General features: G+C 39.4%; 16 protein-coding genes, 1 long non-coding RNA gene and 5 other non-coding genes across 63 annotated transcripts; 8 read left to right on the top strand and 14 right to left on the bottom strand.

Annotated features, from left to right (window-relative positions):
- The first annotated feature begins 48,500 nt into the window (after window positions 1–48,500).
- Window positions 48,501–102,956, top strand: LOC118213127 (netrin-G2). 2 transcript variants are annotated; one of them, XM_035391834.1, is made up of 13 exons: window positions 48,501–49,310; window positions 50,631–51,435; window positions 59,434–60,077; window positions 77,625–77,797; window positions 78,736–78,762; window positions 79,924–80,037; window positions 84,899–85,006; window positions 86,510–86,824; window positions 89,813–89,965; window positions 91,115–91,189; window positions 93,819–93,986; window positions 96,393–96,527; window positions 98,915–102,956. In XM_035391834.1, exons 2-13 carry the CDS (start codon window positions 51,199–51,201, stop codon window positions 99,130–99,132), a joined length of 2,367 nt encoding a protein of 788 aa, XP_035247725.1. In that variant the 5' UTR covers window positions 48,501–49,310; window positions 50,631–51,198; the 3' UTR covers window positions 99,133–102,956. The 2 variants fall into 2 exon arrangements, with proteins under 2 accessions (XP_035247725.1, XP_035247726.1); XM_035391835.1 differs by lacking the exons at window positions 79,924–80,037; window positions 84,899–85,006; window positions 86,510–86,824; window positions 89,813–89,965; window positions 91,115–91,189 and having other exon boundaries at window positions 48,524–49,310.
- Window positions 97,407–124,564, bottom strand: setx (senataxin). Of its 2 annotated transcripts, XM_035391832.1 has the most exons (26): window positions 124,409–124,564; window positions 123,300–123,479; window positions 122,610–122,817; window positions 122,320–122,426; window positions 121,889–122,108; window positions 120,696–120,815; window positions 120,289–120,460; window positions 120,015–120,105; window positions 115,590–119,228; window positions 115,103–115,211; window positions 114,187–114,354; window positions 113,662–113,885; window positions 113,194–113,346; window positions 112,206–112,356; window positions 111,903–112,004; window positions 110,757–110,872; window positions 110,485–110,556; window positions 110,002–110,151; window positions 109,541–109,648; window positions 108,949–109,136; window positions 108,555–108,647; window positions 106,241–106,408; window positions 105,168–105,263; window positions 104,895–104,982; window positions 104,171–104,793; window positions 97,407–99,314 (listed from the first exon to the last, which is right to left on the bottom strand). In XM_035391832.1, exons 1-26 carry the CDS (start codon window positions 124,409–124,411, stop codon window positions 99,218–99,220), a joined length of 7,446 nt encoding a protein of 2,481 aa, XP_035247723.1. In that variant the 5' UTR covers window positions 124,412–124,564; the 3' UTR covers window positions 97,407–99,217. The 2 variants fall into 2 exon arrangements, with proteins under 2 accessions (XP_035247723.1, XP_035247724.1); XM_035391833.1 differs by lacking the exons at window positions 120,696–120,815; window positions 121,889–122,108; window positions 122,320–122,426; ... (1 more) ...; window positions 123,300–123,479; window positions 124,409–124,564 and having other exon boundaries at window positions 120,285–120,411.
- A 56-nt stretch (window positions 124,565–124,620) lies between these two features.
- On the top strand, window positions 124,621–131,233 carry LOC118213128. The gene is made up of 4 exons (XR_004762352.1): window positions 124,621–124,697; window positions 126,250–126,367; window positions 127,942–128,060; window positions 128,841–131,233. It is a non-coding gene; the product is annotated as an uncharacterized LOC118213128 (long non-coding RNA).
- A 4,493-nt stretch (window positions 131,234–135,726) lies between these two features.
- Window positions 135,727–141,661, bottom strand: dolpp1 (dolichyldiphosphatase 1). Its single transcript, XM_035389949.1, has 8 exons — window positions 141,508–141,661; window positions 139,960–140,060; window positions 139,517–139,601; window positions 139,152–139,251; window positions 138,268–138,366; window positions 136,509–136,637; window positions 136,317–136,406; window positions 135,727–136,083 (listed from the first exon to the last, which is right to left on the bottom strand). The coding sequence occupies exons 1-8, from the start codon at window positions 141,581–141,583 to the stop codon at window positions 136,047–136,049; spliced, it is 717 nt and encodes a 238-aa protein (XP_035245840.1). The 5' UTR covers window positions 141,584–141,661; the 3' UTR covers window positions 135,727–136,046.
- Window positions 141,662–144,437: 2,776 nt separating this feature from the next.
- Window positions 144,438–158,608, bottom strand: miga2 (mitoguardin 2). 2 transcript variants are annotated; one of them, XM_035391173.1, is made up of 16 exons: window positions 158,506–158,608; window positions 157,284–157,527; window positions 156,644–156,854; window positions 156,329–156,450; window positions 155,654–155,774; window positions 154,900–155,030; window positions 154,452–154,569; window positions 154,067–154,167; window positions 153,733–153,845; window positions 153,474–153,546; window positions 152,939–153,025; window positions 152,594–152,692; window positions 151,904–152,038; window positions 151,734–151,787; window positions 151,056–151,172; window positions 144,438–149,038 (listed from the first exon to the last, which is right to left on the bottom strand). In XM_035391173.1, exons 2-16 carry the CDS (start codon window positions 157,377–157,379, stop codon window positions 148,838–148,840), a joined length of 1,779 nt encoding a protein of 592 aa, XP_035247064.1. In that variant the 5' UTR covers window positions 157,380–157,527; window positions 158,506–158,608; the 3' UTR covers window positions 144,438–148,837. The 2 variants fall into 2 exon arrangements, with proteins under 2 accessions (XP_035247064.1, XP_035247065.1); XM_035391174.1 differs by having other exon boundaries at window positions 156,335–156,450; window positions 158,506–158,607.
- A 137-nt stretch (window positions 158,609–158,745) lies between these two features.
- On the top strand, window positions 158,746–166,049 carry st6galnac4 (ST6 (alpha-N-acetyl-neuraminyl-2,3-beta-galactosyl-1,3)-N-acetylgalactosaminide alpha-2,6-sialyltransferase 4). Of its 15 annotated transcripts, none has more exons than XM_035391182.1 (6): window positions 158,746–158,816; window positions 161,187–161,327; window positions 161,468–161,638; window positions 162,484–162,893; window positions 163,193–163,300; window positions 163,693–166,049. In XM_035391182.1, exons 1-6 carry the CDS (start codon window positions 158,784–158,786, stop codon window positions 163,892–163,894), a joined length of 1,065 nt encoding a protein of 354 aa, XP_035247073.1. In that variant the 5' UTR covers window positions 158,746–158,783; the 3' UTR covers window positions 163,895–166,049. The 15 variants fall into 15 exon arrangements, with proteins under 15 accessions (XP_035247073.1, XP_035247081.1, XP_035247087.1 ...); XM_035391190.1 differs by having other exon boundaries at window positions 158,758–158,816; window positions 161,187–161,262; XM_035391196.1 differs by having other exon boundaries at window positions 158,799–158,816; window positions 161,187–161,253.
- Window positions 166,050–166,264: 215 nt separating this feature from the next.
- st6galnac6 (ST6 (alpha-N-acetyl-neuraminyl-2,3-beta-galactosyl-1,3)-N-acetylgalactosaminide alpha-2,6-sialyltransferase 6) lies at window positions 166,265–171,679 on the top strand. The gene is made up of 6 exons (XM_035391199.1): window positions 166,265–166,411; window positions 167,751–167,828; window positions 168,942–169,136; window positions 169,474–169,883; window positions 170,029–170,136; window positions 170,475–171,679. Exons 2-6 carry the CDS (start codon window positions 167,805–167,807, stop codon window positions 170,659–170,661), a joined length of 924 nt encoding a protein of 307 aa, XP_035247090.1. The 5' UTR covers window positions 166,265–166,411; window positions 167,751–167,804; the 3' UTR covers window positions 170,662–171,679.
- Window positions 171,680–172,711: 1,032 nt separating this feature from the next.
- Window positions 172,712–177,619, bottom strand: spout1 (SPOUT domain containing methyltransferase 1). Its single transcript, XM_035391181.1, has 12 exons — window positions 177,518–177,619; window positions 177,260–177,299; window positions 176,772–176,894; window positions 176,533–176,692; window positions 176,286–176,375; window positions 176,152–176,201; window positions 175,911–176,041; window positions 175,150–175,222; window positions 174,954–175,052; window positions 174,256–174,358; window positions 173,373–173,520; window positions 172,712–173,235 (listed from the first exon to the last, which is right to left on the bottom strand). The coding sequence occupies exons 1-12, from the start codon at window positions 177,563–177,565 to the stop codon at window positions 173,164–173,166; spliced, it is 1,137 nt and encodes a 378-aa protein (XP_035247072.1). The 5' UTR covers window positions 177,566–177,619; the 3' UTR covers window positions 172,712–173,163.
- Window positions 177,620–178,278: 659 nt separating this feature from the next.
- Window positions 178,279–184,187, bottom strand: kyat1 (kynurenine aminotransferase 1). 7 transcript variants are annotated; one of them, XR_004762320.1, is made up of 13 exons: window positions 184,125–184,187; window positions 183,421–183,479; window positions 182,871–183,018; window positions 182,470–182,619; window positions 182,290–182,376; window positions 181,977–182,102; window positions 181,746–181,866; window positions 181,265–181,341; window positions 181,084–181,173; window positions 180,749–180,939; window positions 180,362–180,438; window positions 179,976–180,062; window positions 178,279–179,867 (listed from the first exon to the last, which is right to left on the bottom strand). XR_004762320.1 is itself a non-coding variant. In XM_035391175.1 (13 exons), exons 2-13 carry the CDS (start codon window positions 183,471–183,473, stop codon window positions 179,784–179,786), a joined length of 1,287 nt encoding a protein of 428 aa, XP_035247066.1. In that variant the 5' UTR covers window positions 183,474–183,479; window positions 184,125–184,187; the 3' UTR covers window positions 178,279–179,783. The 7 variants fall into 7 exon arrangements, 5 of the variants coding, with proteins under 5 accessions (XP_035247066.1, XP_035247069.1, XP_035247067.1 ...); XM_035391175.1 differs by having other exon boundaries at window positions 180,753–180,939; XM_035391178.1 differs by having other exon boundaries at window positions 180,409–180,438; window positions 180,753–180,939.
- Window positions 184,188–187,038: 2,851 nt separating this feature from the next.
- surf6 (surfeit 6) lies at window positions 187,039–190,390 on the bottom strand. The gene is made up of 5 exons (XM_035390032.1): window positions 190,076–190,390; window positions 189,525–189,630; window positions 189,054–189,284; window positions 188,849–188,934; window positions 187,039–188,153 (listed from the first exon to the last, which is right to left on the bottom strand). Exons 2-5 carry the CDS (start codon window positions 189,619–189,621, stop codon window positions 187,464–187,466), a joined length of 1,104 nt encoding a protein of 367 aa, XP_035245923.1. The 5' UTR covers window positions 189,622–189,630; window positions 190,076–190,390; the 3' UTR covers window positions 187,039–187,463.
- A 34-nt stretch (window positions 190,391–190,424) lies between these two features.
- On the top strand, window positions 190,425–194,928 carry LOC118212303 (surfeit locus protein 1). 4 transcript variants are annotated; one of them, XM_035390034.1, is made up of 9 exons: window positions 190,425–190,617; window positions 190,805–190,856; window positions 191,126–191,253; window positions 191,439–191,521; window positions 191,868–192,059; window positions 192,473–192,545; window positions 193,014–193,176; window positions 194,226–194,307; window positions 194,427–194,928. In XM_035390034.1, the coding sequence occupies exons 1-9, from the start codon at window positions 190,555–190,557 to the stop codon at window positions 194,491–194,493; spliced, it is 903 nt and encodes a 300-aa protein (XP_035245925.1). In that variant the 5' UTR covers window positions 190,425–190,554; the 3' UTR covers window positions 194,494–194,928. The 4 variants fall into 4 exon arrangements, with proteins under 4 accessions (XP_035245925.1, XP_035245924.1, XP_035245927.1 ...); XM_035390033.1 differs by having other exon boundaries at window positions 191,850–192,059; XM_035390036.1 differs by lacking the exons at window positions 190,425–190,617; window positions 190,805–190,856 and having other exon boundaries at window positions 191,126–191,258.
- A 308-nt stretch (window positions 194,929–195,236) lies between these two features.
- Window positions 195,237–198,716, bottom strand: rpl7a (ribosomal protein L7a). 2 transcript variants are annotated; one of them, XM_035390039.1, is made up of 8 exons: window positions 198,689–198,716; window positions 197,741–197,861; window positions 197,318–197,467; window positions 196,836–196,976; window positions 196,541–196,620; window positions 196,293–196,423; window positions 195,934–196,003; window positions 195,237–195,393 (listed from the first exon to the last, which is right to left on the bottom strand). In XM_035390039.1, exons 1-8 carry the CDS (start codon window positions 198,689–198,691, stop codon window positions 195,289–195,291), a joined length of 801 nt encoding a protein of 266 aa, XP_035245930.1. In that variant the 5' UTR covers window positions 198,692–198,716; the 3' UTR covers window positions 195,237–195,288. The 2 variants fall into 2 exon arrangements, with proteins under 2 accessions (XP_035245930.1, XP_035245931.1); XM_035390040.1 differs by lacking the exon at window positions 198,689–198,716 and adding an exon at window positions 198,500–198,519.
- LOC118213476 lies at window positions 196,075–196,144 on the bottom strand. The gene has a single exon (XR_004762426.1). It is a non-coding gene; the product is annotated as a small nucleolar RNA SNORD36 (small nucleolar RNA).
- LOC118213475 lies at window positions 196,690–196,762 on the bottom strand. Its single transcript, XR_004762425.1, has one exon. It is a non-coding gene; the product is annotated as a small nucleolar RNA SNORD36 (small nucleolar RNA).
- LOC118213478 lies at window positions 197,109–197,180 on the bottom strand. The gene has a single exon (XR_004762428.1). It is a non-coding gene; the product is annotated as a small nucleolar RNA SNORD24 (small nucleolar RNA).
- LOC118213477 lies at window positions 197,548–197,615 on the bottom strand. Its single transcript, XR_004762427.1, has one exon. It is a non-coding gene; the product is annotated as a small nucleolar RNA SNORD24 (small nucleolar RNA).
- LOC118213474 lies at window positions 197,952–198,026 on the bottom strand. The gene has a single exon (XR_004762424.1). It is a non-coding gene; the product is annotated as a small nucleolar RNA SNORD36 (small nucleolar RNA).
- Window positions 198,713–203,651, top strand: med22 (mediator complex subunit 22). Of its 4 annotated transcripts, none has more exons than XM_035390041.1 (5): window positions 198,713–198,835; window positions 199,235–199,358; window positions 199,445–199,525; window positions 200,212–200,420; window positions 202,623–203,651. In XM_035390041.1, coding segments are annotated over exons 1-5 (606 nt in total). In that variant the 5' UTR covers window positions 198,713–198,833; the 3' UTR covers window positions 202,813–203,651. The 4 variants fall into 4 exon arrangements, with proteins under 4 accessions (XP_035245932.1, XP_035245935.1, XP_035245933.1 ...); XM_035390042.1 differs by having other exon boundaries at window positions 198,755–198,839; XM_035390043.1 differs by lacking the exon at window positions 198,713–198,835 and adding an exon at window positions 198,847–198,990.
- A 164-nt stretch (window positions 203,652–203,815) lies between these two features.
- On the bottom strand, window positions 203,816–207,876 carry c14h9orf78 (chromosome 14 C9orf78 homolog). Its single transcript, XM_035390037.1, has 9 exons — window positions 207,718–207,876; window positions 206,565–206,624; window positions 206,274–206,325; window positions 206,081–206,151; window positions 205,822–205,899; window positions 205,514–205,711; window positions 205,118–205,254; window positions 204,250–204,348; window positions 203,816–204,126 (listed from the first exon to the last, which is right to left on the bottom strand). Exons 1-9 carry the CDS (start codon window positions 207,795–207,797, stop codon window positions 204,035–204,037), a joined length of 867 nt encoding a protein of 288 aa, XP_035245928.1. The 5' UTR covers window positions 207,798–207,876; the 3' UTR covers window positions 203,816–204,034.
- Window positions 207,877–209,248: 1,372 nt separating this feature from the next.
- On the top strand, window positions 209,249–237,278 carry usp20 (ubiquitin specific peptidase 20). 10 transcript variants are annotated; one of them, XR_004762281.1, is made up of 27 exons: window positions 209,249–209,437; window positions 210,465–210,558; window positions 211,532–211,585; window positions 211,923–211,985; window positions 212,452–212,586; window positions 212,832–212,934; window positions 213,448–213,517; window positions 213,670–213,783; window positions 214,255–214,333; window positions 214,976–215,417; window positions 215,888–216,037; window positions 216,150–216,262; window positions 216,373–216,545; window positions 216,944–217,038; window positions 217,333–217,366; window positions 217,572–217,617; window positions 217,807–217,987; window positions 218,131–218,269; window positions 218,596–218,765; window positions 219,590–219,671; window positions 219,817–219,964; window positions 220,194–220,296; window positions 221,266–221,334; window positions 221,628–221,814; window positions 228,457–228,573; window positions 231,669–233,711; window positions 235,175–237,278. XR_004762281.1 is itself a non-coding variant. In XM_035390665.1 (26 exons), exons 3-25 carry the CDS (start codon window positions 210,478–210,480, stop codon window positions 221,783–221,785), a joined length of 2,802 nt encoding a protein of 933 aa, XP_035246556.1. In that variant the 5' UTR covers window positions 209,249–209,437; window positions 210,016–210,114; window positions 210,465–210,477; the 3' UTR covers window positions 221,786–221,814; window positions 224,192–227,211. The 10 variants fall into 10 exon arrangements, 5 of the variants coding, with proteins under 5 accessions (XP_035246556.1, XP_035246554.1, XP_035246557.1 ...); XR_004762279.1 differs by having other exon boundaries at window positions 229,680–233,711; XR_004762280.1 differs by having other exon boundaries at window positions 228,457–233,711; window positions 235,175–235,258; window positions 235,654–237,278.
- A 3,178-nt stretch (window positions 237,279–240,456) lies between these two features.
- ptges (prostaglandin E synthase) lies at window positions 240,457–246,329 on the top strand. Its single transcript, XM_035392238.1, has 3 exons — window positions 240,457–241,130; window positions 241,273–241,355; window positions 243,063–246,329. Exons 1-3 carry the CDS (start codon window positions 241,023–241,025, stop codon window positions 243,310–243,312), a joined length of 441 nt encoding a protein of 146 aa, XP_035248129.1. The 5' UTR covers window positions 240,457–241,022; the 3' UTR covers window positions 243,313–246,329.
- A 5,386-nt stretch (window positions 246,330–251,715) lies between these two features.
- On the bottom strand, window positions 251,716–268,908 carry LOC118212543 (paired mesoderm homeobox protein 2-like). Of its 3 annotated transcripts, none has more exons than XM_035390509.1 (4): window positions 268,281–268,908; window positions 255,474–255,658; window positions 254,574–254,752; window positions 251,716–253,776 (listed from the first exon to the last, which is right to left on the bottom strand). In XM_035390509.1, the coding sequence occupies exons 1-4, from the start codon at window positions 268,513–268,515 to the stop codon at window positions 253,641–253,643; spliced, it is 735 nt and encodes a 244-aa protein (XP_035246400.1). In that variant the 5' UTR covers window positions 268,516–268,908; the 3' UTR covers window positions 251,716–253,640. The 3 variants fall into 3 exon arrangements, with proteins under 3 accessions (XP_035246400.1, XP_035246402.1, XP_035246401.1); XM_035390511.1 differs by lacking the exon at window positions 268,281–268,908 and adding an exon at window positions 257,414–257,743; XM_035390510.1 differs by having other exon boundaries at window positions 253,632–253,807.
- Window positions 268,909–285,924: the final 17,016 nt, after the last annotated feature.

Below are 285,924 nucleotides of genomic sequence, written 5' to 3'. Positions count from 1 at the left end.
TTTTGGTGTCAGGGCTGGGATGGCATACTGACCATGAACAGGGGCACTGTAAGGGGTGGGGGGTGGGGTGGGTATGGGCGGGTGGAGGTTATGATAATTCCAAAGGCGCTGACTGACCTGGGCCCTCAAACATAAGATTTTCTGGAGTGGTTGGGCCCAATGTAAGATCTGATGGTGTCCTTGACCATGGACTCATGACGTCTGTGCATTTGTGTTAAGATCACTTAACAGAAGCAGTGCTGAAATGTCTGAAGAGGCTCTCGACATATTGGTAAGCATTTATGCAAGCCTCAAAATTACATCGTCAACGTTCACGGAGGGCATAAGAGAACCATCCTCCTTTGCTACAGTTGACATTTCAATTTGTTACTAAGGCTACGGTTGTCAATACGGAGTCAATGAACTTGAATACATGCCCATAACATTAGGGTGCAAATACTTCTTTGTTTTCAATATTATTGATGTCTGTGAATGATTAAGGTCTTTTACTTCGATAAGGCCTGTCCCATTATCATGTAGCAGGGCAGGTGACTCAGGGGATATCTTTTTTGAGTTTCCTGCCCAGTCCCTGCTGATGCTGATAGGCCCATTTGGTGCATATGTCAGTGCGTCAGAGATGACGAGGGACATGCAATGTGCTCAGGCCCTCACTGGCCATCAGCACAGCTCGAAATGCAGACAGGACCATCATTAAGCACTGACAAGCCTGTCCATCACCGGGCCTGAACACCTTCCAAACATCGATAGTCTTGGCACGAGGTCCCAGTGCCCCCGAGACCCTGCCTTTGCCAGCGTCAGCAGAAAAGCAGGTGTCAGGTGGCTGTCGCCCAACATGGGCTGGAGGTCAATTCTAATTGTATGCTAATCAGGGCATAATGTATATCTCTTTAACCGCTGACAATCAATGGCTATCATCAAGGTATCGTACTCCATGCAAAAGAGACAATTATAGGAGAAAGATATGGGGGAGGGGGGGGTAAGGTGGTCCTTAAGGTTGCATGACCAGTAGAGACATAACTCAACTGAATAGGCATTCCAATTCCTACACCCTTTTCTCACTGTCCACAGCCAGGCACACATCACAAATCCTCTTGTCTCAAAGCCATTTGAAATGATAATTAATGGTGAGAGGTGTGGCATAGTCTGTAGGGCCCACTTTCAAGCTATGTATGAGTACCCCCACGCAGACGGGAGTTGGATCTGTGCCATAGCATCCTCTGAACTGTGATCCCTCCTCTTTCTGCTATGCTCACTGCTTCCTACCTGTCTGATTAAAAAAAAAAAGAATGAATGGAAGCGGACTATCCCCTCTCCTGATTATATATATATGAAAAATTAAAGCTAATTAACATTTTCATTACATTTCAATGGGTTTTCCTATCCAGACCCTTCCCAGCATGTAGTGGCCAATGTTTCTCACACAAGCACAATGAAACAAAATGTGAATACATTGAGCAACTGGACTGTGAGGCATAAGTGAATGGAAACCTGCTGATCTTATTCAACAATGTATGAAAAAATAGCTGCACACTCTTATTTCCATTTGGGCAGGTCTGGTCGCACGCTGGGAAATGAGCCACAGAGAGCGGAGGAGGAGCAGCGGAGCCCAGGTTAGCGTAAACATGACTTAAATGACTGAGCAGCTTGTCTGGTCCCCAGTCATGATTCAGATGTGTACAGAACACACAAAATAAATCCGCTGTGTTTGTACTGTACTGTATCTGCTGGAGAAGTACACTGTGTCTCCCATGGCCATGCCATAGGTTCTCAATTAAAATCATTTTAATTATTAATCACAGGATCATTTTCAAGAATCTAAACAAAAAAAAGGCAAGATTAAACTTGCACAAATATGCACATGCCTATTGGTCCTACAAATACAATTAGGCCAGCATCACCTTTACTTCTGCTGCCAAAACATGAATAATCCAACAAACAGAGAAAGAGGAGGTCTACAAACCTACAGCCACCTCCCAAATTATTTGTACCCTTTATAAAGATGGACAAAAAGACTGTGTTAAATAAACAATACCTGTTTTAAAGTTTTGAATCTCATAATTATTGCACTAATAGTAGTAAGTGTATTACTCATTTTTTATTTATTTTAACATTACCTAGATAATGTAGGTCGACATCTATTTGTCTCTTCATTTGTTAGTTCTTTCCCCATAGTGACTAATAGCAAATGGATTTTTCATGTAGGTTGCATCATTTTTATACCCCAATGAAACAGAAAGCCATGGAGTTCCTTAGGACTGAGATGAACTTTAAAAAGCTGAATGTTAATGCAGATTTAATTTTGTTTGATTTTATTTATTAAATTATTAGGGATGCCAATGATTTTTATATCTATCTTTTTGGGGAAAAAAAGTTATTGCTTGTTATAAAAATAACTGGCTTAGAACAATTTTATTCCACTGAAAGAGTATATTTTCCCATATTTCTGAGAATAAAATATAGCTCATTACCCAAGCTGTATGTTTTAGACAGCCTTTTTGATAATCCTTTGATAATCAAGGGTGCTAATAATTTTTATGTTTGCTGTGAATGACCAAGGAATTGTGTTGCCCCATTACAGTAGTCATATAATATATGTCAACATACGTAATAAACTTTGATTATAATAATTGAGAAAGAATAACTTTAAGCATAAAAACGACACATAAAATAGAAATGGTAAGAAGAAAGTAATATTAACATTGGAATAAAAATTGTGGATCATGGCTCAGCTCTGTACTCCGCAATTTTAGATTTGTAATTAAACAATTTAAATGTGGTTACAGTGTAGATTCCCTGCTTTTATTAAAGTGTACTTTTTGGTTTCACGATGTAGAAATGTTTGTACATAGCCCCCCAATTTCCAGATACCAAACCTTTTGAGACATACCACTGTTATGATGTAAGTATGAAGACAGCTCTCAAAATGGGATTGCATATCTTGACAGATTCTATTATATATATATATATATATATATATATATAAAGAAATAAATTACATAATTATACCTTAAGGAACAAGAACCTAAGAATTATGGGTGGTGATGGGCATCTACTGCTGGTTGTGAATCAATTATCTTGTGTAGCAGAGGATCTTAGTCAGTTGGTGAGCTGGTTTTGAAATTTGTTTTTGAAGAGAGACTAGGGCAACTGACCAAAATGACTCTTGACTGGCACACAGACTTCAAGGACTGAACAAATGTCTTCTCATTTCTCTATGCAAATTGCATAGCAGAGATATTTCCGACAGAACGCTCTTAATGACAATGAAAAAAATGTTGTTTTTGTAAGCCTAGCGACCATTTTCTTATGTCCAATTATCTCCTACAAGAACTGAAAAAGGCAATTCCACTGAAAGGCCTTTTTCATGTCCAGAGTTTAGACAGGGTTTTTATAGTGAAGTTGAAGTGCGTGAAATGCATGTTTTTTACTATTTCAATTCCATTATAACCCTTCCGTTCCAGGATCTGTCAAAGCCATTTAATCTAGCTATATTATGATTATTTGACACCATATTAGCTTCAGTTCGCAGGATAGACTTTATTCATTGAATGACTTTTGTAATGTTTTAATTTTGTATGTCACAAGTGTTTCGCCATTTGACAAGTGTTTCATAAAGATTTAGTCAGTTAGCTGCTTGTCATATCAATTTCTTGCACGCCATATTTATAAACCTATATTTGAACCTGAAATACCTCTACTGTATTGCTGTACAGATGGCAAAAATGCTCATAATTATTTCTATGACTGAAATAGACAGGGGTATAAAAACATTGAAGCAATATCTTCCTTTTCAGTCTGAATAACTTTTTCTCAACCTCAAGAGCCACATTGACAGAAAATGAAAACATTTATTAGAGATGCTTATTTCGAGAACAACATCGTATTCATATAAAACGTATGGTCTTAAAAGCAAGCCTGAGAATCCAAGCACATACTCAATGTAGACTTGTGCCCACACCCTTGAGCTCTAGTGTAGAGGGAGCCGTGGTAATAGAGATTGCGACACATCAATCGGCATGAGAACCTTCAGTAGAATAGACCTCTCCTTGGCAGTGTCTGTCTATATACTGATAGCGGTGTATTGTTGTTTAACAAGAGCTAAATGGCCTGGCAGCAAGTGCTTGCCTAATGGATGAGAGAAGACATTTTTAATTATCCATGAGTACCAGAACCCCTTTCTTCTCATGCACTGGAATATGCTTGACGATTCATAGTGCTGAGTATTCAACCCTGTGCATAATTATTCAGTTTGCATTCTTGGGAGAATCCTTTTAATGAGAAATTTACTTGGATCAATTGGGGAAGCATGTGAAAAATTCATTGGAATACATCTGAAGTCTATGCAGAGACATACTGGACACTATAAAGGCATCATAGCTAAAGGGAAAACCCCACCAAATGGATGTAAATGTGACATATGAATACTCCTGCATGCAAATATTGCTTTGCCATAAAAAATCATTACAGTTTTTTCCCCCCAACCAATCTTGTCATTTGAATGCAGAGTTAATGAATGCTCTAAGGAAGCTTAGGCATGGGGGTCTTGTACAGCACAAATTACAGCATCCACAGTGCTGCATTGCAAAGGCGCCTTGAATAATGATTCTGAGGCTTACCCAGATTAGAGTTTGTGACAATGAAAGTTATCCTAAGTGAAAACAACGTTAAGATTATAAACATGCATAAGCAAGAAAAAAAAATGGCAAGCAATGCAGTACAAACACTGCACCTTAGTTATTGTGAGCATAAAAGAGGGAAGGCGTGTGTTTAGCTGGCAGATGGGGCAAGGAAGGGGGAGTCAAGTTTTTCCTATTTAAATATACAGACTTAAAGATCGGCAATGCAAAAGTGGAATATGTAGGGACTTCAGAGGATTTCTCATTTATGGGTGCTGGTCGTGCTGCATTAACAGTCTCCTGGTGCAGTGTCCACACATACGTTAATTATGACTCCATGCCTCTGGCCACCTGAGGTGTAAAGTCAGGGGAAGGCAGAAATTAAATGCTATTTAATATAGCACTATTTGAAATGTATAACTAAGAAGAGTCTTTTTAAATGTAGCTCCTGATTTTGCTCCAGAAGAAAAACAACCTATACATACTGCCAGTCAATAGAAATGACAGGTCCCTTCCAAAATCCACATATTCAAAAACCACATGTGAACACCCAACATGTGAAGAGTACACATGAACTATAAAATAATCCCACTTATAAAATGAGAGTGGAAAAAGGTAACTTTCAAGACATTTCATGTTTTGTTTTCACATGTGAAAATGGTAGTTCCCATTTTAAAAATGCGAAAATGTGAAGATGCAAATGACTCAATGTGACCTTTTTTTCATATGTGGAAATTTTCATTCACATGTGAAAAAAAATCCACTCTCATATGAAAATGTCCAGTGTACTTGTGATATTTTGCTTCACATCTGAATATTTTAATTAACATGCAAAAATGTTTAATTCATATGTAAAATTGTGATTTTCACAAGTGAAAAGACAAATTACACATGTGAATTTCTTTATCAGGGGTTCTGCAATGGGCTCTCAAATGCCTCTTGTTTGAGTTCCAGAGATGGGTAAATTGTTCCTTTGTTTCTGACACTTTCACCAAAGTAAGGAGCTTCAATCTAACAAAAAGCATATCTATTCCCTTATCAGGTATGGGTCCTGCTGTATCAATTGTCTGCCATAGACTCCAGTGAGTCAATCACAGAGACCTTCACTGGCTATTCACATGGTCTTTTATCACATAGCAATATCTGGGTCAGTATAATCCAGCTGCATGTAATCACAGCCTTAATCCTCCAATCTCTTATGATTAAACACAAAAAAGATGTTCCGATAACTGCCTGAAAAATTAAAGCATTACGCGACAGCACTGCCCTGCATCATCAGCTGCTGCTCTTGGGAAGGGGATCTGATGATGAGAGAGCCACACCGCACAGACCCTAAAGGAAACAGGTGAACAAACTGTAGCATGTCATCACCACAATCATTCCATTTCCCCAAACAGAAAAAAACAAACATCTGCGGCAGGTTTTATCTTTCAGAGTGCACCACTTAAATACACATTCAGCTGATTAAAGGAGCACTTCACCAAAAAGCCACAATTTGCTATATTGCCAATAAAATGCTCTTCATCCTTTCTCTCAGAGCCCGCACCCAAGTACCCTGAGCCTGGATATGAGATCAGAAGCTGTGAGCACTTGAGCAGCATGTCTTTCACTAACAATGAAACCTCTAGAAATGCCACATAGTTGGCCGAACCCAAAATGACCTAGCTTCTTTGTAGAGTCATTTGATTTTGAAACAGACAAGTAGTCCTTTGTCTAAAAACCTACAGGTGTTGCAAATAGAAAGTAGAAGAAAAAGACTGAAACAGCAGAAACTTCATTGCTGTTGTTGGTGCCTCGAAAGTAGAGTGTCTGCCAGTGAAAGGTGCGTGCTAGCAGGCGGGCGGGTGGACCTAATCATATTCCTCTCTGTGAGAGGACTCCCAGTGGTGTCTCTGAAACACGCACTACGTGGTGACTGGGGTCACATCGCATCGATGAGGCGGTGTGTTTGTTCGGTGGTGTGCATGGAACCAGACCATAGCAGACAGGGGCGCGTTGAAATAGGACCTGAAGGTGTATGGCCGTGCTCCTGTTAGCAATGGCTCACTTCTTCGGTGATGGGAATAGGCAGGACAAACCTGACAAGCCGACTAAGGATCGATCCAACAAGGACAAGGACGGTGGCCTGTTATGCCGGAGTCCCCTTGAGCGACACAATCCCTGTCAGTGGCCAACTGATGACACTCCCAGCATGCCTCAGGGACAGGTGACCTTGTTTACCATGGTTTTTTTTGGTGAATTTCCAGCTATGCCATACATGCGTGAGTTTGTGTGTGTATGCGTGTGTGTGTGTGCAGGAGAATTTGTAAGCAGATGGCAATGTTAAGCTTTTAAACTATCCCACCCACCTTCAGATTCTCTCTCTGTAATCCAGTTTGGAAATTCCATTTCCACTAAAACTGTTAGCGAGGTGCCAAATGTCATATCTTGACCTGTGTTTGACCTCTCACTCACTGTGCATTTAACTCCAGAAATTGCCTTGATACTGTGCATTATAAAACATTTCCCCCTAAAGGAATGTGGGAAATAAAAATGGCTGCCAGGGACATATAGAAAGTGTGAGCACACAGTTAATAATTGAGTGACGGTCAGAAGGTGTGTGTGTGATACCCCTCCTGTCCTCATCCCAAGTACAGAATCTCCAATCATGCATGGAACAATACTTGGCCCATTCATGCTTGGAACAATAATGTTAACTATTCTATGAAGCTGAATTGTTATAAAGCTGAATAGTTCAAATTGCTCTTGCTGGATTCACTTTCACTTTCACTTTCTCCACGGATACCTGCTTGTTTCTCCTCACAAACATGTGTGAAAATGGAATTGAATGAGAGGTGTGATGAATGACATTTTCTACCATGACTGTATCAAAATGATCATAGCCTTGTCATCATCTTTTTAGTTGTGGCCCACCTTTATGTCCCATGTTGCTAGCCATAGGCAGAAGCAGATCGTCATTCACTCCTCTCAGGACACTCCACTTTGTTTTCAGGCTCACTAGCTTATGACTAATTCGCTATTAAAAACTGTTGTCTCATTAAAAAGCAGTGGCTTTTGGCTTCTGCATCTCCTCCCAAGAGGTTTGGATTTGCTGAGTCTCAACATTAGCATTCAAAAACAAATCATGAAAATAAATCTTTAAAAAGTTGAAACTTCAGGACACCCAGAGGATTTGTATCTGCAATTCATTACACTATAAAAGATGAACGTGTGCTGAAATATATATAAAGAAGACATCACAGCAAAATATTTAAATTGGTCTATTTAAAATGGAAAACCAGTATCTCTTAATGTTTGCCCTGCCCTGGAGTGACCCTTTATAATAATGCCAGTTGGGTCTTACTGCTAGTCAAATAGGCTTGAGAGCCAGTTTATCTGTGTTTGGAAACTAGAGGACGTAATTCGATATTAAGTGATGCTGTTGTTGCAGACCTGTATTATAAGGTTTATCTACCAATTGCTGCATTTCACACCCAGCCTGAAGTTTAGTAAAAAGCTGATATTACCAGCACATTTTCATTTTACTCTGCTCAGCACTATAGAACCACTGCTGAATGAATTGCAATAGAAAAACAGCTGGTAGGGAGGAATGCAGAAACTTACAAGCCACGTGAAGGTTGTGCTGCATAATTCATGTACTGCTCCTTTTAGAAACGGCAGATTCATCAGGACAATGTTGTTTGACGGAAGAGCTGCTGGTTGCCTTCACCTTGCTCTGCTCTTCACCCTCGTTTCCTCCCCCACTGTACAGAACCATTAGAGATCCCTCAGGTCCATGGCGGCCAGAGTGCATCATGGGGAAGGAGCCATGCACTGGCTTGTGGGAGACATGACAACCTTCCTACATTATCAATACTCTTTATATGTGCATGTATGTGTGCATATATGGTTGCCTGTATGCATATATAAGTGTATGTATATGTGTACACACACACACACACCCACACACATACATACAAATATGTTCATAGATTATATATTGTATAAGTATATTATAGTATAGTGTACACACACACAATATCAATCCCTCAACCATTGAATTTTATATTTTATTATTAATTGTATTTTTTTTTCTAAGCCTACTTTGCTTAAACCTTCATAAATCTAATACAGTGTAAGTAAATCTGAATACCAAGTGTTTGATGAATCTTGCAAATGAAACAATTATAACATAAAAAAAATGTAATTACAGGGCAAAAGGAGGGCTGGGGCAGTTATTATTTTTGCTCACAGGCAAACCCAGACAAGTTTTAGCGAAGGTTCCCATCTAATTGGTTGAGTGCCTGGGGGGCAGTTTGTTGAGAAGCCTGTACACTTGCAGTGCCGGCATCATATTGCAGAAGGTGAGAGAAAAGAATGATCACAACAGAGGGCTTGCAGGTCCACTACTTTAATCATTTTCCTGTGTATCGAGCTACAGCTGTGTATCCTGGCTTACCAGTCAAATGGTGAAGATTTTTTACCAAAAAAAAGGATGCATGCAAAGTGAAAAATACCATATAATAATAATAATAATAATAACAACAACAACAAATAAAATGTGATGTTTGTGGAGAACTAATACATTGAGGCTTGAATATTATACATGAGATAAAATTATCTTCAAATCATTTTTCCCTGAACAACATGATCGATATTTCAAATATTGATAATCAAAAAGAACTATAGTAAAGTGTGGTGTATACTGACCAATGAAACAACTGCTCTATATGTCCACTATGGTATTTTGGTATTATTAACATCATTGCAGCTATTCAGGTCTCAGTAGAGCATTGTCTGTAAGCTTGAACCCAAAGAGCCTGACATTCTGATTGAATGCTAAATTACCTGGGCTTCTTATGTGAATCCAAAAACAGCACTGACCCATTCTTAATGTAAAAGCATGGCTGTGAGATGACTATAGTGGGCATGTGACTTCTCATTTATGTTTATGACCATGTTCCCAGTGATGTCTGGATGCAAAACCACAGCAGACGTACCTTCATTACATTATCTGCAAGCATATTGTTACACAAGGAAAAGCTGAATCAGAGGATATTTTCGGCATATCTGTAGCTTCAATGGTCCCCATGTTGCAGCAGAATATATATACCTTATCCTTCCTCCACACACACTCACAGATGCACACACAGTCTATCTCTTTCTTTCTCTCTCTCTCTCACATACACACACACACACACATACATGCACGCACAGTTAGACACAAAAAAGAAAAATGTATTTAAAATATTTTAGACACTCTTAATTTTATTATCTCAGAATGTTTAAAAACGTCCAAATTCACATCAGTAGAGGGTGGCTCATCCTGTTAAGGCGTTGTTCCAGTGCATGGGTGGCTCCCACAGTCTGGCATCAAATCCAGGTCATCAAATGCTGACTGTGGCAAGCAGACCAGCAGGGTAGTGCATAGTTAGCACAAGCACCACCCAGGGAGGGATGTTTCAGCTGACCGGGATGACAACATCTCATTGTTGGATGATCAGGCGCTCACAGTTTACGTGTTGAACTGTACATGAAGTACCTTTGTCTGATTCATGTCTGTGCTAGCCCAACCAGCCACCATGACAAAAAAAAGAAGCTGCAGTGACATTACTTTCTTTGGAGAAATGCCCATGCTTTCTTCCTGAATCAATGATGGATGCGACAATGAGCAAGCAGTATGCATGACTGGACATTCCAAATTGGGGAACGGAACGAATGAATGAATGAATTATTATTTTATTATTGGCATGGACATTTTAAGATCGGTCACTATCTAATACTGCGGTGCTGTATTTTTGCTATGTTGAGAGTCTATGAATTGAGTCTATGTTTAAATATATTGACATCATGGATTGTAGAAAATAAAGACATGCAGTGAGCTCCATAATGTTTTGGACAATGACAAAATGTTTTCTTGATTTGGCTCTGTAGTTCACTATTTTAGATTTTATATCAAACAATTCATATGTGGTTAAAAAAATGCACATTCTCAGCTTTTATTTAAGAGTATTTTTATTTTTATTTTTTTATTTCAGTACTTTTTATACATAGCCCTCCGTTTCAGGGCAACATAATTTTTTGGGCATATTAATGTTATGTAAATGAAAGGAATCATGTTTAGTACTTCATTGCATCTCCTTGGCATGCAATGACTGCTTGAAGTCTGTGACCCATGGACATAACCAGGTGCGTTATCGTCTCTGGTGATGCTCTGCCTGGCCTGTAGGCTACTGCAGCTATTTTCAGCTCCTGCTTGCTTTGGGGGCTAGGTATCTTAGGTTTTCTCTTCAGCAAATGAAACACAAGTTCAAATGCATTCGAATCGAGTGAATGACTTGGCCAGTAAAGAATTTTCCAGTATTGGGCTTTGAAAAACTCTTGGAAACACTTTGTAGCATCAGTAGTATGTTTGGGATGATTGACTTGCTGTAGGAGGAAGCACCATCCAATGAGTATGGAGGCATTTGCTTGAACTTGATCAGATGACAAGGGCTGCTTTGGATCCTGGGCAGTTCCTTTTGGCCTCCTCACTTTGCTCTTGCCATCACTATCATACAAGTCAATCTTGGTTGGTTCTGTTCACAAGACCTTTTTCCAGAACTCTGTAGTCTCTTTTAGGTACTTCTTAGAAAACTGTAACCTGGTCATCCTGTTTTTGCGGCTAACTAGTGGCTTGCATCTTGCAGTATAGCCTCTGTAGTTCTGTTTTTGAAGTTTTCTGTGGACAATTGTCACTGACACATCCACGCCTGCCTCCTGAAGAGTGTTTCTGATCTGTCACATGGGTGTTTTTCTTCATTATGGTGAGAATTCTTTGGTCATCAACTGTAGCGGTCTTCCTTGGCCTACCAGGCCCTTTGTGATTACTGAGCTCACTAGTGCTCTCTTTCTTCATAATGATGTTCCAAACAGTTGATTTTGTTAAGCCTAAGGTTTGGTCTATGCCTCTTTTTATTTCCCAACCTTATAATGGCTTCCTTGACTTCCACTGGCACAACTGGTCCTCATGTTGACAAATGCCAATTACAGACTTTGAAGGCAATCAAAAGCCTAGAATCAAGACTAGATATTGAAAGCTCTCTTATACCTGCACTAAGGAAGCAATAGAAAACATCTGACTAATCACACCTGTGAATCCATTGGTCCAAAATATTATGGTGCCCTGAAATGGGGGAATATGTATGGAAATTGCAGTAATTTTTACATGGTGTAACTAAAATAAAGTATACTTTAATAAAAGCTGAGAATCTGCAATTTAACCATTGTGAATTGTTTGAGTACAAATCGAAAATTGTGGAGTACAAAGCCAAAACAAGAAAAAATATGTCTTTGCCCAAAAACTATGGAGCTCACTGTATACTTTTAATATCCATCAACAGTCGGTAAAAATATTTCACTAATTAGCTACACCAGGTTTCCGTTAACTTTGCTATGATGCTTTATTGTACTTTTAAAATATAAAAGCTCTACGACTCTGCTAGACAAAAGCATTTCACAACCCCTGGGTACTCTGACCTTCACACATTCATCTGTTCTTTCAGTTATTCCTTGTAAATTTAGTTTATAGCTGTTTTAATTGTAAATACTTTTCTAATATTCCATGTTTCAGTATTAAAATGTTTTTTCCCTCTGAATTCAACCTGATGCAACTGCACTGAACCACCATTTTGCATTTTAACTTAAAATCTGCCCTTACTGTTCTTTTCCTCATTATTATTTAACAATTAGTCCTTAACTGCATAAAGTACAACATGTGATAATAAGCACTGGTTAATGTATGAGATATGCCTGACTAATTAAAGCTTTCAGATTAAAGTTTTATTAACATGCATTATTCCACAAAAATTCTACTGTGTAACATTTGTTTGATTTATATTTTTACAGAACTGGAGAAGTGGGGCTTGATATCTGGATAGCTATATCTGGAAAAAAATAATAAAGAGCAAAAGAACATGTTTGCAGTCACTACCATACTTATGCTGGATATGTGCACAAATAAAAAGAAAAGCCTACATTTATTTATTTATTTATTTATTTATTCTTTCTTTGTCCTTCAAATTGTTTCACTTAATAAAGGAGGCAAATGTATTTAGCAAATATATCAAACAGCTTCTATATGTTGTTCCAGCTGATAAGCTGTTAGGCATCAACTTGTCACACTCAGAGACCTTAGTCCAATACCAATAACCAGAGAAATGCAGAGTGACAAAGGCAGTGCACTAATTATTTGGTTCCACTCCTCTTGTGCTCTTGCCGAAGTGCCAATGTATATTTTCTCTGTTAAAAAGCCACGCAGCAAAGACCCAAAACCCAAAGAGCGAAAACTGCCAGTAGCCATTCCACTCTGTTATTGTGCTAACATGTCTGAAAACAATGAAAGAACAGATTGAAGAGTTCAAAATGATATGTTAATGGTCAAAGACAGTCACCCTGTTGGCATCAAAGTTACTTGGTGGCATTAAGAAGACAACCACATCACCTGTATTTTAGTGTCATTGCATTGGCTTCCTGTCTATTTTAGAATGTATTTTCCTTTTTGTTTTTAAAGGTCTTAATGGGCTGGCTGCCTCCTATATCACTGACCTACTCTGCCCTTACACCCTCCTAGGTCACTATGGTCATCCAAATGGTTGCTTCAGGCTGTTCCAACTCAGGGGTGATCATGCTTTTGCAGTCTTTGCTTCAAGAACAGCCTATCATTCAGTATTAGGTCTGCCCCATCCGTGCCTGTTTTTAAATCTGGACTCAAAGCACACCAATTTGCCTTAGCATTTCCAATTCTTTTTTTCTCTTGTGTGTATTTAATTTGTACAGTACTTTGTTTCAACAGTGGAGGTTTAAACTGTGCTTTATTAATAAAATAAAACTTACAAGGCAAGTGAATTTTGGTTCCATTGTTTGTTGAAGCGTATATGTTATTGATCCAAAAAGCATACAAGACACACAAATCATGACCAGCTTAATTAAAATGAAAAAACACTGATGCATTTTTGTCAGTCTTTATAATAATGCAGTTATACACTAGTGCAATTTCACTTTAATGCTAAGAAATTATGTAACCTCTGTAATAACATATAATTATAGATGTACATATGTGTTTACAATTGACATAATTATGCAGATTATCTGAGTAACATGAGGTTTTACCCCTTCACTTACAGTAGCAAAAACCCAGCACCTAACCTCCTGAATTCTAAGGCAAATCATCAGCCACTGTAACTATTGTTAAGCTATAACAGTAAATACTTGCAGTTTCAGGTACTCTAACAGTTACATAGTATTTATATATCTCAGAATAATGTAATTACATAAGGAATTTGCCAACATTATATAGAGCTATACTTTAGATGAGTTTAAAAAAGGGTGAGAGGGTTATGCTGTGCTGCAAATATATAATATTAAAGAGGAAGCATTGCCTTTAATGTGACCTTTAATAGAAAATAAAAACAGAATTTGAGACTGAACAGATAGTCCTCACGGAATTAATATTCTTGAGGCTCGCTGGATTGCAAACATGAGGCAGGTTTGATACCTGCTAATTATGAAATGGTAAAGCATTCTAAGCCATCTTCCTGCTGTCTAATTCACCACTCCTGTCTCAGGGCGCGTCTCTATGCTCTCGCATAAATGGAGCCCTTCAATTAGAGCTCAGATAAACCCATAGCTTGTTAATTTCCATTAAAATATTCCTCCTCTTGTGCTAATTAGATGAGATCCACGGCTGTGGAGTGCCGTTCGCCAAGCAAGACACAGACTGCTCAGCACTCCCCCAGTGTAATTTGGCTGACCAAAGCAGCCGTGGTAGCAGGGAATTATTTTAATTAACTGCAGCTACTTTCTGTGGTTAATGATGGTCGGTTACTAAGTGTGGATCTTCCATAACTGGGCGTTTTAACAACCACAAGGGCCAAGATATACTGCTAAACAAAGAAATGAAATAAATAACAACACAGGAAAACTCACAGTCATGGTGGGGTGTTTATCACAGAACAAATATATCTCTGAGTTGTGTCATACAGTGATGGACAGGACCGGATCAGTGGATGTTTATTTTTGTTGGGCAATGAACGATTGCCAGACTGCATCAAAAGAAGAAACTCAGAACTTGTGTTTCCCACTGAATTGTGGGCGTGAAATAATGACAAATGTGGTGTTATCGGTAAGGCCCATAGAAATACCTGACTTTCAAGTCTCCTGTTTAACAATCATTCAACAGTGGGCTGAGCAATTATCTCCATGATTCATCCAATAAAGTTAAAATAACTAGAAATCGTAAATAACTTTTCTCTAAGCAGTCACTTTTTACAGAGGATGCCCTAAAGCCTTTGTCAAATTCTTATTTTTGACCAAGGTTTTATGCAGTTAACTCCCCCATTGATTATAAATATATTCTTTAAGTAGTGCATTGATGATTCAAGCCTTATTGTGCAAAACAAATTATACCTATGCAATAGTGTGTAGTAAACCAGATGCATATTGTTCTGCTGTGTTTTTGGTGCCTATATGTTTCACTTTAATGAAATTCCATTTCTGACCCATTTTTATTTTTTGGATTAATCCTTGATGAGATAATAGGTCACACCTGTGCACTGTTAAGAAATTTTTCTGAGATTACAGCAGCAGTGACTCCTGAGACACACAGTTCTATGGGCCCCAGGCATTAGTGAACTCCAACTTAAGAGAAACCGCCAACTCTTTGGAAAATAGTTCATTTATTGCCTTCACAGAACAAATGGGTAATCTTCCATGCAATCAGGAACTGGAACACTGGGGTTTTCCTCCAGTGCTGAGCCAGGGAGTCGTCATTTTAATTCAGCCACTGGCCATTCAAATCAATTGCAGCGAGCCGCCTCCCCGCAAAGGTCCTTCTGTGCTGTCATCCCACTCACAGGTACAAATATGATGGGATGTTACCACAGACTGACAGCGCACACAGTTTCTGGGAGGGCAGGAAACTCTACTGGGAAAAAGCAACTTTTATTTCTTGTCTGAGCTGAAAGAGAGACGGAAGGGAACAGAAAGGATGAAGAGCCAAACACAGATCAAAAACTTCCAAAGTAAGAGCAAAAAAAAAAAAACTTCCAAAGTAAAAAGCGGGCACCAGAGTGAAGAAGGCAGTCAGAGAGCAGAAGAGTGCTGACAGAAGAACATGTCCTCTGTCTCCCGCTCATCCGGTGACGAGGTAGCAGAGGGGTCTAAATGCTGACACAGGACACTGACAGCACAATCACTGTCAGTATCAAGCAGAACAGAGGAGACAAGCCCATCCACTGGATGAAGACAGGGGCAAGATAGGAATTCATTTGATTCAATTCTGATTATGCAGTCAGCAATATAAACAAATTAACCAATTCTTTTCTGAATTGTTGAAGGAAGAATGTTCCTCTTATTCAGGGTAAGAAAAAAATTGTTTCAGAACAGGCAACTGACGTTTTGCTAAGTAAGAGTTGCTATTCATGAATTCTAGGCAAACTACATGAATGGTTGACTTTGACTTAAAAATGATGCAAGTCTGTATATTTGTTTTCACATATATCATTTAGCAAGTTAATTAAGGTAATTGCTGAAATATGAGATGAAAACGGAAAATGAAAATGAGCAACTGAATGTCATACTGCAAATATACAAGTACAAATGGGAATAATTGTTGGGGCCCACCAGGTGTGATTTCCAAAGCAATATTTACAAGTAAATGTCAGGTTATGCATTCTGACAGCCAGATGCAAAGGACACATCAATCTAGAGATTTGTAATCTACAGAATTACACAGCATTCATTGGGTAAATATGATAGAACTAGCAAGCTAGACAGACATTGCTAAACTTGGCTGCATGGGAGTGAAATTAGTTATTGGATGTCACTGTGAAGTATATGAAATGGTAACTCACAAGTTACCGTTAACTAGATACATTTGCAACCTTAATTTTTGACATGGCTCCAAATTATTTATTTTTCTACTGTACAGCTACTCGTCAATTTTTAAACAGCTGTCTGTGGTATCATGCTCACCTGTTTCCACATTATCTATCCATCTATCATCTCTGCCCATTTATCCCTGATCAGGGAACCTGGGCAATGCTGGAGCCTATCCCAGCATGCATTGGGTGAGAGGCAGGAATTGGACAGATTGCCAGCTTATTGCAGGGCACACCATTCACTCACACTAAAACAAGTATCCAATTAGCCTACCTGCATGTCTTTGGAGGGTGGGAGGAAACCTGGTGGAAACCGACACAGAGACAGGGAAGTTAACATGCAAACTCCACACAGAAAGGCCCAGACTGCGATTAAAGCCCAGACAATATATAGTTCATGGCATTATGTTATGTAATTGATTTTTAGGTAGCTGTACTATTTTGCCATTTCACTTCACAAATTGTTGTCCCCTTAGCTACTGCAGTCACTTTCACTCAGGATATGAGAAACCTATATGAGAACAAATATCACTGCGGCAACAAGTGTTTCCATACTGACAATGTAAAACAATCAATGTCAAGTGAGATTCTGTGCTAGATGATTCATCTTGCTATCTAGTTAGCCAGCACATTATTGCAAAGGAGAATGAGAACTGTCTGCAAGACTGGAAATGGGGTGACATACAAATTACAAGATCAAAACAGAGAGTTTAGGGTAGGTATTTTTTAAATACGTTTTAAAAGCCGCACAAAACAAAGACTATCAAAATAAGTTGTAGACAGACTATGTCTCCCATAATTCAATAACTCCCATTAAAATAGCATAGTAGTTGAGATGACACTGTAGTGTGTTCTGAATGCTATACACCCTTCACCCAGGCAGTGTGCTGAAGAATACACGCAGAACCACAGGTGAATAGAGTGTGTGAGCAGTTTGGAGCGCAACCTTTATCTTTTGTTTTGTTTTGTTTTAAAATAAAATGGGCTATAGTGAAATCAGGATTGAACAGTATTTCAATCACATTCATTTGAAATAAGTAATCATTTAATTTGCATTCTGATACTTCAGATAGAGGTATTTTCAAGATACAAATCACTGAATATTTAATATTATTTATTTATTTGTTTAAGAGGGGTCCCCAATTTTATCCAAAAAGGACCAGTGTGGCTGCAGGCTTTTGTTTCAGCCCAGCACTACTACACCTGATTCAACTAATTAACTAATCATGGTCTTCCATTAAGACCTCAATAAGTAGAATTAGGCGCCTTAGAACTAGACTAATACAAAAATTGCACATCAGCCCTTTTTGGATAAGATTGGGGACCCCTGATTTCAATAAAGCTTTTGCTTATAAAGCCCCCTTGCCCCCACCCCACCACTCGTTCGCTTAATATGCCTGTGTTGTGTAATCAGATATCTGATTCACTCATCCACTTATCATTTAGCTTATTATTACCCACTCAGAAATGAGGCAGCCTCACAACATTTGAACTTGTCAGATATCATAACATTCAGATGGCATCAATTTGCCCTGACGTCTAATTGCAAACAAGGCTGGAGAAAACTTGAGGTGGTAGGTATTTAGCTAAGCTAACTGACAAGATTACCTCCATTTGTTACAATACTTCACTTTTGATCAAATATGTATGATTAAGAATTATTACTTATCCTCATTAAGGCACTGGGTACTCAAAAATGTATTTTTCATGCCAACCCTTGTATTGTGTTTTTAGTTCAGTACATACATTACCCATAAATGTGTTCCTGTAATGAATTACTCGAGTAAAATTCTGATCTCTGATCTCAAGATCTTTGCACCATGAACAAATATAATCATTTGCTGGTATTCATACTGGTGAATTATTCCAACAGTTATAATATTCCAATAAATGAATAATTTAGAAAAAAGGGAAAAAAGGGGTTTATTTTGTTGTGGTAACAAAATATGAGAAGTAGAAATAAAATCTAATTTAAAATATGTGAATATACACAAGATGCATATGCTAACAATGACAAAGAAGAGAGGAGAAACTAAGAAAAGCTGAGATGGAAGGGCAGTTGTGCTGCAGACAGAGGGTTAATTAATTTTTAAATATCAGCTGAGGAGCTTCTGGTATGTGATATTTTCTGTGCCTGGTTCTCATAAATCAGGGTTACAAGAAATGTGAACGAGATCAGACATGTTCCTTGCAGGAAACTAATTTGGATTTAAACAAGTTTCTACTCCCAATGATTGAACAAGGAGATGCTGGAGTGTGACAGTACGGCACTGTTTTAATAAGATCCTAAACCAGCTCTGACCGGCTGTGGAATTAGTGTGGAAAGCATTTTTTCTTGTTTTTTTTTTTTTCAAGCTCTGTTTATTAAAAATTGGACACGAGAGCCAGGTTTGAAAAATGACCTAACTCATTGTGGAATTTGACGGAAGCAGTAGGCTTGTTGTGGTGAAACAGGATGATGGGAAGGAGCAATTAAGGTCTGACAATATGAGAGCGTAATTATATGCACAAATTAGGCCTGAGGCATTAAACCTTTCAATATGTAAAAAGAATAAACAAACTTTAAAAAATGGGACCTTATTGTTATATGAAGTGCATTTGTTCAGACCACTAAAAAATCTCCAGGTTCTGATCATCAAAGCACATCAGAACGAATAAAAACCATGTGGAGCATGAGATCAAAATTAATAATAAAAAATCTTTCATTGAAATTATTTAACAAAAAAGAAAAAGGGAAGCAGATGCATGTGTGGAAAGTCAAATATTACAATTCTGGTATCAAAGGTCTCCTGCTGTCTAGAACTTTTTAAATGAGGAATTAGCAGTCCAAAAACAAACTCTGGTCTACCATTCTTTATGCTATACAGCCCCCTGCCTGAGAACTAACAAGGGATCCAAGTCTGTAAAGTTTTAGCATCAAACATTTCTCACTGCAGAACAGCACATTTTCAAAGGATGCAGGATTTTTTTTTCAACGCCGTTTTTTCTCCAACATTCCCAGTTTTTGTATTTGATTGACCAACTTATTATCTTTCCCTTGCACAGCAATTGGTATATGTGTACTCTCATTAACAACTGAGCAGTGACACAACTCAAAGGCGCTCTCTCAGCTCATGGATCTAAACGGGGGCGAGATGCTGGGCCCAGCTATTTGTCCTGCTGACAGCTTCATTCAACAGATGATTAAAGCCAATGACCAGCTGCTATGATTCCATCAAGAAAAGAGAAAACAATGGTCTACTTGCTCTGTGCGCATCAGTACCTTTTGATCATTTACAGGGGGGGAAAAAACACTGCCCTAAAGGATACTTGTTTTAAATGTAAAGTAAAAATAGATTTAACCCCTTTAGAATTGGGTACAATAGTTAAGAGCCTTCAGCTCAAAAACTAAAACAGCAATATCCCAGCATGCTTCATTTTTTTCTTTGTCGTCTTAGCAATCCAAAAAGAGAATGTTGAAAGATGATGAAATATCTTTTCGGAATGTCAAACTAAATTTTCTGGCTTTTGGCTAATTTGGGTCTAGCGCAGGTCTGCTATTTTCTGAGGGAATTGGTCTTCTTAATATGTAAAGCAGCACCTGAGAAATTTGAGTTGAGTTGAACTAATTGCTGCTCCTTAGTCTCTGAACTCATTAGCTGGCCACGTTTGCACCGCGTGGGTTTTTAAGTGGGATCTGCGGCACTGCCGTCGGCAATGTGACCTTGTCGAAGGAGGAAGGGCCAGAGGATGCGCCACAGCTACTGATCTTTGCAGACACTTGCATGGAGCTATGTGAGTGATACACCATTTTCTTGAAAATGGCCCTTTATAGGCTGAGAGATTTTACTGCACTCTGGGTGAAAGAGCAGCGTAAACCGGAAAGCGCTGTGATTTCACACGCACTGAGGCAGCGCATTCTTATTCCATGGGGGTAGTCATTACACCCACATGGAATAACAACCTATTACAACATATTTCCTGTGGTGACTGCTATTGACATGAATTTGAGAGCTATATCAGAAATTCAGCAAGTCTTCATTCCTTTACCTTAATGTATGCTTCCAAAATGTAAATATAAGTAGCTGAAATGCACTGATGATTTTAACTTTATTAAGTTTATTTTGAACATGACACTTAAATCAAGGCCTTTCAACTCATGTTTAGAAACACTGCCTTGGTTTTGAACTCTGCTCTTCTTTAAGCATACAATTTTTTCTTATTTGGACTCACTAAGGCACCCGTGTAGGGTTCCCATCTGCTGTTATTGTATAAGCAAGAGTACTCTATTCATACACTCGATTCATATGTACGTCACATGTAGTGATTCATGGTGTGTATATTATACATCTGAACTGTTATAACACCATTGCCTGAAAGTCAAATAACACTATTTCACCATTGCAGTGAAATAATCTGGTAATGTTTTATTGAAAGGTCACACTTTATGACTGACTTGACCATAAACTGCAATGCACTTTTAATGCATAGTGTGTTAGTTATAGGGTGAAGTATATTGCAATAAAGAGAAACATCTGATTTCAAGTGGTCATTTTTGAAAGAATGTTATTGGCTCACTGACTCAGTGGAGGAACATTATTGCCACAGAGGAGCACAATTAGCATTAACCAGTAAACTCTGGAGGATGACACTGTGTGTCTCTTCAAGATGTTCTGTACCTGGTTCATATCCCCTTCATTAACTGCATGATTCAAAATGGTTTCTGTACAATCACACTGATTAGCACTGTACCAGCTGGCTATGGGGGAGTATTTGAATAAGGTGGGTGGCAAATGATAGCCTTCAGAGTGCCAAAAATGTATTGGATCACTACAGACTGCACTAGGGCCATTAGTCAGCGTTAGAATTGCGGTTCCACTTGTTTTCGTTGTGATTTACACAGCTTGTCTGATACTCGCCTGTATTCGGTCCACTGAGGATGTCTTGAACACTGACCGTAATGAACTGAAACAATGTGACAGGCAATGCTAACCTTTTAAAGGCATCATTAAGCATTGCACCGCAATGCATGAAAGGATCAGAAGTCCATTTATCAACCATTTCAAATCCACCCTCATAATATCTTAGAGACTTTCGCCATGTTCACTGCCTTTCATGAATAATTATTACCGATTAAATATTTTGTAAAAACCAGAAGGACATAAAAAAACCAAGGTTCCCGTTCAAAAATTTGCACCTCAAATGATTTTGATACCAAATGTTTTGCCATCTGTTTTCTGTCACTGCTGTGAATATTATGCAAGAACGCAGGGGGCAGATGTTTCCAGATGAAGATTTCTTCCATTATAAACATTTTAAGGGTCGTCTTTAATGTAATTAGCCGTTGCTCCATGAGGAAAAGAGCAATCCTGGGTGATGAAAAATGCATCTTTATCAACTGAACTATTTGATGTTGCCTTTGGCTCAAGCAAGCACTGAGCCCGTGTGATGAGCCAAATGTTTATGTGCACGGAGCGGCTCGGCTGGTTCTGCTTGCTCACAAACTGAGTTCATATGGTACTGTCCCAGCTCCCAGACCAGATAAACAGAATTCTCTGACCAGTTTGTGATGGCTCTGAGAGATATCCCTCTGAACGTCCCGTGCGTTTGTCTGGCATGGTCCCAGGAGCGTATGACTGCTGGCCTAGTAATAGCTGTCGGGCTCTACGTGATGTCTTCACTCTCGGCTCGTGGGGAGGTAAGCAGGTACTCACACAGCTGACTGATCCCCGACTTCTTTGTTAACACCAAGGACATAAAGTGGGGAACGTTAATCACGTTATCTGCCATTAAACACAGACAAGACACCTGCATGGTGTCCCCACTATCAAGCTGACAGTGGTTACATTGTTAAAGTGACAAGAGTAGGAATGGCATTGCTATGTGAATTAAAGGGGAATGGAACAGGACTGAGGGAAAACAACTTTCTGCCACACAGGAACTCCATGGTGTGCAACATCATGTAACAGGTTACAAGGGTGTCTTGTCATTGGAATATCTCAAATTTACTGTATATTGTACCACTAAAATGGAGGAAGGTTTAATATATACACAACTGAATGTAAATACCTTGAGATTCATCTCAAATTGGGTCTGAACTTCACAGGGAAGCACATGTATAGCTAGTTGTACTGTAAATGCTAATGGAGAGACAAAAGGACGGTTGCACTCCAGTTACATCTGTATGTGTAGGTCTCTAGAGAAAAATTTATTTGTCATTTAAATTTCAGAGGATAAAAATTTCAGGGGATAAAAGTCACCCAGTGCAGACATCGGGCATTCAATCAGTCTGCTAAGTTCTATTGTTGGAATAAAATCCCCAAGACACAAGGGAGAGAGGCGGCACAACCTTTACAAATGCTTCTCTGGTGCAACAGCAGAGTCTTGCTGTAAGTGACACCATACTGTCACCTTGAAGGACATAGAGAAGATCAACTTCAGTTTAATACACTGTGTTCAGGACTGGAAACAGCTCGATGGGGCAGGTGACCTCCAGGAGCTTTGCTTGTGGATCAGTCATTCTTAAAATTGCAGTGGAGGGGCTTGGAGGTTGTCGGTGTTTTTCTTCCTTTTCATTAGGAAGGAAGCCTGGGGAAGGAACAGACCTTGAGAACTGAGAGGTTGCATTCTAATGTGTGAGACGCAGAAATGGAATGGAAAGTTTTTCCCTATAATTAAAGATTACCTGCAGTATTTGTGCCAATCAGATCAGGTTTCAAAGCCTAGTTTTGATCACAGCCTTCTTTCGATCTAGTTTTCCTAGACCCTCTTGTGCTCTTGACTCTCACGCCCTTGAAGAATGAGAATGACCTTGGCAATTTGTTTTTCTTCTACAGGATTTCTGTATCGAATTACACCTATACACTCTCAAATTTGATATACATGCATCCAAACACATAGACTTAAATAATAAAAAGTAGTATTTCATTTTGAATCATTTCATTCCATCTTAACAGCAACAAAATTGCAGTAAAAATTGTTGTGTTCTAAAATCGTTATCTTTTATTCAAGAAAATGGTGATGCATCTACAGTAATTACAAGGCATATAATATTTTGGCTGCACACACAGTTATAGGTATGTAGGTCACAATGTTTTACAAAGAGGAATACAGTGGACAAGCAAAAAAAAAAGCAACAAACATTTAAATTAATCATACCGCAGACAAAATTCAAGGTAAATGTTCGTAAATCATCACTGTAAGGTCAATATATTGAACATACAATCACTGAATAAATGTTCAGCGCTTTGCAGTAAAAGCCATGCTAATTGATTCTGCACAGAATGACAAAAAATGGAAGGTAGATAAATAATGGACTGAAAAGTCCTACAGCCCTACGCCTTTAAATAATAAACAAAAAACGCGCGCACATGGTGAAGAATTTTCAGACTGTTTTGTCCAGTACACAGTAGGAGGCAACATGGTTCCGTTGGTATCCAGTGACACCCAAGACACGAAAACAACAAACATGTTGGGGCACATTATCAACAAACTCAATTAGTGTCTGAAGTTGTTAATTGATCCCTCCATGGAGACTGCAGCAGTCTTTTCACGTCTGAATTACCAACACTACAGCACTCCAGCGAAGGCCAAGGTCCCAACCAGCATTTGCCTCAATTTTGGCAGCAAGAGAGGTCCCAACTGACATTATAAAAAGAACAGGTACCCAGTGCAGGTGGACATCAAGTCAGAGGGGTGAGGCCAATCCACTAAGGAAACAAACGTGGATCTGCGGCAGCAATAGATGTCTCAGACTTCCACCAGCGAAAGGTCCTTGGCGCTCGGAACAAACGCATTGATTGTGTTTACATTAACTCTGTGTCTCCGGTGGGATTGCTGGTGCTGCAGTCCAGGAGAGACTGCAGGAGGAGTGTCGATATTCCAGAGCCAGAATGCCAGCCCCTTTTCCCTCACGCTTGGAGCCAAGACAGAGTTAATCCCACCTTAAGACTCCATCTCCTCTGGCCAGCAGCCTGCAGAGTGTGGGAAAATACATACTTTCCAAAATAAAAAAGGAAAAAGTACTGTGGCTGCTGTAATATGTTACATTATACTTGGATGAATAAACATGCAAGTCATTTAGTAGCCATTTAAGAGACAAGTATGATGTTTGACAGTTATTTTTCACTTTCAAATAATGATAATCATGGTAGAATGTATTTATATTTTTTCACCTGCGGTCCAATGCTTTATGCAAATAGTTTGGAGTGGCCTTCATTAGAATGCAGTTGTTGGAATTCCAGATAAGCACACAGCACTAGCTGTTCCACCGCATAGAGAACATTTAAGGGTGGCCACTCCAACTATAATTGCATATCAAATAATTGCATACAGCAAGGCTGTTTCATTCTCAGTGAAATGCTATTATGGACATACGCTGGTTAAGCATACTGTCACCTTCTGTAGTTATTGGGGACTGTAATAGAGAGGGAGAGGGGTGTGAGAGCACTTGTTGCAGTAGTACCATCTTATAAAAGGTAGATTATAATGACAAAATATTAGCACAGCATTGGACATTTATGGCTCTACTGTGCTGTTTCTTCCTCCCATGCATCTCTGATGATGATCATTTCATTCACTCCACTGAAATGACTAATGCAGTTTGCAAAAGACTTGAGACATGGTTTATGGTGTACACCTCTGTATCGAACAGTGGGACCTTGCAGGTCCCCCTACATCACCCACAAGAGTAATACCATGGACCAGTCCTCTTCATTTTGTGGGACCTTAGCCTGAGGTCTGTGCATCATTTCAGATGTTCCAGATTCTTAATTCTGCATCCTGCAGGACCTTTGTTATCTTTATATTATTATTTTGCTGGGCATCCCATTTGAAGTAAGCTTTTGAAGTTGTCATAGTTGTGAATGACTGCTGAGTCTCAGCGGTGGCGACATATAAGAGCTATGCCTTGGAAATAAATACAGCATCAAGTCCAATATTAGAGGCCAGGAGCTCAAAGACATACAAGGGTCAAATGAAGACTGCATACAAGGAAAGCAAAGAAAGTAGGCTTTGTTGTGTCAATGAAGGTAGCTGACATGTCTGGGATTGCTTTTACTTCACTGAATGCATCGTATTTTTCCCAAGTTCTTTTTTATCTTGTACAGTGCATTGTTTGTATCATAAGACACATATACCTTGAAACTTTTCAGGTTCTTTTCCTTGAATCATATAGAGCATCTATACTGTCCTTCATTTGCTCCTTGGATTTGTGAGGTTACCCTACATTTAGCAGTGTAAGGAGAAACTGCCTGTAATTAATCTGCATAGACCAATAAGCCCTGGAGCTCAACCCTGATTTCTCTTTTTTTAAGAAAAAAAAGACTTTCGCAGCTGACCCTAGCAGAGGAGATTTAGGAAGAGGAGCAATCTCCTGCGAAGTCTAAAACAGGGGAGCACAGAGGTGACCAAGAAGGCCAGCCGAGCGGAAGCCAGGCAAGGCCAAGGCCCAGCGAACCAATCGATAGGAGGAAGACTGCTATTGATCTCCCGCTTTTATCTCCGCTGCGTCAACAGGAGCTACAGTTTTGAAGAGGAGGGTTGATAACCATTCCCATTCATTTGTTTAAACACTGTCAGGAGGACTGGTAATGGCCAAAAAATAAAAATAAGCGTGGATTTGTGTGAAAAGGATTGGTCCAGCAAGTTATACAATCAAATGAGGGTGCTGACATTGAACGGCACTGAAAAGCTTTCAGTGCAAGTCAATAGTGACTTTGTATAATAATATGCTCACAGAAGTATGTGCGCTGTTTGTCTGATATCTTTTTTTCCCAATTCTGTGGAAAAGTCATACCCTATAGGTGATGACATTTTGAGAAATACTGTATTCACATATATATATATATATATACTTTTGGCCATGTACTGTGTGTGTGTGTGTGTATATACACACGGAAGTGTAGCACAATGGGTAAGGAACTGGGCTTGTAACCGAAAGGTCAGAGTTTCGATTCCTGGTTAGGACACTGCTGTTGTACCCTTGAGCAAGGTACTTAACCTGAATTGCTTCAGTATATATCCAGCTGTATAAATGGATACAATGTAAAAATACTATATAAAAGTTGTGCAAGTCGCTCTGGATAAGAGCGTCTGCTAAATGCCTGTAATGTAATGTAATGTAATGTAATATATATATATATATATATATATATATATACATATATTTGTATATCTGCCTTCTGAGAAATGCTTTGAATTCAAAGTGTAGCATTCAATGAAAACACAAAGCCTGCAAAAATGCCTGCACTTCCACATGCTGCACAATGCCTGCAAGTAGGTAGAAGCTGAAAAGGATCTACAGATGTTGGCATTGTTCACAGGCAACAGAGGGACTTCACACAGCTGAATGCTCAAAGCATCACAGATCATGTGGTACATGCATCCATTAACAGTATGCATGCAGAGTAACTGTTACCTGGTTACATGTCACTCAAAAACTTTAATCAGTCAAAAGGAAACATGTCATTTATTTGTATATTTATTAGGTCATGAAAATGGAAACGAAAATGAAAACCAGAAACGAAAGGCACTTTTGCTGAAACAAAAATGAAAACTGAAACATAATCAATGTTACTGAGCAAATGAGTGGCACTTTTGATATGCGCAAAGCAAGTTGTGTCAGGAAACTCTACACAATTGGTCGGCCCCAGTAACCGCATACTGTGTGTCACAATAAAGCTGGGTGATCATTTATTTTCAAATGTTAGTTTTCTGTGCAAGTTCTCACTGGATTTGTTTTTGCAAACAATGCTAATTATCTCAACTCGAATAATGTGGCTGTCACCATCCTTACACGTTCAAGTCAATTGTTGTATGTGACTTATCCAATTTATAAAGCCTGAATTTCATTGACCTCTGTAGCTGTTGCTACCCAACAGCTTGTAAATGTTTGGAGTTTATAAGATTATTTTCTTGTGTGGCTGTGAGCATTTTGAGTGTTTCTCATCCAATGGGATTTCCCACTATCAAAGCAATTCCAACATGGTTATTTTGTCATGGTGCTGTGTTAACCATGCCAAACTTCCGGTGTTAATGCAGTGGGATATTGTATGTCCACTGTGTTTTTCATTATCCATAGAATGTTTCTTTTGGATGATGGGGGCAGGTGGTGATGGGGTGGGGGCCTCAAATATTCAGTCATGATTAAGACAACAGTCAAAAACCATGTGCCAAATCAGAAAACCAAACCAGAGACTGGATGCTGCACAATAGGTTTTGAGACAGGCTACTAGGCTGGTTTCAGTGTTTGCAAGGTGGGAAAAACATAACAAAATTAACCTATTTATAACCTGTTTAGGAACATTATATTACATGTGAAATAAAAGAACAGAAATGTTAAAATTCTCAGAATGGAAAGATAAAAAAAATGTCATTTTCATGCCCTGATATTTACATAAAATTTTAAGCATTTAGCAAGTACTCCCTATCCATAGTGACTTTGATAGCTTGCATTATATTTATGTGCAATCTATTTATACAGCAGGATAGTCTTACTGAAAAAATTGGGGTTAAGTATGTTGCTCAAGGATACACCTGCAGAGCCCCACCTGCAATCAAACCTACAACCTTGAAGTTGCTAGCTCAGCTATCTAATAACATTCTGCACTGCCACCCCTGCTTTGTACACTATTGATGTTTCATACTAATAGTTTCCATAATCTCATTATTTATGTATTAACTACACATTCCATAAATTGGGTTGTGCATTCAGAAACAGCAATCTTATTGGCAACTGCTGTAAAAAGTATAGTCATCCATACCCTTATCCACAAGGACGATTCACATTTCCCTGTGAACTTTTTTCACTAAAGACACAGTTAAGGTATAAATACATCAGTTCAGATATGGAAACTATTAACAGCAATTACATCTGTGTCTCATATACAATTCTGCTACTGCCATATTGTAAGTATTGATTATTAATGTTTTACTGAATCTCTGTTTATAAACCTCTAGTGGGTCAAAATTGCTCTTCATAATTCATGTTCAGTTCAACAGATCTCTGTTTGAGGCTCCAGCCTTTGGTTGTAACTCTCAAGTTTCCAAGCAGACTGATTTAAACAAATCCAGTTTAAAGATTTTGCCTGGCACTTAGCAATTCAGAGCATAGCATATGTGATATTAACAATGTCACATTATATTATTATATTTATTTGTGGCCACTCGGATGAAGCTGTAGAACATCCCCAGGGGTCTACTTCATTCTGGTCTATTTTTTAAGTTTCAATAATAAAACTTTTTACCTAAGAATTGAAGGTTCTTAAAGGAGTACCATGGTGATTTTCACACTTTCTCGGTTTTATGTGCTATTTGCACAAGAGGCATTGAAGAAACACAATAAGTAAAGTATTAAATATGTCCGTTCTGTATTTTTGGAGAAATATGCGTTTTAAATTTATCGTCTTATTTTCAACCGGTTGAGAAAGTTGTCAACTTGATGCGTCACGAACACAGTAACCACTCCCCTTTCCACGCCCCGTAAACCCATGGATAACTTGAGACCCATAGTTTGCGCCGCTGGCTTACGGGCAAGACAATGCAAATATTTGACTAACGTTAGGTTCACTTAAATTAGAGTGCCTTTTAAGGACTATTAGATTATTTCTGGTTATATTCATTTAGCTAGCTAGCTAACGTTAGCTAACTAGGTAGTTTGCTTTCATAAGGCAATGTTATCGATAACGTTAGCTAGCTAGTTTGCTTTTATGAGGACGTTATAGTTGTGCTTTTATCTTAACTTGGCTAGATAGCAAAAATTATAATTGGATATAAGTCAACGTCCTTATCTTAGCTATCTATCGATACTTGATATACTACTCAGCTAGCTAGCTTGTGAAAAGTCTCCCAAAAAGAGCGCTTATCATGGGGGTAGCTATGGTAACGGGGCACGGTCTGTCAATCATAACTAACTGACAGTTCTCATTACCACGCCCAGACGGTTCGGGTGAACTTTTATAGTGGGAAATTTAGGCTTAGAAAAATACGTTTTAAAGTACATTGAAATGACTGAATAATAAAAAAATTATGCACATTTGTTTTGTTGTTGCCTAAAGACAACTGGGAAGTGTCACGTTCAATCACCATGTTACTCCTTTAACTAACAAACAGGGAAGTAACACTTTCAGTATGCACACAGCTTGTTTTATTCAAAAGCAATATATAATGAAGGCTAATCATCCAGCACATTCCCCTAGAGAATTACAGAAACGGTCGTCCAGGCTTTCAACTCTGTAAATGAAAGCCTAGTGCTCCATGGCGTCTGCGATCCCCTCTTTAAATCACATATTGGATTTTGGCTTCTCTGAGTGTTATTTTGTAAGCCAAGAGGACCCTTCCCAAATTCAGTGCAATGGTTGCAGGTAAAGCCTGGGGTACAGGCTTTCCAGCAAGTAACCCCTCTGGCTCTGTACACTTCTAATTACCGCTCTGTTTACAGGGGTCAGATGTATGACCTTTCATTCGCCACTAAGCTGAAGGGAAGCAAAAATCAATCTGGGAGAAATTATGCTTGACAACATGTACAGCAGCTGAATGAGAAAAGAACAGACAGAAAAAAAGAAGAAAGATAAATGACTACGCAGCAAAATCAACTGACGTGACATGGTTTCCTAAACCATGACTGAAACTAAAGGTCGATCCTGATTTTCAGTTCCAGGGGCAGAGGGCTTGTTACATCTATAAAAAAATATATATCCCTAAGGTTTCACCACTTGCTAGCAGTTGCCAAGGCACCACGCAACGTGTTGTCAGGGTTCGGTATGGTTGTCATCCAAGGGACAATGTGCTTTGTTTCACAAGAGCACCCTTCAGCTGAGTTGGTAAGCACGCCTATAAAAGTTGTTTACACAAGTGAAATGCAGCTTCTGTATCAGTGAGGCAGCTTCTTTTGAAAGAGACTCGCAAATTTGACCTGTAATCTCCCTCCATTTTAGAAAACTTTGGGAGGGGGAATATACCAGATTCACTGTGACCCAATTTTCATGGAAGTGCAAAAGAAGTCCATGTCCATTTCAGAAAAGGCATTCATCTTATCATAGGGCCAGCAACAAATCCATTTCGCAGTCTTGTGCTTGCAAAAGTGACATAACTCATGGCCCTTTTAACCACTGAAAATACCAATTTTGCCTTTTGAAAAAAAAAAGATGTGTGAAACAGCAACAATGTACTTCTGAATGCATTTCTGATTGACTACTGCTAAGTAGAAAATACTTAAGTAGCATTTTCAAAGTGACTGTTTAACATTTAATGACATTTTAGTGCCTTTTACTCTATATTCCTTACTAATCAATACTACATAGCAATGCACTAGGAAGAGGCAGAGGGTTTCTTAAACCTCCTGTTACTAACTGCCTCCTGTTGTAGAAGTCCTGATGAAAATTGATTTCCTCTTCTGATCTTCCAAATCTGCAGTAAACTCCTTCCCTTGAAACCGAAATGCTTTTTCAAAGAACTGCCCAAAATGAGGGAGTCCAGTCAAATATATCCTGGGTGGCTGTCCTATAATATCCAGCTTCAGTTTTCAGTGTTTCATAGTCCTAAGATGAGGCACAAATGTATTTTGCTAAATGCACATTTAGTGAGCTTGTAAGAATCTGTTTATCCTCAACTTCTAACATTTCCAATATATCCAAGTATCTTTTGCTGTTTTCTTGTTGTTGTTTTTTTCATTACTTTTATAGTTTAAAAAAAAAAGTTATTACTGTTTCAAAAGGTAGTGGCATTATATGTTGAACTGTCATCAACCTTGTATTTTTCGCATTTAAGTACAACACCACTTTAAAATTTATAGTATAGCTATCATTTCCAGTGTAAAAGAAGTGTTATAAGATAAACTGAATGGATGTTTCATGATTCAGTTGGTCTGTTCCTCTACCGTTTGTCATTGTTACAGCAAAAGCAGTGATCATTGTCTCAAGATCTTTCATACACATACAAGCAGCAACCAGAGGAGAGAGGAAGTCCTTAGAGCTGGCTGGTGAATTAAGATTTCATGTAGATGTAAAGCTCATCAAACCGCTGTGCATTGCATCCATCAGACTGAGTGCATGTGTACAATTAAACATGCGGCCCAAAACCTGCCCCTTCTCCACATCCCCCCTCCCCCACACACCCATGACACTCTAATGTACCTACGGTAGAAGGACGCAGTCCAGGGAGACATTTAAGCTTGCTTAAGAATATGTAAGAATCATTTAGCAAACAGAGCAGCGGTGGTGTGTGTGCCGTCCCTCAAGCTGAGGATGAAATTACGGAGGGAACAAGGCATTTAAGGTCACGCTCGGCTCCTCTGGGCTCCTCCGGCTCGGAGCTGATTTATGCAAACGTGCGCCTCTTCTCCTTCTGCCTCCTCTTCCTCCAGCGCGCCAGGGTGCTCGGCTCACTGCGTCTCTCTGTCAAAACTTCCACTGCAGATACCCGCACCGCGCCGCGCCGCGCTGCGCCGTCTTTCATGTGTGTTTCCAGACGAGAGCAGCCACTTCAAAAGCACGCAGAAAACAGACTGAAACACTCTGTGAAATCTGCATGAATACCGCTCCAATCCGTGCGAGCAGTTGGGTCCATTTTTACTGGGTGTAACATGATGATTAGGAAAAGGAAATGCAAAAGATACTGAAGGCAGTATTTCATACTCTGTTTCACTTTACAGACAGACTGTTGATTCATTTTACTACACATTATGTTCAAGGTATATATTGAATTATGCGTCAGTCTGTTATGGTTTAGGGGAAATGGCAGATTTCACCTCCAAGGATTCTATCTGATCATATTTTTCAACACTGTGCATTTATTTCACGGCGTACACTTCATGGTATTACCTGTTTCAACATTGCTGTCTCATTTCAGTAAACATGACTGGGATTGTTCTAGTCGTAATAAAAGAAATCTGTTGTTTAATGTTCTAATGACCTTTGGTCAAAAGACAAAATAAGCAACTCTGGGGTGTATCTTCACTGATTCTGGCCCGAAGTCAGCACTGCTGGGGTGGAATTGGCAAACATCTGGCCTGGACTCACTTGCTATCCGGGTTGTAGAAAGAAATGATTTTGGCCATGATATTAGCATATCATATATTTGCAGCTGAATTAAAATAAGTAATTGTGGAATTGACATTAGTGTCAGAGGCTGATGACTGCTATGCAAAATGTACCATCTACACTGACCATGCAGACTATTTTATGATCATTGCAGATTGAGCATAATTAAAAAAAAATGTTTTGTCAATATGTGAATCTGAGAGTAAATTACATTCAGAAACAGTCATGTCTTGTTTCCACTCTTTCCAGCATTTTAAACAAGGGGTATCCCAACTAGTCAGAAATAGAACAAACATTTAGACTTTGGACAATTTAACAACTATGACTATCACAGTTAGTGGAGAAATATACATTTGGGGAAAAATGGAGAACCAGAGTAATTTGTGATTTCATTTTGATTTGATAATACTACTTCCAATCAATACATAAACACTGTAATTGAAGTACATATTTTGAATGTATACTCTCTGTACTGCACAGTAAAATGCCCAGTGTTAATTCAACTCTTGCAGAGTCCATATGAGTCCAACATGGACCATATATATTCTGTAAAAGTCAATATAACACAGAACATTTTACTGTGTGTACTGTGTACATTGCTCTTCAAACGTTTACTTTGATACACCAGTCAGTAGGCTGATCACATTGGTGTCTCTGAACCCTGTCATCAAACAAACTAAAAATCCTTGCTGGGTAGTAGCCACTGTGCGCAGAGGGAAACAGAAAGCAGGTGAATGCAAGGGGACAGGCTGTTCTGTTCAGTGTACCACTTGGGCATCGTCAAAGATGTACATTACAACCTTGAACACAGTGACTCTGCCTGCTTGGCCTCCGGGCTGGAGGCATGCGAAGAGACTTTTGTCTTTTTCTTCTTGATGCCAAAGAACATGCCCTAAAATCAGAAATGGTCACAAATGCTTTTTTCACAGTAGGCAGAAAAGGAAGGATGTTACTGTAAGGAACAACAGAGAATACAAACCAACCCAGTTAATGAGGCACTATGCTTCTGACCGCACAGATTACACATGAGCACAGCTGTAGGCTTGCTTTTTTTGAACCACTTTGTGTGCAGTAGCTGGCTGTATGATGGAGTCTTGTCCTGAATCGGGTCCAAGCTCAGCATGCTGCTTTTGTGAAGGGGATAGCTTTTTGAAGGTCTGCCAGCAAGGTGGCTCAAAGTATGAGAAATTGATCTTCTGTTCTAACTAGTATTTCTGTTCATTGTAACTTTGGTACTTACTAACTTACTGTAGTGCAGACAACAGTCAACAACTTAATTCGCTGACTAATTTTCTTATTTTAAATTTTATATATAATACTACATATGCATACTTAGTGTTAAAGGGGAATTTCACTTTATAACACTTCTGCTTCTCATGACTGATATTGTCCTTCTAATGAATGTGTCGCCCTTCATTTTTCGATGAGTTATTTCATTATGTTAATATTTTACGCTGTTTCGTTGTTTTCCTTTACAAATGCAGGAAGTACACCCAGGCAGTTTAGTGTCGAACTCGAGGATGCATATCATTGTGCGACTTCTGATGTGGGCGTACCTGCAGAAAATAACATTAGGTTGGTTGTAGAAATAGTGTTGTATTACTACTAGCTAGCGAAACCGAAAATGTCTGAGGACGAAAGAGATGGATGGTGGCAACCCTAAAACAACAGCCGGCAAGCTGTCTACCTGTTACTGTAGACATCATATGTATCACAGACAGACCTACCTCAAGGGGTTCGACCAATGATAGGAAAATAGTGGGTACAGCTCCAGGCTTCAGACGATCGCTTTGGTAGTCGTGGCTTCCAAGTGGTCGCTGCATACCCTTAGTCCTCATTTCCGAACTTCTTTGGCTGTTATGTTGGGGTGTCTGATTACATCCAGCCATGTCTGGCACAAAGTTGCATCGCGTAGAAAACTATGAAAATGTGCTTTCAAGGCCAGTTTAACGGGGGCATTATAACAACCGGGTACAATGCACCTCATTATTATACCGATATTGCATCAAACAAAAGCTAGCAGACGTTAGCTAGTTCGATTTCAACGCTAAGTTAACGGAATGTTTTTCTTCGCTTCTTCTCGATTTTGCCGTGAAACGAAATCGAAGAAGAAGAAAAAACCGGAAACCGTACTACTATGTGGACTTGCAATAAAAAAAGGTCTTTGTTTCTAACGTTAGACATTTTAAATGAAATAACTAATCGAAAAATGAAGTGCGACACATTCGTTAGAAGGACAATATCAGTCATGAGAAGCAGAAGTATTATAAAGTGCAGTTCCCCTTTAATAAGTTTTATGTTTATATATAGAATCCTATGCTAAACCACAATAAAAACACAAATGGAACCATTCATCGGACACTACCCTGTGCTTAAAGCACCATAAAACACGTACATTTTAAAATACATCTTTCAAATGTTTAACATTTCTCACGGAATAAAATAATTTTAAAAGTACTGGATTTTGTTCCTATTTTAATTTTTTAAAAGTGCTGGACTTTTTCTATGTACCATAGAGAACCAGAGTGTTCAAAGGGGCACTTGGGTGTCTCTGCTGAACTTTGAGTAGCACGATGTTGATCCCAGTGACGTCTCAATCAGATATGCAGCTCTTGCACAGGGCTGGCGAAGCGTGGCCCTTCTGGCCATCGCCAGTCAGGAGCTGAACCTGTCTAAATGTGTCATGACTTCGCTGCAGACATGATTTTTTTGACTGGTGCGCACCATAGTGTCTGCCAGCCCCAAAACATTGATATGCCCACAGAATCCAAATGGCTTCCTATCTGTCTTTGCAGGAGTTGTTCTCAGTCGTACTTTGTTCTTCGCGCACTTTGCAGACATAACATTTTAAAAATAATTGAATCTTTTAAGCATGAAAAAGCACCAAAAGTCACTGTAAATTCCAGAGTCCCACATTCCATCATTTCAAACAAAGCTGTTTACAGACCACCCCATCTCAAGCACATTCAATATATCTAATAATGTCTATGCAGCAGATTCATATACTATGGATACATTTCATATATACATGGGGCGGTTAGCACAAATGCAGCAACACTGGGAGGATGAGACACAGAAAGCACCACAGGCAAATGAGCAAATGCAACTTAATTAACACAACAACCCTAAAATCACAAAAACCCAGCGTGAACAGTAGCCTAAAATATGAATTTAAAGACAAAAGGCCCTATTTTTACAGTCAAGGTGCAGCTATAAAATGCTGCCAGTAACTCAAGGCACTGGCAAATTAGGGTGTATCCAACTCAATTTTGATAATTGTGTGACTCCAGGCATTATTGCAGTTGCAGTGTAGTTGTACGAGTCTGCTTTGATGAGAATAAATTAACTGTGGTGGGGGCTTGCTTTCATTATTGTAAATTAGATCACCCCATTTCTTAAAAATAATGCATTAGCACCGCAGCCAACTGATAATTTTGTCATGGCCAAAAGAGCAAACGCATTAAGAGAGACTCTTTTTTGAGCACCCCCATGACCCATTACTTTTGCTAACAAAGATGTGATATTAAATAGTTTTCATTTTTATGCTTATTTTCCCCCCAAACAAAAGATATTATCCATTTATGTGCCAGTGCTAAAATATATAGCCACAATTTTAACAAATATATCTTACACAATTTGATGGAGTCACAGTTCTCGTCCCTGACTACCTGAGGACACCAGCTCCCCATCCCTAATTGCCTCGTCTCATCGTCATTGTTCTATTAGTTTCAACTGTTCCCCTGTATATTTAAGTTCCTGGTTCCCATTGTATCATTGCTTGGTCTTAGTGTTCTGTATGCAAGTTAATCTAGCTGTTAGTCTCTGTGTCTATTTTCTCGCCTAGTTTTGCTCCCTTATGTTTGTTGTTTTGTTTTGTGGTTCCAAGTTCCAAAGTAAAATCTTTCTTTGTTTGCACTTACCTTTGCCTACCAAGTCTTTGTGCCCGAATCTCAACCCTGAGCCTTGTGATAGTAAGTGACAGATCAAGCCATCTAATGGATCCAGCAGAGCTTAGTCAAGTCCAAAGTGCCCTGTTCAGCCAAGGGACCACCATCTGTCATCACAAATGCCTTATCCAGTCCAACTTGGACTTCAGTCCCTCACAGCAGCAGTTCAGCACTCACTAGCACCCACACCTCCCAGGTACGATCCCCTGTTGGCTACAGTGCTTAACTCAGTACAGCTACTTCCAGACAACACCTGCCCCTGCGGGGGCCCTTCCTTGCTCCTTCTGAGCGCTATGATGGTTTCAATATAAAATTTCAAGATTTTTTCATTCAGTTCCCCCTACCATTTAAGCTCCAACCATCCAGTTGTCCCATCGACTGCTCAAAGGTAGCCTTCATCAAAGCTCTCACATGGACAATGGCAGTGTGGAAATAAGTGCACTTGGCATGTTCCAACCTCCACATCTTAGTGAATGAGGTGAGTAAGGTTTTTGACCATCCTAGAAGTGAGCAAGAAGCAGCAAGAAGACTTGTCTCATTACATTACATTTTATTTGGCAGACTTACAATAAGTGCATGCCAAAGGTCAACTCCCAACTACAAAACACAAAGAAAGGTCAGATAAAGTGCAATTCTCATAAAATAGCAGCTATTCATAGCCATGAACATCAAACCTAGTTCACATGGTAAAGCATTATCATGTCAGTGAAGTTATGGCTAAATTTTAACTAGAAGTGAGGCATGATTACAAGAGATATGATAAAGAACTACAACATCAAGAGGAAGATACAAGTGCAACATGAAAGTGCTAGAAGATCAAAGTACAAGATACAAATGTTCCTTGAAAGTGATACTTGATTGGGGTTAGCCCTGCAGAGGAGTAGTGTTAGTTAGTCAAGGTAGAGTGGGAAGTGATGTGTCTGGAGATCAAGGGCAGAAAATAGGCAGTGACCGAGCAGCTTGTTCCACCAATGGGGAGCTAGCATGGAGAAGCTCCACAGTCAGGATGAGCGAGAACTATTCACACACACAGGCTGTCCTGTTAGCTGCAGTTTAGGCCAGAGTCAGAAACGTTTGAACCTGACCTGTCTCCCTTTGGCAGGCTTTGCGTTGGCTCACTGACCATTATTCAATGCTCATAGTTGAGAGCAGATGGAATGAGAATGCTCTGGTTACCATGTGCCAACAAGGTTTGTCTGAGTTTTTAAAGGATGAACTGGCATCCAGGGATTTCCGCAGTGACCTGAAGAAACTCATAGCCCTAGCGTCCGGACTAATGGTCATCTTTATAAGCAAGAGCTTGATCGAGGGAGACTTCCACATTTCAGCTCTAGACATCATGGATTATTGTCTTCTTCCAGGTGTTCATGAGTTCAGCAGAGTCTCCTCTTACCTCAACCACACTCCTTCCATACCAGGACAGAGACGTAACTGGTTCCCTAGAAGAGCCCATACAGCTGGGAATTACCAGACTCTCTTACCATGAGAGAGTGTGTCAAGTGAGGGGGAGGTGCTGTATTGTGGCAAGCCTGGTCATTTTGGGAATTCATGTCTTGAACTGTTGGAAAATGAATAGACTAATCAGGGTTCAGGAGACTCCTGATGAGTCACTTTATTTCTCCTGATCTGTCACGTTCCCGTACCATGCCAGCCACCAGTGGTCATTTTCCCAGTTAGACCTGCAAACTTTTATTCACTCTGGTGCTCCTGGAAATTTTTTAGACAGGTCCAGAGCTCTCAGTTGCGGGGTACTCTAATTAAATGAAACTAATTACCTCCCAAATATAATTTTGGATAGGTGGTTTCCAGGTGAGGTTATCCAGATCCATCTGGTGGATTTACCAGAGATAACCCTGGTTCTCTGTCACCCCTGGCTCACTAAACACAATCCACACATTGACTGATCCTGAGTGTGGTCCTGGGGTGGGAGTGTAAGGGTACCAATAACTGACTCCCCTCTCGAGTTCACTCAACTCTTCAGCATCTGTGACACCTCCCTGCTGACTCCTCCCATGGGCAATAATGATCCTGATCTCTCCTGTGTGCCCCACAATACTGGGATCTCTGCTCAGTCTTCAGCAAACAACTTTCAAGCAGGCTACCATCTCACTGCCCATACAACTGTGTAATTGACATGCTAGCTGAAACCACTCTTCTTCAAGTTCTCCCTTTCAGTCCCCAATACTAAGACCATAGGGACCTGTCTAAGGGACACCTTCGCCACTGGGTAAATTCATCCATCTGCCTCACTTGCTTGACTGGGCTTCTTCATGGGTAAGAAGAATAGCAGACTATGTCCCTGTATTGATTATTAGCATGACTATTAAATGTCTTTACCATCTGCCTCATATGTCTGCAGCCTTTGAATCTCAGCAGGAAACCACAATCTTCTCCAAACTGCACCTGCACAACGTTAACTATCTGGTGTACATCCAGGAGGGGGATGAATGGTATACTGCCTTTAGCATGCCTACTGGTCACCATACCTGGACATGCTATTCAATTTAACTAACTCTCCTGCAATCTTCAAGGCTCTCATAAATAACATGCTTCATCACATGCTCAACTGTTTTGTCTTCATTTGGACAATATTCTTATTTTCTCTACATCCCTTTCAGAGTATATGCAGCATGTTTGGCAGGTCCTTCAATGTCTCCTTGAGCATGAATTGTATGTGAAACACACATGAGAATTTCACACACACAGGAATGTCATTTCTAGTTTTTATCGTGTTTCTGAATAATTTACAAATGGATCCCCAAAAGCTGCAAGCAGTTTTAGACTGGCCCCAGCCCACTTTAGTGAAGCAGGTACAATGGTTCCTGGGTTTAGCTAATTTCTATTACTGCTTCATTAGGAATTTTAGCTCATTAGCTGCACCACTGACCACCCTCACCAAAGGCTCCAGTGCCTTGTTCTCCTGTTCCATTGAAGCAAATGTGGCCTTCACAGAAATCAAGTGGCGTTTCACCAAAGCTTGGGTCCTGATCCACCTGGACCCTTCCTTGCCTTTCACTATGGAGGTGGCCACCTCATGGGTAGGGGTAGGAGCAGTTATTTCTCAGCAGTCTCAAAAGGAGCAGAGACTGCACTTCTGTACTTTCTTTCAGCACCTAAGCCCCGCCAAGTGAAATTAGGCAATTGTTAATGGAAAACTCTGTCTATCAAGCTTGTCTTATAGGAGTGAAGGCATTGGCTTCACACTGCACAGCAACACTTTATGGTACCCATTACTGGTCTGCTTCCTTGAGAGGGTTTCATGCCACTTGAGGACAGGTTTTCTAAGGCTATTCATTTTGTCCCCTTGCCCAAGCTCCCATCTGCCTGTGAGACTGCTTTGCTCAATATTCAGCACATTTTCAAGCTTCAAGTCTCCCGGTGGACACTGTGTTCCTAGGTTTTGGAAGGCTTCTTGGTCTCTTATAGATGCCTCCATCAGCCTGCCCTGCAATTTCCATATAAAGTGTAACGACTAGATGGAGCATGTAAACAGGGCCCTGGAGAGCATCCTAAGGTTCTATGTGTCAGCCCCCTTTCAATGCCAGTATGGGTTCCAGCTTCCCCTGTTTCTGGACCTGGACAGTGAGTTGGGTGTACCTTCAGCCTGGGTGTTCATCCTTTACTGCTGTCAGACCTGGAGGAAGGTTGGAGCAGCTCTCCTCCAGACCACAGCCAGTCACCAGTAGCAGGCTAACCGCCATTGTTATTCTGCTCCCCTGTTCAGGCCTAGGTAGAAGGTATAGTTGCCCATTCACAATCTTCCTCTTCAGCTGGAGTCCTAGAAACTGGCACCTCCAATTCATTATTCAATTCAAGACTGAGTGGTGTGTCAATCCCAAGGTCGACCGGCTCCTTCTGCCACATTCCATGTGGGTCCATTCCACTTCCCATGTGTCCAGACTAAAGTCTGTGGTCACCAGTCCTCTGGTCCCCCCTCTTGGCTGTGATTGGGGGGCAGCTGGCATACACCATCCACTATATCCTTTCCTTATCCGGTGGACTGGGAGGGATACAGTCCTGATGAGCAGTCCTGGATTTCTGTTTGGGTATCCTGGACTCTAAACTTATCTGGGAGTTCCATTGACATCACCCCGACATGCATTCAAGACGATTTTAAATAAACATTCCATTTAGTTCATAAATGCATTTTTAATAAAAATGGATGCGACTAAATGGAAGGTCATTTTCGCAGTGGCTTTCGTAATATTAGAGGACTTCACTGATAGTGGTCCTGACATGACAGATATTATATGAGTATACTCTGTACTGTCGTGTAACGCGACTAATGAAGAGGTCTGCAGAATTGAGCGATATGCCAAGGAAGTCATCCTCAGTATGATTTTACTTTTTGCTCATATTTCAGGATGAAAAGGGCAACCTTTGTTCTCTCTGTGTGTTTCCTGTCAGCAGTCATTTTTGTTTGCAGCGCACCTTTTCAGACTGTTGGGTAACGTTAGCTAATGTTCGTGGTGAACAGAAAAAAGTTTGAATATGTTAGCGAACGTTAGCTAAAGCTTGTCGTCTTGAATGCACATCTGTTCCTCTTGGAGGAAATGTGGGGAGCCATTCAGTGAGGAAGGAGGGTTCCTGTCACAGTTCCTGACCCTGACCGCCAGTTGGTGCCAGTTCCCCAACCCTAATATCTCATTTAGTCTGTTTGTCTTTGTCTGATTGTTATACTATTATTGGTTTCAACTGTTCCCATTTGTATTTAGGTCCATGGTTCCCGTTGCATCATCACTTGGCCTTAGTGTTCTGTTTGCAAGTTAGGCCAGCTGCTAGTTACTCTTTGTCTAGTTTGTGTCGATTTTTGCTCCCTTGCGTCTGCTGTTTAGTTTTGTTGTTCCAAGTTCTCAAGTAAAATTTTCTTTTGTTTGCATTTACCTCTGCCTCCCAGGTCTGTCTCTGTAGCTGGATCCCAACCCTGAGCCTTGCGATAGAACTGGTCTCCCACCTTCTTTGTGTCTCTCATTCAATTAGATTACACTATTAACATCATACAGATGCATTGCCTAAATAGTAGGCATTGGACAGCATAACTGAATACAACTAGCATTTCAAATAGTCAAATTGAAATAAAATATTTTTCACATCTGCGTCATGTTTTCATGCATTCATATGTGTGGCACACTCATAACACCGCCAAAACTGCTCACTATGCCAGCTTTTGAGTTAACGCCTGGCCTGGGTTGGATGCAAATGCATGATTCAACACCAAACATTCACAATGCTGAGTGTCTCTATTTTCACACCCTCTATTAGAAATCTGAATCCTGACCTGACCCTAGGTATGCTGTGATTAGGCTCGGTATTGGGCCTATTAATCTCTGTAACTTTAAATCAGATTGGGTACAGGTCAGCAGCCAACCTGGAAATTTACAAATAGTAGCGCAGCAAAACCTCTGCCAGCTAAAAATGTTTGACAACACTGGCGCAAAGCTTTAAGTTTTTGTAATGTACCTTAAGGCTCAACTAGCAAATTAAAACCACTGTTTTTGACACCTAAGGAGCAATAAACTTACAGGCTAGCCTGTTCTGATCAACACAAACAGTGACACATGTATTAACATCACATTTAACAGAAGGAAAAATGGCTAGGTGTCTAAAAAGCTAGAAACTACAAAACCTATCCATCCAACCATTCATTATCTATAACTGCTTATTCCTTATTTGTCAAGAGGCAGAAATACACCCTGGACTGGTCGCCAATCTATTACAGTGCACACACACCATTCACTCACACACTCATAACTATGGGCAATTTAGGGTCTCCAATTAGCCAAACCTACAAAATCTTGGGCTGTGGGAGGAAACCGGAGTACCGGGAGGAAACCCATGCGGACACGGGGAGGACATGCAAACTTCACACAAAAAGGCGTTGGGATTCAAGCCCTTCTTGCTGTGAGGTGACAGATAAACCCACCACACCACCCACCATGCCATGCCACTACCAAACCTAACACAGGCAAAAAAAGAATAATATTCCTTTTGCACAAGACAAAGCCAGCAATTCCACTTGCACTCAGGTGCATTTGCATTGCCACTAAAATAGGGCAGAAAGAGGTCAAATGAAACACAAATCACTTTAAAATGAAATATTTAGCAAGATATTCAAATACTTCAGGCATTTTTCAATCAATCAAACATTATAAACACTTCAGTGACAAAACATATTTGTGTGTGTGTGTGTGTGTGTGTGTGTGTGTGTGTGTGTGTGTTTGAATATTGGTTTTGGTGTAAATATACCTTTATGGATTTAAAAAAAAAACCAAAGCAGTAAAAAGCTGCCTTGGCATCAAATAGACTCAAAGTGGAGAGTTGTTCATTGTGAAGTGGAGTTTGTATCTATATTGAAGAAAACAGAAGACCAACAATACTACAAAATTCCAAGACTTTAAAGTTTTTTCACTGGAGAGTTTTGTAGTGTTGTTAGTCTACTATTTTATTCTATATAGATACAAACACCACTTCACAATGAGCACCTCTCCACTTGGACACTATTTGAAGAAAATAGAAGGCCGACAACACTACACAACTTCAAGGTATTCAATGTCCAGAGGGGGGAAAAAAACATTTCATCATTACTGAAAAGCACCTTATCAATATAGAAGAAAATTAGTAGGCCAACAGCACTACAAAACTCCAAGGCACTCAATCGTCAGTCTAAAAAGTTTAAAGGCCTTCAGCCTATTTTCTTCTATATCATTGGTTCTCAAACTCGGTCCTTGGGGAATCCTGTGTACGTTGGTTTTTGATAAAACGGCAATCTCTTGCCCAATTAAGATTGTTGAACATATGTGTTTCAGTTCTTTCATATTTTTTTCCCTTAAATGTAATAACACAATGCAGCGGGAGTGAAACTAAACAAAAACCAGCATACACAGATGTCCCCCAGGACAGTGTTGTGAGCCACTGTTCGATTTAAATATTTGAAACATTTTGACATGGAATTTTTTCACTTTTAAGGACAAAATAAAGTGAAATTTAACTTGTTGCAATGTTGGAAGAACGTTTAAGATTTCCTCTTTTGTTGATTTAATTGATAAACGTTGAGGCAAAAAAGAATGTTACATTTGCCAAACATTTGTTACAAATTATCACACAATTTAGATTCAGCAATATGATAACCTTCTCAGAAGAGCTTCCTACTTCAGGCACTTAAGCAAACCTTGTGCTTTCATTCTGAAAGATCACAAACAATGGTCCCTTAGAGCAGGTGAGGGCCTCGTTTCCCGAAAACGATGCAACGTCAGGCTGGATAAAGGTTCTTATGATTGATCTTATCTGAGCGGCACATCTGATTTTTACGAGTCTTTCCCGTAACGACTCGTAAAGAAGATCTCCATGATGAATGCCAAAGTGAGTAGTTTAGGCCGCTGCCGCGTCCTCTCTTTTTAAAAATAAACAAGTCACCTGGAAACAATACGGAAAATCATGCAGTCGACAGAATGAATAAGTACGTCCAATTGCTTTCAGTGTTACAGTTTAAATGGTATGTATGTAGTATATGTATGTATGTATGTATGTATGTATGCAAGCACGCGTGCATGCATTACTGTATTTGCATGTTACATTTGAAGCATTGATACTGAAATAGGCTTATTGCCTCGGTGGTCATGCAATGACAGTTTTATATAATTCATCGTTGTTATCCTGTACGTTCATGTAGGAAGCACCTGAGGAACGCTGGAATTGCATTTACTTACCTTAACGATGTAATACTTTCCTGCGAATGGTCTGGAGCACTCCCAAAACTGACAGTGCTTTTTACTTGCCACTTAAGGTTTTGGCAAACACCTCAGCAATTACATTCGCATTGTGGGTCACGCTGGGAGTGATCAAACGCAAGTAGTGCTATCCTGTTGGCGTTTTTTTTACCGGGCCTGGTGTTTTTCATTTATTACTGGTGCTGTCCTGCAGTAGGCCTATAGCTATTGATTTTTAACATTAATCTCCGCCAGATTAGTTGTTATTGTGCTTGGCAATTTCACTTTCTTACAGAAGGACGTATATGAACTTTACTGTGTCATAAACACATATTTTATCAGCTGCACAAATTGTGCTCATGATACTGCCTAATATGGAGTTTCCCACACGTAGGCTTACACCTATTGGAAAAAATCGTCTGTCTTCGATTGCAGCCGAAAGTCAAGTAATTAATTTAGTTACGTGTATGTTAGTTAGCCTAATAGTTTCTAAACGTTTTCTAAATTGCATGTAGGCTACTCTACTTAACCAACCAGCGAAACAACACTACATAAAATGTATGCTGTAGGTGCGTGATTGCATGTGGGATTAAGGGAATATACAGTTTGTTTGTATGTTTGTGTTTGTGGCTGCCTTGAGACCTAAGAGGGGCCATATTATGAGAAGCTACTGCAGCTGCCATTGTCGTGTCTGACTGTTCTCTGGTGTAATCGACGTCATTTAATGTCCTCATCTTCATTTTTTGAAGCTACTGAAATAAATATTGAGAACAACGTGAGTGGCTGTCGCATTTTATTTTCACTTTATGAATTTTTAACAGTAACTGCCAGTCTGGCTACGACATCACGCCGATTGTGGTTTTCTGTTATTTAAATTTATGTTCAATTTTTTTGATCTTTAAAACTCTTTTTAGTTTTTAATATTTTCCCTTGATTCGTGGATCTAGAACGCCTAACCACAGGCCCATCGCAGCTCTGCCAAGTCAATATTGGGGGCACACATTAACATGTACCCTCCTAGAAGTAAAACTGATTGCAACACCCTTTCTTGATCTTATGTCAGTTATATTGATCTGTCATTTGATCTGAAATGAGGTGGGAGGGTTGGACAATAACATGTTGGAAGTTTATTGATTTATAGATCTCTAGCAGTGCCCCACTGATTTCGGATAAGACAATGTTGGTGATCGGATTATTTACATCCATGTCTCCCCAAGGATTTTAGCTTGCCCTATGCTGAAATACAGTCTGTCGTATATGAATAGTGTAATGAATAGTGTTTTTAAATACACCTGTTCTCTCACATTTTACGAATTCAAACAATATTTTACACCTATATTAAACGGTTTATTGGCACGGTGGATACCGGTGGATTCGGCAATGTCTGAACACTACTAGGACCTACAACTCATCAAAAGCTGTGCAAAAAAATAAAAAACACATTTTAAAAATCTATCACAATGTAGTGTTTATATTTAAGGGTATTGTCTCTTTGAGCAAGAAATTATCTTTATTTTGAGAAATGTTTTTTTCTGGAGAATACGGCACTTTTCGGGTGCCGGTTAAACCATACAGTTTGGATAAAGAGCAGGCGCATGCCAATGAGGAGGCTGCGCCTTTACTTCGCAGCTCGATATTTTCTACCATCGAGACAGTGACGTCTTTGGCGTCTTGATTCATTGAGAACAAAAAGGCTTGGGAGGAGACTACAACGAAGCCAAAAGAAACACATGGATGCCCAAGCTGTTTTGAAATAAACTCCCAGATGTCAACTAATGCCGCTGATTCATTAATAGGCCTTTTAGAAAGACGTCAATGGAAATACTCAGTTGGAAATCTACGTCTTGATTTTGACAGCTATTTAACATTGATTAATGACAATAGTAAGGACCTAGCTGTTTTGTTCGCAACTGTCTGGACCAGCTTTATTGCTTGCATGGCTGTATATAGACCAAGTTCACCTTTAATTCATCTTATCGAGGTGTAAAGGGCTTGCAATTAGCGTTCCGTGGTCCGTATGGCTTACTGCTTTAATATAATACGATGTGCTGTTTATTTTGAAGTTACGGACTACAGATATAGCCTATTAATAATACACGGGAAGATTAAAGACAACATGCTTACATCTGAGCTGCAAGGGTTAAAGAGAGGAAAAGAAAGACGAAGAAGTGACAACACACATTAATAGTCTACTGTCAGTATTTATACAGATCAAGCATCGCACTGCTTCTTCCAAATCATTAAACAAGTGTTAGTTTACAGAAGTAGAAAGTCGCGTTAAATTGGAAATATATTTATAATACATCGATCGTGAATATTTCTAACAAATTGTGTAATACATTTGATTTAGCAGATTTCTAACAAGTGAAGCAGTGCATTTGATATTATAAAACAGAACCGAAAAGTTATTTTATGTACAAAACTGGATATACTTTTAATGTTTATAATATTAAATAGCCTATAAAATAACCTACTCGTATTGAGCGAAGGCCCACATTTTCGGCAATAGGCTATACAATTTATCATTAGCCTATAAAAATGTACATAGGCTACACAATTTAAAAACGTGTCTGAAATGCATTTATCCAAAGCAAATGGAATAAGGCAAAATATGTATCTAATGGAATTTACTTGAATGATCACGTTTATTTGGTTTGTTTATTTACACTTGGAGAGGCTTATATTCCTCGTTTTTTCATATAACCAATTAGGCTAGTTTTTATTATTTATTTATTTTATTTATGTATTTTTACTGTCTGAATGTTGTTGGCCTATTGATAATTTACTTACTATTTTACATGCCAGGCGTGCTTTTCCACAGCAAATGAAAAACTAAATCACCTAACGACATGAAAATATACAAAAACCACATGTTTAGTTTACATGTATCGCACAGGCTATAGGCCTATAGGAATGAAACTTTTCTAATTTAATACTATAAACATTAGAAATACTTATTTCGCTACTATCGATTTAAACATCTGTACATGAAAATAGTTATTTTATACAGATGTTGCCCCGACATGGGAGGCGGGGTGGGGGGGGGGGGGGGGGGGGGGGTGTTGCTCAGATGCATTCTACGATCGCACGTTTAACAGATTTGTATAAGCTACGTGATTTCTGTAAGCATACACTAGAGGTATAGCCTATTGCACCTGGGCTGCGAGCCCAGAACCCGCAGGTCAAGAGAAATGCTATGCCCAACTCATGCTGCAGTATTAAAACAAATCTGGTTGCGTATATGGGAGAAAATGATAAAGAAAGACTATTTAATAGAGACTTATTTAATTTTAAACCTCACTAAAACGCCCAAGCAAGTTCAGAGAACTGTGAACGGTAAAAACGGTTCTGAACACCAGAAAATATTGTACACCAAGATGTCTTAAGTCACTAAATGTGCTAAAATGAACTGAATAGGGTCTTAACTAAAACACTTGCTATCCGCATGCCTATGATGAAGTAACTCCTTAATTATAGTGATATTCCATTTGTTGAGGTTGAAGCGTTATATTGAAATGAATAAGCAATAGGGGCCCGTACTTTGTAATAACGTAGGTTATACAACCTTTTAAATTCGCTATTGATTTTAACTTATCGCTTTTGCTTAGCGCTTGGTTTGGATCGATTTAATAGTCACTGAGACAGAAACAAAACGATCTCAGTTTGCAGGTCGACACTAGGGTACTTCACACTTTTCCGTGGTGCATTGTTCCGAAATCTTATTAATACTCAATACTCTAGAACTAAAGTCAGCCCGAATAAGCAAAATAATAAAGGTTCGTGTATTAGTGAGAAAAGCAACTAAAGCACCACGGACAGCGCCATTCCACAGTCCCGCGTGGCACGGGATGGAGGCTTCTGGATATTTCCCTTGTATAAGCTCAAATCGCGCTTACAAAGCAGTCTTTGCTCTCCTTTTACTGTCACAAACTTTGGCTATAGTGTGTGTAGCCTACATTTGCTGCAGGTGTGAGCTAGTTATCCATTTTAGGTGAGAGGATATCATCTGTATACTTGTTGCTGTCTCAAACGTCCGTTTATGTATATGAAGCCTAAATTATAATGACTTCTATTCGGCTATATATATATACGCACACACAGACACAATCACGGGGCAGCCGTGTGTTTGGATGCAATGCTGTTGTGTTAATTTGGTGGCGCGCTATGATACATTTTGAAATCTTAACTTGTTTAATGTAACCGAGGAAGGTTCAAAAGAGGGCTCCGAATATGATATCGCTTTTGAGAACACGTTCCTTTCTGAAAGGGGGGGGGGGGGAATCCCGATTTATGTAGGGCATTTGATTAGTTTCGTAATTGCGACTGCTACCCACAAAATCGTACATCGGCTCGAGTTTCTGCTCATAACAGTTTTTCTTTCTTTAAAAAGAATTTCAGCACCAGATATAGAGAAGCGGTAACTCCTCGCGCCTCTCCCAGACTCCCAGTTGCACTCCAAGGAATAGAACTAACTTCCTTCTTTCAGATTTTTTCCTCCAAGAGCTGCTCCTTTAAGCAGTGCATCCCGGTCGGTTAGTGGGATGGTTCAGTTTCAAGCTAGCGAGAGGAAGTTGCGCAGCCCGGATCAGGCAGAGAGATAAAAGCTCAGATAGTGATTGAAAGTGATGGCAAAAAGGATTTACCATTAGTATTAAGTTGGAGAGAGAGAGAGACAGAGAGAGAGAGGGAGAGAGGGAGAGAGAGAGAAGCCGAGGGAGGAGGAGGGAGAGAGAGAAGGGGGGAGAGGGGAGGGAGATTTTCCATGAAGCTTTTTCTATCTGCCCTTGAGCGTACAGGGCAAACCCGATCTGATAAAGTAAGGGGAGAGGAAGAAGGGTGGACAGTAGCCCTCGTTTAAAGTCAAAATATTTATACTTATACTCTTTTACGCTGGAATTTGCATTTGTTACTAAAATCTAGGGCAAGATCCTATCGTGCAGTACCGCCATCCTCAGTGTTATTAAAAAGTACCGAGCAGAAGAGAAAACAAACGCATCCAACGCAAGGGAGTAGAGTGAGCTCCAACACGAAAGTGGGTGCGTCGGTGAGGTTGCGGAAAGGCTGGGACGTTGCAAAAGGATGTCTATATGAAGGAATACAACACGTTTCGCATTGGGCCGACCAACTGGTGAGTACTTCGGCTTTCGGTTTATCTGTCTAATGGGCGATTTTTCTCATATCTGAATTTACGAACCGCCGTGTGGGTACACCTGGTCAAGTGAAGTGCATCCCTCTGTATCCCACTGTATCCTTCTGATACTTGGCAATTCAGTATACCAATTCACTGCTATTTATCTTCATATTTACGTTTAGATGGGTTCAACTTTTTGACAAATTTATATGGTCTATCAACTGACAGAGGAAAGCTCGTGTCATGGTACCCACGCTGAACTCCTAACGTGTCTCTCAAACAAAGTATTACAATTCGAAGCTATGTTAACTGAACTCGACACACCCATGGAGTTATATAGCCTACACCAGGAGGTCGTCTACAAAGTACGTACGAACTCTGCTAGACTATTTTTTTTATTGAAATGCATTAATCGTAGTTCTTTTTAGAAAAGCATTTAGCATTTAATACCATCTTTCTTAGTTGTATGAAACTGAGATGAGTGTAATAATTTAGGTAGATTTGGCCACATTTGCCAGGATTATCTGATAAAAATTAAATAAGGGAGGCCTACATGTAAATGTGTGCCCATGTCTAATCCGTCAGTTAAAGTGAGACAGTTACTACGTGCTTTTTTATGTACCACTTCGACTTCTGCCTATACATAGGAAATGTATAGATATTGTCGCCTTAAATAATTATCAGTGCAAGTATTCATTATAGTACATAAGCCTAACGTCTCACAATACTTGCTTAGGTTTACCAGAATATTATACATATGCTTCTGCAGTCATATATTTAATGGTAAAATATCGGAATACGTTGTAGTAACACAAAAGTAAATGCAATCAACTTAAATGAAGTTTTTCAATTTCTACTCTCCTCCCCTACACACATAAGGTACACACGTAAAACCGCACAACTTTGGGTACGTTCTTCACTGACCCTTTAAAATCAGCTTCGTTAGGTCGCAGGGAAATTAGTGAACATTTTAAACATTCAGACTCACAATGTCACTTTATATTATGTTTTGGATTGTTCAATTAAATGTGAGACCCGGATTTTAAATTTCTATAATCTCAGTTCAATAATTTTGACATTTCCTCGTTATTAATACCGTGGTATTTTTACACCTTCCCCTATTACAAACTACTAGCACTGTGCACATGGGTGTGTGTGTGTGTGTGTGTGTGTGTGTGTGTGTCTGTCTGTCTGTCTGTCTTTGCTTGTCCGCGTGCTGTGTGCACGAACTACATGTATGCTGAGATTGTTTAAGTTACCTTGCTATATAAAAATGAACGACTCAGTGTAATTAATCGTTTTTCTTTATTTTGCCAGTTTCTCGAAGCGGAGGAGGTGAAGATATGGTGTAAAGCGCACTTTACCCATGGATCTGTCTGGAGAAATGAGACTCACCAACACCTTCATCGGGCACCTTTGTTTTCCGACTTCTTGAAAAGGACATTACGTGTGCTCACATTCCAGTGTTATTATCAGTAGTTTCACTTAAACACAGATTTGGCAGAGCTATGAGCACCGCAGATACAATGAAGTTCACTATCAACTTTAACCACGACCCCGACAATTGGTTTTAATCTCACACAGATAATATCGTTGCAAATATTATAAAGAAACACAGAAAAAGTGTACAGCACATCTATTGACTGCAGTCTCAGTTCTATCTCATTTTATCTCTCTTTTTATTTGTTTGCACCTTTGTTTAACCTTAATTCAAGTTTGAAACTTTATGTATGTATCTGAAGGAGACGGATTAAGACGGATGATCGCAATGAATTAACTGGTTGATTCAATATGATTACAAATCGGGTTCCATGCTGATCTCTTTGGTGCGTGCTGACCTTGCGGTGGCACCCTTCGCCCTTCTCCGGACAATCAGTCTTGGACCATGCGCGTGGCGCCCGCGAATGCCATGCTATTACAGGTTGCTTTGTTCTTCCTGTGCATTGCTTTGACTCTGGGCCAGTACGACATATGCAAGTCCCTAGTGAGCACGGATGATGGCCCGATATGGGAGTTCTACGCCTGCCAACCCAAGCCAGCTTCCATGAAGGACTTCATGCGAGTAAGGGTGGATCCCCCCGGCATAACCTGTGGAGACCCCCCTGAGAGGTTCTGCACTCTGGTAAGTGGATTAAAATTATTGTTTATGGATGACTCAGTCTTCATGAGGACAAAAGTCACATGATGTATTGAAATAATGGTAGTTTAAGCTCAGGATCACACATAGGGATGAGGACGTTCAGACATAGCAGACATTTTGCTTGACACGTCAAATTTAGCTCTAAAAAAACATAAACGGACAACTTTGGTCTCATCAAAAGAATAGAAAGCCTTTACTGATGGACAGCAGGTGTTGTTAAGGCTTGTATTGCTTCTCTCTTCTTTGAAAATCTAGAATGCAATTTCAAATTCTACTTTCCCAAATAAAATGGGAAGCCATTTTTAAAATAATAATTTTCTCATAAGTGCAATATTGTGTTTGGTATGTGCAACCCTAGATGGACACAGAGCACTTTGTTTCCTAAAATGGTGTTGAGAAACACAGCATGCTGAGAAGCATTACTCATTTCCTTAGCCACCGGACAGTTTCTGGCCAGGGAGAGGGCTGGTGTTGAAAAGGTTATCCCTCACTGAATTGGCTGGCGAGTCACTGTGCTGTGGGCAGCAGGCCAAGGAGCTGATTGTGAAGTAATCGGATGAAGGAATTCTCACATGTCCTGGACAGAGGGAGCCCCTCTCTGACAGAGGTGGGGGGTGGGGTGGAGTCGGAGCATTGTTTTTTGCAAGAGATAAAACGATGCAGAGTATACTATGACATAGTCTTGTGTGCCACGAGTGGCGGGAGGCCTGGTGTATTGGAGACCTTGTGTCATCCGGAGAGGGTGAGTGGGTGGATTTAACTGTGCGGAAAGCAGTGAGAACACACCCCACTGACCCGTGTCTATAAAAGCAGGTCCTCAGATAGAGTAGTAAAAAGAAGCCTTGTAGGCCTACATTCCCCAAGTGCGTCAGCTTTGCTGTGTGACCATATTTATCATAAAACACTTATGGTAGCAGTCATGTACAGCGATACTTCCTTAAAACAATAGTCTTATAGTATGTAGCGTGCAATGAAACATGTTCAATCTTGTAATATGTGGTAATTATTCTGCTGAGGTTGTCATTATTTTTCATTCACACTACGCGTCTGTTGTCTGCATATCTCAATGATTGTAAATGTCATCCCAAATAGTGAGGCAAGTATATAACTTTTCATAAATGTGAATTTAACTAAATGTTTGTAATTGAATTAGATAATCATACTGATGGATCCTATTATAAAACAGGAAAGCCTTGAGATTTGTTGAATATGCTAGAGGATCTAGGAGCTATTTTTCAAATTTCATTTTGCTCTAGATTTTGGATCTCTGCCCTGCCTTCATTAAAGAAAGTGGGTGTCGGAACTGTCCATCTACAATTTGAATCAAAGGCTAATTAATTCAAAAATTCAGAAAGTTTTTCGTGGGGAGAGAGAATGCAGATAGTTCATCAAAATGTAGATTTTTGAAGTAACTTTGCAGAAATATCCTTAAAAATAAAAAAAGCAAAAACAAAAATGAGTTCACACTTAATAAAACAATCCAGTATATCCTGTAGATTGTTAATTATAGTGGGATATCTAACTTGCTTGGAAATTTGATAGGAGATTTATGACAGAAATATTAAGTTTACTGTCTTTTAATGCAAAAAAGAAAATGCTGATGCTTGTAAAAGTCCTTTGACAGCTCCTGAAAAATACAGTCTTGGCCATTGACAACTGGCCTCTAACAGCCTGACCGAGAAAGTTCCTAAAGTATTTCTAGACTATGAAATATTAATGGGTAGGATAATGGCTTTCCTAACGAAGGCTTGCTTCAGTGTTCTGAAGACACCAACGATGCTCTGGAGGAGAGGGCAATGGCGTGTTCTTCCGTGTAAGCACTTTTAAAAGTTGGATCAATAAAGCTGACTGGTCCTTCAGTGATCCGGCCATATCCGGAAGGGAAGTGTACAGGGAGGGGAGGTTAAACAGTTAAGCTGCAGGACAGCAATGAATCAAGCAAATATTTGGACTGCACTATTTTAAACTTACAAATCCCCCTGCTTTCATGGGTGATGCAAGACCTCTTGCTGGCCCAATCCTAACAGTTTTATTTACACAGAAAAGGTCCCTTTCATTAAACAATCACCATGAAAAATATTGCTTTAACTTGTATCATTCAGTACCTTCTGGGGGTTCACATGAAGAGGAACAAGAAAACATTCAGTGGCTGCTCTTGGCAAGGGATTTTGTTGTTCCCAAAGACTGCAGTTTAATTCAATGGCAAACAGATTGGGATAGGCCCTGCTTCTTCCCTGTTCCCGATTTAGTAACTCCACTCTCCTGGGAAATGGCTTCCATCTCATCAATGATTTAGAGGAGTGTAGAGTCCCTCCCGTGCTTGCACAGGAGATCATGTGGCATTTTTGTGCAGTGCTTTCTTGTTTTTTTTTTCCCATGGATGGTGGTGTTGGCTGCTGCTGGCAGTGTAGTGAGAGATAGCTAATGATGGAGAAAGGGAGGGGGAGATCACAGCTTAGCTAAGCAGAAAGATGAAACCCGGCCAGTCCTGGCGCACCCTCGCACGCATCTCCACACAAGCCGACAGCTGCCGTATTCCATGTGCTCCGGTTCACACCTCATCCAGTCAGCCTGTGTGAATAAAGAGCTCTTTCTCTTCCATTGTGTTCAGCAGTCTTCCCGCTCCACTGTGGAGTTGCTCGTTTTAGAAAGCAAAGGCTGCCTGTGCTAAAAATAGCCAGCAGAGTAACAGCACAGCAGAGGAGTGGCACGCTGGAGAAAAGAGCAGCTGGTACGGTGTCTGTGTGTACCGATTGTAGATACGCTGCTGATAACCTGAACTGAGCCTATGCAGAGAGTGCTCTGATGGATGCCCCAGACATTCTCAGACAAGACCACGGGGAATTTAGCCCCTTAAGTCCTTGGCAGTGGCACAGATCAGTGGAGTGTAAAGATGTGAGGGAGGTGGGTTTAACCAGTCAATGGGATACATCCATCCATTATCTATACCAACCTACTCCTGGTCAGGGTCACAGGGGGTGCTGGAGCTTATCCCAGCATGCATTTGGCAAGAGGCAGTCTATCGCAGGGCACACCATTGATTCACACACAAGATTTCACTCACCTATACAATTTAGAGTCTCCACACGGACAAGGGGAAACATGCAAACTCCACCCAGTTCGGGATTCGAGCCCAGGACCATTTTGCTGTGAGGCGATAGTGCTACCCACTGCAACATCGGGATCCAGACAGCCCAAATAAGCTTTCCCTTGAGTTAGCCTTCTTGTCAGCGAGATCACTGTCCTAGAGCAGGATGTGATCAGAAGCACATATAGCTTTAGAGTTCCCAATCCAGCCTCTTCCCTATAAGATGAAATTTGAATGAGCCCCCCCCCCACCCAACCACTGCAGGAGGCTTGGTCCCATTAGGCTCTGCCCACGCACACTAATCTCCATCTGCTTGATTTTTCACGCCTCACCATTCTCATGAGATTCTTCATATGAAGCCATTCTTGTAATCTTCTTGTCATCCCACCACAACATTATTACCCCATAGGAGTCAGTTGTAAAACAGAAAGAATGTAATGTTTTAAAGCATGCACCACATAAACTACCAAACAGGAAGAAGATAATATTTTTGAATGTGCACCACATAAATGACCAAAAACAGGAAGAAGCTAGTTTTTTTTAAAACAGGCATCACATGAACTACCCAACAGGAGGAAGCTAATGTTTGTATATGTGCACCACTACCAAACTGATCACTTTTTTAAACCTCCTTTGCCAGTAATGAAAATAAACATGAATTGCTGACAGGGCTGGTGGTACCATAGAAATTTGTTGCCGATCCCAGATAGGAAGAATATGTTTATAACAATAGCAGAGTACTTCCACCTGGAGAATTTGACATCAGTATCATAGTCTTTAATAGATTAAACTGTGTGGTAATTTTACTGTACTGATATTCTCAGCAAATATTCAAAGCACAACCGTAAAATTTATTTGGATATAATGACAGTCTAAAACAAGTGAGGTACTTTCCCCTCTGTATACTCTTGGGTGTGGTAATTATTGAATTTTTATTTGTTCATTTGTTATGGGATAAATTGCCATTCCTCGTGGCTAGTTGTAGAGGTAATGAGGTGTTTAAAGAAGGAAGATCTTTGTGGAGACGTGATAATGTGTTTACATGTAGAAGTCCAGTAGGTCACACTGTCCATGGGGGGAGTCCGCTTCTTCCCTCGGTATAGTAACTCATGGCCGCTGTGTGTCTCCCTGTGCCCCCAGTGTAATAAGCCTGCTGTTTCATCCTGAATGTGTTCGGTGCCAGCTGCTCTGTCACTAGGCCTCCTGGGGGAGCTGCCTTCAGTGTAATTAACTGAACATGGAGAACAGAGAGAGAGAGAGAGATGCCTCATCAGGGGAACCACCATGCAAAAAAAACCTCACCAGCAAGAGAAACAATATCTCACGTCCCAAATCGATGTATTTTAAGAGTATACCAATCTGCTTACGGGTGTTATTCTTTCAAAATCTCTGTTAATTACACCTGTTGGCATCAATTGGGGGGTGATCCTATTCTGTTTTAAAGACAAAAAGAAAGCAATAAATAGATGTGTAGAATATTTATGGACAATTATTTTCAGTCATTACTACCTAGTTGCAAATTACATAATTTATTATTATTAGTGTTGTTGTTTCTCTCAGTATAGATGTTATATTTATTGTAGGAATTGTTAATAGTCTGATAATGGCAATCATCAGTGCTTAGGCAGTAATGGTGTACTGTCACAAATGGAAATCGCATTGAAAATGAGGAATGACAAAGCAGATAGACTAGAGTAGCCAGAGGCAAGAGCGCACCAGCAGTAATAGTGTTCTGTGCAGACACTGAATAATGCCTGTGAGGTGGGAAGTTCCACATTGTTTTTATAGAAGCGCTAGCTGTGGTCAGTTTGTTTCCACCCTCTCCTGAGTCCATCCTCTTTGTACTACACTGGTACCCTCTTTCATCCATTTCACTGCTTTTCACTATCCTGACCTGCTCTCTCCATTGCACTGTCCTCATTTCTCCTCTCTTCCAGTCTGGTCTATGATGGCACTCCCTCTTTCCTATATGAACCAGAAAAAAATCATTTCCCCCCTTTTCTCTCCCTCTCCACCAGACTGGACCCATATTCCAGATACAATCTTTCTTGCGCTTGTCTAAAAGCAAATATGTCTATTAGCTTTATGATGGATTTTCAATGGCAGTGTTTTCTTGCAACAGTACTCTTAGTAGAGATAACAGTGTGCATTATGGTGACCTCAGCCACTCTGACTGGTTTTACATTCTACTCACCCAATTGAATTTATATTATGAATATAGCTAAGTAAAAAAAATAACACAGAACACGGGTGGATATTGTTTTGCACAAGAGACTGGGAAGGTTAGGTCAGTGAGTTATGTGTGTGTTGAATGAGTCCTTGATGCAAATCACTATGTGAACACAGCAAGTTTTAAATTGTGAGGACAAAGAAATGCTTAAGTTGGAAGCTTGCAGAAGTGTTGACAATAGGAATTCATAGGCTCACAAGTCATGAATATTCAGGATGAATGGGTGAGCAAAAGAGATTTGTTGACTCAAAGTCAATTTTACAACAGCATGGCTAGCTAAGGGTTTATTGTTCTGTGCTGTAAAGGACTATTAAATTGTTGAAAGAGAGCAATAACGTGCAATGTCATGGTGCTGCTTTGAAGCACTTATTGCCACAGTATCGTGGCAGTAATTTAACTGAAACTGCAATAATTTATCATGCTGACTGCGGTGTCACATGCAAGTTTTGTTAGTCAAATTTTACATGCCACAGGCAATTGCCCTTATGTTGCTTCTCAGCAAGGAGCTCATTTGTGGTAAAACACTCAGAATCTCAGCCTTAATTTATGAAATTATATAATTGCTGTAGGAATATTTACATAAAACCTCAATATTGTCTTGTCAATGTACATTTTGCATTAGAGAATTTCTATATGCGTTATACTGTACATCTCTATGAACCTGAAGAAATGACAGCCATTTTTCCCTTTGAGTCTTTGTCCCAGATAAAGCCTGTGAGTTGTTTAAAAAAAAGGGAAGATGCTAAACGGATGGCGATTCCCGGTCCTGGAGCAGAAATTACCTGACTCCTCTTTATGGAGACGCGTCCCTGCTGCTGAGCAGTGGGCAAACAGGGAATCTACTTATCGCCGCGCTGCGCTTTAACTGTGACAGGATTCCAGCACAGATAATTGCTGGAGGGGCTTAGTGTTGTAGGCCACCTGGCACGGCAGTTGGCTGGGAGCTCTGCGAGCTTTGCCGAGGTATGTGGGACAAGGGGGAGGAAGCCGGGGCTACCACACGCTCCTCAGCCCAAACAAACGCTGCTCTAGTTTTCGGGGGTTCAGGGAAACGGCCACAGACACACCTGACTGGCAAACCCAGGAGATGCTCAGGGGTGCGCATTTGGACAGCCAGACTGACTAAGAGCCAGCCAGTCAGAACAAAAAAAAGCTAATTGGGTAGTGAAGGGACACTTGAGCGGGACAGGAGCTTGGTGCATCCAGTTTGTGCAGACTTTGCAGAATCTCCCTGTAGTCTCATTTATAATCAGCTTGAACAACATATGAATCAACCTTGTAGTAGCCTACTGAATGTCCAAAAACAACTCTTTGTTTGTGGGTTTATTGTTTGATTCCATACTGGTTGTGGACTTAGTTTTTGAAATCATGTGATAAGGTCATAATTCATATCAACAAAGTAAAAAAAGGATGTTTTAGAAATATTTCTTTTGACAATTCAGAGCCCTGTGGTGATTTGAAGGTCCTTAGCATACAGCACGTTAGTGTATGTTCCTGGGGATGCAGACAGAGCAACATGTCCTGAGTTCATCCCACAGATTTAGGTTAATGACAGCATTTGATTCAGTTTAATGACAGCATGCTCATCCCACAGCTCTTGAGCGAATTTAGGGAACAGGTCATCCTGACACTTTCAGACAATGTGTGTGTGCATGCGCACAAACACACACACGCACACACACGGCACAGCACGCATTTCCCTTCCCACCACTGACACTGACACTGGGAAGGCGCCAAGCTGCGCCGTATGGGATGCAAACGGCCCCCTCAGCTGTGGGACGATGACTGTAGTGACTTATTTTCAGAGGGATTTAGATGTCAGGAGATGACGCCCGACAATCCCTCTGTTAATCCATTCCAACATTTGTGTCATGGGGTCGTAGGTTGGTTAAGGAGGGGGGGAGGGCAGCCAGGGGCGGGAGTGGGGGGTGAATTGTCAGTGGGGGTGGTTCAGGGGAATATGGAGGTCTTTGAACAATTGCTGGAAGAAACTGAATACTAACAGGGCAAATAAATCTCAGTCACTCTTTATTATGGATTTTATGAGATTTAAATATTAAGGTTGTATTAGATTTGTCTGGTGTGACATCTTAGAAAATGAATCTGTTGCTGCTGAAATGAAAATATCGACATGAATAATTAGGTTATCAGCAGAAAACAATGCTTTGTGGTGTCCGTGTGAAGGAGATTGTTTAGAAATGTTTGAGGAGGGAGCCCAACCTACCACCATCCAGTTGTTCAGGTGTTTTTGCAGCCCATAGTATTATAGCATACCCATTGTAATGGGGGCTCAGAATACATTTTTGTCAGACATGTCAATTCTCATGTGTTGTGTCCATTTGGAACAATTTCTCCCCTGCTTCACTAATTCAAAAAAGTGGTTCTGTTACCTGCTTATCATATATGACTAACCTATTGTTTTAGCTGACAGTTTGAGGGGTTTAAACTAGTGTTCTTAGTGAGGTTACCAGATGTTATCAGCTGTAATGAGCACTGCATTTGCAGGTGACCTCTGGTACTAGCAATGAACTTAACTGATTGCTCGATTTCTCACAGTATTGGGCAGAATGACAGCACTGAGATTGTACGTCCTCTATCCATATACACAAAGATAGCTGACATTCCCCCCTTTCTCTCCCTCACTCTCTCTTTCCCTCTTCAGGAGAACCCGTACCTGTGCAGCGATGAGTGTGACGCTTCAAACCCAGACCTGGCGCACCCCCCCCAGCTCATGCAGGACCGCGAGCGCAGCGGCTTGATCACCTACTGGCAGACCGTGACATGGAGCCGCTTCCCGGAGCCTCTCCTGGCCAACATCTCCCTGGCCTGGAACAAGAGCCTGGAGCTGACCGACGACATCCAGATCACGTTTGAGTACGGCCGGCCCACCATGATGGTGCTGGACAAGTCCCTGGACTACGGCCGCACGTGGCAGCCCTACCAGTTCTACGCTGACGACTGCATGGACGCGTTCGGCATGCCCCCCAAGAAGGTGCAGGACCTGTCTGCCACCAACGTGACCCGAGTCATCTGCACCGAGGAGTACTCACGCTGGGTGGGCTCAAAGAACGACAAGAACGTGCGCTTCGAGGTACGGGCACGCTTCGCCATCTTTGCTGGGCCCAAGCTGCTCAACATGGACAACCTGTATACGCGCATGGAGAGCATGAAGGGCCTACGGGACTTCTTCACCTTCACCAACCTGCGGCTGCGCCTTCTCCGACCGGCACTGGGAGGCACCTACGTGCAGAGGGAGAATCTCTACAAGTACTTCTACGCCATCTCCAACATTGATGTCCCTGCCAGGTAAGTGCCCTTTCAGCAACTGCTATCAAACATCCCCGTGGTGGACAGGGGTGGTTAGTGGGTATGAACCAAATCCAAAGTGACGTCTTTATTATAAACATGATTACATCAAAATCATTCCAAACATCACCAGAAAGCAAAATTTTAAAATATAAATTTAAATTATTTTAATATTCCAAGAGTGAATTTTTAGGTCTCCTCAATGACACAGAGTTGAGTGAGGGCTAATATTGTGTTTTTTGTCTCTACCTTAACTGTACATCATGAGGCATTTTTGCTTTTAATCCAAAAGTGTTTCTAAACATTATCTTTGAATCTCAGATTTCAATATTTCTCATGTTTTTTTAGTTAATATGTTTTTATTAATAATAATAATAATAATAATAATAATAATAATAATAATAATAATAAGTATTATTATTATTATTATTATAATAATCTTTACTGCTATATATTGGCATAACATTACAGTGCTAATGATACTAGTATTATATAAATGCTGGTATTTTATCTATGATCTCTTCGCTAAGATTATTCTTGAAAAAGACACCAGCATGTTACTGCAGATTTTGTTAGTCGGTGTTAGACTCCTAAATTACATCAGTACTGTATCAAGTAACCTTGTATCCTGCCTGTAAAATAAGTTGTATGTAAGTGAATGGACTTGTATTCCTGATCATTCACAAACCAGCACATCTTTACTCCGTATTCCTTTAATGGTGTAACGCTTTATGATTACTGAGATAAGTGTGTTGCCGTGACTGTCTAATGTGACCATATCCGAAGAGCTGCAGCCCTGAGATGGCATGATTCTGACAGTGAGGAATGGGGCTACCATTCCACACCTATTTAGCATCAAGAAGGCATTTTTTTTTCTGAATTATTATTCCAATCAATAAGGCACGGTGACATTTGAATGGTATTTAACATCCGCAGAGAGGGTGGGGTGGAAGGGCAGGGGAGGGACAAAAAAATGCCACGCAAGTATTTACGGTAAGAAGGTGTTAGTTGATGTCATCGGAGAAGCAGGGGGAGCTGTATTTGATGAAGCCTTAAGCTCCTGCTGACTCTGCACATTCTGCAGAGTAAAGCCTCCCTGCCTTTTGTTTCTCAATAAGTGTCCTGTAAGTATCGATCAAAAGTGCACCAGAGATGGATCAAGGAACGGCAGAGAAAATGCTCCCCTGGCCACACGGACCATCGCTGCCGAGATGAAGGAGCAGGGCTGCTTTTCTGCTGACATCTAAATCCAGAGCAATTCTCTCTTTCTCCTCGATTTAGTAACACCCAGGCAAATATAAACTGTGATAAAATGAATGAGGTTAGTCCACCCACTCATCACCCATCCAGCGGTAATATAATCCCCTAATCAATAGTTATTCCGGGATGTCGCAAAAAAAAAGAAATTGGGGAGGGGGACCTGGTCCAGTGGAGAGCAAGAAGAATATATGCCTGATGCTTTCTGTTATTAATTCCCTAGGGATATAAAGCTAATGTTTGGCTGAATGTTCTTCAGAGAATGGGCTGGGATTTTTTATTTTTTTAATTTGCCCTAACACAGTGAGAAATGCCCCTGCCAGGTTTGAGTCATAAAAATAGGAGCCATCTTTCTGATACCTATCTGCCCAATGAACTCTGACAGGAACAGAATGGGTCCATCACAACAGTAATAGGACCTGCCTGCGCAATCGACGGCCGGCAGTACTTCCTCAATGGCTCATTTCCTCCTGCCTTTAACAGCTGTAATAATCAGTAATTGAACTTAATGAAGTATAAAAACAAAGACAGAAGCTTCCTAATTGAGAGAGATGTAATGTAACCTGTTGATGGGAATCTGGAGAGCTTCAGATTTGCTCATATAATTGGTAGATTGTTTTAGTTATTCAGTTACTGGCTACGTGGTAGTTGCCACTTATTTGAATACGGATAAAAAGAAAAATTAATGAAGAAACTAAATTAAGGAATGGGTGAATGTGTGAACAAGTGAATGAACACATTAAGTGTCTTGTTTCGGGAAGCTAACAAAGCATTACTGTAGCATTCAACCAACCTATGAGAAATCAAAATTTACAGCTTGAGAGACCCTAGACAGAGGAAAGGTCATTTGATTGCTTTACAGGGTTCAGAGGAGTTGCCAGCAGCTGTATCACCCTGTACCCTTCTCATTACTAACTGCTTAAGCTAAGCTGGTGTGGGATTAGTTAATATGTGGATGAGGACTAGGTTGCTGCTAGACGAGGCAATGGTGAACCCATAGGGGGAATTCTTTACCCTGGAGTCTGGACCGCACAGAAACCCAATGGCCCTGCACTCTTCTCTGTTGAAGCTGCTGTCCTTTGGATTAGATGGTAAATCATGGTCCCAACTCACTGTGGTCATCAAAGATCTCAGTGGTACTTTTCGAAAGATTAGGGGTGTTAACCTTGCAGTCCTTGCCAAATTCCCACAGAAACTGGCTCTAAATTTGGCCACCGCTCCTATCCAGTGTGAGTCCCCAAGTGCAAATGCAAGTTCTAAGATGACCTATTCAGTTAACAGGATACTATGCAGGATTTTTTTTGCCTTGCTGTAGTCCCGTGTTTGCCATAAAGAAGTCTCCTCCATCTTCAACCCCACCCCCTCACCTCGAGTAACATATCTAAAATAGCTAGCTGGATAGCTAGAGGTAACGTTACTTTGGTAGACTTCTGCTGACGCCACCGAGGAAAAGCAATTTTAAGGTTAACTCGAAGGAGGTCTATCGGCTTGTCTTTTTCCTTGGATGTACCTGTGCTGTATCTAAATAGTGAGCAACAAACACTGCTGAAATCTGATCACAAACCACAAGCACTGTAACGTTATCCACACTCACCCCGCCCCACACAGAAAAGAAACATCCTGAACACATTTTAGAATAGGAAATGCAGGTAAAGGTGCCCACATTTGGCAAAAGTACTGAAAGACCGAGATTTCCAGCACATCCTAGATATGCCTTGGCATGGTTATTTTAGAATATTTTCAAGGTACAAATCCTGCAGCGTATGCCTTTAAATGATATAAATACATTTTATAGTCCATCATTTAAGTTCAACAGCATGTTCATCTGTGGTTAAGACCAGAGATGAAAATGGGTTTTGGGGGGCGGAATCCCAGCTTGAGATATAAGACAGCCAGAAAGAGAGGACAGCATGGTATTTTTAATGGATAACAAAAAGAAGAATGCCCCATTTAAAGGTGTGACTGTGAATATTATTATTATTATTATTATTATTATTATTATTATTATTGTTATTATTGTTATTATTATTATTATTATTATTATTATTATTATTATTATATAAGATGATCGGTTGACAGGTGATACTGTGAAACCATCCGTATTTCAAGGTTAGTTGCATCAGTCTGGGAAATGAAACGGGTCTGGGACCACACTTATCCGGGAAAGTCCCTCATACAAACCCACCCCTGACTTTTCCCCTCCTTCCCTGCAGAATTGTTTTTTCCCCATCACCTAAGCTCAGCCCATTTACATGCATTCAGACAGGAGGTAAAGTGCAGGGGCCCCGATGCTGTATCATCAAAATAAACCCCCCACTAAAGAGCTTGCACAGGTAGTCAGGGGCCAGGGACTCAACAAATAATGCTGTTTTATCAATAAGCCTGGAACCTGATAGCCCATTAAGTGCAATTGTAGGAGCGCAAGGGCGGAAGCGATGGGTAAATTTAGCCCTGTCGATGTGCTGAAGTAGCTGGGCGGACTTGGTTTCAGATGGGCAGGCTAATAGAGGTCAGGTGGGGCAGAGGGGAGGGCTGGGAGCTTGCTGGGGGTGTGGAAGACAGTAACAGGGACGGTAACGACACTGAAGCAGTGTCCGTGGCCTGTGCTTGCCAGTCCCAGATGTGGAAATGATGTGCTCTGATGAGAATGGAAGTGGTCACAGAGGGTCTGCTGCTGTGTTATGCTTTCTCAAAATGGCAGAGTTTTAGCGTTGGCTAACTGGTTTTCTCGCGCCTCCAATATCCCAGCAGTGCCATTTAGTTGTGGATGGTGGGTGGTGTTTCTTTTCTGTCAGCTCAGGGGCCTAGAGACCTAAGCACTTGTCAGTCCTTTTGATAGAGCACGGTCGATCCTGGCCCATGACAGATCCACAAATGGAGTATCCACCCCCCCTCGCCTTTATGGATGCAATCAGGGGGGACACGTCAAAGTGTCTGAACATGTGAGCATCTTGAGTGGCAGGTAACAGGCCCTTGTCACTGGCTGTCACCACCCTTCTTCGGTTTTTCACTTTGGTCTCTAACTCTACATGACCAGGTTCATGCGCTTGTTAAAAGGGTATCTTGAAGGTCTGACTCTCCATCAAGATTTTCCTTCAAGACTGAGGAATTTAGAGCATGTAAACAGAGGATTAGTAATGCATTTAGTAATGCATTAGAAAATGGTCATCTTATATTCTGTTTAGTAGTCTGCATTGTCACTTTTTACAAATGTGTCTGATGAATGTCTTCATTATTTTATGTTTGTTTCACTAAATTCCTCGTTTTCAAATGTTTTTAATATTTTCTATATTATTATGATATATGACATAATAAAATATATATATTCTCTTATACTGTATTGTACTATATTATATTATATTGATACATTACTCCAGAGTGTAGTTGGACTCTCCCCATATTGCCAGATTTAGAGGAGGGGTTTCCTTTGTCTTCCTGTGACACAGACAGCCTTGTTACGTAAGTGCTGAGGAATACCTCCGCGTGCTAACATGATTTATAGCCGTGAAATGTTTCACAATGAGGATCCCATGACCGGTGTTGATTCTGGCCTTCCTCCCTTTACCCTCAGTCCCATCTGTCTCTCGCTCCCCGGATCGTAAAATAGGCCTCTGTAATGAAATAAAAAGCAGGCCGTAAGCCTTGGCTGAAGAACTAAGTGGATTAGTTGTAGATTGAGAGCTGTCTGAGACAAATGTGGATGGGAAAGGGTTCCACATTTGTCTCCCTTAATCCGCAGTGCAGGGTCATTTCAGAGCATTAACCCTTCCCAATTTAATTTTCTCCTAGATCTCTGAGAGTTTGCTAAGGTTAGCAGCAATGGGAGGTGAAGTGATTGGTTTTCAGATCACTGCTTATTACAGTGCCCGTAATGATGGGAAGTGTTATCTTGTTCATTTAGGATGTGGCCACTCCTGACTCTTTTTTCTCTTTTTAACTAATTTAGAGAGATAAAGAGATTAGATTTTGTATCAAAATCAGCACTGATGTTTGATATAAATAGTTTTAATAAAATTGTATGGAAACCAAACATTTACAGTCCCCAGAAAACCATTAGAATATTTATTATTTATGTTACGTATATATGTTGTGCAGGTGTGCTTGTACTTAAGTATGTCTTACCGATGTTCAATATTCTGCTTGAATGTTGGTCCTCAGTTTAAGGAGGGAAATCAGTTTAACAGTTATCCCTTTTACTGTGAGTAACACCTTTTTAAATTGTTTGTTCATAGTAAACATCCATGAATTTCTTTCAGTAAAAAAATAAAATTTGCCATTCATATTTATGACAAATTCTGTGACATTAGGTTGTGCTTTGGTCAATGTCTCCTTAAGGCTGCCCGATTTCTTGGTGTTCTCCTTGCTGCATTTTTGCAGGTTTTTTTTTTTTGTTTGCGCATAGTTCTGCTGTACACATGGGCTGTGTGAAGTAAGGTGTTGAAAGCTTTCTTTTTTCACAGCTCAGCTGTGCATCATGCGTAGTGGGAGCCCGGGGGGTGGGGGGTGGGGGGGATGGGCACTTTCCCTCGCTCAGAGAACATCCTCACTCTCTGACACAGTCCATCACACCTGAGGCTGACAGTGAAGGGCTGACTGTGAGTTATCCCCCGGTCTCAAGGCCCTGTCCATTCCACGCACCACGCCGTTTGAAGGATTACAGAGCTGTGTCTTTTGTTCCTGGATCTTCTCTCGACTGTTTTTGTAGAGTGACTTTGGTAGCTGCCAGCACGTTTTGAATTATTTTGAACATTTTTTGTCCCTGGCCTTCTGAAGGGCAGGCAGGTGGAGAACACGGAACTGTGGGTATGATCGTGACGTTACAATGATCAATATTCCTCCCTCAAAATCAAATCAGCGCTAGAGTGATTTAAAACTCATAAGAGTTTTGCATTTTATTCAGTAGACTGTAATTACTGTTATCAAATACTACCTATATCATATATACCTACAACATAACAATATTCCTTATACATTTTGCAGTGCCATCTTTGAGTGCAGGATGGTGTGGTTAACTACTAACAGAGTAGAATATTCTCAGTTGAGTAAGCAATTGTGTATTTTGTTCTTTGAAATAATGCTGAAAATTTGTGATAAGAATTCTGGTCGAGAAAGTTACTGTAAATGTACAAAAGTAACAACAAAATATTATTTATGATTAACAGAAATGCTCATTGGAAAATGACACAAAACAACAACAGAAAGCATCTATGAAATGGGTTAATATCAGGTGACATAAAAATGAGGAAATAACACATTATAACACATAAGCCTTTATTATGAACTCATAATTGAATCCATGCAGACTATCTCATGTTTGTGTGTGTGTGTGTGTGGGGGGGGGGGAGGCTTACACATTAGAGGCTCAGGGCAAATTGACTCCGCTGTATGATTACACGTTTGCACAATATATACAAGTATGGTGATAGATATTTATTCTGTAATTTTTATTCTTGGACAAAAGGATCTAGGACAAAAGGATCTAGGAATACATTTGCCGCACTGCAAGTCTTCCCGCTTAGTCCATGGCCAGATTCATATATGGACCTGAGAGACAAATGACACCTCTGTGTATGTTGATACATCTTTTCAGACATACGTTTAGAGGTGAGAACTTCTTATCAGGCAAGCCAGCTGCATTTTTACCAGCTGGGGTTACAAGAGCATTCCAAATCACTATTGCCACACCTGACAGTATTGGCACACACAACAGCTCCTCCCAATGCCTAAAAAATAGAATAGAATATTGTCTACTAAATTGGAATGTGCAATATACTCATTTGATAATTATTGAATTTTTGAGTGCAATAAAAATATGTTATATATTAAGTATTTTTTGCAGATTCCATGTTATTGACAAAAACACATCATGGAAGCTGTATGACCTTGCTGCTGATTGGCTGTCATTTCAACACCCAATTGACATCAGTGGTGATTTTTTTTTCCCAAAAGCATTTTGCCTCTGAAGTTTGTACATTTATTGTTATATCAGTTATAATTAAAGAGAAAAGACCGAACGAAAGGCAATACACCACATGGTGGCGACGATCGTTATTGCGCTCAAAAAATATTTGGTAATTATCAGACAAGCATATCCCCCAGCCCTATTTTCTAGACAATATTTTGTAGACACTGGAGAGGTGTGACACAGTTCTCTCCTTTTGAGGACTTGCGCCCTCTGAAAACCTCATGTGCATCTATTTAAAAAGACCAGTTTCCTGCCCAGTCAGTGACTGGCCCATTGCATGGAAGTTTCCAGTAAAAGCTGTGTTCCCTGCAAGATTCAGGTAGTGGGAGGGGTGGGGGTAGAGAGCAATTCAGAGCAGTTCTCAGGAGACCTGTGTCAGGGGCATTTTTAAAAGCCTTATACTGTCAAATCTGCACTTCTGAGAGATGGCCTTCGAAACAGTTGCACTTTAGCAGCGACTGTGTTAACTGGAAGCTCGTCACATGAAGCTCATGGCAATTAACTCTGAATATACTGCATATGTGAGTGTGGTGGCAGAACCTGAGCCTCATCAGAATGGCCTCAGGGCCACAGTTTGGATGAAGAGTTTCATATATAAACAGATTGTCCCTTTAATTATTCATGCGCCTTTGACTATGCAAGAGGACACAATGGTAAAATGTGTTTGGAATGATAAATCAATCATGGTTTTCCTTTTGATTCGTGTTGCCGCTGTTATCAGCATTTTTTCCTCCTTAGATGAGTTACAAAGTAATCATTTTTGGTGATTTTTGTTCCCCTTAAATAAAACAAACACCTGTTCATAAATATCTATTTACATCCTCACCCACAGCAAAGGAAGCTTACTCACAGCACCTAGCATCAGTTGAGAATGGAATTTCTTGATATGCATGTTCGAAAGCTGAGAAACATTGTGGGAATTTAAGCTGAGCTGCACAGGAGGCATTTGTCCTTGAGAAGACAGTTTGTTCTCACTGAGCTACATTAATTAGCATAATATTATTACAGAGTTAGCTCACATGCAAATAGCTTTACTACAAGGCTCTAGCACCACGGGTGCACAGAAGAAACTTTCATCACGTCCCAGAAAACACTGAGCCAGAGACACAGAATGTGAGAGTAACGCTTTCACAGTTACGTACAAGTCTAGAGACAGATTCAGCATTCAGCATTATGGCAGTGCTTTTTCGCAAGCTCAATTTTTTCTGGATTAAAAAAATGTTTCAGATAATCTGCCTACATGGTGTTTCACCCCCTACCACTGTTCCCACACAAGGGTCTCAGTGGTGGTTCCTATTTGACTGATGAGGTGTTTGTGGAGGTATTGTAGAAGACAGTGGGGTGCTGTTCCAGGTTGACTGCTGCCACACAGCACTTAGGTCTTGTGATCTTGGGAGTGAGGCCTTCAGTGATTCCCATAGTGAGTGGAACTGCCATGTGCTGTCAATCATTAATGTGTGCGGATCCCTCCAAACAGCTGGTACTGCAATCGCTCACTGCTTGTCTGATAGAAACATGATAGCTCCACAAATTTTGGAGTGTACTAAAACTCATCCTCCCATGTCTAAAATATTTGTCGCACTGATTTTTCTTTCCAGAATTCACCTTGTTTTGGCTTACCTTATTTTTGAAGATATTGTTAATCTTTGGGTCAGACCTTTTGCATCGAAGCAAGAGCAGACTGATGATTAGCTTGCCTCATCTGCATTCCATTACAGTGTGGAAATGACTAAGATCTTTCAGAGATTTTATATTTGTTAGTCCCTCTCCTGTCAATCAGACAAGTCACAGAATCCAAGGTGCCTTTGGTCAGAGATTCACCATTAATACACCCCAATTAACGTGTATGCTGAAATGCAAGAAAGCTGCTTTGCTACTTCACCCTTGAGCATCCGTAAATATACTTTGGAATTAACGCTATCGTTTTTCTTTGTGCATGTGTTTACAAATGCATTGATTGCTTCTTAGACCGTGGCTGCATTTTGAACCATTTTTCCCCACTCAGTTGCCTGAAAGAGTGAATGAATAATGGTGTACCCTCAGTCTCAAGGCTTATGAGTTTAATTGTATTAACCTGTGCTCTCTGGCTAGTCTGAGCGAAGCCTTTTTTGTTGCTAATTTATAAAGCAAATGAACCACCCAGACCCCTATCTCCTAACTATGCTCAACTAATGATCCCAGGGAAGCTGACAGCAGGAGTCTGAGAGGGGGAATCGTGGACAATGAAGTAGTGGTGTCATATTTGGACATGTACCACTTGTGATTATATAATGCCGAAAAGCTCTGCACATTTTCCTCATTGTGAAAAGAGAGAAAGCAGCATATGGTCAAGCTGCTGGCTTTCTTGTATCAATTAGTACATGAAGCAAATTCATCTGTTGTCCGTTCCTGCGTTCACGCTTGGCAGATGAGTTCTAATTTTAGTAAGATTTTTTTGTGCTTGTTTGGAACACTATTCTATTATACGGAATCCTGAAAAGGATATTGTACATTTTGAGTTTTCCAAATGGAATGATTGGGCATTGTTCAATCTACAAACAAGAGTGTTTTGCACAAATAATAAGTAGGCACACAACAAAAACACGATAATTGGTAGAATGACTGGCCTTGCTCAGGTGGACATGCAATTCATTTGGTTGTAGTTATTCCAGTGTATGCAAAGGTTATTGGGCGGGCACATTGTCTCAGAGGGAAAGCCCAAATATCTGCGGTTTGCTCCACACAATCGCAGGGGGGAGATCTTTGAAATTCTCCCCAGATGCTGGCACCTCAGGCATAAATATCTCCTGAACCCAGATCCATGCCCAGGGGGCCCAAACAAAAGGAGGCTTCCCATGAAGCCAAACAGAATCTTTCATCAACACTCTGTCCCTCATCATTTTTTCATTTTCCGTTCCTCTACCAGGCTTATTTTTGGAGCCGCTCCATCTCTGTAGGAGGCCCCCGCCATTCTGAGGACAGTGAGCCTGTCCCCACTGTTCATTAAATCACAGCCATGCCCACCCTGAATTTCAGACATTCTTCTTTGAAACATAAAAATGCACAGATTCAGTGGCGACACAGACGCATTAAATGGATGGACAGATAGTTGCATAAAAATGTGTCTGTTGGCCCTGCCAGCTGCTGTTTGGAGGGTAGAAGAGAAAGGGAGCGAGCTAAAGAGGCTGCTTGGAAATTTCCAATTATAATGTGGCCTCTGTCCCGTTGAGTATGCCCCCTGTCATTCCAGTCAGCTCTCCACCAGCATTCTGGAGCGGGAGGAGGGGAGAGGGGTAGACCCCACCTAAAAAATATCAGGGGATGGAACATGTAAGAATGATGGGGCATCACCAAGGTCTGTGTATGTTTGTGTGATTTCTGGAAGTTGCCATGCACAGCATATATTGACAACCCTCAGTGTGATTTGTGCTGTTATATGCTCCTGGTGTTGTACTGGTTAAACACATACAAACCCCTATTTTCATCTATTTGTTAGGGAATGAAAAATGTGGGAAATGTACTAGTTTTTGTGTACTTTGGCTGAAATAAATGTGATTTATTTGATATTTTGTTTTATCATATGCTCTGAACATCATAATTGGATAAATGTTCTTCTCTGATTCTTTTGCATTTGCCTCATTGTTTAACGTTATCTCTAGAAGATAATCCATTTGTAAAATGTTGTAAATCAATGTGACATCCTTCATGTCACTCTAGTCTTCCTGTACGGATGAGATGACAGCATGTCAGAAAGCAAAGACAAACTCCACACAGCTGCAGCGGCACACTATGTCAGTGCATCGTGCCTGTTTGCTGAACAGTGATATTCCCCATCGTTAGAGTTGATGAAAATACCCACGATGCACTGCAACATGCATATTTGAGGAAATCTTTAATTATTTGTGTACTAACACAATACATCTAAACAATCAGAAAACTAAACTAAAAACTATTTTATGTGTGTGGTTTGAGACATCTTAAAAAACCTCCTTTTCATAATGGGAAATGTGGTATCTTTATTAATCTTTTTTTTTTACATAAACCACCTTGCATATATACATGAAGAGCAGGAATGTTTTCTACATAGGGTTTCCACCCTGCTGGTTTGGAGCTCACAAGAAGCCATTTTCTGTATCCTGTGTGAATAATTTACAGGAGCTGCCTGTGCCAAGGCTCTCAAGGTCATTGGCAATTCTGTGAGTAAAGCAGTCAGCATCTCAGTGCAGCATAAGCTGTTCCCTACCCTGGGCATTTTTCTCCAGCCTCGGCCCACTTTCATCCGCCCCACACCCCCCAACAAGGGGAAGGGCTTCTCCAAAACTGCCCTCCACGGTGGTACTGGTCAGAACCTGTGCCCTTTTCTTTAGAAGATCTCTAAAAGGTGGCAGAGAGGCGAGTAAAGAAACAAGCTACACCTAGCAATGAACTTTCGATGACTGAATCTCAGAATCTCTCTTTTGTTAGAAAGGCATTTCCTTTAAACTGATTCACTTCAAAGCAGAGAAATGTAGCATGGTTAAAAAAAGATAAATAAAAAGAATCGCAGCAATGGGAGATGGAACTTGTGATGGAACTCGGATGTATTTTCTATGGGAATATTATTCCTGAGAACCTGAATGGGGTAGATCAGCAGGGGGTCAGGCAGATCCCCGCTTGATCCCAAAGAGAGAAGACCAGTTGGGAGAGGAAAAGAGCACTTGAAGAGACTTACACTCCCACTCACAGGCAGAACAACAGAGGCGCCCACACTCCAGAAAATCAATAGCCTCCTTTAAAGCAACAAATTTATGAAGGCTGAACTTAAGCGCAGTCTTGTCCAATTTGCTGCTTCCAAATTTATAATCGCAAGGGAGCAAGCCATGCTTTGTGAAGATATGTGAAAATAAAATAAAGCACACTGACATACAAAGCTCCTGCCCTGTTTCTGTGAGCTCAGTGAGGATTGAGCGGTCAGAGTTATTGTGAGGTTAGACTGTCCTCTTTGAAAGCTAATCGAACAGATGGGAGAAGTAAATCTCCTGCCTTTGTTAAATAGTAGCACAGTGGATGGTCCTCCCTGGTGTTTGCCTGTAGATAGATCAGGAGTGATTGGCAGCACTTTGATGCGGTGATTCCTCTTGCTATGAGGAGTTCCCTTTTTTCATGTTTTGGTGGTTCCTCAAGGAGACAATTAGCTACTTTTTACAGAGGTAATTATGATGGCTATCATGTGCAAGCACACACATTGCTTCCTTAGCAGGGCAATTCTCTAGGTTTCACCACTCCATTCCATCACATCTCTACTCCATATATCTTTATTCACACGTTAGTGCCTCTTTCTGTGGAGGGGCCTCTCAAATTGAAATAAATAGCATTGGAATCTCCTGAGAAAAAGCGGGAGAAATAAATAAAGCCCCCATTAACGGCAGCTCCCAGCTGCTCCTGGATCTGAGGCTATGAGAGCCTTTTATCTGTCTGTCTCTGTTTGTTTATCTGCATTTTTATTTAGTCATCTAAATGCTCTGCTTTTCATCAGCCATGCGACAATGCTTTCTCTTAATATCTTGAAAGGGTGACGGGAATACTCCCACAAGCTAGTAACTCAACGGCACATTATTATTTTTCCTTATGAAAGCAGTGAGTGAAAGCCTACAAGACTTGGTCCATTGGCATTCATTCCGCTCGCACACGTAGGCTCTTGTCTTGTGGTGAGAGGGGGGCAGAAGTAGGCCGTATGGGCTAGTTCCTTCCAGATGGCCTATGGTGCTGGTCAGGGTTCGATCCTGGTCCAACAGCGGGGCCTGGCACCGGACCCAAACGAGTGCGGTGCCTCAGCCTATCCGGCCCAGCTGGGCTCCTTGCCCTCTCCAGCCTCCAGACACGACCTGCCCTTGGCAGGTGGCAGGGCGGTATTTATAGTGAGGGCCGAGGGCCGCACTCTCTCGCCCGGTTTCAGTAAATGTGCCCTCCCCCTTTGTGGGGAGAAGAAGGCCTCCTGAAGTGGGGGAAGCTGCAATGCGAAAGGAGAAAAAAAGAGAAGCTTCTCTGCGGCTAACGGCATCCCTGTAATAACTACAGGCTGGTAAAGCCTCAGCTCTGTGACACACACCTTTTAATAAAGGTGGGATTGCTCTGCCTTCAGTGTCCTTTACAGTGCACAGCAAAATGATTCATTCTGTCCTTGGTTTGCTCTCCCTTTTTAATCAAGAGCCTGCATTGTCCACTTTGCATTTTCGCCTGTTTCTGTGAGGCGTCAATAATTTAGAATATTAATGGCGGCACCGTTGCATATTCTTCCCAGGCTTCATGTTCTGGGACAGCTCACACCCCGTATTCAGCTGGATTTAAAGCCAGCCATCAGACAGCTCCCCAGCTGTCAGAGCATCACATCTCATCATGGGGCTTTTGTAAGTGAAACGCTTCACCCCTCACTCAAGAAAGTGGTGCGACTCGTGCGAGAGATGCATTAACATGTCAAGGAACTTTTTTTTGCTTGTTTGTTTTCCCACATCAGCATAGATTGGGCTTCTTTGTTGTTTTGGAGGAGGAGGGGGCGGCAGCAGGAGGAAACAAACCTCCCCAAGCAAGACTGTCCCCACCAAGATAAAGACAGAAATAGCTCTTCAGAAACCCATGTCATCATCTGTCATCTGCAGTGAATGCTAGATTTAGAAGGCTCAGCAAGTTTCTTGATTCTCTGTTGCCCAACAAATAACCAGCAGATCTTGTGTACAGCATTTATTTTTTATGTATTTCCATCAGATGAGGCTAAGTAGGCTATTTATGCACACAGTGATAGAAAATGTAGATTTTGGCATGGCCAACTAAATAATAGATTTCAGCTCTATGAACTCCAGTATGTGTTGCTCCTTCAGCCAGAAAATGAAAAGCGCTGATTGCTATGGAGTTCTAATTGTACCCTCAAGGTCTAAAGAGGATTGAAGAGGAATTGCCATATCTATATGCTTCTGAAGCGAGAGGTAATTACAGAAGATTGATTCAAATGAAAAGGCTGCCCTTTGAGAGAGGGCTCTCCCTCTGTGCCTGTTGAGTTCAAGTGTGAAATGATAAGGATCCCTTCTATCAGTCTGAGTGTCCCTGTGTCTCCCACCAGCTCTACACAATTGGAGCCTTCTTCACCTATGCAGATCTGAAAGTAAATTGAAGCCACATCTCAGATGGCATCTGTACAACATGGGTGTGGTCAGTTTGCATGGGTAAACAATTGTCATATTAGTAAGACATTATCTAAACTGGATTTTCCAAGTTACAGTCATCTAACTAAGGGTTAAATGTGGTTTGTGTCAATATGACACACATTTCCTGCTCTGGTAATACCTTAAGAAGTTTGCAAAAATTGTTGAAACGCAGCTCTGGTGCAGTTCTGGTGTACTGACATGATACTCTTAAGAGCATAAATCTTGCAGCATGTTGGGTGTGTATAACCCACTGTAATAGCTTTTTGAGAACCTGCTGTATGAGTTGTAATGTGATTTCTAGCAAATTAACAGCATTGAGTCAAATTTCATGTGTTCCTCCTGAGGAACACTGCCAAGAGCCAATGAAGAATGACCATTCAACAACACAGTGTGCCAGCTGCCAGCAGCTATTCTGAGCAATCCATTTCCTGTGAAACCGTAACAACAAAAGACGGTGAGAAAGATGTGGAAACAAAATGACAACAGCAACAATTGGATAATATACACACTCTACATGAGCGGCAAAAAGTGATTTTATTGAGCGGTGGTGAAATAACAAGTGCTGATCTGATTCACAGAGAAAATTACAACAAGAAACATGCAGGCATTGTATTTGGAAAGAACTCAGCGCCCTGCCAGAGAAAGCTGTATATTAAAACCACTGGTTAACCTACAGTAACAATACAAACTTTAGGGTTAATAGTACTTAAAGTAACAATCATGACCACATCCTGAAGTGATGAAAGGCACGGTGACCCCGGTTTTTATATCCTGAGAGAGGTACTGTACGCTTGCAGCGATTCTGCAGAAGTGAGCTCATATACTGGAGTGTAAGCGATACTCACCACACAATGGCATACTGCTTTTAAAGATCATATGATATTGATTAAATCCATCTTAAGGCCTAGGGTTTTCTCTGCGGATGCAGGACTGAGAGAAGCACTGATTATGGGACAGTACGAAAACAAGCCATGCTCATTTGTATTTGCAAGTAATTTACACACATTTAAATACATTTAAAATTGTAAAAAAAAATAATAATAATAATTGTAACCTTTGTTTCATACAGGCATCATACATACAGATACAAAGTAGATGTAGTGTATTTGTGTGGTTATATTTTTTAAACTGCATGTTCAGTAATGTACTTATAGTGACTTTTTGAACTCCAGTCGTATCTCACATTTCTAAATAAAACTGTTGCTGAATTTGCTAAAATTAGTAATGCAGCGATTTATAAATGCATACCAGGCTCTCCAAAAGTATGTTAATTGTAGAGGAAAATTTGACATTTTTGCTATATACTTAAGGCATTTGGATTTGAGATCAAAAGATAAATATGAGACAGAAGTGCAGGTTTATGTCATGATATTTACATGTGTACATATTGAATATTTTTCTGAAACAGCTGTATATACTATGAAACCAAAGCTGATTGCTCATACCGTTGAGCCCTTCAACTTTTTATCTCAAATCCAAATGCCTAATAATAATAAATTTCACACTACCATTACCATACTTTTGGAGGGAACGGTATATACACAGGTATGGATACCAGGATCCAGTTGTTTTCTAACTATTTTTTTAGGTCATAATTTATCATTTAAAAATGTTTATTTTTTGACATTTAGATGACCCACATTAGGTGTGCATGCATATACGTAAAGTTAGTAATGCATTTACCATCTATTTGATAGCATGCGGTCTTTATATAATTCCAACCTGTCAGTCTCCTGTTTACGCTGTCTTACACTTTTGGGTCTTATTAACATTTCTGGTAGATCCTTGATCTGTCAGCTGTATTTGACAAATTCATCAGTTTTAAATGTATTTTAAGTGCAAAAGTCCCCCAAAATTGATGTTTAACATCCACTGCGAGATGGACATCAAATGTCTTTCCAAACACTCTGTGAATAATCCTCAGCATCTTGCCAAGTAACTGGATGTATTATACCCTGGTGCTCCCAGCCTTGTTCTCTGGGCGATTAAGGAGAACGGTCGGCCATCATGAAAGAGTACATAATGAAGGCCCCACAATCATATTCCAAAACTCATCCCTGCTATTTTTCAAGTGACATTTCCGTGACAGGTTTTTGTTTTTCAAAAGGCATTTACCACAGTCCACCCCTGCGCTACATTTTCGAACATTAAGATGCATAAAATATAAAGAGGAAGAGTGCAGCTGAAGCAGTGCACTCAGTCCCGGAGTGACTGACTGTGCTGAGAAAGATGGAGCCATTTTGGAGGCAAGCAGGTCCAGCCTTTGAATATTTGATGCAGATGGATAGCTGCTCACTCCAGCGGAACAAACTGTATTGGAATTCACTCACTCATCTGGAAAGGTTATAATTTAAAAGTCATGGGAGCCACCCATTAGAGAAATCATCATTTCTGCATCAACCGAGGCGTCCGTGCCAGGCCACCTTGGCTCTGCTTAATCCGTTTCTCACCTTACACTGTATATTTACTGTGTCTCTGTCTAGACGGGGATACATCTTATTCTGCCAGGCTGTGCTATTGGAGCGGCTCTTTCATTTCCTGTAAAAATGTACATACAGTGCCATGAAAAAGTATTGGCCTCCTTTACGATTTTCTTTATTATTTCATATTTTTCACACTGAATAGTTTTACATCTTTAGACAAATGTAATATTAGACAGAGGGAACCTGAGTAAGCATAAAACACATTTTTTTCAGACTGACATTTTTCTAGAACTTTTTTTCTCATCTCTTCTGGAATTTCTGTTGATTGTGGCATGGTGTGCTTATAGAAACTTTGTGGTGACAGCTTGGGTGTGTGTGTGTGCTTTCTGGGTGTTGAAGCAGCCAGAGTGCATGGGGACTTCTGGAACCGAGCAGCACATAGTTAGCCGAGCACCCCTCTCAAATGCACACGTTCTCCATTCTGTACATCTGCTGATAATTCCCCAAACTCTGAACCAGTAGGAATTGCAGCAAATGTTGCTTATATCTTATCTGAGTGACATAAGTCAGCTTTCACATGCATGCAGTCTTACTATCCAGACTGCGCATCGAAATTGAAAAGTCTATGTGTATTTCATAAATAAGAGTAGAATAAGCTCTTTGAAGTGTAGCTAAAATAGGATAACTTATTTTTCATCATCCAGCTGGGCCAGATGTCACTCCTCTGTGTATTTGTCCCCCACAGGTGTAAGTGTAACCTCCATGCAGGACAGTGCACTTTTGTGGATGGGAACCTGCAATGCGAGTGTGAGCACAACACAACGGGTCAGGACTGCAGTCGCTGCAAGAGGGGTTTCCGAGCCAAGTCCTGGAGGCCTGGCTCCTACTTGCCCACACCCAATGGATCACCCAACACCTGTACGTATACGTTCCTACAGCTACCACTCCAATGAGCTATCACCCGTACTTGCTTCCAAATCTCCATCGTATCACTACACATGCTGTTCTGTGCCATTGTGTTACACATTTGTCTTCAGTGGACCCATTCACAGATTACAAAGCTCGCCTAATGACATTTAGCACTTTTATGCGTGTTAATTTGATAACACTTTTTAATTACACTGTTATTACACATGTCAGTATCCTTGTTGCAGTGTTACTGCTGTGAAACATATGTTTGTGGTTAATATAATTGCACAGGCTACCTCTAACTCCAAAGCAAGCCATTCCCATACCTATTTTTGTAATTAATTATGCAAGATGTGTTACAGTAAGTGCATTGTGCACTTACATAGCTGTTACCCAGCATAATTGGTTACACGTATATATGTTATGTAACTTTAGAGGAATGATTGATTCTTTTGGTCTTATATTCATTGTAAGATGTCTATCGTGATCCATATCTATTGTAGTCAGATCTCCATTCATAGTAAGCCTACAAAAACAAACTAAACACCTGAAGTTTCTATCCTCAACAGGTAAGGGGGAAATCCTCTCAGAAGAACTGAAAAGATGATAAAATAATAATCTAGGGCATCTACGCCCACAGATGAAGTGCAGAGCCTTTTAGACTGCGCAGATCTGTCAAGTCCTGATAAAATCAAGCTGACTTGTGTGCCTTGCCAATTCCCAGAGATGTACGAGTATACACATCGAGCATTCGTCCTATAGACAAACTCCACCGAGGAAGATGGGGATGTCACTCTCATTCATGGTGCCTGCACACAAAGCACTAATAGGACTGCGGCTTGATTCTCCAGTTTTGATGTATGATGTATTTTAAATAAATGCATAAAGAAACCAATCTCATATTCTCTCTCTCTCTCTCTCTCTCTCTCTCTCTCTCTCTCTCTCAGGTGCAGCGGCTGGTTCAACACTTGGCAGTAAGTAACATGCTAATCAGAAAGCAGGAAGCTGGTTTCGCTTCTGCTCCTCTCTTCATCGTCACATGTGGATGTCTGTCATTTTCATGCTCCCATTTCCTTTGTTGTCATTCTGTTAGTCCTTTCTGTTTCATTGTCAATGAGTTACTCTCTCTCTCTTTCTCTCTCTCTCTGTCTCTCTCTCTCTTACTGTGCACCTCATTAATGGCAAAAACCTTGCATATGAAAAATTTTTCCACAGTTCCTTTCTGCTTCGATTTTGTGTAAGAGAGGGGTAGAGGATGAAAGAAGGCAAGGAGAGAGAAAGGAAAAGTGTGTTGTAATCCAATGTGTGGTAGCAGGCGAATGGATCCCTGAGGATTTGTATGAAGGGAAATGTGAACATCACAGACTTTCCCTGCAGAGATGCTCTGAGATGTAAAACGAAAATTCCAGAGCAGGGACAGGCTCTCCTGCTCTAGAAAATTGAGGCAACGTTGCTGTCTTCTTGCTGCAGAACTCCTTTGGTCAACTGCTTGTCCTTAGTAATGTATCTACTGGGTGAGGGCTTTCCCTTGTGCACCATTCACTGAAGTGAAGTTAGCCATGGCGCATAATGTAAAAATCAAAACAAATGGCATAAATCATTGGTGTATGTTGCATTAACAACATGCAGGTGCATGATAGGTAGGCAAAGTAGTAAAGTTCAGTTTTTTCTTAGTGTCTTTTATTATGGCTTGTTGCCCAATCACGTTTTAAATGAACTACCTGACCATCTAAAGCGAGTTCAAAATGATTCTACTCTTCTGTTAACTGTCAAATTCATGAAGAAAGGGGGAAAATGTTATTTTTGTAATTAACTTAGATTTTCTGGTGACTTCATAACCAGCTAGACACTTGCCATCAATACAGTGTTTCTTGATTACACATCTGTCATTTCATTAAAATTGTACAGTGTATGAAGCCATGGTGAAAATGAGAGGTTTACCACCTTTCAGATGTCTGGTCAATATATGGTCCAATGTATGGCATTGGAGTAAAATGGTGGAACTGGGGTTTGCAGTTGGGACTTGGGGGAAAAGCTTGAAAAAAATGATTTTAGATCTGGAGGTTTGTATTTGTGGTGTTTAAATTTGGACTGTTGGTTTTCTTTTTCACAACATAGCATTTGTCTTCTCTCAGTACCACGGTTAATGGCTGCTGAGCTTGTGCTGGTTACAACTGTGAAAACCACAAGAACAACCACTGCTGCTACCCCTACTACAACCCGACAGTCCAGGGTAAACAGTATAGCAGGTGGGAGCTGTAGAAAGTCATGCTGTTTAAATAGATCTGTCAGGAGGACTAGTAGTACTGCAGACACATAAAGGGCTGTCAGTTTTTTGTCCCATGTCACTAAAATGACTGTTCTCAAAGAATCTGTATTGTAAGTCTGAAAAATACACATCAGTCATTTAATAACTGCAGATTTGCTCTGCAGTGCAGAAAGGTAATGGTCTTATGTTGGACTAACAGGTGCACTTAGATCATAAAGGGCCGATGAGAACGTCTTCCTGTGATTATCTGTGGATAATTGATTTAAAGCATTAGTTTTGCAAGGGTGTGTTTGCAGTATTAGTGTTATACTGTATATTTTTCATGCAATACTGTGTGCCAGAAAGAAGATTCATGCATTAATTGAGGTTTCTCTGATATAAGCAGGTCAACAGTAAAAGCCTATTTTTATATGCCCGTTCTGTGATGATATGTAATTCTGATGATTTACGGACTTGCCCACATGTACAGTTACTTGTTCTATTCTTTGAACTAATTTGTCTTAGCAAGTGACTTTATTTGTAAATATTACTCTGTCTTTATTTTGTAGGATTAAATAGTGTTGACTATGGTCTTGAAAAAAGGTTTTGATGAAAAAATGGAATTTCAAGTGTAATTTAATGTTTCTAAAGAGAACTTAAGGCCATTTAATATATCTTCTTTTGATGTTTTTACCTGTGGCTTCAGTAATTACATTTTTTCACTGTTAGGCCTGTTAGCTCTATTATTTTTAAGAGAATTGTTATTGGCTGAAAAGCAGTTGAGTGAGTAATGCTGTATGTAAGTGCATAGGTGTGTGAATGTGTGTGTGTTAGCACATGTACATGTGTTTGTATGTGTGCACACTAACTTACATGGCAAAGTAAATATTGATTTGAAAATAGGACCTACAAATGTATTCATCAACATGTGGGAGTGATAGGTAACAACTGTGGTATTATGTAACAGTAACAAATATGAAAAGTAAGCTTACTGTAAACTTCAGGATGTGCAGCACCCAGTAATCAAATTCCATTGAGTTCTGCACCTCTTTACATCTATATTACACAGCTTCTGCTGCTCTGGGCTCAAGGAGCACTACTAGATTGAGCCTGTAGAACCTCACAAGATGATCTACAGAGCTTCTTACAGGGCATCTGGGGATCTCCGCTGAAAAATTGTCAGTGTCTGTATGTGACCATATAATTACCGTTTAATATGCCTAACTAAGAAATAATGACATTTACGCTCTAGAAGAAATCAGTATGTATTTGATAATGAACCAGCAGCTAAGGAGACTGTTCATATGGATACACCAGTCAATTGCCCTTGAAATACTGTATTTTAAATGTTTGCGTTTTCACATGATCAATCAAACGTTTTCCTGCGTTTATAGTTTCATAAAACCGCCACTGAACACGACACAGTTTGATAGCTCCTTCACTATGTCATTTTTACTCATAAAGACATTAAACAAAATTATATCATACAGCACTAGCTTCACTATTTTTAATAAGACCAATCACAGTCTTTTCGATGTGTTTAACTCTGTTTTGGATACTCATTGACCCTTTACAGAGGTTGTGTTATAAAACTTAATGCACCTATTATTATCAAAGCCGAAATGATTGCTTTTGTATTTACTTTTATCTAAAACAAAAAACCACACTTTAAACAATGAAGAAGAATTAGCATATAGCCACTGTATTTTACATTGGAATTTAATGAAACAGGGCTAAATCTTAAGATGGTCTTCGAAAACACTGTCTTGTTTGATGTGTGCTGCTAAATTTAATGTACAGTCTAGAACAGTGCCTGCTCTTTAAGAAAGCACTTAAAGGATCTGAAAAAAGGTAGAGCGGGGAGTGCTGTGATGTCAGAAATTTATGAAAAACATTAAGTGCTTTTGTTAACAGCGCAGCACTTTCGTTTTGTTTTTTTTTTGTTTTTTTCATTCCCATCCTCGTGCTAGTGTCAGGAGCTCCCTGCCACAGCCGTACTGCAGATGTGGAGGGCTGCTGCCTGGTGCTTAAACTTTCACGATCACTCGCAAACCACTTTAGGCCTGAGGGAAATATTCTAAACCCATTTTGTACTGTGAATAACCTACAGGGGGATAGTGTGTGGTGTTCTTTTCCAGAATGCCAAAGATTAGACTTAGCATTGCAGTGACCCCTTCCATAAAACTGTGCTACAAAAGAGATATGAAGGTTGTAATCCAGTCTACCCCCATTGAGACAATGTTGGGGTTAATAAAAGAGCAGTTACAGGATATGAGCAATAAATTGGGCACAAGAACTTACTTGAAGATGAATTATTGTCCCATCAAAACTGACAAATTTGTTAAGAAAGGACGAGCCATCAACCTCTCATTTGTTTTTATATATTTTTGCATATGCCAAAATTGCCTTGCTTGAGTTCTCCACATTAAATATCATAACTAGAAAAGTCCATATTTATTTAAAACTAATCTCTAATCTGTTAAGATTATTGTTGACATTTAAGCATAATTTCATGTAACCCAATGTCCATTTTATAATCAAAATAATGTAATAATTAAATACATTTATAGAGTGCTTTTCTCGCACTCGAAGGACTTTACACCGAGGAACCCCCTACTCTTTGCGATGAGTGTCACAGGGGTTTTAATGTCCACAGTGAGTCAGGGCCTTGGTTTAATATTTCACTCGAAGGGCAGAGTCTCCTACAGCACAGTGTCCCCATTGCTACACTGGGGATTATTCAACCAGAGGAAAGATTGCACACTACTGCCCCACCAACACCACTTCTAACAGGAACTTAGTTTTCCCTGGAGGTCTCCCATCCAAGAACTTACCAAGCCAACACTTGCAGGAGCAGGGTGCATGGTGGCATGGCTGCTGGCAAGGGTATTTTATAATGGTCAGGTTAATTGCAATAAAATTAAACACAAGTAGAAAAGAACCAGCTGGGATTATTACTATAACTTTCAAAACAGAAAAGTAAATATGCAAATATCTTGGTCTTTGAAACCCCATTTTCTTCTCTCAGTGCAAGTAACTGACATTCAACCATCTTCTCCAAGGTCAGTTTTCATTAGTGAAGCTATCTGTATGGTTATACTATACTGTTTCATTATTAGACAAGATAAGAGTGTATTTATGTTCCTGGCTCACACTTGAAAATACACAGCTTCCATGACTTAGTACTCCAAACTTCTGATAACAAACCAAATAGTGAATTAAAAGTAGAATTGTTGTTGTAGAATCAGTTATTTTCTGAACAAGGCGATTTTCTACTCCCCCTTGGGAAAGTCAAGGATGACAGACACAATTAATATCAATAGCAAGCTAGAGTACAGGACCTTAATACCAAGAGTTCACTACATCATTCTATTCCTTTTTAATTTTGTGCACCATTTTTTTACACCCCTGGCTGGAGCATTCCAAGGCAAGAGGTGACACTGTGACAGGCTCGCCCTCATACCCATTTCACATAGGCGCAGAGATGAGAAGATGAATGTTTCAGGAGCGGATGCTCACCTCTAACAGCTCCGCCTGAGGTCTTCATCTTTGCAAGGTCCCTTCTCCAAGGTGTAATTGGAGCACTCACTGACGGAGCGTGCTCTAAACTGTTGGGGGGGGGGGGGTAGAATCAGGAGGAGACGCTTATGTCTGAATATGAGTCTCCCTGTGATTCTCGAGGTGAGAGGAATGAGTGCTGCCACAAGGACAGAGTCCCCTAATTCTTTATCTAATTTATTGGTGTCCTCTGCATCATATAGCCAGCACGTCTGTGTAACAGTGGCAACAGAGAAGCCAGCTCAGATTCAATAAGCTATTTGTATTTTTTTTAACTCATAAAATCTCATCACAACCTGGTGAAATGAGTGTCTCTAAATCAACGTGTGAAGTTTGTGTGGAGATTTATGGATGACATATGGCATACCAATGCAAGCTCATGAATCATCTGCCTAGAAATCTGTTCACGCCACTTCGTGATGGGGGTCCAAGGTCTGAGGCTGTCCTCAGACTCTCCGAGAACTCCTGAAATACATCCCTGTGCTCTGTTACCATGTACTTTTGGCCCGCTACCTGCGGGTCCCAAGTTTCTGCTTGTGAGCGGCCCTCCTAAATGGCAGTTTCAGACAGCTGCTGAAGTCGTTGGCCATTCCTCACGAGACCGCTTTTTTCTTGCACCTCTGTTTACGGTGCATATGTTATGGGAAAGAGTCATCTGTAATCTGCTCACCTGGCTCCTCCACCTCTCCTCCCATCCCCTGCTGCCGTTTCAGCAGCATGTCGCCTTGAGTGCACTCTGATCCAGATTAACAAGCCTGGGTTCACGGAGCCTAATCTACTGTGAACTGGTCGCTTACTTTGGTAGATGGGCAGGGGGAGGAAGGGGGGTCGGGTCGGCGGGAGTGCTCCTGTTGTGTTGTGATTAAATCATGGTCTTGTCCCTTTGACCGTGCAGTAATAATGAAACACTGGGGAGAGACAATGTAAAATATTGGCTTGCCAGGCAGCAGGAAGCCATTAGTTGTTCTGGTCTCACTCTGTTGAATCATAATACACCCATCAACGTCAGGAAGATTTTGGCTGACACCACCACCCCTTGCAAATAAGGGTAGCACAGTTGCATTTAATGCAGCGGGCATGTTCGCACATAAATTAAATAGCAAAAGTAAATCTCATATACTCGCTTTTGTTTGTGTGTGGACGGGCGGGGATTTAAGTACGTGTGTGTGTGTGTGTGTGTGTGTGTCTGTCTGTAGGTAACTAGGTGTTACTAAGGCCTGTGCACTCATGAGAATCTGAATGGCAGCTGGATGGGCAAATCCTCCCTCAGGACTCACAAACTTCTTCCAATCTTCATCAAATAGAGGTCGCTACCCTCAGCAGCACCATGGCTGAAGCACGTGAACCACAGCTCAGCTCACTCCTCAGTGACACGCTCAGAGACAGTCCCATCTCTCTCACCGAGCAGCCAGGTGGGACAAGCCAGGTCGTACTGTTACCCGGAACCAATCCAGCCTTAAGTAGAACTAGAGATTTAGCCTTCTAACAGTTTATGAATGCTCTTCATCACAAATTAACTGCAAAAATTTCTTAATTCTAACGGGGACCAGATTATTGACGTTTCCCTTGATTTTGATTTCCATTTGATATTTGTTGAGATTACACATTTTTACAAATGTCCAGTAGGCATGCATATAGCAGAAAATGCCTTCTATAAAAAAGATAAATGTGCACAGTGAATTGAAAGTATTTGCTTAAAATTAGGGAACACCTTTGAACTATATGATTTAATTGAATAGTACGTTGAGATTTGCAACAATACCCTTTGGGGCTGCAATGTGATTTAGAACAGTCATAAACTGCTGGAATTAGGTATTGTTGTTAGAGCAGGCCAATACAACCCAAATCATATACAACTGGGATAGAGATAATTCCATAGTGCAGACTGCTAGTTTTCCAATTTAGCACAATATTGTTTGTCTTCCGGAAATTGTGTGAATTTACAGTTGTCAGAAAAAACTATTGAAAACCAAGAACCAGAGTATTTTGCAACTGTATTGAATGTGTAGGTGAACTCATGATATCTGAACAGAACTAATTTCTCAGTTTCTCACATTTATGCTCTGCATGAGGGGGCATTGTGTTAATGAGATATATTTAGTAGCAGAACATCCAATGCCCCTTTATAGTCTGTTTAAAGTGGAGCAATGGTGGTTCTGTGCCTTAACCCCCAGTCTAAAGAACTTGCATATGTACTTGTGTGTATGCATGTGCAGATGTGTCTACATACTGTACAGGGTGGCTAAAGCAATGTTAGGTCACTGTAAACTGAAAATAAGTCCTCACAGTTAGGAGGGTGTCAAATCACCAGTTTTTTAAGGTGTCAGTTGAATTGTGTATTTTGACAAACTGTTGGTTTTGATGATAAAATCACTGGCAGGTGTCCTGATTGTATACTGCAGATCTGTACAAACGTACCACAGCAGTACACAGTATGGCCCTGTCCTCTGTCCTCTAAATGAGGGAACTTGACCTTGGCACAGCCTACAACTGTTCTACGTCAGTCATCATCTGTAACGTATCAGGTTGCTTATTACAGGTTCACAATGGTTCCTCTTGTACATGAGCATCATTTGGGGTTCAGTTAATTTTTCTTTAAAATCCCTGCTCCACCAAAGCCATGAAATATCAGCCTTTCTCAGTGCACTCTTGTAGAAATGATGCCACCTCTCTGTGATATGTGGAAGTACAGTTGTGGAAGGTCTCTGGTACTGCAGGGGTTAAGGCAGAGCATTTGAGTTTAGTCAAACTCAGCAGAGTGTGTATGTGCGTGTGTGCATGCTTGCAGCTTCAGTTCCATGGTGAGAGAACTCTACTGTTCTTGGTAAACAAACTGAGGCAGCATCTCGCATGCAAATTATTTCCCCCCATCTTTGCTGCCACCCCAGTTAATACTCTGAAATTGTTCTTTAAAGAGCTTCTTGCGGTGCCTGCCCAAACCACCATGGCACTTCCCACTGTGCCCATCCAGACAGACAGCACTACTGCCCAGACAGACAGTCCAACCGTCCAAACAGACAGTCTGGTATTCCAGTCAGACAGCCTGGAACTCCAGACAGAAATTCCAACCTTTCAGACAGACAACCCGGTGCTCCAGACAGAAACCTTTCCGACAAGCAGTCTGCCTGCTTCGACAGACACCATACCCATCCAGACAGACACACAGCCCCCCTCAACAACCCTTTCCCCACCAACAGAAGAGATTGTTGCAGTGGATAAAGACAAGGAAGGTAAGCCATACCCACAGTGAAGTGTTAGCTATAGAGAGACAATTGTGCCTGTGTGGATTAATTATAATTCATTATTATATTCTACGGGTGTAAATCCAGTTATTTTAGACAAAGATAATGGGATTTATGAGAACTGGGTTTGTTCCCATGCAGTATGTTCTCAGAATTAATCACTCATAATTCTGTGATAATTTTATTTTTAAATGAAAGCCTATTGAAAGAAATTTGATCCTTGTGGATTACTGTAACTTAACAAGACTTTTTCCCATGATGCATTGTGGTTACATATGCCAAAAGGTAATTTGTGATTGTACACAGGGCAACTTTTATTAGCTGGATAATCAGCAGTTAAGTTTGAACTTTTGTATTTCATATCCTTAATGGTCAAACATTAGACACAAACTTCATAAATTAATATATATGTTGTATTTTTAAGGGATATCTGAACTTCCATTTATTCTCCTTTCTGGGATATAAATCTAATTTTGAATTTCTGTGCTGTATTTTCACTATTTTCTCATGCATGGTATCCTAACTGCATAAGAAAACTAGTGAACCCATTCAATTCAATTTTATTTATGTAGCGCTTTTTACTGAGACACTGTCACAAATACGCTTACCTGAGAAAAAAAGCCTTGCCAGATATCACTAAGAGTACAGAACATATAGTCCTTCTCTCATGTAAGTAATGCTGATGAGCTATTATTAACAGCTAGCATGGGGGTTGGGACAAAGTGCTTAATTCCCAATGCCAACAGAATGCTAGTGGCACACTAGAATTCTGCTGGCATTCCGCACACTCTCCATCTCACATCCAGGAAAAGGTGTGAAATAGAGAGAAGCTGAAATAAAATTCACTTCTGGCCATGCTGCCAGGGGAAAGACAGTCAAAGCCAGGAAGAAAAGATGGAGGCAGACAAGAGAAAAGAGAGGGGAGTGAGAATTAGCATTACCGCTAATAGAAATGTAAAGTGTCTTCATTCATCTTCCATGGTTGACTAGCACCAGCCCTCAGCAGAGTCTCTGGCAGCAGTCTGCTTTGGGACAGAATTGGGCCCAGAGGACGGGACCGGACGGCACCCGTGGCTCTTGATCAAACTTAGGCCAGATGATCTGAGCACTCCATCACAGCCGATACCCGCGCCTCACTCCGCGGGTCAGCCCAACCCGCCATAGTGCTTCAAGCGGAGTGAGTCGAACCACACAGCCCCGCTCTTCAGCGCTGCGCGTGATTAATGGCAGCAGTACTGTGCCACATTCACTCCCAAGGCAGTGCGAGTAGCAGAGATTAAACACATTTACATTTACTGCTGTGCTAAATCTGTCATTAAGGAATATGGGCCATGATGCCAAGTTAGCTGTGCCATGCAGTAAGCATTTCAAACGCCATGTTTCCCCGTCTGATATCCAGCAAAGTTATTTTAAATGCCGCAGGTTTAAGTTAAACACCGCACGGAATTCCAGAGCTCTGCAGTTGTATTTGTACTTCCTCCTGCAGAGGCTCTGTGGGGATTGCTAATGTAGATGCCCTCCCATTCTCTCACACAGGAGACCAATGAATACTGCATGAAATTAAACAAGCGAGACCAGCATCGTTGTGCTGTATCCAGGGTGTAAAAAAGCTCATAGGGTTTTGCGGAGCTCTGCAGATTGATCTTTAACAGTTGTGAAAACAGAGGCGGGTAGGGAGGGACAGGGGCAGTCAGGAAGAAACAGGCTGTGAGTGAGGGAAAGGAGGAGAGAGAAAGAAAGAATGGGAGAGAAAGGAGTGAAAAAGTAGAAAATGGTTTCCTCAAGCAGTAAATCCCGGTCTTTCAATGGCAGGACCAGTGAAGGGTGTGGGTATTCTGTGGGGAGGGTGGCAGGGAGAGGGGAGTTATTGGATCTCTGGGCTGATGGGGGATGATGGGTAGGATAAGGTAGTGATGGGAAGATTCAGGATGTCCTGGCTTCTCCTGTCACCTGGGGAGTAGCATATCTGCAGGATGTAGAAAGGGGTTGACAGATAGAGTCTTTGGCTATTATGAGCCTTCACAATAGTAGCATGTGATTCCAGTGCTGGGTCTCTCCATGGTGGGAACAAACAGATGATTTGAGCCTCCATTAGGCTAGCTTTGGGCAGGACAGACAACAGGCTTAAACATACTACATTAACCCCTGGTCCCAAAGACTGCATCTGGAGAATTATCAGCCAACACTGATAAATCATTAAATGACACAACTGCCCGGGCACCTCTGCCCAAACATTTTTTGGGGCTTTTTTTTTTTTTAAAGGAGGCTCAGTGGGATGGCAGGGCACTGCACACAGCCCAGCACAGAGGACCAGGGCTCAAACATTTCTGATCTATTTTTAAATGCCTGCCAAACGATCATCTGATTAATATTTCACAAGTGGGAGGAAGCCGGGCCATGGTCAGCCGGAAAAGCGGGAGGGTTATTGAACTAATGCAGGGAGATAGATACATGAGACCATAAAGGAGAGCAAGGATGAACACTGTCCTTCAGAAGGGGATAGGGGGTATGGGGAGCTTCACCACAGAGCAGAAAAAACCCCTTTCTCTGGAGAGGAATTGGGGAAGGGAGTGATGTTACACAAAGGAGGCCTTTGCATAGACGTGAGAATATCAGAGGTTAGAAGTGGCACTGCTCAAATGGGTCTGCATCATCTTACATCACTTCTTCTGAAAAAAAAATTAATGAGATGAATTATTATTTAGATTAATTCTGAATAGTAATTTCTTTCTGATTAAAAAGAAACAAAACAGCCAGTATTTATTTAAACAAATGCTTTCGTAAAAGGGGAATAAATTTAATGTAGACGCAAGTAAAAATAGCCTTCAAATTATGGTGTGCCACATATGTTGAAATGGACAAAATGTGCAGTGATGGAAGAAAATTTAATGAAATGGTTTCACTTGTAAACTTTATATACAAATAAGATATTGTGCTGATATCTCTTGCTGCATTCTCACTCTTTGGTGAACACAGTTACCCCAAAGCCGGAAGTCAAGGATACTCAGAACAAAGAGAAGAAGAAATTTCCCTTTTGGAAGTGGGCAGAGAAAGAGGAAGGGAAGGAAAAAAAACGTACGAGAGATAAAGAAAAAGATAAAGATTCTGAAAAAAAGACGAAGAGAAAAGGTATTGGCAATGCTATAGCTAGCGTTGGTACAGTATGTGAGTAGTTACAGTATTTGCTACTGTGTGCTTTGTTAATAAATCAATATATGGATAAGTGTGGTGCAAGTACATGTACGGATGATTTAATACATACGACATCTTGTAAATCCCTTCTCCACCGTATTGATCTCAACTGGTAAAATTACAGCCTGGTATCGACCTTATGAGTCAATTTGGTTTCTCTGGCGAGCTAAAGACTCCGTTAAAGACACTGTGATTGCAACGCATTAATCAGATACAGATGAACACCACCTTTCTCTGAAATGAAAACACGTTACAAAACTAGGACCATGGTCTCTAGAACTTGGTCTCTACTCAATCTCATTGCGTTTTTAAAATAGCTGAGGGTTATCTTTGGTGGCTAAGTGTAAGTATACAGGTAACTGTCAAAATAAAAGAAACACAAACCATAGAATCCTTCTCTGTGAAGTTAGATTGATATTTGTAGCCACCTGATTCAAAGTTGCTCATTTGGTTTTGCTTGCATTTTGAAGCAATGCACGGACACCATGGTCGATGAGTATGCACTTTCAGCCACAGTTCCCCATGTTGATGATGTCTTTCCCTCAGAGTTCCACGCCAGCATCACCTTCCCTATTGATTCTTGTGAAACATCAGTCTTTGACACTGATGCTTTTGCTGAACAAGTCCGAACAACCACCCTCTTTCAAAGTCATTGAGACTTCTTCCTCTAGCTATGGTAGCCAAAATAATAGCCCACTGGGACTGTACACAACCATGAGCATGCTGGGATGTTAATTGCTTAATTAACTCAGGAACCACACTTTTGTGGAAGCACCTGCTATCAGTACACCTTAAAACTCAAAAGTTTCGTATTTTTTGCCAGTGACCTGTATATATAAAACCCTGCAGAATTATTTTATAGCCTTTCCTGTCCCTAGTTTCCCTGAGTAGTGGGGAAATTTTACTGCCAATAAGTGTTTAATTAACTCAATTCATTCTTTCTGATGCTGACATGTTGGTTAAACATTACACCTTTACTGGCTTTGTTTTGAAGGCTTGTAAAGTCTGATATTAAGTATTGACTGAGACAGGCTGTTCAGTTTGAAACTGGACAACCAATAAAAAGAGATCATTTTATTTCCCAAGGGATTTTAAGGCTCTTGTTCTCTGGTGAGGGGCAGACCAGTAAGTTAGCAGGAATTGCATACGGCCAATTTGAAGGTAAGTAAAGTGGGAATGTCACCACTTCAGTCAAAAATTATTGACGGGGCTTGAACGGACTCATCAAGACACTGGTTCAAAGTAGAACGAAAAGAAAGCATTTCTAAAATTTGTAAATTCATTCATTAAATATGTGTTGTAATCTATGATTAACGATCTTTGATATTTTGAAAAGATATTTTTTGAGAATCTATGCATTAATTTGTAAAGCTTTCAGATGTTGGAATGAATTGCTGTAATTGAATATTAAAGAGACTTTTTTCCCCTTAGGCTGAAGCACTCAGTGCTTGCAGGCTGGGTTGAACTTACTTCAACTTAGCAAACAGTATGATGGGTTTTGTAGTTTTTGCTGGTTTGAACTTATGAAATTTGTGGGGTCAGGACTAAGGATTCTTCTCTTGTGCAAACTGAGTTTTTGGTTCTGTCTGGAGACATATGCAGTGTCTAGATGTCTACAGTCAAGCTCTGACAAAGGGTGGTCTTCTAAACATATTTACCATTTTATGTTGACTGCAAATGTGACAGTCATTTTATTTAGATGACTGAAAATAACAAACACATTACTGGGGCCTATTTTTTCTATGATTGATGTCCTTCCATAGTGCAAAAATGATGTCAGATATCAAACTGATCTCAGATTGCTCCTAGATAATCTTCAATATTATAACTCGGCATTGATCACAAACAGGTCAAAATTAGGATGCTACGTATACCTTATGCAGGGGATACACAATTACCACATTTTACCAGGAGCTATGGTTAGAATACTACCCATTTAGAATTCTAGTAAAGTCTAACTTTTAGATCTTGAGAAATGGGGAGATAAATTTATTTCATAATTGAATTAGCAATAGGGTGAATCTTGGACATGTTACACTAACAACTGTGGAAAAATTGATGTCTAAACTCTGTCTTTATGTTTTCTTCTTTTTCCATCATTTTTGATGTTTCTCGCTTTCTCATCACCATCTTTGTTTGCATGTTTTGGTTTTGTATGTTGTGTAAGGTAAGCACTTTGTTGTCTTTTGAAACTGTTTTGTTGGCTCATCAAACTCTTAGAATAATTGCTGACTGAATTATGCTGTTTTTGTAGAATTTGTATTCCATGGCAGCATGCAAAATACCGCACCACCGTGGAAAAAATGTTTTTCATATGACTTGATCAAAGAAGTGATTTTCTTGAACTAATACCTTAACCCCAACAACCACATTTTTTCGGCCTCTACCTTTTTTAACTGTTTAAACTGTTGGAAATTCTGTTTGGAATTTGCAGTAATTTGTGGAACAATGCCCCATTCCATCACCAATCTGTTATGTAATTGGGCATTTATATTTAATTATCCTTCCTTTCCCTCCTTCCTACTCTGCTGAGAGAAGCACTGCAGGTCTTCATACCAGCTTCTCTTAAACATCCCATAAATATTTCATCTCATGCAACAACCAAACAATAATGAAATAATAATGTGATGGCTGATTAAACATCTAAACTCATTTCTTAATACACATTTAAATGCATATTTGCATAAACATGCTTCATAAATGGCTCTTAAAAGGACACCATTGCCTTGCAGCACATAACAGAGCAGTCTTCAGAAGATTTATAAAACCTTAATTAGGTCTTATAAACCTCAGCCAACTTAATGATTTAAAATGAAAACACATGCTCTGTAGCTCACAGGATTTCTGCAAGAATCTTGATGGACGGTGTAATTTATGTCAAATGGGAGATTTGTACCATTTTATGCTTACTTCACCACTGGTTTCTGATCCTCAATGTTCTGTCATTATTCAGAATAACATTTTTTTTTCTTGGCTTTATTTAACATTCTTGTCATACAGTAAAGATATTGCCTTGCATAGGAAATAAACTGAGTGCTAATGAACTAAGAGGCTGGCCTAAAAGTCTGCAAATAACATATTGTCAGAACACTACAAAATCTGACAAAAAAAGATAATTAGAATTTATCATTACTATGTGTAGATCCAGCAGAGGATAGGTAGTTGAGGCGATTTCACACTTTTGTGTTGGTTGAAGTTATACCAAATGGCACATGAAGAAGAGAGGTTAGTACCCCAATCAAGAGGGCTGGGCTCCCTGAGCTTCATCTGCATCAATCTCAGCGCTTCTGCTCCTACGAAGCAGTTTAAAAAACCACAACACTGATTGTGGAAGAGTGCATTAAAGACAATAGGCGAATTGGTTTGATCAAGAAACTCAATCAAGCCTGTGAGGAGCACTTAAGACAGAGTAAAAAAATACTATGAGTCAGATTAAGGTGAACAGTTTTATTATTTTTCCATCAAGCAGCTGGCTGTGTTTGTCCTTCCTTCCTTGGGAATTGTTCAGTGCCCTTGATGGTTAGAATGAGCCCTGGGTCAGGAAGGGTAAAAAGGGAGAATCAATCCCTTTTGGGGTGAAGAAACATGATACGTTCAGTGGTGGTGTAAACATATTGGGACTCTTTATGCAAGCTCTCAGAATTTGGTTCGTATTGTAGACCAAAAACATCTGCAGGATAAAGTACCCCCTATCACCCACCCTCAGCCCACACCACACCTGTACAGCCTCCCCAGCTATGCCAACTCTACAGCAATGGCACTAACACCTCTCTGCTCTCTTCCCCGCCAGACTGTGAGTGCTACGGCCACTCGAACCGCTGCAGCTATATCGATTTTCTCAACATCGTGACCTGTGTCAGCTGCAAACACAACACCAGGGGGCAGAACTGCCAGCACTGCCGCCTCGGATACTTCCGGAACGCCTCAGCTGAGCTGGACGATGAGAGCGTGTGCATAGGTCAGTCAGGACTTCCCAGTGCTTGTGTTTCCATACCTTCGCAGCCTCGCATCTCTCTCTCTTGCAGCAAGGCCAGACAAGTGGCCGCATTGCTCCTTGCAGCAGTCGGTCTCAGTCCTAACTCCACCCCCGCATGTGCTCCTGAGGACAAGTCAAACTGAGCAGTGCGAAAGGGGGAGGGATGTGAATCCATACACAAAGACAGTGTGCATTTTACTGAGCCCTAAAAACTAAACAAGACAAATTCAATGCTGTAGCCAGCCCTGACTTTATTGACCTTTTGCAGGCCTGTCTGTCCTCTCTAATTTGACCTCTCGGGCACCCAGGTTCGATTTTTGTTTCTGAGCATAAGCTCTTCCAATTATGTGTATCCAAGAGACACAAATTTGGTAACTGGGATGAATTAGGTCCTGATGTCTCCTAGGACATTAAAGATACTGCTTGTACAATGGTGTGCAATAATCAAAGCTTTGTGAAGCCTATAAAAATATTTTTTTTACGCACATCAAATTTATGAAGTCTGTTTTAGATCTTCTGATCATTTATAGTCCTCAAGTTTGAATAATTAGGATATATCCTGCTTTTACCTAGGGTAAATTGACTTTCCCTATCCACCCATTTAAATACAGTAATAAAAACAGCTGTTAAAAGATTGCTTTTAATAAGGTATACTTTAACTATAAATTTCAGATGTTATGAAATGTGCTGAAAGTTGTAAATAGATGGTAAACCTGGAAAGGCCTTTGCTGTCACATAACAAGCACAAGTGATTAATTACAGTGGGGTTTTTTAAAATAATTTTTTAAATGATAAAATCATTCACACCAGTAGTTAAAAAATATGTAAACAAGGGCACAATCCCATTGACTTGCTGACAGGTCTGCAGTAATGAGATTGACTTTGACTTGCTTTCAACAAACCTGTGACCCCTTTGGGAAGGGAGGGGGGGTGTGGGGGGGGGGGGGGGAAGAGTATTCAGATGTGTGCAGTTGTGTGAGACCGCGGAGTCCTCTGCAGTCTGGGTAATGTGGGTCAGGGCTTTGTGTCTTTGTGATTTGCTGTCAGCCTATGTGCAGTGGAGGGAGATTGAGGGACCCTCTCATCGTAGCTTGTTGAATCTTGCTTTTCTCTGACTCACTTTCTGCCTGTCAAATCATCCTTTTTGCGAAGCGTTTAATGCTTAGGCATCTGATGTGTTGAGGTTTTTCTGACTGACAGCATTTCACAGAGCAGCTCCCTTTTCTGGTCTGATAGTGCTGAACAGTTTTTCAGTGTTTTTCTGTTTGCTGAAAAAAATCTAACTTTATTTTAGGATCCTCACTGATCTAATTCATACAGTAACCGCTACTAGCCTATTGCTGGTTTCCAAGACATCTCGCATGGAGAATTATAAATATACCATGATATAAAACATAATCATATAAATGTATATACTGCAGACAGCAGCTAGTTTACAAGTTTATATTGCTATTACTGTGTAATTAGTATTATTTTACAAGTATATGATATTGTTACCAATACAGCGTATATTATTTTACAAGTATATGATATTGTTACCAATACAGCGCATTAAAATGTAATTGTTCACTGTGGGGGATTTGAATGCATCTATATAGGAGTGTTCCTGCTGTGAAAAATGTTGACGTTGATTTGAATCCATCTGCTCCTGAACACCAGGAGTCTGAAGGGTAAACTCAGCACCGCAGGTGTACACACAAGGCCAGAAGCCAAGCCGTAAAGTCAGCAAAAAATTGTATTTCCTCCACCAAACCTGCCAGGCGTTCCACAAACGTTGTATGGCAGCATTTCAGGAGACAGCAATGACCTCTTTCTGACACAGGAGCAGGGTCACCTCCAGTACAGATGAAGGTCCCCCTTCTCCCAGGGAAAATATACTGGGTAGATTCATGAACACATTCCCCAGCAGAAAAAATCAGCATTTTTCTATATTGAAATTAACTTGGCATCATGTCAAAATGAAGATGAGCAACCAATGTGCAGGACACTGCTGCCAGATGCTGCAATTAATTAATAAGTCTTCTAAAACCAGAGTGCTTAAAAATTGATTCCTATTCATTCAATTCCTCATTGACACTTCAGTTATTACATGTCAATTGCGCACCAGGACCTCAGACTGATGGAGCAATACACTATTTTATAATTACTAATGTCATTGAAATTGCACATCAGGTGCAGAGCAAAAAAACCTGATCCACCGTCTTATATTGATGATGCGTGCATGTGTGTGTGTGTGTGTGTGTTAAAATGCATGTCAGTATTGATGTGTAGACACATTTGCTGATTTCATTGCTTGTGAAAGTACAGCTGGATATGTGGCTGGTATCTGCACTTGGTGCTGTGTCTGTGCCAATGCAGAGACCAATGGCTATCTTAATCTCTCCTTAGAGTGTAACTGTAACCAGATTGGCTCCATTCACGACCGCTGCAATGAGACGGGTTACTGCCAGTGTAAGGAGGGTTCTGCTGGGCCCAAGTGTGAAGACTGCCTCCCTGGATACTACTGGAAGCAAGGTTGTTTCCGTAAGTACCACAGAAGGGCAAGAACCATGGTGGAGAAGGGCCAGTGACAAGCCGAGGCATCTTCAGCATGGTTGGATATTGCGCGACTGATGAGGAATAAAAGCAGCCTGTGCTAATGGTGCTGGGCTGTTTCTACATATAGGTTCCGTCTATGCTTAATCCTGTTCTTTGCAGCTGTAAAATCATCGCAATTAATATTGTGAAGCCTGTTTGTGAAATATCAGACAGGTGAGCAGAGTGGTATGGGTGTGAACCATGGGAGATAAAAGAGTATCCGTCAGTCCGAAATTAGACCCTCCGTGGGCCACATGACTCATTAGTGAAATGACCTGAAGGGAATTTATAAATGGGGTCAAGAGCATGAGCGTGTGTCAGTGGTGCATGTGTGTCAGTGGTTACATTTTCCAGCTGCTGTAAACTGTATCAAATATGTAATGGAGCACACTTTTTTTTACTCCTTTCATAGAAGAGTATTTCCAACTGAAGCACACTTCATTGTACGCCTCATATTTGTGTAAATTGTATGAAGTAAAAAGTAAAAACCAGTTAAGTGTTGGTGAATGCCAAGAAGTGTTTAATTAGATGTGCAATATACTCTGATATACACCAATCACCCCCCACAGTGCAATTAGTTGTATACTTGAAAGGAAATCCTGTGCAACAGGATGTTTTATTGAAGTTTGGTATAGTACAATTTACATCCGCAGAAATTAATTTACTTACTCCTGTAATCACCAGGAATTTGTTTAAGCCAGAATTTCTCTGACAGTTAGTGATAATGAGTACAATGTACCAAAATATGATAGAGCATTCACTTACATCCATTCCTGTGGTATTTGGCTTGCTTTTGTTTTTACAAAGATCAAAGAGTGCATAATAATCCTTTGAACAATTTAATAAATAAAATCATTACAATTAAAGACAAAACCCAGCAATCAAGAAGCCAAATATCTATTACAGAATCATTTAAATGTAATGCATATACCTTGTGAATTTTAGTTTTGTATGTATTTTATAAATCACAAAGTTATTTACGTCAGTGGTGTCATTGCAAAGTAACACAACAGTAGATTAAAAACAGAACAGAGCAATGTAAGAACAACTCCATTTAATAATTTCTGAACAGAGCACAGCAAAAGAACAGTAACTATCAAAGAAATGACCGGATGTACCAGATTTCTGATGAGGGTAATACCACTAACCCTCACCACCTTGGCACACTCTTAGCTGCAGTAAAAGCAAATGCATTCAGGTTTTAACCTTCAGCACATGACTGGTATTTGTTTAGCAGCACACTGGCGGTTGCTTGATGTGCTCTGATTCCAAGCTGGCAAGCTGTGTGTGGGGGGTTTTAAATGTATCCAGTAAAAATGTACTGTAGACAAAGTAACATACCAGTGCAGACACCGGTGAAATCCATGGCCCTGATCCTGCAGAACCTGCCCTCCCTTCCCCTCTGGAAGCAGGACCTGCAAAGCAGCTGCTGTCAGCAGCAAGCCGCACGCATGACAGCGACACACTGCTTTGGCATCCCGATGTCTGCAGGGAGCAGGAAAACCTGCAATGTCTATACAAGACATGAGCTCACCCCCTTCTGGGCAATAAAATATTTCACCCACAGCAGGCAACTCCACAAATTGGTATTGCTCACACCATGCACTTTTTGCTTAAAACCCACTGACACTTTGGGATCATCTGGCTCACCAGATTGACTGCGCAAGTTTCTAATACCCAATTAGCTCATTTAATGACTTCTGCATGCCCATATACATGTTCACAAGTGAGTATATCACAAAGTCACCAAATACATATCACCATTCTCTGTGAAGAGATAGACAAATGTTCATAATCCCCCAAAATGTTGCAGTAGAAATGTGTTCTTGCTCACAAAGTCAGAAGAGTAACTAACTCACTCATAATGCAAACTAGCTACTAGGTGTCATGTTAATGATGTCCTTCTGCGATCATGTTGTTATCGTGATTCTTCTGCAAATTATACACTGTCATATTATTTTGCAGTTCAGTGAAATCAGTTACTACTTGGATGACAAAACATACTCTGTAGAAAATAAATCTTACAGTTTATATGTAAGCACAATATAAATACTATGCAAACTTGAATTGATCCTCATAGCATGAGTTATAGCATCACCACAATGCTTGTCATTACAATCATGAACCTAATTTTTATGTAATAGTGATAGTATGTCTTGGTGAAGCATACCATTTGTAATTTTGCCAGTAATTTACTTTTTTTTTTTGTTTTTTTGTGGATTAGTACCAAATGTACCAAAAACTGCAAAAGTGGTTTATCTGAAAGCAAATGCCTTGACTTTTCCAACCCTCTCAGTGATCAGGCTCTGTTTCCTCTCCTCTCCCTCCTGCAGCCAATGTTTGTGACGATGAGCTGCTGCTCTGCCAGAATGGTGGCACCTGCTACCAGAGCCAGAAGTGCATGTGTACACCAGAGTTCAAGGGGGTGCTGTGTGAACAAATTCGCTGCGAAGGTGGGGACTGCGATGGTGCCTCGGCTTCCTACCTCAGCTTTGCCACCCTGCTCCTCTGCCTCTTGGCCAATCAACTGGCCCAATTAACTGCAAACTGAGCCACACCTGGACCCGCGCAGGCGAGGGAGGGGTGAGGCCACTGCAGCAGAGTCCCCTTCCCAACTCCGGTTTGTAGGTGCCATTTTATCTCAGATGGCCCAGGCCTGTTTCAAGGTACAGGGGGCTCCAGGGGTGACGAGAAGCTGGAGGAACGTCGCTTTCTTCTCCTTGAACACCAGTGCTGAAGGAGTAAAAATACCAAAAACAAAACCACAATGTAAGAAAAGACTAGGAAGGAACCTGTTGAATATTTAAGAGACTTTCTTCTTGTTGTAGTTCTGAGTTTACCCCCCCAAACCGCTCACTTAAATTCTGCACTTAACCATGTCATTTCTGAATGGAGATGGGTTATAATCGCTGCTGAGGCCTATTTAAAACTTTAAGCCAGGTTTAACTTTCCCTGGAAACAGGATTTGTTTTTCACATTTCCTTTCTTTGCTGCAATTCTGTCTCCTGTCCATAGTTTCATGAATGCCCACTGACTGAATTGAAAAAGAAATGTAATCACTGTTTTCCTGTGCAACAAGAACAGGAACAAGAATGAGTATCTCCACTGTTAGAGGTTCAGATTTCACAAGGTATTCAGGAAGCAGACACAGAATATAACGTATCCAAATGAAATCTAAAAAAAAAAAAAAAAACATCTAAAGAAATATTACTCTTATATATTACATTGTTTGAATATTTTTTGTAGAAATTATTTTTGTTCCAAGTTAACATTAATTGAAAATAAAAAATATATATATAAAGATGAGAATTTTATTACTCCATACACCTTACAGTAAATGTGATTGTTACCTGCCCATGCTTTGTTTCTGCTTAAGTCATTTCCTTAAACAAGTTAACAAAAAATTATGCTCTGTCAAGATTGCCAATTTCTCCAGACTATGACTCACATACACCCACACAAATGTGTTCTTGGGAATAAACCTAGCAATAATGTCCACTACCACCATTTGACATTTTAACATTGATCTCAAAACTGTATATTATGATTCAAACATATTGTCCTGCTCATTGAAACTTCGCCAATGAACCACAAAGTAGTTGCAACAATGTCATGCTGTTTTTAAAATGATGCACTTTTTCTGTTGCAGAAGATCTGGTTATCAGAAATATTGACTATATTGAGCAACAATAGCAATTAAAATGCTGTGGGAACCAACACTGACATTTGTTATTTTGATTCAGGGGTGCTCTTCAGTTTGTTTCTTAAACTTCTTAATTACAAGAAGAAATATTTAAAGCTTCTGTTCAATCCAAGACTTATACCAGCTGAAAAAGAAAGGATGTATTTATTATTCAAAACAGATTCTGAAATAATCTATATTCATCAATATTTTTTAAAACTGTCATAGTGTAAAAGTAATGCATTAATATGAATGTGCTCTAAATATTGATGTCACCATATTTTAAATGGCTCATGTACTCACAGCAAGAGAGATCTGGTGACCTGCAATGACATAATTAACATGCACAGTAGGGCATTTCTGTAGTGGGTCCACTAGCTGCATTTACTACAGTGATGACATAACCAACTAGTCTACCTTACAAGCAGGCGTGAGCGTGCAGGCAGCATTTTGTTTGCATTAGGCCTATTGGTCACAATTCATGATCTTGTTATAGGAACATTTCATTTGCTTGTCTGTCAAAATGATGGATGATTTAATTTTTTTTCAAACAAAAGCATCTGAAATTCGGTAAATGACGGGTAGATCTCATTGTTGTTGGCCCAAATGAAACTGCACAGCTAGCCCATAGAATATTCCTCCCATTTCGCACATATGATCCGCGTGGAAATTGGAAAGGCGATTGTAAAGTGACAGGAACAAATAAAAGTTTGTAATTGCTTAAAGTTGGCAAACGGTCGTCTTGATTAATAAATACAATGTAGGCTCCCATAAGTTTGCTTCTAATTCTATAATTAGACCTACACTGTTGCATAACATCTGAGCTCAAGCAATCGCCAAGGATCATTAGGTAAGCTATATATGCAGGGCAAACCATGTCCATGCTCTTAATATCATGACCAAGGTAGTTTCTGAGAAGTGGTTAATGATAATTATAATTGTTATAAACAATATTTTGACTGTGTACTTTTTGGTCAGACAAAAAAAACAACTGAAAGTGGTGATGACGGGGGTGCCCAGATGAGGGGTTTGATGGATGCAGCACCCTCTTAAGGCCATTGAAGGGAAACGCAGTTATGAATGATGTGCTGTAGCAAGGCTGTAATATCATTTGTCCAGAAAGAATGAATGGGTCTCAGCTAAAATTAAGGGTTTTGCAAGTAACAGCTCAACATGTATTTGATGAATTTCATGAAAATCTGCATAATATCCTGCATAATAACACGCACCCGCACACACATGCCATTATAACCAATAACATATAGAATAGCATACATTAATTTGCTTAAAGGAATGTCAAATTTCAAAATTCTAAGACATTTAGGCTGTACAACACACACAAGAAACTGCTTTCGATGAAGTTAAACCCATGCATTATGGCTGCCAAACTAAATAAGTCAAACAAACAACCATTTCTAAAACTACATTATGAACCTGGTTGACAGAGACATGGCTTTACATATCTGATATCATAAACTGTAAAAAATGACAAGGGGAATGGAACAATGGGACCACACTAATTACAATCATCTCATGGTTATGCAACCCACCAAATATTTGGCTGATACACATCCATATGTGTTTGGATGTAACAAGGGCACAAACCATGCGAGTGAGCATTTTAATTCAAATGTGAAAAAGAATGCAGAGTGAGATTTCAGCCAATTTACGTACCTACATGACACAACATAAGACATAGTCATACCAAGGATGGATTTATAAAGTGATGCAACTTGTAAATTAATTTATTTCATTAAAAAAAAAAATTTATCCTTTAAATTTTGGTCCCAATTTGTCATGCCCAGCCCAGCGTTTAAAGTCTTTAAACTTTAGAGAAAACTGTAATTCTGCACTGCAAAATGTACATCACTGAAACAGCAAAAGAGTTGCACTGTATCCATAAACAGGAAATTGGAGAAAAGATGTGGGAAATATTATTTAACATTATTTATTGTTTGCCAGCAGTAAAAAAAAATATGAGATCAGTTGGTAAAGTGTTGCCATGTTAGGTTATTGTATAAACAAAGGCAAAAAAGGTAATCAACCTCTCACCCCAAAAATGATATTGATAAGGCTATTAGGTTAAAACTTCAATATGGAGCCAAGATCTGGGAGAAAAATGTAATTTGGCCTGCATCTACAATGGATGTTGCAGACATCAATAAAACAATATTTTACACAGATATGTATTGTCTTAACCAACAAAGTTGTTATTAGTTGAAAGTTTAAAAAAGTAAATGGTAAAACTCCTAATAGCACCTTTTTTAAAGCCTCGTTATCCCAATGGACATAAAGAATGTAATTATTAATCATAACAATGGTAGGAGAATATGTACAACTATACAGAATGAAATGTATGAAATGAAATAGAATAGCCTGGTCTATATTTATAGGCAACCCAGGTCCTGGAGTGCCAGTGATATTTCTGGCTTCTGTTTCGTCTCAATTGGCCTCATGAAGTTTTAAGGATTATTAAGAGTCTGAGCCTGAATATTCTGAGTCTGAGTACCTCCAGCACACAATCACATGGGTTCATTAAACCTGATAATTAATACAGTTATGTATTTATGGGTTTGAGTGGAGCAGAAGCCAGGAACATCTCTGGCACCCTAGGACTGGGGTTGTCTAACCCTGATATAGACCATGTTTTGAAGCAGACATACCATTCCAAGCAGATTTCCTTCACAGAAGGACATATCTAAGTAAAATCAGGGGTTACACAAAATACACATTGATTGCAATGCCTTTCCTGACGCTGTTCTTTACATATTTTTCAGCTTATCACTACGTAGCTGTATCCTTTTGAAATCAACATAAAAGTGCTCTGAAATCAAACTATATAGAACATGAAAACACCAAAGCAATATGCAATTGAATGGCAACATGAAACATTCAAGAAAGAGTACATACTAATCTTTTAATGACCACCGGCTGACATGCCATCATCCCCAAGGCAGTGCTATGATTCTCCCTCCTATAGGTGAAGTTCTGAAGACATTCACACATAAACAGGAAGTCAAAGCTCTGGAGGTGTGCAATGCACTTTTCCCATGGTTAATGGGTGAGACATTGTTCTCACACAAAGTGAAGTATTTGGGAACAGTGCAATCTCAGTCACTTGAGGCTTATTTCCATTCCAGAACTAGTGGCAGATACCACAACTGCACTAAAATAAAACAAACAAGACTAAAATAAAAAGTCCTTCAGTAAAAAAAACAAATACACAGTAGAAAAAATAAACATTTGGGGAAAAAACCTTACAAAACTCTTCTTGTATGTAGGTTAAAGAATGAGGGAAAAAAAGAATTACAACCAAATCTGGGCGTTATTTTTAATAGCTTTGCGTGCATGACTTTCGGTTTGGTTTGAGAGATGTTTTTGTCCAATTTCTACATAGAAGTATTTATCAAAAATAAAACCACTTAAATACTCATGTGTCAGTATTGGGTTTATGTAAAATATACAAGAAAAAAAGTGGGTAACAAAATAATACATTTAATGATACCCCAGGTTAGCTACAAGATTCTAGCTTCTAAAAATGAAACCATATGTCAGTACGTTCTTTTACAAGCTACGTGCAAGAATCCTTTTTAAACCAGTGTGGAAGACTTACTCTAACTCTGTCCTTCATATTATGCCACGGAATACCGAACAATGCTGTGCAAGTCTCACCCAAAAGTAGGGAAACCTTTGCCATATAACCTGAGTTAGACGCGGGGTCGAAGAAATTAGTAATGTCCTGCATTTCCATTTGAGATAAATACCCAATTCACCACTCTGCAATCCTTGGCAAAGTAAGGTAACCTGCTAACGGCTGCTGCAACCTACACGTGAAAAAGGCTGCAATCATCTCTCAGATTCTGCACAGTTGCATGAAAACCTGAAAGATAAACTTTGAAAAAGTCACCTCTTTACTTTCTTGCCAGATGTGGAACTGGAGCAGCCGTCAGAAGGCCGTTTCTGTGGACCCCTAGCATTGTGGGACATATAGGACAGGTTTTGAAGGGAGTCCCTGCGGTCCCATTCCCTAGAAGCGTGTTGAGGTGCACGGCACTCCTCCCTGCTCATGCTTCTGCTCAAAGACGAGCTGGAGGAGTGCGGCCGCTCCTTCCGATCTCCACTGTCCTGTCTAGGGTGGGGCGGCTGGACAGCCAGCCGAGGGTCTCTGGGCCTCTCTGCTGTCATGGGTCTGGAAGGCAGCTGGGCCAAGCTCCTCCCCTTTGTGTCCACTCCCACTGGGGGAGGGTCTATTCCCTGGTGAGACCTGAAGGGAGCAGCCCTTCCTGCAGACGCGGCAGAGCTGGATCCTGCACAGTATTTTTCTGAGCTCAGAAAGGCAGGGGCTTCAGCATTCGACTTGGCCAGCGTGGGAAAGCCAAGCTCTTTGGGGGGGTAGGACAAGCTCCTCATAAAGCCAGACTCAGGCTTAAAGATCTGCTTGGAATCCATCTTGAAGTCCTTTTCGCGAGTCTTTATTATAGTTCCCCTCCTGACTGCATCCTGTATTAGTGCACCCCAATCTCTGTGCTCCTGTATGCACAGACAAATAAATGGCACTTAAAATCCTTTAAACGTTTTCTACGGTATTGAAGCTTGCTAAAAAAATAAAATAAATACTAAACAGCACATACCCTGAGTGTCCTCAGATGGCCCAAAATAAACAGGCTGTATTTTGCTCTTGTAATTGTTACATTCATCCTTTGTCGATTCCCCAGAAACCTATGGGTGAAAAATAAGTGTGAACTGGCCACTTCAGCATTATTCAGTACATAAGCAAAGCTAACTGTGATGGGCCAAAACAATGATGCAAGTTTTCACAAGTTGGCTCAGAACCAATGGTGTGTGTTTTCACCATTCACCCTCCTCCCTCAGGAAAGCCAAGGCCACTGCTTACCCATACTCACCCGATAGAGCGAGAATCGCTGCTCGCCCTGACGCAAGACACAATGATGCAGTCCATCTCTCTGCCCTGAAACCCGTCCACTGTGTCCACCACAACCCTAAAAACCACATGAGATGAACACACCATATCAGCTACACTACTGCGATGAGCATGCTCTCCAAACATAACTACAACCATTTTAAAAAGAAATGAATTTGGACAATCTTCTGTTTGGACAGCAATGGGCACTTTCAGCTGTTCAAGTCTACTGTGATTAAGAGTGCTTTCACACATACATTCTAATGGGCCTCTACTTGTATTTGGAAAGTGAATACTGGAACTAATATTAAAGCAAAGTAAACTGGAGATTATTAATTATGGACATTTCCATGAGAGGTAAACTCTCAATAACATCTGCAGCAAATGTATTCTGGTCAGTTACTGCAGTCCACATTTGTCAAGGCAAATGTTTTGCATTAAAAAAAACAGCAAGAACAAGCTGCTCTAACTTAGCTAAAATACTGTGGTTATTTTTACACCATGTAACATTTAAAAGTTACAATGGCATAACTATCCAACAGCTCCAGGCATTCAGCACTGGCTGTGTGGGGTTTTAATATGCCCTAATTTTGCACTGGTGAACACTTGAAAAAGCATATATAAAGCATAATTAGTCTAACATTCCACCTTTTTAAATGGTCAAATTTCTGGACGAAAGTCTTATCGAAATTATGCAACTCTAGGCAGTATACCTTATCTAGGGACTGTAGTTCCATACAGAAAATCTGTAGGGAAGAATATGGTTTGGGATGGCAGGTATACCATCTGCCAAGTGTAGTATGCCAATGCAGCACAGAGTTTTTTTCACTTTCAAAGGTTTCCCACAGAAAGGACGACAATGTCTACAGGCACACACATTTAAAACAGCCTATTTTTTTCTGGTCTAAGAGGAAAGCAGTCCTCTGTATAAATCACTAATACACTAATGTTAGAGCTTGGATGAAATAAAATAAATGCTGGGCAAGACTAGGCATCCATGAGCTTAATCTCTGTTCAAGTTATTGAGAAGGAGAGGACCAGCAGCACTGATCTTACTGCGAGCGTTTTAATTCCTCCTTGGCCATCTCTCGATTGATGGACTCCTGGATCCTGTACTTCTGGGCATTGTAGGGGGTGATGACACCAACTTTAATGTTTTGTTTTTCCAAGATCATCTTAATGAGAATCAGCACCAGTTTCACCTCCTTATGGTTGCAAAAAGATCTGAGAAAAAGGTAAAATATTCAAATTGATTAGATTTAGATGAAAATGCATGTAGTCACAGATTTTACATGTAAAAACCTCAAAACAGGTGATCATTCATCTTGACTGTTAAAATCCAAGAAGGTAAACTTATAGCTTTCACTTCTCACAAAACACATCAGATAGCTAGTCTCACTTGCTGACTGGAAAGTAAAGATTCCTGAATTGGCAACAATACAATAGAAGTAGCAGGAATATAAAACATGCAGGATGAAAACAATCGTATTATAGTTTCCACACTATAATACATGCAACTGACAGTAGATTTTCTAGGAAAACAATTGGCTATTTTTGTATGCACTAAGGACACATATATATCCACAACATGAGTCCAATGTGTAGCCCCGCGGCAGGGGCTTCCTCAATTTTGAGTAGCCATTAGGGAAGGGTAAAAATAGGAAAATTGCTAAAGGATTACACATTGCGAGAAAAAATGCATTTACACGTTTACACAAGGTTGGGGGCGGAGGGGTTCTAAAATTGCCACATTTCAATTTAAAACAGTGTGCTACCTAAACTATAGCCAAGATGTGCTTTTAAATACAAAAACAGCCACAGAGTGAACTGCAAATCACAGAAAAGCGCCAAATGATGGGCAGTACAGAACTTCAAATACGTTGAGAGGAAAAATATATATTTGATAAAAAAATGTAAAATATTAAATTAATATGCTTTATTTCAGTAACAACAAATAAAAAGTCAAGAAAAGCTTTCCTTTAATTAAAACAGAACACCACTGGTCACGTTTTAATTCCTAGTTTTGTCACAGATTTTCAAAATAAAAGCCCTCAATGATGTTTGCTGATACATGAACTACTACACAGCTTGTCACTCACAGTCACTGCCAAGTGTTTATATCTTACATGATTTAGCATCATTCCATAGCTGTTGGAGTATGTTAGCTCAGTGTTGCAAAGTTTACATTTGACTTTACTTTACTTCTGCTCAAAGAGAGACCAAATGGCACTTTCTCTTTTATTCTTTGCAAAGCATTGAGGAATGTCAGTTTGATTTTCACCACACACACAAGCAGATGCCTACATTATCACTTGAGAGCTGTTACTACAAGCTAAAATGTCTAATACAGAGCTAAAGACCGATATAGAAAATGGAACTGCAATGGAGCATGAAATCTCCTAGAGCTATTGCCAAATCTGTCTGCAATTTTGGATATTATGTCTTTGGATGGCTGTCTTGTAGAGTTGTTAAAAGTTGTTCCAAATTTAGTGGTGAATGTACATTAAAAGAGTGGCCATAATATCTGCAATCACTTTTGTCTACTAATATCAAAGTTGGTACACATACTTACTATGAGGCCTGGGAGGCAAGTACCAAAATTATTGAAATTTGGCCACCTTGGGGTGCTATACCAAAAATAAAGTTAAAATGGCAATTTAACTAAAGCAGAAATTCAAACCAAATTTTTGGGGGATCATTACAGTAACAGCTATGAGTAAGACAACCAACAGAATTGGTCACATGTAGGCGCTGTAGGAATTGACCCCTTCATTGTACTAAATGAATTAGCAAACCAAAAATATGTCTAAAAGCAGCCAACCAAACAGCTCTGTAGTCGTCCATCCAGCCGACAGCCAGCGCTAGGAGAAATCCATGTTGTGTTTGTCACGATTGTATAGAGCCAGAATAAATTCATCAGGTTTTTTTTTTTTTTTAGCCTTTTATCTTGACACCTGATTTAAAAAAACTGTTTCAGCCTATGAGAAACACAAAAACCAAGGACATATTTCCTAAATGGACAGTTTTATTCTAGTTCGTTTAAGTCTGTTTCCGTCTATTTATTTGTGTAATACATGGTTTGCACTATGCCCAAATATAACATCAAAGTAGAAAATTGAGATGATGCAATCCAATGTGTATTCTAAATAACCCTACAGAATTAGTAACAGCTGTAATATGAAAATGTGCTACCAATGCCCAGTGATACCAATCTGGGCCATAAGAAGTCTTAAGATACACTACTTTTGTATAATCACAAAGATATGATAACCTTCACTGAAAATGTACATTTTTTTGTAAGATGCCTGTACTGGACCACAATCCTTCAACAATAACCATCAATATCAGGAAAGAGCAGCAGATAGCTTACTCGCTCTCCTTGGTCTCATAGCCGTCCGTCACATCAAAAAGTCTGTAGGGCTGAAAGGGCCAGGTGATCGCACACCTGTTCTGCGCTGTATCACTGCAGAAAAAAAGAAAGAGTATAGACCGATACTGCATACTTTACACACAAACGCACGCAGGCACGCACACAGATCTGCAAGGAGCAGATTTTCTCATTTGAACAATCCTGAAGCGCAGGTTTTGTTAGACGGCCTTTAATGCAGGTTGCACTGACACTTAGCATGGGCGTTAACAGAGTGGGGTATCTTTTAATTTGGCGTACTTAGCGATTAAAATGAATTTTTCTAAATAGAATTTATCATTTAATCGCCGTATCATGATGTGATACTTCTGTGGCCCTCTTTAACCCACCAGCGTACCAGTCAGTTTCGAGTGTCCTGTTGTAGATGTGCACAGAGGGGAACTGGCAGATGTCAGGATGCATTCGGTACTGCTTGTTGAGTAAAACAACCGGGACAGTGATGTGAGTGTTCTCCTTGGCTGTGCGGTGGAGACACTTCCACAGACGTGCCATGAGGGACTGGTCATACTTCTTCTCTTTTGCAGTCTGAACACAGAGGCAGGAAAACTGCTTCACACCAGTGGATAACCACCAAAGCACAATATAGCATTTTCTACATATTTATATTAACCAGCACTATATTCATGTCGCTACCTAGCTAGGAAGACTGTAAGCAGCTAAATCGTGATTAATAACACATGGAGTGTTACCATTTGACTCCTTACATATACAGTTTTAATAGTAATTTAAAACATTTTTAACTCATTCTTCAGCATGTGACCATTTAAAAAAAAAATGTTTAACACCTCTATCTGTGGTCCAATGACAAGCTGAAGCTGCCATGTACTGATCCCCAATGCAATGCAAACATAATGCAGTGTAAATGGACAGATATACAGACACCTGCACACGACATTATTTCACCTGCTCACTGGATAAGCGTGTGTTACCTGGGAGACAACAGTGGGAGGTAGTTGTTCTGGATCTCCCACCAGGATCAGGGCAGGGCAACGGAATAGCATGGGGATGAGAGTTTCAGGCTCAGTGGCCTGTCCTGCCTTCAAGCAGAAATAGCAGAGACAATGTTTACTCCAAATGTTCGCAGTAAACATATAGTCCATATTGGCAGCCATATTGGATGAGCAGTGGCATCACCGATCAAAACCAGCCTTCGTGTGGTCAACTCCAAATCACCACCAAAAAATCTGCCTGATCCACAAAGGCGTTTTCTGTTAAATGAGCGAAAACCAAATTGTTGATGGACGACGGACGGACGGACAGGGCCTTGACATAATGCCCCTCCTGCCTCCTATGGAGGCCGGGGGCATAAAAATGAGGCACACTGGATACCATAGCAGGAGAACAGAGGAGTTAAACAGCTACGAGGTCACATGAGCAGGAGGGAACTTGCCTCATCCACAATGACACAGCTGAAAGGCTCATGGCCCAGGCGCCGAAAGGCAGATTCCAGGACCATGCTCCCGCTGGTGCTCAAGGTGCAGCAAATGACGTGGGCGTCCTGAAGAACCCTGGCCTGGGTCTCCTGCTTCCTGCTCCGAGTCTGCCATAAAGGCCAACGAAGGCCACCAAGTTAAACAAGAAACAACATTTACTGAGCTCAACACAATTCTTCCAGTTACCTACAGTAGAAATAACTAATATTTATGATAACAATGCCACACAGTGCCCACGAACAGCATCAATGAAATGAGAACATTACATTTGAATGATAGAAAGGGGTCAAATAAACTTTATTAAAAGGTAAATATTGGTCTAGTATGTCAGAAGTTTAAACTATTTCAGTTAGACACATGCAGACAATAGCGTAATCTTCACACCAAGGCCATCATCCCTTTGCGTCAGGCTTCCATTTTCTTATTTTACAGATTCTTACCTCTCTCAGCTGTCGCCAAAGTTTCTCTCTTTCTTTCAACAGTTTACATTTCTGATCAGTCAGCTTCCGGAACTGTACGCAAGCCAGTGAAGAGAACGAGAACAAAAGGACGAATATTAGAACTGCACCAAAAAGCTCAGTTCAGGAGTTAACTTACAGCAGGACAGCAGTCCAGGTAATTAGTGTCAGATACGTTTTATAAGAAAAAGAAACGTTAGCTCTTCCTTTTTCATAACAGAGTAGATACAGTGCAATTCGATGCTGCATAATACCTCATCACTGTTTTTTTTCTTCACCATGGCACACATGTTTGAGAGGTTATCAATGTCCTGATCAAGCTGCTGTTTGCGGCGGACGCTGTCCAGGTCATGTCCTTGCTGCGCTTTCTCTGCAAAGACAGAAGATTACTTCAATAAGGCCCTTTTGAAAATACTTGAAAAAGGGATCCTGGTTTATTCATATCAGGTCTGCACACACAATCACAATTCAGAATCCTAGGCTAATATTTAAAACAGAAAAATAGCTGATAAACCAATTTAAACTCTGGAGACTGCTGCTGGTACAAATGGATTTCTGCATGGTTCAGCTGCATGTAGTAAAGCACTGAGCTTGTGGTTTCGTATTTCAACATGCAAACATTTCACATGAAACACTGCATTTCAAATCGTGTTCACTACTATTGCCCGGGCTGTTTTTCCAAATATATGACTGAATATTTGGAAAAAGAATTCCTGTAACTCCTACATGGATCGCCTGATATGGATGTAAATACTCTCAAATTAAAGATTACAATCTAAACGAGTCTAAACTTTAACCTCATACGCACAATTTTATTTCAAATGTGTTGGAGTAGAGCCAAAACAACAAATATATACAGATATAATCACATCATTGGATTTTGTGCCAATTCGCAAAACAAAAACACACAACCATGAGATTAAGTAGAATATATACATAAATGCAAATCTTATGCTTTTGATACTAATGCTTTTAGAAATGGTAACACAATGTAAAATGTTAAGTCTCACCTGCCTTGGATTAAATACAGGTTTTTTTATATTCTATATAAAAATAGAAATCCATCCGCCACTTTCAAATTTTATACATGTATTCATAATGATACAATGATAAATCTTTCTCTGTGACCTCCCCTACAAAAATGCAGCTTTGCAAATACAGTATATGCTTTAAATACCCAAAAGATATCCAAATTCTGATACTGATTTTTTACCTACTGGCCAGAGCTTCTTTTTGAAATCAGCATCGGTTTTAATATGTTTACAGCTCAGTGAAGGGTTTTCTGTTGACATTTCTTTCCATCAAAAACTTAAAGCACTCTCAACATTTTTTTCCCCTCAGAGAAAGTGACCTTATAACAATGTGAGACTGCAGGGTTCCACTGGTAACCAACAACTCACGTGTTCTGATTCGTGTCTGGCTGTCGAGGCTGAACAGTTTGAGGTTTTGTGAAATAGCCTTCTCCATTCCCAGTCGTACTAAATTTATGTCACCACAGTTGCCTGTAATGACATTAAGTGTAGTCAAAATAGTTTAATGACATACTGTCGTCATTAAGCATTACAAAAGCAAAATCATCTCCTGAAATCCAGATTTACACAGTTCACAATTTCCCAACAAAAAAACATTCCACATTACATTACACAAATGAGGACATAAAGACATTACTCATTTTTAAACTGATATCCTTCATGACTACCTACCAAGTGGGTTCTGGATGTTCCTGCAGTTTTCCTTGAAGGCCAGAATGATCTTCTTCATCAGGTTGTCTACGGCAGCATTTGACGGAGCACACAGCAGAACCCGACGCCTGCAGGCTTTGGAATACCGGCTCACTGTGGCGGCCGAGTTCTCCTGCAGAAACACAAGAACCACAAAGCACAAGCAACGTCACCACATAGATATGGGGAAAAAAAGGCAGCGGTTTTATTTGTTTAGTTATCTTAACAATTTTTAAAAATCATTAATTGATGACACAAAAGGATCTTAATCACTGCATCGAAATCTTCTGGAACAAATCCACAGCATGGCAAACAAAAGCAGCGGTTATGGAGGCTATATTTCAAAACCATCAAGTTAACATGCCTGCATTGCCATCTACAGGCATGTATTATATACAAACAAAAAATGAATATATATCTAGTTATATAAACAACTCCAGTATCCCATATTGTACGGATTTTTTTGGAAATACCTGGCCAATCCTTTGCTGTACAGATTAATCTATACAATGAATGATACAAAATTTTAATACAAGAGGTATGGATGTTGAGCCAACTTTAAAGGATGATCGGCACAGAACCAGACAGATGCCTCACATTTACTCAGTTTCAACCAGAAATATCTGACAGCAGAAGGTGGACAAATACCAATTTACTTTTGGCTTATTTTAAGTCAGTAATAGAGCTACCTGTGCATACTCACCAGCAGCTATACTGTCAATTGAGAAAACCCAAAAGCTCCCTTTTAGCTAGCTAGCTCACAAATGCCAGAAGCAGCAAACTCTTTAATCATATGCCTTCACGAGTAGACCAAGGTCAGTTCAGAATACCCTCATACCTTTATCAACAATACCATCCACCCTATTGGAAGGAATGGTATGAGATAGGTTTAAAATTTGTCCATGTTTGTCGGTCAGCAAAAATGACCATGTGCCGCATTCACAGAGGAAAACGAGAAGACACCATGTACCTCTGAGAAGAGGCTCTGCAGTAGACCCACAATGGTTTTGCTCTTCCCTGTTCCCGGAGGGCCGTGAATAAGGCAGATCTTTGGCGATCTCTGCTGCCTCTTCACGATGGACACACCCCATTTAATTGCTTTTACTTGCTCTTGGTTGTACTCCTGCAGGGAAAAAGATGTGTCCATGGACAATAATACATGTAAGCAATGATTTTTTAAATTTATTTTTTTATTTTAAAAAAATAAACATTTTAAATCAACAAAAATAACCTAAATTCCATATCATCCTGGTGCTATATTAATTACATGCCCATTGTACAATGCCCTGGAGGATTTAAGAAAAGGTTTCTTTGGATTTACAAAGACTGCCCCAAGTATATTCACAACTGCCTGTCAGTAGGAACAGCTACACACAAACAAGCTCTCAGCTTCATATTCACACATGGAAAATCAATACTGAAATTGAGCCATACTTACAGGGAGACTCTTGACTAAAATGTTTTCCTGGCTAGGCTGGAAGAAGGTGACTTGGGGTGCAAGGATTGGCCGGAACATGGTATTATTCTTTAGCATATACAGGGCTCTAAACTCCCGGATTGCGCTGACCAGAGACCCCATCAGCTGGCACTTCACCGCTTGATTGTTCACCGAGGAGACATTTCCTCTAGTCTGAATGCTGAGGTTCAGTGTTGGCCTCTCATCTGAACATATACAGATTAGAAAACAAAATGAAAGATGGCAAGTTATATTAAGCATGACAAACCAGTGAAGGACTTAAAATAATAAATTTCAAGTTCAAATTCAAATTTATTTAGCTAGTTTTACTCCTCAAATAAAAAAGTAAATTACAGCCATGGTGATGCCTCACCTTAATTCATTTTTTTCCCATGAAAAATACACATTTGGAAACAAAAAAAAGAATTTCTGGTAAAAAGGTGGCATGCAAGTGGAATACTACAAGCAGCAGTTACGTCTGAAAAAAAATGAGGTAACGTCTCGCACCTGCAGGGTTGACAGAGGATCGGGATACACAGCCAAAGCAAGCACGAGGTTCCATCAGCTCGGGCTCATTGCAGGTATACATACTTCTGTTTTGAGGCAGCCACAATATCACCAAGTCATCTTCCTTGGGATACAGCTGATGTTGTACATCTCGCTCACTGAGGCAGGCTAGACCACAAGGAGGTCATAACAAACACAGAAGCATATAATCCACTTTGAGAGAAAATACATATGGGACCCTACAGTAGCAGGTCAGGGCCACGGCTGTGCAACAGGCTGACAATGGACTGGAGCCTCTAGGGGACAGGTGGTTTAATACCCCGTTCACACAATAGGGTCTCAACCATTTGATGAGGAAAATCCCAGAATGCAATTATGTGGCACCATATCCAACTGCCCAGCCAGTCAACAATCGCATGGTCAGGATTCAATACCAGACTGCATGGTGCATCACTGAACTGAAAACCAGAGTTTTGGTAGAATGAGCCATAAAGTAGCCCAATATCATACACATTTTTTATTTACGGAATACCTCCTCACAAATTTTTTTCAAGCAGTTTTACGACCCCACCACCCAAATTAACATTTGTCCGTGTGGAAGGTGGCGTGTAAACTACTTAAAAATACAATGATTAAATGATCATGGTGAAACACAATAAGTAAACTTTCCTTTAATTTTAGTTCAGCAATTACAATCCACTGTCATTTCTGGGTTAGGTCCATGATGTTAAAAGCGTGCATTCAAATTCCAATGAATCCTAGTTCATGTGTACAAACAGTAGCTACCTTTCTTCGAGTCTACAGTAATTGTATAACAAGTAATCAAAAGTTTTTTTTCAGTAACACATTAAATCGCAGACATGGACAAACAAACAAAAAAGACAGATATATTCTTGCTCAAAAAAATGTAACTTACCAGTGAAACTGGCATTGGCTATTTGATTGGTGTATTCAATCCCGTTTACTTTCAAATGGTGAGTTATAATTTTCCCCGAATGTGTGTTTTTTTCCCAGTCTTTCGCAAGCTGTGATAAGGAGGAAAGAGTTAAACCATATTCTGTAGGGAGCATTAAAAAAACAGCTGAAAAACGCACTCATACTGTGTCAGGAGAACAGTTAACAAGGCTTTACTAAACGATTCCCTTTGAACATCTATTACATACATTATTTATTTTATAATATCTACTGAACTGCAGAATACAAAGTTATGCCATTTACACACATCAACAAATTAGTTTTTGTTTGTATAAGAAGAACATACATGTCAGTAACACAGAATTGTCACACATCTTTAATCAGGTATTGATCATTTCCAAGACTGGAAATACCTAACAATTATCCAACAAAACTAGTGTGTTAGCACACCCATCATAGATGCATTAGTAATTAGTATTATTACTTACCTCTTCAAAAGTGTTTATCAGCAACAAGGGATAGAATGTTTCAAAGTATTCCTCATAGGACTTGTAGCTGTTGCCCACTTCTTTCAGAGGAAGATTGCACAAATCTGATGGAACGCCAAACTGGGAATAACTACAGAACATGTCGTAGGTCCATTTTAGGATTGTGTTAATTAAAACAGACTGATCAAATTTATAGCCAGAATCCACTGGCGTCACCTTGTTGACAGGGGTCTCTGGCCTTGCATATGTCTTGTATGAGGGAACATGTGGAGATGAACCAATGGTACCGATTTGGATAGGAACAGAGCGATTTACTGGGTGGGGCTGTTTAAACTCAGGCTGTGGCAAACTTTTCCTTACAGGTAACACAGGGCGAATCATCTTATTCTTTGCAACAGGTGGTGGTGGCTTGGCAGTCTTCTCCATTTCCTGGACCAAGGTTGCACTCCTTGAGCTGGGTGCATATATCTTAGTAGTTGATGGTTTGGCCTTTCTGCAAGATAATGGTGACATGCCAGGTTTCAAGAATACATTGTCATCCTGCTGCTGAGAAGTGGATGGTTTCTGGACAACAGATCCCATCAGTGGTGTGACTGCCTTGTCCTGCCCTTCCCCAAGTCGATCCATCCAAGGCGATTTTTCTGTGTTTATCTGGCTTTCAGATTCTATTTCCATGTCCACTGGATCTCTCTGTGTGAGGAAGAAATCATCATCCTCCATCTGCGAACACATTTCCATATCTACTGGCTCCATTTGTGTTAAGTTCATCATGTCAGCATCCCCCTCAGCATCTTCACGAAGATCAGAATCCCCATCCACTTCATTAGCACTGTGCTTTTTTGCATCATCTACTATACCATGATTGTGGGGTTTCTGTTCGCCATAGTAGAGTGGATCAGTGTGTACTGTTGTTGTAGTTGTAGAACTTTGTTTGCTCTCACTCAAGCTTATTTCAATCGTACTTCGACTCTCTTGTAATGTTTGATCAGCTTGCTTTTCTCTTTTGCTGTAATTAACTACAGAGTCGGGCAACAGCGAGGGTAAAAAAATGAACTCATCCTTGTCCTGTTCTTCCTCTATGACACCAGGGTTCAGAATATCATTCCATTTAGAATTTGTTTTCCTTATTTGATCAGGGCATTGTTTTGCAATTGCTTGCTCAGATGCAGCTACACTCAGTAAGGACGGTGGTTTTTTTCTACTTTGCCTGAAAAACTGAAGTTCCTGAGAAGCCAATAGCTTTTTATGACCCTTGACAATTAGCTTTTGAGGTGAGATTAACCTGGACTTCCTATTCCTGCTTGTCGGCTTCTTTTGCTCTACTTGGACGCCCTGTCCATGCTTCCTAAGTTGATCAACACAGTCTAAGGATCTCTGGGACAGATCAAAGGCTTTTCTTTCCTTCTTCTTGAGACCCAGTTTCTCCACAGCAGAAGTTGGTTCCACAGGCTTTCTGACCTTTTTAGGAGGAACTATAGCAGGGGTGGCAAATGAAGAGGTGGGAAGCTTGGAGGCAAATTTGCTTGAAGTTGCTTCCTGGTATGATTTTTTGTTTTGTTCGCTACTTCTAAAAACTTTATTTTTTACACTATCTTTTTCTTTCTTTTTTCTGGAAGGGCTTCCTTTTCCAGAAGCCTTACTGGGCAAACGTTTGGGTATGACAAAATATTCAGTTTTTTCTGCATTACTTACTTGAGGTTCTGGAGAATGCTTTTGCTTCTTCAGCTGTGCTTCTATCTCTAGCAAGGCATTTTCAATGATCTCGTCAGAAATGGGCTCAGTTTCATAACCTAAAGTATTGTTAGGGTCACTGGGACCTGGTCTCACTAACTGTTCATTGCATGATAGAAGTTCTTGTTTGGTTTCTTGAGCTGGCACATTGCTACTAATGTTATGATCATTCCAGGCTGAGAACACATCCTCCTGTGTTTCAAATTCAAACATCTGAGAGTCAATGTCGCTTAAATCACCATGAATGGGGCTCTTTTGTAAATCAGCAGCATCGAGAGGTTCGCTTTTTATTTTAAACTTCTCGCTCCCACATCTATCAATTTTTTTTCTGCTAACACAAATGACATCATCTTCCTTTCCGGATTCTGAATCAGAAATGACAATGACATCTAAAGCAGGTTCCACTGTATTGAGGTGTGAGCCATGATTTCCTTGTGCAGTTCTCTCTTTATTATTCCCTTTCTGTTCCATCCTCTCGGTTGCACCAGAAACTTCTGGGCTGGAATCAAAAGGACCATTGTGTCCTTTACCACAGGTAGCAATAGATAGCTGATTAAGACCTCTGTCGGTTGGTGTTTCTAAGGATTTGAACTTCTGAGACTTTTTCAAAAAACCCTTTACAGTTGAGAGTGGCACATCATCTCCATATTCACTGCCTTCTGAAACACATTGAGCCATTTGTGTCCCTGTAGCCCTTCTCTCTGAAACTGATGTTGAGGGCCTCAAATTCTCTGGTCCTTCCTGACACCCGGAGATAGAACTGAGAGGCCCTTCTTTGGTGAATGTTTCAACTGTGCACTGTTCCCCATTAGATGATTTCTCCACTTTTATATTTCTAGAGTCTGGTGGCTTTTTTGCAATGTCTTGGAGTTTGGTGAAAAGAGATGGACTCAGTTTGGTTTTTAGTTCTTGCAGCTTTCCTGGGTCTGGTATCATTCTGGTCAGCTGAAGGCAAGGTCTCAATTCTGAAACTGACTCAAAATTTTCTTCTGTAACATTTGGTTCTTTCTTTACAGAGATAACATGACTCTCCCCCATTTTCATATCGACACAATCTCTGCTTTCGATGGTATTTGAACTACACTGTCCAGAAATCAGGCTCTGTTCAGATTTCAAAGTTTGGCAGCAATTTTCTGCGTAGGATGGCTCAGCATTGTTACTTGCTGGGGGTGGTGTCAGGGCATCCAAACTTCTGTCAGTGGCTTGTTTGTGACTCTTGTCTTTCATCAGCTTCACAATCTGCTTTAAGCAATTCTGTAGTTCTTTAACCTCTGCAACTGTAAGACCCCATTCTTTTAAAGAAACCTCTCGAATTTGTTTGTTAAGCATGTCTAGAAACTGTATAGATTTGCTATGTAATGTCAATTTTCCACCTTCTTTGAGAAGGGACCGAATTACCAGCATACAAGCCTGGGGAACTACAGTGCTCACTTGCGGTTTTCGGTAAAATGACTTCAGGGAAGAAGTAGAGGACACACGGTTCGACCCACTGTCCAAACCCTTAGGGAAAGCCGTACATGGCAAAGTGGCACACTTCACTATCACCTCAACCCAGTTGGATACACTGTAATAAAGCACATTCATGCGGCTCTTACTGAGGTGCAACTCAATGATAAAAACGAGTATCAGAGTGAAAAACTCTGTGACTTTATCACAAGTCTGTATCCGTCCATTGATGACGTCCTTGATACCTCCACACAGGTAGTGGATGATTTCCCCAGTGTAGACAATGCTGAGGTCATCTAGGTCCATCACAGATTCCACAAAGGGGAAGAACCAGAGGAAGGTACTGTTGTGGACTCGCATGCCCTGGCCTATGTCTGACTGTAGCACATTGACCAGGGAGTGAATTTCCTCATATATCACACTGCTGCTCTCTGCACTTGCTGAGCTCCTAATGCTGGAGTCCTACAAAACCAAAGAAAAACACTTATTTTCTCATTGTTAAAATGAACTGTTTTGTATGTCAACCGCTTACACACAAGATTTACTTGGCAAATATTTTTGTTGTGATTTCAACTGTGATCACAAACACGCAACACATGTAACACTGCAGGAACAATTTTAAAAACACAAAGACAGTCAGATAACACTACATAAGACAAAGTGGATTTGAATCAGGCTTCAATAATGAAAATATATTCAGCACACAACACAAATACTGCAGGTAATCAGTTAAAGGTACACTCAGGATGCTTTGCACAGTCCCTTTAAGTGAAGAGTTGAATCCCGCATTTGTATTTTCCTGTGTTCACGTAGTGTGTGGTTGCTTAAAATCTCTTTCTCTAGTAGTAGACATGCAACAAGAGTGAATATCAGTTTTCTCCTGGCCACTTTGGTGGGCAAAGCCAACTATATCATATCTACAATGTACTCCAAATGCTTCCACCCAGGACAAACAGCTAAACTGTGCACAGCTCTTAAAGTGTGGCTAAAGGAAAAGCAACAATTCTCTGATATTTACGTCGTCTGTTACAACCTCCGCTGTACACTAGATGATACTTAATAGCAAAACTGGACTGCAAAATTCAAACAATGAATTCCATCAATATTCAAACTCTGTGGTTAGCAGCATAAATAAACATGACAAATAGTGCAGAGGATGCACTGTGTTAAGAATTCTAATATTTTAAAACTGAGGGTGCACTATGAAATACTTTAGAGTCCCATTCTGAAAGTGAAACGTGACACTACCTTTCTTTTTTCTTTGATGTCGGACTCATATACAATTTGACTGCAGGTCACCATGTCGTCATCACACGCCCGTTCAACTTTGACCTTTGACCTTTCAAAGAAATACACAAAATAAATACAAGATAACTGTAACAAAGAAAATATGTATTTATTTTGCCCAAATTTTAAGATGAGAGAGTTCCAAAACCAACAGCAAATTACAATTAAGTTGCAGGAATAACTGTAACATAGTGATGATTCATGTTAAACAAATGCAGCAGCATAACTTACGTACATCATAGTTTTACAACGGATGTTCTCGATCTCTGTGGTGTAGCTGGGGCTCCCTGTTATTGCCTGAAAAGCAGAGGCTGGCTCAATCTGTTGACCCCAAACCTTAGAGCCCAAACGATCCAAGATGACCATGAAACATTGCAGAGATGGCCAAAAAGGGTCCATGCTTTCATCTGGGAACAATGCAAAATGGTAAATTAATTTGGAAAAAATCACACTGTAATTTCATACCTATTCATGTACATGTGAAACTTTCATGGATTGCTGCATCAACTTCTCAAATTTTCCATGCTGTCAAAAGTCTAAAAATAACATAAAGTTCCCATTAATCCCGTAATTTGATATTTTTCATGCACTGAAATACAATATATAAGGGTTAAACTCAGTATATAAAATTGATATCCTTACCTTCCTCTCCTTTCTCCATTGTGTTAAGTATGCACTGTATAATGTCAGTTTGCTTATCTGGGCCAAGCAATAGAGAATCCATTGCCTGAGCATCAAGTACAGTCAGGAGCATGCATATCCCTGAGGGCAAAGAAAGGGTCTTGAGAAGAACAGCAGCACAATACAGGCACATGGTCATTGTTCTTATCCTCATTTTATTGGGTCTAGCAAGCATCTCTGGACAATGACGGTTGATGGCACAACAGTGACTGCCTCTCATTCTGCCAAGAGCTTGGGGGTGGTCCTGGATGACCAACTGGACCTCAAGGAGCACATCAAGGCAACATCATGGTCCTGCAGATTCCTTCTGTACAACATCAGATGGATTCGACCATACCTGACGACGCACTCTACCCAGCTGCTCATCCAGGCTACAGTGACCTCTCGCCTCGATTACTGCAACTCTCTCCTTGCAAGAATGCTGCTGCCCGACTCATCTACAACCTTCCTAAATTCTCCCACGTTACTCCTCTGGTGTGATCGCTCCACTGGCTACAGTCGCTGCTAGGATCCAGTTCAAAGCCCTGACCCTTGCCTACACTGCAGTCAACAGGACAGCCCCCATCTACTTGCAGGACATGATTCGATCCTATGTGCTTGCTCGACCACTCCGCTCTGCAGCAGCAGGGCGCCTTGTACCCCCTCCCACCCGACCAAAGGGATCACAGAGCTTCTCCACCCTAGCTCCCCAGTGGTGGAACGAACTCCCCGTCCCTCTCCGAACCTCCCCCTCACTACCCATCTTCCGCCGTGGCCTGAAGACTCATCTCTTCAGACTATACCTGGACTAACTACCACCACGCTGTATATTTCACTCTAAATCCCCCCCCCCCACCCTTTTTCATGACACTTGTTACATGTTGCCCCATCCCAGCACTTTTTGGCAATTTGTATTTGTCCTAATACTGCAGCTTATTCTTCTGCCTAGTTGGCTTTGCAGAGGTTAGGTCTGAATAGTGTTCACTGTGTGAACTAAACTGTGTTCTTGGCTAGAAATAGCTGTACAAAATAAGTATTGTATCTTATTGAACCTGTGTTTAGTAGTTGTCCATGACCATTAAATGCACTTTTTGTACGTCACTTTGGATAAAAGCGTCTGCCAAATAAATGAATGTAATGTAATGAGATGCCGTCATTTAAGATCATTAGTATACCTAGCCAGTAGTTCTTGTAGTTTGTCGAATCATAGAGGTGACGTGGAAGAAGGGCCATCTCGCCCTTCTCAGGATCATAAGAGGTGTCTATATCAGAGTCCTGGAAGATATCACACTGGATTACGCAAAACATGCTGGTGAATATATCCTGAAGGTCATAGAAATCATCCCGGTCCACCTTTCCCAGTGATCTGGCTGCGCGAATAGCCCAGCGTCTAACCTAGAAACAGAAAAAAGTTTGAGCACCGGATATATATATATACACACACACATATAAAAGCCTGAACTAGCTCATCAGAAATATTAATTTCGGGTTATACAAAAAATAAGTTGCATTGTGAAAATAAAAAGTCAACATTAGGGATGACGTATAATCAATTTGATTAAATGAGCATCATGATGACCTTTTTTATATAAAGCCAATTGCTTACCGTTTCATTGGGGTGGACAAGGAGGAGATATATGCCCTGATATTTGTCAAAAACCTGAAAGGAGTTTGAATTTTCCATCTTGCAGAGAGCTTCCACACACATTTCACCTGAGAAAACAAAAAGGTTTACTTAGACAGCACAAGTTAAACAACAATTGGACCCCTCGGCTCACGTTGTCTTTGACTACCACGTATAATCCAAATCTGTATGTGTTCAAAAAACTACACAACTGAATATGTAATAGTTGCTTTATGGTGTCCTTCAGACTTCTGATATAAAAACACACTTACATAATGTGGAGTGCCCCAGTAGGTAGGGATACTTCAGTATCTCAGTAAGTGGGACCCGTAAGAAGTTTTCATATTCTGCAGCTGTAAACTTGGGGACCTGGATCTCCTGGTCATCTTGAACTATGAGGAGGTCATCTTCCTCCAGCTCCTCTTCAGATGCCTGAGTAAAGCGAGCCAAAAGTCTGGATGTCTCCAACTCCCACAGCCGCTTCAGAAGACAAAAGAAGGCAAAGCACAAATATTATTTTTCCCTGACCTTAATTAGATACAATATGCAGCCAGACTGTAAACCAGTAGAGTCCGTTATGCTGTGCCATTATAAAAAAGCTTTGGTATACCTGAATGCCTAGGGTAATATCTGGCAAGACTTACTTGTAGAAAATGAAGCAAATGTAGTTTTCCCTTATTTAATCCATATGCCTTGTTTAGTCTAATACAGTCTACAGGAACAGGATAAACACAATGGCTCTGTTTATTAGCCATGACTATCAACTGGTCTATGGTCTAAAAATAAACTATGTGAGCTACAGTATATATCTAATCCCACAAGGTCAGTTTTGTTATTTTTGAATATTATGTGGCAAGTCGTCTTAAAAATATATTTTCCGAGTATTTGTTTCTACAAATGAAGATACAAAACCATTGAATTTCATTTATCTACAGTACCCCACATAGGGAATGTTAAAGTACCGTATGCAAAGATGGTAGCTCGTCCCTTGCTCTGTGGTACTCCACCACACACTCCAGGCAGAAGCAAAGGTCATCATTGGCAGCTTGCTCATCCTCAGCTGAGAGTGACCCAGAGCAATACTTCTGAAGCAAGTCCGATGCACCCGGACCAACAGACGTACACCATCGGCAAGTGCTCATCTTTGCGACATGCACAAGACAAACAAAGGTGGTTGGAGCTGTGTCACATGCAACACTTTTGTTGTAATACTACCACATGAAACTCAGGAGCAGACAGCTTTAATTGTGATCCTAAGAAACACAAAACATTCCAGAATCACAAATTATATTTTTGCACAAATTAGAGTGGTCATGACATCCACTAAAATTGTTGCATGATGAAACAGTTTTCATACATAGTTAAACACCTCTGACTTGGTGCTAGGTTGGCAACTAAGTTGTAGTATGACTGCTGTGAACCCCGCAATAAATGTTTTCTTCTGAAGCTGGCTAGTTCACTGTTGGTAAGACAGTCATTATATGAAAGGCAATTAAGTAGGTTTAACTTTGCCTGCCTAGCTCATACTTATTAGAATTCCTAAAATTAATCGGTTCTCCGATAGGCATTTAGACTAAGATTGCATTGTCTAAAACTGAAAATATCCAAGAATGTTAAGATATTTTGCTCCTGACCAAATCATTATTTGCGCGACACGAATAATTTCACTAATTGAGTAAATGTACTGTGCTCATATTGTAGCTGGATGCCGACTAGCTAACTTTTATGACAATCGCCAAAGAAAAACTAATGAGGAACCAGCTACCTAACTCGCTAGCCACCTTTCAGCGCTCAGATGCATTTTGAAGCCAGCAGGCCAGCAACTAATTTTTTGTTTTGTTTTCCCACTACATCAAAGTTGCTAATATCTGTTATACCGTTAATGAATAAATGTTAACTTTACATACAGCTGGATACTGGAACTTTAACTTGTTGTTCTTGGTATTCATGTAGAACTTCAAAAACGAAAACTGACGTTAGCTGGCTCGTAGTTTTATTGCTTCCGATCACTTTATGCGCCCACTAATGCTACACTTTTAAGCTCCATTATATTCTTTGAAATGCAACTTACCATTTTCAAATCGCAATTATGGTCCTGTTGGTTAACATTATCGAAGATTCGTTCTTCAGTGCGCACCCAACAATGATCGTTGTTTTCTTTCCAAAACTACACAAAACTCCACAGCAAAACAGCATCCAGGCTGTAAGGGCATGGAGGAAGTGACGTCAGCTGCGAAGTTTTGCGCATGTCTGCGCTGTGAAAACAAAAAAAATACATAGACGCCGCATTGGGCTTTGGATCGTACGTCAACGTCGCCGCCATATTGGGCCAGGCAAGACTGGCCTGAAAACAAATACAGGTAAACGGGGGAGCTGCAGTTTTTCTGGATGAAAAGCACTATGACGTTTACATTTCTCAAACGATTTAAATGAGTCGTTTTTGTATTGAAGGGTTTATGATCTACGTGGAGTACAAAAAAAGTTTTATCTCCATTTGCTTAGAATCTCGATAGTTAGGCTTACTTGGAATGTGGGAAATAAATATAGATGTACTCAAAAAACACAAGCCCATTGTATGGGGAAAGATATGTAGTTAGAGAGCACAGGCCCAGTGTATATGGGAAAGGAATGTATTAATGAGCACCAGCTGTCTCCTCCCCAACGTATCATCCGGCTAGCAAAGGAGGAAGGATACAGGTGGACCAAGGTCGACCTTGGCCGTAAGATTAACAACCGGCAGCAGGGAAGCGCTTCATATTAAAATAGGTGCGATAAGAACAAACACATAATACACACACAATTTCTGCCCTGCTAATTAAGCTGTATAAAGGCGCATTTGTGAAACTAACGGAGGCTTCTGCCTTTTCTGGAAAATGTGTTGTCAGAATATGTGATTTATAATAGAAGGGGGAGGGAGATTCAAGCGGGAGACGAGCACTATCATTTTTAAAATAAGGAAGGAAGGGGCTGATAAATAATGGTGTCCGAGAATTGGGTGTCAGATAAAATTAACGATGTCAACAACATTACGTAATTAACAAAAATTAAGTAGGAAGTACTAGATTTAAGCTACACAACAGGAGGAGTTAGAAAAATGGATATAAGAAGCAGTTGGCCAGAGGAGAGGGAGAGTGTGTTTTGGGAATGCTTGGAGAATGATCTGATGTATTGTCTTTACTTACATTACATTACATTACATTCATTTAGCAGACGCTTTTATCCAAAGCGACGTACAAAAAGTGCATTTTCATGATCGTAGACAACTGCTGAACACGGGTTCAGTAAGGTACAATTACTTATTTTGTAAAGCTATTTCTAGCCGAAAACAAAGAACACTATCCTGGTCTGACGTCTGCAAAGCCAAACTAGGCAGAAGAATAAGCTACAGTATTAGGACGAATACAATTTACCAAGAAGTGCAGGGAAGGGGCAACATGTAACAAGTGATAGGAAAAGGGTTTTTTTTTTAATTTTTTTTAAATATATACAGCGTGGTGGTGGTTATTCTAGGTATAGTCTGAAGAGATGAGTCTTCAGGCCACGGCGGAAGATGGAGAGTGAGGGGGAGGTTCGGAGAGGGACGGGGAGTTCGTTCCACCACTGGGGAGCTAGGGTGGAGAAGCTCTGTCATCCCTTTGGGCGGGTGGGAGGGGTTGCAAGACGCCCTGCTGCCGCAGAGCGGAGTGGTCGAGCAGGCACATAGAATTGAGTCATGTCCTGCAAGTAGATGGGGGCTGTCCTGTTGGCGGCAGTGTAGGCAAGGGTCAGGGCTTTGAATCGGTGACTGTTATGAGTGACTGTTAATTGTACTGAACTGCGCAGATCAGCCCGGGTTATTGTATGTAATCTTTGATTTACTAACAATAAACCCAGTTGCATCAGACTCTGAGAAGTGTGCATCTTTTGGAGAAGCATTCAACAGTGTGGAGGAGAGCGACCTCGGCGTTCCTGGCCCAGGCCGGGGCGGGTTTTTCCTGCCCACAGGAATCTCGATAGTTTGGCTATAATCGCTGCTTGACGCTCAAGAGAGGTGTGTATCAACGTTAGGTTTACATTAACTGAGTTACTTACGTGATGGAAAATAATTCAAATGTCATAAGGAATTGCCACAGTTAGTTTTAACCTGTCAAGCTGGCTAGAAAGTAATAAATGCATTATAACATTTAGATGCTGATTCTGTAACGTTTTTCATTAGAACATGCTTGTTTTTTTCAGTGCTTGCTAGCTAACTTGAGTAGGATTGTAAGCATTAAATAACCTTGCTTGTAAGGCTGGCTTGTAGCTACCTACCAATGTTTTCTTGCAAGTCCTGTTTTGATTTTGAATGAATTAAACTGAATATAACCACAATAATTTTACAATTTAACATAGCTAGAAAGCAAATGGTTAGCCTGAAAGTATTTGGGGCAATTTAATATGTTATGTATTAAAGTAATAAATCAAAACACAGATTTAATGTTGGTTATACTACAACACTTAGTTTGGAAAAATGTTCTTTTGCATAATTTTGGGGAATTTAAATATTCACTAACTTCACTCTTATACACTGTAGTGACCCCAAAATCAATTCACACATCAATGGTCTCCTGGTTATACTACAACATTTAGTTTGGAAAATGTCTTCCTTTTTAATGGTCTTAATGTTTTTTAAGATAAAGTGTAGTGGAAACAAATTCACGTCAAACACCAGGAGACCCCTGGTGGTTGAACTGAATTTGATGGTACTACACTGTATAAGTTATTGAAGTTATTGAATAATTTCCCCAATAAAAATTCCCCAAAATTATGCAAAAGTACATTTTTCCAAACTAAGTGGACCAGGACCGGAGTTGTGCACCCCTGATCTAGCCAGTGGAATGTTTATGGTAAAATACTGTAATTAGTCATGCAAACATGCCTTTATCTTGCTGTTTTTTCTCATCTTCTGTTTTCTTCTTCTTTCTTTTCTCTGCTCCAGAAGGATATGTCCTTTTTTGCTACATTACTTTTTTGCTACATTACTTTTTTGCTGCTTTTTCCATTGATGCAGAGGAGAGGACTGTAACCTAACGTTAGCCTAACTGTCTGTGCTTGCATCAAAATGCAGTTAACGGCCGTTACAGTGCACATGAACGTGACACCAGCTTTGACAGAGGCAGCAGGAATTGATTAAACTAGTAGTATTAGCTAGACAGCCCGTTAACATAATTTAGCATTTTTGTATGATTACCACTGACATAATATATCAAACAAAAAAAACATTTCAAGCTCTCTTATGGGACATTTCAAGCACTCTTGGGGGCCCTCTGGTGGCCACGGGGGCGCTTAGTTCGCTCATGCGTTGGGCCAGCCCTGAACCTGTGCCTTATTTTGATAACAATAGCCTAACTTTTAACAGCAGGCCTAGATAGTAAGTTTTAATTACTTACAGACAGTGCTTTGTATGTGTAAATAACATGTGCATTTTTGTACTTTGAAGACGTGTTTTTGTTGAGATCTAACTTACCTTGCTTGGATTGCACATTTTAATTAGTCTTGAAGTAAAGATCTCGAAGATCTCCATTTGGTTGTCATCTATGGCGATAAGCGGTAATTTCAGGTGTGTTTTTGGACCTCACTTCCCAGAGATCCAAACAGTGTCGTCTGTGTGACGTCGGTCAGTTGGCACCTGGGCCACGCCTCCATAACAATTTGAGGTCACCAGTACACATGAAAGTAAAAAGGGAATGATGTCTTCTGAGACGGTAACTTTAACACTTATTATTTACTGAATAAAAAATAGTTGTGTTCCAACCACTATGCCATATCTACTATACAAAAATGTAATACTGCTAATTTATTGTAAATTGTAATTGTGTAAATTGTAAATTGATTTCTCTTACCCACATACTACAGTCTTTATTCCACTAAAATGACAAGTCAATCAAGCAGGTCAAGTGTTTTTCACTGTTGATGTGTCCTTTAGAAAAGCAACAAAAAATGGCAATGACTGAACGAGATAATTTATTGAAATGTATTAACATAGATGTATGCAAAAAATATCTGTATCAACTCTCCTATGAGGGAATGGTAAATCATTCATTGAACAAGGTAGGGTGATGAATGCCCTTGCATTAGCTAACCGGCTAATGCTAAGGAAATAATCACCCAACCTTAATCATACTTGAACAGACAAGTGCTGAAGTGAACGTATAGTATTGTGTCTTTCTTAGTGTTAGCTATTTTTATATGCTGTGACTGCACTTGGGTTGCATTTCAACTTTGTTCTAACATTTCGTGTCCACCACTCTTCTCAATGAGTGGCTGCTGCTGCTAGGATCCGAAGTAGTGAACATTTCTTATGACCATACTAAAAAGTAATGGAAGAGTTGGATGGTTGACCATCTCAGAAACACACAGACAGAAGAATTTTATTAATTTATTTAAGCTTAAATGTGTATTAATAATCACACCAAAAGTAAAGGGTATCAGTAGCTACACATGGAATATCAGCTAAATAGTGATAACTGATTCATATTCCTCAGCTGGCCTCCTGTCCATCCCCACCACTCGACTCTACAATGGGTGCTCAAGCATTCAGCCCTGCAGCACCCAGGCTCTGGAACTATCTACCCACACACATCCACCACACAGAGACACTAACATCCTTGAAAGAACTACTCAAAACCCATCTGGCATACCACTGATCGTTTATTTCATTACCATTCAGTGCCATGTTTGTTTGTTTGTCTGATTTTTTAAATAATTATTATGTATTCTTTGTAATTTTATTTCAAATTTGTGAAATGGTATTGTTTTTATCATTGTTACATGCCGCGACACAGTCCTGGGGTGGACAAAAGAGTTGGACACAGGGAGTTGGATTTAATCCAGTTTCCACTATTTTTTGAGGAGTCAGCGAGAGAGCTCGCAAACTAAAATTGAACAAAAAAAACAGTCTGCCCTTCACCCTCATGGGATCCAGGAAAAAATTATAAACTAAAATAACAAAGACAAACCCACAAAAATTACAAATGCACTTTTTCAGCTGCAGTTCCAGAGTTTATAGGCATGGTCCTTCAATTGCCCTGATCCTGGTCCACAAAGCAAGTCCATTGACACTCCTCTACCACCAGAATATAGCCAGTTGTTCATTTGGCTTGGCTGATACCTCCCCTTCGCAGGAGTGAAAGTCAGCACAAGCAGACCCCAGCTTATGGATTACCTGGAACTGAAATGGCTATAGGGCTAGATACCAGTGGGTAATCCTAGAATTGGTCTCTTTTGTTCTACGACCTCTCTTGCTTTTTAGACTTCTGTCGGGTACAAGCAGCTATAGCAGAATTTTTATCCACTGACAGACTGACTAGTTCCTGCCCCAAGAGAAACCCCTAGCATTTTGCTCAATTCCTCCTGAACTAGTTTTATCTTCAGGTACTTGATACTTTGCTGAATCTGTCTCTGTTAATACACAACTTCATGGACATTTCAGGCCAGGAATTTGAGCACATTTCATTGTCTTTAAAATCTCTGCGTGATTGATCATAAAGATGACAATATCCTTGCATGAGTTCAGCAACTCTTTCAGAAGTATTCCTCTCAAAAATATTCCAGTTACGATGATGCTACCATGGTGATGTCTGTATGGGATACAGAGGAACTGGTGTCCTACTTGATTGGTATGCCAAGATAGAAAAATTAAAATTTTGACCTCATTTGGCAAACCAAGGATAAATCATTTGGAAGATGAGAAAACTACTGAGGAAAGATGGGGAAACTAGGCATGATTAAATATTTCTATCATGACGAACCTGTTGGTTAGGACACCACTGTTTTATACCGAAAATGCTGATAATGACAGATGGCAATTTACTATCACATTATTGTTATTACGATTTTTGTTAGTTAAATTTAATGTTATTATAATCCAATATACACACAGCATTTCAGTATAAAGGTTCTTTTGGATTGTGGTGATGAGGCTTGAGAGCAATTAGACACCAAGAGTAACTTTTAATTGCTCACATGTTATTAAGCTGCGGGAGGACATTCCAGTAGTTACTGAGAACTAAGCATACTATTTTTTTAAGGCTAAGGCCTTATTTGTTTACCATTTCCAAGTGCGTAAAACTTTTCTCTTAATATGCGTCAATGTCTCCTCCTCTTCCCTTATCTATTCTAGTCAAACCTTGTTTACTCCACTTCATGCACATAAATTAGCATCATATATATCACACTTTTAACACCCAAGATTGGTCAGACGTTTATAACAGCAACTCTCCTAACGCATGTCAAAAATACACACGTCATGTTTTGAACAAAAAGTTTTCTTCCGTTTTTGCGCCTTAAGCCATCTTAGTAGTAAGAGTGTGAGCCTCCATATGCCATATCAATTATTATTATTATTTATTATTATATACTGTCTGTGATTATATTATATTGCGGTGTTTGTCTCAAAGTTTTTCTCTAAATGTACAGTAATATGCAGCCACTTGGTGGTGCAAAAGTGCACCTGCATACCAAAGAGAGAGCAAAGTAAAATATGTAAAGCTAGTTAGGATCCCTTCTGTAAACAGCATGCAGGAATTACTATTTTCTACAAAGATGTACAAAAGTCATTTTCACACGATTGTTTTTCCATCTGTAAACACTTGACTGAAAGTAATGTTGCTATATCATTTTCAGGCTGAGAATTCAGACTGGTATGCATTATGTTGCTCTTGTTAATATTATATGCGTGCAGGTCCAGAGATATTGGTACCCTTGACAAAGATGGCTTCAAAAGCCTGTATAAAATGAACAACACAGGTAATGAGATATATTGTATGATCAATAAATGGGGGATTGTATGTTTTTATTAAAACAGAATTGTTCAGAATTCTTTTTTTGTTTTAAACAATAATTTTCTTTTCAAAAAAGATAGTTGTCAAAATCATTGGCACACTTTTTCAATGCTGTGTGCACCTTCTCCCAGCAATGATAACACTCCTGCATGGTTTTCTAGTGATCATATTGCAGGGAACTTTGACCATTCCTCCATAGTGAATCATTTAAGATCCTTCAGGTTGTGGTTGTGGACTACTAATTGTAGATCGGTTCAGGTCTGGGGATTGAGATGACCATTAAAACATTTTTTGTTTTAATGGCCATCCATTTCGTGGTTGATTTTGAAGTACACTTGTGAACATTGGCTTGCAGAAAGACCCATTTGAGGCCAAGTCTGAGCTTCTTGTTTATATAATTAAGTGGTCAATTTATCCACATACTGATAATTAAGACAACTGATAATTACCAACTGGGCCAATTAAAAATGTTTGATGTCAAATGTACATCACCTTTAGGAGGTTGAAGTTCCACAAACATTCAAACAAGATGAATGTTTGTGCGCAGTTAACACATTAACACAGTTAACATCTTAACCGATATTAAATGACTGGGACATGAAGGAAGCTGATAGAAGTGCAAATGACACCAAAATGTACAATAATCAGTTGAGCAATTTATGTTTGTCCATACATCTTAAATTTACATATCTTTAACAGCACAGTATAAAACACGCATTACATCTGTATCTGTAGTCATGCAGTTATTCTTCAGGTACAGACAATTGAAACACCACTCACAGATTACAGGCATCCGATCACAAGTTCTGTTCTCATTGTTGGGGAAAGAATGTTAAGGTTTTCTCACCTGCTCTTTAAAAGCAACAGGCTGAGAGGAGAGATGGGGAATCCCAAAGGCCTCCCTAACTAAAAGTTCCTCAAGTTTTTTGGGGGGAAGGCGGTGTGAATGTCATTCACATTTTTTTCTATTCGTTTTCATTTTGTCCTTATTACCAATGCCTGTACCTGGTGTAACAAGTAACTCATTTATAGAATGCTTTTTAAATCTTAAATGTATGCTTCATCTGCCAAACATATATCCACTGGCATATAATGTTGTAATGTATTCAACACAAGACACAAATTTAATTACCATTCTTACATTGTCCTGGATTGAAACATACATACATATGAAATAATTTGTTTCTGCAGAAAGCGGAAAAATCTTGAGCTCTGACCTTGTACGGTTTGGAAGGTCTTTGTGCTGCATTGCAGTCACAAGGGCCAGGAAGACATGAGGTTGAATTCTTAAACTGGAATACAGCCCTTTCCATAATGACCAACTAAGATTTATACTCAGATCTCAATATTTTGCCCTGTAAATGTGTAATCCCTCAAACAAGTGGGTGGTCTGCTGTGCTGACCTGGATATAACCACTATGCACAGGGAATGCGAAGAAGTAGCTTAATGCCATTGGATTACTATCAAATATTCCTTGCTTTTGCACATCAAGTCCAGAGTGCTTCTTCCCAATCTTTGAATGAACAGGTCATTGAAGAGTGTCATCTTAAAACATGGGCACCATCATGGCTTGTAGGTAGCTATAGGCATTTCAACTTACCCTTTTCTGTTCAAGTTCAAGAAAAACACATATGGAAGTCACCCACAGAATGGTCTAGCCTGCCTTTCCACAAACCAAAGGAAATGGTATATAAATCCAACTGGTGTTAAGATAGTGTGTTGTGCATTTCCATGATAAACAATCCCACAAAGACCATTACAAAATATTTTGATACAATAACCATATTTTACATGTACAATTGTCAGGAATGCATACCCGATTTAACTTGGGCCAAAAACATCCTATTCAAATTCCATTACATCAATGTTCAAGGCATTTAGAAAATATAGCCCCAAAATGAAAGCTCCTCTTAGAAAAACGGGTAACTTGCACTCAGCTTCACATAATGGTTATTTCATATTATAACAGCATTGACATTTATCAAGGTGAAACAATTCAGCTATTCCTATAGCCAATGTATCCATGACATGCCAACTCCATTGCATGTAACAGGGCAACACAAAAAAAACCCCATGAAAACACCATATTTCTTTTTATTGGGCCTGAAATGACTTACACGTGTAGGACTATTATACAAAAAAAAATGTCTACACAGCTATTCTAGATTTCCTTTCCTTTTATGGGGCTCTTGTCACAGCTGTCAAGTCACCTGACCTTCCAACACCAACATCAGCCCTTAGCCACCAAGGAATAGCTCTGAGATAACAAGGCATGGTCACATGCTAATGTGGTGCAGGTTTTTTTTCCTTTTCCTTTTCCTCATTTTATTAGATTAAACCTGGTAAGGTAAAATGTTATCAACAGGAAAGACAGGGTAAGAGAGATGTTAGGAAAGACAGACATCGTTTCATTTACTCCACTACAAGTTTTTGAGATTACAGAGGCTGCAGAACAGTCAGCTTCCTCAAAATTTGTTTACATCTGACTGAGAGCCATGTATGGGCAGGACATATGTACGAGCAGATATTCATACAGTGCTCCCCTCATTATAAACCCACTTTAAATTCAGTACTTCTATAACACAGTAAGCTTGTGGCCCTCTGGTTTCCTTCCTCAGAAGCTATACCCTACTCTCCCCATTATGGATCCCACCCAGTTCTAACTAGGGAGCACTGTATACACACATAATTAAATACCTGTATTGATTAAAAAAGGCTGACAATCACAGACACAAGGTAAGTACCAGGGGGAAATTCCATTTTGCTTTCACAAGTCACTAGTGTTAAGTTTTTTCTTTTAAATCTTCACAAAGTGCAAATTTAGTCTATTGGCGCTTTTCCACAGTAGGGCCGAATGGTTACCAGGGGCACTCCGTGCTGTTCTGCATTGCTCAGGACTCTTGGGAACGGTTACGTTTCTGTTTCCATCTGTCGGGCTGCTAAAACCAGGACTAGGAAGTAACTAAGAAAAACTAGTGACGACAGCAAGTGACACGGTGTGTCCCGTTGTCCCGTAATAAATATATCAGTCCCGTTGTGTATGTAATAAATATGCGCCAGTTGTCGTCACTCCCGGTCGCTCCCCATTCTGTTTTGTTTTTATGTTGTGTTATATTTCGTTGGCTGACGATATGGACGAGGATTCTGTGCATTTTGGTCTGTTTTTGAATTTTCTTTTTAGCGTATCCTTCACCGACCATCACTGTTGCATGCATCACAAAAACTATTCCACTACTAACTAATGCTTACATTACAGTGTGAAATATCCACATTATATAATACCACTAACCCATTTAAAGACACTCAAAAATAACGTGTATAACCAAAAGATTTTGAGCAGTAATACTTACATAGCAATGATGAAATTGTATCTGTGTTCAGTAGATGGAGACAAAGACAGTAAATCAACGATACAATTCAATGCGCTTCTGTTTTGCTCCAGAAAACAATGTCAGATAGGTCTATCCGCAAACATATGGTTTAGCTATGCCCAGAAGTCCTCAATAATAATAGTATTTTCCAAGAAATTACGAAAAATCGTTAACGTTTCGTTAGGTGCAGCGTCTTTTACTGCTACCAGAGTGAATGCATAAGTGAATGCAATAAGAAAACTTTTGGTTATGCTGACCTATAAAACGCTATTCCAAAAGCAAAATAGACGTTATACATCGTTAGAAAGCTTGTACTCTCACCTACTGAATAAATTATTTGTCAATCAAGCCAGACTGTACTAAAAAGGGTGACAACGCCGTAAACGACGCGTGTGGTATTACGCACAGCTATTTTGGAAGGTACCCAGACATCACAAATGCGCGTATATTTCACAAACGGATTGTCCAAGACACTATATGACCACTCAAGGACATCTCTATGCGTAAAAACGATGGTAAGGTTATGTATTTATTCAATATTTAGTCCCAGATATGTAGAATGACATGGTATCATTTTTTAAAACTTTGTCTCATTTCGTTATTCAGTGAGCAGTGTTTTCACTGCTGTATTGGCATATCTTAGGGCTATTGTCGGGTTTATCTTGTTGCTATGACGGAATACAATTTTTGAGTGGCATTTGTATTCATATTAGCTTCTCTACCGACCTAGCTTACGGAGAGAATGTGAAAAGACCGGATGTGGAGTCACAAAACCGACGTAATGTGAAACCAATCAATGAATACCTACGTAATTAAGCCCGCCCACCCGAATGGTTCTGCTGCACTGAGCACGGTTGTCTATCCGTGCTGAGAATATCGTGCTGGGCACAGTTTGTAAGCGTTCCGCGCCAAACCGTTTCCAGGTGGAAACACCATTGGAACCGTTCCTCTCCATGCTCAGAACCGTTTGGCCCTACAGTGGAAAAGGGGCTTATATTACATTTTCAACCACCTTATTTGAAAGGTGTGTTTTGTTTTATTGAAATGCATGAAAGAAAACACAAGAATATTTTCCACCCACCCCTCTTGATCCCCCTCCCTATATAACCCAGAAAGCTACCTATAACTCAATTTAAAAAAGTAATTTCATGCTGCAATACCAGCGAATCACGCTGTTTTTCCCCACTTTACAGAATCCTTTTTCTTGGCTCCCAAATTCAGTTACATACAGTACTTTATTACTGCTTGCGTGCGTTTAAGATTAAAATATATTAATTTTTTTCATTAAATAGTCTGCCTCCTGCACAGTCGTGCATGCATCAGGGAGCATTTAGCAAGCTGTAACGAGCACCAGAATCAAGCCAAATGACTTGTTCAGGTTGTAGGTCAGTCCCAGCATTTCTTTTGGTCCGTCCTTTAAATGGTTCCCCTTTTTTGTAACAAGATCAGTCCAGAATTGATTCTCCAGTGTGTGGTCCTTTCCCAGTTTAAACGAGGAAACAAGCAACCAAAAACAAAACCAAAAAAAAAAAAAAATCACTGAAGTTTTGTTCCAAGCTTTCGTTGTCTGTTTCTGAAAAAATAAACAAAGAAGACAGATTGTAAATGATAATGGTAAAGTCACAATTTTCATTTACAAATAGCCAGGGTGGTTTGGCATTCAACCCACAGACAAGACAACACAAGGTACAGCATGATCGACACACAATAAATGTCAATTACACACCCTGAACGAAAGGGTGATTTCACTTTCACATTCCACACGTTTCAAAGAGAATGTGATCCTTCTGATATACAAACTCATACCTTGCTTCTGATCGTGTCACGGTATACTCAAACCACAAGATGTTTGGGATCAGGCTTGTGTCACGCACCAAAAAGAATTCTGCAATTGGCCTGGGGGGAAAGATTACAATTATATAATTATCCAGATGCAAGACAAAGTATCGAGTTGTAAAAACAAAAAGTGGGACTGACAGTTTGTTGTTCAGTTCTTACCATGCTGCTATCTTCGGAAAAAGCGGCGTCAGCACCTCTTGTGTGATAAAAAACCAGATCACCCCAATGATGCTGCCAGCCACACCTCCATAGATCACCTGACTCCAGGAATGATACATTAAGTACACCCTGCAAGCACAAAGTAAAGAAATCAGTAGTAACACTACACAAATATTTAATTGAAAATTCAACATGTTACAGTGTAAATCTTGTGCCAGCAGACTACTGAATTTGCATTTCATAATTTGAATTTAAGGTTTTAAAACTAAATACTGCGATTTGAGTCTGTTGAACGTATATGGATCCCTTGAAATTCCGTTATCAGTATTCAGTTTCAATTCAGTTCAAAGTTGAACTTGAAACTTCATTCTCAAGCTCTGTTCAACCTTTTAACTCGCAAAAAGCCACAATTTCAAATTCAACTACCCAAAAGTTTTTGTGAAGCACAAACCACAGATTGTAAACATCTGCAGCCAATCTACCGGAGCACATAACTCGCTTCTCATTGGCCATTCCTGAGGGCTAGAGGTTTTCTGCCCAGAGTGGAAACAATCTGTCTAACTCCACAAACTCAGTCAGCTATGCAGATGATATTAAAGGCATGTTTGTACAATATCAGAACATACATAACTATGTACATATACGTACTGTGCATATAGCCTATAGGTAAACAACTTAAAGGTAGAACACTTTACTATCATCTGTCAGCAATGCTGGCTAGCCAATTCTTCACCATTTTAAATACCAAGTCCAACATTATTTTCCAATTTATCCAGCTGGCTGGATATCTACCCGTCCACATATCCATCTTACTTGCCACTGTAGGTAGCCACCTGCCACTTGCTAGTTAGGTTGCTAGTACTGCAGACAGCTAGCTACGATAATGTTAGTCCAACTTACGTAGTAGACGTACAGTATTCTGACTAGTAGTTAAAATATCAATACACAATGACTCTGGTGACTGTTTCACATTAGCTAATGTGAGAATGACAATAATTAGTTTCAATAATGTTTAACTATGTCATTGAAACATTACACAGCTGAAAAGAGTTTGCAATGTTTGACAGATTGGTAAGCAGAAAACCTCTAGCCCTCAGGAACTGGCCAATGAGAAGTGAGTGTTGTGCTGCAGCAGATTGAAGATCTGCTTTCCGTAAGTGCCTGGATGTACATAAACCGAAATAATAGAAAGCTTTTGGAGCTTTTCAAAACAGAAATGTTGGCTTTTTGAGAGTTGAAAAGTTGAACAAAGGTTGCAAGTTTCAAATTCAGGTTTATAACTGAACTGAAACTCAAAAGCGAAAACTTTAAGGGGATCCACACAAGTTCAAGTTATTGAAATTGATTCAAATAACAACATTCAGTTTTAAAACCTTAAATTCAAATTATTAAATACAAATTCAATGTAATCAAACTCAATTTCAAAACTTGCTATAGAATTTTAAATTATGAAATACAAATTCAGACTACCTAAATTCATATTCAGGTGTCTGGTGGCGCAAGGTTTACACCATAACTTTCAGCTACTCTTAACCCACTTTTTATTATTCCAGAGGCTGATGGTGAAAAAAATAATTCAAAACATCAAAGAAAGCAACCTTTGTTTATTGTGCAACACTAATATTACATGTTTTAGTTCAGGATGTCTTTTGGAAGATATTCTATAATGCATGATACAAACTATATTCAGTTTTGCATGATACAAACTATATTCAGTTTTGCAAAAAAAGTCATCCACCTATGCAAATATTAATTTTACCTGCTATAGGACACAGACAAGGCCACTCCTAGCAAAATGATGGAGAGTACATGTCTCCACAGTAGCTCCACACACCTGGCATTGTTTGTTTGATGCATTCTGAAAAATATTGAAAGGATTATACATCACCATAAAAGCATCCTTTGCATTTCACAAATGTGATAGTCATAGACAATACAAATTTTCAAAGACATATTGTACAACATTATACTGTGCGCCACTGACTACTGCCCTTACAGCATTATTTTCCCTGATGAAACCAAGTAAGTTTTGCTGTGCTGATTTTGGAGCATGGATACAGCCTCCCCCTTGAGCAGGCCTAGAGATGCTTTCTCGACAAGTTCAGTAATGAACTAATTACAGCACCCTGTGGTGGTCAGGCATAATGCCAGCTCAGCACTGCTTGATGTCTCACCCAGTTATCTTTCCTTTTCAGGCTAGGACAATGATCAGGTCAAAGGCAAGTGTACACACATTCTATAAACCAGCGAGAGTAGTCAAAGCGGGTGTCAGTTCAATTGCTACTTGCATAGAACGCATTTTAGAAATGATCAATTTATAAATACTGAATATTACATAATCAACCTGGGTTCCATACATTGCCCAAAGGTAGATGAGTAGTATTCCACCCAGGAGTTAAGCCCAAAATATTTTTGTGTACAAGCTGAGCTTATAAACTTCACAGTGTCACACTCAAATAGGTACAGTGGTTGGTGGCAATTGGAGCTTTCTAGCTCCACCTCTAGAAAGTTTTTAAAAGAAAGTTTTTTTGGATTCATTCTATTCATTATGGTGGCATCTTTGCCTTCATTACAGTGTTTACAGTCCTCTAAAACAACCAAAATCTTAAGGAGATATGTTCACAGGAGAAAACGGTGCCTCACCTCAAATAAAGGAAAAGAAAAAAGTATACAACAAAAAACCAGATGAACTGTGAGTGGCTTGAAGGCATCCCATACTCTGTGGTCATGGTGGTATGAGCTCCTACAGGGCCAAAGAGCAAGAGTAAGGACAGACAAAATGCAGGGGATGGACCTACAGGCAGACCTATGCAGGCAGACACATACAATTACATTGCAAGTACCACATATACATCATTAACAATATTTGTCATTCGCTTCAGCAAATGCTTAACTCTCTGTTTAGTAAAATGAAACAGAGGAGTACAAAATACTGCATCCGCCACCCACACGCACAAGCACACACACACACGCGCATGCACGCACACACACATGTTCACTTCGCTCACCTTCACAGGGTCGTGGTTCCCTCAGGATATGCTTCAGCAGCCAGTTGAGTCCCTCATTCAGTATGAGTCCCCCAAAAAAGGAAATCTGACAGTGACAAGACCCACACAACCTTTGTTCATTGGTAAAAAAGAAAATAAAAATTGCAGCTGACTTTAATCATCTTGACATGCAATATATACATTTATAATATTTATTCATGCAAAATATGACATTCACTTATAAAAATGGTTGGCTGCACATCTACATTTATCCAATATGCCTAATCAATTAAATGAAGTCGTTCTTTTTCCCCAACATTTACCAGAGCACTTCTGGCCCTTCACTCAGAAACATCTTAAAATAGACAACTTCATTTAATCTTGGTCAGAAATTAGGTTTCCAAACTGACCAGCAATGTGAAACACCTATGACCTTCCAATGTAGTGTACAAACTGTTACTCACTGTGTGCAACTCACGCTTGAATACAATGAGTGTGACAAAGCCCACCAGAATAGCAATGGGGATGAGGCTAGTGTAGGCCAGCACTTTTCCCGTCAGGTCACCTAAAAACAAAACAAATGACATTGATTTGCAAATGAAAAGCACACAATGGTGTATAATGACTGCCTGTCAGTTTGAGGAACATTCATTTCAATAATCAAAATGGATGGCTACTGGAGTTTTGTATTGTTCAGTGTAAAATGACACTCAACACAACCATTTAAAAGGTGTTTAAGTTGAGTGTTGATTATATTCCTGATATCAGATAGCTGCAAACTTTTGACAGATGCTGACAGAGGATAACAAATTATGCAAGTTTCCCAAAACATTGACCCTTTTTCCCCCTCAAATGATTTTAAAGGGTACAGATATACACTAAATCATGTCTTAAACTAGGTACAATTACGGTTCTATTATAACTGAGCGTGTACTGTATAAATAAAAACATCCAATTCTGGTTAACAGGTTAGATAATAGATAAACAGCATTAGAAATCGTTTGCAATCCAATCCTTTTGTTAATGTAGTCAATGCAGGAGCATGTCTTGCTTGTAACACTATTTCAGCATAACCAGAGAATGTAGCTGTATCATTTCTTGTTAGCAGTAAAATAATCATTAAAACAATCAAAATAGATGTATCCATTTAACTGGTCTGTTTTTTTTCCTCAAATTGTTAGATGATCTTGCTATACTTAATCACGGGACCGTTGCACGACTATCTGCCTAATTAATGGATTAACGGTTGGCCAGACAAGTTTGTCAATATTAACTTGCCTCTGTACTGGAATTGTCCGTAAATTCTTGATATATTTAGCAAGTGAGCAAATAATGTTCAACCCGTTCGATCGTTCAAGATTAACATAATTGCGTTAGCTAGCTAGCTAACTAGAAGTAGCTGGCAAGCTAATATTCGCTAGTTAGCTTGGGAATTTTAATTCCAGAGATTGTAAGCGATTGATGTGTTCACACAATAAAATAAATATTTCGATTGATGCTACTGTTGACCAACTTGAGCAGAGCGGTACGAAGGTGGCTAGCAAGCCAGGAAAATTGGGGTGAGCTAGCTACAATGGATCGGATCACCAAGCTAGCTAGCCATCTAGCTAACTGGTTAGCGAACAAGCAAGCTAGTGAACCAGCCGTAGAGCTAACCGGCCCCAAAGCGCAAAAATAGAGCGGGTGTTCAAATTCTGCTTCAAATATGGCCAGTAAAGTTCTTTATTAATGTAAAAATACCAATATATCCGACAGAAATATATTGTATTGTAGATCATTTCGCGAAACTGCGCATGCGGAACAGGCACACTATTTAGCAGTCGATGTTACGTCCCTGCGGGTGCAATGCATCCACTCCGTGCCGTGGTTCACCATTTGGCAAGTCCACTCGGCCGAATCCATTCAGTTGTAAAAAAGAAAAAATCCAAACTGGCTTTAAAAACAATATATCCGCAACCTGTCCCAAATATAATGACTAAGAGTATATATTAGAGGCTCTCAAAAGAACTTACCAGCTGGATACTCTACATGGGTTAGAGATATCGACCGCCATCGAGGTGGTACCGAGCACTGCTCTTCAGACGCCATCTTGCCCGGACACCGGGCACTATGGATCGACAAATCAGAATGTGACGCCCAAGTTCTTCTGACCAATCATTACAGACAGGTTCCTTCACGTAAATTGTCCCCTCACCATGTAGAACACTACAAAATGAATGTAAGCAATCAGCCAATGGAAACACTGTTGGAGAGAGTGATTTGTCCAATCCACTATGACTTCCACGTGCACATGGAAAGAAGGCGTTCCCTACCTGAAATGAAAAATTAAATTCATTGGTAAATCAACGCATTCAAATACAGTACGAGTTTGTTTCAGTAATACGCAGCGGCTAACTACATAGCGCGTTATTACGTATGTAATTGTTAATATATTTGCATATTCCTATGCACTGTGCTCAATGCAAGCTTAGCTGTTCAATTTTTACTTCCAGCTTCAAGTGTAAAAAGGTCTGTCTTTTGCAAAGAAAAAATAATTTGCAATTTGGATTTTCTTTTGCATGTTTTGATTTTTCTGATTGCGTTTGAATGTGTAAGATTTAAATGTTGATGGAGCTAGAGCAGGGGTATCCAGTCCTATTTCTGGGAAGCTACAGGGCATGCTGGTTTTTAATTAGTTTTCGTCTGGAAAATAGCTGTCAAGTTTACACCAGGTGATGGTAAGTGAACTATAATTGATGAAGTGCTGTGTAAAAGTAAACCCTCCTTCCAGAACCAGGGTTTGTGCATTGAGATGAGTACTACCATTAGAGCAGGGAGACCAATGCGATGTTTGATGTTTCTTAGCTAATTAAAACTTAGCTTCTGGTCAACCATAGAAAGGATCTAATTCAGGGAGTTTTAAGTATTCATTCTATGTCATAATAACTGTCACAATATGCATGTTAGACAGATGACACTAGTTTTTTGCTGGCTGGTTGTCTTTCTGGTGGACTATTACTAAAAGTAGCAAACTTTTCATTATATCATGATGTTAGTTAACGTCCAACCTCTAATCTTGTGCTTCTGTTCCAGCTAGTTTTCTCTCTGAGTATCTTTTTATTTTTAAGAAGCACTACAGTAGACCTCAGCCATACAGATATTTTGCTGAAAATGGACATGCTGGTGTAACTCAGGCAGCAGCCTTTCCCGACCACTGTGGCAACAATTTAGTACCCACAAAATGAGCCCCATGGGTGGGGCATCCAACTAAAGAGCTAGTCCTGCTGGGTGATTCACAACTGATCATTGTGTTACCCAGGAAGAGGGGTATCCGAGGCTGTGCCTGAATCAGCTTACTTTCCCACTACTGAGTACACAAGTTGCATACAACTTGTATTCTTAGTAGCAGGCAGGTAAGCTGATACAGACGCAGGGTTCTAGAATTTGATTTTTTTAAAAGCCAAGGAATAAGTTACCACATATTAAAACTGATCACTTGTTTTTAGGTCATGTGAAGAATTTGCTGTCAGATTGCATCAATGATTTTACCCAGGGAATACAATTGTGTCCTGAAACTTGCATCTGTTTACCCAACAGTGCTAGACAGTGTCTGTCAGTTTATTATGTGGCCAAGTACAGCATTTTGTGGAGCTCCGATCAGGCCATAAAGAAGCAATACTCAATACTCAATTTAATGCAGTGCAGCAGCATGTTCTTCATAGATTAGCATAAATTTGAACCCTAAAATGAATCATTTCTACATTTCTATTAACAAAATAGACAATATTAGCCAAATAAATCACCTGTGATGATGGATTAGAAAGGGCCTGCGGAGTTTTTTTTTTTTGAAAATCTCCATTCAAAATTGAATTTAGTCTTGATCAAGCTTATTCTGCATCTGTGAAACTCGCCCATAATGTAATAAAATAACCCAGCTTTATCCAGCCAAGGGAGGTGACTTAACCATCAGAAAATGCTGTTGTGTTCATTTTTTTTCTTCTACTTTGCCGGGAAATGCAAAGCGGCCCATAGCTTTACCCATAGAGAGAAGCCTTTGGTCAGCACAGTATTCCCCTCCTCATCACACAACAGTGACTCTTCTGTTCAGTCAGGTGGCACAAACTTTGCTGTCTTCCAACACAATGACTGGCTGGACACATTTTGCACATGCTAGTGTCTGCCTAGCGTTGAAGCAATTGGATCTATGAATGAAATTGGGAAAATCTATCTGAAAAATTTGGATTAAAAAATTAGGTTTTATAAAACAGTGTTTTAGTGACAAAGGAAGTTGATTATTTTATGGATGGTCTGATTGCAGATTATGTTAGTTATCACATAGGAAAAAATGTTGCAACATGCCTTTTTAGTTTATGCTTTATACCATTCACAATTGTCAATCAATAGTAACCTAATCACAGCCTATTAACATAATAGTGATCACTGTGATTGCAATGCACAGACAAAATGGCTGTCTAACCTTAATGTCCTACACAATGTAGGCTAGATGATGTTCTAAGACACAAAATTCAATTATTTGCAAACCAGTTTAATCTGCAATAACATATAAAGGGCACAAATCATGAAATTCACACAGCTGTAGACTGCTGCAGTAGAGTACCATTGTGAGATTAGTGAATTTATTTGATAAGAGGTGTTAGGTGTAGCTGAGATTTGGAATGTCCTCCTTGAAACAGGCACATCTTAAAAAATGTTTTTTTCTATGAATAAAAGACTTTTCTTGAGTCAACCAATCATTTTTAACAACATAATAAAGCTACTTGAAGGAGATTTTAAGGTGACTCTACTAATCATATTCATATATCAGTTACAACCACTAGGCTTCCAAACCATTACTGTATAATAAGTGTAAACTGGAGGACAGGGTCTATGTGGAATGCTGGTGGAAGGATGTAAATTGCTTGTGAAGGATAAGAGCTTTGGTCAGTGAGCACCACAAAGAATGTGCTATAAATTATGGATTTTATTTAATCAAATTGGGAACATTTCACAAGTTTCCTTTTGTAATAGGACAAGGTTATTTAACTGCACCATTCAGGTCACAGTATTACCCAGCCCATATGGCATTTCACCTGTCTGGCACACATGGAAAACAGCGACATATAGCTACAGTACAGAGGAATACTTTTAACACACTGACAAATACACAAAGGAAATAAATCAATTGGGCAATTCATAAACAACAGCTTTGACAAAATGCACAAGTTACTAAGATGAATTCACACGAAGGCAGGATTTATGTGCCTTTCTGCCGAAGACATTTTCCAGAAATGCCAAAACAGAAAGACAAAAAATGAGCATCAACGGCCTGAACATGGCATATATACACACCTACTCAGTTTAAGGAATTATGTTTTGTACCAGCCTGTCAAACAGTTCAGTCAGGTGAGAATTTATTTAATCTAATCAAGGCTTTCTGTAAATTGTTTAGTGTTCTGTGGTTGGCCAAATAAAAGTTTTATATATTAAAATTTACATGCACCCACCATGTTTCTTGTAATTCAGTTTAACCTTTTCATTGACATATTTGCAATTGTCTATGTCATTATGAAATCTAAGAATGAAATGTATGCTCTTGTATCATACAGTACTTGCAAGGTTTTAGCTAAATCGTGCAGTGATATTCAGAGTAAACTATTTGCAGGCATTACCAAGCATCTTGAATTAAACTCATATCAATCCTATAACAGAATGATATATGTCAGTAGCATGTTATTTCAAGATTGCAGCCTTTCATGAAGTTGGATTAAGAGGAAATTGAAAAATACATGGCCCAGTAATTTGGAGAAAGCTTTTGGCCAAGATTAAAAATACATAAAATCCAAAACGCAAACTGTTTGGAACCAGAGATTATTTCAATGCATCCCCTACCGTTTCTCGATCTTGTGGTAAAATTAAAATGCTGCCATTGCTTTGGTGGAGTAAGTATGACAGAAACTAGTAACTACCATTTTAAGTGCTGCTTAATCATCTTTTGGTCAATTTATTTTATCACAGAGGTTTACTCTTCATACTTTTAACACTTTAAATTTATCACTTATTAAATATTATTTGTGGCAAAAACAGCATTTCTATGAATGGTCTCTCATAAGACAATATGTATCCTGTCCCTCACTTGCAATACAATTGTGATATCACTTGCTGTATCAATGGTGATATAACTCAAAGTATGACCACTTACAATTATTTACATAAGCATTTATGAATGTTTAGATGGCACATTAGTAAGTACTACATAATTAATTCCATCCTCCTATTCAAGCTATAGTACCATGAGAAACAACAGTATGTAAATTAAGTACAAGCAAACAGTGTTTCTAGGTTCTGTACTGTACTTTAAAACAGTAAGTTAGTTTTACAACAGTAGGTCTGGTCATTTTAGTAATGATTTAATGATCAAAGAAACATCCTGAAATGGTGATGCGTCCAAGGCCCTGATTACAAACTGAAGTAGACAGTCAGCTCAGACTCCAATGGTTTTCACAGAAAGAAATTTTTATAGCGTGACAATGCGGTCACTTGAAATTTAAAAATCAACATACATGGTCTAGGCATTAGAAGCAGTATTATTGCCTTTGGCAATCATACTAATAAATAGCGATCCATAATGGACAACCCTCTTGTTCCTGAGGATAAAAATGTATGAATTGTCCTGACAAGTTACTACTAGCAACAATGTTTTATTTTTTTATTTTATTTTTTATTTTTGTAAATATGCCACCAGAAAATCTAAATCTGAAGTTTGAATTAGATTCAAAAATAATAAAGCTTTACTTGAGGTAATTGTAGTTTACTGCATAAAGACAGCACCCACCCTTACTTTGATTTTAACAAGGTGGTCCACAAGACAAAACTATGCAGCAAAGTATTTCTGCTACACAATGCAGTATTTTCTTGGTGGAAGTGTAATTACTCTTTGAAAAATTAGGAAAAGAAAACATACAACAAACATTGAATTACAAGTCATCTCATTCATGCTCACTTGACAAAAGGCAAAAGAAATACAGATTGATTATGAAAAACAAATATTCACAATGGTTTAAATGACACAATTCTTGCTGGCATTACACGTTTATAAAATAAAGGCATGGATAGCAAACCTAAATGTGCAGTCATACTTCAGAGCTTCATCAACAATATACAGTAATTACATTGGCCACCAGAAAAAGTCAAGCTTGTCTCAGAAATTTCAAGGGATTAATTTTTTTTTTTCAGCTGCGATGAGGGAAAAGGCCCAAGGTTGAGCACTTTAAAATGTCTCAAAATTATATATATATATAACACTCCTGCACCTCACAAATGCCAGGGTGCTGTAAAATCTCAAAGGCACACCCAAAAGTGACACTTTAACAAATAAATAACATATTAATGAATGAACTAACTGTGTATGTATGTAATGAACTAAATTCCCAGAAAAGGATGTTTACATACAGTTAAAAAGGTACAAAGACCTGGATTCTGAAATCAGTGCATAAATCTATGCAAATTCTATTAATATCTGCACAAATTCATCTATTCTAACATATTAAAGCATACATGTGCAGTTGACATTTGTCATTATGTCTACTTGTAAGGAGAGATCATGACCATTTATATATTTAATATTGAAGCATGGACTAGGCCACAAGTTCAGTGTATCAACAAATCAAACTTCCATTGGTTACCAACATTGAAAAAATGAGTACAGTATTGTAAATGAGTTATCCTGTATTAGAAAATATTCTTGAATGGATCAACGGACTACATGTACACATGCAAAGATTATTTAGAATGATTACAGTGGGTATCTTTAATATAGTTTTCATTTGCCTTTCCTTTTATTCCTTCAATCTAACATTTATGCTGACTGGAAAATACAGCCAACTGTATTGTAAAGCAAGTAATTCTTTAAGCAACCTTGCTTCATTTTGATATTGCACCACATACTGAATTTCTAAAATATGACAACTGCAAGCTCATGGGGACACCCCCCCTTACAGCTGTAGCAATAACATAAACATGAAATTACAACATATAATGAATTATTCTACCAAATACTCGAGTGCACAGTTCATTCATAATAATTCATTAACCTTTTCGATGACATTCCCATAAAACCACAATCGCTCCCATTACGGTTCATTAATTTCTCCATAAATATGCAATAGTTTCCTTATTAAATATTTCCAGAGGACACTTCCAACTTCCAATGTAAAAACTGACCAATACAAAAGAAAACTAAATAATAAAAATATTATCTGATTGATTAAGTGAGCAATAATTCAGTTCCTATTACACAAGATTCCATTTTTCAGTTTTTTTTATTTATAAAGTGCTAATATGGTGAAAGCAGACAGGGTGATTATGTCATAGTAATCAGTGACGTTATTTATGTTGTGAAAATTCAGCTGAATAGATTTTGCACATTGTAACCACTTGAACCAAATTGAATTCCACAAAGCTTTTTTTTTTTTTTAAACCACAGCCTACACATATTGATTTACATTTTAATTTATGAAACCACTTGTAACCTTTTACAATCTACCATAGAGAATAGTCCAGTTTGAGAAGAAAGATCAACCATGACTGTCGAAACCCGTTTGCTCCTACATACATGGGAAATTTTGTAGACTGCACTTCTGGCTTGCTTTGCGGCTACTCCTCCTTAGGTTTCTCTGGAGTTGACTATGGGGTCAGTCACTGGAATGTTACTATTCAGCCAGAAATTTGTATTACAGGCCATAATGTTGTTGACTTTTAACACAGTCTTTACACACATTTGTTTCTGTGAATATAGCAGCATAACTATGGCTTGCAGGATCTTTTTTTTTTTTTTTTTTTTTTTAAACACTAGAAATCCATGCATTTTCACATTGTTTACCTCACATTGACGTGAGGATTTAGAGGAGAAATCACCATCTATGCCAGTTTCAGACCAAAGATGGATTTCATTAAGCCGTTTATTATACAACCAATTGAACTTTCATATTCTCTTCTTCAATAATCATCAAGCTCTTCTTTTAAAAAGTCAAACCACTTTCTTGATGGGATTAAATGGGTAGAGTCAATCATTAAGTAATCATGGACTTGATGGATACACTGCAAGTCTTTCATTACGTAACATCCAGACCACATTGCAAGTTTTCATTTGGCCAATGCAGGGTCAAAAATGTTTTATTCCCTAAGTTTTATGAAAAGGCTGTCTCTCTCAGTGTTTTTGCAGTGATGAAAGAGGGCCGCAATAGCAAGAGGATCTCCAACACGACACAGAAAGTTTTAAAAATGATTACCCCAGGATGAGGACAGATGGAAACATACTGAATGTGAGTGTCTCAGTTCTGTCCTGCAAGTCTAGTCCAGGCCATCTCACTGATGATCTGCAGATCCACCATTCCCGACAGGCAGGGAGCCATTGGCCTCCAGGAGGCTGCTGATGCCGAGATATCCCAACAGGATCTCACTCCTCCGATGAGAGAGGCTCAGAATGTCATCCGCCAGTGACTGAGCGCTTGTGAAGCGAACCTTATCGTGGTCGAACATGTCCTTCAGGTACTGTACAATTTGTTGCTGGAGGGAAGTAATCACCACATTAAATTATTGAACACACGCAGTATTATACAGCAAACACAAAGCTTCCAGAAATAAGATAAACTATAACAGTGCAGGTCATCCTTCTGTGCTATATATTAAGTTAACTTTGAGAATGGTGACTACAGTTAATACCATTTCCTAGCATACATGTAAATCATACATTTTTCTTGCATTAGGAAAATTATTTGAGAATTCCACTGCTACCTCATACAAGTTTTACATTTTACATCTGCTGTTTTATACATATTACAAGATACATAATCATATGAAGCATACATTCTATAAGCACCCAAAGGAATCTTTCTGTGTAAATTATGACTCAAGGAGATATTCTCAGTTGTAACTAGGTAGGCTAGCTGTTTTGTAGGTGACTTAGTTAATGCACTTGTCTTAACTACTGCTTGTATTTTTGCATAGACTGCGTTGTTGCTGTTCTCGATTGTGTTAGTGTTAATCAGTTTACCCTTCAGGGTCCAAGTTGAACTATGCGGTTGTTCCCTGCACTTGGAACGGTACTTCTCTCTAGGGTTTTCGTCATACTTGTTCCTGGTTATGGTTATACACTTTGTTGTACGTCGCTCTGGATAAGAGCGTCTGCCAAATGCCTGTAATGTAATGTAATGTGCTTTCTTCCACTCAGTCTTTTGCACCTGTCCTGGAACCACTCGGGTTTATTTCCTTGACAGGGGCATAAGAACGCACATCGAGTATGTACAACCTGGCTGCGCGTTTGTAGTGAGTCGGCCCGGCATTGTCATTTGTGTTCATGTACTTAGGGTACGTTTCGGGCCTTAGTTTGCCTAGCCCAGGTCATTCAAATAAGAGAAATTTTTTTGCATCGATAAATTTGTATAGATTGTGCTTGACTTCTACAAATCACAGGGTAGGTTATGTTGTTGTGGGACTCCTATTACAAGGTAGTTACAATTTTAGCTTATCCGATGTCTGCACATCCCATGATAACAGGAGAGTCAACAGAACAAGACCAAGTTCAATTAAACTGATAATTGTACATATAGGTTTTCCCCCACATAAATAAATATTCATCCATATTACACATGAGCCCTATCCTAGATGCAATGGGATCTCTAGATAAAAGACTTAGAGAAGACTTGCAGATATGCTCCGCTCTATTGCAACAAGTGTACCATCAACCTGGATTTCACTGGTTAAATAATTCATTACTTTGTGGTTAAATATTTAACATGTTTTGCACAAATTATAACTACAGGTTTTTATAATTTCCACACAAATGGAAAGCCAGCGCTGAAAATAAGTTTAGTAAATTCAATTTCAACTTCTCAATTGACCTTAATGACAAAATCCAAGGCGACATCCCCCCAAAACAAAGATCTTACCCACAAATTTGGTCATTACGGATTTGAATCTCCCTTGTATCATTATTTCCAAGCCCTTAGCAACACATTTCCCAGTTGAACTCATAAGCAATCATTTAATAAATCTACCCTAGAGTCTTAATTAGCACTAAGCATTATCCAATTCCGTGAATCAATTAATGAGCCCAATTTTAGTTCCTTATTCTCCCTTCTCTCTCTACAATTTGGAATGTCTAATTCTACCTTCAAGCCAATTATCGCAAACATCTCCCCCAGTTTGGAAGGGAGCGAACATGCACACCCTCTCCCATCACTTTCCACCAGCACAGGCAAAGTATGCTTCATACAGAGCTGGCACAAGCAGACTCTAGGTAGTGGATTGACTAGAGAAGGTCACCAATGAGACAAGCAAACACTCAGGCTGAAACAACATAATCTGATTCTAACAGCAAATCATATTTACAGTCTATTTAGCTGCCAGAATGAACACACTTTACTTGCTTGTCTGCTCATGATCATTCTCTGAATTAATGAGCATTACCCTTAAGATGACCTGACCTCTCCATGACAAAATAAAATGTATTTAAGGCCTTTCACCAAAATCATACATCTCTAGACCCTTCCTTATTTTCACACTTAAAAAAACTCAGCATCACCTTGAAAATGGTGCACACCTCACCGAGGTGCTGTCTGGGACCCAGGAACCCAAACGCCAGAACTGGACTCACATGCTCAGAAATGGCATAGAAGTGTGATATGAAGCCATCTGGAACCTATTGTCCAGGAAAAGGGAACCTGGTTAGTGATTCAGACAAACAAGGGAATAACCTAAATCTACAGCTAACCCAGCAAAACAAGACAACTGTGAGGTAACAGGATTTAATATTTCAGTAAAGTTCTATTTACATATTTGGCCAAATAAAAATGAACATGGTTTTCAAATATTGCATGTTTACACTTAACAATTGTAAATAGTTGTAATAGTTGTAATATAAAACATCTAAAAGAACCAATAAAATTAATTTGAGTATAACAACGATTTCTTTGAGATACTCATTTGAATCGTCACACACACACACACACACACACACATTACCATTATCCAAAAACTTTAGTATATTATTTTTTTGCCTTGCTATACATCATGTCTGTAATCACTAGCTAGTTAAAACAACTCCACACTTACCAACAACATGCTCAGTATCATGTCATCCAGTTAAAAAAACAACTGCATTAAACTTCAGCTTATCATCGTATCCTACCAACATATCAATTTATGAAGCAATTTAATTCATAATGGAGATGATGCTGCAAATCGGTTCACATCAGCTTACCATGAGAAGTCGTCTCTTGGCCTTCAAAACAGACCAGCACGCAGTTGCTAGTGCCTGTAAGGCACATAAACATGGTTGGGTAATGTTTCTCTCACATTCTTTAGTCATGACTGTTGAAATGAGACCATTATAATACAGCTGGTCTTCACAGAGGACCCAGTGGTACTCACCGTCTCTTTGAAGCTGTCGGAGAGCCAGCGGTTCCTGAGCACAGCCACCACGGAGGACGGCGGGCTTTCCAGGTCCTCAAAAGCATCCATTAGAATGAAGTCCAGCACAATGTCAAAGAAGTTCATGCATACCACCTAGCAGAGGGGGACGGCTGGTTGGCTCCGGAACAGACAAATCAAAACTCGGGGCTTTTGATTTGGCCTGTATGTTACATATACACTTCTACCAACCACTGAGCACTGCCCAGGCAGCTCGGGCCTGCTGTAAAGGTAAAGCTGCACCTTCAAAGACATTTGCCACATTGAGCTCCACTTGGAAAATTAGTGAATAGCATATTCATCCTTAACCTGTGCTGTATTGTAGCCAATGAAAATATCAACTCAATGTCTCCCTTCTTGACAAAGTGAAGCTACGGAAGCTACTGAACAAAACATATTCTCTTGGGTTTCAGAAATGGCCACAGTGAAACAGGACAACTTTTTTTACTGGAACAAATCAATTAACAGGGCCATGTCTTGAGTGTGAGGTTTTCAGCAGGATACTGTGTGCCACCTAAGGCTTCCCTTCTGGTGCTAAACTGGTTCTCTTCACAAACTACTTTCGGTGGTCGAGCAGGCAAGCAATCCTTCACTCTGTGCCATTATCACTACCAAGGTATTGCGCTGTGGTGGATGGGCAGACAAACTCACGCCTCGCCCCTCCAGCTCCATTTTTGTAGAGCCCCACGTCTCTTCTCGCTGAGTGTAGCGGAGCATGTCTTCATAGCTCTCCAAAAATGCCTTTGGGCTCTAGGAATGGGATATGATTTGCATCAGAAACAAAGCAACACACTCACAGTCAGCAGTGGAAATACTCAAATTCAGCCAAACAGAAGGATTATTCAAATAGATGAATATGGTCAAGGTATGAAAGCCCCTGAAAGATGGTCCTCAGACAAAGACGGACGTCTTCTGGTGCCATTTCCCAAACCCACCATGTGCTATAGTACAGACCATTCACATTACTTTTGGAAGACTGGACATAAAAGTGCTCACCTTGTTGGCCTTGGTCATAAGCCCTGTGATCATCTGTTTCCCCGTTTCGCTGAAGAACACTCGATGAGTCTCATCAAGCAAGAGCACCTGCAGACAGACGCTCAAAATTACTTATCAAATGGAGTCCAAATTTACCACCAAACAAGGAATAATCTAAACCTTAGCAAACATCACCAGGAATCCACCACCAGGTAAATTGTATTAAAGGGATTCAGGACTATTCAGAAATTATTGTGCAATTCACTGTAAATATATCATAAACGAGCAAAAAAAAACAAATACAAATAGCCATTAACCAGTCAAAAAACAATTAGCCATTTCTTTCAACAAAAATAAGCGACTACATCATTATATTAAAAAAAAACTAGTCAACCATAGCTATAATATTTTCTGTAGTACATTTTCATGTTGTAGATCTTTAAATAACTGGAGTGAGAAGAGTATTTGGCTGTGTATAAATGTGTCAGTTATCTACATAATCTGCCCACAGGAAGTGCAAAGCAGTCTGACTGAGGGAGTGAAACAGAGGACACACCTGAAAGGCCTGTCTCACACAGTGCAGTTTTGCCAGGAAGTCCTCATCACCATAGCACTCCAGGAGCTCTGTCCTACACAGAAAGAAAATGGCAAACCCCTGGACAGTGAAGCTCATCCAAGCACACAGAGTCAGTTACACATGCACAAACTTCCCCTTCTGAAGTACTCAAGTACACTGTGACCTCGAGTACCCGGAGTCTTGAGACACTAACTGCTGCCCAACACTCCTGCCTTGCCGAGACGGACTGCACTGTTACCTGAAAGATCTGCAGGCCACGTTCCCATCTCTCACCAGCGCCAGCGCTTCTTCATACAGAGCCGCTGGCCTCAGCGGCTGGAACGTATCCTCCAGAGAGAAAGCGTCAAACAACTGCACAGATAACCAGGGTCCAAGTTAAAGGGAATAAGGGATTAACTCAAGGACATCACTTCAAAAATCAAAGCAGACCTAAGCACAGATTTACAACCAACAACATCTTCAGGAGACATATAATTAAATGTTCTCTGCATCAATAAAACAAGAACAGTGCAGGAATGTATACAGATTTTAATAATGTTACAAGGCCAAGTGGAGGCAGAGCGGCTCCTCACCTCAGCTGCAGAAAAGAAAGAGTCGTCAGAAGTGGAGGCATCATCCTCCCTTAATTGATTAAAACTCTCCACGTTGGGCAGGATGAGAGTCCCTTCGCTCTCTGGAATAACAGCAAAAAACAGCACTGAAAAACTGAGCAGAGTGGGAAATGCTGGAAGGGCTGCAGAAAGTGTCTAATATCAAAAGGGCTAGAATGAGAGGCCAATAAAGAGAACAAGCTGTGGAGAATCCACCAGAAAAAAGACTGCTTTCATTTCAACTGTTAAAAATAATTCAGAGCATTTCCTATTTAAAATAAACAATTCCTTCTTAATTTATATAGAAAAGGTGGAATCCTCACAGCTCCAGATAAGGTTAGGCCTGGCGCTGAGAGTTGTCTATTACCAAAGTCTGTCAGTAGGCTGTCAGGAGGGATGGTAGTTCCAAACTCTTCTTGTAGATGGTATGCCCGGTGGAGAAGAGTCTCCAGTTTCTCTGCAAAGACTTTGTTCCTCGACTCAGTCTGAAATGATAGCCAGGGAAACACATCCATATGGAGTCCTACCTCTGATGACCCAGGCAAATATTAAGCCTTAAAATGGAAACATAGGCGGCACTATATAGTCAACAACACTCAAAAATGGAAAAGGGGTCTTTAATCAATAAGAAAAGAAACAGAAAATCGAATTCTGTGGAGACTGCAGAGAACTGGGACAATGTTATATGGGTGAAGAAGATGGATATAAAAAACATAACAGAAATATAAAAAACGCTCTATTTCAAAAATATAGGTATAAAATAATCTGTGCTAATCTCAGTCCTGTACTAAGCATGCTGTGAGAATAACAAGTACCACTGGCTTTTCAGGGAGTGCTGCCCCCTTGAGGACAAGGCTGGTGCTGTCAGACTCTCCAGAGTGGCTCCTGTGTCGAATTTTCAGGGCCTGTTCCCACTTCTGTAATGCCTCCTCAAACAGCTCCATTCCTAGAGAAGACAAATTTGGTTTAAATAACTATTCAAACACACTAATATCAAGGTCCAGGCATCACAAGGACATTACCCTGCTCAGCCCAGCCAATTTAAAATCTTAAAACACTGGTATATCTGTGCTGTCAGGTAATAGATTCAATTTAATGTAAAATAACATTACTTTAGTCTATACTTTTGACCACACCAGCACACTTAACTCACACATTCCTATTTGTTTTGCATAAACATTTTTTCTGTGACCATACAATGAATGTTGTGTAGCTTACACTCCTCATCAAAAGAGAATATTCAGTTCACCACAATAGCAAGAGAGAAAAAAAATAACTGGGCTCAGTCTCAACTAGTCTCATAGGTTTCTTACTCACAGAAGCATTTTTCCACTGACAACTTTCAGCACTGAAAATGCTTGTGCCCAAATTGTGTTTTTTATTATTATTATTATTATTTAAAGAAATCTTTACCATGAATGTAGTCAGAAACCTTCAGAGGGGAAATTCAGGCTTTTCCCACTGTTTTTTCTCTGGAAAAAACACGTTTTGTTGGTTCAACCTGAATTTCTGAAGGCCTTATTTACAAACCAACCCGAAGAATGCAGATTGAGATAGAGGAGGAATTACCAATGATATACAGGTTCTCTGCATTGGAATCCTCCAGTGCTCCAGGCTCTTCTTCCACTGGCTCCGTTTCCCATGGGGTTGTCAGATTTCCTGACTGACTTGGCGAGAGAGGAACCTGCACCTGTCAGAGACAATGTGATGACAAGATCAACAAAGACCAGATTTCTTGAACTGTCTTAAGAAAAACAGTCTGCACATTATCTTTCCATTTCAAATCTGAAGAAATTGTAGTACCTAGAAATTTTAAATGGTCCACTCTGCCAACACTTGTCTCCACTAATACACAATGGCACAATGGTGCAAAATCAGTGACAGCCTTCCTACAACTGATAACATCATCAGCAAACTTTACATGTCAGGCGTTTCCATGGCCCCCATAGAATTGCGCATGACAAGTAATTCCAGTCTGTCATATTTCCCAACAAGCAGAGCACGATCCACATGCAGCAACAATAAAAACAGACAAATGGATAGACAGAGCAAGGCCAAGTTTCCATACTGCAGTGCAATCTTTCACTCCCATTCAATAAGGTTAAGAACCGTCTGAAAACTTTCAAGATATTTTACAGTACATCTCAACAAAACCTAGAAGTGCACAACGAGCATTGTAGATATCAGCATCTCATGGTCTGAAAAAGAGACTGTGTGACACTACAAGGACAAGGCAAAACGCACACTCACCGATGCCAGACTGTGAGAAGAGCTTGAATGTTTGCTAGGGGCAATGGAAGAAATGCCACTCATAGTGTCATTGCTCCTTGTGCTGGGGCTCATCACCTGTCGGCCTAGAAACGGGCCTGAAAATGAGAATGGAAAGTAAATCTTGGCAGGACATAAGTCTACGCTACCTGTTCAAAAACAAAAAATGGATCATGGATTGGTATAGCCTACAACTCGAGGATGCTGAGCACACTCGGAGTACCAAATCCTCCCATAAACCTGGTGATATGAAATCAGATCACAGATGTTTTTTTAATTTGCTGGCTTTACCTCTCTTAAGTGATGACTGCCTCCCTGCTCTCAGCAAGGTCTCTGGCACTGCTGGTGCTTTCTGGGCATCCTTTGATGCCGTCACCTGTTTTCTCTTGCGACCACGCCTCTTTAGATGGTGGGCAGTGAGTGCTAGGGCCACACTTCCCAGCGCAGTCGCAAACAGCACTTTCTTTAGACTGGGTGAGAGACGTAGCTGGGAGAAAATGGACTGAAGAGGGATATGCACTGTAAGAGACTTATTCCTCGGTGCAGTCATACACTACACATATCAGACTCACTTGAATTCATTAAGATGCAGAATACATGCATGCATTGCTTGTTTAAATTCTTCAGAATAATTTAAAACTAAACAAATGTGTGATTGTTAGAATGCCCATGGAATTTCAGCACTGTGATAATGATAGTAAAAGGAGCTGGTTTAATTTTTTTCTTAAACGCATCTACTTGTGACATTTGCCACTGACATGTTATGACCAACATTCATATTGCAGATTTCGATAAGATTTTATCAAGAACAGAACACTCAGGAAACTCTTTATCTTTGACCAGCCAATGACAGAGCCAGCGAGAGGAAAAACATAGATGAAAGATTGAAGAGAATATGAGTTAGATATGATGGGACATTTTCAGTGTTTACCTGCCCAAAGGTGGAGTAGAGAAACACAGGTATCTCGGCCACAGTCATGGCCAAGGCCTGGACAATGGACACACCTTCCGTCCGTCTCATTGACATCTCAGCTTGGCAGTGGCAACAACACTGCTGAACTACTGCTCACATTGAGCCCCAGCTAGGTGTGGCGCATACAGGGTCCAATTAGCCCCCGACTGGACCAGTGGGTTTAGTAGTCTCTGAGCTCCATGTTTGCTCAGCCCTGTAACCACTGAAACAAATAGGTTACAATGTACAGGTCACTATTTCATGGTTTGTCAGAAACTTCTGTAAATATCTAAAATGAAGGTCAGCCTTAGCCATTATCCCACACTGAGTCTCTTAACCACTGCTATCAGGTTTCTGCACAATATTCAATTTGTCTAAAGCAGCCATATATATTTTTGCATAACCGTTACCTTGTAAAAAAACATACATGATGCAAACACTGAAACACATTCTTACCATTGTGCCAAATCACACAGGCATGTTCCAAAAGCATGACAATACATGCACATTATATATAATCCAACTGACAATAAACGATATAAATATAACTACATTGAGAATTAATTACATTCATATCTTCGTTTAAAATCTGTACGCACTTCATGATCGATCCATTCACCAGGCAACGTTGTAATTTATACACACCCGGCACCTCAATGTCAATACAAACTTGACTCAAGCTATCTAGCCGCCTTCTTCGTATGCATTGCTGCGGGACTGTGCCATTCTACCTGGTTAACAGCCGATAATGTAAGCCATCATTTGCGATATCATGCATAATTTACAAAAAAGAAAGTAAAAGTAACTTAATGTACTCTTAATGTTACCACACAAGTTCCAACAAACCTCAACATAAAATAGCTTTTCTCGATGCAGCGAGTTAACCAGCTGGATATATCATCTGTACTGTCATGTAATTAGTGCCAAGCTTCCTTGTAAGATGGTCCACATAACTCATTACAATAGTGTTGTTTTCTGTATTAGTAAAGTATCGATAATTAGGTGTTGTTGTGGATACAATCAATAGTTACCAACAGCTAACTAGCTAAACAGATCACTTTGGATTTGGAACTTTTTTCTGCGAAGCCAGTGATTCTGTATGCACCCATACATTGATTTGCAAAGTTTCAACAATCATCTAGTGTTAAACAAACATAATCTGTTAAAATTACACAACATTTTTTCTAATATAGATACTCACTGTGCAGCAGTATGATCATACAGTGGAGAAGGGCATTTTCTCTCCTGCATGTCACATACTAACCCTGTCGCTTTCATAGGGGCGTTGCAAAGCAATATTGATGCCTATTTAGACCAATAAATATTAAGCATGAGCAATCGTTTTGCTTTTTGGCCAGTCAAATCGTTATATAAAGCGTAACGTGAAAAAATACCCAATTAAATTAAAGATCAAGGTTCATTTCCTTGTTTGGAAGCAGTGGGGTTGATATCAGATGATACCTTTTTAGATGCAGTGTGATGCGAGAGGGACAGTCTTATCGTCGTACGAAGGTAACCTATACCTTCCTTTTTCGGACATTGCGGTATTTTTCTGTGTCATGGGAGATGCTAAGTCACTCACAAATGTTACTAAATTGTGATATTTGTCACATTACTCACAGGTTTCCGAATGGACAATTAAATATAAACGTGCCTGCGGAGATATCCAAACAGTGTAGAGAGGGATTCCATGATAATCCAGCCAAATTTTCAACCCAGCTATGTCCACCTCACTATCTCCCAGTTTAATCGTTTGTTAACCCTTGGTTACTTTTCCACTTCAACTGAAGTGTGTTGAGAATTTGGGTGCAAAATGGCTGCCGTGCATCCTCTAGGTAGGTGTCCATGTTGATGGCAGATGAAGTAAGGTCACCTCAGCATATGTAAACTGTTTTGAGATCATGAAATGAAAAGTATTATATGAATGCAATTTATGCCAAGAAGGTGCACAAGAAATGCATAACGACGTTCCAGTCATCCAAATATATCTGGCGGATTTGGCAAATGTTCTAAGCTACTTAACACCCAGGTATGGGTAAAATACACCAGAATGTATTTTTCTACAAAGTACCTCCAAAAAATTCTTCTGTATCCTACAATCAGAAATGTGGAGGCATATATTGCTCTTTAGGGATACAAATGTATAAATCATATAGTAAAATTGGTGTGCAACCAACCTACAATCAAATGCATGTGTTTAAATACTGTTTACCCCTGTTGTCACCTGTAATCAGTTATGTCAATGGACATTTACAAATATATATGGATGTGTCTAAGAGCAGTAATAATAGATTAGGGGTAGTGTTCGCTGTGCCTGATTTTGATATTAAAATAAAGAAGAGAATAAATGAATACATTTGTCTGCGTACATACAGGAGAAATGACGGCAGTTTTATTAGCATTACAGTGGGTAGAGGAAATGGGGCCACTCGGGATTATAGTAGTATAGTCCTCAAATCTAAAGAGTCATAAATATTTACACTCTGAGTCTAGATCTGATATCCTATATGAGTTATAACAAGTATTGTATAGAATCCACATTATGGGAATGAGTGTCTGTTTTGTGTGGATCCAACATGGGTATGGGAAATGAATTAGCAAATACATTTGCAAAAGAGGCAAGTAGAAGGGCACAAGTGTACATTAAAATAGACTATCGTAACGCAGAAATTAAGAGTATACTTAAAACTGAAACAAAAAAATGTGAAAAGGGAATTAGGATGAGGGAAGGACAGGACATTTACAGAATACAAGAGGAAGTGAACTGGTCAAGGAATGCAGGTAGGAGTAGAAAGAAGGAGTGGCTATTACTAGAATGAGATTTGGACACACAGGATTAAACACCACACTATTTTAAATGAGCAAACACATTATTGGGAGATGTGACCATTGTAATATACAAGAAACCAGTGAGCACGTTCTAGTTACAGCAAATGTCCAAAATATAATCAAGATTGAGAGAAATAGATCAAAAAACTGTCAGAAAGCAAAGTGCGGTTTAACATTATTGTGATTCTCCAAAGAGCTCACATGATCCTCGTTTTAAGTACATTTTTCACTTCATGAAGAATAGTAATCTACAGAATCTGAACACAGCACTTCGAATTACAGTATTAGATCTAGAAGGCAATAAATATCCCGACCCACACTCCAGTTCGGAAGGTGGCGGTAACGCACCAAAAAGTTGTTGCCAACCGTCATAAAACTCAAGAAGAACATAACGGTATTTGCTAGTTGTTTCGTACAGAGAATGAGGCACAGTGAGTTTACTGAATAACAACGGCTACCAAACCAACTGTAATTCAAAATATATGCATACCTGAAATGTTACCTGCGTAACGTTAAATTAATTTACGACATAGCTCATTTACCCCAGGTAACGTTAGACTGTTAATTGTTAACTGTTAATTCACATGTGTGGCGTTGCAATTAACTAACAGCATCCAATTATTGTGACAAATGAAGTATCGTTTTTATATCCACATTGATGTATAACATCCGTTCTTGCAGAATAATGCGAAGAAGAAGAGCTAACTAGCTAGCAACGAAATGTAGCTGGGTACCTTACGCTAAGCATAGCTGGTTTGTTAGCGGTAGCTAGGGCCATATAACATTCGCTATTTCAGGTAATGTTGGCCTGCTGTTGAAGCGATGTTCCGATGCTAAATGATCAAATACCGATCGCCGATACTAAACGTCAGTATTTAACATGTATTGACATCAGCTAAACGCTAATAATGACTATTGAGTTCATCAGTAATCATACCTGAACGTTAACTTGCTGTATTTGCTAATGACTTGCAATGGCTTGGGAGGCAAACATTGAGGTGACTAACGGAAACGTTAGTTGTTGTTTTTTTTCCTTTCATTTTTTCATTTCAGGAATTATGCGCTTTCCATTTGCCACTTCGATTAGGCACGCTGGAGGCAGGAGCCCGGCAAAGAAATGGTGTGTCTGGTACCAGTACCGTTCCTTTTGATTACTGTGAACTTGTTTTCTGCGATGAAAGAAATAATCCACCGGTAATAGTATGCACTGTTGTCATGCGTTTTATGTCTGTTTTTTGGAGCTCATAAAAATAATGCATATGAACCGCGATCTATTGGCCTATTTCTCTCTGCGTTGCATTGACGCGGTGTTTGGTATTTTCACTCTCTCCAAGACCACAGGGCTTGTCTCATCCCGGCATAGGGTTTATTGGATCTGTCTGCTGATCGTCTCGGCTCTGTCAGTGGTCTTATGGTATAATCATGTAACCAAACTGAATGTTACCATTATGGCAAATGTGGGTCTTCGTGGGTACGTCCGGATCACATCTGGACAGATGGATCAGGTAAGGTATCGCTGAGGCTGAGTCCGTATAGGCCTGGCATGTATATACGTTTGAAGCTCAAACGTTTGGGCTTCAAACTTTATTCATTTATTAAATTAATCGGTTATATAGGGAGTAAACAACTAGTGATTTTTGTTTAAATTCTTAACTTGTATTAAAGGTTTCTTCTGCAGAATGTCCTCTCAAGGGTTGACAAAACCTACAAGTGTACTGTAGAAGACCTTTGGGGGCTAAGACTTGCTAAATATTGTAAATATTTTGTGGATTTCTCAATTTTGTTAGAAATCATCACACCTTTCTATTCACTACTCATACAGTTGTAAAATATGTTGAAGAAAGGAGTGGAGCCACGTTTCGTGTTTTTACATTCATTTAAGTGACATGGCTAGTTGATAGATTTGTTTCATCCAAACAAGATTTAGGCATTTAGCGGATAATCTTATCCAGAGTGACTTGCAGGTTGGTACATATAACGACTAGAAGTGCAGTGGTAAACCTAGAAAATCAATTAAGAGCTACAAAGAGGTATTACTCAGTAGTAATTGACATTGTACCACTATGACATTGACTGTGTATAGTTCAGTTTGGTCATATTGTGAAATGTTAAAATGTTACATGATTGTAATGCTGTTACATTTGCTGTGCAGAGGTTTTGAATATGTCTTGTTATCTTGTATGCTTGTTGTATCACAATGCTGTTGACTTTTGTCCTGGGCGGGTTAGATTGGTTATAATTATAGTTTTTTGCCTCCGCTGGCTTCTTGCTTGTGAATTGGTTGCTGAATTTAAGGTGAAAACAAAAACCAAGTGCAGGTGCGAAGACTATATTTTTCCTATCCTTTCAGTACCTGGATGTCCACTGTAAAGAATGTGCCTTGGTTTCCAGTTCGGGTCAGATGCTGAAAGCAGGCAAAGGGAAGGAAATCGACGAACTGGACTGCGTAATCCGCATGAACAATGCTCCAACGGTGGGGTACGAGCATGATGTCGGGAGTAAGACCAGCCTGCGCGTTGTGTCCCACACCAGCGTGCCACTGATACTCAAGAATGAGACCTATTACTTTCAGCAGTCAGCGGGTACCGTGTATGTTGTGTGGGGGCCTGAGAGGAACATGCGTCAGGATGGCAAGGGCAAAATTTTCAACGTTCTCCTCAAAGCTGCTAAGAAGTATTCCCATGCCAAAATCTATGTGGTGACCAGGGAGAAGATTCAGTACTGCGATGGACTTTTTCAGAATGAAACGGGGAAAAACAGGTATGAACACAGCGCATTTGAGGATGGTTATAGATTTGCTGCAAAACCAGCAATGCATTTTTCTTTTTTAAAAAGGTTATCGTGAATGGCATATTATCTAATGATGTGTCACTTTGTCACAATTAGTGATGTCTAGGAACTGAGTTTTTTTTTTTCCAGACTTGGGACTTAATTTGATATTGATGAAGATAAAATGTGCTAATTCTAGAAAAAGAGTGTCAATCCTTTTAAATGGGCACAATTGCATTCACTAAGTTGTGTTGTCATTTAATGTTTTCATAACAAATTATCTTATTTAGAATGCAATCGGGGGCTTTCCTGAGTACTGGATTCTTCACCATGGTGCTGGCGATGGATATGTGTGACAGTATTCAAGTATATGGGATGATCAGTGATGACTACTGCAGGTAGGTGACCTTAAAAAGGAGACCGAAATCGATTTATTTTCTTTGTCAAACAGAAAAAGAGCCTAGCAGTGCATCCATTTCTTTTCATGCTATAACTTTCCTTGAAAATTGTGTATCTGCTATGCAGAATGGCTTTAAAGTTTTTTTTCCCCTGAAGACTAGGTCCTTTTAAATCAGTTTTTACACTGAATAGACAAGCTGTCATAGTAGTACAGTATCATAGAAGCTATCATAATAACTGCAATATAAATGGAAATAAGTGTTACATCTTTAACGGCAAAAATTTAGCCTTATAGCTAGGAGCACAAAGTGCATGATTCACTTGGGAAATGGAATAAAAGATTCTGTGCCGTGTATGAGTTTGCAGTGAACCGCGGCCTGTGTCTCTGCAGCCAGGCCAATCACACGGCCGTTCCATACCACTACTATGAGAGGGGCCGAATGGACGAGTGCCGCATGTACCGTGTTCACGAGAAGGCCCGGCGTGGCGGCCACCGCTTTATCACAGAGAAGGCCATCTATGGCAGGTGGGCCTCCCACAAAAAAATGCAGTTCCATCATCCCTCATGGACAGCCCGGGAAAATGTTTCCTGAATGCATTTGTTGTATTTTGGAATTTACCTATTATATTTTATGCAGTGGGTTCCCCAAATTTAATTACTGTCTGTCTCGATATCTAAGCTTGGTGGTTGAAGTCTTTGGAAAGTTATGCCTACTAGTAGGTTAAAGGCATTCTATCACCTATTTGTTCTGCTGGATTTAATATAGGGGCAATTCAGCTAGAATTTTGAATACTAATAAGGTGTAAAACAGTATAGTACCTATCCACGGCCCTTAGGTTCAGAGTCCACTACTTTAACCAATTCCCCACATAACAGTCCTGTATGTATCCGTGTCATCAATTATACATAGTCTGACTTCACAAGTTTTATTTGGTTCAGAATTTCCAAAAATCTGTGGCCGTTATCTGTTGCAGTACAGAAATGTGCTTCAGACCACATGCACTTCATGCATTACTTTGTCTGTAGAGCCACTGGTGCGTCGGTGTGAACATTCACAGATAGACAATCACTCATACAACAAAGCATGCTTATATGCAGTAAATGAAAGCATTCTTCTAGCCAGGCTTCTAGTTCACTCAGAATTAATCTAAACCAAGAGTAAAAATGCAGGCTTTAATGGAATGGAAACAGCAGGCTGGACTGTTTCTTCTGTTTAAATTTTTTATTTTTGCTTTTCTGAATATGTGCACTGTGCAGCTTATTGATAGCTGATGTTTTAAACAGAAATATAGTGAAATTACAAAATGTTTACCAAAAAATGTTAACGGGTAAAGCAATATCATCTATTACATTTAAAGTGGTGTCAGTCAAAATCATTCTTTTTTATTGTATTCTTTGGTTTATTATTTGTAATGCACTGATGACAGTCAATTTAAGCAGTTGTTTTACTGCGATTTGTTTGTTAAAAGCCATAAATTGCTTTAAAGGTTATTCAGTTCGGCTTACATTACTGCTGTGCTTTCTTAATGAACTCTGTGTCTTTGTGCGTGTGTGTTCAATTTTATTTCTATTTTTTTTAAAGCGTATATTATTGCTGTACTTGACGTAACAGTTTATGATTGTATGTGTCCAGATGTGTTTTCTTCATTTGAAAGTAGTACTTATTCAGGTTGGATTTGTCTCTTTATCCAATGGGATGGAATCTTAACAAAAAAAAAAAAAAGAACAACGTGGTTCTTCTGGAAAGATGGTTAAGAGAATATCTCGGTGCAATATGACACATGAAGGAGAAAGTACATTGTTATATGTAGAAATACTTGCCGTTATACATGCCAATCCTTATGAAAGGCTCTAATATGACTTTTCAGATATCGGAGATAAGATTGTTGTGCCTTATGCATTGTTGAAAAAACAGTTTCAAAACAGTTGTGATAAAGAGGAGCCTGTATAAGCATTTTTGTTGCCACTAAGCAACCTCTTGCTGTTTATATTATATACAATCTACAAATAGGTCTGTGTTTATGTACAGTATTGCTGAATCATGATATGCTTTTTTGTGGACAGAACATTCAACCACTTTGTCACTTTTACTGTGTTTTTGGCATATGTTTTTTAGTGAATTTTTATGGCACCCATGAATGCATCATTGTGTAAATAGTCCTGTCCCCTTTAGTCTTATGGCATGGAATGCAGTGCAGGGAATACTGGCACAACAGTTTCAGTTCTCTCCTTATCTCACTGCCAGAGACACAAAGATTCTTTGAAGGGAAGAAAATTCTGGTTCCCTGTGATTGACGGTTCAAAGAGGGTGCAAATGCAACTATAGTTACAAGTAATCTCAAGGGAAGTCATTGATAACAAGCACTCGTAAAATACACAATGTTTTTACATTTTTACTTGTACTGATATTAAATATCTTGTGTTTAGACAACCTTGGAGTATTCCAGGCATGATGTTCTCCTGTGCATTTGCAGCCAATCATTTCACTCATTGCTGTTTTTGATGCATTTTGATACATTCTGTACAAGACTGTGATCATGTTATGTTGTGAGTGAACCATTGCCATGTCATCTTTGTCCTGTTGAAAATATTTTTAAATAACCAGTGGGTGACGGAACTGAATGGCATTGCTGCTCCAAATGAACTTTGTATTAATTGTGTAAGTGTTATGTAACCACTCTGTATGCTTGTGACAAAGTTGTTGAAAACGGCTTGCACTTTCCCATTAAACTTTTTAAATGCTTTGAGTGTTGCATAATACAAGTTATATCTCAAGTAAATTAAATCACAACAAGGCACACTATTATATGAGGAGGCATACATAAACAAAGTGTTACAATGACCAAAGAAGTCATGTTAAAAAAGACATGAGAGGGAGGATATGTTAAGAAAAATAGACAACTTTAATCCAAGTGTTTTGATAACTGTCTTACATTACATTGTATACTGACTTAAAAAATGTTCTATCCCATTGCACAAATATTTTGGGGGTATTTTGAGTTGGGGCATACTGATGACGTAGTCAAGTCTCCTCCTTCGGTGATGCAGGAAGATGGGAAACGGTTTTATTGATACTCCGCGTAGTTGTAAAATGCGCGGAGGAAAACTGGTAAGCTGGGTACCGAAACCGCAAATTGTCTGCTTATAGTTATGTACGTTGAATTAATGCTGTTGTGAATGGATTAAAATGGGAATGTAGATTTTATTACAACATTATTTGCGTGCATGGTGTGGAACAGACAACGGCGACACGGGTCTCTTGCACCAGAATATCCGTTATGTCTGACAAGTCCATATTTGTTTTTCCCTCTCTGAGGCCATGACATTCCATATCGGTAGTAGCATCTTTAATCTTTCATTTAGTCATTTAGTTGCAGATTTTGTTTAACGTGTCGTAATGATATGATAACGTTTGTTTTGGTTAACGATTTGTCTAGTGGTTGTACAATGTAGCTAGCCATTTCAATGTTGCGTTGCCCTGTTGACTACATAGCTTGCCAGCATTCTGAATTCATAACTTACGTGGTGCATAGAGTCCATTTCACATAAACATGGTTTGGCAAAAATGTATTTTCCATGATCATTTCAACATAATTACCTGGTAGTAAGCTGCGGTGGGTGTGGAGCGTTTGATTCACGAATTCAGGCGTCCCAGCGTATACATTATTTCAGCCGAATAAGCTTGGAATGCTTTAGCAAAATTATTTTTCTACATCATAAATATGAATTTCACTATTTTTAAATAACACTTTTTTCTTTAAAATAATTTGAACTGCCTTTCAATTGAAAAAAAAAAAATATTACAAATAAAAACAATAAAATGAACAAAATAAATGTTTGAAAAATTACATTGAAGTTTTGGATTCAGGTAATCCTCCCAGTCCGTATGTTCACGCAGTTTGAGGCCGTAGTCTGCAAGTAACATGATGGCACAATAGCTTATTAAGTACTGATATTGTAATGTATGTATGTTCAGCAGAAAGGACTTGCTTATCATACATTTTCCCATCAAAATGGTTTCGTCAACGACTGATTGAAAAGGATTTGATGTTTAAACCACAGCTGTAACCATCGTTTTTCCCATCTTGTCATGTTGCACACTTTACAGGTTTATCCCCACCTGAGTAGAGGCCATGCTCTGAAGATAAATGAAATATAAATCTATCAATTAACTTAGATGAATCTGCCACATTTGTTTTTGAATCTCCAGACTCACTTGAATTCATTTTCAAAAACGTTCTGCCTTTGACAAAATTACAAGGAACTTAGTTACTTTCAGTGTTCAAGGGGATGTTTTAAATTATATTCATGAGGTAAACCTTCAAAGATTTGTCTTTAAATTGTTAAATTGAGTAGCCTACAATTTATTACACAGCGTATTACACGGAAAGAATGTTTTATGATTTAAATAATATTAATATTTTTGCCACGTATATTTGCCTTTTCAGGAATGTATACTGAATTTGGAACAATGTGAATTTATCCCTCGTTAAAGTGGAAACATGGGCCAGAGGCTAGTAGATAAGGTAAGGCTAGTAAATGCTGAGCAACTGGAAAGCTTGAACTGCTAGCAAAGTAACATTGTTTTGATGCAAGGGTCATATATTTCCGGTATTATTATTTCAAATTATTTTACCCCAATCCAAAATAAAAGTTTTTGTGTCATGCTCAAAGTTGAGGTACATTAGCTTCCTCAAAGGAGAGTCAGTAAGTGTGACCATTGGTTTGACCTTTTTTATATTTTTGGTGATCAACAATTGCTTTAATTTATCTGGTTCCTCTTAGCACGAATGGATAATTAGAAGTCTCATTACCATGAGCACCCAGTGGTTGTATTATGTCTTTGAAATATCTGCTTGGCGTTAAATATGTGAAGATAATTTGTAGATAATTTGTAGAATTAGTCCCATCTTTGGCCTTGTACACGTCATACAACTGTGCAGGTATTTTTCTATTTAACATTCTGGTCTTTTGTTATCTTTTATGGTGGTCTGACCTCAGTATAATGTTGTGCAAAACAGATAATATCCAGTGATGTGCAGTAAACCGTGTGCATATCATTTCACTCTCACTCTAATATTTTTTGAAGATTTCATTGGTGCTTTCATGGTTCATGTTGTTGATACTTCCCTTTAATTGTGTCATATATTGACTTGTGTGTCTAGTTAATCATCGATGGTATAATTGATTCTGTTCATCTTCTATGTATTTATACATTTTTGAGATTAGGGTGTCTTCGGTTATATCACGAGAATAAGGATCAAAAGAGTGGTTGCATGCCTTTCAGTTCTTACTGATCAGGAATTTCTCCAGGCCATATTTAGGACTGACTGTGATATAAACAATTCACACTGACTATATCACTGCCTTACCTTATATGTGAACATCCTGTCCGTCACCTAACGTATGTCAAGTAACACACGGTTTATCACACAAATGCTATTTAAAATTTTTACTTGTGAGACACAGACATATAGAGATTGTATTTCTATATATTATGATACACAACATGTATGATCATAGAGATTGTATATTAGTATTCATAAGATGTATTATTCTCTGTATAGGTTTGATTAAAAAAAAAAAAAAAACTTTGAAAGCAGTGGGCGAAAAGTCCACTAATGATTCTCTTCCCACAGCAAGGACAGCAGAGTCAGAGGATGGTGATCTTTGGAGCCATCTTCCTGCTGATGACTCTACTGATACTCTACAGCTCTAACAGTGGAAATGACATCTACAGTCCATTCCGTAACAGTTACCACCACATCGTAAAGTCCACTGACCTTAAGAAATGGGCTGGCAAGGAGGGCTATGTGGCTGTGTATGGCAATAAGGTACCGTCACATATAAACCACCTTTCTTTTACCTGCTGGAGCCAATGTAGAAAACACATTAATCACACTATAATGAAGCACATAATTTAAGTGGAGGCTGCTGCACAAAGGTGAGAGATTTAGCTTAACGTATCCAATCCCACTCTACATTCTGCAAATATTTAGAGGGGGGAAATTGAGCATTATGCACCTTAGTCACGTATAGGCTAAAAACAATAGAATACTTGCTGAATTCTATGAATAACCAATTGCTTGGTATTTCGACCAAATTGTTTTGATTCTACACTGTCAATATCAAACATCAGAAAGGTAACTTTCATGTTGTGTGCTTTTACAGAGCATGACTCTCCACTGCCATGAATGTGCATTGGTTACCAGCTCCAGCCACATCCTTGGTAGTGGCGTAGGGGATGAGATTGACCGCACGGAGTGTGTGATTCGCATGAACGATGCACCCACTTCTGGCTTCGAGCAGGATGTAGGGAACCGCAGCACAGTGCGGGTGGTAGCCCATTCCAGTGTGTTCCGGGTGGTCCGGCGTCCCAGTGAGTTCCTCAACAAGACCCCTGATATGGTGGTGGTGTTTTGGGGGCCCCCAACCAAGATTGGCAAAGATGCCAAAGGCACCCTGTTCCGGCTGATCCAAAGAGTCAGCATGACCTTCAGCAACCTCTCCAGTTTCACCATTGCACCCAGCAAGATGAGAAAATTTGACAGCCTCTTCCAGAGGGAGACTGGCCGAGACAGGTGAGAAGAAGAGGATGAGGGGAGGAGTGGGCAGACAAAAAGTTTGAGAATACTCTTTACTGATCATCTATTGATCAAAGGGTTCTCTGATTCCCAAGGCTCCTTTAACTTAATTCAGCAATTCACTGTTGTAATTATTTTGCAGAGAAAAGTCACGGTCATGGCTGAGCACTGGGTGGTTTACCATGGTGATTGCCATTGAGATTTGTGACAACATTCATGTGTACGGGATGGTTCCTCCTAATCATTGTAGGTAAGTACAACTGTTTTGAATAAATATGCTTCTGTATGCTATGACACAACTGGTGCTTTTTTGAGAAAACAGCCCAAGTGAAGCGTTTGAGCAGATCTACCAGTTATTTCATTACTCTTGGAAAATGACTGATGATGTGCTTATGCTGCTAGACACATTCAATCTGGCTCTTTTTCAACACTCTCTTTCATTCAATGAGTCCTCAATGTCTATTGTGATGAGTAGAGATAAACTCAGAAATGATAAACATGAAGTGATTAACATGATTGTTTTCGGAATCAGTTCAAGATGTGAAATGTTCCGAGCACTAATTAACATAATATAATCTTCTTTCACAGTAGGAGACCACAGCCCAAAAAAATGCCCTATCATTATTATAAGCCCAGAGGCCCAGATGAATGTGTGACCTACCTTCAAAACGAGAAGGGACGACGAGGCAATCATCATCGCTTCATCACCGAGAAACAAGTGTTTGCACGATGGGCCAAGCTGTATAACATAACCTTCTCACATCCCAAGTGGTGACTTCTGGAAGGTGTTAAGAAGAATGGTTGGAGAAAAAGGGGGCTAAGGTGTCTGGTGGGGTTGCCTGGACTCTGTGAGACCACACGCGCATGTATTTAGTTCTAGCCGTGGTCCCTTGTAGAGCCACATTCAATAGAGGATTTCATACCTCCCTTTTCTGGTCTCTTTTGACAAATCATCTTTGTGGAGGTAAGGTCAAGGGTAGACGTGAAAATAAGAAGAGACGAGTTGAAAGTGCAGATTCAGAGAAATAATTAATTTCCCCCATAAATCTGTAACGCATGGGACATTGAGTGTTCTTCTATCTAAAACATACAAAACGAGAGCCAAACAGAGCAGACTTATTTTTGCTAGGTCTGAATATGAACCTCATGGAGTAGGCTGAGGTTAATGGAGGAAAGTTTTGTACAAGTTGGTTTCCTAAAGATGTATTTTTACATGTTTATAGTGCTTTTTTAACAAAGAAAAAAAGGTCCAGAGAACAAAATAACATTCACAAATTCATCAGATAACTTGAGTAAAAACAAGCAGAAAAATTATGCCTGAAACACAGAGATAAGAGGACTTATTAGTATGCTTTGTATATTAAGCAAGCATATCCATAAACCCATATACACATGGTTTTTCTGAAAGGCAGCCTGGTGATGATCATTGCTTACAAGTACCAAAAACGTGATACTGGCTTGATCTACAGCCCATATTTTGCCATTTTATTTGTGCATCAAGTCACTATTCTGTGTTTGTGGAAAGATAATGGTTTGTCCAAGGTACCAAGAAATGTTTTTTTATGAAACTGTTTTAGTTCACCAACTGACAAATGTTGGATTCTCTGCACTATGTAAGACAAAGACTTGTGAGGCATGCAGCTATTTGATGTTTGAATGATGTAAAGAATGTATTATTCACATTAATGTAGTATTTGTGACACCATTTTGTCACTCATTTGAATGTTCTGTAAAGTGAGACAATTTGATTGTGGAGTCTTCACATTACATAAATTTGAGCATATTTAAATATCTTTCTTCACTCTGCATTATTGATTCAGTATAAATGTTTGGCATCACAACTCCTATGAACACAACCCAGTGTCCTTTGTCACAATATTGTATCCAGCATAAGAACAAAATGTGTCATGTTTTTATCTTTGCAACAAGAGATTCAGCTGCAAAGCAACTTATCACTATAGTGAACACAATATTGATAAAGGAAACAGGTTCCCATATTAGGTTATGCTCTATAAAGTGGGAAATGCCAGACCATCGCAAAATACCCATCAAGTTTTTTCAAAGCAGGCCACCAGGATTCAGGTAAATTTAACCTCTGACTGTACAGGCTTTAGGTTCAATGCCAGGGCACATATCAGTTGAACCTTCAGACCTGCTTGCCCAGGAATGCGTAATTTCTGCACTGTTGCAATGTGCGATGTTTGCCATGTGGAGAAAGTACACTACACCACCCCAAAGGTTCCGGTACTTTTGGAAAGTACTACCCCCCGAGCAGGGACTTTTTTGGGGGTAAAATAAAGTCCCCGGAACTTAATTTAGACCCTAGTTCCTGCGGTCGAAACGCACTGAGTTCCTCAAAAGGTTCCTAGTTCCGGGGTAAAGTTCCTGCGGTGGAAACGCGGCTAATATGGGAGATGTCCCAGAATTTTAAGAGAAAAAAGTCTGGTTAAATGAGGGAGTAACATATAAAAAATGAATTACATTTTTCCTTATGCGGTTTCATACCATTTTTTTTTTTTTTTTTTTTTTAAATAATCATAATTTTTATTGCGAGTGTTAGTAAAAATGACCCAGTGTGGAGCATATGTGGTGAACACCACATACCAAAGGAACCAGTGGTCACTAACATTATGTAAAGTTCTACACTGAAAAGAACAATTGATTACTGGCCTCTCCTATAATCTGGGGCCTTCTATGTATGAAATTAATGAATGTGCCTTCTCTTACACCTTTTATGACATCTTAAACTAACAGATTCCAGGGGAAAACTTGTTTCCAGTGACACACAGATGCATTGATCAGAAAATACCAGTGCACACAACTGCTCAACTCAAATTACAGGGGTTTAACAATTATTAGTCTCATTTCTGGCAAATGCAGTTCAATTTATTATGTGAAAATGTTGTTTTATATTTCAAAATCCTACAATTGGTATGTCACCACTTGCACGATAAATCCAACAAATGTACACATAGTGGAAGCACATAAAATACAGTAAATTATTTAAGTTCACAGGGATGATTTTTACACTAACAGCTCATACAAAAATTACACTTGGTCCATCCACGTACTTGCAAGGATGCATTACACATGTAACTCATATTTAAATGAACAACAATCTCTGCAGAAGCTAGTCAGCCTTGGAGTTAATTTCATAAAACACACTGCTTAGTAAAAATAAATGTCAGATTGTCCTCCTTGACCTGCTCCTCTGTTTGGATCTTCAGAAAATTCTCAAACAGTCTTCATTGGAGTATTTAAAAGGCCACATCCACAGTCAAGCTTTGTGATCCATGAATGCTGCTACAATTTTCTGTCTCAGCCCAGACAAAGAGATCAGGATTGCCTCCTGTAAAACAGTTATTACATGTCAGAGACTACACAATTTGTTAATGCACTAATTTCTATTTTATCAAAAGAGACATAAAAAGGGAGGTTTTTTTTTTTTTTAAATCAGGCAATTAGAAGACCAAGGAGAATGTTTACCTCAGTGCGTATGGTCCTGCTTCCTTGATTAGGGCAGGTGTTGAGGTAAAGGTCAAACAGAACACTGGGATCTGTAACATCTAAGTTCTGATCAGTGTCCACGCTGGCCTCTAGCCCTTGCAGCCCTCCAAACACTACCAACATATGTCTGCAAGAGAACATTGAGTGGGGAAAATTAAGATTAAAATATATAAAATGCCACTGCTTTCATTTCACAGGCAATACTAAACTAAGGTACAGAGTCACTGCAGTCATTATAGATTACATTGTACTTTTTTTAAAGCATTGAATGTTCCTTGGTGTCCTGGAAAAATTCTCAACTTGGCTCTCACAATGTTGCCACCTAATCATCCCCCTGTTTAATTGCCTTAATAAGCATCTCCCTGTCCACCTCAGCTGATGTGTGGTATGTACTGTGGTGCAAAATGTTTCCCCCCACCACTGTAAAGTGCTTTGAGATAATGGGATGAAAGAAGTCATTATAGATGAAAGGAGCGACATAGCTCAGGAGGTAAGAGCGGTTGTCTGGCAGTCGGAGGGTTGCCAGTTCGATCCTCTGCCCTGGGTGTGTCAAAGTGTCCCTGAGCAAGACACCTAACCCCTAATTGCTCCCAATGAGTTGATTGGTACCTTGCATGGCAGCCTTTCACCATTGGCATGTGAGTGTGTGTGAATGGGTGAATGACAGGCATCAATAAAGCATTTTGCATAAAAGCGCTATATAAATGCAGTTCATTTGCCATTTCATCATTCATATAATAAATGCAATCCATTGTTATTACTCATTTATTTAGCAAAAGTGTCGCTGAACGCGAAATGTAGTTCACGTGTGGATTTCGTGTTCTCATTACAAGTCATTACATGTGAGATTCACAGAACTTACTTAAAAGGAGATAGTGTCACACAGTCAATGTTGTTGCCTCTTTCTGATGTACCAATGGTCAGATCATAACCTTCCTTATGTGGACACTCAGTGAATACATTACCTGTGCGTAAACAAAAATGAAAAGTTTAAAACCACGAAAAACCACAAGCTTTTAGGTTCAAGGCTCATTACATTGGTGCCGACTGATCTGGATCAGAATCAAAAAGTGGTTGCTGCGGAAGTTCAAATAGAGGGGGAGTGAAAGGGGTGAGTGTAGCGAGTGTAGCGTGGCTAATTCACTAGTAAGCACAGTGAGATGGAGTAAAGTGAAGGCCTTGCAGCAGGTTACCATGACAACACCTGCAACCCCCATGTTCAAAATAACGAGGCGATTCAGCCTTCAGCTGACTGGTAACGCATACATTTTTGAAGCCTTCGGAAAAGTGAGAATTTAAAGTTAAAATCTCATCTTGGGCAAGTGATTCTTATTCATTACATTGGTCCATTACATAACCAATGTAATTACAATACCATAACATTACAGTTCTCAAATAACAAGGGCATAATGGGCAATGTGAACAGAAACAAAATGGACAGATACAATTGTTGGGACCAATAAACGTACTGTCAGCTGAAAGAAACACTTGTGGGGTTTGGTGAGATACACTACAGAAAAAACCACAGCAGAGTGCAGGGAATCAATGCTAGTGACTCACTGAGACAGGAAGCAAGACGCACGCTGTAGCCCCAATACAGTCCACCCTCTGTCCGCGGTGTGTGAGGTGCCACCACAGTTCCTTTGTGGACTTTGCTCTCTGTACAAACATTAGAAAGGATATGCTATTGAAGGCTGAATGATCAATAGACACGCATCAATTACTTGCCATTCTTAATCATGAGTGTGTGCATCACCTGCAATTTGGGTCTTATTTAAGCGAACAGTGACTCTCAAACCAGCTTGCAACTGCTTGTCGATCTGTACTTCCTAAAATGAATGAAAACAAACATATTGTGTATTTATTTGCAAAGATGTAATCCGAGGCTACATACAGTTTTTTTTAGTCATTTTTCATAAATCAATATAATATTTCTGTACTTCTGTACTTCAAGACAATGAAACTTGAAAAGTGGAAAACTAGAGGAAAAAAAGATTTTTTAAATTTTTATTGTTTGTTCACAAGGACATATTTATTTTGTCAACAAGCAATAAAACCTGCACTGAACGAACAAGAGTTGTTTAATAGCTACATATTGCTCTCATTTGACACAAGACTGAGACTAGGCACTTTCTCAGACAAATCTGATAATGCAACTGCCCATTAATAATTTCAATAATTTGCATACCATTTCATTAATGTTACAAGAAGCAACTGGTTCTACACCTTGACCCTCCAATCTTATTATGTTTCTAAAAAATAATGTTCTTGGACACCGACTGGTGGAGTATGAAGTTCTGAATTTACTGCCCCCCAGATTCACATACAAGTGCACTGCTTTTTCCTTGCTCACCTATACCTGGCATGCACAGCAATACAGAAGTTAAAATTCAGAGCTTAATGTTAAATTAAAATGTTGTATATAATTTATAAAATACACAAGCATCTCTATATTTTGGTTCCGGATCATTGACCTGAGCAATGTGTAAAATAAAGGCAAACATGGGGATTTCTCACCTTCCTCATGCCACAGTTGACAAAGGAACCTTTTCCTGCTTTGCTCGGCCTGTCTAGTATCACACCCTCCCTGAACTCTGCATCTTCATCCACCCTCATGTGATGAGGGCTGTCCAAAGGGTTCAACAGCCCTAACAAACGGACACAAAGAAAGATTTTTAAGACATGCGATACCAGTAGTTTATTTCCATTTTTGCTATGAATATAGATTTAGTCAGAAGGTAAGCTCGCAGAATCTCACCAGCAAACTGTAGGTCCTGGTGCTTCGGGAAGAAAGATTTTCGTAGATACCTTAGAATATGCATTGAAAAATAAATAACCAAAATTATATCACTTTGACAATACAATGTTACAATTTTTAGTATTACAACTTACTGTGGACATTCCAAATACTGCAGAATCCGAGCAAGCTGCACACAAGCTTGACCTTTTTTCCCAATACCCTTAAATTCTCCTTCAACACTCCTGCAAAACAGCAATACAGAATACACCCATATCAGCCACCATGGGATTAGTAATGCAAACTAAGAACGTAACATAATAGTTTTTTTTAGGTTATCAACAACATGCAATCGTCACTACACCAGGACTAAAGATGGATATTCATGATCTGCACACGTACTTGGTATCCTCCCCTTGTTCATCAAATATGACCACCTCATCCACGCAAAATACAGCGCAGGCTCTAGCTATCTGACCCGCGAGGTACGTGCGCAGTTCCGGAGACTGGGCATTGTCCATCACCGATCCCGGCAAGGCGATGCTCACCGTGTATTGGCGACCTAATAGGACAAACAGTAACAGACTTCAGAACATAATAGTTTGGGGGGGTTAAAACATGCCTGCAGACAGTTAACCAACCTCCATTGCCCTTCTCTTGTTGATCTTCCAACAATTGCTCATTTTGCTGTTCTTCATCTCGCTTTCGCCTCTCCAGCTGTTTGATAAGTTTAGTTTCTTTCAGCTTCTTCTTTTGTTCTTTTCCTACCAAACACAATTCATAAACGCATTTAGGACTGAAGGGCATTTCGTGAATTCAGTGATTTGCTTAAACTGCACAGTCTAGATGCGTCAGTGTATTGAACAGTCATGAAGGATGAGTAATAGTAGCCAGGTGCTTCTGCTTTAACACCAATCCAACGATACTGTACTTGTGAGTGTTCACAACACGTGGTTAAAGGCCATTCTTGCGGATACGGTGAATTTTTACAGAAACAATTACATTTTGCAACTACAATGAAAAGGTTCCACGGGGACTGAAAGTTGGCAGTCAAAAGCAAACGACGCAGCTACTTCAGTGTGTACTGCTTCGCCGCAACGTGGGAATCAACACAGGCGAAGGTACTTACGTTCGGCTTTCCAATTTTTCCAATCAGTTTTTTCTTCGGCCTGGAAAAAGAGCATAATCGCGTTTTCGTGAAAATTCGACAAAAGCTAACACGCTAACCGTAACTGAGGTTGTCTGCGACACAAAACGTGCTACCTTCATACCACACTACATGTAATCATTCTTCGCCATTAAATCTGTATTAGTCTTCCTAAAATGCTTTAAATAATAGCAAACGTATAGAGAAAATATTAATCAGAAAATGAAAATAACTGCATACCTCATTTGGGATTAATTTTTCCTTCTTCTGTACACCACTTTGCAGCATGTTTATTTCTATCACATGTGAAGTCAGTTCCAAAAAAACAGGAGCTCTTCCGTTGTAAAAGTCACGGGTGAATTTCAGAATAAAAGTCGTAGCTTTTGGTAGTACTGGGCCAACAGCCGACCAAAGCAACTTAAATGACACCGCACTTAGGCCAACAACAAATAATTTGCTGTCTTTTGGATCTGTCTTTCCATCACCTTAATGGTATCAGAAACGTGGGAACATGCTTGCAGTAGCACTTGTCATGCCGTGTTATGGGTTGGTCAAACCTACCAGAATGTTCTCACAATTCTGCACATCCACAAAATTTTTCTTTTCGGGACAGGTTCTTGGTGGACCTTAATAAACTCGTAATTTAGATTCAACTCTGCTCAGCACTACACTGACATTTCCAGGACAACACATTAGATTATGAAAATTAGACTCTCAGAAAATGGTTCAAGTTGTGATTTTCAAGTGAAAATTTATCTGTATGTGCTGAGTAATCATTTTTAACTGCAAGTGTGCTTTTTAGTATAAACATCACAGTGGTGGTTAAATTAATTTCCATTACATTTTAGGCATTTAGCTTATGCTCTTATCCTAAGTAACTTATTAAAGCACAAAAAAGCCTAGACTTGCAAATCACGAACATTCCAAGTGGCAAAGAGGGCAATGGTCAGGCCATGACACACTGGCAATAGGTAATCCTTTGTCACTAGAGTTGACACGTGGAAGGTTTTATTTATTTATTTCTTTACTTTTGTTTGGGAAATACAGGATAGATGGACGATGTGGAAAAGGGAATGGAATCAGGGTGGTGAAGGGCTAAATACTTTAACATTATCACTGTGTATTCTATAAACTGTCATTTCAATTTTGCATTTAGACTTACAAAAGAACAAACCACACTAAAGATACAAGTTATTTTGTACACAACATTTTGTGTCCAAGGAATGACTGAACATGCCTGATGCCTGCAGCAGGACTGAAGAACTCTATGGCTTGTGTTAAAGAGTATTGGGCTGCAGTTAAAAGATTAACCAGAAAAGAAGAGACAGCAAAGAGGCAGGATACAGAGTTTACAACATAAAATGACTGCTGAAACCACAAAAACATACATACTGGTGCAATTGATCAACTGAGTAGAATCAAGTGTGGTCCACTTGACCAAATTTTGAATACTTTTTCTGAATGCTTTTGAATTCCCTGGCATCTCTTCACATTTAACTGAATATTCTGTCTTGTTTGCTAGAGCTAATGTGGTAAGTTCCAGCCAGTGTCTGGAGTAATGATATCAGTTAACTGTCAATTGGCTGCTGGTATAAAATGAATTAGTGTCTGTTTTTAAACAAGTTAAAACGACAAAAGCAGCATTCCATTGTATTCATATTTAATGCTTACTTTCCTGATAAGTATTTCATTGGACAAAATTGCATAAGACTTCAAGGATGGACTTATACAATATATACTTATACTTATATTTGTTGACAGACAAATTAAATCACTTCTTTTCCTTCACATGCAATGACCACAGTCAGACTTACACACAGTGTAACAGTGGTGCCTGATCATGTGCTATGTAGGGCCGGGAGTATGCAGGTTCTCATTCCAACCAATTCACTTCACCTGCTGATTTCACTAATTAATACACCTTCCAGAGAAGATGGAACCAATGAGCGAAATCAGCAGATGAAGTTATTAGTTGGAATGACAACCTGCATACTCTTGGCCCTCCATGGCACATGATTGAGCAGCATTGCATTAGCTCTAACGTACCTGTGCAAACCAGAAGCATTTGTTAAAAAAACAAAAAAAACAAAGTTGCATGTATTTTCAGCTGGAGAAAATGCCTATTAAAAACAGATGTGGCATTTTCATATATAGTGCCTGGAAAAAATATTCAGAAATGTGAAATGTGAAAAATTCTCACATTTTACTGAATTACAAAGCATACATTGAGATTTTGTTCTTTGTGATTTTTATGTTTTGGCTTTGAAAATGTACAATTAGGAGCATATGAGTTTACAATAAAAACGCTGTTTGGAAAAATATGTACGCAAATATCATTTGTAATCCAGAAAAATTTGATTGATTTCAAGGGGTCTGAATACTGAATGCAGATATTGCTATTACAATGAATAAAAGTAAAGACAAATATTAACACTGAAAAGCCATAGCTGAGATCAAAGACAGAGAACCACCTAATCACTATGGGATATGGAACATTGTGGCCCAGTTACTGTAGGTTTGTTTCTACTTTTCGTTGTTGCCTGCTCCACTCCTTCAGGATTTCCTCAGCAGCATTTAACGTTGAGTCTTCCTGTTGGGTGAAATAGCAGTAGTGAAGCCTCAGACACAACTTAGAAGACCAGCTCCAATGGTTTTCCCATTTAAATAGAGAAACAAAGAAAGCCCCACCAGGGGTTACCTTCACAAAGCAGAACCGGATGTAATTTTCAAAGTCTTTTTGGTGTTCCAGGCTGTAAAAAGCAGAGACTGGTATGGTGGCCAAACCCTAGCAAAAGAAACAAAAAATACAGGTCTGGTTGGTTACATGAACATGTACAATTTTAACATGAAATGAGACTAGAATCAAAGTTCTTAACATCCCAAATTTTGACCAGGTTGAAATGCAAAATTAAATCTACACACATTGGTGCACCATGTTTTTTAACCTTATTCTTGATTCATGGGGCTGTTGGGTGCTCATTCAGTTGAGGTACCACTGTGCTGCATGGATGAGCCCCACGGCCTGGGACTGAATCTGGATAATGCCGGCGCATCACCCAGGGTATGGACTCAGTTTTTAAAAACCTTATTTTTGATGAGCCACTTGACAAATCTGTAATCACGAGGTTCACCTTCTGTGCTTGAATCATGAATGACCACATCTGTAAAAATGAAAAGAAAAAAAAAAAAAAAATTTTAGGGCCATCTCTGTTCAAACAAACAATCTGCACATTTATCTGTATATGGACAGAAACCTAGAGGTGACAGTAGCATAGAACTTTAGAAAATGCCAGTTTTCTAGCCAAAATATTTAAGCTGTAAGCTATGACAACTTCCAGGTTTCTGTCAAAATACAGATACAGATAGTTCTGTTGGTTGCACATCTGTTCCAGATTCAGATATTGCACACTCCTAAAAAGATATTAGAATATTCGCAAATTAAAATAAGTACAATAGCTTAGAAGAACTCACTCACTCATGGTTGAAATGTCAGCCATCATGAAGTAGCCTCCCTCTGGCATGATGGGCTGTAGGCCCACACTCACCAAACACTGGGCCAATTTCTGACGCTTGTGATGCATCTTTTCAGGCAGCTGGAGGAAGTAGCTCTCTGGTTTCCCAAAACACTCAAACTCTCTCTGGAAGCCATGTGCAACAGCCTCCTAAAAAAGGATCACATGACAAGTGAGCTAGTATTTCCAGGAGTAACTTAAGAGGATAATTCAGTTAAGACTTAAAACTTGGTTAGGTTTTTTTTCATTCTTATACAACAGTCAAAGAGGTGTTCACTCATGTATTGTTCTTACCTGAGCAGCAGTGGCACAATGGTAGACAGAATTCTGATGGACGGTTTTCAGGTGCTTTAAAATGTGACCAGAGCCCATTGCCCAGCCCACCTGAAACAAAGTGTATAAATCATACAAACATTGTCTATATAGATATAACAAATATTTCAGATGTGAGGAATATTCCAGTCTCTCTGTTCACCTTCCATCCTGTGGCACTGAAACTCTTCCCTGCACTCCCAATTGTGACTGTTCTTTCCCACATTCCTGGTAGGCTGGCTGCATGGAAAAGTTATACAAAGGAATGTTCTCATAAAAATGGAGAGGAAAAACATCCAAGTTAAATTTTTCAAACAAAGATCAATACTGGTTAATTCCTTCTTGGTAAGTAATACATGCAATAATTACTTAATTTCTTAATTCCTTTACACATTCACATTCACATTTTCACAAAGTACACAATTTTAACCCTATTGTTCCTACAGAATACATCTTCTATTCTCACCAATACATTTCAATACTTTTTTTATTCAGGGACAGTAGCTATTACGAGGGTACATTTTTATTGTATTCGATTTATTCTAAAATCCTCTGTCAGTTCACAGAAAGTATATCAATGCATATCATAATTATTTATACATTGTGTTTATCTGATTGCTTTATATTATAGCAACTGATATTACCTATTTTCACATGCTTTGTACCATCGTAGGTGAGCCACTCATACACCTCGTCACTGATGCACACCACATCATGTTTAACACACAAGTCTGCAATCATCTTTAGCTCCTCCAGCTTGTACACCTGTGTAAGGGGTAAGAGCATTAAAAAAAAATAATAATAAAATTTAAAAAAAACACTGAAATCACTGGAACACGAGATGGATAGAGACATCCTAAAGGCAGAATCCTCACCTTACCCAGCGGGTTGTTGGGAGTGTTCAGGACGATGGCTTTTGTGCGTTCGGTGAATTTACTTGCCAGCTCCTCTGGAGATAAAACCCAATCTGCGCTGGACAAAATATTTCCCGTCTCCTTATTCTGAAAAAAAAAAAAAAATTATATAAATAATTCCAGGCAAGTTGTTCACACAACTTCCCGTTTATGCTATGGCCACTTCTGGGTTTTTCCCCAATGGCGGATACATAGTGCGGACTGTACATACTTAAAAAAGAAACTGTACACCCCTAATGCATATGAAGTTATTTTTTAAAATATAGCAACTTACTGGTCTTAAAGGCACGTAGACGGCTTTCCCACCAGCCATTTTAACCATCGGTTGGTAGCAGTCAAAAAAGGGTTCAATAATTATCACCTCAAAAAGCAAAAAAAAAAAATACCAAAGGTTACCCTAGGTACACTTCTGACATTAGGCTAAGAGAAAGACAACCCAAAATGTCACAATTACCTCATCTCCCTCATCCACCAATGCCTGAAATGCACAGAAGAGAGCTTGATAAGCACCCACAGTGACCAGGATGTCCTCCATTGGGTCTATCTCCTGGCCCACAATCCTTCCAAAGAATTTTGCAAGAATTTTCACCAGAGGTGGGTGGCCCTGTAGGTACAGCACCGTCACAACTCACATATCATCGTAATTCGCAGACATACGCCAAACACTTTGATAGATTTGTCTCTATTATTGACCTATACAGCACATTGGAAGATAATTAAACGGCACAAGTGTTCATTTATTATTGCTTTCCTGCACTGCATTAATCTTACATGACGCTTTAATACCAACAGCTACATATCTAAACATCACAGAACAGCTGTAAAAACAGAAATTGGCAGGCCTGCTAGTCTTACAAATGCACGAGTGTACTGATGAAGTGAACATCCCCCGCTCACAGCTTGACGGAAGGCTTCCTGAATAAAGCTGGGTGGAGAAAAATCAGGAAAGCCCTGACCAAGGTTAACAACCTTGTAGTCAGCAGCCAGCTGAGTGAATTCCACCCTAGCAATTAAACAAAAAGACCACGTTAGACACTATTCACTCACCAAGAATTGTGAAATAACTTTTTTGACTAATGTAAGCTATGAATATTTCGGACTCAATAACAAATCAATGCAAAAGATTAGGACAATGAAAATTAAATTTGTAAATGCAAATGTTTGGTTAGAATGGACTGTGCATTTATAAATCACCAATATAATTAAGGCAGAGTAACAAGCATCATCCCTGCCATTCAATATTTAATCATTAGTAATTCCCAATTAAACTACATGATCCATCATAAATGTGAGGTAAGGTAATGTTTTGTTCGCTGAAGTGCTCCACACGAACTTTTGAGCGATTCATGTAGGCTTAATCAATGCCTTGTCTGGGAAGTGGGTCGTATGCAGAGAATTAGCCTACCATATGTTTTTGTCCACTCCATCAAGCCTGCGCGCATGTAGCCGACGTGACATAATGAACTATACAATAAAATGATATGGAATTAATTAAATTACTTATATAATGTGATTATAATAAATATAATCACATCTTGAACACACAACATAGATAACATTTAAAGAAACAAACAATGGTGAAAATAACTAACAAGAAATGATTTTTTTTTTCAGGCTGAGTAGGGTACTTTAATATTTCGTTAGAGGAATAACTAGAATAAGGCAGAGAGTAGTGTACCCTACCTTACTCGTGGTCATTTTTGTTATATTTCCGTTCCGAGACTGTGCAGCCACATTTACAGTAGGTCTGAGTCTTCTGAACATACCAGTGAGGACTTTAATTTACCGTTAAATCAAGTAGCCTACTGACTATATTTATTACGGCCGTGGAAATAAATGCAAGTTATATCATTCTGAGGTTCTGAATTACACCACAGAATAAATAATAACCTACGCAGTTGCTATTCTCCGAACAACGAAACACTTGTCTTAAGAATGCAACTTAACTACAACATTAACTCATATGAGAACATTAAAGGCACATTCAAAATTCCATTTACATGCTTGGATTTAAAATAAAATAGCTCTTATGCAGCATTCCCTTATGTCAAATGAAATCGCGAAAAAGTTCTTTAGTCATCATATTTGGCTGCCCTTTAGCCAGTTCACCTTGTTTAGCGACTCCTCTCTCCTGTTGTGACTTCCTGTATGGGTGGGATCATTTTCAAGGCTGCTTGTTAACCCTTTGCTATCATTTATACACATGCAAGCAATTTCTTTATCAGAGGTGGATCCAAGATGTTCTGGTGGGTATTCTAAATAATCGTCCCTTAATTGCGTTCTTGCAGTACCCCTTCTTTTCTGCAGTGCTGAACAACCAAAACTGTACACAGTTGTGCACTCACTAAAACAACAAAAAAGTGGCGCCAGATAATTCTACAGAATACTTCACTGGTTCTCGAACTTGATCCTGGGGGACCCATGCGTTTGCTGGCTTTTGTTACAGTCAATCTCTTTATTTTATTTATTTAACCTTTATTTACCCAGGGTAGGTTCGCTGAGCACAGATGCTCTTTTGCAGGAACACCCTGCTTCACACTCATACACATTCACACCTGGGAGCTGCCCAGTACAACCACAATCCTCTATGGTTGGCCACTGAGCAGCTCCACTGGAGGGAGAGAACATTTTTTAGTCAGTTAAATCAGGGGATGATTAGGTGGCGAGTTGATGACCACAGGGAGTCGGGACCTTGGTTTTAATGTCTCATCCGAAAGACGGCATCTCCTGCAGCACAGTGTCCCCGTCACTGCACTGGGGCATTGGGGTTTATTTGACCAGAAGGAAGATTGCCCCCTGCTGGCCCACCAACACCACCAGCAGCAACTCAGTATTCCCTGATGGTCTCCCATCCAAGTACTAACCAAGCCCACACTTTTTTTCTTTAAACTTAACACAATACAGGTTTGGCTTGTTATCATTTGTTTTATCTTTGAATGTTAGTTTTAGTGGCCAGGTGTCCACACTATCACCAGTTATGAGCCTACTGATTCACCCCAGTTTTTATTTTGATTAATTAATTTTTTTAACCTCATATGCAATTGTTTGCAATATAGCAGAATAATCTGTGTATGACATAATGTGGCCAATTTGGGTTATAATCCCTCAAAAAGCATCTAATTAAGAAAAGTTAACGGCTTGTTCAAATTCTCTGACTGCAGTTATGGTTGGAACGGAAACCAGCATACACAGGGGGCCCCCAGGATTGAGTTTGAGAACCACTGGAATACTCCTCCTCCATACACTGATTTACAAATATATATTCCCGTATGCACATTAAAACAATACTGCTGGTTCTCCACTCACTCAGGTGTCAGGGAGTCAGGTGTCATGACAGTCTGGCCAATCAGTAGCACTAATTGTTCAGTTAATTACCTGCGAGGAAAGTAAACCAGGGCCAGATTTAGAGTCAAGGGCCATATCCGAGTATCCCTGCTGTAAGCCAGGGGTGTCAAACTGAATCCCAAAATGGCCACAATGTCTGCAGGTTTTCGTGTTTTCCTTTCAGTCAGTTGCCAATTAAGGCCTGGACAACAAGGTGTGTGGATCAATGTGGATCACCAATCAATGACTTCAATTAAACACTTGTGCTTAGAACACCCCAAAAACCAGCAGACACTGCAGCCCTCCAAGACTGGAGTTTGACACTTGTACTGCAAGCTTTTCAAGGTTGTCCAGTCCTCCATGATTGTTGCAGTCAGGTATAACTGAGCTTTGTTTTACATGCCACCATTGCTTGATGCCATATTCCTCTGTCTTACAGATAGCCATACACTTCATCTGTACGCTGTTCTTGCACTCAGCTGCAATTTCAATTACCATTCTGTACTACTGGTTCAAAAATTGACCTGGAACAGCATATTTGTGCCCAAATAGTGTACCAACCTATATCAAAATATCAAGGGCCATATTTACTAAGCATCTGCAGTGCTGCAAAATTCTGCATCGCTGCATGTTTTCGGTTCAGCCAGATATTTACTAAGACTGGTTATGTAAATGAACACAGCCGCAGAGATTTCCTTTAAATGCACTGCTGGTATTTAAGATGCATTATTTGCATTGCAGGAAAGCAAAATTGTTGTACTGCTCCATTGCTGGTGGTCAGGTTTTGCTATAACAAACAACATGCTTTTTTACTGTTATGTTTACAGAATGCCATCTAAAGCAAAAAGAAGAGATTTGGTACCCAGGGAGGTCATGGAGAGGGCTTCAGATTTGGAGATTGGGGACACTAGATGGTGTTGAAACCATCTACATGTAGTGTTGTTTTGGGACATTTTAAAGGGTTTTCAATATTTATTAAAGAGATTCATTTTACTCATAAACATGTTTGAATTTCAGAAGTTCAGTTTAGTGTTAAATGTGTTCAGCTAACAAGCTAAACAAAAGCTGCTCTCCTCATCTATTTGGACGTTACCATGCAACTAAATTCATGGTAAGCTAGGAAGTTGCTTGTGAGTCAATGTTTATGCAGTCTTTTTTTCATGAATAAAGCCCCAATTCTTCAAAATCTGAGGATATGGCTGGTCTCATGTTACCATTGAAAATGTGTTTCCTTGATTAGCATTAATATGTGCACACACAAAAAATCTGTATATGCACATTATAGGGCATTTTCATTTACTGTTAAAATTATTTCGGACCTCCGATACAATCATACCAAATAGGTGGTACAAATGTAACATCTACAGTGACTTCCCTGCTTCAAAGTCACTGTAGAACCCCTGATAACTATCATTTAGAATTGAAACAACTTGCCTGCTTGTCAATGGGATATGGAAAAACTTTGATCTCATGAACCTGGAAGGTGAGAGCTAATAATTTTGTGATCCCTTCTGGTAGTGAGGTATAGCTAAACAGATAGCCTTAGCCTTACCTAGTAACACTGAATACAATTTACATAGCCAGAATAAATTAGAGCACCAAAGATTTTACATAGTGGAAGTAGATCTATTTTGTGAGGTCTAGTGTACTATTGTTTGTCAGCTGTTACAGAAAAGTATAATTTATACAATGCAGCATGGACATAAACAAATCATTATATTTTTATGAAGAAATAAATGTATCCTTCCACCTTCATATACAAAACACATCTTCCACATCACTTTTATGAACAAGTTATTTGGTAGTTTGTATACTTAAAGTCAAAATTTGTACACAACAAATGTCATTAGCCTACAGAATCAGTAAAATTATCAGACACTCCATGCACACTGGAAATAGAATCCGGAGCCATCAGACCTTACATTTTCCATGAAAATGTCTAGATTGTTAATAACACTATGTTACAGAAGAAGCATGAGATTCTACTCCTTGTATAGGTCAGTTAGGTCACAAATGGTTGCACCTTAAAAATGCACTTTTTTGAAGGCTACATAGGTGCCTAGGTCTGGGTTAAGTGAATGTCCAGCTCATCTTGGATTCAGAGTACGGTGCATTCACATGGAGTTAGGCCTTCTTTAAATCTTCTGGCAGGACACGGCCCTTTTTCCGGGCCTTCTCCTTACGCTTCTCCATTTTCCCATGCTTCTGTTTCTGGATGTTCTTGCGTCTCTTGTCCTGTTTGTGCTGCATTTTCTCCAGGATATTTACGCTTCGCTGCTCCCAGCGCTTTTTTCTCTGAGAGCGCATTTTCTCTTTCCTTTTAAGGGAGGCACGCAGCAGGTCCTCATTGTCCTTAATCTTCAAGCCCTCGGCCTTATACAGAACATTGGTCCATTTCATCTTCTCCTCCACTTCCTTGGCCTTGCCTTCGTCTTTGGCCCTCAGCTCCTCTAACTTTGCCTTGCGTGCCTCCACGCGGCTGAGAAGCTGCTTGTAGTTTTTCCCAGTCAGTGGGGTCAAATTTCCTTTCACTTTCTTCTTCTTCTCCTTCTTCAGTTGAACCTTCTCTGCATACCCTTCTCCCACCTCCAACTTGTTGAAGACCATAGTGGACTTTCCTTTCTCTGCCATCTGTGATCCAACAGAAATATCTGGAGTTTCAGCTACATTCTCGGTTGCAACGCCCTCCTCCACTTTCATGGCGAGCTTCTTCATCCGAAACTCTTTTCTCTTTCTCTTCTTTCGTTCCCTTTCCTGCTTCCGTTTTTCCCGCTTCTTCTCAACTTCCTCTGATGATAGGCCCTTGAGGTTACCCTGAAAGCAAATGGGAATACCACAACAAAAAATGAATGTCAGGATTTTTTTCAACATTTCTCCTAGAGCATTAAATTTAAAAAGGAACTGAAAAGGTTCAAAACTGCAAACATAGGCAGCTTTTCCTTTCAGGCTCCATACCTCACAATAAAGGTCTGCATGGGACCATTTTCTGTCCTCTTTATTTTAGCAAATTCAACAGTTAACAAAAAATTATTTGTAATGACACAGGTGTAAGAACTGCATTATTAGTATCAAACAAAAAAACAAAGGTAGTATTAAACAAATCTGAACTTTTAACTGGCCATCCCAGTGAATAAATTGTACTTCATAGCCTCTAAGCTCTAGAAAATCACTGGTCAAGACTTGTAGTGTAGTAGCATGATTATTTCCATTTACAGTGTCCTAACTGGTTGCTTTGCTAATGTCATTTGCTTGGCTGCAGAAGCAAGAGCACATGTACCACAAGCCACAGCCCCACGTGGAGCAGCTGTGATTAAGTAAATATTTTATTACCATCCCAGACAGAACCTCAGTAGATTTATTATTATTAACATTATAAAACACATTTTTAGTCCCACTTTTCTTAACATGGTAGGATATGTGCCAAAATCAAACAGCTAGAGTGGGAGATGTTAAAAAAGGGATTCAATTGACTTGGGAATATATGTAAAATTACTCTGATGAATACATACATGGCCACGGGTTTCTTCTATCTTTTCATGCAGTCTGTTACGCAGAATATCCACGGCAGAAAAGGAACTACCAATAGATTTCACACCTGAAGGACAAGGACAAAATTACAGCAAGGCAATAAATACTGACGGACACACTCCAAGCTTCCATTCTTGTCAGAGAGTAATTCTGTAAATGTATGATTGTGACAGTGAGAGCCTTTACCTTTTTGCCCCTGAGGCTGCTTGAGAGCCACTCCATTCTGAACATTAGCCTTTACCACATTTACTGCAGCACCAGTGGCTGCTGTCTGTATTGGATGGCTGGTTGGCTTCAGATCAGTCTTCACTGGTGGTTTCTTGTCTTTCACGTTTAAGTGTTTCCCTCCAGTATGTTTTGGTTGTTTCCTCTTTTTCTTCTTTGGCACACCTGCCTCACCTCCATGCCGAAATGGAACTAACATGTACAGGTACAACATTTCCGTTTAGATAACACAGGAATAATAATAATAAGAACAACAATAAGAATAATGATGATAATAACAACAACAAAATTTCTTTAAAGTGTAATCAGAAGTTAATGCTGTTCAGTGAAATAAAACAATCAACATTATGAAAAACACATTTGAAAATACATACAGAAAATGGGAATTTACAATAAATTGAATGTAATAAAAATGGGGAATAAAGATATTACCAAAGGGTCTTTTCCGTGGTTCTTGGTTCTGTGAGGCACATACTTTACTCCCTAACTTCTGAAGGTAGTTGTCCTTTGATGCAAGACTGACCATCATATTTAGAACCTAAATGAAACGGTTTAGACAGGAAACATCTACTTGTTAGCTAAACAAACTAGATTTGATGAGATGAAGCAACCAGCCAATGGAAACAATGACAAGTAAACAATGAGAAGATTTAAAAAGTTTTGCTCAATGATTTGCTAGCCACGTCTTAAGCCAGGGCTAAAGTTAAGTCTACCACCCGAAGACCACCCGTAGCCTATACTTTTAGCAGACGTGATCACTGGCCACGATCAGTTATCACTGCTGCATCTGCAACTATTTAAACGTGATACTGTATCAAATAATTTGAATAACGTGCACATTGTATAGCTAGGCAGTTGAAAGTGTTATATTTATCGTTTGTATAAATTAAGCTAAACAAATAATTCTCCCTGAAACTGTGTTAATATTGTGTCAGTGACAACAATGAAATAGATGGAATTTAGTGACAACAAAAAGAACTTACCTTAAACAGTGTGATCGATATGGAAATTTAGAGCTGTATACACTTTGCCACATGAAAAATCACACACAGTGGAAAGGCATCAACGGACAAGAACATTCACAAGGCAACACATATCTTGATTTATTACCGCTTAAATATGAAAATAAAGTCCAGAGGAAGGGCAAGGTTAATTGTTTTGAAATGAAAAAATACGCAGTTATTCGCATATGATTAAAAAACCCATTGCCGACTAAATTATAGCTTGTTCATGCACGAGGTCGAAAACAGACCACTTCTTCGAATACAGCACATGGGTTTTACAATGCGCACGCGCCATGCCTTTGATTGGCTTAGGATGTGGTAACATTAAACTCTTTCCCCCGACTCAGACATTAAAAAAATACAGTACCTTGTCATCCGGAAAACAATCCAGTTCAACGCTATGTAGACACAGAAAACATTCTTTACATTTCCTTTTAAACATCTGATTCTTCGGTGAAATGAGCAGCTTAAAGTTTGCACTTGCGTCTTCCTTTAACATTTTAAAGACTGTGAGGAGTAATGTAAGTAAGATGCAGCATCCATGTTATTAAGATTGTTCGCAAGATAGCTAACGGGTTGCATAAGATACATTTAATTAACACTAAAAACATATATCACGTTTGTGTAGGGTAATAAGATAAATCCGCTTTTCTTTGTCAACTAATAACGTAGGACACTGGGTCATGATGTTATTGACTGTTATTACAGACTTATCCCAAGAGGACTATCTTCACGCAGTTCCATTTCAAACTTTTGAAGGGTAAGTAACCTAGCCCGTGACATGGTCTAAATTGCCAAGTTGCTAACTTGCTAAGTTATATTAACTGCTCAGTTCCGTGGACACTGAAGTTGCATATAGATTTTTTCCCTGCGGTGGTTTTATGCCCTAATGCGGGCTTGTTCAATGTTTGATTTCACAATAGGAGTCAGTAGTGTACTTCATGAGGAAATTTAGCTGCTGCTTTTATAGTATTATCCCAATCATTCTGTCCCTGAACACTGTTAGCAGTTGATTGTCTGTGTCTCCAGGCAGGTGTGTCCTTCCTTGTCGACAGTCCGGTTCCACAGCTTCTGGAGCTGAGAAAGGAGAGGACACAGTCCTCAAATGGTTCCTATTGCTGATTCCTGTCAGCACATTTGGTCTTGGAACATGGCAGGTGTGGTAATGTCCAGCTCCATATACTGCAAATTAAAATATAAATGATGGAGGATTATTCCATATCCAGAAATTTCGCCTATGTGCTAAACATTATTCAAATCTGTATGTAATGGCTATGGAATTTTAAAGGTCTATCAGAAATAAAGTAGGCTAATTGCTCTTCCTACCTCTATGTCAATCCAGGTAAAGCGCCGGCAGTGGAAATTGCAGATGATTGCAGACATGAACAGTCTTACAACTGCTGAGCCCATTAACCTACCTGTCGAGTAAGTGTTACAGATATTATTATTCATCATCAATCAAACATATATGTGTGTACATACATATGTGTGTATGTATATATATATATATATATATATATATATATATACATATATATATATATACACATATGTATATAACTGTATATCTGTAAAGTGTTTTTTAATGAATTACATTTAAGATATCCCTAATATCTGACTATTTAAATGATGCGTAATGTTGGATTAAATGAGTGACTATGTCAAATGAAATGCCATTGTTAAGGAAATGGTTGATTGGATATTTGTGAATATTGTTGCTTACATTTTGTGCCATGCAGTTATTGTGCATAAGATTGTGTCTGTGCTACAGTCCGATGGAGTTGAACAGCCTGGAGTACAGGCGTGTGAAGGTGCATGGGCGCTATGACCACTCTCAGGAGCTGTACATATTGCCACGCTCTCCGGTGGATCCAGACCGTGAGGCCAGAGAAGCAGGCCGTTTGTCATCTAGTGGTGAATCTGGAGCCAATGTCATTACCCCTTTCTACTGTACAGACCTCGGGTATAGCTAAAGATACATTTCAAAAAATGTTCCAAGCAGTTTCAATTAAATTAATTTTACAAAAGGGCCTGGCAAAACTCAAAACATGATACAGAGTGATGCTGGCATATGTTTTACAATTGACAAAAGAAAGATTAACATTTAATGTACATTGATTTGCATAAGTAATTTTGTTGATTGGCATCTCTTTTTTTTAGGATTTTAAATTTTTTGTTCACTGTGGGCCTTTTTACTTGTAACAAGTAAAACAATGCAGCCTTAAACAGCTATAACTTGTAGAATTGTTTCTACAGAGTACTGTTGCTCACCTGGTTTACAACATCCCAAAACAATCCCTGATTTTTGCACTTGTGTTTTAAAGTTTTCTTAATATTTTGCAATGTTACTTTTCTTTTTTTTCACCCACCTTCCAGGATTTCTATCCTTGTAAACCGAGGTTATGTACCCAAGAATAAGATCAGGCCCGAAACAAGGATGAAAGGACAGGTAAGACCTTCTCTGGGTCATTTTTCTATCAAATACCAAGACCCTCACATATGGTTGGTACATTGTTAATAATAAAATGAAAACATTGATTTCAAAGTAATTGAAGAGTACTTTTTTTATTTTGATTTGCCACTGTTCCAACAATTCTAATTTAGATACTCATTGTTGAAATGGTATGTTTATGCGCATATACATGTTTCTCTCCTTTTCATTCTGCTCCCTCTCTTTTACTATTTTTGTATTTTGTAATGTTATTTTATTTTATGGAAATTAATCTATTTGATGGTTGTTATGATTATTTTGAATGATGAGGTCTTGTTATCAGCTCCACGTGGTTTTCTTTCACCTCGTGGATATTTTATTTATATTTCTAACAAGTTTAAATTGTGTGCAAATAAATCAAATCAAATCATTGTACCACTAAGCGATCCTGTATCAGCATTTCTTTCATTGTTTTGTTTCCTGCAGGTGTCTGATGAGGTTGATGTGGTTGGGGTGCTGAGATTAACCGAACAGCGCAAACCCTTTGTTCCCCACAATAATGTGGAGGGAAACCGCTGGCACTACAGGGACCTGGAGGCCATGGCCAGGGTCACTGGCGCAGAACCCATCTTCATCGATGCTGTCCTTGGTAGAGCATACTGGTTTTCACAAATACTGCAAGAAAAAGTTTGTGAACCCTTTGGAATTATTTGGATTTCTGCAATAATTACATACAAAATGTGGTCTAATCTTCATCTAAGTCACGGTAATCAACAAACACAATCTGCTTAAACTAATAACATACGATTGCATGTTGTATATAATGAATATATTGTTTAAACATTCACAGTTCAGCCTGGAAGTAGTATTGTAAAGAAGTTTTTGTCTTATCGGTCCATAGAACATTGTCCCAGAAGCGGAACATCCAGGTGGTCTTCTGCAAAATTGAGATGTACAGCAATGTATTTTGTAGAGCAGTGTTTTTCTCAGTGGTGTCCTCCCTTGAGCACCATTCTTGATCAGTGCTTTTCTTATTGTGTACACATGAAAATACTTTAGCAAGTTCAATAACTTTTTGCAGGTCCTTTGCTGTTACCCTAGGGTCTTTTTTCACCTCTGTCAGCATCATATGCTACATTCTTGGCATTGTCTGTGCAGAATGCCCACTCTTAGGGAGGGTAGCAAAAGTACAAAATTTGTCAACAGTTTGTCTTACTGTGCATTGGTGAACACCCAGGCTTTTGTAGCCTTTTCCAGCTTCATCATCACTACAATTTTTCTAAGGTCCTCTGAAATTTGTTTTGATCAGGACATGGTTCACATGAACAGATTCCTGAGTAACTAAACTTTGTGTCTTTTATATAGGTGTTCATGGATTGTTACACCTGACTCCAATTAGCTTTTGAAGTCATTAGCCTAGACTAGGTTCACATACTTTGTCCAAACTAGACTGTGAATCTTTAAAAGATGTATTCAGTTTTGTACAATTACTTAGTAAGCAGATTGTGTTTGTCTATAATTGTGACTTAGATGAAGATCAGACCACATTTTCAGTAATTAATGCAGAAATCCAGGTATTTCCAAAGGGTTCAGAAACTTCATTGTCCAGCTGTACAGTAACATTGTTTTGAAGAAATCTTGCTAACTCATGAGGCAAGATGATTTTGCAGTGAAATATTTGAATCTAATTTCTTACAGAGAGCACAATTCCAGGAGGACCCATTGGTGGTCAGACTCGGGTCACGCTGAGGAATGAACACATGCAGTACATTGCAACATGGTGCGTGGAAAACATTTAATTACAACAGCTCATTCACAGAATTTATTGGGCTCTAATTTCTGTATCAGTATTACATTCTTGCTTCAGAATTTATGAATTTTCTTTTTCTTTCCAACTAGGTACGGCCTCTGTTCAGCTACTTCTTACATGTGGTATGCAAAGTTCATCAAAGGAGTACGCTTGTAATTGGCTACAAGCACGCTCCTAAAAGGGATACTCAAGAAATCCTGTGTAAACTTTTTTTTTTTTTTTAGTGCTGCTGTATGAAGATCACCACTGTAAATGTTGTAGGATATGAACAATACAACCGATTTGCCAGTTTTAGTGATCTGGAGCAAAATAAAACATGCACTGAATTCAATGTTAAGCCATTGTGTCCACTACATATTCATTCAGATGCAACTCTGAAATACACAAATAATAGACTAAAATATGCAACCATGAACTTTAGTTTTCGGGTGCTTATCACAGCGACATCAACTAGTCTTTCTACACGTTTCCATCTCTCCAAGTTAAGCCTTTATCAAGCAAAAAATGTGTGAATGAATTCTGCCCAATTTAAGTTCTTACATAATCTTAAATCTGGAAACACAAGGCTGTAAATAAAAATTTACCACCATGTCTTATGCTAAATAGTGTTTAATACTTCCTGCAATGCACAAGGGCTCTCAGCTTGCTGCACAAGGTAGTTCAGTGCTGAACATTCATTACATCCTTTGCTTGTGTGTAAAGGGGAGTGGTGACATATTTTATTATAAAGTTCCTATTTGAAATATCAAGGAGTCTGTGTATCCAAAAAATCTTCCCCATACACAAGTTGATGAATGGCATCTGGGCAATTACCATTAAAATTAATTTGGAATACATTACATACCATAAAATACAGCTACACTTAAGTAAACCATTTTAAATAAATGCAACACCAGTAATATTGTCTTGAGAGATTTTATTTTTATAAACAAACACACATGATCCGCGTTTTCAGCCAAGCTTGGTAGCCAGTTCCTTGGCTTTAGCCTTCTCCAGCTTGGCAATACGAGCTGTTGACTTGGGCCCCATGATGCCACCTCCCCAGTGACGACGGATCTGATGGGGGGGGGGGGGGGGGGGAAATGGCATGCCATGAAACAGTCATTGAAGCAGACAACTGCACAAAAACAAAAACCTGAAAACTGACCACTTAATTATATACAGCAGTGTGGAAACCTGTAATTGAACTGAATAAAGATTTTTGATCCATAAACAGCTACAAAAATGGGAGAGAAATATGCCCTAGTTTGTTACCCAGTTGTGGTCTAGGCAGAACTCATTAGCCTGCAAACCACGCATTTGCCGTATTTATCTTGGTATAGGTCAAAACAATTGGACTACACTAATATCTTGACATGCTCAAAACTTTTTCCCCAAACATGTTTAACAAACTTTACACTAGCACACTGCATATTTGATGGATTTGCTGTGAATGAAATGCAGCATTTCCAGTCCTCAAGCCATGTGTAATTAGTTGCCACTAAAATGCCATAATACAACTCACTAGAGAACAAAGCAATCAGTTATAACAGTGCAGATCAGACCATGTGTTCAAGTTGAATAAACCCTGCATGTTTCATAATCAAGGTTTCTTACCTCATCATATCTGTCGTTGTAGTTTGTCTTGATAGCTTCTACCAGCTTAGCAAGGGCACCTTTGTCCTCACTGTAGGATGGAAAATGCCACAATAAATACCTAGAATACAAGTTATTACCATTGTCCTGTATCTAATACCTTCTGCTCAGTGTTAAAAAGCTCATTGTAAACCACACGGTTGTTCAGACAAAGAAATTGACATCACTGCTAGAAGGTTCAGGTTTCAGAAAGTTTGCAAGAATTCCCATCACGCTTCTCCATCTTACAGATCCAATCTTACATAAATCCAAGCTTAATGACTTCATATTGAAGTGCTTCACAATTGTCTCAATTCTAAGCATTGCCAGGGGTGACTTACGGGTTGGTTTGTGTGAAAGCCACAGAAGTGCAGGTTTTTCTGTGCACCAGGCGACCAAGTCTGGCCTTCCCCTTGACAATGCAGTAGGGCACGCCCATCTTGCGGCACAACGCAGGCAGGAACACCACCAGCTAAACAATGCATTTGTCATTGTGCATATTTTGCAAATCACAATTTCATTTATTTGGTATGTGAAACATTAAACTTCACTGAGGTCTCTGTTGCTCAACCATGACTTGATTACCTACCTCAATGGGATCCACATCATGGGCAATGACAACCAGCTGAGCTTTCTTACTCTCCACCAGAGTAGTAACCGTGTTCACACCTATAATGAAACATTTCAGTTTATTGTACTGAAAATGGATATATCAGAATGGCAGTTTTTGTTTTGACCATGGCTCAGGGTTAAAAAGCTCATTTTAGTCAACAAGACTGATTCAGGTGAAGAAATTCAGACATCACAGCATTGGTCAAAGCATTTCACACAATTCAGTTGAATACACAAGGATTTATCCCCTCAAACCTCCCAGCATGCCTCACCTGCACGGAGGACAGGCGGCCTCTTGGTTGGAGCGTCCCCTTTTCCAGCAGCCTTCTGTTCAGCACGTGCCAGCAGTCGCTGCTTCTTCTCCTGCTTAGTCTCAGGCCTGTACTTGTGGGCCAGCTTAAAGAGCTGTGTTGCTTTAATTCAGAAGAGCAAACATAATTTCAAAGTTTAATTTCCAGCCCAGAACCAAAGTTAATACCTCTTGACATGCACATACAACAGCTGCTTTGATAATGGCTTAAACCTCACTGAATAGTTAAATAGGGTGCATCAGCGATCTTGGTGGGATGTGTCAGCACTGGTGCTCAGATAGCAAATATTAACTCACATCACTTGCACAACCTGCAAATTAGTTAAGTGTGGCAAGCCCTAATGCCACAACACAACTTGTACACAAATATACAGGCAAAAACAAAATTCAGTGAGGATGTAGCACTATTTCAGTGGCATGCCAAAGTCAATCCACAACCCTTACCAGTTTGGCGATCCAGGGCTTGGGTAAACTGGTTAATCGCAGGTGGGACCTTCAGACGTTTGTACAGGATGGAGCGCTGGCGCTGCAGCCTGATGTACCGGGGCCATTTCACAAAGCGTGTTAGGTCACGTTTTGGTTGGATGTCCTGACCTAAGAGATGCAGTATTCAGCACTCAAATCAACTGACTATCCCAAGGCATCACCAACTTATCATACAGAGTGAACAAATGTGCATCAGCGATCTTGGTGGTTGTCTGCATGACTGCTAAGATAGCAAATATTCTTTACATCATCTGCACAGGTTCTATAGCTGAAAACTCAAAGAAAATCTAAAAAGTACAGAGCATTTTGCCATACCCTCTATGCAATATTTTCCTTATCTGATCAAATTTACAAATTTAACAAAATTATGCATTGACTCACCAATGCCATAGTTCTTGGGCCTCTTCTCAAACAAGGGGTTGACGACCTTTTTTGCTTCATGTTTCTTGGCCACAGAAGGGGCAGGTGCCACCTTCTTCCCCTTAGCCTTCTTTCCCTTCGGCTGTCAGAACAAAAAGACGTTTCGGTATGTACGAGCTGTATTCAATACACGTGTAATAGCTACATAGCTATATACAATTAATTTGTGGCTGATGCTCAGGGTTAAAAAGCTCATTTTTGTTCCACACAAGGAATTCAGGTGAAGAAATTCGTAACATCATCGCACCAGACATAAAAGCAACGCGTCACAAATGTACTTTATATCGGTTACTGTTAATGTACGTTAGCCATAGCTGAACAGCTACATACATAGCTAGTTCGCCAGCCATTTCCTCAAAACAAACATGAGTTAACTACACATTTTTAAAATCATTTACAACCTAAGTACTTGTTCTATAGAATAAAGGTTCTATAGGACGGTAACTTCGTTACTTGTTCCATGCCAAACCCTATGCAGTGCACAAATGGAGTTCAATAACGTCCAACTCATAACGGATTTAGGCCTGCCGCAACATATCGATCACAAAAATAAGCAAGTTTCATAAAATTTCAAGGCAGCGTAATCAATTTTATACAGCTACAAAGTAAATTTTCATTACGTGCAGTAAAACAGCGGCACCATAATAACATATAGTCTACCTAAATAAGAATATATTAGTTTGTGTAGTTAGCTCGGTGCTGAGGGCGATGGTAAATTACCATCGGGACATCGGGAAGATTCTAATATTTCTTTAAGGTTTTCCCAAAAATAGTCACTTGCACAAGATAAACAGATTGTGCTTAATACGTCGACCATGTAATTTTGAACACTTCAAGCGCCATAATAAAGATGTTCGAAGATGAAAAACACGGATTCCCACTCGGCTATCAAAATGAACATACACTCACCATGATGGATCAGACAGAAAGGAAGAAGAAAGCATTGTGGGAAATTTAAGTACCGCGACATCACGCTCTTACGTCACTTTCAGTGGACGAGTCTATCGCCTGAAGTGGTCTGAGGCGGCTTTATTCATGGGGACTTGATAAGACAATGTAAGTACGTGTAGCTAATTTTTTTTGTTTTGTTGCCAAATTGCTGTGATACATAATACATTTTCTTAGCCATCACTGAAAGACTGAGATAAGTGTACAATTGTGCACTGGAGTGAAATTTTAGCTGTGCTTCCAGCTGGCGTGCTAACGTTAACGTAAGTTCGCTGACGCTAGTTTCATTTGTGCAACTTGTATGTATCTATGATGTGCAATCGGTTAAGTAGTCTTGGCTTTACTGATATTTGCAGAATTACATTCCCAGAGTATCTGTTTGCAAGATGTAACGTTCGACTTGCATAATGCTGTACAATCGACAGCGTTTAGCAAGCACTACAGTGACACAAAAGTGTAAACGTTTCGGTGTTGAAAGAAATTATACCTGTTTTCGTCGCTGAATAGGATGGCTACGCAAAGAGTACTCCCCCAAAGCAAGGAGACGCTTCTTCAGTCCTATAACAAGAGGCTTAAAGATGACATCCGGTCCATTCTGGATAACTTCACGGAGATAATAAAAACAGCGAAGGTATGTGGTTCTTCAAGCAAAGTGTGTGGAATGTATTACCAGATGCGTTATCATTCTAATCGAATTGTGTTGGTCCAAAATTACAGATTGAAGACGAGACCCAGGTTTCCAGAGCAACACAAGGAGAGCAAGATCATTATGAGATGCATGTCAGAGCAGCCAACATTGTAAGTGTATCTACTGAATTTCAGGAGACTTCTCATAATGCTTGCTACCTACTTAATTAAAAAAAGAGCTGGCAAGTCAGGGCTTCCACAGTCCTTGAAATTAATTTTCATTCCTGTCGGTTCAGGAAAAGCGTTCACAGTGAAAATGTAAAAAATAATTATCAGATTGAATAACTACAAAAATATGGTATTTGCTAGCTCATTGGCATGTACCAAAAACCCACTACTAAAAGTCTACGATCATTTGTTTTCACTGCCGGTGGCGTCGGCATCTGCGTCTGCATGGCGCCTAGGATGACCCAAGATTTAACATTTGTATAAATAATATACTTCAAAAGGTATTTTCTATCACAATTCTATTTGCAATGTCACCAAATTGACTGTAGAAGTAAAATACTTTAAAACCTGACATTAAAACATGAAATGTCTCATGTAAAAAATGTTTAAATTGAACATTAAATGAAAATGGTCAGTGTTTCATTTTGCTTACTTTGAAGATTTTACTTGCTCTAAAAACTTTCACTGGCTTAGTGGAGTTTTAGATGGAGTATCCATTGTTTTCATCAGTGTTGGGAAACATCTTGCCCTGGGTATTATAGCTTAATCCCTGTAGCTTGCTGTTTTACTGTGAAATTGTTTTAATTTATTTGTTTTGTTCTCTTTTTTTTACTTTTTGTGCTTTGAAGGTGCGTGCAGGAGAGTCACTGATGAAGCTCGTCTCGGATCTGAAGCAGTTCCTGATCCTGAACGACTTCCCTTCAGTGAACGAGGCCATTAGCCTGCGCAACCAGCAGCTGCGCGCCCTGCAGGAGGAATGCGATAAGAAACTCACTTCTCTGCGTGATGAGATTGCTATTGACCTTTACGAGCTAGAGGAAGAATATTACTCCTCCAGGTACAAGTAGGCTTTTAGACACAGCACATACCTAGTTCCCTGTAGCCCCAGCCTCCTGTGCCTTTTAAGGGTTATTTAAATCTGTTGACCCCATTTTTATTTTAAATGCTTCCTTATGTTGCATACAGTAGGGAGAAAACAGTATTGTTGAGGGGTTTGATCCGTGATCCATAACTTAAACCTTTGGTACTTTTATGAATTGGTAAACTGCAAAAGTCCATGCACAACAGTGATATTTCAGTTGCTGTTCATTTGCTGCTACAAAACAGTTGTCAGCTTTGATGCTTTGAATACATTGCCTTATACAACATATAGCATAAGTAAAAAAAGGCATTGCACATCTGACCCTAGGATGTCGTGCGAACCTCCTGTGTGTGAGGAAACTGAACACATTGTGTGCCTTGTTCACTTGTGAGAAATCTTACAGTAAACTCGTCAAAGGTATCGGTTTCCTTTGTTTTTTATTTTAGCACTATTAGTTTTTTCTCTTTTCTGACATTCTAACTTCTATGTAACACAATATGCCTGAGCAGAAAACCAAAGTTACAATGTGAGAATTCCATGATTTCAGAGGATCTATGATTTTTTTTCACTGTCTGCTCAGCTAAAGGGTAGACCACAACTGATTTAAAAGCAATCGAGTTGAAAACTTGTGGGACAGTTAAAAGATCATCAGCTAAATTACTTAACCTGTTAAAGTTAAAAATGTTTTCCTAAATTTTCTTTTACTTTAAGTCCAGTTTTCTTAGAATATCTTTTAAAATGTCAAATCATTGGCTGTAGTGTGAATGTCATGTTTGTATCACAGAATGTCTGGGAATAATATTTTTAATGAAATCAACACATTTTATAGCACTGTTTGCACAGTTTTGATTGTGATGGTTAAAAGGGAAAAGTGTTGAAATTGCTAGCCTTGAAGGTAATAGTAAATCGGTTTGATCTTGCCATTTTATGTCAGTATATTTTATTCTGTAGAAACTCTAAGCATCGTAAGATGTATAAATCACAGACATCACTCCATAACTATCTAGTTATAGGATGCAATTGCAAATATTTTAATATTATATAACTTATTAAATGATTAAAAAATATTTCTTTAATATTTCTGAAATTAAAGTTCAATTTGCTTTTAGAAAACTGTCAGCCTATGCTGTACAGTTTTGATTTATTAATGCTTACTAAACTAATTTTCTTTATACATCCAAGTCAGACGTGACGGCTTGATTGAACATTTATTCAATCTTCCTATATTTTAGGAAGAGCAGATTATATTGGATCATATTTTAATGTTGATTTTGTGGCAGATGAGAACAACACCTGTACAAAATTGGTCCTTGCCGCGTTATGCCGTTCTGTGCATACTCCGTATCTGGGCAGAATGGCAGATTTTTTTTTTTTTTTGGTGAATGCAATCCTATGTTGTATGTCTTCAGATTCCTTCCTGTATTGTTGATCATTTAAAAAGTAAATGTTCTTTGTTTTGCTAAATAGATGGTACATTTCCATTATGGATAAGTGTTAACATTGTCAGTTTTACATGGCCCCACACACATTTTTCAAAAGTTTAAAATAAAGTAGAAAAATGAGAGTTTTATTGTCCATTTTTTCCCTCAGACAACTTACTGCTATTTTTCTAAGCACTTCCATCTGCTTTGCTTGTGCATTTTCAGTAGCTCTTCTGCTTCTCATTTTGACATAAAACTCCCTGGTATTAACCAATGACAAGAATGAGGAGATTATAAATCATATTTTAATGCTTGGATGACTTATTTTTCAATTATGCTTGATTAGTTTGTCTTTGTGAATACTACTACCAACAATAACTACATCAGAGTGCAGTACTAAATGACAAAACAGACAATATAGACATTGCATACTGCAAACCACAAATTTCTTGTATGAATTCACTGACGCCAAAGTGTTCATAAGTCTTGAGATATTTTGAAATGGTAATTGGTCCAAGTTAAAAACAATGATATAAAATGCAAGTTAGCTGATTTTCCTTTTAAAACATAGTGCTTGCTTTCCACACTTTTCCCCTGCTTTGTGTGCATCAGTCTGTTGGTGAATGTTGATAAGCATCTGTAGGACTAATGCATGAGTGTGTATGCTTAAGATTTCCAGAACGCTGTGTGTGTGTGTGTTGGCACATGCCTAGCGCTCTCTGTGCTCATTCTATCCCTGGGTTTTTGTTCTGGAAAGCTACAGTCAGTGGGACGGCGCCGACCTGCCCTTGTGTGAGGCCTTCCACCGCCGGGACAGTTGGGCCTCCCCTGGCAGCAATGCAGGCCCAACCAGTGGGGGTGCAGAGGATGTGAGCGGGCCCCTGTCTCAGGAGTCCACCCCTGGACATCTCAACGGGCACAGCACCAGCACTGCCGAACACCCATGACACAAGAATGGATTTGTACTTCCCTATACGTCAGCTTCTTCAGCAGATGAACTGTAGTGCACCTGAAGTGTGTGGATTTGTCTTTGCATCAGTTTGAACTTGCTGGCTGTACAAGTCTTCATGAGTAGTCTTCTGTATGTACTACCAAATCAAGATGTGCACTTGCACATAAAACTGGGGCCAAACTAAACTGAGCCAAAACTGCTGTCAGGTTATCATTTAGTCATGAACAGATTAGCAAGGGAAAAGTGGTGGTTTATGGAAAAAGTATAGTTTCAGAAATGCGAAATGGTTAAATGGTTAAGAATACTTACACTGATACTTCCAACAGAATAATGATCTGCATAAAGCTATTCATTTTTAAAAAATCTGGCTAAAATCTTGCAAGAAACAGGTTTTCTTCCCAATTAATATTTCAATTTCAGAATGTCATTAAAAATATAACTTGATAATCCCAGAATGTGTGAACCCTAATAAGCAGCACTACAGCTATGAAATCATATCGAGTATCCTGTCCATCCTGAGTTTTGTGTAACAGATTTTGAGTGCAAAAAATTAGAATAGATTGCTCCTTTGAAGAGAACCGTTTGCTTTGCTGAATGTTGTAGTGAGCTACTGGTTTGGATGTCTCCACTGGAGCCGGTTTACTGCTACTAATCTCTGTATTGACTTCCAAAAATGTCTCTCATATGTGCTTGTTACTGACATTTTGTAAAGTGTAATAGTACTTTGATAGTAAAAATTGTCCAGAGAGCGGTACTAACTGTAAATGGATTAATTTTGTTCATGAAAGTAATGGCTATCTGGAAAACTATTTCATTAAAATATCATAAGGCTAAGTATAGCATTCAAATACCACACAAAACTGTACTTGGCAGTGACTGAGGAAACAATCACTGAAGTGTTCACACAAATGAAATTGTGTATGTGCCAGAACAACTTGTACGCTGCCATATTTTTTTTGTTTTTACTACTGAAATTAATCGTACTGAAGAATGCAGAATAAATTTCTAAAAATACGTACATTTATTTAAAAAAACAAAACAGAATGGTGTTCCAATATCAAATTCCCTAATAAATTCAGCAACTAGCATAAATGTTATGAAAATCATCAAAGTAAATACAGTTCACACAGGAAACATGTTTGGTTTCACTAGCAACACAAACTGAAAGAATGGGAAACCAGGAAAAAGATGATTTCTTGGGGAAACATCCAATGACTTCAGTATCGGCGATTCATCTTCTTAAATTTCTCATAGTGGTAATCATCGGTGGCCTTCTCATTGGCTGGCCTTTTGCGGTTCGGAGGAGTTCCTGTGAAAACAGATTTTGTAGTCATTCTGACATTGTGTCAGTCAAAATCAACTCTAAACCAAATATTCAAGTGTCTGGCACATCTTGCAATGTAAAAGTGTTCCAAATTGACTCAGGTCTTACTCTCAGGTTCTGGTTTTTCAGTGTCACCCACACGGAGTGGCCGGGCCTTAGGCTCCTCGCGGTGTCGCCTTGCTGGTGCATTCACATCCTCATGATAGACTGCAAACACAGTAATGTAAGGTATGGCACACCAATGCAAAGTAAAACTATCAAAGTCAACACTGCCCATTTCTATGCACTACATGGCCAAATGTATGTGGACACCTGACATCCAACTTCCCATCCAAAATTATGGGCATTACTATGGAGTTGGTCCACCCTTTGCTGCTGTAACAAACTCCACTATTCTGGCAAGGCTTTATAATAGATGTTGAGAGCTTTGCTGCAGGGGGTTGTTTCAATTAAGCCAGAAGAACATTAGTGAGGTTGGGCGCAGATTGGGTGATTAGGTCTGGCTCGCAGTTGGCTTTCCAACTGATCCCAAAGGTGCTGGATAGGGTTGAGGTCAGGGCTCTGTGCAGGCCAGTCAAGTTCTTCCACAACGTTCGACAAAACCATTTCTATATGGACCTCGCCATGTGCCCGGGGGCACTGTCATACTGAAACAGGAAAGGGCTTTCCCCAAATTGTTAGGGAAGCACAGAATCACCTAGAATGTGAATGTATGCTGTAACATTAAGATTTGCCTGCACTGGAACTAAGGGGCTTAGCCCAAAACTTGGTCATATAGGGTACCTCTGCTCAGTCCACCTTCATGTAGTTCTTACAAATCTGGCATGCCCATTCAGCACAAATAATAAACCTTTTACCAGCTGCATAACCTATTGGGACTGAATATAAAACTGCCTAGGTGAATGTTTAGAATGTTGATTTCTAGCTGCCATGTAGAACCCTGAGTATTGCTTCACTTTGCTATGGCTGTACTTACAACGGTTGTGTTGAACGTAGTTGACTGCAATGTTGGTCGGTACAAATGAGGTGCCATTGTCCTTCTTTTTGTTTCTCTGCTCAGCAAGCAGCTTGGCTTTGGCTTCCTCTGTATATATGATGTTCTTTATCTTGGCACTGAAGGAAAGACAGACAACATTAATGACTACAAGCACAACTGATCTAAATTTCATTTAAACGTTAACAGATTATTTTTTATTGTTGGGACCGTTTCCTGTTTAGTGAGAACGTGGAATCAAAAAACAACATTTGAGACCTTGACCCATCCAGTTACTTTTGATTGTGTTTAGTGACATGGCAGGAAAAAACTGTGAAACTTTGATTAAACATGCTGGACAGGCTGTGCTCTTATGGCTGCAGGGCAGGGTTCACTCACTCAATGCCCAGGTCTACCTCTGGAATGCCACTCAGCATCTGATTGGATAACATTTCCTCTGTCTTCTTGGCAGAGGAGACATTGATGTTTTCTGGAAGCTCATAAAGCAGGTCTTCTGCATTCTTCACTTTCACTTTCTGCTCCTCTGCCTCCACAAGTCCTTTCTTTTTCTTTAGCTCTGTCTCAATATACTTCATCCTGAGGGGAAAGCAGACAGGACAAAAGGTACAATAGTTTTATCACCAAATCTATAAGACAAATATATCACCAAACAACTATAACCAAGTATAAGTTAATGACAAACTTACATGTCTGCATCTTCATCTCGCCGATTTGTCTCCGCTGAGAAAGATGTTCCAAGATTAAGATCAGTGTCCTCCTCAGTCCTACACAATAAAATTAGGTTTAACACACCCATAATATATACACTTTATACATACATACATACATGTGCATTATACACACATTTCACATACACACAAATAATGTAATATACCAAACTCTCAGCCATTCCAGTTAAAAAATTCCATTCTCAAGAGCATATTTTCATGAAATATATTTTCTTACATATCGCGGTTTCTATCCTTTACTTTTTTCATGTCAACAATCCCTCCCGTCTTCATCTTGAAAGGATCATCCTAGAGTGACAAAAATGAGCTGTCATTAGAAAACTACACCCTACACACACACACATGTAAGACATATCAAGCTTAAGTACCACTTTGACTACCTTTATAGATAAAATAACTTTATGCCTTACCTCTGTCTCGGCTTCAAAGGGCAGTTTTTCTCCCACTAATAATGCCACAACACTGAAACAGTGAAAGCCACAGAAATTTAAATTCTTTGCCACAATACAGCAAATAGTTCTGATTTCTAAACAATGGGTCTCAAAAGCCAACTAACGCTTCAATGGTCAGTGTTGACCATATCTGTAACTTAGACATTTGAATAAGCCACCAGGTAAATCATAGTATAACATTATGTCGCAATGTTGATGTGTGCATCCAGAGCTAACAAAGTTCACACTAACGCCGTTTTATTTCATTACCTGACCCCGTTTTGTCTCTTCCGTAGACTCTGTACTTCTTTTGCTTCATCCAGTTTAGATCTGTGGGAATAGAGTAGAAAATTGCTAACAATGTATCAAGCTACAATTTTCAATGAGATCACTCATAGCAACTAAAAATAATTCTAGGGGAAAATGGCCACTTTTGAATCTTGATCTCTCAGATCGTTCTGATATATGACCATTGAGAATTGACCATTAGAGGAATTATTTAGAGGAAAAAAAAAACATCATTAAGAAAATTGGGGGTTTAAAGTGTCCATTTTCACTCCACTTTTGGCCAATACACCTCTAATTTCGAGACCTACAGTATAATGACTGTACTGGTCAAAACAATATTTTGTTCTCATTGTAATCACCAAAACATGGTCCACAACACAGGTGATGTTTGAAAACTCTGACTGAATTCTATTCATTAATTTAAAAATAAAATGAATAATCCAACTCTCTCAAAGCTACTCAAATTTTGCTCAATTTATCATGTTGTTCTATACAGCCTGATGTATACACATGACAATTTACAGAGTGAGATCTCTTTTAATTTCTATTTTACAGTACTATTGCAGAGGGGGATCGACTGGTTAACAGCTCAGTCCTGGAGGGCGGGTCTGTGTGCTGGTTTTTCAGTTTTTTCGGACAGCTCTCCTGACTTTAGGATACACTTACAGTCTGTGGCTGTAGCTGCACAGATGTCAGCTCAAGATAAGATTGCTAATTAAATAAATAAGAGCCGACGTTGACATAAAATCCTGAAACGGATCGGCCCTCGTTGTGACCAAGATATTGTTGGTCACAATACTGTCAAATTGTAGGTCTCGAAATTAGAGATGGGTAGGCCAAATGTGGAGTGAAAATGGACACTGTCACTAATTTTTTAATGAATGTGGTTTGTGTTTTTTCTCTTTTTCCAAGGTTACATTGTCGGTGTTAAATATCAGCACGATCTGAGCGGTCAATATTAAAAAGGGGCCATTTTCCCCCGAAATGATCTCCAAGCTATACAGTACCTATCAAACTAATCAATATTCGGAAATACAATTACAGTCGGTGATGGCTAGATATGGCCAGCTAGCTAGTTTGTAGTATTGGCGTAATAAACGATTTACCTGCACAAAAAAAACAAAACACACGTTACCTAACTTCGGCAGCAGTTTCCTCGTCCTCTTCATCGTCTGAATCATCTCTTCTTCTCCTAAAATTCTTACTAGACGGCATGACGGCCTGGTCGAAAACGTCGTGGATAATTGCTTGAAAACAAAACACGGATGTTCCGTGTTCTTCTTCTTTTATGTGTATTTACGGTATTTGTTTTTTTTTTTGTGCATTACCGCCACCTACTGTGCTGGAGTATAGATACGATATGGTACGTTTCTCTGTCTCCTTGTGGGTTTTTTGTTATTGCCCACAGCAATGTTCCAGTTTCTATGTAAAACGTAGCCCCTTTTTTCAGTAGTTATTTTAATGTTTTGCAGGTACCCAGTTGTAATTGGATTCCAATACCTGTCAAATCTCTGTATATAATGGAAAAACAAACAGGATGTAGACAACGGTCTAAGGCAGTGGTTCTCAAACTCGGTCCTGGGGGACCCCTGTGTATGCTGGTTTTCATTCCAACCTCAGTAATCCAATAATTTTAACAAGCTGTTAATTTTTCTTAATTAGGTGCTTTTCATGTTTTAGAGCTGGGGTCCCCAGTCCAGAAAGGGTCAGCCTCACTGGTTGTGGGGACAACATGCACTCGTGTCCTGTAGGCTACTAGGCATGTTTTCCTCTGTTGGGGTGGTTTTAAACTTATTCATTATGAACAGTGGAAAGTGATATATTTTGCTTTTTATTTGTAACCATCTCCTGACTTGTGAAGGTAACCCTTTGTCTTGTTTCTTTTGTGAGTTATTTTCCTTTGGTGATGGATGAGCCATGAATTTAAAATGTGACCTCATTTTTATACACCAGAAAAAATTATTAAAACCTTTTTTAAAGAGCAATATTGACATAGCCTATAAAACATGTAATTCCCCCCACATATGAGCATACAATGGCTCATCACCTATATTATTTTATACAACTATTTCCTCGCCTTTATAAAAGGTGAGACTCTGTTTGGAGGACACTTTAAAACATTATCTTGTTTTGTCCATAATTATATCCGTTGTTCGACATAACTCTGTTAAACATTTTATTTTAAGTGTTTAATGTCCAAAATGCACGTACTGAATTTGGTATCTTATCTGTTCATTTTATTACTATAAAGAATAAAAAAGGTATCTGCAAGACGTCTAAAGAATAGCTTGCATGTTCATTTGAGGTAAGCCTTTTTGGCTGTATTATAGTTGCACAGATAGGCTATAGCACGCAGCATCGGCTGTTTTGACATCAGGATCTGATTTTTGATTGACCAAATTGATGTTTTGCCAAGGTGCAGTGCATCGTTAAAACTATACGAATGCAACTGATTTTTGCTTTACAATGAGGCCTACTTAATTATAACGTTAGTTTTAGACAACTGACATAGAAAATGTCAGGCAAACGGGTTCTCATTCGAATGCTCAAACGAATGAGATGTAGCCAACTATTATAATTGTCGGTTGATATATAACACATTATTTTGCTAAGTTACTAGCAAACGTAACTTCTCTATAATTATAGCTACTGAATTATTGCAGCCAGTAGGAGTATCACTGACGCAATGCACAACAATGCTGACGCAAAACCATGCTGCAAGTGAGAGGAAGAGGACGCGCTATCTCTGCCATCATTAGGCTAGCTGGCTAGCTAGCTAGTCACGTATTTCACGTCATTCTCTCTTACCTCAAAATGAATATTGCCGAGCATCGTTTTCTCATTGCCTGGAGCTGGTAAATACCATTCCTGAATGTCTTGTGTGCAGTGTCATTTCTTTTTGGACGATTCTTAGCAAGATAGGCTAGCTCGTATTTCTGACTCGAAAAATAAGGCCTGTGTGAATTTGCAGCAGACGCTGTTATATTCCAGGCGACTGACAGCTAGCCAGTTAGCAAACGTTAGCTAGCTACAGCAGTTTTACTAGAGTATGACTGGAGTTTTGGCATTACTTGCTCTTCAGCGGTTAGTGTTGAATACCGTAAAATCACAATTGTGTGGCTTATCACCTAATGTTGATACATGGACAAATAAGTTAAGATGACCACTTGAGAGAAATGTAGCTTGTCAACGTCGTTTCAGTGTAACGTTTCAATTGATGGTTTCTCTGCAGTTGAATTGATTCTTGCGAATAACAACGGGCAGCTGTGAGAATAATACTTTAGACCTATGATAAATGTAAACACAATATGTGTGCAATTCATTTGTACCGTCGGTTGTGCATTGAAAGCACACATATCCAGTGTTTGGGCTCTTCAGTGAAACAGCATTTGGGCTCTTCAATGAAACAGCATTTTTCTTCGCTTCTATGTAGCCTATACTGGATATTTCAAAGGCTTGTTTTCTGCATTTGACTGTATGCAAATGAGTTTTGGTCAGTCCATCTCTACACATAAAGGCAGGGTACTGACAGGTAAATATCCCGTTGAATCCGAATTATTTGTCGAAATGTTTTCTGAGTCTGACATTTACTGGCGAAATGAAAAAATAATTTATTATATATAGGCCTAACTTTTATTATAACAATACGCACTGCTGATTCTCCCATTTGAAACCGTCATGTTCTTACTACAACGAAAACGTATCCACGCACTGATCTTTTAAAGCATGATCTTTATCTTTCTTTTGGTACTTCTCAGTTTATTTTGACCATCTTGTTTGTAGTTTCCTTTAGGCTTTTAGAATGTTTGGTGGAAAATTTGGCATTGCATTCAACAATACAACACTTCCAAAACCAATATATTTAAAATCTGTTTTTAATAGATGAACCACAGAGATGTCAGATCACAGTGATGTGTGTCCTCACCTGGACTGCATAGGGGAGGTAACTAAGGAGGAACTTTTGCAGAAGTCAAAGGTGAGAGTGTAACAAAATACTGCGGAACAATTATTTTGGGACATAGAATGCATTAAATATTTAAATTTATTTAAGACTATCCATCAACCACCTGGACAAACAATGCTGTGTGAGAAATTATGTTATGTTCTGAATTTTCTCTCAGATACAGTGAATTGGTTTGCAGTTTTGCATTGGAGGATGATATGTTAAAACGACTAAGCCCTACATTTTTTGTGCATTCTCTAAATGTCCGAGGTTTTTGTTATCTATTATGTGTTGAAATTTGAAAGCAAATGGGCTGTATGAATGCGTCTTAGTCTGCCATGAAATAAAAAGGGACTACTGGAGTCATAAAGCTTCCGCAGTGAAAGTCAGCTTCACTTACAAAAATTCCCAACAGACAGGATGCTGGTTCATCCTGTAAAGCTGGGAGAAAACAAGGAGACAGTGTTCCACCTTTTAGCATTTTTGGTATGACTCAGCAGGTGATTAATCTGCAATCTTCCAGTGTGACATCACACATCTTATTTAAATTATTTTGTCAGATAAAAAAGATCCCATGAAGCAACATTTAAAAGTATAGGCTAATGCCTTAATATCATGTATTTAGACATTTAAAAAGTTCTTTATGGTCTCTGTTGAGGGCTAGTCGCTCTGGAAACAGTTCTGGTGTAAATGATAAAACATGTTTTAATATGGGGGAAATATTATGCTCGCTGTTATGAAAAAATGATAACTAATTAGCCTAATAAGCCTGATCCAGATTCTAGGCATAGTGGATTTTAAAGTCATCTTTAATTTTAAAGTTGGATGTAAAATATAAAAATTGGTTGAAGTAAAGGTTAAAATGAAAACATTGTGTAACTATCTATTTCAATACACGACATTAAAATTGCACTTAGAATTTTGCACAGAGATTTAGCCTACGGAATAAGATGGCTTTACTTCAGAGCCACCATTAGTAATTCTGGTCATTTTTTCCATGTTGAAGGGGACATGCCAGTCCTGTGGTGCAGGAGGCCCTAACCTTTGGGCTTGTCTACAGGTAAAGCTCAAAGCCAGTTGTCCTCATACTGCTACAGGAGAACATATTATTACCGGAAACAGATAATCCACAGAAACATGATCATGGGGGACATAATATATTTTCATGAAAACGTAATAATTTGAACTGTCTTGCACACAGACACACACACGCACGTACACACACACACACACACACACACACACATCTATATGTGTGTTAATAATATGAGTATAATGAGTTTGTTCATTTCATGTTATCCTTTAAAATGAGATATAAAAATGTCAAATATGATGTTATAGATGTTAAGAAAAAGCAGCTTTCAGTTCTCTTAGCCATGTGTTTGTGTTTCTCGTAGAATGATTGTCCCTATGTTGGTTGTGGGGAGTCCTACTCGGATCACAGCACTTTGCATGCACAGGTAGGCTGAAGACCAGAAGGCCTTCTGTTCAACTTGGTATCACAAAATGGGTAATTTTTCATCCTTTCTGAATACCCTTCAACCAGTTAATGAGCACCACAATATTTCTGAATACAACCATGATATTTTCAATGAATACTGTCATTGGTATTAATTTAAACCCTAGTGCTGATTCCCTCCTCTAACATTACCGAATGAAAATTCAGTGTGTTATGGTCCATATTCACCTCACTCATTGGTCTGGATGTCTACAACTGAACTTTGTGATAAAAATAAAAGGCAGAATGCTTTTTGTGCCTCATAATAATATCCATTATGTCTACTGCTTCCAGAAGAGGGCAGCAGAGATACAGGAGGATCAGACAAATTGTTCTTGTGATTGTTCCAGCTGCAGAACATTTTATCTTACTCTTTCAGTTATGTTATGTACTTGTCTTTAATTTCCTTAATTATGCTTTTATCCCAGGCTAAAAAGCACAACCTGACGGTCAACCTTACCACATTCAGGATCTGGTGCTATATCTGTGAGAGGGAAGTGTTCCTGGAACACAGGCCAGTTGTGCCTGTGTCTGGTAACCACCACTGCAAGTCGCTGGAGCAGGTATGAAACTAAACCTTATTTTTGGCCAGTTTTGCTTGCCTTTACTTACATAAATTGGCAACTTTCTGGACCAAATGGAAAATACCCTTTTGTAAATATGCATTTAGACTTCCATGGACCATTGGGCATGGTAGTCTCTGCTGTAGGTTTAGGGCTAGAGAACATTTTCTGTAATTGGCAGCTTGGGGAATTTTGAATTTGTTAAAGAAGTTAATAACAATGTTTGAAAATGTTGAATTTACCAGGAGCCCGCTCCTCAAACAGCAAGTCACCCTCTGAAGGCTGTACCAATCGCAGTGGCCGATGAAGAGGAGTCTGAGTCAGAGGATGATGAGCTGAAACCGCGAGGTATTACCGTGCTCATTTGTGAGGCCCCTCCCACACACACACACAAACAGATGTACAATTATTCACTCACACATGTGTTTGCTTTAATACTGAAGTGCCATAAAACCAAAATCAGTTCATGTACAGGCATGTAGCGAGTACGCTGCCTGATTTCCTCTGTCAGGAAAGCACAGTAGTTTCACACTCAATAGCACATTCCACACTGTGTAATCTAAGGTTATGGGCATTTACTCTGGAGGATTAGTGTATGCACAGCAGCTTTTCAGCTTTTTTATTTGGGCATTATTTCCAATAATTTGAGTGTATAAGAAAGAGAAGGCTTTGTTTGAAGTTACTGTGTAGTTCTGTGAAACATGACCTTCTACTGTGTGACACAAACACCGTGATTCATCTTGGTGACTGGTGGACTATTTCACATGAAAACATTTTGCCCTTAAAGTAGACTGCATTTCAGCCCTTGAGAATACATTAACATAAATATTGTGATTTTTGTGTTCTGTTATTTTCACAAAGGACTCACTGGGATGAAAAACATTGGCAATTCCTGCTACATGAATGCTGCTCTCCAAGCTCTATCTAACTGGTTTGTGCACAGCCTACATTTTCTATGGTTTACTTTAGTTCCTTTAATGTTCTGTGCCTTATAGTGCGCTTGACATGTTGAAACATTGGGAGATTGGGATATATTATTAATAACTTCACAGTGTTTGGTTAACACATTCCTATTCCCTCTAGCCCCCCACTGACTCAGTTCTTCCTGGACTGTGGTGGATTGGTCCGAACTGACAAGAAGCCAGCACTGTGTAAAAGCTACCAGAAGCTCATCTCTGAGCTCTGGCACAAGAAACGGTACATTAGCACCTGACCTAGAAAATAAGTAGCATGTAGCAGCACCTCCTGTGACTAGAAGCCGTTGTTAATGGTGGAGCATTGTTCCTTGTGGGAAATGCTTGCTAGTTCTAGCAGGAATCAGTGATGTTTTCCAGAGGCTAGTGTCTATGCTAAATTTAGCAGCCCTCAATGCTTAATAATTTAACTCAAATATTAGTATACAAATTATAAATGTATACTAAATACATTTATACCAATGCCAGTTTCATACAAATGTCACCATGTCATTGTGATTAATCATTCTTTAAAAAGGTATTAAAATGTAAAATTGAGCTGTCACCTCTGATTAAAGTGAATAGGTTGCAGAAAAATTATTAATTTGTAAACCCCTCGCAGTTTGTCCTGATGAGCGAATTTCATGAGCATTATGAAAATAAGTTAAAGTAAAGTGACATTGATGCAATAGTACAGCTCTCTCCCCTCTCTCAGGCCCAGTTATGTGGTCCCCACAAGCCTGTCCCACGGCATCAAGCTGGTTAACCCCATGTTCAGAGGCTATGCCCAACAGGTATGGAGATCTTCCCGGTAGATGCAGAAGATGGCAGAGTCCCTCTGTGAAATGGGCTGATTTTGTCTGCCAAACCTAGCAATACAAAAATGTACCCGAAGATCACTAAAAGATTTAGCATGTTTAAATAACAGTTGACATAACAGCTCCTTGTTTTTGTGCAAGCATCAAAGCAAGAGCACTTCAATAATAATTAATAATAGATGCCATTTATATAGCACTTTTCATGAAAGTCTAAGAGCTACACAGTAAAAGCAGGAATCTCACCTCAGCCTCCATCAATTTGTAGCACCCACCTGGATGATGCACAGCAGCCATTTTATACTAGAACAATCACCACTCATTAGCATAGTTGGAGAGGGAGGAAATTGAGCCATTTAAATTTGCTGGGACACTAGGGAACCCTTTGCTCTTTACAATGCTTTATGGGATCTTCAATGTCCGTGTCCATTGAGTCAGGATTTCAGTTTAACTTCTTATCTGCAAGATGGCGTTGCCTGCGTTCCCAGTGTCTCTCAGCCAAGTACTAACCAAGCCCACACCTGCTTAACTTCAGCCATTCAGGAGAAGCACTGTATATGGTGGTATAGCTGCTGGTATGTGCATGCGTATGGCTTAGTCTGCATTCTCGTGTCTGCGCAGGACACTCAGGAGTTCCTCCGCTGTCTAATGGACCAGCTCCACGAGGAGCTGAAAGAGCCGCTGGCCGAGAGCGGGGGGTGCGAGCGGGGCGAGGGGGACGAGCGGCGGGACGGGGACTGCAGCCCCTCCGAGGACGAGTTCCTGTCCTGCGACTCGGGCTCCAGCAGCGACCGGGGCGAGGGCTGCGAGGGGCGGGGCCCGGGCGAGGCCGAGCTCCTCATACAGGACGAGTGCGGCGGCCGGGGCGGGGGCATCTCGGAGAAGGAGCGGCTGAAGGAGAGGAGGGTCTCGGGCTCCCCCCTCCACGGAGGCTCCCAGGAGATGGACGAGGATGCCGATGTGGACACGGCGGCAGAGGAGGGGGACCCCGCTCGGGGGGCGGAGGACGAGGGCGTGCCCTCAAACAGCCCACACAACCAGAGCCAAAGCCGCAGTGCTCCAGGTGTGTGTCTCCCATGCGCTTTCCCCCTGTTTTTACCCACAACAAGAAACCATTCTCCTCTGGGAAAATAAAGACTGCCATGACAAAATCAGTCGTTTCGTTTCTTATGCAGCTCTGTTCAGATGCTATTTTTATGACCAGTTATTTGCACCTGAGCTTGTATATCAGCTTATATCACAAAGGTTCCAATAAGTAAACAGCAGTAAACAGCCAGTTTAATAAATGTGTGATATGTCCACAAATGGAAAATGAACTTCTGAGCTAGTAAACAAGTAATATGGTAGAAGTTCATCAAAGTGGTATGGCCCCTGAAAAGTGAGCTCTCACAGCAGTAAGTCAGTTAGAACATCTTCTCTCTGTGTGCTTTAGACACTGGAATGCTCCTCAGCTGCCCTCAGGCATGGAGCCTGTCCTGCACTCCCATTGTCTGCACCTGGGGTCTGACCTGATGGGGTCTTTTGTCCTTTTAGAGCCTGACAACGAGGCGTCAATGCACTGCAACTCCTCTCGGCCATGCAGTCCCACGCGCAGCCTGCAGGAGCTGCACCCCAAGCTGTCCAGCAGCCCTCCACGCTCCAGCCCCCTGAGGTCCGTAGGGGTGGCCTACTCCCTCAAGAAAGGTGCGGCGTTTTCCTACTCCAGACCCAACGTGGCGCTGTGTGCTTCTCATCAGTAAACCTGTCGTTGTGCTAACTCGTGCTGCTTCTTCCCCCGACCCCCTGACCCCCACAGCCCATCTTCTGCTGGGTGCCAAAAAGAAGAAGCAGGCGCGCTACCGCAGCGTGATCTCGGACATATTCGACGGCTCCATCCTGAGCCTGGTGCAGTGTCTGACCTGTGACAGGGTGGGTGTGCCCCTGACCCGCGCGGCGGAGGCTCCTGGCTGCGCGTGTGCATGCGCCGCTGTGGCTGCACTGCCGCTCACGCCGCTGAGCTTCCCTCTCGCCCACCTCAGGTGTCCACCACCGTGGAGACGTTCCAGGACCTGTCCCTGCCCATCCCCGGGAAAGAGGACCTGGCTAAGTTACACTCCTCCATCCACCAGAACCTTCCGGCAAAGACCGGCTCCTGCCCCGACAGCTACGCCTCGCAGGGCTGGATCTCCTACATCATGGACTCCATCCGCAGGTATATTAGGGAGGAGGCATGGGGATGGGGCATGGGTGGAGATGGGCCCACTGAAAGCTTCCGCATGCTTCAAATGAACTAGTTGGTATGACACGTGCGACCACGTCGGACAGTGCGGTTGTTCATACTGTTTTCGAAGTAGCTAAACTCAAAGGTGGGGTGTGAAGCAGTCTGTCATAGAAAGCAGTGGGATTTTATCCAAGAATTCAGCAACTTCTGTCGGCTCTTCCAAACGTTTATTTTATCTGTCCTCGGGTGCATACCAATCATCCTCTCGTCCTTTTTTTGTGCCTCTAGTGGGTGGAGCTAAAGAGCGAGGAAGAGATACAAGGAGTGAAAATAAGCAATTGGAACAAGCCCTGTGTGTCTTTATAATATAATCTGGCTGTGGCCTGCAGGTTTGTGGTGTCCTGCATCCCCAGCTGGTTTTGGGGCCCCATGGTCACACTGGAAGACTGCCTGGCTGCCTTCTTTGCTGCGGATGAACTGAAAGGTGGGGGGCTGCATAGCATTACTTCCTCTGCACTTTATACTTAGTGTCACTGGCATTACATTTTCCACCACCTCCACTAACTATTAAAAACCAGATGGCATTTAGTACAACATTATTAACGATAACCATCTTGGAAAAAACACAAGGAGAACTGCGAGAATGGCTTTCAATCCATTTTTCATTCCCCTATTTTTATGGTTTAAAGGAAATTTTAGCAACATTGAGAGAGTTTATCGATGGCATTCCCTGTCGTGCTCCTCCTGATCTTAGCAGTGTTGATTTAATGTGTTGCAGGTGACAACATGTACAGCTGTGAAAGATGTAAAAAGTGAGTATGGAAATTTGAATGGTGCCGATAACTAGCATGTAATGTAGAATAAAAATAGTCTGACTGTCTAACAGGAAACCTACAGCATGAAAAACTTTGAGGTTACGTAGATTCTAACAGCTAGTTTCCTGAACTACTGCTCCATTATATGATCAGGTGTTGGCCGCCAATAATTGTACCTCTTGTTTTATTCCAAATCTTCCAGATTGAGAAATGGTGTTAAATATTGTAAGGTTCTTCGCCTTCCAGAAGTGAGTGTTCTTTTTTTCCCTCTTCTGCCTCTGTACCTGCTCTGTTAATGTTAATGATAAGTAAATAATAAAATAAGAAGGTACCGATGTCAGGTTTGTATTCTGTGTGAGGAAGAATGTATGTGCTTGGGTCTGCTATGACATGGTTGCATTAAAGTGGTATAACTGTTCATGCCCTTTCACCCTCAGATTTTGTGTATTCACCTGAAACGATTTCGACATGAGGTGATGTACTCCTTCAAAATCAATAGCCATGTGTCATTTCCTTTGGAGGGACTTGACCTCCGACCTTTTCTGGCCAAGGAAAGCCCCTCCCAGATCACAACCTATGACCTCCTCTCTGTGATCTGTCACCATGGTACTGCTGGAAGTAAGTTTTCTTTACTTACCTTTTAAAGGTAGAAGTTCACCGCTCGAACACCAGGGGGAAGGATTTAAAGGGGAAATTATGAATGTATATTTGTTTCTCAGAAATGAATAACTCCCAGTCTGTCTTGGTTTTTCCCCTTTTTGAATTCCAAACAGGCGGACATTACATTGCCTACTGCCAGAATGTTATCAATGGGCAGTGGTATGAGTTTGATGACCAGTACGTCACAGAGGTGCACGAGACCGTGGTGCAGAACTCTGAGGCTTATGTGCTCTTCTACAGGTAGGACCAGTCAGCAGTATAATTCCACCACACTCCAATATGAATATATTAATTGCATAGCTTTTATAGTTTTATCTATAGTTTTTTAGTATGATCTCCATGATGCTCATTGCTGCAAATGCTTTGTGCTCAAAGGTGAAACTTATTTTACCTTTCTTATCGCTGTTCTTATTGCTGCGGTCTGACAGAAAAAAGAACTGTCTGGGTAATTATTTTGAGTGCATTTAGCTTCTATGAAAGATGTGTGCTAAACAGCATGTTTTGTTTGGGGGGGAGTGAGACCTGGGTAATTAGCATGTGCGGGTTGTGTTGGGTCTGTGCGGCAGGAAGAGCAGTGAGGAGTCGGTGAGGGAGAGGCAGAAAGTGGTGGCCCTGGCCAACCTCAAGGAGCCCAGCCTCCTGCAGTTCTACATCTCCCGCGAGTGGCTGAACAAGTTCAACACTTTCACCGAACCCGGCCCCATCACCAACCATACCTTCCTGTGTCAGCATGGAGGTGGGTCCTGCCCCCAGGAAACTCCTGCCTCCTTGTTATCTCCCTCCATCGTCGATCACATCGTTATGTGTCAGTCATGCCCTCAGGAAACGTCTTTATATTCGGTGTGATATCAGCCAGGATGTTTTTTTGTTAGTTATGACGCACGAAAGGCCCCGCTTTACCACCCATTTCCTACATGAACCTCTTATTCATATATCAACCTGGACATGTGTCCTGCCTTTAGGGAACTTGTTGCCCCGCATTTTGTTAAAATCACATTATTGTGTTAAACACTGTTAAAAACTGAAGCTCATGCACTCAGAAACAAGTGTGCGTCAGTGTTCCACTGTTTTTGCATGTTTTGGAAAACCAAAAATAAATAGCAAAGGACATTTCCAGGTGAGCTAATCTTACAACAGAGTTTCAACAGCGTCAGTCTCATAATACCATAAGGTTATGAGCCTGATAAGTAAACCTAAAATGCTTGTGATCAAGAACTATTTCAAGACCTGTGTTTTCTTAAACCTTCGCACCTTTACCAAGTCACAATCACCACCAACCACATGATTCTGTGCCAACAACAGTAGTGTATATTTCAGGGTGTAGGAAAAATATGAGAATTGGCATATTTAAGCATGTATTACCAAATCCTCCTGGTTTACTGCACTCCTTTCCTTTTACTCCAGTATGTTGTGGTGTAGTTAAACTCCCTGGGTGTAAAACCCCACCAGTGCATTAACACTATGCTGTCTTCACAATCCACTATACTTAGGCGAATACAGTCAGTCTTAATGAACCAGCTTAGATCATTCATTGTCATTTTTTCTTTTACTTATGAGCAGGAATTCCTCCAAACAAGTACCATTACATCGATGACCTGGTGGTGATCCTGCCCCAGAATGTTTGGGAATACCTCTATAACAGGTATTTATGAAAGGGTGACTGTGGTGACTCTCCTCCGACATCCACAGGCACATGCATCTGAACCGTAGTTGAGTCATATAGATTGGTGGTTCTGTTGCTGTAGCGTTGTAATATGGGGTGCAAGTCCTGTGCTCTGGTGTCCAAGGTCAGCCCTCATCACCGTGGTGTCATTGCTGTCTCTCAGCTTTGGAGGAGGGCCTGCTGTGAACCACCTATACGTGTGCGCCATTTGCCAGGTGGAAATCGAAGCTCTGGCCAAGCGCAGGAAGGTGGAGATCGACACCTTCATTAAGGTATCTGAGAGGAGATGGGGTTCGATGGTTGCAGCATCTGGCCCACGTTGTGGCCTGAGCTACAGCATGTAGCACGGTTCTCTTCTTCAAAGTTTTTTTCCTGATCATAGGAAACTCAGAAATGAACATGGCGATGGGTGTAACTGATTAATAATAAATATATTTTTTAAAAATATGTAATTTATTTTTAAATGCAAGAATTTTGAAAGGCTTGTGCCTCTCCCTGCAGCTGAATAAAGAGTTCCAGGCAGAGGAAGCTCCCACAGTCATCCTGTGCATCAGCATGCAGTGGTTCCGGGAGTGGGAGAGCTTCGTCAAGGGGAAGGACAATGGTATGCCCTCAGCCTCCATTTGGTGATGACTGTGGTGTCACGGAACCAGAATGTTGAGGGCTTAAGTTGTTTGGGACTCAACTGTTATACTGTCAGCCAGTGTACTTCACCTGTCGTTTAACATATGGTGAAAATCCAACCCAGTGTTTAAAATTTTAAGTGCTATCTGCTCAGAAAAGGAAGTTCTACTTGGCATGTATTGGTAAGTCAAGTCTGATAAAAATTTCTGAACTCTGAATTTTTCCAAATCCTTTGAGCTTTTAAAATACAGTTGTGAAGATATCAGCCCTTTTCTAGAATAGGTTTAAAGGTTCTGCTTTGTTGAAGAAAAGAACATTGCATAGTCACACTGCTCCTTAAAGGCAGGAAATGGCACTTTAAAACCTCCTGTTCATCAAGTCGGTATCAAGAGATTCATGTTTTTCTCTCATTTTATGGTGCTTAAAACTGAAAGTGCATGCTTGTGGTGCACATACTGTGCTCTACAATATCCATGTTTAAATCCAATCTAACCACATTCATCCATGTATTTATCTTGCTTTTATCCAGTTGTAAATTCTGTTTAATGTACAGAGACTAGAGGCTTACAAAAGAACTGTTCCGTGACCTGGTTTTGCTATTCATTATAGGAGGGGATTGTGTTCCCCAGACTTATATGGAACATAATGGGAACATGACAAAGGGTCCTGTGTTCCCAGGGTCCTATGTTCCCCGGCTCTACATATGTGCTCTACATAATTGCTGATAAAATATAAAGCATGATTATTGATTCTGAGGATCATTGATCAGTAATAGCTAATTGATTAACTTCACCTAATAAGTTTAGTTTGTGCTAATAGAATAAAGTCTTATCAAAATAACAGCAATGTTGTGACTGGAGCGTACATCCTGCAGGATTCTGGAGTTAAGCATAGATGTAAATGTCTGCATTATTTCTCTGACCTGTCCCTTTCTCAATGTCATTCTCAGAGCCTCCAGGGCCAATAGACAACAGCAAAATTGGAGTAATGAAAGGTGGTCATATACAACTCAAGCAAGGTAGGGATCCCCAAGCTCCACATATACAGAATCAGAAGAAGTACAGAAAACAGCATTTAGCTTTTGTGATTTGAAGAACGTGCTGCATTTCTAAAGGATAAAAGTAGACATGAAGCTGTCGTTTTCAAGGCTAACAACTCTGCTTGCATTTGTATGTGTATGATATTTATTTGAGTGGTTGTGTGACTGTACCTGTTTGTGTGTGTGTTATACATGTAGACCTGCAGTTGTGTTTTGGGAGTTGGTAGGAATTGGCTGTGTATAACTCAGGCTGTTGGCTGCTTGGATACCAGGGGCAGACTATGGGCAGATATCGGAGGAGACCTGGCAGTACCTGCTCAGCATTTACGGCGGGGGCCCGGAGATCGCGGTGCGGCAGACGGTGGTGCCGGCCGACACCGACAGCCTCCACGGGGAGCGTAAGATAGAGGCGGAGACCAGGGCCCTCTGAGCCCCCGGCTGCTCTGTGCTGGGATAAACGTGAGTTCCCTCCCGCTCCGGTGTCACTGCTGCATCCCACATGTTCACATGTTCCCCAGCAGTTACAGTGCAGTTCACCAGGATTTTGACGGCGACACAGTTTATGTCGTTTTGGCCGTGTTCTCCAGCACGGGTATGTACATCCAGATCGAGTGATCCATGTAGGACTTACAGCCCCTTTTGTAGTATTTCCCCCATTATAGGGGGCAAATGAAAATAACCTTAAATTAAGTCACCATATTTAGTACTTGGTTGAAAATCTGTGCATTTGATTACTGCCTGAAGTCTGCGAAATCACCAGACGCTGGGTATCCTCCCTGGTGATGCTCTGCCAGGCTTGTTTCGTCTTTAGCAAATGAAACACGTGTTCATTTGGATTCAGGTCGGGAGATTGACTTGGCCAATCAAGATGTCACGTTTTTGCCCTGAAAAACTTCTTTGTTGCTTTTACAGTGTGTTTGGGGTCATTATCCTGCTGTGAGGTCAGGTCCCATCCAATAAGTTTTGAGGCATGTGGTTGGATCGGAGCAGATAATGTGTTTTTGTGCACTTTAGAATTCATCCTGTTGCTACCATCAGCAGTCACATCATCAATAAAGACAAATCAGCCAGTTTCAGTGGCAGACATACATGCCCAAGCCATAACAATACCTCCACCATGTTTGACAGATGGAAGGGGTGGGTGCTTTGGATCATGAGTCATTATTTTCTTTCTTTGTCCATTACTTTTGTACAGGTCAATACTTGTCCCATCTGTCCATGAAAGTTTGTTGCTGAACTCTTCAGTTTTTTAATGTACTTTTTTGCAGATGCTAACCTGACTGTTTTTTCAGGCTTACCAGTGGTTTGCATCTTGCGGTGAACCCTGGTGTATGTAGTCTTATCTTTGACACATCAATGCCTACATCCTGGAGAGTGTCCCACGGTTGAAAAGGGGTTTTTACTTTGTAATTATTCAAATTAAAGTATTCTTCAGTAATCTACTACAGTGGTCTTCCTTGGTCTACCAAGTTGTTTGCTATTGCTAAGTTCACCAGTGCATTCTTGCTTCTTAACAATGTACTGTACCATGCATACGTATAAAAAGTGCCAACGTGGCTCATCTGATATGGATGTAAATACCCGCAAATTAAAGCTGACACTCTACACTTTAACCTCATATTCAGTGTTTCATTTTAAATCAAATGTGCTTACGTATAGAGCCAAAACCACAAAAATTGTATGTCACTGTCCAAATCCAATGGACTGCAGTACATTTAGAATGAAGTGTCCACCATGCAGATGCTGCTGCCACAGCGTAATGCTCACATTCTGTGCCGTATGCCAGTAGAGTGCGTGCTCAGCAGAACACTGTCGATGTGAAACTATGGCTCAACGTGTAGTGTAAACATCTCACAGTTTAAGACTCTGCCTATGAATCTGGGTGGTGAAGCGTTTCTGAAGAAGGAGTGTTCTCATGACTTCGAACATTCCTGACACACAGCCAAGCCAAGAGGTTGGGGGGTTGGGGGGATTCTTTCTAAATTATCCGAGGGCAGGAAAATGACCTCGGCTTTAGAAGCTAGTCAAAGCTTTTCATTAGATTATTATTTTGTTGGCTTGCTTGGATGGGTACCTTGATAATAATCAAAATGATTTCATGCTTCATTCTTTATGAAAATGATGAAAATTATGTGTTCAGAAAACTATCACACATTTAAAGTTAAAAGGAATTTGACTGCCAGGTTCACTGGTCGTTAATGCTGGAGGTGCATTCTCTCATGTGCGTGTTAGTGTTGTACTGATAGTGTTGTTATTGGTGACATGTAATTGGTCAGAACAGCACCTAGGATGAAAAGGTTTTGGATGACAAGGGTTTCTTCACATCATTGCACATTAGCAACTGCTCTGCTCAGTTGGGAACCTGTGGTCTGCCTGTCCTAGCTCAACATTTTTCACTGCATTGTGCCTACAGCGAGGTGGATGTGCAGCTCAGCTGATGGACTGCAGAGTGAAAGATGTTGAGATGTTGTAATTCGATAAATTGAAATAAAATAATTAACCAAAGAAGAAAATAAAAAGAATCATTCTGATCTGGTCTTTACTGCAAATGACCCGAAGCTGTTATTGTAAGTTCCAAGACTACTATATAAAATTCTGGCTCTCTCTGGTTCTTCCTGGCTTATCACCATTTCATACCATTAACATTCAACATGTGTTTGCAATCAGAGTTTGAAATTGTTTTATTCATGCATTACTCCAAACAAACAAATTCTTTGTGTGGTTGAGCATCAAGATGTTTTGCTCTTGACATCAGTTTTAATCTGCTCACCAACCTCTTGGAATTTACTGTTTCGTTAAACTAGTGTGTTTATTTTTATTTTCTTTTATCTTGCAGGTTGTCCGAAACCCCCTTAAGAGAGCAAATGGCACTGAATTGCACCTTGGTGAAACCATGTTGTGAGCACTTTGTAATGTAGCAGTGTGTCATTTTATTACCGGTTTAAGAAGATATAGTAAATATTATAATAGAAGAGTAGGAGTATTATTTATTAAATTAAAAAAAACACATGGCAACCCTCTGAAGAGGGAGGGAGGGAGAAGGAGACGGCTGCTCTTGTAGATGTGTAATATAGTGATGGTGGAATGGCCAGATGTCAGCTCTAACGACTGCTGGGGCTTCACTGACCACATGGCTGGGGGTAGCGGGTGGGGGTGGGCGGTGATGCGTTAGGTGCTGTGCGTCACTTGTATATAATTATTTTCCTTCGCAAGCATGGCTCCAAGCACAAACAGACATTGGTCTGGAAGGGAGCACCGGTCTTTGCCCAATGATCTGTAAAGATCAGCGTTGTGTAATGTATTTCCTGGCCCCAGGTTGTTGCTTCTGAGCTGTGTAATGCATTACTATTCTTTTGTCACTGCACTGTTGGCTAGGAGAACAGGGTAGGATTGCTGCACTCATGACGCATCAGTAGGGGAGTGAGAGAGCAAGGGGGAGTTTCCTGGATGAGATCATTTATCATCATGACGCTTCCCTCTTACTTAAGCTCCTGTCTGGCTACGTCACCCAGCCAGATGCGGCTCCCAGATGTGAGAGTGCATGCCTGGGATGTTAACTGCTCAGTCGGCCCACCAACACTCTACATTTCAACATTTTGCAACTCACAGGAAGCGCTGCTTCCACAGAAATTGCACAATGGCAGTGTATTTCTGCTGTAATTTCCGGCATTGCATGAGGGTGAGGGTTTGGTATTGGATGGGGCGCAGGCTATGGCTTGCTGTTTTTGCAGAAGTCAGGAGGCTGTTTATGAGCAGAGGAAGAGAGCTGTGCAGATGGGTCCATGCTGTGTGTCCTCACGACTGTCAGCAGGGTTTCTGTAAACCAGAGCACAGCTGCTTTCATTATATGGACACAGTTCACAAATGCACAGTGTGCTCATATTATTATTCACAGTAGATGGGTGCTCCTGGAAGCGTAGCATGGCTCTGGAATCGTCACAGCTGTGCAGGTCCTGTCCCTTTTCAGACTTCAGTCTCCCAGAAGGCTGACAGGCTGAGATCCATGCCACTGGAGACGTCAATACTCTTCCCATCTCCGGGGGTTGATGTCACTAAGTCCATTATTTATTTACAAGCCTAATTACATTAGTATGCTCCATTAGGGATGACTCTACAGCAGTGACTCTTTGTAAAAGGCATAGTTATAGTTAAAGGCAGGAGTCCGCCTTAGTTATTTTTTTGATTGCTTTCAGTTTTGCAGTGCCCCTGATGGAAAGGTGAATGAAAGCCCATTTGGTATGCAGTTATGAAATAAGATATCTTCACTGCAGCGTGGCCTTATACCTGATTCATGTTATGGAGACTACATATTCACACAGATTTCTGTTATGAACAGATCTGATTATCGTTTATGTAAGTGCATGTATATATCAGTGTGCACACGTGCGCGTCTGTGGGGGAGAAGATGATGAGATGAAACCCTAAGTTTTCTGTCTTTTTAAGAACAGCAACATGTACATACCTTCATAATTTTGGCTGCACTATTTTACTGTAGGGGAGAAATAAATTAGGATAAATCACATTTTGTGTCCATTTTACATTAACCCCTTCAGATGTACAGAGGATGAATGAAAATTGGCAGTTTATGTTCATGCAAAATTCTATTTGCCTTCTGTCTGGTCTGTTTTTTTCTGTGCCTAGTGATAATGTTAAAACTGCTGTTAGACCAATGACAAAAAATGTGGTTGTTATGCTCAGAATAATAACTTGATATATCCTTTCAGTAAGTTCAAAGCCTTTTTATGTCTAGCCACAAAAATAATATTTTATCTCAATGTTGCAGTGAGAGTAATATTTTAATTCTTCTCAATGCAAGTATACTTACATTTGTGGTAGTGTAAAATCCTTGAAATTGGAGATTTCTTTGTCAGCTGTCTAAATGAAGGACCCAAAAAAATCTAACCAAAGGGAACTTACATGATGAATTTACAACATTAATGAATCTTGGTTCTCCATCTGAAAAACTCTGTGACAGTTTACTATGAAGTGTACAAATGGTTAGCATTGACAATGTAGTAGCTATATACTACAGGAGCAAACGATTTTAATGATCATTTAAGAGTAATGAATTAAGTGTTGTGGAGACGCTTCTATATTTAGTTTTTAGTCAAGTTCTCATGCTATTAAGACACACACTAATACTGCATTAAGCTGATTTACTGTTAAGCTGAACCCACTTTTATTTCTGTTGCATTAACTGAATAAACTGCAGTTGCATTCCTACATTATGTGGCCAAGAGTAACGAGAAATCATGGGGTTTAATGCACCTCCCAGCTTGTGGTAGAATTGCAGTGGATATGGGATTTTGTTTCTCTGTGTTGTAAATTATTCATACATGTCAGTTTCATTATGGTGTAACTTTGCCCCTATGTCTAAAAAGTAAGTTAATGGAGATCAAACAAGAATAACTGCTTCTGGTTTTAAACAAAGGCATTTTTATGCATCCAGTTTAAGCCTGTTTTTCAGTGTTGTGTCACTTACTGTTATATGATTCTTCTCAACAGCCTGAATGTTGTGTTTAGCATTCATGCCGATTAATTAAAAAAGAAAAACGGGTGTCTGGAGGAAAGTCCATTTTATATTATTATATTCACTTATTGTTTCCTCTTTCAGGGTACGATATGAACATTTTCCTGAAAATGGCCTTTCTGTAGATGATTGTCAAGTCACACTGAACTGTGCTAGGAAATCAAGTGCCGTGTTGGTGAACTTACTGCATGTAGCTGTAACGTGTGTTTGGATAGGTGCAGAATTGTTCAGTAGGGTTCCAAACAGTGCTTGTCTATGTGCGGGGTCACAAAAAAGTCAAATGAGAAAAATTACTCTTATGAATAAATGGAAATGCACAAATCTGTCTTGCTGTGTGGTCTCATTGAATTTGATAGTTGTATTGCTTAATCTGTGTTTCCCTGCCCTCTGTAACATTCACCCAACTTTCAGTGTTTTGGTGCACATGGAAAAGTAATTGAACTGGATCGTCAATTTTCAATTTTATCTGAGAAAGCACTTTGTAATGTGAAGCTTGTCATGCTAATCACACAATTTGATTGGTAATTGTCACTGAATGCAATTTTATTTCAAAGAAAAATTCCAAGACATATACTAAGACAAATTTCCTCTCAACAAAAAAACCTTATTTGAAAATAATTATAGAATATCAACGTGCAAGGGGACAATGTCCCAATTTGGATAAGTTTACAGCCGCAGATAACTACTGGTCCTGGGGCTTTGTGTCATGATACAAGTCAGAATTTTAAATGCAACTTTCCTTTGTTTCTACGGTGGTATCCCATAGTGATGCTGAAATCAATGCGCAATGTGGAGGACCAGAAGAACTCCATTGATTCTGCTCAGCAGTGGATCGTGACTATCGTTGCATGATGAAGAACCTCCCAGCTGTGCTTGAATACTGTAAATAAAAGAATAATCACCCACCCAGAGGGCAAGGCTATATGGAATTTATTTTGGAAGTAGTCACAGCCAATAATGCAGAAGTTGAGTTTAATTTGACTAGGAATGCAAACGATATGAAATGTTCCTGTCCCCCGAATATTAGATGGGATCGTGCTGTACAGGTATAGAGAAAACACCTGTCTGGTCACGCCCTGTGGAAAGGGAAGGTTTGTGCAGGAATGTTTTTCAAACCACAAGCTCTGGCAGCAATATTTAAAACAGATATTCACAACAGCTTACAGTTACAGATTCAGATTATGGAACCAAGAGGATCATTGAATTTGATGACTACAACCAGTTAAAGCTTGAATCAGTTTTTTCTTTTGGAACAAAAGAACTTTGTTAGCAGGCTGGAAAACATATGACAGATGTGTTTGGAGTTCAGAGCATTTAATACAGCCACAAGTACAGATATGTAAAGTTCAAAATTAGCATATATTTATATATATAGAAAAATTCTGGAATTTGACTATGGAAGGGAATTGAACTGGAAGGATTAATAGCAGGCTGTTCAATGAGCATCATAGTGTCTTGTAGCATGGGCAGCTAGCCTGCACCCGTTTCCCTAATGCATAGTGTGTGTGTGAGCGAGAAATAGCATGAGTGAGCAGTGATGATGTCATCCTGACTGAAGCCCTCTCTCCCAGGCATTGCAAGGCAGATGTGCAGAAAAAGGGAGAGGGAACAGAGAACTAGACTCTGCTGGATGGAGACTGTGTACCTTATCCTACCATAAGCATGTTTTTCAATGTGCTATATCATAGGTAAGTACATATTTTGTGTTTTTTGTGAATGTTGGTCAAAGTGAATTGATTGCATCACTGTATCCTGTACAGAATGCAGGTGCATAACGTTGGCTAGTGGATTGAAATTGTATGAAAACATTGGCATATGCTATTTGCTTGTCTGCATGTGTGGACAGATATTTTTGAGGGAAAAAAATGCTTAGTCATATTTCTTCCTCTCACAGCCAAATTTATATTTCATTTGGGGAGATATTTTGTCATCATTGGTTTTTTGCAGTTTCAGCTGTGTTTGCATTGTACCATGCAGACATGTTTGCAATCCAAGTAGATTAAATTACATTATATTACAGGCATTTAGCAGATTTACCCAGAGTGACTTACACAACTTTTACATAGCATTTACATTGCATCCATTTATATAGCTGGATATATGCTGAAGCAATGCAAGTTAAGTACCTTGGTCAAGGGTACAACAGCAGTGCCCCACCCGGGAATTGAACCTAGTCTAGTTAACATTGAAACTTGCCTCCTAGAAAATTAAAAAACCTTGTATCCATTATCTACATCTCAACATGGTCACAATCACAGTCACTGCAGCGGACGACATCATCATCTGAAACAGCTCATCGTGTGCATTGTGTTCTGGTGTATGCACTGTGAAGGCTCTTAATAAAGTGGTATATCACCATTGTCACTGCCATTTAATATATAAATTCAGTGCTTAGAACAGTTACAGTATGTTGCCTGGTTATTCATTAGTCTTAATGATCCTGTCTTCAAATGTTAATTTCAGCCTCCGTTGTTCTTTTTAAGAGGCTGAAAACATAAAAAAAATTGATTAGCAACTTCTGGAAATGAAGTAATCAGTTTTACGTAACTAAAGCTCCTCAATTTAAAAAAACTGACATCTTCTGCATGGATGTGCCCTCTCAAGAAACCTCACAGCAACATATAAGACTGAAGTATGTGTTCCTCGCATCCCTGTTGGATATGGATTGATATTCAGTTACTTGTCAGCCGTGCTCTCTATCTGGACTAGGCTAATTAAGGAATTAATAAAATCAGGACATTTATATGTTATTGACTAATTATTGTGTTTCTTTTTTATTGTATGTTCCACACAGGATTTCCAATGTTTTTGTGTTGCAGTGCTTGTCTCGCCAACTCTGAATGTGCTCCTGTTTCAGGTCTTGTGAAATATAATCCTCTAAAAGACACTACTGTAACTAACACTACTGTTTCAAAGTGTTCCTCTCATGTTCACTTTTGGTCAGACTTAAAGAGAGAGGTGAACTTGACAGGTGCTGGTCATAATACTCTCAAATTCTCAGAAGACATTTTTGGCATAATGGAACCAGGTTTGAAGCCAAATCCCTTGTATACCGTCCTATTTGTAAAAGCCTGAGAAACCACCTTTCAGTGATTTTTCTGTGCCAACTACAAGGTCACAAAAATTAACAGGAATCTCAATTTTACCAACACAAGGAGGAGGACATTTAGTGTAATGAACTGTGACAATTCTACATAAGAACAGGGGTAAATATTTACACCCTGGTGCCAATTTTAATTCTAAATCAGCAATCACGTCTGCTCCCAGACCCAACGACATCCATACCCTCCACCTTGGATTGGCTTTCAGGCCTTTTTGCATCAGAAACAGCCCTCTGCATTAGATTATTTTAAATGTTTCATGGTGTTTATTTCAGATGAATCTTCATTTTCGTCTCTTAACGAATATCCTTTCTTTCTCCACTCTATTCTGTGTCTATTACTGTGGTACAGATTAATACTTGTCTCATCTGTCCATGAAAGTTTGTTCCATAATGTTAGTTTTTTTAATGTACTTTGTTCCAAATGCTAACCTGACCATTTTTTGAGGCTTACCAGTGGTTTGCATCTTGTGGTGAACCCTGGTGTGTGTAGTCTTATCTTTATTTTGGTCATTTACACTTATATGCCTACATCCTGGAGAGTGTCTGACAGTTGAAAATGGGTTTTTTCTTAGCATTGAGATTATTCAAATAAAAATATTCTTCAGTCATCTATTGCTAAGCTCACCACTGCATTATTGCCTCTTAACAATGTTCTGTACCATATATATGTATAAAAAGTGCCAACGTGGTTCACATGGTTTATGTAAATACCCGCAAATTAAAGCTGACAATCTGCACTTGAACTTCATATTCATTTAAAATTCAATGTACTGGAGTACACAACCAAAACAACAAAAATGTATGTCACAGTCCAAATCCAATGGACTGCTGTACATTTAGAATGAAGTGTCCACCATGCAGATGCTGCTGCCACAGCGTAATGCTCACATTCTGTGCCGTATGCCAGTAGAGTGCGTGCTCAGCAGAACACTGTCGATGTGAAACTATGGCTAACTCAACGTGTAGTGTAAACATCTCACAGTTTAAGACTCTGCCTATGAATCTGGGTGGTGAAGCGTTTCTGAAGAAGAAGTGTTCTCATGACTTCATACATTCCTGACACACAGCCAAGCCAAGAAGTTGGGGAGTTGGGGGAATTCTTTCTAAATTATCCGAGGGCAGGAAAATGACCTCGGCTTTACAAGCTAGTCAAAGCTTTTCATTAGGTTATTATTTTATTGTCTTGCTTGGATGGGTACCTTATAATAATCAAAATGATTTCATGCAACTTCATTCATAATGAGAATGATTGAATGTGTTCAGGAAGCTATCACATATTTAATTATGCTCTCACATTTTTAAAGTTTAAAGGAATTCAACAGCCAGGTTCACTGGTCGTTAATGCTGTAGGTGCATCCTGTTATGTGTGTTTTAGTGTTGTCCTGATTGTGTGTTATTGATGGTAACGTAATTGGTAGGGTTGGTCTTGTAACCTAAAGGTCACAGGTTCGATTTCCTCGTAGGACACTGACGCTATACCCAGGAGCAAGGTACTTAACCAGCATTGCTTCAGTATATATCCAGTTGTATCATTGGATACAATTTAAATGCTATGTAAAAAGTTGAGTAATTCGGTCTGGATGAGAGGCTCTGCTAAATGCCTGTAATGTATTAATGTACTAGTACCTAGGAAGGAGAGGTTTTGGACAACAAGGTTTTCTTTACTTCTTTGCACATTAGCAACTGCTCTGCTCTGTTGGACACCTGTGGTCTGCCTGTCCTAGCTCAACATCTTTCACTGCATCATCAAACCAAAGGGAACTTACACGATGAATTTACAACATGAATGAATCTTGGTTCTCCATCTGAAAAACTCTTTGACAGTTTACTATGAAGTGTACAGTTAGCATTGACTATGTAGTATAGACTGCAGGTGCAAACCATTTTAATGATCATCTAAAAGTAATGAATAAAGTGTTGTAGAGACACTTCTGTGTTTAGTTTTTAGTCAAGTTCTCATGTTAATAAGACACACTAATACTGCATTAAGCTGATTTACTGTTAAGCTGAACCAGCTTTTATTTCTGTTGCATTAACTGTATAAACTGCAGTTGCAATCCTACATTATGTGGCCAAGAGTAACGAGAAATCATGGGGTTTAATGCACCTCCCAGCTTGTGGTAGAATTGCAGTGGATATGGCATTTTGTTTCTCTGTGTTGTAAATTATTCATACATGTCAATTTTATTATGGTGTAACTTTGCCCCTATGTTCCAAACAGTGCTTGCCTATATGCGGGGTCACAAAAAAAGTCAAATTTGAAACATGACTCTTAAGAATAAATGGAAATGCACAAATCTGTCTTGTGTGGTCTTGTGTGGTCTCATTGAATTTGATAGTTGTATTGCTTAATCTGTTTTTCATTCATATTTTTTTCTTTTTCCTGGAATGCTACACGTTCAGTGTTTTTCCTGGTAATCAAACCCAAAATTCTGAATTCAGAAATGTGATGCAATAAGCAGTATGCTGCAGTGCTGTTCCAGCTTGCTGAACATGCCACCTCCAATAATGAACTGACTGAAGATCTGGGCACAGTGCCAAAATGTTAACACACTCTAGTTCATAGCAGCTTGACAAGTGATGCGTATATGATATTCCTGACTACAGTAGCCACAGTAAACATTGTGAAGGCCAAGTCATAAAATTCACGTCTATTTAAGGAGAATAGTATTTTGCTTTGTCTTTCATATTTGTTCATTTGGCTCTGGTTTTCTCTTGTTGTTAATGTCTGTCAGGTTTTGTGTGCTTTACAGTGTTTCCCTGCCCTCAATAACATTCACTCAAATTTCAGTGCTTTGGTGCATATGGAAAGGTAATTGAACTGGATCGCCAATTTCCGATTTTATCTGAGAAAGCGCTTTGTAATGTGAAGAACCTCCCAGCTGTGCTTGAATACTGTAAATAAAAAAATAATCACCCACCCAGAGGGCAAGGCTATATGGAATTTATTTTTGAAGGAGTCACAGCCAATCATAAAAAAAAATGATTTTAATTTGGCTGGAAATGCAAAAGGTATGATATGCTCCTGCCCCCCGGATATGAGATGGGACCCTGCTGTACAGGTATAGAGAAAACCCTAGGATGCAAGACCACACCTGTCTGGTCACGCCCTGTGGAAAGGGAAGGTTTGTGCAGGAATGTTTTTCAAACCACAAGCTCTGGCAGACAATATTTAAAACAGATATTCACAACAGCTTACAGTTACAGATTCAGATTATGGAACCAAGAGGATCATTGAATTTGATGACTACAACCAGTTAAACCTTGAATCAGTTTTTTCTTTTGGAACAAAAGAACTTTGTTAGCAGGCTGGAAAACATATGACAGATGTGTTTGGAGTTCAGAGCATTTAATACAGCCACAAGTACAGATACGTAAAGTTCAAAACTAGCATATATTTATATATATTGAAAAATTCTGGAATTTGACTATGGAAGGGAATTGAACTGGAAGGATTAATAGCAGGCTGTTCAATGAGCATCATAGTGTCTTGTAGCATGGGCAGCTAGCCTGCACCCGTTTCCCTAATGCATAGTGTGTGTGTGAGCAAGAAATAGCATGAGTGAGCAGTGATGATGTCATCCTGACTGAAGCCCTCTCTCCCAGGCATTGCAAGGCAGATGTGCAGAAAAAGGGAGAGGGAACAGAGAACTAGACTCTGCTGGATGGAGACTGTGTACCTTATCCTACCATAAGCATGTTTTTCAATGTGCTATATCATAGGTAAGTACATATTTTGTGTTTTTTGTGAATGTTGGTCAAAGTGAATTGATTGCATCACTGTATCCTCTACAAAATGCAGGTGCATAACGTTGGCTACTGGATTGAAATTGTATGAAAACATTGGCATATGCTATTTGCTTGTCTGCGGGTGTGAACAGATATCTTTGAGGAAAAAAGTGCTTAGTCATGCTTCTTCCTCTCACAGCCAATTTTATATTTTACTTGGGGAAATGTTCTTTTTGCAGTTTCAGCTGTGTTTGCATCGTACCACGCAGACATTTGCAATGCAAGTAGATGGGCAAATATTTCTTAGTTTGCATTCTGATCGCTAAACGTTACATTTAAATTACATTATCTTACTGGCCTATAGCAGACTTACCCAGAGTTACTTACACAACTTTTACATAGCATTTATATCGCCTCCTTTTATACAGCTGGATATGTACTGAAGCAATGCAAGATAAGTACTTGCTCAAGGGTACAACAGCAGAAGTTGTGACTTTTTTCTCCTTTTCTCTGTATTGTCAGTATGTGACTGTCTGAAATTGAATGAGCCCGTCAAAGTGTATGATTGAATACCAGAACCATATTAATGGGTAGTCAAAAGGTGTACTAAAGTTAGATGTTGTAACTGGAGGGATGTTTGTATTAAAAGATGAAGTTTCAACTGATAAATCATGCTAAATAATGCCAGAATGCAAAATAATTCCAGTTTATTTAACATTGAAACTTGCATCCTAGCAAATTTAAAAAAACCTTATCTCCATTATCTACATCTCAACATGGTCACAATCACAGTCACTGCAGGGGATGACATCATCATCTGAAACAGCTCATCATGTGCATTGTGTTCTGGTGTATGCACCGTGAAGGCTCTTAATAAAGTGATATATGACCATTGTCACTGCAATTTAATCTATTAACTCAGTGCTAAGAACAGTTATGTTGCCTGGCTATTCATTAGTCTTAATGATCCTACATTCAGATGTTCATTCCAGCCTTTAAGAGGCAGATAACATGAAAACATTGATTTGCAAGTTCTGGTAATCAGTTTTATGTAACTATAGCTCCTCAGTTTATAAAAAACTGACATCTTCTGCATGGATGTGCCCTCTCAAGAAACCTCACAACAACATTTAAAACTGAAGTATGTGTTCCTCGTGCCCCTGTTGGATACGGATTGATAATCAGTTACTTGTCAGCCATGCTCTCTATCTGGACTAAGCTAATTAAGGGATGAATAAAATCATGACATTTATATATTATTGACTGATTGTTGTTTATTTTTTATTTTATATTATACACAGGATTTCCAACATTTTTGTGTTGCGGCATTTGTTTCACCAACTCTGAATGTGCTCTTGTTTCAGGTCTTGTGAAAATATAATCTTCTAAAAGACACTACTGTAACTCGGTGCTGTTTCAAAGTGTTCCTCTCATGTTCATTTTTGTTCTCTTGCCAGACTGAAAGAGAGAAGTGAACCTGACAGGTTCTGGTCATAATACTCCCAAATCCTCAGAAGACATTTTTGGCATAATGGAACCAGGTTTGAAGCCAAACCCTTTGTACACCATCCTATTTATAAAAGCCTGAGAAACCACCTTTCAGTGATTTTTCTGTGCCGACTACAAGGTTACAAATGGAACTTGGGTCTTTGTTACAGAGATTAGCAGGAATCTCAATTTTACTACACGAGGAGGACATTTAGTGTAATAAACTGTGACAATTCTTCTACATAAGAACAGGGGTAAATATTTACACCCTGGTGCCAATTTCAATTCTAAATCAGCAATCACATCTGCTCCCTGACCCAACGGCATCCATACCCTCCACCTTGGATTGGCTTCCAGGCCTTTCTGGATAAGAAACAGCCCTCTGCATTGGCGTATTGGAAATGTTTCATGATGTTTATTTCAGAGGAATCTTTATTTTCGTCTCTAGGCAAATAGAGACAAAGGAGGCTGCACAGAACCCCTCCTTCTCAGCTTTGTCACCGGAGGAGAAAAATACACAGCCTGGCTCACAAAAACATTCTGCGGGAAGTCCAGCAGTCTGTCAGCGCCAGTGTTTGCTCTCTGACAGAGCAATTTGCGAGTGTGCCCGTCCACCATGGGATGCGTGATGTGCTCTCAGCTCATCAACATGTGGAGCGTGTCTGTGAAGCAGCCAAGTCAAAGAGCCATGGAACTGTCTCTGTTTCCTGAGGTGTCATCTGAGGGCTACCAGCGGGTCTCCGGACTGCACTACATGTCCTCCTTCTCGGATGCGGAGGACTGCTGTGATGATGTCACTCCGAACAGCTCATCTTCCCCAGATTGATTTGAAGCTGAACAGTGATACACAGACAGAAATGAAGCACTGGACCATGGAGTATTGATAGTTATGTTTCCATTTGTGTGCATGTCATTTCCAAATTTTATGCAACTTTGCATATGGAAATGAACACTGTATGCATAAGCGCAGGCTCTATTAATCAGTCAGCTTCTCAGAAAATAAATAGCTTAAACTGTCCAAACTGTTTCCATTTATTGCAAATGGAAGCAGTTGTAATTTGAACAAAACCTTCCCGGCACCATGGTTCCATTAAAAAGTCAACGGTTCACATCGGTAGTCATTGCTGACCACATCATACGGTGCTTGCTCAAAGTGCTTGGAACCACTACATTTGAGAAACCAAATATTGGAAAACACATGTCAATTGGCGTTTTGTATGCAAATTAAATAAATTATCTTCCGCAAATCAAGATCAACTGCCTATGAGATTCTAAAAAAAAAAAAATCTAGCAAGAGTTTGGTCTCCACTGTTCCAGATCTTGCTCTCGTAAAAGGTATCCTTATCTAGGTCCATGTTGCATCATGTTGTGCTGAATTATTTCATTAAATTGATATGGAGAAATATGGATACATTTTTGTGCTTGACGGCTAGGCTTTATAGCACTCTAAATTCTATGCCACTTGTATAGTACTTTCATTAATAAACTAATATATGTCTTTCTTCAAGGGAAATGGGTTCAACAAGGGTTCTTAAAAACAGAAGATATTATTGCCATCTCCAAAGCTGCAGACAGATAATTATGATCATTACATATTTTTTTATTGCATTTCTGAGAATCACCATAAAGGGCTATTGGTGTCACCACATTCTTTCCACTGACATCATAAGGACAACAATTGCTTGGAATCATCCGATTACTTTCGGAGTTAAAGTGTACCTGAGGCCATAATGAAACTTTAGCACGTATGCCTAATTGAATGAGAAGAGTTTGAACCCCAAGGGAAATTGGTTTGACAGCAGTGGTCCCTACAAGATGAATTGGTGATACTGTAAGTCTAGATGAATACTTTACCTTGGTTTTGTTTCTGAAGTGTCATAGGGAAACAGTAAAATCACACAATATGTTCGTATTGCAATCAATGCCATGGCATTTTCTTTATCTATAGGTTTGTTGTGTTCGATTTATTTATGAATGAAATCATTTTTCATCCACTGGCCTTGTCTGTGTCCAAAAGGACACTGTCTTTCATTGTTTGCTCTTAATTCTTCTTAATAAATTAATACTCACAGAGTTGGAGATGGAGTTGTAGATTGCATCAACGGGTAAGCCCTGAAGATCCACATGATTAACTATGCATTATGCTTAAACCAGTACACAAAATATGAAGGAAAAGCTAAATTCTGAATTATTTTGAATTCAGATAGGAATTTTAAAATGTGTTTCAAACATATCAGCATTGCAGCCCTCCCTTATGTTTGCAATACAAGGCTTGAGCTCACAGAGCACCCCAGTCAATGACATAGAGCCCTGCACAGACCTGTTTTGTGTGTCATCCCTGTGATGAATTTCAGACTTAGCTCATATGTGTGGTACAGATTTACGATCAGGAAGTGATGAGAGATGCTCATGCTCTTCATGCCTTTCAAACAGCGGTCTTCCAAGGAGGCTGTCAGAGGCAATTCACCCATTCCATCATCACAGCCCAGTCACCACTCTCACATGGCTACACGGGTGAACGCCATTAAAGTTTGATTCACATAAGGTGGTCATCAAATATATAATTCACTCAGATTGTTTTGTGCTTTGTGAAGACTGAATGGAGTTCATTGCCTAGTGTCTGTCTCTCTCTTGTTGAGTCATGCTAAAGACTTCATGTGACTCAACATGTCTCTGGTTAGATGTGGCATTTCATTTTCAGGATGACTACCTCTAAAATGAGAAATAGAAGTCCTGAAGTCAGGCAGCAGATTTTACATTTGATGAGTACAGTGATATTCTCTCAATTTATTTTGATAAAATGAAATGGTGGTAACCTTTGAGAAGGGATATAGACAGGCCAGTCACACAACATATTTTGTGTCAACACATATTGTGCTATGTAGAAAAACAGAGAGGAGTGCATCTTTTGGAAGTGAGTAAAATCCACCAAGGTGCTCTCTGGTACAAGGGTGATGAAGTTGATGAAAAAAGATAGCGACCAAGGCACTCTTGTTGTGAAAAAGTAAAAAGCCTTTATTGTATGGCTAATGCATAGCAAAGGTTAAAAACACGCACCTACACGTTGCGGCCCACTGGCCTTCATCAGGGTGACTAACCAGTAGTGAGGAAAAAGACAAAATTTATATAAGAAATGACATCATAGGCTTATTACCATAATAGATTGAGCAGGTGACTAGAAGTGGAGGAAAAAATCCACATATTGACAGAATATAAACTACAATATATGAAACACCATACAGTAAGTAATGTAGCAGAACATACCACATGAAAAATAAAAAATGTTCATACACACATGAGCTCATGTCCCCCCACAAGAAAGCCAAAACAAAACAAATTATAAGAAGGGAGAATAATCTATTTCCTCATTGAGACTCTCTTCTGGCTGGACTACCGGCATCTGCCACCAGACCCCTGCAGCTCATCCAGAATGCTGCGGCTCGTCTGGTCTTCAACCTCCCCAGACACTCCCACGTAACTCCCCTGCTCACTACCCTCCACTGGCTGCCTGTTATAGCTCGCATCAAATTAAAAACATTGGTTCTAGCATACCAGGCAGTCAAGGGATCAGCCCCTGCATACCTTCACAAGATTTTCAAACCCTACATGCCAGCCAGATCCCTCCGTTCTGCTACCTCAGGACGCCTAGCACCTCCCCCTCTTCGCACCTGCACTTCCAGAACACGTCTCCTGTCTGTTCTGGCCGCACGATGGTGGAATGACCTCCCTGTGGAGGTCAGAACAGCTGAGACTGTGACCCATTTCAAACGACGACTGAAGACCCACCTCTTCAGGCTGCACCTCTCCCCATCCCTCCCTTCCCCCCCTGTAAATGACTAAACTTAGGGGTGTAACTAGGCAGCTGTTTAATAGGTGACTTAGTTGATGCGCCAGTCTTAACGACTACTTGTATTTTTATTTATTTTTATTTTTCCATAGATTGCGTTGTTGCCGTTCTCGTTGTTAGTGTTAATCAGTTTAACCACCAGGGTCCAAGTTGAACTATGCGGTTGTTCCCTGTACTTGGACCGGTACATCTCTCTAGGGGTTTCGTCATACTTGTTCCTGGTTATGGTTATACACTTTGTTGTACGTCGCTCTGGATAAGAGCGTCTGCCAAATGCCTGTAATGTAATGTAATGTAATGAGACCTGGAAACACCATAGCTTTAAGTTGGAAAATTCAAAAGGTTTCCCGTTGTAAGAGGCGTTTGAGACGATCCCCACCCCTCCGAGAACTAGGGACCACATCAAGGACATTGTGCATAGCACATTGTGCTATGCTTCCATCTTGTTGTCATAATACAGCAACTTATCCCACATTTCTAGCCGTAGTGACAGCACTTTGTTAATTGCTGAGCCCCTTGAATATTCAAATATTGCAAATTGGTACAGAAAACAAATTATACCATTTATCAATGCCCACTATATTTAAATGTCACATTATGATAAAAGAACACCTTCTTTGGCTGATTCACAGGACCAATAGTAAAAGAACCCTTATCGGTAGGCAAATCCCAAACAGGCAGTGTATGCAAGGATACCTACAGAGATTTTTAAGCTCAGTTTTCTGCAAGGAATAGTGGGGAAAAGCCTTCTGTTCTCAGTCTTCGTGCTGGCTTCAGGAAATGTTTGGAAACTTTTGTACCAGAGATGCTCAATCCTGTTCCTGGAGATCTACCTATAGGTTTTCATTCCAACCCTAGCAAAGCACACCTAATTCAATACCAAGTTATCTTGTTGAGCAGCTAATTAGCTGAATCAGGTGGTGTCAAATTAGAGTTGAAATGAAAACCATCAAAATGGTAGAGCTTCATGAACAGGATTGCTTTGTACCATGCAGACGTCAGTCAGCTTCTGTTCACTTACAGTATAGTAGGGATCACAAACTCAAATCCTGGAGTGCGGCTGTGTCTGCTGCCTTTGATGTGTTCCTGTACTTAAATGCTTAATTTAAGTCATTGATTGACTCTGCATACCTTGCCCTCATCTACCCAAATTAAGTATACTGGATTTTGCCTCAGTGCTGAACAGTTCTTGTGTAATGGTTTACATTAAATGGTAAATGGACTGCATTTACACTGCGCTTTTATCTAAACCACTTTACAACTGATGCCTCTCATTCACCCATTCACACACACACTCACACACCAACGGTGAAAGACTGCCATGCAATGTACGAATCAGCTCGTTCGGAGCAATTAAGGGTTAGGTGTCTTGCTCAGGGACACGTCGACACACCCAGGGCGGGGATCAAACCGGAACCCTCTGACTGCCAGACAACCGCTCTTACCTCCTGAGATATATGTATAGCCTATTTTTTTTAAATCGCGCTTGCCTAGCTTCTTCTTATGCCTGCTCCAACGTTCTGTGTAATGTTTTCCATCCAATCATTTCTTCAGTCATAACAGACGGTATATTCAGTAAAAAGTGGCGGATTGTATACATCTCTATCCAATACGCTCGTTGAGTAGAATTGCGCAATCGCGTAATTCAGGGTAAACTGGCATTGGAAAATGTCTAAATTTGCAACGGTTATGACTTATTGATGCTGTTTTGGTATTTAAAATTGCAGAATATTCATGAGTAGCCTACTCACAGGCGTTGCACAATTCCAGCTGGTAGCCTAGCTCGCGATTAGAGCAATGCAAATCGTTCCGACAGCACAAAAAAAAGAGAAAAGAAACACCAGTTAAATACGCCTGAAGACCATTATCTGTATTTCAGTACCGTGAACACTAGGGCTTACGCCTCTCATACTCTTCCCGGTGGAGACTTCATCAGTAGGCAGCTGTTTGTACTTGGGAATCAAGCAACCATGGTGGATAATGAAGTTTTTGCGTCTTTCGTTTTCTACAGCACGCTTCTTATACTTAAAATGTACATCCTTGCAATTATTACGGGGCAACAAAGACTTCATCGAAAGGTAAGTAACCTAGTTTGCGAACAACTTGGACGAGGTTAGGCTATATACAAATAGCCTAGCCTATGAGCTAATTTATTTCGGTCTATAAAATAATTGATTTATATGCAAAAAAACATATCACATCATTTAACCTTTATTAAAGGCGTTCTGTAACCCTGAAGATGCCATGAGACACGGAGGACTTCAGTACCACAGAGAAGATCCCGATGTTGAGCGAAGTAGGAGGTGAGTTACTAAATAGCCTAATTATGAACCGGTAATGTGTCTACATTGAAGTGCTGTTTTTATCTGCAGGATAGCCTGTCTTGATTTTCAACTGTTTTGACCCGTGGGCTACAATGAGTGTTGGTTTTCAGGCACCTCAAATAATCAATAGACTCCATGTTAACAACAATTATGGGATTATATTATATATAGAATTAGTTGTTTGACGCTTCTTATTGGCTTTTATTTATTTATAAAATATATTTTTGTAAAATGCTTTCTCGCAGAACCTATTTTATGTTTTTGAGCATCCCGAGAAATGACCCATAAGACCGGGATAGCTCTTTTTTTTGACACAACTAAAATTTTCCACTCCGAAGTCTGGATTCTAAAATGAATCACATTGAACATATCATTGACTATACACGCCATATTTCTACTTAAGCCATTGACAGTATTTACTACTTATCTACACAGTAATCAGTATATTGTTTGAAATAACAGTTCCAAGTTATTGCCGTTTTTAAAGGCAAGGATGGTTATGGTTAAAATCTGCTATGCCGGATTTTCCCGTTATCACAAGGGGAGGGGAACTAAAACAATATTTTTACAGCATGGGCTTGGGTGTGAGAGGAAATTACTTCTTGGTTGGTCTTGAGTGCTTCTCCTGTGCATGACTCTTGTGGACTTTCTCATTGGTCCTCTGTGCCAGTCACAGGAAGCGTTTCTGTATGATTTGTTCAGAAAAAATGTAATAAATAAATAAATAAAAAAACACAAGATTACAGCATCAGCAGCCATCCTTAGAGAAACCCTCTGAAATATCATATAACTATTTCTTTGGCAGTTGTCTTGTTTTTTGTTCCTAGGATTTTAATGTTATGTATCCAATGCATATATTGGTTGTAAATCAATTTTAATGAAATGCTTCCTGGATAACCTGTCTTTAACATTTTTGTTAGATAATCTAGTTGCCTATTGTTTAGAAAGGAAACAGGGATCCTCAACCTTCCCCTGCATAAATAAAAAATAAAAAAAAAGTTATCAGAATAAGTTTTAGGAAAGGATTTGTTTAATACATGTATAGGGCAGTGCTGACAGTGCAATTAAAGCACAGCTTTCCAGTCTTTTAATCTGAGAGAAACTTTTAGTCAGCCGAGCTGTTCCTAAATGGTGGGAATCATATTGGAGGATAATCACACCTGTTTTAATGTTGAGTTTCTACCAGGAAGCTGTGTCAGTCTCTTAGGAAATTAGAAACCCTTGATGAGAAACCAGATGAGGACCCTAGACTGATGTTTCTGGTTGTGTGTGGTTGCCTGTTTTCTCTGATTTCAGTTATGGGCAAACATGATGTACAAGAAATAAAGCAATAGTTTATCATATATTTTCTACTCTGGCTGTATGGTACCACATATTTAGTACACACTTTTGATTTTTGAATACAAAATGTTGATGTCTTTGTGCTGATTCATATTGTCTGTGTAACATTGTGCCACATTGCACGGTTAATTTTAATTTCATTTATGAAACAATATTCAATTGAAATAGCATTGCTGTTTATTCAATTAATCTGAGGTATGTAAAAAAAAAAAACTACTGATGATTAAAAACTCTGTAAGAAAAATATAAACATTGCATAATTTTGCAAAAATGAAAACAATTGTCAATATGTAGTGTGTGGGTTGATACAGAAAACTGAAATATTTTTTGTGTGTTTATTTTTAGGGCCCATCGAAATGACATGGAGAACATCTTCCCTTTCTTGTTTCTGGGTGCAGTGTATTCCATAACCGAACCCACTTTACTTATTGCCCGAGTTCATTTCCAAGTCTTCTTTCTTGCACGAATTATGCACACTGTTGCATATTTGTTTGCCCTGAAAGCCCCTACTCGCTCTGTTTCTTACACAATCGGCCAGGTGTCCTGCCTTTCCATGCTAGTGCAGATCCTCCTCACTGTGGGTTCACACTGGTGAAATTATGTCAGCAGCACCCAATATCAGGGACATTGGTTCGCAATTTTGAGTGCATAGCAGGACAACAAATGAAAAATGTGCTCTGTGTTCTATTTGTCATGCTATTTAATAATGTTCCTTAGTTGTCATCTATACAAGATGTCAGTATTTGAAGAAGACAAAGCCCTTGAATTCACACATGAAGGTTTTTATAAAGGTTCTTGCCCCCCCTCCCATATTAAAGTTCAGCAAATCTTGTATCAAAGGATTTAAAAAACGATTAATTAAACTTGCATTCGTTAGCCAACAAGCTATTTGTGAAGGTGAATAAGTGAATTTTAATTTACATATGTTTGCAGGGAACATTTTATGTAAATTTATCATTTTGTTTCATCACTACTTATCACGGTAGCATGACAGTGTTTGCTGTGACCTACCCATCGCTCTGTATTCAAACAGGATGTGAAACTTGTTTTAAATGGTTTCATCGTCTGTGGTAGATTTTGTGACAGCACCTAAGTGCAAGCGTCTGTGATACTCCTGTGCTGGTCTGCTGGGTAAACCTAGAAGCCCTGACTGAGCTGGTCAAATATGGGACTGGGCTGGAATTTAGACAGCTCAGTGTGAAGGGCCTGCTGGAGCGCGGTGAATGTTGTGATGTGTGCTTTTGTCTTGTTCAGGCTTGATTGCTGCCGTGCCCTTCAGGGAAGGTTTTCTGTTGGCTTCTGAAGCGACTGCTTTATGACCAGGGTTATGCAGTGTCTGAAAGGCACTTTATAGGAGGTATTTTTAAGCTTTACAGCTGATGCACAGGGTGCCATTTACTGGAATGAACCGTAACATTTGTAACACTGTTTATCAGTTATCAACCTGTTACCCATACGTATGATGATATTACTTTGTGCTGATACAGTTTTGTTAATCAAACATCGTAGCATAACAATAGAACTGTAAAGCATTTTGAAGATCCTGAATGTGTTTCTTAATGTGTTATATACATCCTGAATGTGTTTTGGTGTAGAAAAATAGCTTTTAATAGAGAGGATTATTTCCTTTCATTAATATGTGGCTATGTACAATTACAGAAGAAAAAGGATGAAAAAAAGATTCACACTCTAAAGGAAAAATAAGATTAATATATTTTTGATAAAGAACATGTTTTTAAAAATATTTATGTAATGTTTATTTTTATTTTATAATGACACACTGTTGTCAATAGGAAAGAGTCAGTGAGATGCAGTATTGAAAAGGTGTTGGGATGTATCTAAAATGATTTGTAAGTTGAAGATGAGCACTGTTTTGTGGGTTTCTCTCAGTGGGTTGGTACTGTGGGGTCTAGAACAATATACTTGAGAGAGCATGATGAAACCATGTGACGCCGCATTGCCTAAATTAATCATTGATTTGTAACCTAGTGCAGTATTCATTTCTTATGTATTTCATGTTATCATTCTGCTATTTGACACATTTTCTTTTTCAATGTAATTTGCATGGAGTTAGGATTGGATTAGGTATTAACTGATTATTATTAAGAAGAATTATTTTAATAAAGCTTATTGCTTTTTGCTTGTTTTATCAAGGAATGCAAAAAATGTACCTATGGAATTACAGAACTTAGAAGAAACCTTGATTAACTTAACAAAATATTTATTTTACTACTGTTGCGACTGCTTTTATTTTATTTCCATTAACTTCTGCTTCAACAATTAATTCTACAAATAATTGCTTCTGTTTTTTGAGACACATGCAATACTGTCCTCTTATCTATGTTTCTTAAAGATGGAAAGATATTTAGGAATAATTATTTCTTCTCATATGTCTAGTTGCTTAATATGGTGGAATATTGTCAAGTTGTAGAGGACATATTAAAAGTAATAGGAAATGTTTTATTTCCTGGTTTATAGATCAAAGGTGTGAAACACAAAAGATATTGTATATGTGAGGCAATCCATTAGCAAATGTAAGCTTGCATTTCAGATATATCTCTGAATGGAAAAGCTGGGCATAGTATTGAGCCAATGCGATATTCTGTTTCGTGTGTTTAAATGTATGAGCCAAGGTCATCTGCTGGTATGCAGAAGGAATTTAAGAATCCATCCTGTTTGTACCTGCCAGCTCCTGAATAGCCCTTTGAGAAAAGTCTGTACCTGTGTGGTAAAATCAAAAAAGGGAGAGTGGTCAGCCTTTTTCTTCTCATTAAGGCACACCTTTCTACTTTTGACAATGTTTATACTATTCTAATAGCTTAGCTTTATGTTAAATTAAAGTATGTTTTAGCATTAAATTGACTTAACTTTGAGTTTTCAAGTGTCATTGTTATTATAATTTTTCAGGAGTTATCTAGTGAAGCAGGAGGATCTGCTTTCCAATGCTGGAGAGATGTTATGTGCTAGGCCCAAGGCCCAGATTGCAGTCCTTTACATATCCAGGGCTTTATTCCAGCATTCTTCCCTGAGTTACATAAAGGCCTCTGGACTGTACCCGAGGGGCTGGAAAGGGGAAGAGCCAAACATGGGTTGTTTATTTTACTGCTAAGACTTCAGTGAAAATGAACTCTCTCTCTCTCACACACACACACACACACACTCACTCCTCTCTCACACACACACACTCTCACTCCTCTATCTCACACACACACTCACTCCTCTCTCTCTCTTTCTCTCTCCCACACATACATACAAAGCCTGTCTTTACCATCAAAACCAAAAGCGTAATTATTAGTATTATCCTTACGCTTTAATGTAAACGGTTTAGTGTTTGGTTTAATGAAGGTGACTACCTGTTTTAACTTGTCTTCTGCTTACAAGGGAAAATTTAAAATGCTCTCGTCCACAGGCACGTAATACTCTTTGTGGAAGAGAGATTACCCTGCTTCTGCCTATATATTCCCTTCTCACGGGATGAGTGCAATTTAATGTGAAGTAAAGCTTTCAATTCTCTGCTGCCACTTCCTGTCTGTCCTGAGCTTATGTTTCCTTGCGAATGTAGTGATTTAATAATCTCTACTTCTATATAATAAATTATGCTTTGGTCACATACCCAATGTGTACTGATTTCATTTGACAGTGTAAGAACATTTTTTTAACACAAAGATCACTTTTCACTTATTTGTCAGTCCCTCAGGTAGAAACAATTTCTATTTTTTTGCAGCTTTATATCCCTGGACAAAATCCATTATGACAGATTATATTCAACAAATGCTTTGTGTTGGTTTTAGGTGCCATCTGGTGGTCAGTGTATTTTTTGAGAGAAATTTAGCTTTTTTCTCTGATTTGGTTTGTATGAATCCTGGAAGTTAATATGCTGCCTCAGGTGTACAAGAAATTATATTTATTTTCTTTGGCGGTGGAATTAATAGATTTGTTTGCGTGCATGGGTGCTTAAACAGGAGGAAATGTCTCCTTTGGCCAGTACAGTTACTGATTGACCACTAACCTACACCACAAATTTTAAATGAACATTTCCAAAAAAATACTTAATACCTCCTGTATGTAGTGCACCACCTTTGGCTTCTTACTGTTTTTACATAATTGACTGCCACCTAGTGGTGGTAAAAGGTGATTTTCTCTTCTGGTGTTTAAATGACAGTCCATTTGGATGGTGACACAATTATTGTTGTTTTGGCCCTGTACTCTAGCACATTGGATTTGAAATGAAACAAAGAAGGTTAAAGTGCAGAATCTTAGGTTTAATTCTAACCATTTTTATAAATAGTTCCCCCATTTTAGGGGACCAAACGTAATTAGACAAATTATATTCTTAAATAAACTCATATTTCGTACTTGGTAATCCTTCTCACTCCATCTCTGCCTGAAGTCTGAAACTAATAGACATAATCAAATCCTGTTCCCGTCTCAGGCCTGCTTTTACTGCAACCATCTTTAGGTCCTGTTTGTTCCAGAGGCTTTTTTCCTTCAGTCTTCTCTTCAGCAAGTGAAACGCATGTCCAATTGGGTGTTTGACTTGTAAATTGATGTAAATAAGGATGTAAATTCCCACAAATTGAAGCTGACAGTCTGCACTTTAAGCTCTTATTCATTATTTCACTGCAATATACATTCATAAAATGTGCCGAAACAAAAAAAGTATAGAGCCAAAACAACAAAAACTGTGTTACTGTCCAAATACTTATGCATGACATATAAACTTTAGAAAACTCAATTATGATTTATAGTTTAAAATGTGTCATGTAAAAGACTAGTTATCTTTCTCTTATTACATACTAAATGTTTATTGCTGGAGAACTGATGTTTTTCCAATTTCTTTTAGCTTTGGGTTCCTAATTTCAGGTACTGCTAAAAAAATAAAAGCCACAATTTTACTGCGGGACATTTAGCTTTAACTGGTTTTGGCAAAGACTTTAGAAAAAATCTGTCAGAACAACCGCAAATCGTTGAGAAATAGATTGTTACCAAACTACATAGCTGAAGGAGTGTAACACTTTGTTTTCTTAAGATTATAACATTTTGAGAGATACACAGTGCAAAGATACATGAAAAAAAACAAGATTAAAAAAACAACATTAAATTAATGAATACTTTAAAAAGTGCACATAAATTAAATGCAAACCAGTAAGTTGACAGCTATGTTTACAACTTAGAGAAAGCCTGCCCATAAACCCACAGGTTTGGAAATTGATGCATTGTGTCCTGAAAAATCATGTATTTCCACAAGCCACATTGGCAGCTAATGATGGTAACGTACGACCTTAAAGTGTCTTGATGAGTCTCCTCCAGGTGTCAGGCCTCAAAGTGATGTTGGAGACGTTGGAGAGCGTTCTACTATGGTCACCAGCTGCTGGCTGGCACACTGCAACCTGGCAGCTTGGCAGTGGTGGCACAGTGGTTGGGCTGCTTGTAGGTTATGTAATGGAGCATCTGCTGTTTATTTGCTGTGTACACGGTGCAGCACTCTTTGGGGTGTCTTGGGACTGTTGCAAAACTCACTGCCAAGGCAATGATTGTGTTCCTAAATCAAGGACACAGTGTTCCGTTCCTGTTCCATCTGAAGATGAAACTATTTTCTGTAAGAGTCCAGTTCCTTTCTCAACATTTTTAGTCTTTTGGGCTAATGTGACTGTTACTGTAGCTCACATGAAAAGCATGAGAATAATTATCCAGCCCTCCAGTACCCTCATCACACATGGACAGCACCTGGGTCAATCTGGGTCTTCGACACGTTTCTGTTAACCTCAGTTAGTTTACATGTGCATGAACACTCCTATTAATTACACCTAATGTCTTATCAAGCAACTGTCTCCAAATGAAACTCCATGTGTATAGCCCATTACACCAAAAGAGTTGCATCTACATGATGATAAAATTGAAATCATATGATTTGTTCCGACTGCCGACTTCTGACTAGTCCATTCAGCCGTTGAAAGTTCAACAGCCTGTGTAAATAAGAAGGGAACACATTCATTGACAATTATGATCATGAAGGTGATTTTAACTCATTAGCATAATGACGATCAAGAAAGTAGTTTTTGGAGGAATGATCATTGTGCTCATTGGGTCAGTGGTAACTAACTCTGTTCCTGGAGAACTACCATCCAGTAGGTCTTCGTTTCAACCCTAATTTGGTACACCTGTTAGTACTAATTAGTAGCTGAACAAGATCACTAGCTGTTGAATGAGGTGTACCCTGTTAGGGTTAAAGTGAAAACCTACAGGCCGATATATCTCTAGCTATCTTTTATTGCTTATTCTACTGGCTGCCAGTAGTTCTTTTTAAAAGTTTGGGTTTAGAAAACAGCTGCCAACAGTTCCATTAACACTGATCTTGTTGATCAGTGTTGATCCAACTGCAACTGTTCCACAGCCAACATTAACAGAGTACACGTTTTACTGTAAAATTAACAGCAGAAAAGTTAGGGCATTTCACAGTGTTGATATAAAAATCTCTGTAACACAGGTCATTTAACTATTGCCATTATTCAGTTCAGATTGTATGAGACCCACTTTCAAAAGAGACTGTGTTTTCATACAGTCACCCCTTTACATCTGTGTAGTCACATTTTTTGTTATGTTGTTTCATTTTAAAATGATTATATAATGAAACTAAATACATCTGATGGTTTTCATATGCTTTCCCAATTAGCAAATCTTCCCTTATGACAGGATCACGTTAAAAAACCAAATGTGCAAAAACCACATGTGAAGAGTATGCATGAACTATAAAAAGAATCCCATTTTAAAGATGAGAGCAGGAAATGTTAAACTATGCTATTTGAAATTCACATTTTGTTTTGGGCAGCATGGTGGCGCAGTGGGTAGCACTGTCAAGCAAGAAGGTCCAGGGTTTGAATCTGGCCTGGGCTTTTCTGTGTGGAGCTTGCACATTCTCCTTGTGTCCGCGTGGGTTTCCTCCGGTTACCTCCCACAGTCCAAAGACATTCAGGTAAGCTAATTGGAGACTAGATTGCCCATAGGTATGAGTGTGTGGGTAAATGGAGTGTGTGAGTAAATGGTGTGTGTGCCCTGCGATAGATTGGTGGCCTGTCCGGGGTGTATTCCTGCCTCTTGACCAATGCATGCTGGGATAGGCTCCAGCGACCCTGCCCAGGATAAGCGAATATAGATAATGGATGGATGGATGTTTTGTTTTAATGTGTGAAAACTGTAGTGATTTCATGTTACATTTTGTTTTCACGTGGAAATTTTCATTCACATGTGAAAATGTCCAGTCCACATGTGACATTTTCTTTTTGTCTGTGAATATCTTAATTCACATGTGAAAATGTTAAATTCAGGCAAATTGTACATGTTATTTTTTCCATAAGGGATGTTCCATTTTGTTTACTAATATATAGAGGTATTGATAAGATATTATCATGTTAATTGAATGAGTTGATAATGCTTAAATTTGAAGAAGTCAATATTAACTTAGTTCCTCATCAGATCATCAAATCTCACTGGCCATGTTTTTCATCAGCATGCATGCACACACGCACACATGCACGCACGCACACGCACACACACATTCACAATAACATATGTTACGTCCCCAGCCTCTGCTTACCTGGATAGTGGAGGTGGAAGTAATACCTAATTGCTTAATTGCTTGATTGCCTCCACCTGCCTGTGGCCCAATATAAGCCCTGCAGTATGAGGCTGGGGAGATTCTTCTTTCAGGTTTCTTTTGTGTGCGGCTTGTGGTTTGATTTGTGGTTTTGGGTTTGTAGTTTTTGTGAAGACCTTTTTGTTTGAACTTTGTAGGTTTTCCTTTGTTTTAGTTTGTGATTACCTGCTGGCTAATTGTGCTAATTAGCAAATCCAGGTGACTGGAACAAAATACTGACTGGACCTTTACTTTCTGAACCTGGAATTTCTATCTGTATTACAAGAAATGTATTTACTACTAGAGTGCATTCAAAAGAATGGATGGCGGAAATAAGCGTAAAGAAAATTCCTTCAAAAATATGTTTTATGTACAATATATCAACAAAAAAACTGTTCATTTTAACATGGCTATTAATGAAATACAGTAGTTATTAATGTTTTATCAACTGATCTTACTTGTGTCCATTTTTTTAGAAGTGACAATTTCTAGTATACAAACCACAATGCAATGCTGTATCTGAAATTTGGCTAATTGTATTGGCTATTGTAGTCCCCCTAACTGAAACACAAGTTTGATGCATATTATTTCAACCCAATTGTTTTTAATACATTTGCAAAATTGGTAGCTTATTTGACTACTAACTAGTTGAAACCTAAATGAATCATTTCATCAAAGGAATTTTCTTATTTCACAGAAATCGTATAGTATTACCCCAAATTATAAATCGTTTGTCGGCAGAAATAATCTCTCTTTTATCAGCCATACAGACACTTCTTTCATGTGATCTTGACTCAAAGAGTTTGTGACAGACTGTGAGATATTTGATCATTTGAAGGAGCATAAATTAATATACAGATCTCCAAATAAAATGCATTTCGATTAGCTAATCTGCTGACTAAAATAAACGGAAAGGTAATTTTTTCATGTCTTGACTTAGCAGAAAAGTGTTAAAAACAAGTGCTTTATTATCGCATGCAAAGTTTAGACAGCATTTGAACAGCAACAGTTCTGTCCTGCAAATTTCACAATAACAGTCAGGTTATTCCTACATCTTATATACTTACAAGTAAATTTCACTCTATAATAGGCCCTATATCTGAGTACAGTTTTGTAGTAGCATAGCATAGTACATGCTATGTTTTAGGTGCTGAGTTCATTTCTGTTGTTTGCAAGCTGTATATTAGTGGCTCAGATAAAAAGATCCTTGTAATATTATAATGAAACAGGGATGACTCAACTAAATGCCAGTGATAGTTGAGTCATCCAGGAATTGTAAATATATCATGTAGCAAAATATCAAACAACACCAATATTATATTACTGTACAATAAGGCTACCAATAATGAGTGCAACATTGCAATGTTATTTCAGACATAATGTTAATATATTCAGTTTAATTTCAGATATGCATATAAAACCAACAGACAAACACAAGTAGGTAAGTTATGTTCTACCCTCAACAAAAATGTCTGAAACATTCAAAAATGACGAATTACAAAGTAGCTACAAATTCTCCATTCCTTAAATGAACATTTGGCGAAAATATCTCTTCATCTCTAAACAATGCCATTTGGGCCACATTACTTCACACAAACTATACAAGCACTATTCCAAACAATGCTACCTGAGGTTTCCCATTGTGAGATTTTTTATCTTGTCTTCTAAACAGGATGTATTTATCAACTTAATGCATTACATTTGAAACAGCTGTATTGTGTAGCGTAATTGTTACTTAAATGGGGAGCAAACAGCCATTACTTTAGAGCAAGGTGAGAAACAATAAATGAAGAAAGAGGATAGTGATCATCATATTCACTCACCCCAACTACCAATCTTTGACTGGAAGTGTTGTGATAAGGAGAGAATGAAAGTTGGGATACCACCCAATCCTCCCAAATGTTTTTGTCTCATTTATGGAAAAGCTATGTTATTCTCCAGCTTTAAAATCTATAAATCCAGAACAGTTCTGCCTGTTCTGTTTGTTGGTTTCAAAACAAACAAGTTTTACTTGAATTATTTCTGAGAGCTTATCTACTAGCACTGTGGCACAGCACCAGTCTGCATTAAGGGGCTAAGACTATCAATATAGTGTCCCCTTTCAGGCTTCAAGCTCTTTGCTATCAATCTGCACCCTATACCCTAAAATAGATAATTCCACTCATATTTGAGAAGGGAAATAACTGACTTTTGGATTATAGAATAATCTCATACATTCTCAAAAAATGCCTGTAATGCACACTTCCCATTTCAAAAAACCTAACCATTAACCATCTCTTATCTGCTTCACTGCCTGTGACTAGGTTTTGTTGTTTCAACTCCTATTAGCTGAATATTCTTCTTTTTGGACGAACTCAAATTGGATGTGTCAAATCAGATTACAATGCTCAATGTCTGCTGTCTTCTGTTACAGAAAAACAGGATTGGACCGAAAAGTATTTCTGCAATTGTCATTCACAATATAACAAATGTGGAATAAAAAACATTCTATCTAATGGCATCTGATAAATGGGGCTTGACATAAACACTAGAGCCTGGTTTTTTCCCATCTGCCAGAGGGAGTTTATCCTTGCCACTGTTGCCGTACACTTGCTCCTGTGGGGGTTTAGGCCAGGGTTGTCTGCAAAGCGTTTTGTGACAACTGCTGTAAAATATGCTATTCAAATAAAATTTGGTTTGATTTTGATTTGATAAAGGTCACCAGGCTTCAATAAAAAATTCCCCTTAACTTTACCTAGCAAATTTACTGTAGTTACATTTGCATTTAATAACAGCTTTCAATTTGCACTGAATATAATTTTGGTGATCACCAAGAACACATAATATCATTGCAAGTCAACTATGACAAAAAATCTGTCTGAATCTTGGCTGACTCTCAAACCCTGTATATGATACATCATAGATTATACACTTTAAATGAGAAAACAATACAATACAGGAAATCGAATAGAACCCAATCAAACTGAAGCAATTTAGATAAATATGATTAGAAAACGTAACATCAAGCCAGCATCAAGAAAACAAAAAATGGAGTGTACAAAAAAATCTATACCTGCCATACTAGAGCAACACGTCATCACTGTGTTCCTTAAAGCCTCACTTCAAGGAACACAGTGTCTGTGATTTTCCAGTGTCCATGATTCAGTGCTGTTGCTGGGCAAGAATGCACACACAGTGCTTCTGGAAATTTCAGGGTAATCAGTATTCTTTGCTGGCATGTCCTTAGTCTCTGTGGGTCTGTGACCTTGGCACGTTCTGGGTTTGTCTGGCAGGGCCGACGGGTAGGATGCTCAGTTAGCTGTGGGCACCTGGCTCTGGTGCAGGCTGTACTCCTTGGCTTTGAGCCGCAGGCTAGCGATGCTGTTGGCCATATTGACCCCCTGTCCAGCCACTGGTGCGCTCGAGGGGCTATAGGAAGGGGCTGGGCTGAAGAGAAAACATAGTAGAAACAGATTGCCTGGAAAGGGTGGACAAAGATCTTTAGTCTTCATAGAACTTTACACTCCCCACAACCCTTCCAAGAGTCACATCTGCAAACACAACTTGTCTCATTCATTGCCACTGTGTTGCTAAAAGGCAAATGTAAGTTTTTTTACATAGTAGTGTTTCATGGACATCCAAGGATGTTTCCAAAAGTAATCATATCTATATGATTATACAATCATAATCATATAGTAGGCTTTGGTGTCATTTAGCAAGCTGGCACCAAGGCATTTGAAGGTCAGCAGCTCTTATTCTATTATGTCATTCTCAATATCATTCCTCTCATTTTTTTATGTTCTTGCAGCAGTTGCTATAGGAACAACACCAGGCCCACAGTCATCTTAGGTGGAAGGCAATTTCTTTAAAAATGACCAGCATGACATCGAAACAAAATCAGATTGGTGTTATCTGTAGCACAGACCGTGGTCATGAATAGTCAGTTTAAAGAAAATGACATGTCATTCCAGTGGATTATATATGATTGCACCCAATAAATGCCTGATAAAATAGAATTTCAGATCTTTATGACATTATTCAAGTGAAAAATCTTGAATCACCCAAATCAAAGCATGAATGTGTAAAAAATATATTTTAAATTATGAAACAGGAAGCCACCGCAAGGCTTTCGTCCATGCAAGACTGCAGTCCGATTATCTCCAGTTGGAATAAGGAAAGTATGCTGTTTTACATTGTGATTATGCACACCAGTATTTACATGACCAGCTTTGGGGAGGGGTTACCTGCAGGGTGTGGAAGAGGACCAGGATAGGTAGTCAGAGTTGAGGGGGGTGGGGCGTGGGGCCACTGGTTGCTCAATGGCTGCCTCCTGGTTGTAGGACTTGAGCAGGTTAGCTGAGCGGCTGGCCAGAACAGCCCTCTCATTCCGACGGAACTTGGCCCTTCTATTCTGGAACCATACCTGAGAAGAAAGGGGAAAGGTTGGTGGGATGGGGATCTCCATGTTCACAATTTTTACTTTAAATATCTAGAATGAACTACTTTGTCATTTACATTTACAATGTATGCAAGCATGTTCACAATTTTAATTAAGGATGAAGACAATAAGCCCATTTGAAACCATTTCAGAATCCATTGTTTGAATTCTTCCTCTTCATCGAAATAATCCATATATTGATTCCCAATCACTTACACAAATCCACATTAATATTAAATGCAATAGTTCTCCCCCCCCCCCCTATACAGACACACAGAACATATATACATATATATATATATATATATATATATACAGTGAGCTACATAGTTTTTGGGACAATGACATATGTTTTGTCTCTGTACTTCACAATTTTAGATTTATAATCAAACAATTAACATGTGGTTAAAATGTAAATTCTCAGCTTTTATGAAAGGGTTTTTATGCATTTTGGTTCCATCATGTAGAAAACTCTTTTTATACGCAATCCCCCATGTCAGGACACCATAATGTTTGCGACGAATGGCTTCACGGGTTGTTCCAAAATTGTTTAGGTGGATTAGGAAAAGAGGTTTGAGTTTTAAAAGATTTGTTTTGCTTTGTTCACACACATTTAACTCTGCTCATGGCTTCCAGTTGCATAATTTGAGCCACTGACAGCATGCATCACAGTCACAGCCTGTGCTCACATGGCAGCGTCACCCACCTGAACCCGGGCCTCACTTAAGTTGACCTGCCGAGCCAGCTCCTCACGCACGAAGGCGTCAGGGTAGTGCGTGCGCTCAAAGACCCTGTCTAAGGCCTGCAGCTGGCTGCTGTTGAATGTGGTCCGACTGCGGCGTTGTTTCTTCTTCCTCTTGACCAGGTTCTGCTCCGGAGTCTGGCTATCAGCTGCACAGAGAGACCCAGAGAACAGAGAAGGGGTGAAATGAGGATGAGGAGAGATAAACAGCAGAACAGAAAGGTAAAGAGGAACCACAGGAGAAAATAAGAAGTCGTGGTTTGAGAGGGCAGAAATGGAGAGATCAAGAATGGAGAGGGTATAAAAAGATGTGCGATATGTCAAAAAATATTTTTCTGTAGTCCTCGCTGTTTATCTCTAAAATAGTTATACACTTTTCCTATAAGCTGTCAATTGTGTGTGGCTGTGGGTAGTAAATGTTCCCTATTTAGTGACAACCTAAAATGTCGGGTTGGTCATTATGTTTCAGATATTATAGCAGCCATGTCTTGCCCCATTGAACATAAGCAGCAGGAAATTGGTACAGCAGCAAAATACACCACAACTAGTTTGATTTATTGTCAACATTTTTAGACGATCTACAGCATTCGAGACACTCAACAAGTAACATTCCAAATTCAATAACCAGGATAGCAAGGGGTTTACAATCAGAATGGTCACTACAACAAGGCAAACCTCAGGTCATTTTCAAGAAACTCCTGAAAAATGCATGTGTCATACCCTTTGCTGTCCAGGAAATCTGTGTCACACTGTCTACATTGTCCACAATGAAGGTAGGGAACCATCAACGATTCCAGATTTCATCAAAACCCTTTTCACACAGCAGACCCAAGCAGCTCTGTGATCCCTTCTAAGCTAACACCAGCATTCTGTGCTGCTCAGAATGACTTCATTCCTCTGGCACCATGCCTGAGCTTCACTGGTGAAATATATGGCCATAAGCCTAATTGTCCTTGGCATCTATCTGAGAGCTTTATTATGTGTGAGTTCTGGACCCGTCTCAGCTTGAAAAACTGACACAAACACCTGAAACTTCATGTAGGGAAGTAGGGGGGAGAGTGATGGCAATGGTAGAGATAGTAGAGAATACCACAAAAGGGATACAGAGGATTTTATTTACCTTGACCCTCAGAAATGACATTATTAACAGATTCACTGCTTCAATGAAGAACAAAAAAGGACAAGTAAAATCATTCATCAGATCTGTAAGGTCAATGAATAATGGAAGTTATAATATTCACGTGCCAGGTTAACGGGTTTCCTGTTCTACAGTGAACTAATGTCCTGGTGAGCTGTACCAGTTTTTCGGCATGCTGTACCAGGGCCCCAGAATCAGTAACCATTGAAAACCAACTTTTCCACAGATCACATATCTCAGAAGTGGTCACCACCTCTCAATTTCAGGGTGAACCAATAAACAAAGTGACGCTGAGGATGTTAAAGATTTGGTCACACTTTAACAACTGTTCATTTTTGTATAAGCTATCTGTGTCTTTTTTTATTTTAATTTTTTTTACAAAAATGGCTTATGCCATTTATAGTGTACTGTTGATGGAACAATGTTTTATGGACCTCTATGACACTATTCTCTCTCATAGAATCAGGTTAGCTGACCAAGAAAATCTATGCAAATATAGATTTGATTTGGCTGAGTTCAGTCACATTATGATAATAAGTTCAAAGAAAACATTGGTAAACCTTTAACAAACTGATTTAAACTTAAGTAATTACTACCTGATTTGCTGCTCCCTGTACACTTGGTTGTGAATATAGTTCAGCTTCACAACTGCAAAGCTGTTTCTGCTACATACTTAACTAGAGTGTAAGCTGGGACTACACAATGAGACAAAATGAAGAGCAATTTAAAAACCTCTGACATATTCATTCACTCCCTGGGAACTTACCATAATGAAGACAGGAGCGAGTAATTAAATCACTTTGAATAAGTAAAATCATAACTTGTGGGTACAAATAGCCAGTTTGATGCAAGTCTCTGTAAACAGTGAGCGCCATTCTTCATAAGAGAGAAAACTACCACTCACAGTGACCAAGCCCCCACCCCTCGTCTCCTATCCTGAGCCAGATTCCCTCCAGGCCTAGTCCCAACAACATCCAATTAGAGGGGAGAGAACACTGCTCTCTGAGCTCCTAAAACCTCATTTTAATGGCACTGGCAAACAGTCAACAGAACCTACATATCCCTGGAACCAAACTCCTGCTGAGAACTGCTGTGCACATGCTCTAGTTATTGTTCTGTCCTTGCTGCTATTGAACTCGAGATGGATAGTTAAATAAAATATCCATTAAAATAGTTTTTTAATGGCGTAATTATGTTGTTTGAGTTTCCTGCAGTGGCTTGGAGTTGCTTGGAAGTTCTACAGGTCAGCTACATGATTTCCACAGTTCCCCCATCCTCAGGAGTTGTGGAGTTTCCTCCATCACTCCCTTGGTGTGCTTTAGCGTGCAGTGCATCATATAGCCATCTCAAATATGGTGCCAGTGCCATGTACATAGACTTTATGTTATTGGTTTTCTGGTGTAGATAGACCAGTTTTCCAGCAGCAGTGGGTCTACTGCATTGTAACCTTATATACATCTCCATCTACAAGATTGAGCTTCTACAATTTTATAAATTCCACAAAACACTTAAATTACATCACTTCCAATAACGTTTAATGCATTTACATGAAACTTTAAATTATTATTAAATCTTATTTGGACTCACTCACTTAAAAAATGTGGTGCTTTAAAGCAAAGGTGTACAATGACAAGCCATACTGATTTGGGCTAAAAAGAATAACCATTGGGAATAGCAGCTCAAAACCTTGTACACATGTAAAAACTGCATATTCAAATGTGTCTCCAAGACTCACGATGATACATTCAGAAAATAATAATAAGACTGACCTTCAAATGCTGTGGCTCCAGGCTTGGGTCCAAGGACAGCTCACAAAATGCACACAGCCTCAAAGCATAGCTTTTGTAACCATTTTTAAAGTGGCATAAAAACCATTTAGCTTTGCGTGTCATAATACAAATTTCCACAACATTGTCTTGACACTCATTGTCTTCAATTCAGGTGCAGCTCAAAATAAATATTTTATTAGTGCTTGGAGATCTATTTTGCAACACTCTGCCTCTTGTTACTGTCATAAAATGCACTGCTTAGTATTAAACTGATAGGCGGCTTATCTTCAGTCCTGATGTACAGCTGTAAACAAATGTGTAAAAAGTCTTTGAGATAGTTTTTTTTTTTTTTTTAAATCTCTGGCCCCCTTTTTTTACCCACCTGAATCTCAATTAGCATCAATATTTAAATTTAGTCTTTGCTGTAAAAATAAATGAAGAAACTCAGCCGTATTGAGCTGGTAGATTTACAGTGCCCACTAAATTTATTCAGAGCCTTGATGAAAAAGGAAAAAAGGCTGTATACCTTTTTCACAATGTGGAAAATGATGTTGTTTTATCCAAATACAATTGTTCAGAAAAAAAGATGAACAAGTAATATAATTTTCCAGAAAATATGTGTCAAAATTCATCACAACCCTAACTAGTAATTTTTAATACAATAGAACATAAAATTGTATTAACATGCTACTGCCATCTGTCCATCTTAATATTAGGGAACTACTATATATTGTGGCCTACTATGGCTCCCTGTTTCACTGGAGAACAAAAATTAGGTAACACTGATAAAATCCATGCAGTCCATTACCACCAGAAAATAACGCTCAGAAGAAACAACACAAAGGGTTTTATAAGCAAAGAGAATATCAAGGTCACATATTCAAAACATGGTTGCAGCTTAGGCACAGAAAGCCTAAATAAAATCTTTAGAAAATCTCTAATAAGACACCATCTCTGTAACAATAGTCTTTTGTAAGGTGCCAGAATAAAAAAAAACATAACCTAAAATAAGCACGTCAATTTTCCCTAACAGCACCAGTACTTCAATGGGAACTGAGTGTTATTTTGAGCTTTTTAGCGATGCACACCAGTGGTTGGCTTGGCTTTGGAAGAAAGATACATGCTGAAAAGATTGTCATACCTATGGGGAAATATGATGGTGGATCTCTGATGATTTTGGGTTATTTTAAATTTACTGGTCCTGTGGCTCTTGATAAGCTCAGTAGAATCCTAATATTCACAGGAAGCTCCTGTATCCACAGGCTGAAAATGGATCACTCAGCAAAACAAGCACACCTCAAAATGAACTAATAAATGGTCAACTTGTGCGTTTAGCTTCCCAGGCAGGTATGCTCCCCTGATAAGAATTCCATTATTACTTTGTATAAAAGTGAACGATTTAGGTTAAAAGTAAAAAAGAAAACACAGAAAGAGTAACGTGAAAAAACAGTGTAAATTAATAGTGCTCTGGTATAGCAGTGACTGCCAGCTGGTCACATTACCACCCTCCTCTATAAGACGTCTCTAGAAGCATAATATGGATAATTTTGTTATACCGACATTACCTGGTACATTTCGTGCTCCCGGAAGTGCTTGGTAGCATGACAACAATTGCTTACTACCGGGAGATTTAATTGGAGACTGTTTGGCCGTGGAACAAACAGAAGATTAACTGAATTGAAAACGAAAAGAAACAAAATGAAATCGGATCAGACTATTGCATGGAATTGCGGTGGCATACACAGGATGAAACGGTAATGTGACATATGGTCGTTTAATAACTGTTAACTGTGTGATAGAGTTTGTAGCAATCACGCTTAGCTTCCCAGTCAGGTGTACCCCCGATCTGGAATGGCGTGTGTGAGAATGAATGGTTTCGGTTAAAAGAGTGAATGCTTTGGTTTAACTGTACATCTATCCACCACTTTAATTGCACGTTCCATTAAAGCATGACCATGATTCCATGGTTGAAGAATATAGTTTTATTGTAAACGTGGTTCTTTACTCAACATTTTACGTAGGCCCTATTACGCATATGGCTGATTATGTTAGTAAGCGGAGTTAAATGTGTGGCTCTTACAAAATTCAAACACTTTTACAGTTGCGAAAAACCAACCAAAGTATAACTTGGTTGAACACTTGTACAGCACATATGCTTTCAATACCAATAGAATTTACAATACCACACCTCTGGATCTGTGATTGTTGGCCTGTATGGAAAGAATACATTGGCTTTTGTTTGAGGCCATACTATAAAAAGGCCACAAAAAGCCGACAGATATTGAAGCTAACAAAATGCTTAAACTTACTTATGTAACATATAGAGTATGCCTATTTGAAAATTATGCAATGACAATTTGACTTTGACAGCGCAGCCCCTTTTTGTTCGTTCGTAAAATGGGGGAAAAAAACATTTACATGTAAAATGTTTCAGTGTGTGGCGCTAGTCCTGTATATCCTTCCTATGCTTGTAATTACGGGCAGCCCTAAAATCAGTTCACGCGAATGCAACTTGTCATGGGAAGAATTGTCCTACTGCGCACGAGTTTGCTTGCGTGTGAGTGCTCCGGGCCAACTGACTAAAGAACTGACAGGACGGCGCCTTCGCACATCTGGTTCAGTGTCAGAGGCTGGCGCCTTCTTGGCCGCAGTCTTCTTTGCGCGAGACGCACAGTGGTAGAGGCTGACCCACAGACAGCAGTCGCGTTTTATGCCACGTGGGAAGCAAAAGGGCGATTGTGCTTCAATGACCTGTCGAATGTGTAATTTAGCAGTGCTTGGAGAATGATCATCAATATCAGTGCGATATCCTGGTATTAAAAAGTGATAAATTAAAGGTGCCTTTTTCCCTTTTTTTAAAACATTTTTTTTTTGGAACTACTTGGTTGGCGTCTCTGCTTTATTCATTTGACGATCTCTAAAATACACATAAGCTATGTGACATTCAATCTTAAATCGTCAAATGAATAAGAAGCCTGCGTAATATTATCCATTAAAATGACAAATAAAAGAGAAGATATTACTTATATGAAAATATAGATTATGCAGTTGCAAACTTTAAAATTTAACTGTGAGCCCCAATAATATTGACAAGAGTAGTCTACGACTTAAAACAGTTATCCACATATGTGTCGTTATTTTTCGTTTCCTTCAACCTCATGACATCTGCCAAATCGGGTATAGATGGTCTACATTACTGAACTAAAACGGCGATGTTGCATGAAATGGGGGCACAAAGGAAAAGCCCAATCTATTGTCATTCTGTTGGAATGATAATCTATTGGACCAAATGCAGCCTACTCTGTTTGGGGTGAATTAACACTGGACATTTTACTGTGTAGTTGTTGAGGTGGCGTAAGCCTACTGTCCAGTTTTCGGGCTCCATTAAAATGAAGGGGAAAAACACCCTAAAGAGCCACAGCAAAAAAGTAAAATTAGTACTCTGCTATAGGATTGGCCAGAACTTCAATCTTTTTCTTCTCCAGGAATGTTCGTGTTGTAAGCTACATATTTTAATTTTGTAAGTGTTATATTTATAACGTGTCCCTGTTAAATTCAAGAAATCCTAATAATTCCGTATACCTTTGTTAGAATTATCACGCTACATAACTAAATACGACGAGGTCCTGCTATAAAATGCACGCAATAGGCGTAGATAAGTGTAAGTAAATCAAAACATTTATCTGGTAGGCCTATCTGATCACAATTTCCATCAAAGTCCTTACTCTGAACACTCACGGGGAAATAGAAGATCATATGGCATGTCTCTAAATATAACATCCCCTTCAGTCAAATTACACCTTGCATTTTGCAGGATGAAGAGCACAAAAAATTATGGTAACCTAGCAGAGAGACAATAAACGCAGTAGCCAATGAGAAGGCCACACACGGACACACACACTCTTAGATACATAAAACAAGCACCATGCATTTGGGTATTAAAATAAAAAGACTGCAGATGCAAGCAACACGCAAATATCATAACACTGATATTACTAATGTAATTTTTTACTGTCCACATACAAGTATGCGCTTGTATTTCACAAGGTTAATCAGCTACGCAGATGTAGAGTTTTGATTAAGGACAACTTGTTATCAACGGATCAGAACTTAGTAGGCTAATAAGCAAACTACCAGCTACCAAACTACCAGCTCGTTGCGAGTTTTTTATGATTAGGCTACAGCTTAAACCCATAAGATGCAAATTTGTTTTTCAGTTTGTCACCTATGCAGAAATAAGAGTATATAGATGTTTTTTGGTAATGCGCTGCTCGCAATGTTCTCCGATTCAGCTGCTTTGTAAAAACTCATCAGTCTTAACCGTTCATGTGAAGCCGCTTATTTTTTTCCTTGAGGAAAAGATTCTTTCACACTAAAGGGAAAGTCAGAGCCTGTTTCCAGTTGTCGCTGGTTGGCGGTGATTGGTCTCGTCACAAACTCGTAACTCACCGCAGTTTTTGAGACACCGAGCAGTTTCTTTTAAAATGCAATGGAATAAATCGGGGACACTTTTCTCTCAGTAGAACAGGTTGGCTTCAATGCATTGACTGCTGAGACAAAATTAGAAAGCTTCGCCCATGCAGGCTTTTTTTAAAAAATTTTTTTTTAACATGACGTGACAAACAACACTTATACTGTAATCTATATATAAATTAATATCTGGATAACCGAGGACTAGGTTAATTATAGGACTATGTTATTCGTCATGATTAGGCTTCTGTGGTAAAGCTTCCCTGACCCAGGATGAAGTTCCTACACAGAATGCATTGCATTAATTTCATACTTAATTTCAGTCCATTTTTATCTCACTATCAGTCAGATTATAGTTCTTAACGTAAGGGGCAGTGGGAATTTTTTTAAAAGCACAAGACACACATCTTTGCCCCAAGGAACAAAGTGTCATTTTTATTTTTGCATGACAGTCTCATGTTCATTTATTTCACCAGATGAAAAATAGTGCAGTTAGTTCAGAATGATTATGTTACAGAAGAAGGAAGGACAATTTTGAAGTTGTGATCAAATTTGGGATCATTTTTTTGAAAATTTAAAATACATTTTGGTCTCAATTATTGACCATACCACTATTTTAAATCAAGCAAAACTATGACTGTGAATTTCACAATTAAAAGTAAAATACCATTAATAATCAAACCTTTAGGGCAGAGAAACTTAAGTCTTGGAAGTAACTTGTCAGGTTTTTTCAGTATATTTTTATTTAGTACATTTTCCTATATTATTTTTGTAAGTTGGATACATTTCATAGCACTTTAAATGTTATTTTCTGAAGTTAATGGGTAATGCCTAAATGTTGAACCTGCTTTTATATTTTTGTGATGAGCTGTTGTCCTGAGATCTTTTTTACAATTCAGAAAGCAGATCGAGTGATCTACACTTTTTCGAGCCCCTAGCAGAGTCAGTTTATTGTTCTTATGACCCAGAGACTATGAGGTCAATCTTCCATGAACATGCCTTTCATCACTGCTAATGAATTAGCTTGGGTTCACTCAGCCTGAGCAATGACAGTTTTTCCTACTTAATTTGGGAAAAATCAAGCAGTCACTTTGTTTAACAGCAGGGATTGTTAACCTTGCAATTTGAATACATGACAGCTCGTAAAGTATACTGTCGTGTTGTCTGTTAAATAGCTTTTTGACAAAACAAATAGTCATTTCTAAAGGGAACTGAGTGAGGTGAAAAGTTATTTCTCCTCACTGACTTGTTTGTGCAATATGTCTACATGCATGAAACAAAATTCATTCAGTTCTAAGAGGTATACTCTGTAATGTCATATGCAAATGATATTAAATGAAAACAGGTAGGCTATGTTATATTTTACATAAATGCATGAAATTGTCAGTCACTTGATTCCAATTATATAGCCTCCTAGTCTGCATGTTGGAGAGAACTTGGAAAGCCAGTTTGCTTTTGACTGTGAACGTAGTATTGGACCAGATAGAGGCTCATCTACACCAAAACAAAAACCTTTGCTATCTGTTAGGATGGAGACTCTGCTGTGCTGTGGCTGGCAGCCTTTGGACTCAATGTTGACTGAGGTCCTGGTTGCTCGTGGACCTGTATATCTCAGGGGTGTTGACAGTAAGCTGGACTTTTCAGGCCACCATCTTGTCTTCTAGGCTAATTGGCTAATTTAATCCTGGCTTCTCCACTGCAGGTAACAGCCAGTTCATGAGTGTGCTGATGCAATGTCCTTAATTCCGTCAGGTCTGGCTTAAAAATCAATGGAAATGCTGCTTTTTCAGAAGCAAGCAGAGTTGCTTTTTCATTCATTTTGGTGAGCAAGTTAACATACTGTGTTGTTGAAGAAGTAACACTTGCTAATGTCATATATAATATTAGTATATTATCATATGGCTGTTACGCATCACCCATACCATTTGTAGCAAAGGTGTGGTTTCCTCAGTTTCTGAAGGGTTTTAAGATCTTAACAAAGCCCTGTAAATAGATTAGTTTTTTGTGATGGAATGCACTGATTGGGTGAAGAAAGATTTTTCAACAGGTAATTACTGATCAGTTGTAAGTTTGTACAACTGAAGTTGTGGATTAATTATGATCTTTACATTATCATGTATGACATTTTCTCTTTTATATGAAACAATGAATTAAATGGGCTTTCTTTCACTTTAGTTAACTGGCATGCTGTGGGCATTTAGTGTGGTTACATGGGATGAGTGTATATAACTGGTCAGAAAACAAGATGTATGAAATGCATAAAACTGTGAGGATCTTTTCATTTCAGGTCCTGGGTTTAACAGCTATATCACCACATAATGTTAAACACCGTCACTACAAAACTACTGATAACTTCTGAGCTAAAATGCAGTGAAAATGCTTATGGCTATTGCAGTATAGCTCATTCAGTCTAATTTTCCCTTCAAGATCCTCACAAGGCAGTTTTTTACCTGCACTAAAACTCAAATTTACAAAAGGAACCAATGTGGAAGGTTTATTGTAAAAATGTTCTTGTTGAAGGTGTGTGTAAATTTGAGAAAAATAAATAATGGCAGAATATGATAACGTTTTTACATCAGTTAGACATTTAAAATTTCAATATCTGCTCATATTATTTGAAGTTACACATGGAAGTACGAAAATGCACCGTTAAATATCAATATTTACAATAGCAATATTTAAGACAACGTATGCCTTATGGTCAAATTTAATTGGCCTTGATGATTGAATGATTTTTTTTCCTCACTCAGTTTTTTTCCCTGCTTTGAGTCTTGTATTATTATCGTTGTGGTTGTTGTATTTGTTGGAATTATTGTTTGCCCCCCTTTTCTTACCATTCTTCATAATTTAATTGATTCAATAGTACACGTGCTATGCCACTACCTTAAATTATTATATAATTTCACCAGTAATTTGTAATCAAATAAGTATTCTTGAAAGGAACCGTGCAACCACTGAGATTCATGAAAGGCTTTATTTTCTAAACTGTGTTGCCGATAGTTCATTTAGTATTATTTGGAGATTATAAAATATGCTGCTCTACTTATGTTTTGTGCATTTGTATGCTGGTAGCTACTAGTAGTAAACTGTAGAACTGTCAACATAGCTGTCATCCCACCATAGCTGAAACACCATGCATGCTATTTCAGATATAAAAAACACTGCAACCCAGATACCTTTCAATGAATCCACGGTGAGTAACACAAAGTTTTTCCTGTTCAGTCATTACAGGCTGCAAGTCTACCAATACCAAATAAAAACCTTGACTAAATAAATGAAGCGCTTGGGCACTCAGGGACTGGGTGATTGATTGCAACTCTCTTGACACTACTGCATTGAAAGAGAGAGCGAGTGAGTGAGAGAGGTGACAACAGACAGCACCAACAATAATCTCAGAAGTAACCATTAATGATCATGAGTCAGTTTGGTGTATTATCATTATTTAACCAACGTGCTCACGTGACCACAAAGATTGCAGTGATCATTACTAATCAAGTTTCCTAGAAGTTATCATGCAAAGCAAGGCAAGACTAAAGGAAACTGGTGTGCTTCACATTGGGATTTAATCTACTGAGAGTCAATGCATAAAAGCCACATGTTCCATGGAATGTATATTGTCCCAGAGCAAAACAGGACTTTATTTTAATCAGAAACTTGTCCAACATTTTAAAGTTGAAGCATACATTCAAGGAAGTCGTGAAAGTATTCTTAACCTGCAGAATAAAGAGCAAGAGAAATCTTTATAGAAACATTACATTTCCACTGTTCTGTAACTGAATCAGAATATATTAGTACATTAAGGTTTTATTGAGTTAAGTAAAATAACAAAAACAACTGCAGCAGCAAGAACAGTAGTGTTAATAAAAAGATGAATCTTCATCGCCATCATCATACAGCCTACTTTTCAATATTTCTTTGAGGGTTTAAAGATTAACTTCTATTTTCCAATATCTTTTGAAATTTCCAACAAAATGACATACTAATAACTAGATTGACAATTTGCACTTAATTTTCCAGTTCAAGTGGCAAGGGATTGAAATGTAGGCTACTGAAGCACTGCATATTAACTGCTGGGCCAAATAAGATTCGCAACACAGGGTTTGGACAGAGACTCACCAAAAAATTGTACACAAGTTAAAAGGCAGAATTTAAACCAATTTTCAACTTTAAACGATGGGCTTTTAAGATAACTATTTTGGTTTAGAAGTTGTTTAGCAGTTGTCTATGACCATGAAATGCACTTTTTGTACGTCGCTTTGGATAAAAGCGTCTGCCAAATAAATGTAATGTAATGTAAGTTGATGTATAATGAAAACGCATATATAACTACGCAGTAAATCGATATATCCGCCCGACAGGGCCTTCTAGTAATGCGAATTAAATTTTAAAATTAGGTTAGCTTATGTATACTAACAGTTTACTTAAACATATTTTAAGCATGGAAATATTAATATTTTTGTTTATAATTATTGCATTGCATAGTAATCAGACTGTAATCCTCATTTTATAATAGGTCATGATAAAGACTGCACTTAAAGTCGGTTTTGTTTTTGTTCTCGGCCTATGTCGGCCTACGCTTTGGCGGTAGTAGCCTACAGTTAGCCTATATCAAATCTAAATGTAATGGATTTCATAATGTTGATCACTGTGTTGGTTCTAATTAATCTAATATCAGTTGCATTGAAATCCCTAACAGGCTTATTATTGATGTTAGATGGTAACAACAGTTTTATTTTTCCCAACGTCCAAGTAATGCGTAGAGGCTATATTTAATCCAATACCGCACGATACGAACCATAATTGTACAAAAATATAATGAGATATAGACCTACGGGCAGAACTTCCAAAGTATTGTAGCCTAATATCTAAACGAGAAAATAACTTTAAATTAAAGTAAGGCTAATTACATTATTATTATTATTATTATTAGTAGTAGTAGTAGAATTATTATTATTATTATTATTGTATGTAGGCCTACTAATGAATAATAACGAATGTGGAAACCCAGAAGATTGGAGCTAATTTTACGAAACGAGTGCATTTGAACGCTCACAAAAGGTGATTATTTTAACAGGGATGGTAACATCCAGAACAGCACACATCCGATTGGAGGTAAATGCATGAGTAGCATTGCTATCTTTCCACAAACTTGCATTACGCTTCTTGTTTCTTGAAGCCCAGATAAAATGCTGAAGTTGCCGTAGGCTACACTTCAACTTGTACAGGCGGCAGCCACAGGTTCAAATACAAGCGTCTGCGAAATTTGAAGTGGGACAAATACACGGCCATCCATTTAACACGCGGTGTGCGCTACTGTACATAACTCTGGGTCGGCTCATATATTCTAAGCTACTTTGAGTTGCCCTGTATTAAGCAATAACAAATTCCACCTACTGTCCTGTAAGGCTGCCTCGCTTCCGCTACTCGCGGCAGATTGTTCCTTAAGTCCTTTCCCGACGTCCTTCATCACCACAGCCGGTTCCTTTATGCAGTTCATGACCGACACTTCTTCCAGGTCCAGAAGATGGCTCACGCTAAAGTTTTTCCTGTTTTGGCTACCGTCAACAGTGTCCATCCTGCTAAGGGGGTTAGGAGTAAATTGTTTTTCCGGCAAATACCCCGTATCCATCCCTCTTGAACGCTCCAATTGTCGAAAATATTTCACACCGTTTATTTAAACCGTTCTCTACTGTTTGTCGGCTGATGCACTGAAATGTCAGGATCATTCAAAGGAAGTAAACAGGGTCCATTTTTCCTTCAAAATGCCTTGTCCGCCTTTCAGAATGACGTCTCGTTTAAAAATAAAAAAACTACTTCCACACCAGCACAAGCTGTACATTTTTACTCCCCTAAATGGTACCGAAGAGTTAAGTTTTCAACCCCCAACGCTCGTCTCTCCTTTGACAACAAATGAAAATGAATAAAGCCTTATGAGACCCGGTATGACTCACTCGTCTTACTCGATCACGCTCGTGTAATTTTGTAAGAGTAGATCTGACCCACAGTGACACCGGGACCTCATAGCCTACTCTCTGCAAGGTTAAAAAAAGTTTCCCCCTGAAAATACTCGCCCGGAGTCCAAGATCCCTACCATTAAATCAGCGCAATGTCCCTAGAGGCTCTCAAAGCTTGCCCTAATGAGATAATTATGTCCTCATACAAATGCTCAAAACTTCATTCACCCCCGAGGGATTAAGGACTCGCTTTAATTAAAACCAGTGACTTGGAGTTAAAAGTATGTTTTCCTTTCAATGGGGAAAATATATAGTCTCAAATTGAATTCCGAATCGTGTTGGTTCACTGACAATACCTAAAAATGCCCTATTTCTTTGGACATTATTGGTTGGGCTGTTTTGTGTCCAAAAACCATTCTACTTCATTGAAGACAATAAAAAGGTATCTGTCCAATCAAAGCAGCATTTAGGCTCACTGATTTCCAGTGCAGGCTGAGGCTGATTTTCTAATCTTTTGTTTGCCGTTTGAACATAAGCACAGGATTCCCTAGGCTATAAACGTGATTTACAAGCAAATAAAATAAACATCCTCAATTATATAATCCGTGCCAGATGGCGATTTAATCGTCTTCGTTGGCAACTCTCGTTTCTTAAAGGTTAAGCATTCTTTCACACTCCCGTTAAAATTCAGTCGATGTTATCATTTAACCAGTTTCCACTTTCCATGAAAGCCTTGTGTAATGTAGCCAAGCTACACTACTGTACATTCCACAAAATGCATACCGTCTCCCCTGCTTTACTGTGTCTGGAAGGAATGGAGCTGCTGATGCTGAAGATCCCTGTTGGCTTGCAGTATGTAGGCTATATATTTGTTTTGTTGAATTGTGGTTAAGTTATACGAAAGGAAATCGGACCAACATTAATAAACAAGACATATAAACCAATTTCTGTAACATGTAGGCTGTAAGCACTGCAACAGGGAACCTTCATACAGTGCCTTTCAAAACTATGGGAGATGTCGAGTGAAAGTTATTTTTCCAGTATTCTTAAGGCATTTGGATTTGAGATCAAAAGTTAATGGGTTATAACTGTTGCTCCGGTGTTTCCTTTTGCATGAGTTGTTCACACATGAAATAGCAATGAGTGCCTAGTCTTTTATTTTCATCTGTGAAGATTGCAGTCAGAAGAATTTTTGGAGTCAGAGGCCTAACTATGTCTGAAAACAGTATACTAATCTAAGCTGAGACGGCAGAATAATTAATTATTAGAATGGTAGCACAGAAACCAGGTATATCAAGTTCAAGAAGTTCATAAAGTCATGCAAAAGAAAGAAACCACTGGTGGACTCAGAAATGAACACTATACGTGTTGGCCAAGGGAGACAACTGCAGTTTATGACAGTAACCTACAGTAAGAGCCCTGAAGAAAAACCCTAAAACAACAGTCAGTGACATCACCAACAGTCTGCAGGGCAGGAGTGAAAATATCAAACCACTGTACACAGAAGACCTTAAGAGCTGAATTATAGAGGCTGCACTGCAAGATGCAAATATCTCATTAGCAGCGAGAATTAAAAGACCAGATTAGAATTTAACAAAAAAATATGGAAGAGTTCTGGAACAAAGTTTTATGAACAGTTGACACCAAAATGATGGTATGCCTGAAGTGTGGAGAAAGTAAGGAACAGCTCATGATCCAAAGCACCCTGCCTCTTCTATGAAATATGGAGGAGGTAGTGTCATGACTTGGGCAAGTGTGGCTGCTTCTGGAACTGGCTCTTTATTGATGATGTAACGGAGGATGTAAGCAGCAGGATGAATTTATAAGTGTGCGGGCAGATTTTTTGCGGCTGTGTACACAGAAATTCCTCCAACCTCATCGGCTGGCACTTCATCCTGCAGCAAGACAGTGAGCCCAAACACGCTGCCTACACAACCAAAGCCTTGACCAATTGGGAAAAAATAAAAGTTTTTTTCCACTTGCATAAGATCAACTGAAAGTAACAGCCGTGAATACCTGGAAAGGCTTTTTCAAAGAACATACCAAATGCTTAGCGATGTCAGTGGGTCATTGACTTGATGTAGTTATTGCATTTAAGGGCTATACAAACAAATATTACACTTTATTGCCTTGATTTACTGTTAAAGTCATTGTTTAACTTTTGCCCAGCTGAAACGATAAGATGGTGATGTACAGTAAAATGGTAAAACATATAGGCTACATATGTAAATGTCATGAAATAAAAGCTGACTGTACTTTTATCTCACATTCATGTTTTGATCTCAAATCCAAATGCCTTATGTAGGCTATATAACAAAAATAAAATATAATTCTACTGTTCTCATACTTTTGGAAGGCACTGCAATATGCATTACTTTGATTGCATTTTTGTAAGCATAACTCATTTTTGCTGTTTTTTATTTTTTAGAAAAACGTGACGATAACTACAGGCTAATATAATTGGAAAATCATTGGACTTGAAACCCTTGCTTTACAACCACAGCGTCGATTTGAGAGGATTCCCAATGAAATAGGCTAGCGATTTCCATCAAAGAAAACGTGGGCTTCCTCGTAAACACATGCGCTTTCCCCAGCACATAAGTTAAAGGGCACCGCTACGTATTTTTAAACGCGCAAAGATTTATGTAGTGAGCTGCGGAGGTGGTATGGGTGGGTCGCGAGCGCGGCGGGAGGAGGGTAGGCTACTTTTCAGACCCAATGTGCAAGAACAAAGGAAATGGATCATTCCGTTGTTTATTATTTTTACTACTTAAACACAACCACTAGTGGCACGCAGCGTCTAATTTAAGAAAAAATTATGCTGAAAAAAAGTATTGTAGACTTATGTAACTTTAAAGTCCAAGTACCATGAATATATGTTTACGATTGAATCGTTTTAATGATGGTGCTTCAGTAAGTTATTCTTGCAGTGAAAGTGTTATTGATGGCTTTGGTCGCATGTCTAAAAGCAGAGCAGTTATAACGCTTTCAATTTTAATGGAATTACTACAGGTATGACTTCTGATTGAAGTTCAGTTTAAACTGAACAATGGCTCAACACCCATTGTTTGATCTTGACCCATGTCGCGATCTTGACCCATGTCGCCTAACTTCTCAAAAGTTCGGAACAACCTTATTACATAAAGAGTGTAAAGGCATACATACAAGGCGAGGATGCAGCAGTAGTGCCTGTACTCCCCCTGAATCCATATACGTACATAATGTACTCTCGGATCTATTTGCAAGTAATCCTACCGAAATCGTGATCAGTTGTCAGCTAGGCTTTTATATTATTCTTAGAGGGGTGCTGAATGTTGCACCAATTTGCCTGCAGAGATTTTAATGTTAAAGTAATTCTACTGAATCTCAGCAGACATAAATGCAGTAAGTTACGTAATGGTATGTATTGGCTCTGAAATATAAATATTCTCACGTCCCGCGAGTGATCTGCGCATTTAATTCTCCAATAATTCAAAGCTCTGTATTGCAACTGTTTCGGTAGTTGACATTGGTTGTTGATTTTATTTTCGTGGCAATCTGTAACAAAACGTGATGTAATGGGTAGGTAATGGAAAACCTTAGCTTGATTAAAAGGTTTTTGAAAGTCAAGTTCAAAGTTCAAAGACAGACAATTTATTTCCTATTGCCTGGCAAGCTAGAACGTTTATAACATGGTGACTGCTGAAAGAAGCTAGCTTCTTTGTCTGCAAAATGCAAGGCTAGATTTTCATTAAACACTGGGGCAAGCAGTTGTACAAAAGTAGACAAGAGGCCTCATACTAAGTCCCTGCCTGGCAGATTTTGAGTTTCTGCAAGCAGTGCTAATGAGGAAATGGCAGGTTGTCCCATTAGTGGGTATTTCCCTCTCACAGCATGGCTACCGTCCCAAATTACCAGACACATTTGATTTGAAATATCCCAAACAGGTAACATTTTGAACATCTTTGCAAAGATGGATGGTTAACAAGTAAAGGTACATTGCATGATAATCAATGTTAATAAGTATGACCACAACATTGTATAAGCCAGAGGAATATTAGAATTAGAATGATTCCTTTGTGTAATATAACCTCTTATGTTTACTATAAGTGCAAAATGTTCCAAGTTTCTTAAAGATTTTCCGTGGGAGGTTCAAATGTGCCAGCAAAGTAAGGAAGTACATTTTTTTGAAGGTCTGGTAAACGTTTGGGGTATGGCTACAATACCATATGAGATGCATAATATTTATTTACTGTTTGTTTTAATTGTTCATTTATAGGTACACAAAGTATAAAGGTCCATGTATAGTAGGACATAGGGCGATACAGAATAATCATAGTGATCATTCTTTTACAGTTCAAGAACCACACTGTGTAAAGTACATGATTAATATAATTATATATCTCTGCCATGTGTGCTGTAGTGGCATTTTTTAAACCAAACCATAAAACACGCCTGGACAATGAGAATATATTCCAATATAAAATAATAAAACAATCATACCATTCATTGAATTATACATTTAAATATATGGAGAAACTGGAGAATACACTTTATAACACATGCCAATACATTCTATTTTTAGAAGGCTGTGTGAGGTCAAAACATTTAGGTGTAGTTTTTAAATGTTTCTATATGAACTAGCCCTTCAGTAAAGGCTTTTTATTCTAAGAAGAGTGCCTTGGACTTGCTGTACTCATTTTGTTGTCGGTTTTTCCCCATGATTTTTTCCAAAGAGCACCTTCACAATACTTTTTTCAGCTTTACCCTTTCTAGAAGCACCGGAGCCCTCTTCCTGTTCTTTTGGAACATTCTATTTTTAATCAATATCACATTGTTTCAGTTCAGATATATACTACTGAGACCCAACAGTAAGTATAATATAACAATAATCTAGGGTAAAAATATTTTGCAGACCATTAATTTATAAAATGTCTCAAATTAAAAAAACATTATGTATTTTATTATTATTGTATAAGGGTAGTTTGGACTAGATTGTAAGTTGTAGTTTGTAAAAACGGCTTACATATACATGAGCCACGAGAAGTGGATTAGAATCTTATTCTCCAGCCTTAAGACGTTACTTAGTAAAATACCAGACCCACAGCAAATTCTCAGGCTATCATTGCCTGCCAGTTAACACTGCCAAACACAACGGAATTTAGTTGGATAATTACGGCAGCTACATGACCAAATGGTGACCAGCCACTTAGCCGATCCATATATGATTCCTCTTCTTCTCCATCTTCTTCTATTGACCACATGCTTTTCACATACGGCCCACAAAGAAAAAGGGCCATGCCCAGAAATGTCCCAAACACATTTTAGAATGACAAATACAGGCAGACAAGCGAGGACTGGACAGAAGACGCAGATTGCCAGTGCATCATAGTAATGACTGAGCATGTTTGTTTTATATTTTCAAGGTGAAAATCCTTCATAGTATGCCTTTAAGTTAAAAACAGTCACATATAAAACAAGATCATTTCAGTGAATATATTCACAAAAAATCCACACTCCCATGTTTTTGAGTAAATATGGGGTATTATGAATATTTAAAAAAATGTATTTGTAGTGACTAAAACTATAGAACAGGTTATTCTTTTCTTTGCGCAAAATATGTACATGTCTACAGCCAAGCCAGATGTGTCAACATAGGGAACTAAGATCCAATCAGCATTTGTGCTGGTCTGCCAAGAAAAAATGGTGTTGCACATATGCGCACATGCACGCACGCACATATGCGTGCACACATGATTTATGTTTGTAGTATAGAGCCGGCAGTACAGTATGCCAGGAATAAATGGGAATGACCGTTAAAAAAAAAACAATGTGGATTGGGTCATAGACTTAAGGTTAACAGCCTGGCAGAAGAACTGAATCAGACTATTTCAATTTAGTTGACTATATATGTATGAACTCTTTGATTGCCTCGTGATGTGTTCTCTCCCCTACTAATAAAACTACTTTTATGTTTGCTGACCCTTTTTCCTGATGGTGCCAAGTTTGACAGTACATGACCTTTCTCCGAAGCTCACAGAATCTGTTGGAGCTTTCGTTTCCCCAGCTTTATGTTGTGAGAATTCCTCAGCTAGAACCAGCAGTTGCACACAGTGTAATTAATATGAGCTATAAGAATCAAAGGCTTTTGTTGGACACCGGAGGTCAAGATTGAAAGTAAATTAGGAATTAAGATCCCTGTAGACTATCATGCTCCTTTGGCTTTGCCATTTCCCCGAGCTGAACATGGAGATGAGGAAGGGGCGTCTAGTGCCTAGGCACAAGAAAATGAGAAGGAGAAAAGAAAAATCAAAGCCTCACATATTGAATCCAGATGTGCCCCTCTTCCACCGCAGCTCTCTCCAGCAATTTAATTAAATTCGCTCAGACAGCCAGGAGGGTTTTCCTGATCAAATTTCCCTGGCTGTGCCCCTTCACCGCCACTTCTACTCCGCCTCTTTTTTTCAGATGCGACTCACAGTCATCCTCCCAGAGACCAGACCAAACTTGGAATAAGAAATGAATTTTCATACATTGAAATCATACTCTCAAGTGTATGGATGCGTGCATCTGTGTACATCACACCTTTGCACGATCATGATGATCATCATCCAAATGTATGAGAAATGCGTTCCATTCCAAAACAAATGTATGAAGAAAATTATGTCAGCCGAGGCAGTGATTTAGATGAATTGTGACTCGAAATAAATTGGTTTGGTTGCCGAAGTCTGATAAAAACCAACATTTATGGGCAGATTCAATGTAGGAACCTTTTAAAATGCACAAGATATTGCGCATCCTTTTTGAATGTTGGGACTGTTTTAGTAGCTCCTCGCTTTTAAAACACCCAAAAAAGATAAAAGCATCTCAAAGTATGAGAAATCTCAGTAAATTTGAGCTGATGCATATGTGCTCGGCATCCTGAAGTGAAACTGAATGTCTAAATAATGTTGGTAAAGAAATGGCAGCTGAATATTTGTTGGCTATACAGTGGGTATGGGATGTGCTCATGTTTTAAGCTAGCTTTCTCTTGTATATTTTCACATGTCAAAGCACCAACTAATGTGCACCCGCCTTCATCTGTATTTAAAGACTGAGTGAAAGTTGCTTGGGGTACAGTAATGCCAATGTTTTGGAAGGCTGCCGACTGGTGTACAAAACATTTTACTGCTTCTTTCATACTCAGCAGGCTTACACTAATAGGTTCTGAATGTCATTTTTATTAGGTGTTTGCTCAAAGGAAACTGTGCGCAATTTCTGGCCGAAAGTGGCTAAAAATAACACAAACCTCTGTTGTGCCAAAAGGTCCCTACAAGGCAGTTTTTGAGAACAGAAAAGAATGATTAATTCTAATGTCTTAAACCTTTACGGTGGATGGTTGATAATAAAGATTTGATAATGGTCTGCTTATTTTTTTTGTACACATGGTGAAGTATATATTATATTATTGTAATATGAGCTTGACCCCATATTGAAAGTTCTTGACTCCTTTTGACAGCATACTTACCACCTATTTGTGCTACATATATTCACCTTTTTTGAAATTCAAGGTTCGAGATAGACATCCTAACAATTACTTTTGCTTGTTATGGTTAATACAGTGGTGTAAAGTGTATAACTTTTATATCTCAGAGGAGGTGTTTAGGAAACATAATTTCAATAGAGAAAACAAAGAATAATAGCCATGGTAACCTTCAGATTGACTGTGGTTGGATTTTTCTTGGAGCTAAACTGAACTCAGATGTGCCATGTCTGGATGAGGAGACTCATCATGCACTGTTGGAACTCTACTGAGCCTCCATTAGAATTCAGGAAGGAAGTGACTTTCTGACATACACAGTGGGGCTGCTTCATTCACCCCTAGGCCATTTTGATTGGTCCCCACCACATTTGTCAAAGTAAATCAATGTGGCTGTCTAATCCAAAGCTTCAAAAGCATCCAATAAAGATAGCCTACTCCCATAAAGACTCTTACATTGCAGTATAACCATTTGCCTGCAACAACACAAAATGAGAACAGGAGAAACGTTCTGTACAGGGCTGGGAGGAGGCTGTGAAGCCAAATGCATGAACAGGAAGTGCCTCGTTGCCTTATGAAAGCTCAGGGTGAGTGAGAGGTGTTGATTAGATTCCAGTCCACCTCAAGACGCTGTCTAACATGATATACAGCACAGTGTAGACCGCAACTCCCTGCCTCCACCACAGACCATACACTCCTCACCAATTGCTCACATCCAATATATCCACAGTGGGAGGGGCTGTAGTTCACCAAATCAGCTGGACTTGAGAGTGGTCCTGTTTTTCTGCGGTCGACACTGAAAAGAGAGATATCCCAAGGCAATGTGGAGGTTATTCTCTCTGACAGCCTTGCATGTGGATCAGGGTTCTTGTCTGTTTAAACTAACTTTTCTTCATTAATGTACTTATATGTCTCATTATATGAGACTGTTGGCTGTGTAAAACATAATTTACTGCAAAAAAACAAATAAAAATTTATAACATTTAGACCCTTCCCATGGGTGCATATATTATTGAATACTGGCTGTGGGGATCACTTGCCTATCCTACAAAACCTAAGAGGGGAAGCTCTGGAAGTATTGGTCACCTCACAATTATTTTAAAAAAGTTATGTCAAAAACTACAGGCATTTACAGCCTTGAGATTTACTGCTGTGCTGTAAAGATAGAGAAAAGCTTGCTTTATTCTGAATGAATCATATCTGGGGTCAAGACTTGCTCTCCTGTTCTGAGTGCTTTTTAAAGTAAAGACTGGTCTGTGATATTGGTGTTGTGTGGATCGGAAAGTCCTGATGGTGTGCAGTGCAGTGGGTGTTTAGACAAAGAGAGAGGTTTGAATGTGACCATGGTCAGGCTTGTGCTACTGGAGAATATTGAACAATACTTTACCCAACATTTACCTATACAGGTGACTTGTATTAGCCAAGACTTGTATTATGCAAAATGGATGGAACAGAGATTGGGCAGGAGAAAGTGTGTGTGTGTGTGTGTGTGTGTGCGCGCGCGCATGCGTGTGCGTGTGTGCACATGCGTTTGTGCGCATGCGTGTGTGTGTGTGTGTGCGCGTGTTTCAGAGAGAGATATACAGTGAGCGAGAAAGGGTCCAAGTACGGAAAGGTCTCAGAGTCTTCACGCAGCCACTCTTGTACAAGAGGAAGGATTGTCCCAGCTTCCCACGTTAAAATCTGGTGATTAATTAGTGGAGGAAAGCAACTTATACTCCATGTATTTGGGACCATTTGTCTTGTAAACAAATCTGGCTTCGTTTCTATAAGGGGGGAGCTCATCAAGCTATCCAGAGAAGAAAAAAAATATATATTAAAGAAACCATGCACAACTCAAAACTGACTTCTTAATAATGCATAGCATTTATTTTCCTGGATTCTCATGTGTGTCTGTGTGTGAGTTCAATGCAGGGTAATAATGAGTCATTTTGTGGACTTGGGGTGAAGTCTGAGTGGCTCACTCAATCAGAGATGTAATAAGGAACATGGGAAGGGGCTCAGCCTGACTGATAACGTCTCTGAGCTCTTAAAAGACTAACAGAAACCGTCTCTTGTAATTACACACGTTCATGTTCTGTGAGCTATCATGTTGCTAGAAAATTATTTTTTCCTTAAGGGAAAACTCAGAATTCTATATGTATGACATGATGACATAAGTTGACCTTGCTTCTGTACCAGTCAGAGTTTTTCATTTGAGGGGAAAATAAAACCCTGTCCGAAAGTTACATAAAGTAAAATGATTGTAAGCATGTATCAGTGAGTGTTTTGACCATATTAGAATGTTATGGTTTATATACTGAGAAAAAAGCTTCGTAAAATGACAATAATGGATTATAGAGATGACACTCACAAATTCTTCAGAGGATAATATTTTTCAAAAAGAGCAAGATTGGCTTTTCCAAGTTTACATACAAGGAAATTATCACCATGCACAAAGTCACACATTGATACGTTATGTTCCATCAGATCCCTTCTGGTTTTTGAACCTCTGGGAGTTAACCCCCATGCCCCTGTCTTCTCTCACTTTCTCTCTCTCTGTCTCACCCTCTCTTTCTCTCTCTCTCTCTCATCTGCCTTTTCTCAATCTTTTCTTCCATTGTTGATGGTACTTGGCCCATATTCTTGTTAACAGCACATCGCAAGGGCTTTTTTGCAGATGCACATATTTTTAGACCAGCAGGTCGTAGTTGCTGTTTCACTGTAGTCAGGGGAACTGGTTGCTCTCTAGTTGCATTGAGTTATTCCTGTAGTTGTGGTGAAGTTTTAATGTGGTAAAATCTCTTGCAAGACAGCACAAGATGCTGTATTTGTCTTCTGCCTCTTGATCTTCTTGGTCTTTTTCTGTTAATATTACTGCCCATCAGCTGGAACCTTCTGAGTGTGTACAGAACACTGAACCTCGAAATCCTAAGGTTCTTTGCAATTCCTCTCTGGGAATAACCGTCTTGTCACAAAGTTTACTTGACCCTGCACATCCAACTCCTTCTTCTTTGCCATATTTCTTTCAACCTATTTTTCTTGCAGTACAGGCTAAAGGTATTAGGATAGGATAGACTTCCAATAATTAATTTAATTGTAATTAAAGCCAAAGGATGCTATTTTCAAGAACATCTAGGACTATTTGTAAGTAAAAATTCATTTTAGGTAGAAATTGAAAAAAAAAATTTTGGTTTGTTATTCAGTAATTGTGCATATGTTAACTTAGGTAGAGAATTAACTTCTCTACCTAAAGTTTTATTTTTTTTAACTAGAGGTGACTGAATACTTTTGGCCTGTACTGTACAGTGTATATCACCGTATAGTATAGATTCTACAAGTCTCTGGAACGCTACTGGAGGGATGGAATGCTATTCTTCCAAATGATTATTCCCTCATTTGTTGTTTTGATGATGGTGGTGGAGAGTGCTATCTAACACGTAGGTCCAAATTCTTCCATAGGTGTTCTGTTGCAATCTGGTGACTGCGAAGGCTATAGCGTATGATTCACAACATTTTCATACTCATGAAACCATTCAGTGACCCCATTGTACCCTGTGGATGGGGGCATTGTCATCCTAGAAGAGACCACTTTCATCAGGATAGAAATGTTTCATCATAAGATAAAGGTGATCACTCTGCAAATAACTTTGCATTGATTTACAGTGACCCTTCCCTCTAGGGACAAGTGGACCCAAACCATGCCAGGAAAATGCCCCCCACAGCATAACAGAGGGGTCCAAGCATTCAGGCCTAATCCATTCTCTTGGTGTACGCCACACATGCACTCGCCCCCTTGTTGAGAATATGGTGAAGGATGACTCATCTGACCATATCACTTTTTTCCACATCTCTGTAGGCCAGTGCCTATGGTTTTTGCACCACTGAACTCTCAAATGTGCATTCGTCTTTGTAATGAGGGATTTATGCACTGAAACCCTACTATAATATCCCTCTCGATGTAGTTGAACTGTTCTTGCGGACACAGTCTGATCACATCCTGCATCGACATTCTCAGTCACCTGAGAAAGAGTTGCTTTTCTGTTTTTCCTTACATATCGCACTAATGCACGAGCATCCCGGTCATTGAATGTGTGCTTCCGACCACAATTTCCGACCATATTTACTGATGTCTTTCCTATAGATCTGAATGCAGTTGTCACTTTAGTCACAGTTCCTATTGAAACACTAGCCGGCTGAACAGTCTTTGTAACTGAAGCTCCTACCATCCGTGCCCCAATAATGAACCCTCTTTCAAAGTGCTTTTCCTCTTCTTCTCCCTCTTTCCTCTTTCCATCTTGATCTAAAATCGAGGTAAACTGGACCTGCTCAGCATTTTTATACATGCCACAGAGTATGATAGGATCTTAATTGCTTAATTATATCCTGTTGTACACTTCTATGGAAGCATGTGCATTAGTTATGTTTCTCTAATCATGCTCATCATCTACAGTAACTATTTGAATAATTTAAATGGACAAATCCAAAATTTCCAAGACATTTTTTGGGGGAATATAGATTGCCCAATTAATTAATGGTGTATATTCATTGTAGAAACATGTCATATTTCACCAATGCAATCAAAAAATTCAGTTTTGAGAGATGTTGTCTCAAACATTTGTCGCCCTCCCATGGTAATTATTAGAATTATACTGCACTGCATTTTTAAAAATGATCCATTTTTATAATAATAATAATAATAATAAAAGTAACAAATGACTAGAAAATATCTAGGCCTTCTAATTCACTGTTCTGATCCAGTGCATATGCATCAGCATTGCATTCTGTCTGTCTTTATATTGCAGCATCAGAGGATGAGGGAGCTGCAGTCTGCAGGCATTCTGCAGGCCCAGATCATTAAAACCATTAGAACCAGCGAGCTTTTGAGATGCATGTTGAAAAAAAGACTAATGGTGTATACCAACCTTCTTTAAAAAGGACAGTTTCCCTCCCATTAGATCATTTTGGCTTCTCTGTTAAAACCTTAACATCCAATTCCACACAGTGAATGGGTGCTATGCATGTTGTGTAATGATTTTAATCCAGGCCTATTATATCAAATTTTTAGTTGTAATGTATTATTCTCAAGCATTTCATAACTTTTTTTATTATTTAATACATATATTATTGTACTCATAAATGGCTAGTACATTAATTAAATAATTACTCATGTGGAAAGAAAAGTAGGTTAAACTTTTACCAATTTGGTGATACTTATCTAAATGGAAATAATCACCAGTAGAGGTGGCTGGACAAACCTGGTAAGTTAAGATAAACTAACTGAATCTTGGGAAATGCATGCAGACTACTGCTGTGTCACAAGGTCAGCTACGTGTGTGAAGTCTTGCAGAGGAGGCAGTTCAGGTTCTTAAAGCATAAGGGTGTCTTATTCAGAGATACTGCATGCTTTCGGTGAAGTGCAACAAGCGAAGCGATGCTTGACTCTGCTTAACATTATAATAGAAGCCCTTGTGTCAGGCACTAGAAACATCATATCATATGCAGGATAGACATCATATGCAAACATCATATCCATCGTAAGCCGACACCTGAGGTGAGGAGAGTCCTTGATGTACTGTATTCTGAGGCCGTTTCTGAACCTGTACTTGAAGAGAAAACATTACAATTTATATGTATCGCATCACGTAGCATAATGTCATGTATCTTCCACTGATGTGCCATAATTTAATGCAACATAACATAGATCTGTGGTAGTATATGTGTAATTTGTTGAAATTATATCCACAACTACAGCACTGTAAAGGTCTTTTAAATGTCGAATTGTCATTGGTTTCTCATGAGTAGTAATGCTATACAAGTGATTCCTATATCTTTTTTGCTGTTTTCTCATATGGAGCCTTTCTTGACATTCTTTTTCATATCAACGGGAGGCAAGTTAGCTGAACTTATTTCCAAGCGGTTTTATCCATGGTAAATACAGTAAAAATAATTAGAACACAATTAGCAAAATTTACCTTACTTTGGACTTTTTCTGGACTGCAAAATATACATTAGGTTTATGTTTTGCTCATATTTAGTTCAAGTTTGTATGTACAGCAGCATTTACATTTCGCAACATATATTTGTCCTTCATTGAGAATCTGCATCGTGAAGGCTTATCTGTTCAGGTGGAAGTGAGATAGTGATGTCCTCTGTTGTCTCCTGTTTGGGTGATACACCTACAGGTGGCAGTAGAGTACCACTTGTAGATCCAGCACAGACCTGACAGTATATCCAGGGTAATTTAGGCTCTGACATAGACATTTCCTCTGTTACACTAACATGTGCTTATTTTCTGAGTGTTTATTGTTAACTGTAGGCATGCATCTGTTTTCTGTCATAACCCCTCTAATAGTTATATAATATACATTTAGCATGATTACGATGATAATAATTCTTACTAGTATCATCATCATTATTGGTTTCATTATTCTGTGATTTGGAATGGGTAATTCTGAGCTAAGAAAACAAAAAAAAAAAAAAAATCCAATGGTGTCTATCACTAGAAAAGGCCTATGGATTTCCTCTAAGCCTGTGAACCCTGGGGCACTAAGAATCATTTTCTCCCAGTGGATATGTGAGAATATGGAAGAAAATGTATTGTCTTTGAATGACAATATTGTCCAGTAATTTGCTTGAATGTCCAAGGGCAACTTAACCATACATTAACTTTTTTTTTAGCGTAGCAAAATGTCTTTCTCAAGAATTAAACTGTGCTGTCTAATCTTGGATTTAGTCGCACACCCCCTAGTTCCGAGCTGTAATCTCTGGACAGCCCGTTGGCAGGTCTTGGAACCAATGTTCTTTCTTTCTCAGCCCTGAGCCATCACTGTGTGCTGATGTGCTCATAGATAATTGTTGCTTTCAAGCATACGATGACTGAGAGCTCCTGTCAAAAGCCTTGCAATTTTCAGTTTGCACGCCATTCAAAGGACGACCAACACATCCAGCTGCTTCTGTGCTTCTGTTTGTCAGTAATTCATGGGACATGGAGGGAATAAGACTGCGTTCTTGTCTCGTGCATAGATGTGGCCTGATTGTTGTACAGATGGGGCTTCTGTAGCTGTGGATTTAACATGAGAAAGTTGTGTGGTTTCTGCCTTGGATGATGCTGTCGTTTGAGTCATGGAGCCGGTGCCCACTGTGAGATCAAACTGGTCCAGAGTGAGGATAACGGGGCATATCTGCATGTCCTTCCAGCTCGGCCCAGCCACTGTTGCTTTGTTTCGATGTCTGACCATAGATGATCCAACATACTTTGTACAGTTGAAAATATTGCCTGAAAGCGAGAAAAAATGGCAGCCATAAAGAATTTAGAATGTTTTATTGGCTCAAAGAACACCATGTCCACGACGAGGAATTGATTACCATCAACAGATTTGGAAGAGTGCTCATTCCCTAGTAACCGGGGAACGAGCACTCCTAGTAACAGGAAGTGTCTAACACTTTTCACTGGAAAGGAATTTATTTGTGTTCTCACTTTGCACCATAACCATTATTGACCAACTGCCACTGTAAAAAGCCTGATACATCATTCTGGGTCACCTCTATAATTGTGTCCTTTTCCCCGCATGCGGGAATATACCAGAATAATGAGCCCTTTTTTGTTATGTCAGTCTCCTGAGCGTGGGAGAACATTGACGTTTCCCATGCAGGAAGCTCTGTAGAGCAGAAGAGAGCTTGCGTTTAATGGCGGTGGTTATGTGATCTGATTGCTAATCATAACAGCTACATGAGGAATCTGCTACAGAGACGGACTGAGTGGGGTGGGGGTGGGGGGGAGGGGGATGGGGAATCAGGCCTAGCAGTGTAGCAGGGTGGGGGCAGGAAGAGAGCTGTCCATGTGAGAGCAATGAGCCCCTCTGCTGGGAGGTGAAAGATCAATGGCCATGGAGGCTGTGATCAGCTGCCACGGTAACCACCAGCTATCTCAGGTGACAGCACACTGGACAGGGCCATTAATCAGGGAGAGGGAGAGATTGGGGGGGGGGTGGGTGGGGACTCTGACACACACTTATTCTCCGCATGCTGGCCATGCCCTATGACTAACACGTCATGCACTCACGCAGACACACGTACGAGCGCGCGCAGGGAAGTGGACACGCCCACACACACACACACACACACACACACACACACACATTTACAGTACATACCAGCCCTTCACACTGTGATGCTTTTCAGGCAAGTCCATGGAAACTCATGCAAGCTAATTGTTCAAGCTTTGGGCTGGATGGAATTCTCCCCAGTGATTTTTCTCTGATAGTTGCCAGCAGTTAACACATTTTCATCAAATGACTTTGCAGCCAAATCCAACAAAGCCAATTCAGAAAAGAAGGTCTGTTTATTTCTAAAGCAAGAATAGATTTGAGTAAAGCAACAGATGCCACAAGAATATGGCATAGGCCTATATGTTACAGCAAATCATGTCATGTACAATTAGGTTATTCTTTGCAGGGTGGATTCTGATGAGGGTTTCTGCAGATGGATTTGTATGCATCTGCCTTTGGCTAATTTGCATGCCTTTCATACAGTCTTCTGTTGACTCAGTAATATGACATACATGACCCAATAATGGCCCAAATTTTATGCTTATGCTGACAATATTTCTTAACTTATCAGGAGTTTACTCGTTTAATAGTACCAAAGCGTGAATATTCGGGAGTATATGTTCAGTGGCGGCGAGCAGAAGTGATAAACATTACTGCACTGAGGCAGCAGGTGTTGAACTTGACTGGCGGCGGTTTTGTAGTCTTTCTCAACACAGGAGTGGAGCTTTGGTTGTAATGGAGCTGCGTCCTTCTGGCGATGAGTCCAGAGAGCGGTAAATTTCTCCAGACGGGTGCTCTGTCACATCCTCTCACCTGCGTTGTCAGAGCAGTAACCGGGGGGTAGACAGATTTGCTGGGCTGCCTCAGCTGATCGTCTGCTACATGACTCGGCCGGTCTGTCATCAGCATTCGACCGGCGATTCTCAGGGACAGCCCAGAGGCGATGTGGACCAGCTCGACGCAATGTGGTAAATGGTTGTTATGGTGACCCCTTTGAGCTAACCAGGTCCCCGGGGCAGAACAGGAGCAGGTGACAGGTGTCTGCAGTCTGTCACCGACGCCCTTGCTATGCGAGAGCCAGCAGCTGCTCCACCCCCTGTACGTGGAGCTCCAGAGATGTGCTGACTGTCATGTGTTACTTGGCTCAGATATTTGATGCACATAAGTTTATTATTCACTTGTAATTGTAATGACAACGTGGCGCACACCGATGCAATTTATGTAAAATGCTCTGCTCATAAGGACCATCTGTTTTTAGAATACAATCACTTAAATGTGATGTGGATAAATTCACCTGGAGGCATTAATAAATAATATTTTGCTGTACAGGACATCTGGGTCTTTTGGCCTAGTGAGTTAAATCGTGTAGCACACATATTTCCAGACAGGGGATGCAAGACAGTGAAGAGGGATCATGGGGTCTTCAGCAGAATGGAGACAATATTTTCCACTTTAAGAATATTACATTTATATAATTTGTCATAGTTTCGAATTGAAACAACTGTATATGTTGTGTATAAAAACTACTTACATCCAGGACAAAATGACATCACCAT

This window comes from Anguilla anguilla, chromosome 14, assembly GCF_013347855.1.
Source record: "Anguilla anguilla isolate fAngAng1 chromosome 14, fAngAng1.pri, whole genome shotgun sequence".
Classification (NCBI taxonomy): Eukaryota; Metazoa; Chordata; class Actinopteri; order Anguilliformes; family Anguillidae; genus Anguilla; species Anguilla anguilla.
This window is presented reverse-complemented; position numbering and strand designations above follow the sequence as displayed.

What these genes read in the sequence shown, in the direction of transcription:
- LOC118213127 (XM_035391834.1), top strand. Translation starts at nt 51,199, where the DNA reads ATGCGCGTGGCGCCCGCGAATGCCATGCTATTACAGGTTGCTTTGTTC. An exon ending in CAGGGTAAACAGTATAGCAG is followed by an intron (nt 80,038 to 84,898) that starts GTGGGAGCTGTA and finishes TTCATCAAATAG; the next exon opens with AGGTCGCTACCCTCAGCAGC. An exon ending in CTCTCTCACCGAGCAGCCAG is followed by an intron (nt 85,007 to 86,509) that starts GTGGGACAAGCC and finishes TGTTCTTTAAAG; the next exon opens with AGCTTCTTGCGGTGCCTGCC.
- setx (XM_035391832.1), bottom strand. An exon ending in ATCCTCTGTCAACCCTGCAG is followed by an intron (nt 113,886 to 114,186) that starts GTGCGAGACGTT and finishes GTATATGTTCAG; the next exon opens with ATGAGAGGCCAACACTGAAC. An exon ending in AGGACACTCGAAACTGACTG is followed by an intron (nt 108,648 to 108,948) that starts GTACGCTGGTGG and finishes TTTTTTCTGCAG; the next exon opens with TGATACAGCGCAGAACAGGT.
- dolpp1 (XM_035389949.1), bottom strand. Translation starts at nt 141,583, where the DNA reads ATGGCGTCTGAAGAGCAGTGCTCGGTACCACCTCGATGGCGGTCGATA. An exon ending in GGAACCACGACCCTGTGAAG is followed by an intron (nt 139,252 to 139,516) that starts GTGAGCGAAGTG and finishes TTGGCCCTGTAG; the next exon opens with GAGCTCATACCACCATGACC. An exon ending in GTGACACGATCAGAAGCAAG is followed by an intron (nt 136,084 to 136,316) that starts GTATGAGTTTGT and finishes TTATTTTTTCAG; the next exon opens with AAACAGACAACGAAAGCTTG.
- miga2 (XM_035391173.1), bottom strand. Translation starts at nt 157,379, where the DNA reads ATGTCAATGAGACGGACGGAAGGTGTGTCCATTGTCCAGGCCTTGGCC. An exon ending in GTGGCCTGCAGATCTTTCAG is followed by an intron (nt 153,547 to 153,732) that starts GTAACAGTGCAG and finishes CTTTCTGTGTAG; the next exon opens with GACAGAGCTCCTGGAGTGCT. An exon ending in TGGAGCTGGAGGGGCGAGGC is followed by an intron (nt 152,039 to 152,593) that starts GTGAGTTTGTCT and finishes CCCCTCTGCTAG; the next exon opens with GTGGTATGCATGAACTTCTT.
- st6galnac4 (XM_035391182.1), top strand. Translation starts at nt 158,784, where the DNA reads ATGCGAGAGGGACAGTCTTATCGTCGTACGAAG. An exon ending in ATGAAAGAAATAATCCACCG is followed by an intron (nt 161,328 to 161,467) that starts GTAATAGTATGC and finishes ACTCTCTCCAAG; the next exon opens with ACCACAGGGCTTGTCTCATC. An exon ending in ATCAGTGATGACTACTGCAG is followed by an intron (nt 163,301 to 163,692) that starts GTAGGTGACCTT and finishes GTGTCTCTGCAG; the next exon opens with CCAGGCCAATCACACGGCCG.
- st6galnac6 (XM_035391199.1), top strand. Translation starts at nt 167,805, where the DNA reads ATGGGCCAGAGGCTAGTAGATAAG. An exon ending in AGGGAGACTGGCCGAGACAG is followed by an intron (nt 169,884 to 170,028) that starts GTGAGAAGAAGA and finishes ATTATTTTGCAG; the next exon opens with AGAAAAGTCACGGTCATGGC. An exon ending in GTTCCTCCTAATCATTGTAG is followed by an intron (nt 170,137 to 170,474) that starts GTAAGTACAACT and finishes CTTCTTTCACAG; the next exon opens with TAGGAGACCACAGCCCAAAA.
- spout1 (XM_035391181.1), bottom strand. Translation starts at nt 177,565, where the DNA reads ATGCTGCAAAGTGGTGTACAGAAGAAGGAAAAATTAATCCCAAATGAG. An exon ending in GCGTCTTGCTTCCTGTCTCA is followed by an intron (nt 174,359 to 174,953) that starts GTGAGTCACTAG and finishes GTTTACGCACAG; the next exon opens with GTAATGTATTCACTGAGTGT. An exon ending in GCAGGACCATACGCACTGAG is followed by an intron (nt 173,236 to 173,372) that starts GTAAACATTCTC and finishes ACTGTTTTACAG; the next exon opens with GAGGCAATCCTGATCTCTTT.
- kyat1 (XM_035391176.1), bottom strand. Translation starts at nt 183,779, where the DNA reads ATGTTCAGAAGACTCAGACCTACTGTAAATGTGGCTGCACAGTCTCGG. An exon ending in TGGTGGATGAGGGAGATGAG is followed by an intron (nt 182,377 to 182,469) that starts GTAATTGTGACA and finishes TTGCTTTTTGAG; the next exon opens with GTGATAATTATTGAACCCTT. An exon ending in GGCTGACATTTCAACCATGA is followed by an intron (nt 180,439 to 180,752) that starts GTGAGTGAGTTC and finishes TCATTTTTACAG; the next exon opens with ATGTGGTCATTCATGATTCA.
- surf6 (XM_035390032.1), bottom strand. Translation starts at nt 189,621, where the DNA reads ATGATGGTCAGTCTTGCATCAAAGGACAACTACCTTCAGAAGTTAGGG. An exon ending in ACCACGGAAAAGACCCTTTG is followed by an intron (nt 189,285 to 189,524) that starts GTAATATCTTTA and finishes TGTACATGTTAG; the next exon opens with TTCCATTTCGGCATGGAGGT. An exon ending in GCAGCCTCAGGGGCAAAAAG is followed by an intron (nt 188,935 to 189,053) that starts GTAAAGGCTCTC and finishes CTTGTCCTTCAG; the next exon opens with GTGTGAAATCTATTGGTAGT.
- LOC118212303 (XM_035390033.1), top strand. Translation starts at nt 190,555, where the DNA reads ATGAGCAGCTTAAAGTTTGCACTTGCGTCTTCCTTTAACATTTTAAAG. An exon ending in TAAAGACTGTGAGGAGTAAT is followed by an intron (nt 190,618 to 190,804) that starts GTAAGTAAGATG and finishes CTGTTATTACAG; the next exon opens with ACTTATCCCAAGAGGACTAT. An exon ending in CCCATTAACCTACCTGTCGA is followed by an intron (nt 191,522 to 191,849) that starts GTAAGTGTTACA and finishes ATTGTGCATAAG; the next exon opens with ATTGTGTCTGTGCTACAGTC.
- rpl7a (XM_035390039.1), bottom strand. An exon ending in GCCGCCTGTCCTCCGTGCAG is followed by an intron (nt 196,621 to 196,835) that starts GTGAGGCATGCT and finishes GTTTCATTATAG; the next exon opens with GTGTGAACACGGTTACTACT. An exon ending in GCTTTCACACAAACCAACCC is followed by an intron (nt 196,004 to 196,292) that starts GTAAGTCACCCC and finishes TCCATCCTACAG; the next exon opens with TGAGGACAAAGGTGCCCTTG.
- med22 (XM_035390041.1), top strand. An exon ending in AGATAATAAAAACAGCGAAG is followed by an intron (nt 199,359 to 199,444) that starts GTATGTGGTTCT and finishes CCAAAATTACAG; the next exon opens with ATTGAAGACGAGACCCAGGT. An exon ending in ATGTCAGAGCAGCCAACATT is followed by an intron (nt 199,526 to 200,211) that starts GTAAGTGTATCT and finishes TGTGCTTTGAAG; the next exon opens with GTGCGTGCAGGAGAGTCACT.
- c14h9orf78 (XM_035390037.1), bottom strand. Translation starts at nt 207,797, where the DNA reads ATGCCGTCTAGTAAGAATTTTAGGAGAAGAAGAGATGATTCAGACGAT. An exon ending in CGAGATGAAGATGCAGACAT is followed by an intron (nt 205,712 to 205,821) that starts GTAAGTTTGTCA and finishes CTTTCCCCTCAG; the next exon opens with GATGAAGTATATTGAGACAG. An exon ending in CTACGTTCAACACAACCGTT is followed by an intron (nt 204,349 to 205,117) that starts GTAAGTACAGCC and finishes CTGTGTTTGCAG; the next exon opens with TCTATCATGAGGATGTGAAT.
- usp20 (XM_035390665.1), top strand. Translation starts at nt 210,478, where the DNA reads ATGTCAGATCACAGTGATGTGTGTCCTCACCTGGACTGCATAGGGGAG. An exon ending in ACAGCACTTTGCATGCACAG is followed by an intron (nt 211,986 to 212,451) that starts GTAGGCTGAAGA and finishes CTTTTATCCCAG; the next exon opens with GCTAAAAAGCACAACCTGAC. An exon ending in TGCTGCGGATGAACTGAAAG is followed by an intron (nt 217,039 to 217,332) that starts GTGGGGGGCTGC and finishes AATGTGTTGCAG; the next exon opens with GTGACAACATGTACAGCTGT.
- ptges (XM_035392238.1), top strand. Translation starts at nt 241,023, where the DNA reads ATGGTGGATAATGAAGTTTTTGCGTCTTTCGTTTTCTACAGCACGCTT. An exon ending in AACAAAGACTTCATCGAAAG is followed by an intron (nt 241,131 to 241,272) that starts GTAAGTAACCTA and finishes CCTTTATTAAAG; the next exon opens with GCGTTCTGTAACCCTGAAGA. An exon ending in GATGTTGAGCGAAGTAGGAG is followed by an intron (nt 241,356 to 243,062) that starts GTGAGTTACTAA and finishes GTTTATTTTTAG; the next exon opens with GGCCCATCGAAATGACATGG.
- LOC118212543 (XM_035390509.1), bottom strand. Translation starts at nt 268,515, where the DNA reads ATGGATACGGGGTATTTGCCGGAAAAACAATTTACTCCTAACCCCCTT. An exon ending in TAAGTGAGGCCCGGGTTCAG is followed by an intron (nt 254,753 to 255,473) that starts GTGGGTGACGCT and finishes CTTTCTTCTCAG; the next exon opens with GTATGGTTCCAGAATAGAAG. An exon ending in TCCTCTTCCACACCCTGCAG is followed by an intron (nt 253,777 to 254,573) that starts GTAACCCCTCCC and finishes TTTTCTCTTCAG; the next exon opens with CCCAGCCCCTTCCTATAGCC.